This window comes from Haliotis cracherodii, unplaced genomic scaffold, assembly GCF_022045235.1.
Source record: "Haliotis cracherodii isolate W230 unplaced genomic scaffold, xgHalCrac1.p SCAF_16, whole genome shotgun sequence".
NCBI lineage: Eukaryota > Metazoa > Mollusca > Gastropoda > Lepetellida > Haliotidae > Haliotis > Haliotis cracherodii.
Window position 1 is genome coordinate 9,039,709 of NW_027266271.1, and position 270,151 is coordinate 9,309,859.

Consider the following 270,151-nt stretch of genomic DNA (forward strand, 5'->3'; position numbering starts at 1 on the left):
TTTATAAAATTAAAACATATTTCTTTTGATTCTTCTTCTTTACCCTTCTGTGACGTTTCTGATATAGATTTGAGGTGAGCTACAGGTTTATAAAATTAAAACATATTTCTTTTGTTTCTTCTTCTTTACCCTTCTGTGACGTTTCTCATACAGCTTTGAGGTGAGCTACAGGTTTATAAAATTAAAACATATTTCTTTTGATTCTTCTTCTTTACCCTTCTGTGACGTTTCTGATATAGATTTGAGGTGAGCTACAGGTTTATAAAATTAAAACATATTTTTTTTATTCTTCTTCTTTACCCTTCTGTGACGTTTCTGATATAGATTTGAGGTGAGCTACAGGTTTATAAAATTAATTGTAGTTTCTTGAAGTACATATATTGACAAGTGTCCATATCACTGATATAAGCATCCAGTGAAATAATATGAGGACCGAAAAGTCTTAGATCTTTGGTATTCATGTGTTACTTACACAGTTAAATGTCAGAAATGACAGGTGACATTCAGTGGACCTTCATGGTAAGGGGAAACAAGAAATTCGCTCTTTTCAATATAGACATAATAGTGTGTGTCATCGAATCCTTAATTGAGAGTAACGCCAAAGACATCACAGTACGCTCTATAATTCGCCCTGTGAAATGAAACACTGTCTCCAATACTCAAGATATCATGTAAACTTAACGCTCGTTATCTCGACGAAGCTACTTCTAGCCACTGCGTAACACTTCGGAAACGCCACTTGGCATCAGCTGCTGGTCGTTGTCGTTGGTATTACAGGGCATCAGGAATGACTTGACGGCAAGCTAGACGGCCAAGGAAGTGTCGTGCCATGTTTGCTGCCACGTTTCCTAATTGACTTGAATAATTTATTGCCTTTAATTTGCGTCCCGAAATACTGGCCAGAGACCTTCCATTTACTTGGCACCAGTTTTGGTGAACGCTATGATACCTTTGCATTTCCAGCCGCCTTTTAGCTTGACGAGGACATTCCGTTGATGACCGTATTCGTCACGTCAATTTCTAATTTATTTATAGTAAGGCTATATATAGTATAAAAGCCGTACTTGAGACCAATCACAGGGAATATTTTGTGTGTATAGAAAACTGACGCATGTTATAATAATTCATTACCGTGATGGTCCTATTTTTATTGATGGCACAGTGCGGTATGTTAGCCCAGCGTTGGCTCGTTAGCCCCGAGGCCTGGTTCGATTCCCCACATGAACACAAAGCGTGAAACCAGTGTTTGAAACCCTGCATCGATACGGCTGGTATTTTGCTAAAACATCGTTTTCAGGATACAGACATCAGATATGCTTGTCTGTTGGCTTGGCTCACTTGTACCGAGAATTTAGAAGCCTCGACGCTGATAGGCTGATAAGAAAGATCACATGGTGCGCGACCTCATATGACCTCAGAGGTATCGTATTGGAGTAATAGATCGAATTTTAAACTGACGTCCAAAAGAAACTTTATCAACTGAAAATATAAATTTCAGACAAAGTATAAATTTGTTTTCGATGAAGTCTATCTAAAGCACATAACCTAAATACGTCAATAGTGTATGCAGAAAATGTTAATCGTCTGTTACATGTTTGCGAGATAACACGCGAAAAAGTGAAAAAACACGTGCACCACGAACAACTGCAAATGCACGTGCGGGTAAGGGTATAAAACGATTGCAACGGCAAGTCAGACATCCACAGTGATAAAAAAACACAAAAGAAATGCCACGACTCACAGTCGAATATTCGTCCATATTGCACGAACCTTCGGTTGCTCCCGTGTTGCTGTTACCAACTTGATGCAACGTTACAGACAGACAGGGCGGACCGCTGACAGGCCAAGAACAGGCATACCCAGGGTGACCAACATTCTTCGTCCAGTTGTCCTACCCTTTCTCCAACAGCAGCCACGTGGTGTCATTTATCAGCATGACAACGCTAGAGCCCATACAGCCAGAATTGTCACTAACTTCCTCGCAGCCAACAACGTCAACGTCCTGCCGTGGCCTGCACGCTCACCCGACATGTCCCCTCATAGAACACCTCTGGGACTTGATGGATCGTCGTGTTCGAGAACGACCACACTCTCTAGCCAACCGGCAAGAACTGATCTTGGCCCTCCAAGAAGAATGGCGTCAATTCCCACGTGACCTCATCAGACGACTGACTTTTTCTGTGCGTCGAAGAGTTTTATCGTGTATTGAGGCATTTGGTGGTCACAAACGCTACTAATGCCTTGTTATTGAACGTGAGCGATTGTTTATGTACTCTGCCTATTGTCCATGATTCTGAAAGCTCGAGTTTTGTACCACACCCAACTTTTGGGGGCTCTGACGTCATTCTCGGTCGCGGTATGATTGTCATTTTCAGTGTTGATTATGTTGATATATTGGTCTTCTCAATACACTTTACTTCATGCATGTATGTTTTGTTGTTTTTGAGCAAGAGTGATTTCAAACTCTGGTAAAGTTTCTTTTGGACGTCAGTTTATTAAATTGCGTTGCCTAGTGACGAGGAAGAGATGAGTTCGATTCCAAACATGGTTCCAATGTGGTGACCCCTTTTCTTTGCCACTTGGTGATAGGAACGGAATATTGCTTATAGTGGTGGAAAACAACATTCATTCACGCACTCACTCGAAATGGGATCTTTTGGTCCTGTATCCACTAGGTATACGATGATTTCTTTATTGCTTAATAACAAATTTTAAATATGCATAATAATGGGTGCAAAGCGTGGATGACTACGACAATAAAAAACAGAGCCGCATCACTCCCCACATCGACATGTCATACATGTATATCATCCCTTCGACCTATGAATTGTTTGGGGAAATACACATAATGACAAACTTTTTTCACAACCTGTTTGCTTTCAAATCCCAAATCTTTGACCATGAAACAAGATATCGGGTTCAAACCTGACATGTACTGTCAATAAAAGAAAACTAGTGAGTGAGTTGGGTTTTAACGATTTTAATAGTATTCCAGCTTAATGTGGGAGGAAAGCCCAAAGTGATGCAGGTCTCAGACGTTTACCACTTCGGTGAAACCCACGAGCACGGGTATAGTGCTGACAAACCTAGAAACATAATCGGGGTGAACCGGGATTCGAACCCACAATCATAGGTTTCTGGCGTGCCCAAGGGACGCAACTCTGCACAGCGACTAGACCACCCGTGCCCCCAAAAGAAAACTAACCCACGTGTGTGTCACATTCTAGGATTTTCAGCACCATACACATGTTATCGGGTTCCACGGAAGTAGAAAACATGAAAGACTTGTTTCACCTCGAGCATTCCTCCTACATCCAAATGACACGCCGTGATATCTCTGAAAAACTGTCAAAAGCGGCGTGAAACCAAATTCACTTATATTGTTCCATCAATATGCTCCTAAATGGAATTCGTCTTCTCATTATTATTATTATCATCATCATCATCATCATCATCATTATTATTATTACACAGATTAGAATAAATAAATGCAGCAAAGAGGGTTTGGTTGATTCTGGCACAGTCAGGCTGGATAGGCTCATCACCAACTCAGTGCCCTTGCCCCCTCTACACGCAGTCAAGACAGTGAATGGGACTTCTCCCAGGAAGCGCTGCCTAGTCAAACCCACCCAGAACTTTTCGGAAGGCATTGCGAAATCGAGGTCCGTATATACGCTATGATTTTCCTGAATTTTGTCAATCGCATTAGTGTCAACAGGGGTGGAGAATTCAATGATATATATGATTTCATTGGATTTACGAAACATGACAAGATAAAGTTTGTAGGCCTGGCCAGGTCTGAGGCTATATACGGGCCTGTTCCAAAGAATATTATATTTATCATTTTCCATGACGCCCCTTACATATTCTGGGTCGTACCATGGTTGGACCTCTTTGTCAAAACCACAAGCATGGCGAAGAAGGTAATAAAATGATCGCTTAAAATACTGTGTTTGTTTGAAAGCTGGGGATCCATTGACAATGTATGAACAATCTCATTAAATTCATTGCATAATCTACATTTCATATTTACATTTTGAGGCAAAGTTACACATTGACGGTTTCGAGTGGGAAGTGCCTGGTCCTGTTTGAAAGTCGCCTGTTTATTATTGGTATTATTAAATGAATATCAAATTTACGTCCCGAGAAAATCATATTCAGTATTCCCGAGGATAACCAATTATTTCATAAGGCACATAAACTTTTAATGGAAATGAAGAGAGTATAATATTCTATTGATTACCACGGATGTAATTTGAAGAAGAACTAACAAAACAATCAATTTAAGTACACGTGCACTGACAGACTGTTCAAGTTTATGCAGCTACAGTCATAGACGTCATGACGCTGTAAAAATAGTTTCAATTCATATTTCCACTAAACTTGATTATACGTCTTTGGCAAAATGAAAGGCGGCATTAGTGTTTTGATAGTCCAGCATTATTGCGAAAATTCTAATTTCACGGTTTAATTTGATCGTAATATCTCGTTATTTTTGCAATATGAACGTGTATTCTGTCAGAGCACAAGTGCGTTGTGGACTAGATTACTCTGCAACCACAGCATTATGTGAAGCTTGCGTCATGCAGCATTAGTCATGCATCTTCATTACCCAGAGTGAGTGAGTGCCACAGTGTTTACCATTGAGAACCCAATGTAAGGATCTCGCGTTTTGCACCTTAGCGTGTGGGGAATTGAATTGGTCTTTTGCGAAGTGAACAGGCTTTATCCACGAGATTAGAAGTACCTATTGCACCAGATGTCAGTGCGAAGTACCCAGTATGAACATTTCCATTTGGATGATCCGATTCCGCTTAAGAGAGGCGAGTTCAACGTGTGTATCACTGGGAATATTATTTGTGTTTGGATGACATCCGCCAATGTTATAGTTTTCAAATAATTGCTAAAAAAACTTGTCACCACATAAATCGAGTCTTTTAATTTGATCTGGACTTGGACAAGTGTGTTACGGTGCATAGTGACAGACGCCTTCAATAAATAAAAGCGTCAAAAGCCTGTCTATAATCATAAGAAACCTCTTCTAAAATTGTACGATTCCAAATATGTCAAACGTATGTGTTCATGAATCATTCTCAAGTAGTCATGATACCAGATGTTCGCGAAAAGGTGAGCATATCCTGACCCATGGCACCAGTCACAAACACATGCTAAGGCAAGTCAGGTGTTCACCTGAAATCTTATGGGAACATGTACAAGTCGGAACAGAGAATTTGTATCAAGTAACATTTTGGTCACCGATGCAAACCAATGGTATTTGTTGAAATCGTGTCAAAACACACAGATTAGTATTCATGTCATGTTAAATGTGGAAGATATACTTCAGAAAGTTGTGCAGTGCTTAACATCTTTTTAACAAGAAATGTGATGAAATCCATCTGATTCTCTGAGTTTAATATGTTATCCTTTGAATCCCACCAAAGGAAATCAAACAGATGCTGTTAAGATCAACTGTCACGTCAATGACGCATGGTCCTTTGAAATGGAGAGGTGTCAAAAGTCTAACATGTTATAATTTTGGAAGAATGAAAAAGAGAGGCAGAAGCACTGTTTACGTTTTTGCAATTAAAGCAAACACCTTTCAATTAAAAAACCGCATAGTTTATTGTACGATTCCTACCATATGATAAGCATACATTTATCAATCACTATCAAATAGTGATGATACCACAGGGCACAGGACAGCACAATGTTTACTCAATTAAGTCATTTTTATTGTATTTCCAGATTTCATTAAGATGTTGTACTGCTGACCTCTGAAAACAGAGCTTTTCATTGTCACGTGTTACTGTAATATGTATTCCAGACGTTAGCATAGATCGATGGCTTATCCCTAAAAAAGTCTAAAACATATATACTGTCTATGATTCATAACGCTTACTTATTGTGTAAAATGACTCAAGATCACACCGTATCATACAGATACCGACATCCAGTATAGTGTATACATGGTATTCATGATACCTTTTGCTATTGCTGCCACCAGGTCTGTCCATGAGATATAGATTCCATGCAGTCATTTACAGCAGAACTGCTTTCTAAATCAGCGCTGGCTGTCTCAGAGTGATAGTGATATTTTAAACGATTTTCGACACATCTCACCACAGAATGTCCATATTACCATCTGACATTCAAATCTAGTCTGATACCACTACTGATACGGGTACTTGAACCGGACAAGTGTCATCTATGTGACCCCATGTGTAGTGAGTTGACAGAGGTTTTTTTATGCTTACGAAAAGGGTACTAGTACTGCCACTTTCATTTATGACAAAAGTAGTTCACTTTGATCACGGAATGTCTGCTCTATATTGAATAAAAGCCAAAAGCAACGCGGGTCTTAGATGTTTATCACTGTTGTTAAATGTACGAGCTCGAGTATTGTGCTGAAGATCAAGGATAATATACAGTGTGACTTTGAAAATGGAGAACGCGTTTCCTCGTGCACGGCTACCTGTTTCATCTACTTTACAGCGTGTGTGAAGGAGAAGCTAGAATAACGTTGTGAACGAGTGTTGTGTAAAGGCACGGTCACCAATGTTCAACTACTTTTATGACGGTGGTCTGTAAATAATCGGGTTGGGACCAGATGATGGTGACAAATTTGAACCACCCAATACCCATTTGAGGATTCTGTGACAGTGGACACTATTCTACACTGGCATCCCAAGAGGGGTAGTTACAAATGTAAAAGAACACGTATCTCCTTTAACAGAAATGACATTCATATTGTCACGCATCAGGACATCAGTCGGACAGCAACAACACACCTCACATATTTACTTACAATGTCATGTTATCATGTCTTGTATGCTTTAATCTATGTTATAAATATTAATGTCGGCGGGATGGTGGCTATGACGTCATTGGTGAAGCTAATAGGAATAGAACTTCAGGGAATCATTAGCCATAGGGGAACGGATAAAGGTGAAGTTGTATTCAGCAATTCTCATTATATATCATTATATATTTGGCTCAAATGGTTTCATTGTTGTGTCATTGTTTGAAAAGAGGCCCATAGCTCAGTGGCGCATTGCTGCACGCGCAAGTAAGAACAATGTACTCTTGAAATTGGGAACATACACATATTTAAACATTTCCTCAGAACAAAACTATGGATAATATAAAGAATAACTTGTTCCCAAGACGGAATTACGGAGTTTCGGTCCATCGGAACTCAGAAAATGAATTCGCTTGAGCGAGATAATCCTTCGTTTCTTGTAACTCATAGGTCGTTCTCTAAATAATTTAATTCTTAATGCCCTTCCCTGATTTTCCTTCCCCAATAAACATCCCTACGCCACTACTGTATCCTCATCCCTCTCAGTCTATCCCACCCCTCACTGTCTATCCCTGCCTTATCCGAATATCGCCTAACTCTGGCATAGTAATGGAGGTCCCTGACTCGCATAACCGTCGTGTCGCCTGCTGTCATGGAGGCTAGATACTATTCGCTAGACAACTGCTTCTGCTCGCCTTAACCTAACCACGAGTGTCTCTTGGGTCCATAATTTCAATTTACCCAAGACTCTTCAGCTTCTCTTGATCAATGATAGGGCTCAGCCAAGAAGACGCCCATCCGCTCGCCATATTCTTCACATATTCCACTTGTAGCAAGCGTTCTGTTTGGGTGAGTGAGTGAGTTTGGTTTAACCCCGCTATGAACAGTTTTTCAGTTATATCACATCTCGTCAGCTTCATGTGCCCAAGGACACCAATCACTGCAAAACCGGTTTCGAACCCACAGCTGAGAGACGCAACGCGGTTCCTCTTACGACTCAGCGACCCGAGCCCCCTGATAACATGGTGTGATCCATTTGCAAAATATGTTTTCGCGGCATGTGTTTTAGGGTGCGTGAGGGGTGGGGGTCACTTTAGCAGTTTGTAAGCACGTAGGCACTCGTGACAATTCATGACAGTAGTGTCAGTAGCGGGGTGTACGGGTAATTACGAGCTGAACGTTCGTCTGCAGACCTTCGTCTTTCTGTCTCATGGTGCGCAGAGCCCATTAACCACGAGAAATCCCGTACACCGCTTTTGAGACAAGTAACTCATATTATCCGTTTCTAGAAAACGTTTCGTAAATTCAATTATGCAGCTTGACATTTTTGGACCCTTTTTCCGAGTCAACGGAATCTTACTCTCTTCCGTGTTATCTTGGCTTGTCAATGCCAAATCATTCATCAATCTCACGTTATTTACAACACGCTAAAATCTGTATTTAATATTGATTTTGCTCAAGACTCTTCATCTGCAATGGCTTCATGTACCCCAAGAGAAATCAGAAACGCAATTGTCCACCCACACACACACCCACCAGCCCAACATGTGACAATCCTTTCTGTGACCCAGCCGTACACAACTGCCCACATATGAAGTAGCGTCCCTTAAACATCAGTATAATCACGCAGTACTGTCACCGTTGTGAGTGCTGTGATATACAGCATAAGGCTACGATGTTAAGCTCGTGTGAAAGATCGTTTCCCATCGTGATAAGCCCGCGATATACCCGTACTTAGCTCCTTATGTGCTCGTGACGCATCGTCAGAGATCGTGGTTGGTTCACGATGTTGGATATATTTTGGACGTGTTCAAGACATCTCCAATACTCGTTGTGCTCGGTATTGTTCGACGTTAGCTCGTGTATATCATACAACACTCATACGTAATGACCTCGAGCAGTATTTGAGACCCGACGTGAACACGATGTGTTCACGACAGGCACGATGCCAGTACGATGTCTTCACGATAGACACGATGTGAGTAAGTTTTATACGACTACAACACCGTCCTTTCCAGGAGTATGATACGATATATAAAAGACCTGGACACGTTCATTGTACGAATTAGCTTCGATGGACCACTAACTTACAACGATAACTACGTGTTGAATTCGAGCTTATCGCGAATGCGTTACGATATGTTCACGTGGGAACGAGTATAAATAAGGGCCCAGTCCTTCGCCAGCGTACGGCGAGATTCAGAAGAGACCAGTGAGTTTCCAGAGTTTAATATCAATTTTCAGCCAGTTTCAGGTTTTTAGTGTTTTACGGGTATGTGAAACAGGTAAGTATAATAAACAAGTTGTTATTTATAATATTCCTTATCACATATAAGATGTAACTGATAATACGTGAGCTTGTGTTGGCTACAATGTAACTGTGATATATTTTACATATAGCAAATTACGCTTTCATTTGGATTAGATATTATCAGATTACGCTTTGATTTGCTACAGACTATAACAGAGGACAAGGCGAGATTCTATTGGCTGTAGTGGGTGACGTTTTGATTTCGCATAGCCCGTAGATTATCTTGCTGGCTGCTATCAACTCAGCAGATTACTCTGAGATTTAGTAAACCGGAATTATGAATATAGATTAACGGCTGCACTAAGATTCATTGCTGGTGAATTGATTTGTCGTAAATGTACAACGTTAACGGTAGCTATTTAATGACACTGTCTTGACTGTGGTCTATATTTATACTGATATACTGCAGTGTGTGTAAGCTATTAGCACAGTCGCCTTTCTCGGCAATAGAAAAGGTCTTCAGCAACCCATGCTTGCCGTAAGCGGCTACTATGCTTGTCGTAAGAGGCGAGGTCATAATCAGGCTCGCTGACTTGGTTTATTCATGTCATCGTATCCCAATTGCGTAGATGCTCAATCACTGGATTCTCTGGTCCAGACTCGATTATTTACAAACCACCATCATGTAGCTGGAATACTGCTGAGTGCGGCGTTAAACAACAAGGAAAGAAAGATTGCACGCCACCATTTCCCGAAGGCGTGGATAGTTGTTCGTGCTTTTTCGGTCATTTATCCACCCGCCGCCATGATACAAATGGACAACATGCACTCATTCGACACACACAAAATTATCAATAGTTGTCATGAAAATACAAGTTGTTAACGTCGACGACATCGCCAAAGACGTCCAGACATCGTGCGTGTACAACACGAAGAGGCTGTTGCATTCATTCCAACAAAATACCCTGTGGGGGCATTCAATACAATGCTGTGATTTGAGGCGTCAGTCGCTTTTGAAATCAACTAATCCTATTGGACATAACAATCAATATGCCCTGATGAATAAATCACATTGCGAAATTCCATATGGTAGCGAATTTACACATAGCGTACACGACCACTAATCCAATAGAGGATAGAGGTAGGAGATCTTATCATGGATTGTAGTATTTCCTAATGTAATGAAAAGTGAATGCACAAAGCAATTTTTCTAGTACATAACAATCTCAGGCATCATTATGCCCTTCAACGCAGGGGCTTGGTATTCTTTGTGGTATTGAGAATGATTTTATAGAAATGGGATGAAAATGTGATGTTCATATGTGAAGAACACCATGTGCTTTGAGAACGCTACATGGGTTAAAACCGATCACGTTACTGTTAGAAATTTGGAACCGACGTTTAGTCCCCTGGGCTGGTTTCAAAGATACTACAAAGGTTTTAAGATTATTCGTCTAGTAACCAGCGTCGGTATCTTCTTTTATTAAAGGTATAGACTAATACTGAATCTCTCGAGACTTAGAATTTATTTAATATCTTAGCAAGGGTAAAAGGAACATGAAACAAGACAAAAGGCGTTTAAACACCTTCTAGGGCGGCCACTGGAGACCTCACTCTACTTAGATAATGGTTAGGCAGACAACAGAAATGTCCGCAGGGGGAAGCGATACATACGGTGAACCGTGTATACCATCTAACATGTAATGGTGTAGTCATATTCAAGTGTGTTGGACTTTAAGCCGCTTTTAGCAATATTCCAGCAATATCACGCTGGGGGACGCCAGAAATAGGCTTCACACATAGTACCCATGTGGGGAATCGAACCCATGTCTTCCTCGTGAAGAACGAACGCTTTAACCACTAGGCTACCCCACCGCCCCTTAGTCACATAATAGAATACAGGCCTTTATGAAAGTGAATGAGTTTGTGAGTGTTGCTTTGTGTTGTGTTGGACATACTTCAGCCATGTCAAGTCGACCTGTATATAATCTAGATAAGGCAAACCACTGATTGGACTAATTAGCAGCATCCTCCGGGTATGGCGAAAAGCCATCCATCAGCTCAGTCAAGACAGTCGTGTTATATCACGGTGCACATGCACAACATTTACTCACGTAAGTAATATGATGAATGTGGAGACTCAACAACACTGCAACCTTCTGCATTACCCAGGTTGTCAGAAAGGCTGTATTCCTGGTAGCAAACCCGGGTACTCTCTCAATGTCAGTCAACAGATTGGGAGGTACCAAACCTAAGGCACAGAGAACAATGGGGAGTCGGAAAACTTGGTACTTGGCATGCAAGCTCGACATTTCGAAAGCGAGGTCTGCATATTTGCCAAGTTTTTCCTGAATCTTGTCAATCACATCAGTGTCAAAAGGGACAGAAAATTCAATAACATAAGTGATTTCATTGGATTTATCAAAAAGGACAAGATCGGGTTAGTTGGCCTGGATACGGGCCTATTCCAAAGAATTTTGTATTTATCATTGTCCATGACGCCCTCTACATATTCTGGGTCGTACCAAAGCTGGATCTCCGTGTGAAAAACTACAAGCATTGCGAAGACGGCAATAAAATGATTGAGCCACTTCATCATGTCGCTTAAGATACTGTGTTTGTGCCAAAGCTGGGCATCCACTGAAACCGTGTTAGTCAGTCTCATTACATTCATTGCATAATCTACATTTCATATTTACATTTCGATGCAAAATCACACAGTGACGGTTTCGAGTGGGAAGTGACTGGTCCTTCGCAGCAACCAGGAAGCCTTCTGTTTCACTTTTCAGGCCAGTCGACTTCACCCAGGCAAATGACTCTGCAGGGTTGCTGAGCTTCTCAACACACTGCACATAACTCAATGCAGTGGTTGTTCAGATAGCCCCTCCTTGGAAAACTGAGTCTGGGCCGATTCGATATGGCACTTCGCTTGGTTGACACTCATTTCTGTACCGTCCAGCAGTACAGAACTATCAACAAAATCAACACTGTCATTGAGATTATGTCCCACATCCTTAGCTTGTTTAGGTAAACTGTGGAATGCCTTTTTTTCATCATAAGTCTTGACATGATTCACAAAAGAATCATCAGACATGTGTTTGACTGCATCCCAGACATGTACCGGTCATTCGCAATTAGCTATGTCCTGTTGGGATGTTATTGACAAAATCCAATGCAATAAGCATGCATCCGATCGATCAATCCCATGTGAAATCTGGTGATGGAATACAATGTACCACATGTCAGTTTGTATAGATAACCGGGACGTTTGCTTTCATTGTTGTGTAATGTTTGGTTTAAAGGGGTTCGTCGAAATTGATCCCGTACTCGCGCCAGGATCTGATGATCGTAGGTTCGAATCCCACATTCGTACTGAAAATAATCCTTGGTGTGTTTGCTCCATGCCATGCCATGCTCCACTACCTGCGTCACTTCCGACTCCCTCCCACGCCAAACTGATGCTGTGTGACATGACTGAAATAATGTTTGTTAAATCCAACTGAACCCTCTCAAGTTTGGTGAACCAAATGAGATATTCTTGAAAAACATTTTGCTGAAAGCATCGTAAAACCTGATTCAAACACTTCTTCCCCCATGCCATACGCTTCATCCCAATGGTATTGTAATGAGAAAGTGAGTTCAGGGTTGCCCGTATGTAAAAAGACTGTACGATGCAAGGTGCATTGCGTGGGCTTTGTGAGATATGTGCCTGATTCACTAGACAAAACCTTTAGATTTCACTAAAAGAACCCATTCATAAGAAATCACGTAAATTCAGAAACATTCGCTTCCACACAGCGTCTAACCCTCCGGTATGAGTTCCTGCTTGGGATTCCTGTGAATGTAGCAAAACAATTGGATCATTATCGGCGTTATCGCCTGTGAACTTGTGACAAAGGGGTTATAATCTGTATATACACCTCCCGTAATAGTGTTGTCTCTTTGTGAAAACTTGAAAATATACTGCTGGGCATAAAAAAGTATATACTTGAAAACTGACCAAAATATTACAAACGTCACCAGGCTGAAAACAGTCGCCGAAACACTGCAAACGTAACGTCCTAAACACAACTACGATACCCGTATTAAATGCATCACTATCGAATAACCATTTCTTGCTTGTTTCATTTTAGTCACCATCAAATATGAGTGTACACTTTTGTATGCCAGCGTTATAGTGATTTTGAAACAGCAGAGTTCCATCTACCTGAAAATGTTATTCCATAAGAACCTGTTCGGTCCACGCAAAGATATCCCACATGTACTTTTGCAATATGATGATTTAAACTTTTGCCACACCACTGTTAAAAAAGGTTAATTCCCATAACGCGTTCTCACTTCATATCAGCAGTATCTGTGCCGCAATAGCACCGTGTACAACTGATAGCTGCATTAACCAATGCGCCTCATTAATCGGCACATTAATACAGAATACACGTATCCCATTGCATGGAGACCTGCTACACCAATAGTTGGACGTGAACCTGAATAAGGCGAAAGGATTATCTCTATCAAATGGGTAGTTCATTTTATCGTCTGCCAGAACAATTCATTTATGCCTCAGCTTCCGCCAAAAGTAAGTGACGTCTGCTCATAGATATGGGTCAAATGAATAAAGGGCTACACCGATTTTGGGCCAGGAGCAATTATAGCGCGATCGTGCCTCTGTATAATATAAAAGTTACATTCAGTGCTTGTATCTCGCTGCCCTTGTGCTCTTCAAGCTACGCTTGCGAGTTCTTAGTGAATATGCATCAAATATTTTATCACTCATAACACGGCGAAACCCCGACAAAAGGTCGATTCTTCGGCTGATGGGCCTTCTGAGTATTCGCTGAGATCGGAATGATGTTCCCATAATGCTTTGCGGTTTAAGGGACGGGTCCCAAGAGAGAACTATACAGAACTAAAATAATGTTTACGGTGCTGACCTGGTTTGTTGTCTCAAAATATTTGATCCTTTTGAAGTCATTATCAGGTCATCATGGTCATTCTCCCATAGAATTGATGATGATAAACTGACGGATAATTGATAAAATGTGAAATATGTGTCGCAATCTAACTGAATGTCACGGGAAGGTGATTTTCAAACAAACCATGACTCACAATAATCGAACAATATTTCACAGCGCACTGGTGCAACGACTCAGACAAGACGACGTGAGACAGGTCAGACCCCATCAATGTATTCGCTGTTGGGTGAAACTTGAGCATTATTGAGCTGTGTTGTGTCAGTTCATCATGTAGTATGTTTCCAGGATACACATTTAGGGCGTTTCGTTTCACCAATACAACGACGGAAAGCCTAGAGATGTTTGCTGAAAGTATTACCCAAACCATAATGTAATTATATTTTAGAGAATTCGATAGCCAATACAGGTGTGTGAGTGTTAATTCCAGAAACTGTATGATTGTGATACGATTTAACGGCTTTGCTGACCATGATCAATCAGACTGTTTAGTATTTGGAAATATTTATATTGAAAGTTTGCCAAGATATCAAAATACTATGTAGACATAATGATAATCTATAAGAGACCAGCTGACTCCAAGCAGATCGATATGACTCCCTTCTGCAAGAATCGTCTGATGGACTGAATTAGGAACACGTCATGTCGTTAATATGATCGAGGGAGACATTTTCCAACATGGAAATTGAAACCATAATTGGACATTCGCGCGACTGTTTTACATAAGAGATCGGGCCCACGCCATGACATTATTTAAACGCAGTCTGATTTGCTGACGAAATAAATAGATGCCTTTAAGCGTAAGTAAGTAAATAAATCTTTGCTTTACCTTTATTCTATCATTCATCATGCTCTATCGCATATTCTCGCGAGACTACAAAGTTACGCTTAAAAACGAGGCTTTACCGAGAAACAGTACTCAATCCCCAGTCGTGTCAAAGCTCCGCACATCATCTCTCAAGTTTTAATGCTTCTTTCCCCTCTACTTCCCACTCTGCTTGGAGTAGTAGCGAAGCAACCTCCTAATGCATGTATGCCTTGGCCTGCAAGCTCAGGGATTGTTACATGGTAATAAAAAGCCGAAATATTTTTCCTGGTCCAGCTGTGTCAATTTGCTGTCTAGCAAATGGAAAAATCGATCGGGGCAAGTTTAAAACTAAACAGACGCTGTCTCCTATCAAAGCAGGAATGGGGACCTCGGAGCGAGTCGAGAGGACATTGCACATGGTATTATGTACAAGTATAGCACTGGCTTGCCATGTCTAGGAGTATGATGGATCAACATTGCGAACCGCCGTCACCGTTATATATTCATGACACAAATATTCCAAGTGGAATCTCGGGAACAATTTGTAAAACGGAGAAGTCGTGTGTGGGGTGAAATAGATGTCCTACATTTTTGCCTCGTCAAGATCTAGTAGAATTACTCATGCCAATATTTAATCATTATTAGGGACGTTTTAGGTTTTAAACGTTAATTTGTTGCATTGAATGAAACCACATCAATGTACTCTATCAGTGAGTAAGATAGGTTTAACACTATCTTGAACGAAATTCCAGTTATTCACTGCTTGTCGGTTTTTACGAATTCCACGGGCACAGCTATTTATTTTCCTGTTTATCTAAAGAGTTGGAAACCACAACTGTCGGAAATCAGATATCACCCCCATAACCATCATACTAATGATCAGAAAATCAGACATCACCCCCTACAACCATCATACTAATGATCAGGAAATCACACATCACCCCAACCAACCACCATCCTAATGATCAGGAAATGACACATCACCCCCAAAACAACCATCATACTAATGATCAGGAAATGACACATCCCTCCCACCAACCAATCATCCTAATCATCAGGAAATCACGCATCATCCCCCACAAACATAAACATTATGATCAGGAAATCACACATCACCCCCCACAAGCATCATCCTTATGATCATGAAATCACACATCACCCCACCAACCATTATCCTTATGATGAAGAAATCACACATCATCCCAACAACCATCATACTAATGATCATGAAATCACACATCATCCCCCACAAGGATCATCCTTATGATGAGGAAATGACACATCACCCCAACAACCATCATACTAATGGTCAGGAAATCACACATCACCCCAACAACCATCATCCTAATGATCAGAAAACCACACATCATCCCCAACAAGCATCATCCTTATAATCAGGAAATGACACATCACCCCCACAACCATTATACTAATGATCAGGAAAACAGACATCATCCCCACAACCATCATACTAATGATCAGGAAAACAGATATCACCCCCAACAAACATCATACTAATGATCAGGAAATCACACATCACCCCCCACAAGCATAATCCTTATGGTGAGGAAATCAAACATCATCCCCAACAAGCATCATCCTAATAATCAGGAAATGACACATCACCCCCGCAACCATCATACTAATGGTCAGGAAATGACACATCACCCCCACAACCATCATGCTAATGAACAGGAAATGACATATCACCCCATAACAATCATACTAATGATCAGGAAATCACACATCCCTTCCCCCAACCAATCATCCTTATGATCAGAACATCACACATCACCCCCACAACCATCATACTAATGGTCAGGAAATCACACATCACCCCCACAACCAATCATCGTAATAATCAGGAAATCACTCATCACCTCAAAAACAATCATCCTGATGATCAGGAAATCACGCATCACCCTCATAATCATCATCCTAATGCTCAGGAAGTCAGACATCACCCCCCACAAGCATAATCCTTATGATGAGGAAATCACACATCACCCCCCACAACCATCATCCTTATGATCATGAAATCACACATCACCCCCACCAACCATCATCCTTATGATCAGAACTACACAGCACGATCAACCAATCCCAAAGCATCATCTACAGCCTTCACATCGTCAGAAACCTCACAGCAACATCAGCTACTACATCATAATCAAGGCCACACAGCATCCACCACAACCAACATTCTTATAATCAGGAAATCAACTTCATTCACGTACCACATATCATGGCCATTGTAAGTGCTAACTAGTTACGCCTGTATTAATTGTCACTTTCAGCTTCACATGCTTTAGCATTACGCCAAATGATGGAACGCTCTGATATATTTTGTTCATTAAATCTACATGAAGAATTTCTAGTTTTGCACAAACCAACTCATTTGGCATCCCACCAGGATCAACATGTTTTCCTATATTTTTAGATGTTTCAAACATGTATTTTGCAGTTTGGTTCAAAGCAATTACAAACGTATACCGAGTAATCATAATGAGTTTCCGTTGTATTTTTGGAATTTAACTTGCTAATAATAGCACAATCGAGATAATCATCATCATCCAAAGTTTTAGATCAACTAGGAACCCCTAACAACAAACGTTTTAAACATTTATTAAATATCCCCTGGATAAAACCAAGGTAACAAAATGAAATTGTTTCATGCCATCAGTGACGAGGAACTGATAACGGAATTCCTGTTTCGCTGTTTACAGTTACAAGTAACTAAGCATTCACAAGGGCGTCTTTGTTTTTTAATTCAGCACTCAGTACTATTCCAGCTATATGACGGCGGTCTGTACGTAATCGAGTCCGGGCCAGACAAACCAGTGATTGATATCATGAGCATGGACCCACGCAAATGGGATACGATGACATGCGTCAACCAAGACCACCCGATCCCGTGTGTTGCCGCAAAACAATTGTAACCCGGATCTTCATGGGTACATAATGGCATTAAGTGACCGAGAGAGTTGACTATGATCATGGGTTCGAATCCCGCACCATCACTGATTGTGATCCTTATTAACAACATTCGTGCACTTGGGTTTCCTGCACACCAGGCCGACACACTGCATGTCAGCTTGGCGTGAGTATGGAAACTATGCGTGTCGATCTCAAGGATCTCATTCCTTCTAACTTATTGTTACAAGCCGTGACAACTGACATACTGTTCAAAGCGGCATTAAAGCCACTGACGTATTTACCGTTAACACCATCGTGAGATACAAATGAGTCCTGCGTGTGATCCTATTTGTTGCAAGCCAGTACTTAGGCCTAAATGACACATCACAGCACAAGGCTGAAACCGTTAACAAGCATGTAATGCTTGGGCTAATGGCGGACTAATACACGTATTCGATAAGGTCGCTTTGTGTCACATGACCAGAAGTACTAACAATGTACCGATCCTTATTGTTATGTGTTACGTTATATGACTTTATCAAATATGGTGTTCAGCTGAACAATAGTATTATAGAAATGTTTCGATACCCATTAGAGTGTAATTTATAATGGGACGTAGACCAGGGCATGTAGATGTCAATAGTGAGAATGCGATTGAGTATAAGGCCAAAACGTTTCATACATGTGAAGTTACGTTACAACGTCACGACCCGTTTCTACTGCGACGTCAGACGGAACGAACTACAGACTGGTGGTATTTCTCAGAAGCTTGCAAGAATAAAAGAAGTGCGTTTCATATTATATACTAGTATATTTCGAGGTTATATATTTTCTTAATTTCAAACGTCAGAGTGCTGAACAAAATTTTTTTTTATTAATACATTAAAGATTGAGAATAATATTCGACAATTTAAAAAGAGTCTTACCATCATGTTTTCTGATGTTAACATTCGTTGATATAAATAGAAAAATAAACTCGGAGTATTGTTACTTTAATCGACTTGAATTGATATACTTTGATATATGCTATTAAAAGACATTCGCGTAAAATTGACTTACCAAGAGATTGGGCGTACAGGTTAGTGGACACCAGACACAATATAGATGATGTTTTGGGGCAAAACGGAAAATACTTTCGTTCTTAGTATGAGAAAGATCCACAATGCTGCACTAGTGAGTGAGTGATAGTGAGTGAGTGAGTGAGTGACTTTGGTTTTACGCCGCTTTTAGCAATATTCCAGCAATATCACGGCGGGGGACACCAGAAATGGGCTTCACACATTGTACCCATGTCGGGAATCGAACCCGGGTCTTCGGCGTGACGAGCGAACGCTTTAACCACTAGGCTACCCGACCGCCCCGAGTGAGTGATAGAGTGAGAATGGGATTACTCCGCTCTTAGCACTATTCCAGCAATATCACGCTGGGGGACACCAGAAATGGGCTTTAAACATTGTGCCCATGTTGGAAATCGAACCCGGGTTTTCGGCGTGACGAACGAAGGCTTTAACCACTAGGTTACCCCACCTCCCCTTGCATTAGTTGTAAATAGATTTAGAACATGTCACAACAATATTTGAGAAACAGTGAGCAATATTGCAGTATTATACTCAAGACCCCGTCTCAGTTAATGTCACATTACTTCAAACGTCTAGAAATTTTGAGTCTCCCTTTAATATTCAGAAGACTCGTTTAAATTTCTGGGGCCATTACGGGGTTGCTGCTGATGACATTCGCATTCTGTGTAGATCTAGACTTTGAATCAGTTATTTGAGAGACACAATCTCCACAGAATGAGGGTATTGAGTAACTTGGGGTACAGGTTCAGTCCTTTATGGCGCCGTCATTCGCTGTACAGCGCTGCGTCCCTTGGGCACTCCAGAAACCAATGATCGTTGGTTCGAATCCTGGTTCACCCTAATTATGTTTATGTTGTGTCGGCATCATAGCTGTGCTCATGGATTTCACCAAAGTAGTAAACGTCTGAGGCCTGCATCACTTCGGGCTCTCAGTGACTCCGTGATATCTCTGGAATACTGATCAAAGCGGCGTAGGAGCGGTGAGGTAGGATAGTGGTTAGGCGTTCGCTCGTCACGCCGAAGACACGGCTTCGATTCCTCACATGCGTACAATGTGTGGAGCCCGTTTCTGGTGTCCCCAGCCTTGATATTGTTGAAATATTTATAAAAGTGGGGTAAAAAACGGCGTTAAAACCAACCCACTCACTGATAGATTGACATAAATGATAACATTTATGCAACTAGACAAACTTTTATAAGTGTCCCGCTATTTTTTCAGGACCCTATCATTTGCAGAAGCCTGAGGTCTTCCGTTAACTGCCCGACGAAGGATGGCAGTTGAAAAGACAGGGGGTTTCTGCAAACGTTATTTTTCTGCAAAAATAGTGTTTCCGTTATTATAGCTAAAATGGATGGAATGTGTTATCAAATAAAAAGAAACAACAGTATCGGTTTTGAAACATTTACTGCAATCAACACGTATGTCACTGACCCACTTTTACAGATATGGAAACGTCACAGAACAAACCAGATGACGTCACTATTGAACGTGACGTCACTTATCCCTATCCTATGACGTCACCTAACAACGGACGTGATAATGACCCGTCGTCAAGCAATATGAGGGCATTATCAAGTTACAGTGGGCCGCTCATTTTAGATAACATGTGGGCGGTTTAATGATAATCCTGTCCATTTTAGCTATAATATATGTTGAATGCTGCTTGCTAGGACTGCTAAGTTGCCCGATCCTAGCAGGCCTTCACAGCCGCAGCGGACGGATAACACGCCATGACATAAGCTCACATAAACCTTCAGCTATGAGGTTTTACAAAGCATACCTTTAAATAGTTTTAGATTCGGGCGCTTACGTGTTAAAACTGACTAAATAGTTCCTGATCTCCAAGATAGAAAGGATGATTTCATTTCAGCTAAACATTATACAGAGACTGACATCTGACTATGCACTATGATCAGCACGTGTCGACGATTTGAATCAGACATAATCAAATTTCCTATCAAACAACGAAGCACTGGATGGTTTCCAATCAACAAAAGAACCAATCTGGCGTAATCATATTATGTCCAGTAACTGCGAGACGGATTACCAGCACACTGACATGACTCTCATCTGTTAAGTGTCCATGACACGTTGTGTAATTGTGAATATAACGCTCCCATTTGTCTGCTACATCTTATCATTTAGAGTTTTACTCGTGAAGATCCGGGTTAAACTTTATCTTCAGCAACCCATGTTTGTCGTAAGAGGCAACCAACGGGATCGGGTGGTCAGGCTCGCTGACTTGGTTGATGCATTTCATCGTTTCCCAATTGCATAGATCGATGTTCATGAGGTCTATTACTGGATTGTCTGGTCCAGACTTGATAATCTACAGACCTCCGTCATGTAGCTGGAATATTGCTGAATGCTGCGTTAAACAAACAAACAAACATTGAAAGATTCAAACTTTCGAAGCGAGACATGGAACGCACAGCTATAGTGTTCTGAGATGCGGTGAAAGGTTAACGTCGTGTTCAAGACTAACGTAGTGCGAGCCAGCCCTTGTTATATCCCATTAATGTCGGATGCCAGGCAGGGTAACAACACATATCTTTCAATAAGTTTGGTATGACGCGGCCGGGGATAGAACATTTCGCTCTCCAGGCAGACGCTCTATCCACTGGACAACAGAGGCGGTAGTGTTATGGTCATCATGCACAGAAATACCTTAACCTCGATCCCCGTCCGCGTTATACCTGTAGACGTTAAAAGACGGTAATGTTGAAATCCTATCTGGCGCTCAGCAGTAAGGAGAGTCAGTATACTGTCTCTGAGTACGATATAACGCAGAGAATAAAAATGTACAGAAAATAGAGAACCAGAATTATGCTCAACCATGACGGCAGATGTGTAGTTGATCTAAAAAGTCTTATGCGATACCATCCACGCGTCTGTAATGAGTGACACTATTACGTATTACCATCAGAAAATGAAAATAACGAAAAAATAATTTTTAAAAAGTTTGTATAACTCTTTAACATATTATAGTTTCCACCCATGGCACACTTAATCTGATTATCTAAGGTTAGGTAATGAAACACAATCAAAATATGTGGGCTTTTTACAGATGGAAGACTTTTACTTTTAGACTGCGTAGTGAAGACTGTGTGGGCGAGTCTACAGATGAGCGTTGAGGGGGTGTGAAACAGAAACATATATAACTGAATGTTCTATTTCCATTCATCAAGGAAATGGAGCACACTGAAGATGAAGTTCATCAGCGACAAGTCTCTTTTCTCACTCCAAATAGGGATTAGTCCGCCCTAATTTCAGAGCCTTTCAAGGTACAAGATTTACAGAGGGGTGTTGATCTATTTATCCCTAAATTCGCTGACTAAAACATATACATATGTGAAATAGCGAAATACGTCCGCACCTATCACTGGGATCGGAGGTTTCCAGATTGAGTGGAGATATAATATTCCTAATATATATAAGGTAGATTGCCGTACACATGCTCTCATGATAATACATATATTAATTATACGGCAATTTTACTATTGTCGTCTTTTTTCAAAGGAACAGAAACACGGATGCCACAGAGTCATACTGAACCTAGCCACAAAAATATCAAAGTTAAATAAGGAGTGTATTCCAAGTTACAAGGTCTCTAGCCTTATACCAACCAAACAATATGGTTAAGTATGACACAAATAGCGATATAATTGGCAACAGCTACACCCAACATATCCCTTAAGTGTCAAATTAATATTCTACCATGACATTGATGAATGCTTGATTCTGATTGATTAAAAAGTGGTTTCCTTAAATACATCAAGCCTTAAAAAAACAAAACGTGCGTATGAATACATAGATAGCCTACATATCGATTCATAGAAAATTGCTGCCGATTGGTCAACCCATATGAGCTGTAAAACGTATCTATATTTCCTCTAATACACGCCGATTCAAGGGCTCTCGCGAAATTAGCAGACGGCATAGCATAAAAAAAAATCTCTTTTCGCAAAAGTTATGTACAAAACATAAAGGTTGTCAGTTTATTACCAAGGATTTGCCAAGATGCGTTTGACAGTTACTTCATTCAGGCATCAAAGTTGAAAAGTTTATATGGCTGATGTCTCAACATGATGTGATAGCGCTTCATGGGTCCCATATGTGATATTTACAGATGTGTACACATACGTACTCATGCGTACGCATGCGCGCACATGGGTAGATAAGTAAACCACCCTGTACAGTGTCGATTAAAGAGAAAACTCTTCTATATGGTGTTCAGGTAGAATGGTTACCATCCTGTCGGTGCCTGAGTATAGCGGAAACTCTTCTATATGGTGTTCAGGTAGAATGGTTACCATCCTGTCGGTGCCTGAGTATAGCGGAAACTCTTCTATATGGTGTTCAGGTAGAATGGTTACCATCCTGTCGGTGCCTGAGTATAGCGGAAACTCTTCTATATGGTGTTCAGGTAGAATGGTTACCACCCTGTCGGTGCCTGAGTATAACGGAAACTCTTCTATATGGTGTTCAGGTAGAATGGTTACCATCCTGTCGGTGCCTGAGTATAACGGAAACTCTTCTATATGGTGTTCAGGCAGATAGGTTACCACCCTGTCGGTGCCTAAGTATAACGGAAACTCTTCTATATGGTGTTCAGGTAGAATGGTTACCACCCTGTCGGTGCCTGAGTATAACGGAAACTCTTCTATATGGTGTTCAGGCAGATAGGTTACCACCCTGTCGGTGCCTGAGTATAACGGAAACTCTTCTATATGGTGTTCAGGTAGAATGGTTACCACCCTGTCGGTGCCTGAGTATAACGGAAACTCTTCTATATGGTGTTCAGGCAGATAGGTTACCACCCTGTCGGTGCCTGAGTATAACGGAAACTCTTCTATATGGTGTTCAGGTAGAATGGTTACCATCCTGTCGGTGCCTGAGTATAGCGGAAACTCTTCTATATGGTGTTCAGGTAGAATGGTTACCACCCTGTCGGTGCCTGAGTATAACGGAAACTCTTCTATATGGTGTTCAGGTAGAATGGTTACCATCCTGTCGGTGCCTGAGTATAACGGAAACTCTTCTATATGGTGTTCAGGCAGATAGGTTACCACCCTGTCGGTGCCTGAGTATAACGGAAACTCTTCTATATGGTGTTCAGGTAGAATGGTTACCACCCTGTCGGTGCCTGAGTATAACGGAAACTCTTCTATATGGTGTTCAGGCAGATAGGTTACCACCCTGTCGGTGCCTGAGTATAACGGAAACTCTTCTATATGGTGTTCAGGCAGATAGGTTACCACCCTGTCGGTGCCTGAGTATAACGGAAACTCTTCTATATGGTGTTCAGGTAGAATGGTTACCATCCTGTCGGTGCCTGAGTATAACGGAAACTCTTCTATATGGTGTTCAGGCAGATAGGTTACCACCCTGTCGGTGCCTGAGTATAACGGAAACTCTTCTATATGGTGTTCATGTAGAATGGTTACCACCCTGTCGGTGCCTGAGTATAGCGGAAACTCTTCTATATGGTGTTCAGGTAGAATGGTTACCATCCTGTCGGTGCCTGAGTAATGCGGAAACTCTTCTATATGGTGTTCAGGTAGAATGGTTACCACCCTGTCGGTGCCTGAGTAATGCGGAAACTCTTCTATATGGTGTTCAGGCAGATAGGTTACCACCCTGTCGGTGCCTGAGTATAGCGGAAACTCTTCTATATGGTGTTCAGGTAGATAGGTTACCACCCTGTCGGTGCCTGAGTATAGCGGAAACTCTTCTATATGGTGTTCAGGTAGAATGGTTACCACCCTGTCGGTGCCTGAGTATAACGGAAACTCTTCTATATGGTGTTCATGTAGAATGGTTACCACCCTGTCGGTGCCTGAGTATAGCGGAAACTCTTCTATATGGTGTTCAGGTAGAATGATTACCACCCTGTCGGTGCCTGAGTAAAGCGGATGTTGTTTGGGCGATCAATATTTGTTTGGTGTTCGGTAAAAAAAAATCGGTTTCAATATCAGATCTGTTAATGTTAAGAAGGTCTGGATTACAGAAGAGGTATGTCTCCTTGTTTAATCTGTGCCGCCATGTTTGCATTGTAAGGAGTTTGATACATCTTAATAGAGCAAATAGTTCAGAGGATGTTAAGCCGTATGTGTGAGTGCATAACACTGAACTTCCAACGCCCATCGTCTCGATGGAGGTGAGCTCTCCATATTGTGAATTGCTGGGCATAGCATGAATGACAATACAGTAGACGTGTGTCTATATATGAGTGAAACACTGATTGAGAGATCAAATCTTTCTTGGCTGTAACCTTGACAATCCTACACGTACATGTACTATACTCAGGAGAACACATTACGTCTTGGCCTTTAATTCTCATTCCTGCACATTTCGCAACTTGGGCAAAGTTCTATAAACTTTTAAAAATAATTTAAACGTATGGTTTTAAATTAGGCAACGTCAACCGCCTTCGTGTTCTAATGGCCAGTCGAGCGTCTGCTCGGAGAGCGGGAGGTCGGTAGTTTGATTCATGTGAAAAGACGTTAAAATATCCGTCCCTCGGCAAGGACACGGCTACACTGTACTGTGGGTAGGTGGGATGTCAATGTTAATGTTAATATGTATATACAGTAGGCTAGCACTATAAAACCGGCCACACACACAAGTGCATGCGCACAGATGTATAAGTGATATTTGGGTATGCAAAAAAGCTGGCCCAGTTCTCATTCGTATGGCTTCTGCAAAAGAACTTCAAAGGATATTTTTATTTCAATTGAGCGTGTAAGTAACTGTGAAACAGAACCTTGTTTCAAATGCACTGAGTGTAACGACTGAATTCTTCCTGGAGTAGAAAACAGATCATTGTTTAACTTGACCTAAATAGTAACTTGACTCTCAACAATAAAAATAGGTACTTGACCTACACTAGGCAATCCGAGGAAGATTGGCTTTTCACGGATTACTAGAAAAATGGGTGTATAAAATATAACACTCCAGCCAATAAGTTCTGATAAGTAAGGCGAGAAGTAACTATTACTAGATAAAAAGAGACGCTCATCACTCTCGATTTTCTGCCGAAACAGATTCCATTAGGCGTAAAACGCAAAATAGTTATAAAATATATACAAGTGGATCACTGAAAATCAGTGATGACACCAGGTGAATATGTATTGACATATTGTATATAATCGATATTTGTGACTAGATCCACTGCGTATCAAGTAATCGCTCCACGTAGGTGTTCAAGGTCTGACGGTATGTTGGGGTAAGAACCGACACAAGAAGTGGAAGGTTTAACAATGGGTGCCACGGTTGATCGTGTGACATCGTATACTTACGGTTCCACGCCCCCTGGAGAGAAAAGGATTGTCTTTGGTCTTGATTCAGTCCAGGTTGGCCTACATATATATTAGCAAAGCTTTAGAGAACCATCTGTTGCAACAGCGATCAGTGTACATATCCTATATCTGATGAAGATGACTATGATTTGAAGAAATCGACATATAGCTTGGTGACATCTGTGTAAAGACAGATGTTTCTGTCAGCCTGTATATCAATGTCAATCGCGATGAATTTACAATACTACGTACTAACCTTCTTCGGTTACCCTCCGCAAACGTAAGTTCATCCTTTTTTAGCTAATTCCTGTTGTCAGACTCTATATTTTGGCAGTTGGTGATATATACATAAAAACTCTTTCAATGACAACTACATTCAAAACCAATAACATATGTCGCCTAACCTGTTGGCGAGGTTATTGTATTGAAAACACAATGTGAAGGCTATATTGTCAATAATGCATGATTCGTATTACACTGGAGTAAGGCTACATCAGTCAAATTATGTTGTGTATATCACAGTTTTAATGGCATTGTTTTTGTGCATTTTAAGTGTCGGCTAAACATTGCTACGTGTCGCCAGCACCCTGGGGGAAATCCTGCTGGGGTACCAGGTAGCAGCTGTCCCCACTGTCCCTAGTATGGGCATTTAATTTTGTTTGCTTGCGACCTCTGTCCGATTTTATATTGTATTGATGTGTAATGCTCTGATCTGTTTCATATTATCAAAGTAATTTAAAAAGAAAATGCGATATATTGCAAGTTGCACCGGTCTTTGACGACAGGGTTTTATATTGTGTAAATGTATACATGGCAACACATGGCTTTAGATTTCATCTCGCTCACTCACACACTCATTCACAGTATAGACATACGGACATACGGACATACGGACATACGGCCCCAAAATCCCTAATAACCTGTTTCCTGGCATGGTTACGTTAACTGTTAAGCTAGACACAAAATGAAATGGTTGGTGTCCTGTGGTGATAGCGACCGAGGGTACAGATGGTCTCGACGAACCAGAAACCTATGATCGTGCGTTCGAATCACGGTTTGCTCTGATTATATTTGTAGGTGTTCAGCACCATAAACGTGCTCGTGGGTTTCACTTAAGCGGTAAACGCCAAAGTCATGTATCACTTCGGGCTGGTACTACAATAAGCTGACGTCATATAACTGAAATACTGTTCAAAGCGGCATTAAATCCATCCCACTCACTGAAAATGTAACAACCATACTATACGCTGTTGTACCCCCGTCAATGGTTCATTGCTAAATAAGATAGGAGCGATTGAGATTTGAGTATGTACATATTAATACTAAGATAAACCAATGATGGCTTCAACCCATCTGGCAAGTAATACCCAATGTGGCATGTAATTATTGGGATGAGAGTACAGTAAACTACGGTTATAACGAACTCAAAGGGACCACTAATTTTAGTTCGTTATAGCCGTAGTTCGTTATATGCATATATACAGCATGACTACAGCAAATAGTCAGGGCAAAAAAGTAAGTTCGTTATAAGCGTGTTCGTTATAAACGTAGTTTACTTAACTGCTGTGAGTATCATAAAGCTTATCTTCTCATTACTATGCATGAATATTTACGATGTATTCATCTTATATGTACACATGTGTTTATTTGCTGATGGCTCTTCATCAAACTAGCTTGTAGCTGGTGTATTCTAGGGGACACGGGTGGCCCAGTCGTCAATTCGCTGTGTTGCATCCTTTTGGCAAGCCACAAACCAATGACTGTGGGTTCGGATCCCGGCTCGCCCCAGTTATGTTTCTAGGTTTGTCAGCACCATGCCCGTGCTCGTGGTTTTCATCAACGCGGTAAACGTCTGATACCTGCATCACTTCAAGCTTTCCTCCCACATTAAACTGACACACCCTGATATAACAGGAATACTGTCCCAAGCATCGTTCAACCCATCTCGATCAGTAACTCATTCACTCACTATTACGTCTCAAACGATGTGAAATAATATAATAGGAAAGAATACTGGTGTATACTTATAAAATATAATTCAAATGTTTATAGAAATTTGGATTAAAGATTTCGAGATGACAGAATAAATAATAATTTGAAAGAATCGCACGCGAAATACAGAATGACCTTGAAATAACTGCAAATAAAAGCAAAATGTTACCCCATATTATTATAAAATAAAATTCTGAGGATGTTTTATGCCATGAGGCAAGTTTAGAAAACTCGATATCACTTCAAACTCCGAGCAAATAACCTTTTTCCGTACTGTTTGCAGTTCATGTACACTATTCCGAGTTAACATGCCCATTTTTTCAGAATTCCATATCACGTATCAGATTTATTATCCCTACACCTTGACTCCCTTCCATAATTCAATTTACGAAATTGAAAATCCGAAAGAGACCTTGCGAGCCCCGATAACACTGAATTACTTCAACCTATCCGCAGCGAAGTATTAACTGCACATCGCTTAATTGGGAGTCGTGCATGCAATAAGTATCGACCGCCGCATCTGCAGCTGGGCCACTAGCACGAACTACTGATCGCATGCGGCTGCCCAATCGTGTTTTAGTGCTAGAGTTAGAGATCACGATCCGTTCTACCAGCTGATGAGAGTAAACATACCAGAGCATGGGAACAAAACTTGTACACTGACTCAGATCTACGGCAAAGGTATTGTACTTAAGGAAATTTACACTGATGCAAATTTCTATAGTACCGTCTGTACGTGTAATTCCGGCTGTCCTCTAATACTGGCTTGGTGAATTACCCGCTGGCCAATTGATGGAGTAACGAAATCATAGGAAAAACACAGGGGGACCTTTCCGCCGTTCCTTCTACGTCTTTCATTGATTATATTTAAACCGTAGGCTGGAGAGAACCGACGGAAGGCCTCTTGCTTCTGTTTGATCATCCTGCGTTAGGGAGACAGGATTTGGACGCTGCCCTCGCTGCTATCAAAAGAGGGAGATTTTTAATTCTAGCGTACGGGGGTGGACTGATGGATCAGCGGTGCCCTCTCAGACAAAGGAAGAGTGGCACTGTTGTCTGAAAGAAGGAATAGTTCTCCAGCCAGGTTGAAGCGCTGCTAAAGTGAGACATGATATAGCTACAGCCTTCCCGTGAGAGAGGTGTCAGTGCGGTTATCTCTGCCTTCCATATTTTGTGGATATTCTGTTATTGGTCTGTTCACAGTGCCTCCTATTATCGACTGTAGATCTTCCGCTTTGACTTTGGTTTAGCGAAGCCGCCATCTGGTTCCACGTGCTGCTCCTCCATGGATGATTTGTCTCAACAGTGACCCGTACCTCGACATTGTGGCTGTTTTCGGTGTTATATTCGTGACGAGACCTCAGGCACACCGGAGCGCAACCTACACCAAAATTCCAATTGAAATCGACACCGAAACCACACCAGGAAATGGCCATCATACTCCGTAAACATCGCCGGTGTTGAAACCAACATCTTTAAACAGTTTGCGAAAATGGGAAGCTTCGCAGCATTTAATTTATCACATGTCGGAAGCCCCAATTTCCAAATTCCAAAACATCCGGACTCAGGTCGTAGAGATTGGGATATTGGAAGTGACCCTGATGATCCTTTGTCTCATCGTAAGCATGAAAACCAACCAAGGCACCAGGAAGATATACCCGTAGGTCACGATCCTGAACGTGAGTATTGAATTTGTGATGCCACTGGTAATGATTCTACACCAAAGACCAAGAGTTTGATCTTGTTAGCGGAATACCAGAATGAATGTGAAACGTATCGTATACATTGCGCTATCAACAGTGTGGGCGACATATACCAACTTGATATCCTAACAATATTTCCCATTTCCTAAAGGGAATATGAGCATTTGGTAAAGTGTCCTTTTCATAATGTTGACAAATTAAACGGTGTCACTGCCCTTTTGTCGCTGTTTCATGACCATCGAATGCATACATTTGCATGATCAATGATTTTGATAATCATTAAGTCATTTTGTTTATTTGTTTTATTAGATGACCTTGGTTAAGATTTCTTGTAAAATAATCGTAATTCAAACCTGAAAGGATCTTGTTGGTCTCTTTTTTAGAATTTATATCTTTTTGAAAGGGGTATATGGTACGTGATAGGAATAAAGACAACAGGTCTGCTGAATACTTCATACGCAAATGTGAAAAGCTTTCATATAGGCGTGTATGCCTATGTATATGAATTGTTGTTTGTTATGTCTCTGCATACATTGCATATCATTGAATAAAGGGGAAACAGTGTAGTATAGGAACTAGAATAAGTAAAGTGGATGAGTAGAACAATTTCGGACTTACACAATGAATAAGGTAGGAAATGTTTAATGCAGGTATGAAACTTTTATAACAATCTGGACCTTGATCTTTTATGATCAATAACTGTAAATTAGATATTATAGGTGTATGTGTATAATACAATATGTGATCTCATTATATATATGGGGTGGTGACTACTTATGGGGAACTTGTTGTGGGTACTTTTATTATTGATGAGTATATGTAGATATCGGACATGACATATTTATGTTGAATATATGTGCTGCATGATATATTTTGTGTTAACGGCATATTAACATGATATATTGTGTGTGTTGTGTGTTAACACATTAGCTATTAAAATATTGGCATTTAATACAAATGACAGAATAGATATGTAATCTGAGTGATTAGAGTTAAAATGCATGACGATAAAATTTCATCGATATATGTGAATTTATAAACAACGGACTAGAACTCTAAAAACACCGAAATCAAGAATCAAACAAACCTTAGTTTTGAAACTATATTTGTCTTTCATGTGAAATATATGTGTGCATAAATGTTTTTATTATAAGGGTAACACTATTTTTCAGGGCATTAGCATTTGCAGAAGCCCGAGGTTTTCCATTAACTGCCCGTTATTATAGCTAAAATAGATGGAATTTGTTATCAAATAAAATTAAACAACAATATCGGTTTTGAAACATTTAGTGCAATCAACACGAATGTCACTGACCCTCTTTTACAAATATGGAAACGTCATAGAACGAACCATGTGACGTCACTATTGAGCGTGGCGTCATCTATCCCTATCCTATGACGTCACCTTACAACGGGCGTGATAATGGCCCATCGTCAAGCAATATGAGGGCATTATCAAGTTACAGTGGGCCGCTCATTTTAGATAACATGCGGGCGGTTTGATAATAATTCTATCCATTTTAGCTATAATTTATAACGGTACCTTGAGAATAATGTTGAAGATGGAATAATCTCGCACGTAACACATATCTTTCACTGTACAACATCTAAAGAATCAAATGATAATTCATATAAATATTCTCTTCTGTTTATAGTAACAAAACAAACTACCATCACCGATACTGTAGTTATGCATTTTAGATGCCTTCATCGTCAGTTACTGAACAGCTTTCTGCGTGTGATGATTCTTTGGCTTTATGAGACAAAATATTGGACATTTGTTCAAAGAAACTATATGATTTAAAAAACTGAAGAGTATCATGGAATGGTGGCAGGTGCAGATACGTATAAATCACGTTGGATTGAATCTTAGCGCATGGTTCGAATCGGGCTAACCACTATAAAGTCATTAATTATAACAGATGAAGAACACGTCTATGTGAGATGAGGTGAAATTCGGCTTAATGTCGCGTCCAAGATTATTGCACTTATATAGAGACGTGCATGTACGTGTGTGTGGCTGCTAGTCGGGACTAATTCCGATTCTATAGTACCAGCCCACTGAGATACAATGCCGCAGTTTAACATGATCACCCGACTCAGACAAACTATACTGACTCCGAGCCGACTAGTCCTTGTTTTAGCCCCTTAATGCCGAGCGCCAGGCAGAGTAACAACAAGTTCCGTCTTTTAACGTGTTTTGGTACGACGCGGCCGGGAGTCGAACCCCGGTCAGAACAAGCTATGGATGACAGGATGACAGATGCCTGCTCCGAAAATAAAATCAACTGATTATTCACAATATAGAAACGCTGACTACAAGAACTGATGACGTCATTTCGTAACACAAGGTACCATGTCTTCGCGAACTCTCAAACAATCACAACCATTTTTGAAATACAGTAGGTGATCATGAAGTACAAATATAATTATCGCCAAAAATTGTCGATTACGACTATTACTATTTGTCTATGCATCAATAGCTTTATTAATTAGTCTAATATGTTACTTTCTCTTATAAGCGTGCGATATTTAAGTATGCGCCACTCATGAATAAATGATATTGTGGGCAATTAAAAGTTCAAGAGACTCTCTTGAAAGCTCCCAACGACAGGAAGAATTAGGTATATTTACCATTTGATGAAATATTTCAGAAGGTGTGCTTATCTCAAAGTTTTATCGAGTACTATGACAATTAATGAAGTATTAAATACTTTAGAAGAGCGTTGATATACACATGCCATCTTCGTATGATACTACCAATGTAAAAAAAAACATTTTTGCATTCGTAATATTTCGTAAAACTCATAACGAAATAAATAAGATGTGGGATTTTAGTTCAATATCCTGTCTAAACTGTGTATGAATCTACCTTTATTACGTGTCTCCATATTTGAATTCTATCTATAAGGATAAAAATGAATATACAATGCTAGGTAATGTCACTTTAGTTGTTTCAAAGCGATTCTACAGTCAGTGTCTGAATTAAAGGGGTTCCAAGACCAACAGGGTCCGGAGTTTCGAGATTTCACTGTATTGATTCGGAATCACAGGTGTATGTTCTCAATATTTAAACGTTGACCTGACAACGTGCAAAAGGTTTAGCTATCGTATAGGGCTATCATGCAAGCCCATTTCACCTCGCCTATTATTGGTGCACAATATCTGGGTTTGTCCTCGAGAAGACGGTACACAATTTACAGCTTCTGTAGTCCCAGACAGTCGAGTCTCAAGATGTAGACGTAATTTAATTAAGAGGGCGTTAATTAAGAGGTGGATTTGCTCTGGACAAGACGTTGGTGGCATAAGAAATTTACTTTACAAGAATTTCACTCCGAATATCAGAAACAAAACTGTTTCTGGTATCATATACTTGCAGCAGCAGCGACAAAGCCGAGAAGGCGGTTTTTGCCGTTATTCCCTTGATAGTGTGCGCAGGAGAATTAAACTCGTGCATTTTGTTATGCAGATTTCTTTACCGTGGTGCGGGACATGAACAAAATCGATACGTCACCGAGGATTTGACAGTTTCGTGAATTTTCTGTATTCTATAGGAGAGTTAAGGCATCATCTTGACTCCCGCAGAACTTAAGAGATTTCTTAACCTTGACAACCAAATATCTTTCCTGTGATTGAGCGCGATTTTTTTGTAATATTCATAAATAGGAGTGAGTTATCACTGGCTTATTCAATTTGATTCGGGGTTTTCTGTTGTAGGTGTTCAATTACAGCGCTGTGTGGGATGATTGCTTCCAATATGTAACCTGTTGTGTTTGCTGTTGATAACATTCTGCACACTTATATGCTGCGCCATGTGTTTTAACTACCCTCTTGCACAGGCACTGGTGGTATCAACACCATGTGATGGTGATTCATAAAATATGGCTTATGGTACAGTTGGAATCATACAATGGACTCTGCCTTTAGCAGAGATTTCTTATCATTATGGAAAGTGTATTTTCACTTATAATAATTCTAAATAGCCCTGAACCTATTGTCTGTTTAAATCGTAGAGTTATTTTACAAAGTTGAAATTATTAGAAAAAACTGTGATTCATCTTTAGCGAGGGAAAATGGACGCTTTATTGCGGATGAACACAGTGAAGTCATTCATTGGAGACAAGAGAAGATTTGGTCAATTATCCTTTCGGCAACTTACACACGCATGAACATGGTTCTTTCACACACTACTCCTATCATACACTCATGGACGTGCTTAATTCACCCACTACTCCTTCCTTACACACTCAAGGACATGCTTAATTCATGCACTACTCCTGCCTTACACACTCATGGACATGATTAATTCATGCACTACTCCTTCCTTACACACTCAAGGACATGCTTAATTCACCCACTACTCCTGCCTTACACACTCATGGACATGATTAATTCATGCACCACTCCTTCCTTACACACTCATGGACATGCTTAATTCACGCACTACTCCTGCCTTACACACTCATGGACATGCTTCAGTCATGCACTACTCCTGCCTTACACACTCAAGGACATGCTTAATTCACGCACTACTCCTTCCTTACACACTCAAGGGCATGCTTAATTCACCCACTACTCCTGCCTTACACACTCATGGACATGATTAATTCATGCACTACTCCTCCCCTACACACTCATGGACATACTTAATTCACGCACTACTCCTGCCTTACACACTCAAGGGCATGCTTAATTCATGCACTACTCCTGCCTTACACACTCAAGGACATGCTTAATTCACGCACTACTCCTGCATTACACCCTCAAGGACATGCTTAATTCATGCACTACTCCTTCCTTACACACTCAAGGACATGCTTAATTCATGCACTACTCCTTCCTTACACACTCAAGGACATGCTTAATTCACGCACTTTCACTGCCTTACACACTCAAGGACATGCTTAATTCATGCACTACTCCTGCCTTACACACTCAAGGACATGCTTAATTCAGGCACTACTCCTGCCTTACACACTCAAGGACTTGCTTAATTCACGCACTACTCCTTCCTTACACACTCAAGGACTTGCTTAAATCATGCACTACTCCTGCCTTACACAATCAAGGACATTTTTAATTCACGCACTACTCCTGCCTTACACACTCAAGGACATGCTTAAATAACGCACTACTCCTTCCTTAAACCACACACAACGCCTACCTTACACGCTCAAGGACATTGTTAAGCCATGCACTAATCCTATCTTACAAACTGAAGGACATGGTTAAACCATATATTACTTCTATTCTACATAGCCACGGCTAAAACAATCAATATGCAGACAACTGATACGGCATTGATTACAAAAGCAATATATACACCAACTTCGTCATGATTGTACACACTTGTACGGCATGGTTAAACAACATACTTCTCCTACGTCACACCTTATGGACATGGTTAAACCACACACTACTCTTACGTCACACATCATGGACATGGTTGAACCACACACTACTCCTACTTCACACACCATGGACATGGTTACACCACACACTACTCCTACGTCACACCTTATGGACATGGTTAAACCACACACTACTCCTACATCACATATCATGGACATGGTTGAACCACACACTACTCCTACGTCACACACCATGGACATGGTTAAACCACACACTACTCCTACGTCACACACCATGGACATGGTTAAACCACACACTACTCCTACGTCACACATCATGGACATGGTTAAACAACACACTACTCCTACGTCACACATCATGGACATGGTTGAACCACACACTACTCCTACGTCACACAGCATGGACATGGTTAAACCACTCACTATTCCTACGTCACACAGCATGGACATGATTAAACCACTCACTATTCCGACGTCACACAGCATGGACATGGTTAAACCACTCACTACTCCTACGTCACACAGCATGGACATGGTTAAACCACTCACTACTCCTGCGTCACACACCATGGACATGATTAAACCACTCACTATTCCGACGTCACACACCATGGACATGGTTAAACAACACACTATTCCTACGTCACACACCATGGATATGGTTAAACAACACACTACTCCTACGTCACACATCATGGACATGGTTAAACCACTCACTACTCCGACGTCACACACCATGGACATGGTTAAACAACACACTATTCCTACGTCACACACCATGGACATGATTAAACCACTCACTACTCCTACGTCACACACCATGGACATGGTTAAACCACACACTATTCCTACCTTATACATTCATGCACATGGTTTAACCACACACTACTATTCCTACCTGAAGCTCATGGACATGATTAAACCACACACAACGCCTACTTCACACAGTCATGGCGTGGTTAAACCATACACAACAGGTACCATACACACACATAGACATCGTTAAATAGACACACTACGCCTGTTCTGCACAAACAAGGCCAAACAATCAATATGCAGACAGCTGGTATTTATTACAAAAGTAATTTATACACACACCCACTTCGCCATTTTGCATAGGTTAGCATTATTGTCTTGATGTAAGCTGACTACCAGACCCACAGAGTTTTCTGCATTTTCATATGTTTTAAATGCATGTACACACGAGTTGAGCGCAGGACAGGGATGCTTATATTTGAACTGCAATATAAACACATGGTGACTATGGATACAACACAACATGTAAACCTGAGGATTGTATGTAAACCTTAACATTGATAAGTAATAATTTTGTATTTAATTTTTTTCTTTTAAAATATTCAATGTCTGCATTCTACATTTTACACACTCATGGAATGGAATCATGGTTAAACCACTGGTTTCTCCTACTTTACACGCTCATTGAATCATGGTTAAACCACAGGTTACTCCTACTTTACACAATCATGGAATCATGGTTAACCTACAGGTTACTCCTACTTTACACACTCGTGGAATCATGGTTAAACCACTGGTTTCTCCTACTTTACACAATCACGGAATCATGGTTAAACCACTGGTTTCTCCTACTTTACACAATCATGGAATCATGGTTAAACCACATATTACTCCTACTTTACACAATCATGGAATCATGGTTAAACCACACATTACTCCTACTTTACACACTCATGGAATCATAGTTAAACCACACATTACTCCTACTTTACACAATCATGAAATCATGGTTAAACCACACATTACTCCTACTTTACACACTCATGGAATCATAGTTAAACCACACATTACTCCTACTTTACACACTCATGAAATCATGGTTAAACCACACATTACTCCTACTTTACACACTCGTGGAATCATGGTTCAACCACACATTACTCCTACTTTACACACTCGTGGAATCTTGGTTAAACCACACATTACTCCTACTTTACACAATCATGGAATCATGGTTAAACCACACATTACTCCTACTTTACACACTCATGGAATCATAGTTAAACCACAGGTTACTCCTACTTTACACAATCATGGAATCATGGTTAAACCACAGGTTACTCCTACTTTACACACTCGTGGAATCATTGCTAAACCACACACTACTCGTACCTTTTACGCACATCCAATCATGGTTAAACCACATACTACTTCAACCCTACACACCAATGGGCCTGTTTGAAACACGCAATCCACTTAACTTACATAGTCAGTAACATGGTTAAACCACACACTACTCCAACCTTACTTTGCACTTTTTTCAAATCATGTGATTTTTAATTATCATCAAATGATTTACCGCCTCTATCACTGCCCCCATGTACCTTTCAGCCATGATTGTTGTTTTCACCGTGGAGCCGTTTCACCCAATAGAGCATAGCGACACTGATCGAACATGTTCTGTATGTCAGTTGACATGCTCTTAAATTCGACCGTTGAAATTACGTATTTATTAAACTGACAAAATGATGCCTATAGGCAGTGTAAGTAGACCATTGAAAAAATGGCTTGTCAAAACATCTTTAACTAGCAACAGTAAGGTTCAATTTTTAGCGGGGGCGTGAAGATTGTAAGAGATGTCTGTCAGGGCAAATATTGTATGCTTCTGGAAACTGGCAGAATCAGCGACTGTACATACACAACTGTATTTGAATGGAATTCATACAGGTCCATTCGCCCACGCACGTTTAACGAACAAGAAATCAGCATTCCTGTTGCGTTTTGAAGCGATTTCTTCTCCACATATGCTACATAATGATTCTAGTAAATAGCATTTGTATAACAAATAATTATCTCATTCTAGAAACATGTTAGTGATATTGGTTGAGTGGGAGTCGATGGATATGTCATGAAAAACGATGAGAATAGCTCAGCAGGTGCAGGACAAGAGAAAATAGCACCAACAGATGGTGGTGAAAAAATATACCACTTTGACCTCTGTTTATCTACAGGGTTTTTCTCTCACAAATATGGGCTTGGTGGTCGAAATAGAAAAATTACAAACATATTTGCTTTTATATTTAAGTGTACATGTATGATTGTTGTTCTGGGGAAATTCAATAATTACAGAAGCAATGTTTGCCGAATAACATGTCCAAGCTTTCCTTTCCTTACCTCGTTGGCAATCTTGTGAAAATGATATGAATGGTGTGGTCGTAAAACAAGTAACATAAACCACCTTTAGGCGACTTCAGGCTGCTATTTTGTTTACAGGCCATGGGATAGCCTTGTGATCAAAACGTTCGTCGTGACGGGTTCACTGCATGAAATCCATTTCTGGTGTCCCTGATGGAATATTTCTAACGCGCGACAAGTAAAAGCGACAAAACTCTTTCCATTATCAGAAAAAAAGACATTGCACGATTCCAACTATCATCAGCATGTGTTTGTGAATTAATTTCAAATAGTGATGACATGAGGTACCCCACCGGTGGCACCCGTCAAGAACACATGCAAAGGCAAGTGAATTGTTCAACCTCCACGTGTCTACCATAAACATTTTAAAAGCTTAACCTATGTAGCAAAGTACAAAGCAGTGAATGTAATCCTGATAAACGGTTTTAAGCAAGACTCGTAGAAAGACTTACAACAGAAGTGAAATGTAAACAACAAAGGCTGGAGCTGTTGGAATATCGCTTTGACATAAGGGAAAGTTTACTGTAATTGGCTCGGTGTTGTGGAACGAATATGATTGAATTTATCATAAACTTAAATGAAGTTTAATCTTATGATAGCATGAACACCGTTCATAATTTCGCAGTAGAGGCCTTCAATCTACCTTGAATGTTATAATTCTGTTAGCTTTTTACGGTTGCTCTCCCTCATTAAACTGGGGGACACGGTTAGTTTGAGGCCTGAAGCGACTCTCTATATAGCTATGTGGATGTGAATATGGTAGCATTGACAGGATCTGCTGATCCGGGATCTTGGTGTGTCAGCACCATACCCATGCCAGTGGAATTCTCAAAAGTGAGGCGTTACTGTTCTTCAACATGAAGCCGTATAACTGCAGTATTGTTTAAAGCGGCGTTAAACCCGCTCAGAAACGTGTGATTTAGCCAGCATGTTCAATGTGAGCCCAGCAGATGAACAAACAATGCCTCCCTGTTATAGATGAAATCATATATACATAACTCGAAGTTCATGTTTATACACATTTTGTACATAGGGTATTTCCTATCATGTGTGTTTCCATGTATCCTCGGTATATATATGTATGCTGAAACACACTGAAAACTCAATTTGAACTTGACATGAATGAGAAGCAAACGATTGTGGCAGTACATGTCGAAATATATCGAATGAAATTCGGACCAGCACGAAACATTGTTGTGTTTGATTATCTCATGTCTAAATACCCAGAAATTGTTTTATTTCAAGTTTGTGGCCATGTTGCCAAATATTACAAAAATTCGAATATGTGTATCAAAGTGTGTCAGAATACATTTTACTCAATGATAAGTATTTCTTTCTTCGTAATAAATACCATTCTCGTGATATAGTGGCAACCTTGTTCAAGAAATAAACGACTCATGGTCGTTGTTTTTCGTACAATAAAACACTGCAGGGAGAATAAATCATGAGAGACGGAGCCCCGACTGGTTAATTCTTCCTATAGTGTTTTCTTGTACGATGAACAACGACCACGAGTCGTTTATTTTCTTATATGATATATCAACATAATGTACAGATTCTTTAATGATGTTAAAAAAATGTACAATCTTTAAAAATATATCAACCTTTATTTATTTCTTGTATACAATCTGACCTCGGACAAGTCCATTTTATGAACAGGTGGGTTAAGTTTGGTATTTCGCGCATATTCTCACAATCCTCACGTCAATGATATTTACCTTTTCTCTCAAATCCGATTGTCATATCTCTCCCATTTTTTGGATGCGATCGTTAAGCCACTGCGTTTATCTGCGTTGTCCAGATAATTCTATGGATAACAACTCACCAGACACTCCCTCTCAAAAATAGCGTCGTCCAATATGCGACGTCATCAAGTTGTGAGCGCATGTTCGAATCTCCACAAATGACGTCATGATAGAACAATATTTTAACGTGAAATAAACTTCGTTCTGCGTTGTTCTTTGCGATTTATGGCGTAGCTTATTTATTAATAAACATAAATGTCAACGCCAGAGAATAATAGAAAATAATCCTGCTTGTATGAAGCACATCAAGGGAACTGTTCCATCAAGTAACAGCTAAACATGGATTTGGTCTTTATACGCTTCAAAGCACACCGACTTCCTCTGCCATGTTACATGACATGTAGTATTACGCTTGCACATTAATATCCTCTTGAACAACATTTATTGTCGAGTCATCACACTCCTCTAAGCCGCAGTCAAATATACAAGGATTTATCTGAGTGGGAAATTCTTTATCTTCCTTCTGGAAAATTACGAACAAATATCTTTCATATGAGATATTAATCTAGTGCTTAATGACATTTGTTTGCAAAAAGTATAATACCTGATTAGGCGCTTTGCTTGAAACATAATGCCAGCTAGTACAATAGTAGTATACGTTCTGGTATTGGCTCTGAAATATTTCATGTATATCTGTCTTTTTGGACGAAATGAAACGTTAATGTTTCAATTTCATTTCAAGCGATTTGTCATTTTATACGTTTAACAGAATATAAACTGGCAAGTAAAAGTAATATACATGTACAAAAGACTGCAGTAAAACTCCCCCTAGCGTCCCAATTGAAACAGGGAGATGGACTTAAATCCCTGTCTGTCATAGCTATAGTTAACTTACATTGTAATGATATCGGCGACGAGTGTAACTTCATGTATGTTTTAAGGCTCGATTTTCCTCGGATATCAGAAACACTAACTGCCTAAGCAGCTTTCAAACTGACTTATTTTATTACAACGGTAGTCTTTTTTTCAGTGTACGACTATATGTGATTTAAAAAAGTTTGTGAAAATATAATGCAAAGTCGTCCGGCAACCCCGCTATCCTTCATTGAAAATACATTGTGTAATGTAATATTTTGATGTGACGAGGGAGTGAGGGAATTGGGTTTTACGCCGCTTCTTGCAATTTTCCAGCAATATGACGGAGGGGAACACCAGAAACGGGCTTCGCATTTTGTAACGTTGTTGGGATTCGAATTTGGGTTCTTCGGCTTGGCGAGCGAACGCTTTAACTACTCAGCTACAACCTAGGGACATGGTCTTGTTCTGTACCGAAAATTACCTTCACATAAACTATTGCACTGTGATGTGTCGAATAAGTCCCTGGAAAAAAAGGGTTAAAGTTCAGGAGAACAGTTTGGTCCTTGTCTACTCAGACAGGCCTTGCCAGCATGTTAAGACAGTCATAAAATATGTAAGTTGCTCCGTTTCCATGTAGAATCATATTTCTATATCGACTTGTGACGAAACCTGAAAATAGATCTCGAATCCTTGAAGATGAAAGACGGAAATCGATAGAAAGTCAAAATCAAGAATATTAGATTCAATTATTTTTTCTTCTGCTTTCTTGACCAGTTAGCTTTTCAGAGCACATGTGTTTGAGCAATAACTTTTGAACGTTTTCATCTTTCACTAGGTTTGAATTTAATGGTGAGGGATTATAGGGAAGCTAGAACGACGTCGAAATGTGCTCTCTCCACGCAAGATAACCTCTTTAATGACAGACTAAATCTTGTTACATCTTTAAACATCGGTACTGAGGGGCGAGTTTGAACACCGAAATATCACGCGTGGGCAGCGGTGGTTAAGAAATAGTAGGCGATGAGGTTGTAAGGAGCACATACTTGACATAACCAACGTCAGTTCAAGCGTCTAATTTTGTGTGACAAGCGTCAGGATCCTCATATGTTTTCTGAAAAGGTTGCATTTAAAGAGTAAGATTATGGTAAAATATTTCAGACCTCTTGTAATGATTTCTTACAAGAGTTCCTTGTTTACTGTAAAGTTCAGGATATGTCCAGGAACAAGGTTCTGTCTACCCGTTTTAATCAAATTTCTTTAGAGACCTTAACCAGGTGACTTATGCGTGTAAATCTAATACGGTCTTACATTTTGAGACGCCTTTGCTATTAATACTAGTAAGCATATTTCGTTAGATTAAATTCGGCATTACATTTATGATTATTATTAGCATGGTACTTTTTTATGTCTGGTTGGCATCAATTGATCCATTTAATCATTCATCGGCGTAACTAAACAATAACTCGTTCATCCAGTTGCCTTCCGCTCTCTTATAAAAGGTGGCATGGGTGCCCAGTTGCTCTAAAGCGCCACAAATTGCTGTACAGAGTTTCTACCCCTGGTTCATTCCAGGAACTGCTTGTAGAGTGTTAAGATTCCGGATTTGCTCTTATTATGATTCATAGTCTGTCAGCAAATAATCTTGTTCGTGGGCTAAAACCAAAGCGGTAAACGCCTACGAATTGTGTGGCCGTGGTCCCTCCTCCAACATCAAGCTCAGATGCAGTGATGACTGAAGTACTATCCAGCGGCGTTGAAACCTCCTGGCTCAATCACCCCCTTCCTCTGAAATTACCCAACAGGACAGGTTAAGTGATGTCAGTCGATGCACTTGCATTGTACATTCTGTGACAATACTAACCAAGTGGATACAGCGTTTGTTTATCGCGTTCAATTCCCCAAATTATGGTAAATTCACATTTATGGTCTCACTCACTCACTGTTAGTAACAGTAAAAGAAAAGTGGGTTTAAAGATGGCTGCCCAATCTATAGCCAGAGCATATGTCCTCCCCAGTAATCTGCATTGCCAATGACTTCCAACTAGGGTGAATGATATTATCACGGTTTGTCACATATAATAGCACATAATAAAACCAATTTGCACCAAATGCCGGGTAATTCCTCTCTCAGTCTTCCCAATCAGAGGAAGCCGTAATCGATAAGTTACCTGAGGCTGATATTGATTGAACCACAAAGGGCCAGGTGTTAATGATATGTAAACTTGGAAGCATCTTAAGGAGACTGTCAATACAGTCATCTATTTCTCTATTGACTTAATATGTGCTCGTCGATTATTGAGCAAACGGAAGCACTGAACTGCAGCAGATGGCTCGTCTCAGTTTTGTAAAACTCAGAAGTGGCGTTGCCATCTACATAATGAGCTGAGTGTGGTTACACATGTAACTATCGACACGTGTCTTCTATGGTGTTTATCGTAAAGCAGTGTAATGTAATGAGTGAGAGCGAGAGTAGGAGAGAGAAATAGAGAGAGGTGGAGTTAGAGAGAGAGAGAGAGAGAGAGAGAGAGAGAGAGAGAGAGAGAGAGAGAGAGAGAGAGAGAGTGAGAGATACATTCACAAGCACAAACACACACATAAACATTTAAATAAAACGCTTTACAATTAGTATTGCAGTGAAGGGTCGAGTTCATCGTATGCACAGTTGTGTTAGTTGATTTCTTGAGAGAGAAAATGAAAAGTGGTCCTCACTGTTGTTTTCAATCAACACTATAAATATAGTTCCACCGCTATCCTCACGTTTACGAAAATGCTGCCTAATTTATAATGTAAAACCTATGTTGGAACGGTCACGTGCGAATGCTATCATAGATTTCAAACGGGTTTTCAATTCCTCTACACACAAGTATGATCAATGACCCATATTTATTCCATTTGTAAGAAGAGAATTATTTATCAAATCACGACAGGTAATACAACCCAAGGACAGGGAAATGTCAAGGATTCGCTAATCGATACCCCTACCTGTACTGAAACTTAATCGAATGTAATGTTTTCGCAGCCGTTGTTTATACATTGATCCGCACTTATAGAAGTCGCGCATGCAGTGAGCGCTTAATGTACTTTAAATGGAATCAGTGAGTGAGTGAGTGAGTGAGTGAGTGAGCGAGCCTCGATTTCGATTCTTGATCTGTAAGTATTATATATTCTCATGATTTTCACCAAAGAAGTAATAGCCATCATCTGTAATTTGGGCTTTTCCGACAGTAACCCGCTTAGGAGTGGACATGTGAATCAATGAAATCAACTACCCTTTTTTCTGTAAATGTATTGTGCGCTGTAATGTACGCTGTAGTCAACAATGTTCCAGTTATATCATCACGGTCAGAGTGTGGATCAGATAAACCAGTGACTGAAAGCCTGAGCAACATCTCCAGCAGACACGAGAAACGCTCTCAGCCAAAGTATCTGACCACCCGATTCACCTTTTTCAGCAAGTATTGTGACATAGTAATACGCACAAACCCAACCGTGTTGCAAGTATAATGAGCTCACTGTTTCCGAAACGTTATACTGCATATACATAGTCTCTATACATTGATCGCACATCGTCTGGGAAAGGAGAGGTTGAAGGAGCTGCCAGTCCTTAGTCTTCATATGATATATTACAGCACTATACAAGTGAGGAGTGAACGAAGGAACCTACCCCATAACCATGATACAACCTAGCTGAGACAGCATGATGAATGGCCATGATACAAGCCAACGGAGAAAACCTTCCTCATAAGCATGACATAAGTCAGCAAATAGAGAATCTGTATGAACCATGATGCAAGTCAACAGAGATGAAATGATGTATAAGCATGATACACACCAGCTACTTCAACATTCTGTATACACATGATACACATCACATAAGACAACAGTCTGTCTGTTATACATGCTACACATCAACTGTAAACAGCATGATACACACCAGATAATACAGCATTCTGTATGAACATGATACATATCAGATAAGACCACACTTTGTATTCTAAGCATGATACACATCAGCTACTTCAACATTCTGAATAAGCATGGTACACATCACATAAGACAACATTCTGTATAAGCATGGTACACATCACATAAGAAAACATTCTGTCTGTTACACATGCTACACATCAACTGTATGAGCATGATACACACCAGATAATACAGCATTCTGTATGAACATGATACAGATCAGACAAGACAATATTCTGTATAAGCATGGTACACATCACATAAGACAACATTCTGTATAAGCATGGTACACATCACATAAGGCAACATTCTGTCTGTTACACATGCTACACATCAACTGTATAAGCATGATACACATTAGCTAAGACCACACTTTGTATTCTAAGCATGATACTCACCAGATATGACAACCTTGTGTATCAGCAAGATACACATCAGATAAGACAACATTCAGTATGTTAAACATGATAAACATCAACTGTATAAGCATGATACACATAAGGTAAGTCAACTTTCTGTATAAGCATGATACACATTAGCTAAGTCAACATTCTGTATAAGCATGATACACATTAGCTAAGTCAACATTCTGTATGATACACATTAGCTAAGTCAACATTCTGTATAAGCATGATACACATTCGCTAAGTCAACATTCTGTATAAGCATGATACACATTAGCTAAGTCAACATTCTGTATAAGCATGATACACATTAGCTAAGTCAATATTCTGTATAAGCATGATACACATTAGCTAAGTCAACATTCTGTATAAGCATGATACACATTAGCTGAGTCAACATTCTGTATAAGCATGATACACATTAGCTGAGTCAACATTCTGTATAAGCATGATACACATTCGCTAAGTCAACATTCTGTATAAGCATGATACACATCAGATAAGACAACATTCTGTATGTTAAACATGATAAACATCAACTGTATAAGCATGATACACATTAGCTAAGTCAACATTCTGTATAAGCATGATACACATTAGCTAAGTCAACATTCTGTATAAGCATGATACACATTAGCTAAGTCAACATTCTGTATAAGCATGATACACATTCGCTAAGTCAACATTCTGTATAAGCATGATACACATCAGATAAGACAACATTCTGTATGTTAAACATGATAAACATCAACTGTATAAGCATGATACACATTAGCTAAGTCAACATTCTGTATAAGCATGATACACATTAGCTAAGTCAACATTCTGTATAAGCATGATACACATTAGCTAAGTCAACATTCTGTATAAGCATGATACACATTAGCTAAGTCAACATTCTGTATAAGCATGATACACATTAGCTAAGTCAACATTCTGTATAAGCATGATACACATTAGCTAAGTCAACATTCTGTATAAGCATGATACACATTAGCTAAGTCATCATTCTGTATAAGCATGATACACACCAGATAAGACAAAATAATGTTTGTTAAACATGATGCACATCAGATAAGACAACATTATGTATAATCAAGATACGCATCAGCTAAAACAACATTTTGTATAAGCATGATACATATTAGTTAAGACAACAATATTCGACTACAAGTAAGACAACATCAGCTATGGCAACATTATTTACGACCATGATACACTCTAGCCCATAAAACACTATTCATGATAATGACACAAGTCTGCTAACACCATTCTGTGCAATATTATATGGTCGATAATATATACATAGTTCCAGACGTTATATGTATGACTGTGGTCTGTGTAGGATTCCGGTCGTTGCGTCTTCAGCCGAGAGACGATGTATTATCAGAGGAGATGTTAGTTCTGAAAAGTAGTTCTCTATGTACCTTCAAAATAATATACCTTGAAGCTCCTTATCGTCTATTATAGTAGGGAAGGGAATGGAATTATTTCTATACATGGTGTTACAAGTAAATATAAACTCGATGGCTTCTTGGGTCAACTGGTACTGGCGTGGTTTCTTGCTATGTCCAAGTAACCACTTTGGATCGTGTGTGCCAATTCTGTATTCCCCCGGCAAAGGCAATTGCGCTAGACCATCTCGATGTAGGATTATGTAAGGAGCTGTATCTGCCTGACTTGAAATGAATGGTTACACGAAACGAGACCCATGGGTAGAATGCCTGATTGAACGGAAATTACCATACACATTTGGTAGGACTAAAACCTAATCTGAATGCCGGTTAAATATATCATATAAATAGCATTTTCTGCATTGCTTGTTTGTGTGGATAAACCTCGAATAAGACATCGAGAGAGAGTGTAAATCAAAAACACAGGATCATGATCAAGCTTTATCATTACTTTCACTACAAACAGTTAAAGGATTGACTATTATATTTGGCATTCTAGAAGTTGGTGAGTAAGTAAGAGAACGTACAACTTTAAGGATAGCAACTTCTTGTATTACCCATGGCTTCATTACCTGTGTCCTTTTTGTTATTCTTACTGTACATTTGGCTTCATCCAATTACCTGTATACTACTTGTTATCTACCGGATACCCATTCCCTTCTGGGTGAACAGAGACATATTTCCAACAAAATCACTTACCTAAGGAATCACCACATGTAATTATTACTGCCGGGCAAAAGAAAATAAACACTTGAAAAATGGATTTGACATTTAACATTAATAGGCTGAATACAGTCATCTGTTGTGATATCATGCATGTAATATCGCCTATGATACCCGTATCAAATAAACCATCGAATAATCAGTTCTTGTTCGTTTTAGTTTTAGCCCCATCGAACAAACATGGGTGGAGACTTTCTTTAGCCGGGCAGTTTCTTTGCTTCAGTGTGGGTCAGAACCGAAAGCCAAGAAACTCTCAAGAGCAAATGCGCCGAACGCAAATCGTTTAGCAACGCCAATTGCGATTGTATGATTAGAAACTCTGAAAATGAGGAACCCCGATGGTAAAAAAACTTCAGGTTTTGTCCGATGTACTAAGTAGATGCTAAAACAATCGCACTATAATGTTCTGTCATATAGAAATCGATTTCGTGTGACCATAAAACCTTAATTGATGAAAGATACATCCGTCAAAGAGAAGGGGCTAAATTAATTTTGGAACCATCAATATTTTTCTTCCATTTTGCCTCTTCGACGTAAAATAGGACCGATACATTACCATCGACATCCGTACAACAATCTATTTTCCTCGAACCTCGTGAATCGAAAACACTATGACACTTTCTTATCACAAACCTTGCCAAATGCCCTCGATGGTGATGTTGTCTCGACGTTTCAATGACATCATTTATACTGATTTCGGCAAAAATTCAATATCCTTTCCAAAGGAGTTTTATGCTCGTTTTGTTCTAAAGCCCATCACTCTGTTCTCCGTGAGCCAACGAGCCCTCGATCAGAAAATCGAAAGATAAATGCGGGGTTTGTCGCTAAAAATCCTTGAACCTTCCAGATAAATTCATTGTGTAGACCCCAGTTTGTTACCCGCCAGGGAATATTGCCAATGAGTTGGGCCAGTATTTCTTCATCACCGCCACAGATAATTGAATAAGGACCCCACAAGGGAGACACGTTAAGTAACTGGTTATACAGGGCCTCATGGCTGAGGCCAGTTTTTCGCCAAGGCCTGAAGGTGTTCTCATTTGGGTGTATCGGTGTGCAAGGATATAACAAGTTGTGCTCCTTTAATGGATTTCGTGACGCAGAATATCAAGTACAGCTTCTTCATGTGACGCTTTTTGGTAACATTTTATAATATTGTAAGGTATAACTGGTCTCTACACCAAAACCCTTTATGGTATACATGTGTAGGACATTTACAAATTTTACGCATCAACGATCCGATGCTATTCCCTATTTTTTTTGTCAGGTGAAGAATTGCTTTGCCTTTGGTGTGTTTGTGACGGGTGCCACCGGTGGGACAGGATACGCTCACCTTTGCGCAAACACACGTTATCATCACTTGTTGATAGTGATTCATAAACACCCGCTCATGATACAGTCGGAATCGAACAATCGACTTTAGTTATGGAAAGGGTATTTTTGCTTTCATGAAATAAACCTCTCCATATCGAAGTTTTTACAAACCCATGTTGATTGTGCACATAGACGATGCTTGAAAAACGTGCCAGCATTTGAAACGAAACGTCACAGCAGTGTGAATAACAACAGTCATCCACACCAATTGCTTTAATTCATCTCGTCAAAACATGATGTCAGTATAGAGAGAGGAATTGACAGATGACGGAGTACTCACCACCACCACCACCACAACTACTACTACTACTACTACTACTACTACTACTACTACTACTACTACTACTACTACTACTACTACCACTACTACTACTACTACTACTACTACCGCTACCAATACAACTACCACTACCACTTCTACGATACTACTACTACCACTACCACTATCACTACTACGACACTCTACTACCACTAATACCACTCTCTCTCTCTCTCTCTCTCTCTCTCTCTCTCTCTCTCTCTCCCTCTCTCTCTCTCCCTCTCTCAGTGTCTCTGACATTGGTTTCAAGTCAGCTTCAAGTCAACCTCGTCAACAGATCAATTCTGTACTTGAACACCAAGGCCATAACCATGGGTTGGTAGTCCTGTCCGTTTAGATAACTTAATTACTGATTATGTTAACGGTAATGTGGTAATGAATAGAAGCGACGACACACTACCCAAAGTATGTCACTAACGCACCAGAGAAATAGCGTCACAATGAGTCTCTTATGTTGACGGGGGTGGGGGTGGGGAGTGTGTGTGTGTGTGTGGGGGGGGGGGGGGGGGGGGGGGGGGGGGGGGAGGCATAATTTAATCCACTATGTAGAGGCCGAGAGTACGAATAATTAAATGTGCCTTATGTATCAGGTCTATCAGGTCAGTTTTGTTCAGATCTTTTTATCCCAAATACAGACTTTGGGACAGCCTCCACACAGCCCCCAAACAGCCTCCACACAGCCTCCACACAGCCCCCAAACAGCCTCCACACAGTCTCCACACAGTCTCCACACAGTCTCCACACAGCCTCCACACAGTCTCCACACAGTCTTCACACAGTCTCCACACAGCCTTCACACAGTCTCCACACAGCCTTCACACAGTCTCCACACAGTCTTCACACAGTCTCCACACAGACTCCACACAGCCTTCACATAGCCTCCACACAGCCTCCACACAGCCCCCAAACAACCTTCACACAGTCTCCACACAGCCTCCACACAGCCTCCACACAGCTTCCACACAGCCTTCACACAGACTCCACACAGCCTCCACACAGTCTCCACACAGTCTCCACACAGTCTCCACACAGCCTTCACACAGTCTCCACACAGTCTCCACACAGCCTCCACACAGCCTTCACACAGACTCCACACAGCCTCCACACAGCCTTCACACAGACTCCACACAGTCTTCACACAGTCTCCACACAGCCTTCACACAGTCTCCACACAGTCTTCACACAGTCTCCACACAGCCTCCACACAGCCTCCACATAGCCTCCACACAGCCTCCTCCGATCCGCCACACAGCCTTCACACTGTCTCCACACAGCCTCCACACAGCCTTTACACAGCCTCCACACAGCCTCCACACAGCCGCCACACAGCCTCCACACAGCCTCCACACAGCCTTCACACAGCCTTCACACAGTCTCCACACAGCCTCCACACAGCCTTTACACAGCCTCCACACAGCCTCCACACAGCCTTCACACAGCCTTCACACAGCCTCCACACAGCCGCCACACAGCCTCCACACAGCCTCCACACAGCCTTCACACAGACTCCACACAGTCTCCACACAGCCTCCACACAGCCTCCACACAGCCTCCACACAGCTTCCACACAGCCTTCACACAGCCTTCACACAGTCTCCACACAGCCTCCACACAGTCTCCACACAGTCTCCACACAGCCTCCACACAGTCTCCACACAGCCTCCACACAGCCTCCACACAGTCTCCACACAGCCTTCACACAGTCTCCACACAGTTTCCACACAGCCGCCACACAGCCTCCACACAGCTACCACACAGCCTCCACACAGCCTCCACACAGTCTCCACACAGCCTTCACACAGTCTCCACACAGTCTCCACACAGCCGCCACACAGCCTCCACACAGCTGCCACACAGCCTCCACACAGCCTCCACACAGTCTCCACACAGCCTCCACACAGCCTTCACACAGCCTCCTGTAAATGGTGGCATGACATATGTTGCACAGATATATCGAATGGGTGTATTTGTGCACACGTGTGATGTGGCAGGTTTATGTACGAATAAGTGATCAGATTATTTGTTTGGCAAAATTTATATTCGATGTTTGTTGTATTCTTTGAAGTGATCGCCATAAACAGTTGTTCGTATTTACATGTATCTCATATAGCAAGGTTATCAGACACCACCAGAGCACACCACGACATCACGGATGTTGCTTCTACATCATCGTGGCCGTACCCGTGTGCAATCATTTATGGCCTTCATTGAATTTCCATCACTGAACTATTTTTCTAATAGTCCTATCTCCCACTGATAAATAATTTACATATACATTGCTCTGTATGAGAAGCAATATGAATATTGGATTGTTTCTATGCCCTTGTGTATACGTGAATCGTTTTGTGCAGATCGACATTAAACTCTCTGCTCCATCTATAACCTCCTTGTAGTATGCTATTTTCTAACTTAAAATATATAAGTGCGCTTGTACTCATCGACATGAATGAGATGAATGAGTTGAGTTGCATTATTCGAGGCATGGTAGGACATCAAGAACGGGATGCATATTGGTACGTTAGACGTGTCCTAAACAGATACATTTCGAAATACTTTTGAACAGGATTGGCAAACTAACACCAGGCTAACTCCTCTCCCGATACAAAATGTTAAAAATGTTAAAAAGGGTGATCTAGGTATCCTAATACACGAACATCGTCTGAAATAAATCTAGTTTTCCTTTCCGAATTGAGATGTTTTTTACACTAGTGTACTATCTACCTGTCTTCTCTTTCCGCCTATCCACATACATAACATACGAGACATGTTTCCTCACCCGCCTTCATGTCTCACATAAGTCTGTTAGTGCGCATAAGGTTTTGTCAAAGACACGTTGTTTGTAAACGGCCTTATTATATCCACACCTCTAATCAAGAGCGACACAGATTTCATGCCCAAAGCTAATAGTTGCAAAACAACATCACATAAACAGATTAAGAACAAGAAAATCTACACCTGATTGATAATGATGTAAGACTTCATTACGACCTTCTGTTGTGAATATATCTATGACAGCAGTGTTCTCACTGCCAGCGCCGACAAATGACTCGTAACACACACGTCAGTGACGTTTGATATAAAGCATCGACAACTTAATTAAATCATGCCTTCTCTCCACGACAGCGACTATCAATCATTTCATGTTTTTCTTTTCCGTAATTACATGACAATCAAACCCCAACTTGCATCTCAAGGTTTCTGTTGGATGGCATGTGAGAAATGAGGACGGAATGACATTAAGCAATGACGTTAAGCTTTGTCCTGAGACATGCGTTATACGCAGTTGCGGGCGGGTTTTACGCTACTTCCCTCTTCTTATCAACCAAGAATGTTTGCCCAAACCATAATGTCAGTGGTGGAATCGAAAATATTAATATTTATTTTAAAACTCATGAACGTCGGAAGTTTTCTGATGAATATCGGTCGAATGAAACACATAATCCAGGAAATAATTCAACTGGTTACTGCGCTTCCTATTTTGCCTATTTTGACGTTTTTCATTATTGAAATTACTTCGTCAGAAATAAGACAGGACAGGTCTTTTAAATATTAATTTTGTTCCATATTTGTCATTAACTAAGTATGTAAATATAACGTGACAAAACGCTTTCCATAATCTTTGGAAATCTTATCAAGCTGCAAATCCTATTGTACGGTCCGACTCTATCATGTTCATGAATTACTATAAGACAATGCCTTACTGTTGCATGTGTATATACTCTGTTATGTTTGTATTGCTCGATTACGTGCATTTTGAAAATCAACATATTTGAGTATTCTTTACTAATATAGATTAAGTCTAGCAATTTGTCGGAACAGGCGTGTGGATATATAAGACATGATCTTTGCTAATTATTACATGGACAAACGGCAGGTTTTCTCACCAACGCCCATAACTATCTTGATATGATACGAATAATGAAATGAAGGAAATTGTGGTTAAAAAATATGGTCTTTTCTTTAATGACGAAAAGAAACGGTAAATCCTTCTCAAGTGAAAATGGATTGAATTAATCGCGGCGCCTTGTGGAATTTGTTATCTAATTGGACGAAACTTGAGGAAAAATTGATTTCCATTTCTTTTATGCTTTGGACGGGAAGTAGGGGAAATGGCCCAGGATGAAACGTAGCTTGGGGGAGCTGCAGTCACCGTTTGCAGTATGTTTTACTTATTTAAGTACAGGAAGTTCACATCAAATATCGAGGGAAATTTATGTTGTTTTGTCTGAAGCAATTCTGTAGGCAAACAGCATTTGCATGTATGGTATTAATAGCAGTGCTACCATAACTGTAGCTTCACGATGACGTTAAAACGATGACGTTGAAACGATGACGTGGGTGTTTTCTGTAATGGTGAATTGTCCATCTAATCATCGTTGTAAAGAGTATCAAATAATTCCTTATTGTGCTCTAAGGAGTTATTTAAAGGGGCACTCTGATCCTAGGCCTGTTTTCAGTACAGACACAGACTATGATATTGGCTATGTGTAATGTGTCATGCAGTTTAACAATGTTCTTATGTCAAGCCCTTATTCAAGGGCCAATTGCCAGCCCAAACCCATGCTATAAAAGCTTCACCAATAATGTACAATATTGCAATAACTGCCAAAAATAACTGGCAGCAAAATAAAACTGATATCTTACCAAAAGTCCCAACTGCAATATGTAGAACGCTGTTAAATAGGACCGGGAGCCTCAAAATCATCTAAATATTTCACTGCGGATAAATACCTTTCCTGAAAAAGTATCATATCTCAAGGTTTCAAGAATTGTGTCTTTTGTCATGGCAACAAGAAAACCGCGTCCGTTATATATTGCCTCTGATAAGTACTTATTAGAGAAACTTCGATTTAGTTGATTTGTCTTTGCATTCTGCTAACAAGTCGGGTTCAGTTGTCATGGCAACATTCCAGAATGACGTCATGTATGTCGCACAGATGGTTGAGTATACCGATAGAGTGCAACGGAAAATTACAGAACAGGTATTTACAATGTCGATAAGCATTATGTCTTTTTAGATTTTCCGGTGGTATTGGTATTCGATGCATAGAACATGTTTAACAGATGAATCGTCCAGCTTCCGCCGTCGGTTCTAAATGAAACGCCCCGCATTTGCTTTCAAATTAAATTTAGCGCGTTCAAATTGCATCGTGTGCCTCAGTCTGATTGGTTGAAATATGTGATTCAAAACCCCAACATGTAATGGAATATGTATTGTGAATGAAACCTTGTTCTTGCTGTATCATTAATGTTCTCTTCGCATATGTGAATGATTACATTAATACTGTAATGAATATATCTCGAGTCATCATGTCCGTGTCGTAAACTGATTTCATACACAAGAGCGTGCAATGGTAAAATTATCACTCATTTCGTATTTTCAATGCCGATAAACAAATACATAAACACAAAAAGACTTAACGAGGGGTGTCTTTCAGATTCGGACGATAATAACAAGTGTTGAACTGTGTGTAAAGGTGATACCAATAGTCTTAGATGGCACGGCAAATTGGATTTCAAATTTTCTTCCAACCAATATCCCTTCTATATCCTGTTCCAACTCGCTATTTGTCATTTACAATTATTGTTACTGAATGTTAAAATCAAGGAGGCAAATGTGCAGTTTGTATATTTCGAGGTCGTGATACGGTCAGCAATTTGAAAAGACTGATATCAGCAATAGTCTTTTTTATTTGATAATAATGTCAACTACCGTTGCATTTGGCAAGATGGGCTATGATGCTTACAAAGGAAGGCATCACTAGTTTAGATGCCACTTTGATCGTGTTCATCACAAAACAGCATCAAAACTGGCATGATATGATCAATGGTGATATCAATAAACATCATTAAAAGAATACATTTCTTAAGACTCCTTAATTGTTCTTGCTGGAGCCTAGACACATTGTACCTCTAGCAGATCTATAGATGACATTTCCGGGCAGAACAACTTCCCCTTCCTCATCAGTTTGTTTGTTATGTTTCTGCATCGATCGACGTTGATTGTCTGTGTATTGATAAGTAAATATAGAAACACATTTAACTTAACGACGCATATGTTTCAGATTTGGTCGCTGAAAATAAGTGTTCTTCGGAATGCAGAGGCGATAGCAAATGTCTCAACTGGCATGACAAATGGGATTGCCTATGTGAAACTACCTATTCGCCTCCTCAACCCGATGGAAATTGTACACGTCCAGATGGATCAGGTAATGTTCACGTTTTCACATCAATTTTATCCATGAATACATTCAAAATTGTCAATTGTGCATTCAATATTTGTTTTATTTGAGTTAAGTTACGTGTTTCTTGTTTGTTTCATATAACAAACTTCACAAATCACTTTTCATTCAATTTAGTGGACACACGACATGTACTTACTGTTCAATCTGTTCGTAAAAAAACACATGATATTATCATTGCTGTATTACAGTAATCATTTTGCAGTGAGTGAATTTGGGTTGAACGCAGCTTTGAACAATATGTTCAATTACATGTTTATAACGGCCTTGACTGTTTAGTGTTGGTTGGAAGCTCAAGTAGTTCGTATGCTTTAACTACGTCTGATACTGATATATTTAGATTTAAAACTATTATCAGCGGATCCCGGCACGACTAAGGGGTATAACGCTGCACATTAGTCGTCCTCTCGTGAATGTCAACGTTTATGGAATTGTGCTTCCAACTGACTTAATGTTTCTTTTCTTGTCACAGAGGCACGTTTAAGTGTGTGATTTAACCTGAGGTTTAAGCGTATAGGGGCGGTAGGGTAACCTAGTTGTTAATGTGTTTGCTCGTCATGCCGAAGGCCCGGTTTCGATTCCCCATGAGTGTGAAGACCATTTCTAGTGTCCACCGCCGTTACATTGCTGTAATATTGCTAAAACGGCGTAAAACAATACTCTCTCGTGATGGTATAAACTCACGGCAACTTACGATCATTTTTGTTTTTGGACACTTTTTCATAATGTCTTCAAATTATATAGAACCCAGTGGGATGCATGCATGTCAACCCTTTGCCTTCTGCAGGCTTATGTGTGTTATATGTTTAGAAAAGTTGGTGTCTTTTATAAAGTCCGCTCTTAACGGAAACAATGGCAGCGTTGAAGTATCTCAGAACAGATGGTTTACGTACGCAGCATTTACAAAGATATATACGTACAATTTCGCATTAAAACTGATCAAAAGCAAACAGTAAAACATTTAAGGATCTGTGGGGCAGCCAATTTGTTGACGTTTTCTCTCGTCACAACGAAAACCTGGAATCGTTTCCAAACAATGTGAGAAGCCAAGTTCCGGCGTCCCCCGCCAAGATATGAATTGAATATTGCTAGACACACGTATGTACCTATGTTGTACCTATGCTATGGACATGTTATGGACATTGCATTTCAGCAGCAAATCTCTTTAGCGCTATAATAGACGGCATCACAATGACAACGACACTTCTTTCCTGTTCGCGGATGCACACCTGTCTTTCCGGCCATTTGCTACCATGGTTTTTGATGTTTGCGCCACAAGCCAGGCTAGAGACGGATTAGTGTCTTGAATCGTTATATTTCTTTTAGGACCTGATGCTAAATACAGTGTTTTAAGGATACGAAACCCGACTATTTTATGTGCTGATGCATCCTGAAAAAGTAACACCTCCATTTGCATATGATTCTTCCCATAGCTGAACTACATTAATATGATCGGTTAATGAAATATAATTCGGGGAAGGACATTATAAACTTGCGATGACCCAGGGTCATATTTGGTTATCTCTATTAGATGAAACTCGAGAGGTTTTTTCTGCTTAATGACATTGGTTTAGTTGTTAAAAAGCGACATGAAATATCTTTTTGGAATAATCACATAGCTTCTGGTGGTCTGGGCATTTTCCAAACTAACCCGGCCTTGACAAAGGCGGGATAACATCGTTTCCAGGCTAACACTTAAATTACTAGATGAATTTAAAGGTTATTAGTGTATTACGGAAGCATAAAATGGTATTAAAAAGATAATTTTCTTCCAACTCATATCCGTCCTATTGCGCATGTTTCAAATCGTTCACTGTCGCTATTAGCTTTTCCTTATCAAGAAAGTAAATTTGCAATATGTAATATGGATCGTAATACGGTAGGCGATTTTAAGGAGGCTGACATCAGTAATAGTCTTGTTTAATTGAAAATAATGTCTCTTGACAGTAAGATATCCTAAAATTGACATGCCTCTGAAAAAGGGACCACCAGTTTAGACACCACTTTGCTCGCATTGATCACACACGCACCGTCAAAACTGGTGGTATCAATACAAGTCAAACAAATGAAAACTAATTAAAAGAATACATTTTTTAAGGTTCATGTATCAATGATATCAATAAACACAATTGAAAGAATACATTTTTCTTTAAGATCATGTATCAATGATATCAATAAACGCAATTAAAAGAATACATTTCTCTTTTAAGTTCATGTTTCAATGATATCTTTAAGTTCATGTATCAATGATATCAATAAACACAATTAAAAGAATACATTTTTCTTAAGTTTACTTAAATTGATTTTGCTGGAGCCTCGACACATTGTACTTCCCTCCCATCAGAAGAAGACTTCGTTGTTTTTTTCCTGGCGAAGAAAGACTCATCAATATAATCATACCCCGGTTTGTTGTTCATGTTCGTGCATCAATCGACCAACATACAATGTTGTCAGTGTATTGGTGTACATGTATTTCCCTTACTCGCGTTGAGTAGACATAGAACCACCGATTGGCACGTTTGCGCCACGTATGTCATGCATCTGACATCAAAGAGCGTCACAAGGAGCAGTGGATCCGTGACTCTGTGGAGCATGGGAGCCCTTGAGTCAAGGACCTTGGCAACGTGGGGCCTTGGAGCAGTAGAGACGTGGAGCCGATAGCGATATGCACTAAATTGGTCGGATATGCAATAAATTAAAGTATATCTTGTAATTAGTACTGAACGTTATGACCCCATGTGTGAACAAGACTGTGAGACTAAAAAGTTATTCTTTACTCAGTCGATATTTCTCCAAACCGATTGGGCATTTCAGACAACAGACCCAATATTGGTCAAACCGAACACATTTAGTTTGTTTTGTATGTATCACTTTCACGACTGACGTTAGTTAAATTACGAGCAAGAATAGACTTGATTTGTCAATGATTAAAGAAACAAATATCTCGATAGCCATGGGAAGGATATTGCTCACAACAGTCTTCATTGTATATTTTATGACGAGCGAGATAACTGCTGCAGACCCGAAACGACAATCGTGTCGAACATTACGAACGTACACAGGACCCGTAGAACACGCAGAACACGGGGTTTTCTATATATTCTTAATCCCATAAAATGTCCAAGGGAAGTAACTGACGAGGGACTGAATGTTGCTTAATAAAATTACAGTATGAGTTCTTTCACTGATTTTTCTCCCAAATTATTGGTGTATGGTCCGCCGAGTTCCCATTAAGAGTCTGGGAAAGCAATAGATGTAATTTATTACTTTACAGTCCTACGCGGGTCTCGTTCGGTAGAATCGTGTCCTGTTAATCGCAGTATCCCTCACACGATTTTACAATCCCTCGTCGATACCCACTTATTGTTCAAATGGACATTTGTCGTTACAGCTCTGTGTATTGCTTTCAACTATAATCTTCTGACTTTTACTGTTGTGCTTTAGACATTGAACGGGAATTCATTTCCTCCTTGACGAAGTTCATGTTCCCTATCTTTGATGTGTCTGCTCGCTGATGTATATCCACTTGTTGATGTGCCTAGTCTTTGATGTGTCTACTCATTGGTGTGTCTAGTTGTTGATGTGTCTACTCGTTGATGTGTCTACTTGCTGATATGTCTACTCGTTGATGTGTCTACTTGTTAATGTGTCTACTCGTTGATGTGTCTACTCGTTAATGTGTCTACTTGTTGATGTGTCTACTCGTTAATGTGTCTACTTGTTGATGTGTCTACTTGTTGATGTGTCTACTCGTTAATGTGTCTACTTGTTGATGTGTCTACTTGTTGATTTGTCTACTCGTTGATGTGTCTACTTGCCGATGTGTCCTCTCGTTGATGTGTCTTCTCGTTGATGTGTCTACTTGCTGATGTGACTACTTGTTGATGTGTCTACTCGTTGATGTGTCTACTCGTTAATGTGTCTACTTGTTGATGTGTCTACTCGTTAATGTGTCTACTTGTTGATGTGTCTACTCGTTGATGTGTCTACTCGTTAATGTGTCTACTTGTTGATGTGTCTACTTGTTGATGTGTCTACTCGTTGATGTGTCTACTCGTTAATGTGTCTACTTGTTGATGTGTCTACTTGTTGATGTGTCTACTCGTTGATGTGTCTACTCGTTAATGTGTCTACTTGTTAATGTGTCTACTTGTTGATGTGTCTACTTGTTGATGTGTCTTCTCGTTGATGTGTCTACTTGCCGATGTGTCTTCTCGTTGATGTGTCTACTTGCTGATGTGTCTACTTGTTGATGTGTCTACTCGTTGATGTGTCGACTCTTTGACGTGTTTTCTCGTTGAAGTGTCTCCTTGTTGATGTGTCTTCTTGTTGTTGTGTCTTCCCGTTGATGTGTCTACTCTTTGATGTGTCTACTCTTTGACGTGTTTTCTCGTTGAAGTATCTCCTTGTTGATGTGTCTTCTTGTTGTTGTGTCTTCCCGTTGATGTGTCTACTTGTTGATGTGTCTACTCGTTGATGTGTCGACTCGTTGACGTGTTTTCTCGTTGAAGTATCTCCTTGTTGATGTGTCTTCTTGTTGTTGTGTCTTCCCGTTGGTGTGTCTACTCTTTGATGTATATACCCGTTGATGTGTCTACTCGTTGGTGTGTTTACTTATTGATGTATCTGTTCGTTGATGTTTCTTCTCGTTGCTGTGTCAACTTATTGATATGCCTACTTGTTGGTGTGTCTACTTGTTGATGTGTCTACTCGTTGATGTGTCTACTCGTTAATGTGTCCACTTGTTGATGTGTCTACTCGTTAATGTGTCCACTTGTTGATGTGTCTACTTGCCGATGTGTCTTCCTGTTGATGTGTCTACTCTTTGATGTATCTACCCGTTGATGTGTCTACTCGTTGGTGTGTTTACTTATTGATGTATCTGTTCGTTGATGTTTCTTCTCGTTGCTGTGTCAACTTATTGATATGCCTACTTGTTGGTGTGTCTACTTGTTGATGTGTCTACTTGCTGATGTGCCTACATGTTGATCGTCCTGATCGTTTATATACCTACACGTTGATGGCCCTGCTTGTTGATGTTCAAGCTTGTCGGCATGCCTACTTATTGGGGACAGGCTTATTCTAGTTTTACTGAGGTTTATTCTCATTATTTGAATATGCACTGATAATAGATTAACAAAGTAGTGACTGTGTCCCTTGTGACGTATTTGTCCGTGTAATTGTGTATTTACCTGAAGTATTAGTGGTACATACAGAAACACGTTTTCGATTTATTGTATCTGTATGGTTTTATTACTCTTCTCAAACTTTATTTGTAAGATCTCAAATGTGAACGGTTGAAATATAATTTAAAGGGATATTGCCTGCACCTTCCTTTGAATTTCTCAAACCCTAATAACACATTGGTTTTATGCATCGCACATTTGCGCTAGTTAAGACTATCTATGCCATATTTCATTTTTGTACAATAACATCTCGCGACAATGACGAAGCAGCTTATTGGGACTTGTGTGAGAGATTGTCTACACAGAGAACAACAACTCTCTTTTTTTACAGTTTTTTTTAGCCTATTGCGCAAAGGCACCTACCCTTATGCACTAAAGTACTTACCTCTTTCTTAACAGAATTTCAGCAAATATTTTGAGAGACCAAGTAATTCCGTAACGTACAGCGATAATTCCGAATATGTGCCTTGATCGTACCCTATTAATCCCATAATCGTATCGCTGTTACGCTGCAACCATGCTGTGGTTTTTGAAGTTTACCGCGGCGAGAGGTGACTAGATGTGAGCAATAGTGTGTATATATTGACAATTACAGTTCTTTTTCCCAAAATTCTGTAAAAGTCTGTATTTTCAATAAAACATTTAAAAAGCAGAAACAGTCATCTTTTCCATATTTATATTTAAAACATTGCATCACGATTAAACATCCACAGTTAACTCTGTATCGTGGTTCGGCTATCACTACGAAGTACAGCAAATTAGATTAATTGTTCCACGACACCAAATAATGCCCCTGAAATCTTTTACTTAAGGAATGAACAGACGCCATAAAAGATGCCTATATTGGTACCACATGGTCAAGCGCATAATCCTTCTCTAATGCTCCTTCTTTGTCAGCAGACATGATTAAGGCGATGGCAATTACGTTGACATCTGTATAATGTGACTTCGAGATCCTTTTACTTTAGACTTGTTTTTCCCGTTAAGAAGCTTCTCTGGAGTATCTTTCTTGACAGAATTAGGAAATAGGCTCACTTGTATCATTGGCAACTGCATTGACGCTTAAAATGGAAGAAGTCCGTCTTGACTTGACATATTTTTAATTGATTAGATTACATACCGTGTTCGTGCCCCCTAGCGATGTAATCCAACAGGGTGTGTATTTCACGGCCCGTCATATAATCAAACAGTGTCTAACACATCGACTATTACAGCTTTATTACTTGCCCGTGAAGAGATCACCCGTTTAATAAACATACAGCTGTATTACACATTGTGTAATACCAAAACGCGTGCTTTTGTACTCTCGGAACACGTTTCACGAACAAATATTGAAAGCTCTCAACATCCCTTGGCTTATTCAACGACATTGCGTGTGGAGATGATAGATCACTGAGAGGAGCTTATGCACACTCGATGACCCCAGCAACCTTGTTACTAGACTGACGTCACATGGCATTGTTTCGCCGATTGATCTTGGAACAAAATTCCACAGATTACGTCATCGGGTATTGTGACGTTATTGTAAACTTTGAGGTGCAAGGCCCGTTCCACAAGGCGATCGTATTGTAGCGCAACGACAGTTGTTGGTCTGTTAAAGTATGTGAGTTGCGATAGTCTTAGCCCTACGATAAGTTTGTGAATTCTAAAGGTGGACCGTTGTATGGTATTAAATTCATACGTTTCAACTTTTGACGTGTTTGAAGTATTATTCTGTTAAACTCAATTGGACTATGCCGTGGATCGTGTACCTGTCAGCCTATTCATACTCAACAGGATAATTCTAAAAACGTTATAAATGGTATAAATAAAGTAATAAATAAAATACTAAACTCGCTCCCGTGTAAAACCAATTCTATGAAACTCGTGAAGCTCGTCAAATGCCACAACTATTCACTCGTTTCATAAAATTGGTATTACACGGGAGCTCGATTAGTATTCTATATTTACCTCTAGACATACCTACATATGCATACACCAACACTTGGCGCCACTTGAGAATAAAGCTTCGTAGCAGGTTCAAAGGTTAATTGTGATTACATTAATACTACCCTAAGCCTGTTTAGCTTTAAAAGCACCGTATGTTAGTGTCTCAGTGACGCAAACCGTTTACATAAGATGCAACATTAAACCTCACTTTTTTTAATATTAGGCGCCCTCCATTTCCGGTTTTTGCGATAAACCGGAAGTGAATACTCGCAGCAGGTTCCTTTTCAGTGAAGATTTAAAGAAAATCAATAATTCTTTTAGGGCGGGAATTATGTGCAGTTGCAGGTAAATGGATGTGGTATTTAGTCTTGGTGTTTGCCTCCTAGCATCTGTCACTCCAAACTGACACCAAATATCTGAGGAAACGCTTTTGTTAGTCAAAACAGGAAATCACTTTCTACTATGCTACTGGCCTGTCACATTTTAAGCCGTCAGTTCGAGAATATCCGCTTTACTCTGTGACATTTAGATTATAATATCAAACACAAACCAATGACAGTTTCTACTTTCTATGTCCATATTACTCCGCTGAACTGTTCAGTGGATATTTGGGTCAATGTACTTCCTGGAAATGTTTCAATGTAAATAGTTTCCTTTCATACACTACAATTGAATTTAGATAAAATGTAATAAACTGTTAAAACGTCTAAATCTGCAACGGAAAAATACATTTGTCATTAATTCGAAATTACGGTCATATTCTCTTGTGCCTTGGTAGTTGGTGACTCAAACTGAAAATGTCAGTCCTATGTTTTGAAATTTAAGAGACACGCTTTAACACAAGCCCTATTGCCAGTATGTCACAACATACTGAATACACAACATACTGGATAAATTGAATGCCGGTTTTCAGCCAGCCATTGAACAACCTCTTTAATTCCCCCTATGTGCTGTACACATCACAGACAATTGAGCAAGAGCGTGATTACTAATTTACATATCTATAGCCCGGTCTTCACCACACACTTTCAAACCGAGAACATCTTGCAAGTACATTTTACATTGGGAGAAAAGTACACTTTTACTGACTTGTAAATGCTTCATCAATGTCACGTCAAGTCACGTCTTGATTGGGCATATCAGTTTTCACAAATATATATTACAAACCTCAACAGCTGACTTAAATGTGACGTATGCAAGATAAACATACATTCGCATGTCCTTATGTCTTGATTAATATACCTCTACATGCACTGTATGTATAAAGTTTACTACAAGTGACATGTCGCTTCACCTCCATTAGGAGGTCACACTTCCGTACACACTGGCACTTACTTTTGTTGATCTGGTGGTCAGGCTTGTTAAATATATTGATAGCATGACGTGGAGCGACTCATGAGTCCAGACTCGATTGTGTAAAGGCCGTGCCAGGAGCATTGCTAATTGCGACATTAGGAAACAAATAACACCTTGTCATGAAATTTGTCAGGATGGCGGGTGTTACCTGGATAGGACATGATTACCCTTTTCGAAAACCTGGTGTCATTACTAATATTCAGTGATACATTGATATAATTCTGAGCATTTGTGGTGTGGTGTGAGTAAACGTGGCAGAAATTCTGCAATTCAAACCATTTACCGAGAAAAAAAACTCATTTAAGAGAAGCCATTGTAGCAGCTGTATGCTATAGTTAAAGCATAACAACACTACTTTACCTCGTAAAATACGCATTCCACATGGTAATGACTAATACTGACACCACACCTTCTGCATAGTGACTACTAGGGATGTTGTACATTGAATAGGGATCTGAGAATGACACTCGAGCGTACTCTGATCCACTGACCGTGGTATGTAGTCGAGCTTTCAGCATGCACTAGTGTATGCTTGCTTGCTTGTTGGTTGTTTAACGCCGCACTCAGCAATATTCAAGCTATGTGGCGGCGGTCTGTAAATAATTGAGTGTTGACCAGAAAATCCAGTGACTGATATCATGGGAATCGATCTAGGCAATTGGTATACGATGACATGCATCAACCAAGTCAGCGAGCCTGGCCGTACCGATCCCGTTTGTCGCCTCTTACGACAAGCAGTGTCGCCTGTTATGATAGGCATGGGTTGCTTAAGACCTATTCTAACGGGAACCTTCACGGGTCGCAATTTGTTTTAATCTTGGCCATTGTAAATACTATTTTGCTTCTGCTGCTGCTGCTGCTGCTGATGATGATGATAGTTGTTATTGTCGTTTTTGTTGTTTTTTGTCCAGGAATTAAGGGATGTAGCTCAGATTATTGTTTGTCATAGGGATATGAACAAGTTCTGAATGCATACCCACCAGTCTTTTCAAAGAAGGTGTATTTTGGAATATCAGATGTAGTGATGGATGTTTATATTCAAAAGTTTTAAAACAGTGTACTATGGATCGTGACACGAGGCATCAACTCTATATCAAACACTAATCTATATCACTAATCGTAACTACTGAAGAAGATTAAGGTTAATATTGACCTGTTGTAAGTGAAAACACTGAAGCTTGGGGCAAAATCACCTCAGAAATAACTGTTGTGAAACTATTATCGAAATATTATCCATCAGTTAGGTACTAAATATGTTTCCACTTAGTGTCACCTTCAATCGTTTGTAATGGTTATTTCCTTTGTCAGAATCTTTGGTTATTTTACTCTTAAGTATTTAAAACATTTATGTATCATTAAAACTGTATGCATCCTTTAGGTCTCAAGCAATAACTATTATTTTTTCATAGCAGTACTAACAGTTATCATACATCTAACAATAACAATAACAATAATAATAATAATGATAATAATAATAATCCTTATTCCTGACCAAGGTGTGAAACATAGCCTCATCAACTAAGGGTACACATGTGACCACGCTAACGCTATTAATTCTAATTAAGGACTAAACCTCCTGTATCATCTTCCCATGTACCTTTTCCACCTGATTGTGTAATTCTTATATATCAGTACTTAGATATATCATTATTGTCACTATTCATGTTGCAAAGGCATGTAGTTCATGATTGAACTGATGGCTTGCCAAGTAGCAAAGGATCAGAAGAACTGTTACAATGTGAGGCATGGCTGTTTGAGTGACCATTATGTACTACTCTTAAAGTTTACTTATAACTGCAGTTTCCATGTGTCACTTCATGTGTTGAAAGGAACAGCGCACGTTGTCCTCTGTAACTGTAGGTAGGGGCAACGCGGCCTCCACAAACCACCAGCTTACATTTATTTTGTTGAAGGAATCAACAACTTTGGCTTCGTAGTCAACTCGATAAAACACAGTGTTCATCAAGAAGTCAAATAACATTCCACAATTGACCTTTCCTTGTGTGTGCGTAAAAGTTCTTATCAAGGCGCACCTTCCTTGTTAAAATGAACAGCTGATAGGTTTTTGCAAACAATGACTCTTAGCTTTGTCGTTGATTGAGGATATCCCCTAAAAAATCGATAGAAGTGATATATCTAGTGCCTGAAGGGCTCCATAATCTCCTTGGTCGACTCCAATGTTGTCCTTTCCGAATCTTATCATATAACACTCGTGTTCTCCCTGAAAGGGTTCCAAATTCTACTGTGGCCAACCCCCAGTCAGTCGACGTGATCTGGAACTCGTCTAGAAAGAGCCTGGTTTCTCCAGGGGGCGCTGGCACGAAGCGAGGATTCCTATCGTGAAGCGTTGTTCCTAGTGACTCATGGTCACTATGTTTGAATTGTACTGACATCTGTAGTTACAACATTTGATTTAGCCATTGTAAATTGATTATTATTTTTTATTATTCTGATAATGTATTGACATTAATCATCCTTCTTCAATTAAGGGATAGAAATTATCGCTTATCTTGATTTGTGTTGTTACATATGAATTTGTGCAATGTTTATCGATAAGCAAATTGGTAATTCTCCTGAAGGACGAACTGATGTTGGGTTTCAAAGCTGTGTGAGCAGCCTGTGTGGGTCGTGTCCGTTTTCATCAGTCATAATTTGATTCATCTTCCATTTAAGTCACATAAGACCACAGATACTGTTTCGGGCGTGTGCAAGGGTTTTGTACGGCAGTAGGATGGGTATCAACGTTTTGGTGGATTTCGGTGGTTGAAAGGGCGATTTGATAGGACGGAATTAATCAGTGTGTTACGTCAGTCGGCAACAATACAGCCATATCGCAGCGGCTTCTAAATAATCAAGTCTGTGCCATACAGAATTAGTCCAGGCAATCGAGACCATTTTACTCAACTCGGAACAAATTGAACAGAATTTTTTTTACCACAATTCTATGTAGTTGTGAATATGTTTTTAGAAACATAATATGGCCATTTTGCAACACAACACGTGCTTTTTTCAACAAAAGATTGATCTGAAATATGGAAGATATATTAATCATTGGATTAGACATATTTCCCAAACTGGAATTGTTTGGGACTTTCAGTATGTTGTAAAGGCTTGAAGAAATGCACAGTGGTGAAATAAACTCGGTTGTAGTTTGTTCCAAGTGAAACCTTAATTTGCTTGCACTAACTTGAGCATTGACTAAATATGTCGGTATGATCCCTACCAATCAGCCATGTAATAAAATGTGAATCCCCATTTTTGTTTTGATGGGATTAATTCTTGGGAGGAAGTGGGAGGAAGTGGTAGGGCATGAGGTTTTATGCATTGATATGTTGCTGAACAGGGTCCGAATTCCTTACCGCCGTCGCTGTCGTATTGTAACACACATGCCATCATTTACCATGACACCGAAGAACGTAAGCTCATGGTGGTCTTCTTGAGGTCATCTATCAGCATCAATAGACTCTCTGCGAACGGTTTTGTCCACAGGATCCCCAATTTTCAGTCAACGGTGAACTCCTGATTTTCGAGCAAGGCTTGGTTGAAGGTTTCTCGGAAGCTCTCCCAATTAATGTAGTGTGACACGCACGCCTAATCTTATCATTTCCACCACCCCGCGACAGAGTACTATTTTGTCTGTGCCATTATCACATAACCCACCAACCTCGTAGCCCAAGTTAATACACTTGTCAATGACCTTGTTATAAGTCTTGCTAATGTCTGTAAAAGGGCACCAGATAATTCGTTTCTGACATGCACACGAATTCAAATTGATGCCTCCATGTCGATGTGTTAGTTACTCGCTCGTACTGTCAACACCAGATGCAATAACTACACAATGGTGTTCTTTCATGTATTTTATATCAATATGAAATAATCAGAATATCACTGGATATTGTTACAACGCGAATATGGGCCAGAAACAGCCCTGTTGTTACCAGCACGCATTGTTAACACCGATGGTATTAATGAACATGTTTTAAACGTTATGCATTTGATATTAATATTAATCATAATATCACTGGTAACAATAATGATGCTGCTGCTGCTGCTGCTGCTGATGCTGCTGATGCTGCTGCTGCTGATAATAATAATAATAATTCTCGAGTCCTTTTCTAATGATATTGGCATGTCCTTTGTACTCGACAAATGCACTATTCTTCATCTGAAACGTGGCAAGGTAGAAGAGGGAGGATCAGTCAGTTTACTTGGAGGAGGAGTTATTGACCATCTCGTGGAAGGTCAGATTGGGGACAACTCCAGAATGCCCATATCAAGGAAAAACTTCGGGTAGAGTACAAATATTCAGTTCAGAACGCTCGCAATAAAGTAAAAACCACAAATACTTATGCCGTGCCCGTTCTTTCATATTCTTTTGGCGTTGTTGATTGGACGAAACAGGAAGTTCAGGGTATTGACACCCTCACATTAAGACTAATGTCAGACAATAGATCCACCACCCTCGCTCTTCCCACAATCGCTTATATTTATCAATCATTATTGGAGGACGTGGTTTGATTGACGTTGGGGCTCTTCATGTTAGAATTCTTTTGTGCACTTTTACACGCATTTATTTGTCTGATGATCCTCTTGTGAAGCATGTCAAGACTCATGATGAAAACAAGGCATTCCACAGTTGTCTAAAACGAGCCAAGGATGTGGGAAATAATCTCAATTTCGGTGTTGATTTTGTTTAAGGTTCTGTACTGCTGGACGGTACAGAAATGAGTGTCAACCAAGCAAAGTGCCATATCAAGTCAGCCCAAACTTAGTTTTTAAGGGAGAGGCTATCTTAAAGTCCACTGCATGGAGTGTATGTGCAGTGTGTTGAGAAGATCAGCAGGCTTACAAAGTCCTTCGCTTGGATGAAGTCGTCTGGCCTGAAAAGTTAAACAAAAGGCTTTCTATTTGCTTCTCAGGACCAGCCACTTCCAACTCGAAACCTTCAATGTGTGATTTTGCTTGAAATTGTAAATATGAAATGTAGACAATGAAATGAATTTAATGAGACTGTCCAACACATTGTCAGTGGATGCCCAGCTTTGGCACAAACACAGTATCTTAAACGACATGATGGTGTAGCTCGATCATTTTATTACCGTCTTCGCAATGCTTGTGGTTTCGACACAGAGGTCCACCCATGGTACGACCCGGAATATGTAGAGGGCGTCTTGGAAAATGATAAATACAAAATGTACTACAAAGTGTAGAAAATTGATAACCTTTCATTGGTGTCTGTCCGTGTTCAGATCTTTGACTTCCAAACTACTGACTTTAACATTCAACAGTTCAGCTGTGATAATGAACGTAGCGTCTTGGAAAATGATAAATACAAAATTCTTTGGCATAGGCCCATTTACACCCTTAGACGTATCCAAACCAACAAACCCGATCTTGTCCTTTTATAAGATCCACGATAAGGATAATGCCGATCTAGCCGTATTCATTGAGATGTTTCTCTACATAGTCATTTGATTAGTGACTCCCGGGAATAAGTTCAATGCGCTGTCTGGACTGTGTGTAGAAAATTGATAACCTTTCACTGGTGTCTGTCCATGTTCAGATCTTTGACTTCCAAACTACTGACTTTAACATTCAACAGTTCAGCTGTGATAATGAACGTAGCGCAATAGCTTAATGTGTGTGTGTGTGCGTGCGTGCGTGCGTGCTTGTGTGTGTGTGTGTGTGTGTGTGTGTAGGGGGTGGATGTGTGTGTGTGTGGGGGGGGGGGGGGTCGTATATCCTACAGGCAAAGGTCACACTCCTGGCGAATCTTAAATAGAGAATCTGGAAGAAAAAGCGGTACATAGCGTCGAACATACATTAACTGTTTGGTTGATATTATTTTTTTACGTCACACTCAGCAACATTCAGTGATGTGACGGCGACTTTTAAATTATCGAGTCTAAACAAGACAGGCCGATGATTGATATTATCTGCAACATCCCACGACACCAGGGTACGATGACACGCAATCGTTCCATCCACCAAGCCTGACCCCTATCTATTAATCACTTCGAATGACAAGTATAGGTTGCTGGGGAACAATTCTAACGGGTGCTTAGTCATGTGTGGAAATCCCCCTTATTCCACAATGTCCAAGAATATTTCCAGAAGTACATTGCAGTAGTCTGACTTAATGCTGCATGTATTCATGATTAATGTTAACAATAAGAAAATGGAAAGATCGCATTTTGGTTTTCTTATTATCCAGGTCGTGACAAAAACCTGTTTATATCAATTGCAATTACATTCACAACGCCTTTAGATTGCCTGCACAACCCATGTTATTTTTATTTTTTTGCGTTAACCTGCCACTTAATGGCTAATTTGCGTCATCTGCAAGGACGATTGAAATGAGCGATGTTTTGTAAGGGTGGCTGTTAAGTTTGATGTATGAATTTCAAAGTACAAATGGCTATTTAATTCAATTATCAAGTGACAAATCAGGTAAATGGTTCCATAATTATGTCACTATTAAGGGAATAATCAGTATTTTTCTATACCACAGAATGCTTAAAGACAGTGTGTATTTGTGAAGGTCAACGCTAGCATATATTATAAATGTTACTTTCTCCCCTTTACACTTTTAGACACGTGTTCATTTTTTTTCAATACCATGATACACTATGTTTAACTTCTCTTTTGTCCATCCACAAAAACAACAATGTATTTTTGATTGCCGTGTCTTGTCAATTGCCCTGTGTATCGTTGTACATCATCAATAATCAAGAAGTAGTTCAAAGATGTAAAGATATATGCACTATGTTTAGTTTATAATTGCACCCAAAAGCAATTTCAATGCGAATAATTAATTCAATAACCTTGGTATCACGATCCGTGAAATATGCGAAATGAGGTCACCTGAGATCAACTATTTTTTAATAATCTCTTTTCAGCGATACGATGCCTACTTGCTCGATAAACTACTGGCTAACGTTCCAAATAGGCTTAAAAAAATATGGCTTTCCTGATTTGTGTTGGGGTTTTGTGTAACTAAACATGGCTGAATATCATTTTTTCTATAAAACAAAGAAGTTTATAATGGATTGTATTCGAAAGTTACTTTAGTCAGTCAAACAACGCCTTAAACCCTGATATTTTAAGCCTATCACCATGTGATAAAGATACAAATTGTTTGTTGAGAGCCTTTGTCTTTCTTCTTCCAGTGTATATACTCTTATTACCCAAACATGGATACTTCTCAACCTGAACTAGGTTCCAACATGTGAGGCCACTGTTTGACCCAGTTCAGATCACAGCTTATAAAACAGTCTGCAATGGCAGATAGGACCATGATAAACACAGGCCTGTGAGGAAAATCAATACAAATGATGTTTGAGATGTCTCGAGAACCCCCTAATCCCTCTTGAATACTTTCCTGTTGTTCTGTGCTTGTCGAATCACTATTCGCATCTAGTCTTATAACTAAAGAATCTATCAACTGCGCTTGTCAGAAAAGGATGGGCAAGGGACAGGATAAAATGTCGATATTCGTTTATTTTAGATGTCGAGGTTAGAATCACCAATGTATGATTTAATGTCGACCTTCGTCATATGGATACGTACTCTCTGTCATCACAGGTAGTTTGTCTCACACATTGTCAGTGTGGTCGAATCCTACGTAATCCTATCATTCTCCGGCTGTCACATGAATGCAACATTTCTTTTAGCCTCCCCTGTCGATCTTTTTGTATAGACTAGTGTAAGTTACATGTATCTTTGATCATTCTGGTCACTATAAGCGTATAACTGTCACACTTAAAGCCACATGTACGCATATAGAGAATCTCTGCCCTGTGTCTTTTGATATCAAATATATCAACACAAGTTGATAAAAGTGGAAAAACTCCGAGGATTGTCGAGGATTTTTTCCACTTTTATCAACGATAATGTAGACAGTAATAAGCAGCGTCTTAAATATAAAAAGTACTCCTAACAGCTTCAGCAGCAGAGCCATTAGTGATGCCATTGGATTGTGACGTCATGGTAACAATGACGTCACAATGGTCTGCAAACTATTGTGATTCAATTTCATAGCAGCGATATCTACAATGTAGATATATAGAATACTAAAAGAGTTCCCGTGTAATACCAATTTTATGAAACGAGTGAATAGTTCTGGTATCTGACGAGCGAAAGCGAGTCAGATACCACAACTATTCACGAGTTTCATAAAATTGGTTTTACACGAGAGCGAGTTTAGTATTTTATTTATTACTTGTCATTTATAATGTTTTTAGAATTATACTGTTGAGTGGAAATAGGCTGACACCTACACGATCCTAATGGCATAATCCAATTGAGTTTAACAGAATAATACTTCAAACACGTCAAAAGTTGAACCGTATGAATTTAATATCATACAATGGTCCACCTTTAGAATTCAGGCGTTCGTCCCACAAACTTATCGTAGCGCTAAGGCTATCACAACTCACATAATTTAACTTAGACCAACGACTGTCGTTGCGCTACCGTACGATCGCCTTGTGGAACCCGGCCTTGCACCTCAAAGTTTACAATGACGTCACAATACCCGATGACGTAATTTGTGGAATTTTGTTGCAAGATCCATCGGCGAAACAATGCCATGTAACGTCAGCCTAGCAACAAGGTTGCTGGGGTCATCGAGTGTGCATAAGCTCCTCCCAGTGATCTATCATCTCCACATACAATGTCGTTGAATACGCCAGGGGATGTTGAGAGCTTTCAATATTTGTTCGTGAAACGTGTTCCGAGAGTACATAAGCACGCGTTTTGGTATTACACAATGTGTAATAAAGCTGTATGTTTATTAAACGGGTGATCTCTTCACGGGCAAGTAATAAATCGCTTGATCAAACCCAAGCGATATCTCCTGTGGGAGCCAGTTTTGGTGGATAAAGAGTAATCGTAGCGACTAAGAAATAGTGCGATTTGTATACAAACAGTATACATTTTTAGTAACTGCTACCGCATTGTGTGTGCGAGTGACGTGTGATTCGCCGCTTAATGTGAGAGGAAAGCCCGAAGTGAGTTAGTTCTTAGACGCTGTCATTTTGGTGAAATGGGGGTGACAGACCAATGAACATAATCAGGGCGCATCTTGTATTCGAACTCACGGGAATATAGACCGCCTCCGTGGTGTAGTGGTAGAGGGTCCGCCCGGAGAGCGGAAGATCCGGGGTTTGATCCACATCGGCCGGCTTTAAGGGGCTAAAACAAGGACTGGTCGGTTCGGAGTCAATATACTGTGTCTGAGTGGGGTGTTCATGCTCAACTGCGGCATGGTATCTCAGTGAGCTAGCACTATAAATCGGCATCAGTCCGGACTAGTACAAGCAGACACGCACGCACGCACGCACGCACGCACGCACGCACGCACGCACGCACGCACGCACGCACGCACGCACGCACGCACGCACGCACGCACGCACGCACGCACGCACGCACGCACGCACGCTCGCACGCACACACACACACACACACACACACACATGCACGTCGCTATTTACGTGCATATATCTTGGACGCGACGTGTAACCCAATTTCACCTCCCCTCACAGGAATATAGCACGTTTGGGACTCCCAGACGAATGGGTCACGCAACTCATATGTGTGGTAAGATTTCGTAATGAAACTGCCCTGCTCTGATGCGCACATGTAACACATGAAAAGTCAACATGTAGAAACCAATAGACAAAGTCGTTAACCAAGATGCATCAGACACTGCCCAAAGTATCCGATTATGAGCATGGATGAGCCACAGGGATGATGAAGTCGATCAATCAGCCCTTCCTTCTGCCAGACACTTAACCATAACTACACCAATATGTCTAGCCGACCAACGTCCATTTGCAGATTCTACATATAATAGCTCCGGGTCAGGGAACCAAGTGCCATCAGTGCTGTCTGCTGTTCGTACACAAGACACCTTGGCTCCCCGGTGAACCTAAAACAGTGCAACATCGCCTCATCAAACTCTAAAGGGCACCACAGAACCAATCATTCAGAGGCGTGGAGCATCTTAACCAATGGGTTTTAAAACTAATGAGACTAGTTTTTGAATGGATCAAGGTACACCATTGAGACTTGTGGCCACTTGGTACTTTATGACAGGGTTGGATCAATCCTCACACGGGTTGTCATGGACACATTTCAAATACGGAGAAATGGCGTTATATCTGATACAGAGGCGTAATGTGATTTCTCATAGATACTTTGCTGCTTAGGTATTACCAATTACGTATATGTACTCAATTCCAAAAGAAACGCACACCCAAGTGTGACTATCGTCGCTGGAGATTATACTGGTGACATCTAACGCAGTTGCTGACACAGGTCTGGGATGGGTACCAACTATCTGCCTGGCTGTAAATGACGCTAGTAGGTGGCGTTAGTGCTAGTGAGAACGGATCTTAACCATGTCTTTGGGTTAAAACGTTACACGTTGACTTCCGCTTCTTGGACGATCCTGCGCACTGTCTGTCTGTTTAATAAGACCGTAGCTCGTAGTGCGACGAACCTGTAAATATGTCGCCAACATTGCCGCGTTTTCTAGCTTCAGTCATGATCAGTGCCCGATGACGATCGTGTGTGCCTAATCTGGACTTGATTCATTCCGTGTCATTCCGTGTCACTCAAAGAACTGTTTGTTTGTTTTTACGTTTCGCTTTACGAGTTGACATGGACATGCCCTCTCTGTTCAGTGTTCGAATGTAAGAACAATGCATGGAACGTTTCTAGACATGTTATGCTATCACTATGTCTTTTGTTGAGCAAAAAAATGTGAGTGTCTTTTGATACTTCGTGTACGGAGTGATAAAACAGTTTTATTCCACCTGTTGTTTCCGGACTTGTAGTCTATTACCGTGCATAGAATCCGACATTGTTGCAAAGTCAGCTAAGAGACAGGTTGTCGACGCAGTGTCTTGTTTGCTCGGTATATTCCATATGTTAGTATATATAAATAATGGATAATGTGTCGCACACGTGTACACAATAACACAGCAAATGTTGTGTTGTACTGGTTATTTTGGTAATAACTGAACATGCGTTAAACAACGTTAACGTTTTGAGGTGGCTTTGGCTCCTGTAAATACATAGGACAGTTGATTTGTGTTGTTTAACGAATCATTCCTCCATAAGTATTACGAACGTAAGAGATTCAACACACGTTCGTTTGATAGTAAGCAAAGTAACAAAATGCAAATGAGCAGTCTTTCTCCAACTGAAATGCAAAACATTTTGCATGTAACCTTCAAAATACACACCAAATTCTAGTTATTATTTATGTTATCATTTCAGTACTAATTATTTTATGTCCTCTTAATTGATCTCCAGTGGATCTGAACATACATTTTTTTCCTTCCTTCGGCATGTAGACCTATTGTTTCAGAAGATTAGTAAACAAGATAAAAATAATATAATTACATTTTGCATGATCTTTTGAGAATATTACAAGCCAAGAGAGCACGTGAACTATACCCCTACGATGTCTCGGACCTACCTTCTTTGACTTCGGTGGCGAATCATGGTGGTTAAAGCATTCACTCGTCAAGCCGAAGACCCAGGTTCGATTCTACAAATATGTACATTATACGAAGCCCATTCCTGGTGTCTTGCTGATACATTTCTAAAAATGCCATCAACCCAGACCTAACCTGTAAGAAAGCAGGAGGGATAGTTCAGATAGACACGTGTACGAGTCCTAGGTACAGTTAAATAGTACCCTTCATGAACATTTAACTTGAATCTTTGTGTGGTTGATGTATAACAAATAGGTCATTGTTGTGTTGAGGTCAGAATGGGTCGCCAGTTCCTCATGCTTGTCGCAAGTACCAAGTGAAACAGGAATCGGGTGGTCAGGTGCGGTGACTTGGCTGATAGCGTGGCATCATACCCCGATGGCGTGGGTCGTTGTTCTTGCTCCAGCTCCCTGGTTTACCTGGTTCAGACTCTATTGGTTTGAAACACCGTGATGTAGCTGGAATATTCTTCACTGTGCCGTTTAACAACATTAACTCGAATACAGTATCAGCCATTGACGTGGGAGTTATTAACCGCAAAGCAAAAATAAATATGGATTGGTCATGTAAAAATTCCCATCAGCTCTAGGCTGGTGTATTTGTACGCTGCTCATGTATTAATCTGCATATAGAGAGACTGATTACCATCATATGTTTCTATCTGCTACAAAAGTATCCATGTCATCAACATGATCCATGAATTACATCAAACCTTCCTATTACACGCAGCAATTACATGCATACTTTGTGTTGTTATTTATGACATTTATGCTTGCATTTCTGCGTGAATGATTGTATTATATGTGTTCAGGTCTCTAACACTGTAGGCACATACGTTGTAATATTTAAACGTCAAAAACTTCTATTTTACGCCAGTGAAATTGTTGCCAACTGTAAATCACATATACTTCATATAATAATCACTCACACCAACGTGTTAACACACAGCTTGTCGTTGAAACCATCGCGTCTGTGGAAAAAACAATCACGGTAATCAATACTGATTACTAAAACATTTCCCGATACAGGAACTTATCATCTCACCTGCATGTCTTTTATAAGCAATATCTAACGATCACACGATTGGCATTTTCGAAAAAGAGCGTCCCTGAGATGGCCGGAAGGTGACGTGACAAGAACACGCTGTTCAATCCTGTTGAAGATTGTTTACACTCTTTTCACTGAGTGCGATACGTCTTTCTTAGATTATCAGAGTTACCATGTTACCATTTACGAATACCAAGAACTCGATGGTACATATGTAATAAGAATATTCAATCAGACTATGAGCATATAAACGTGACTGTGTATAATATAACACATATTGGAAGAGTCCAAAAAGGCGGACACGGTTTCGCGAGTACCACATTTTGGATATAACAAACAAACTTCCCTATTAGTGAGGTTCAAAATTTGCAATCACCATGTTTTATTTTATTACAGAAGAGGTATTGCATACACTTATAGAAACGTGGTGTAGTAGTCAACGACATTGTAGTTTGTTGTTCGAATCTTATTATTAATCCTTTATGATATTGGTTGCAAAACCAATAAGTCATGATTGAGCGCATGCATTTCATCCAAGATGGGTCGAGTCTTGACCAGACAATTCAGTGATTGATAAGTTGGTCATCGCTCCATGTCGGGGTGAGATTACACGCTTTCAGCCACGTCACAGAGCATGACCACCTGATCCATTATGTCTCCCCGTACGACAAGCATGGGTTGCCGAGGACCAATTGTGTCCCGGAATACTTCGGTCCTCTCAAGATTACTGAGAAAACAATTTGTTAAAGGCTTGACTTCGATTACATCTATGTGGAAATTGGGGATAGGGCATAGGGCAAAAAGTAGGTATCCCCATGGGACCACTTGTGCTCACCTTCTTCCTGGTCTGTTTCTTTATGCATACGGGTCAGACCTTCTGCTCGGAATGGGAAATTTCAGGGAATTTCGCCAAGATGTTTAACTTACTAATAAGCTTTAGGTACATCGATGATCTGGTATGGTTCAACAATGGTCACATACCAATTCCCTGCCACTGATTTATCCACCTGTGCTAGAAATAAAAAGACCAGTAAAACCGCTTCATCGTGTCATAATTAAATTTAAGCATTAATATCCAGAGTGACAAAAACTAACCAAAAGACTTTATGACAAGAGTGATGTCTTTAACTTTTCAATAGTCAACTTTCCCTTCAAGTCGAGCAATATTCCAGCAACTCCAGCCTTTAGCATCTACATTTTCACAACGTTTGAGGTACAATAGAACATGCTCTTTCCAGGAAGATTTCAAAGAACGCTATACGGCTCTTGCTCAAAACTTGTTTGATCAGGAATTACAACATTTAAGGCCTCAGTAAGGCGTCAAAACGATTACATGGTGGACATGTGCAGAGCATTTCTAAATTTGAAGCATCAGTGACAAAGATTATGTCTTCCCTATTTTGACATGTACCATATGTTTCTGTGTTGTTCTCAGTTGTACAATTGACTTGCCTTTGCATGTGTTTGACAAATGTGTCAAAATTAAAAGCAAATGCTGGCTGAAGTTTACTGATAAAACAATATGCTGGACTTCCTCATTGCTATCATCAATGTAGAATATTGGGGAAAGGCAAGACGTTTAATGTATAAGCTTCAGGTATATCGATGATCTGATATCGTTTAATACCCATCAAATAGCTCATTCCTATCCACTGATAGTTGAACTAGAAATAAAAGAGTCCGCCTCATCTGTTATATTCAGATCTATGTATATTTAACTATCTCCACAAGTATGTATGACAAGTTGGAGGACTTTTCAATAGTCAGCTTTCCCTTTATTGTCGAGCAATATTTCTGCAGGTCTCTTAGGTACAATCGAGCATGCATTTTCTCCTTAAATTTCAAAGAGCGTCATACTTACTCTTACTCAGAAGTTGTTTGATCAAGGATATAACGTTCAAGGCCTCAGTAAAGCTTTCAAAGGTTGTGTGGTAGACATGTGGATGACATTTCCAAATTTGACCAAAAAAAAGATGTCGGATGTTTATTCCCTCTTTTGGCTTGTTACCATATGCTTCAGGTGAACACTTGCCTTTCTTTTGCATGTGTTTGTGACGGGTGCCACCGGTGTGAACACCTGGTATTATCACTATTTTATAGTAATGCATAAACGCATGTTCATGATATAGTTGGAATCATTCAGCGGACTCTGCTTTTGGCAGTACATTCATATGATTATGGAAATGGCTTTGTTATATGTGACGGGTGTCACTGGTGGGACAGGATTAGTTAAACTTTTCGCGAATACCTGGTATCATCACGATTCCATAGTGATGTATAAACACATAGTTTTTATAATAGGAGTCATACAATGGACTCTGCTTTTGCAGAGCTGTTTTATGCTGAAAGGCTCATATCGCATGAGCTGTATTTGAACCATGGCATGGCCATGGCAGCTAAGTAGATGAAATTTCAAGCTGCATATCTTGACAGGATTTTCCATTGATTAACCCGAATTGTTATGGGGTCTGCGAAGTGGTAATATGCCACAGAGTATCGCCTCAATAATGTTCAGGATTCCACGTACACACAACCACCAATTTGTCCCCACTACCTTCCCTAGGTACAGGATATCTCTGGTTTTTATGGTCATTTTATATTACTTTTTATGATTATATGGTCCACCGCGCACTCTCTCATTTTATACTATTATCATATTAAATGAAAATGAAATTCCTTTGAGAGTCTGAGCAATGCAGTTTCATTATCGGATTACTTGCATGGAATTGCCTTCAGACGATCGAGAGGAGGGTCTGGTTTTCACAGCATCAAAAGAAGTTTGTCTCACGTAATGCAATAGTCTTGTAGATGCCTATTTCACAACGTAATCTGGAACTGCCCGGTGAACATTACATGTACATGAACATTACATCAATGCTTTGCACTCCGAAAGGACATGCCTTAAAACGTTGTGTTAAGGTGTTCAGTAAACATTCATTGGTAACATAAGATATTACATAAGTGAAAGTTGGTGTAAGAACTTTATTTATTATCACAATTGGTTTATCAATACAGGGCTTCATGTTCTTATGATCATTAGTGACATTAAAGGACCCATTTAAGGAATTATTCAGGTAGACGTACAAGCGTGTTTGTTTCCTCTATTTGAAGGCAACCCGATCGTCTTTTACGTATACATGTACTTAATAACATTATACATAATTGTTTCACAGGCCTAATTTAATATTGCTTGGATTTATCCTACCTTTGTGTAATACATTTATATTTTGTCAGTGGAGAATCATGTTTGTTTCTTTGTTCTTTAACGCCCAATAGGATCTGCTTCGGACGATATTTGAGATTGATTATTATCTGACCTAAGTTTAAAACATACGGAGGATTTACAGAGAGACTCTGTTGATCTGTAAAGGTTCCGTCACCAGCCTTCAAACGTGTGAAACATGGCCCTAGAAACAAATATCCAGAACCACTTGCAACAGCAACATGAAAGTAATGCATTTTTGTTATATATTTTGCAAACTTAACATTTCAAAAAGTAGTTATATATTTCTTTATTCTCTCACAGGTTCAAACGGGTCTCCTGGCGTCATCGATAATGACACTCTGCATAATATTGTCCATAAAGGACAGTCACAAACAACAAACGTAAGCCAACATTTCATCATTGACATGTGAACATTTGACTTCATGTCCATGTAATTTCTTGTGTCCATTTTTTGTGCGTGATTTCAGTGAGTGGATGTGTAAGATGGGGTTGGCGCCGCTTTGAACAGAATTTCAGTTATATCTGGGATTGTCCCCTAAAATTCTTGAAAAAAATGTAATTATTCTTCAGACTTGTAAAATAACAAAATTGTAAGAAAACATTTGCCTGTAATAAAACTTACATTGTTGCAAGGTGTTTTTCATTTAAACAAATCAGCCTTCTAAATTTAAATATTACAAAATTGATTTGTAGCTGCTTCCCTAAAAGCGAGAGTAATAACAGAGGCAGTACATACGATTATGATTATTGTGAATACGCTATAATTAGGTGTGTGTTATTTTGCAGACTACCATGTCCAGTTTAACCGAAAACGCCCCAATCCAGCGAGAATCTGATTGGAGGGTTCTTCAGATAGCACTTCCGGTAGGCTTCTTCCTGTTCCTGTTCCTTGTCTTGCTCTTGGTCTTCATGCGCAGATGGCGCCACAGCAGAAGCTCTAAACGAGGCTCGGAAAGTGTTGTGAAGAACAGTGACAATGTCCAACTTTTAGAACGCATGAACATCATAAGTAAAAACCCCACATACTTCACATCATTGCACGATGGAGTAGAAGGGAAAGAACTATACGTTAGAGAAATCCCACTGGAACATCTCAAGTTGGTAGAGGTAGTTGGAGAGGGAGCATTTGGACAGGTTTTTAAAGGTAAGCAATCTCCAATTTTGAAAAAATATATTAATCAAATATATCTACACAAAATATATACCATTATTACATCTCAAAGATTTTCGCATTTCAATGCAAAAATGATTGCCGTTAAGGCCTTATGTTGATTCAGTTTTTTATTAGTTATCAGTTATACAGCCCAACAAAATTACATAACGTGTTATTGTCCAATCGATTTCAAGTCATTTGTGTTTTGTATGTACTGTGAAACCTGATTTACTTGAATTTATATCTCGATATGTCGTTAAAGATTATGTCACATTACTGTCACAACATAATGCATATAGTCTATTAATATCAACACTCCGCTTGTCTCGAACTGTTCCAAGTAACTCCGGGTTAATGATATTAAATGCACATACATCCAGACACCAAAGAACCTCACCAACGTGGTTATGTACAACAGGTAACCTCTTTAATACGGAAACCAACTGTGAAACAAAGGTTGCGGTGAAGGTCCTGAAAGACGGCGTGTGCAGTGAAATCAGGGCGGATTTTGAAAGAGAGGTTGAGATTATGAGCGCCTTCGACCATGACAACATACTCCGCCTTGTCGGCGTTGTAACCCAAAGTAAGTCGGTTGGAAAATATAATCTGAAGGCTGTTTCGTATTCACATATATATAGAATCTCACCCCTCGTGTGTTTTGATATCAAATATATCAACACGAGTTGATAGAAGTGGAAAATAACTCCGAGGCTTGCCGAGGACTTTTTCCACTTTTATCAACGAATGTTGATATATTTGATGTCACAAGACACGGGGGTGAGATTTTGATTATCATCCAACATCATTCTTCCATCCTTTTCAGTTTGTAGACAGTGTCTTAAGTGTAAAAAGTATTGCTATCAACTTTTGTAGCAGAGCCATTAGTGATGTCATTGGTTACCATGACGTCACAATGGTCTGCAAAGCATTGTGATGCAATTTCATTGCCGCGATATCTACAATGTAGATATCGCTTGATCTCACAAATCGATATCTCCTGTGGAAGCCAGTTTGGGATGATAAATATGAAATGTTTTCAAAGGCAACAGTAGCTGTGATCATCACCATAAACAACAACCACATTTCAAGGATGAATTTATCGGGTTTTTTATTTTACAAACAAAACTTTCGTAAAATCAGATTTAACACGGGTGCAGTTTACATCTTCTATATTGAAAACAGAGGAGTTTAGATGTCTATTTATGTACTTTTTGGAAAAGGAAAATGTGATAAGAAGATATCAGTGACTTTTGCCTATAAGTATTTTGTCAAACTGTACAAATACAAACTGGTAAGCATTTTAAGCATTATTGTGTGCATCATTTTATAGGCTGGTAAGGTGAGGTGAAATGGAGATTAACGTCGCTTTCACGATTATTGCACGTGTGCGTGCGCGTGCGCGTGCGTGTGCGTGTGTGTGGCTGCTTGTACTAGGCCAAACTGATGCCGATTTTATAGTGCTAGTTCACTGAGGTACCATGCCGCAGTTTGACATGAATACCCCACTCAGTCAGAGTATACTGACTCCGAGCCGACCAGTCCTTGTTTATTACCCCTTAATGCCGAGCGCCAGGCAGGGTAACAACAAGTACCATCTTTTAACATCTTTTGATATGAAGGCATCGAACCCATGAGCTTCAATTCCGCTCTCCGGGCAGACGCTCTAGTCACTAGACAACGGAGGCTGTCCCATTTGATAGGAATATATTATGAAACGAAATGAAATATCACAACCTTGTCGGCAATGTTTTAAACAGTAAAGAAGACTGCATGCACTTTATGTTGCCCCGTGGATCAATACATAGCGTTAGCAGGCTGAGAAGCTTTGGGTTACAGCTATTGGAATTAAGCAAAAAAGTATTTTTTATGCGTTACCCGGTGTTTCAAAACTGAGTCTTTGTACACATAAATCAGAAAGAATATGTTTTTAGAACAGCCACCTTAAACGTTCAAATAAAAACAGCAAATTCAAAGTGAGAAATAACACATCATGTTGAATAAAAGATCCATTAGTATGTATTGCCACCCACAAGACAAACAACCAAAGGCAAATTTCGTGTCAAAATGTCTGTTTGAAAAGCCGCTTTGAACACCTTAAACATCTGTAGAGTGTAAATGACAAAATAAGTTGAAAATAGATATGAACACTTTTTGCCAATTACATCTGGTAGGGATCAGTGACAAAGTAGGAAATGACATTACCTCAAAATAGGAAAAGATCTCGGCCTCAACACTACCTCACGCAAGTGTTATTACTGGATGTAGCAGGCGCCTGTGAGCTTAATTCTTGTATTACATTTCTGACCGAGGGAATTGAGGTCACATTGGCTTTAGATCTTTGGTAAGAATATATGCATACAGTTGTGACTCTGAGAGTCTGTGAGAAAATTGATTGCCAAACTCTCAAAGCCCTTTTAACACGTACATGTTTATTGCACGGATGTTTTTTAAGAACAAATAATGGCATGCTTACAGGTATAGGAACAAATACGGTAAATTCATGAACATACTTGTGCGACAGCATACGCTCGATTTCCGGCAAACACGCTCACAGATGTTGTATATTAGAAATCGATACATTTTACGAAAGTGCATCCTCTTAAGGTGCGCTAGTGAATATGAACAAAAGGCGCTACATTTTGATGTGCAGAGTCGCGTCCCTTAGGTGTGCCAGAATCATCTGATCTAACATAGTATTCAAAGCTACCGTGACGTTAAACCACACAGTCATTAGTGTTAGTCGCCACAACATCCATTTCACAGCTTTTCCGAATAGTTAGAGCTGGAAAGGAATCAGTCACGAGGATTAAAATATATGTGAATAGTACCAAGAATAAAAATGTCTACGACTTAAAATAAACAAATATAAAATCCAATAGATTCAACTCAACAAATTAAAAATGGAACCAGGTGTTACTGCAACGGGTAAGCATTTCCTGGCCTATAACCGTATATGTAGCACGCGTAATGTCATATGAATTGAAAATCTTGTTTTTTTTCAGACGTGGGCCAAAGTCCATATATGGTGTTTGAGTATATGGAATATGGCGACCTGGCCGAACTCCTCCGAAAGAATGACCCTATTCTGAGAAAAACTGACGACTGTGTTGTACTACAAAAGGTATGACTACAATTACCCTCTATAATGAAACCACTATAACTAAACTTCTGAAATTAAACCTCTATAATTAAACTTCTGAAATTAAACCTCTATAATTAAACCTCTCTAACGTCCATCAGTTGCCGTGAAGAAAAGCATCAAACAATGTAACGTGTTAGCGTGCGGAAGTTTGTTTTGTTAAACTTGTTTTTGTTACAATTACTCCTTGCAAATTCCATGATTGACGTTTACAGAATTAGAATAACACGACAAATTTCTTTGATCCCAACAGGTTCATTAAACTAGTAATTAACACATGTGTTGATGCAGAAAATCTGTAAATGAAAGGCGGCTTAAAAGTTGCATCGTTTCACGCAAAAGACTTGTTGTAGAGTTGAATGGTACTGATTGCAGCTTTCTTGCTGCCTTTGTAGTACGTAATGTTACCATAAAGGTTGATGGCTTTATGGAAATCAAAGACTTAAACGAAGAATCTTGATCGAAAGTGGGATAGATTTCCTTATTACAGTAAAGATAAAACTAATTCTTACTGGCTATAATCGTAATGAGTATCTGTTAATAACAACCCAATCTGCACCATTTCTCGGAACTTGATCATATAATAACACAGGTTGGAGTCATATATAAACAAAAGTCATTATCTCCCGCACTATTAGGTACCGCTAAATTCCTTATCTTGCGGAAGAAACACGACTTTTGCATAAAACAGGAAGCATGTGTCGCCATCTGGCGGCAATTCTAGACCGGAAGTGATCGATATTTCTCACCATATTTGGTACTTGTTGAGGCAGAGAATGGATTGATGTTGAAGCCTCCTCGAGAAAACAACAGAGAAGCCATGATATGCCGGAACAATCCAAGTGGAAAATGCTGTCTTGTGGAAAATTTTGGAACCTAAATCGATAAGACCAAGGAAACCCTTATCCAGTGTTTTATTTGTGTTTTCACGTGATGAAAAAAAACACAATTTCATTTACAAAGTAGCTACTGTATTATTTAAATAGGGAAATTTTATTTCGAATATTATTTTTCTCTAAACAAGGACAGTTGTGAAAAGATGTGATAACCAGGTCATCGTATTTCTTTAAGGTTTCTAACTGGTAAAACGTTTGGTGTTGTTTTTGTTTGCAGTAAGATTTTCTCTTTTGAAAGTAGCTATGTTCGTGCTTTGTTCATATAATTGTAACAACGATTTTCTCTGAAGTTGATTATAGGAGCGGTCGGGTAGCCTAGTGGTTAAAGCGTTAGCATGTCACGCCGAAGACCCGGGTTCGATTCCCGACATGGGTACAATGTGTGAAGCCCAGTTCTGGTGTCCCCCGCCGTGATATTGCTGGAATATTGCTAAAAACGGCGTAAAACCTCACTCACTCCTCACTCACTCTGAAGTTGATTATCGAGCTGTTTTAGAAACATAGATAACTTGTATGTGTTCTGAAGTTGCCAAAGATATAGTATTTACATTGTTGTCCTTTATTTATGGCATGATGTTTACTTGTTGTTTGCTCATTAATCATATTGATTCAAACATGGAGTTACAGATACCTTAGACGTGATTTGATCTATTTCAGAATGACTTGGTCGACATATCGACCCAGATCGCAAATGGAATGGCCTACCTGACCTCTCAGCACTTTGTTCACAGAGACCTAGCAACAAGAAATTGTCTTGTAGGCGAAGGCCTTGTGGTCAAAATTTCAGACTTTGGAATGTCTCGTGATATATACACATGCGACTATTACAAAGTAAGTCCTAAATATACATTATTATGTTTAACGAATCATATTCATCATTTTCATTTGCATTATATTGTACATTTACGAATATTCTTGGTATTTGTCCAGGTGATACCACACCATTCCTAGTCGTTCGCGAAATTGCCAAAATTATTGCATCGTGTATTAGCGCTCTGTGACTTGCCTGTCATATTGTCCAAATTTCGTGGATAGTTGCTCATGTGTTCACGCATTGGTGTGACTGGTCGAGGCAGAAGACATGTTGCTGAAATTGTTTTGATACAAGTATATCTAATTCTTCCACCACTTATTTCCGATTCCAATGGTCTCAGCATTACTCCAGCTGGTTATGCATACAACGGATGATTACGACATAGTGCAACATATTTCATATACAAGATATACTGGAGATACATTGGTATGCTGGAGAATGTTTGTAAATCGACAAATGTCTATGGCGTTAAAATATTTCTAATTAAAGTTCTTTTCTCAAAGAAATCCAAATGATAATGGCAATTTGTTGAATCTTGCCCACCTATGGTAAAAATTCCTTGACCCTCTTCATTGAAAATCGCGTAAGCAGACTGAGTGGGTTTAACTCTGATTTCAACAGTATTTACTCATCATCATATTTCAAAAGGCTAAAAGCGTCTTAAGTAGCAGACGTGCCCCAATGTGACCAGTCCACGAGTAAGTGTTAAACACCGCGTTGAAAAAAATTATTAACCTTTTATGGTTTTTACAATGGAGAAAAGCCAAATGTAACCTTTACAACAATGATGAAACACACGAGCGTCAGATGCTGAAACAAGGATAAAAAATGTTGGAATAAAACCCATTATCAGCGGATCTTGACGGAGGTTGCAACTAAAGCCAGTTTATAACTGTCAATAACTGTAAATATCCTGTGTTAGGAATAAACACTTTGTATTTAGCTCGCCAAGGCTCGCTAAATACAATGTTTATTCCTATTGCGGGATATTTACCATCCCCAAACACACACACTTTTGTGATAACCTCTCTCTCTCTCTCTCTCTCTCTCTCTCTCTCTCTCTCTCTCTCTCTCTCTCTCTCTCTCTCTCTCTCTCTCTCTCTCTCTCTCTCTCTCTCTCTCTCTCTCTCTCTCTCGATGTTATTTGGTTATTTGCTCACACATTAAAGCCAACAGTTGGTCACAGCCAACGTTTCAGACACTTCACCGTATGTTATTCTTGTAGCGTGGTCATATGGACAGGCCCTTCTCCTTCATTTCTAATTCGCGTTGCCTCTGGTTCCAGATCGGCGGCAGCAGGATGCTTCCAGTGCGGTGGATGTCTCCCGAGAGTGTTAAGTATGGCCGCTTTACCAGTGAGTCGGACGTATGGGCTTATGGTGTTGTATTGTGGGAGATATTCAGCTGCGGTCGACAACCTTACTACGGACATTCTAACGAAGAGGTGAGTCATGCAGGAAATTCAGTGCTTTAATATATTTTGTGTTTATGCGTTGTGAGAAGCTCCTGATAAAACCAAAAGGCTGGTTCTCGATCGGTACATGTTTTCTTGGTCATGCAGTTCTTTTGAGGACATGAAGTTCGTATATTCCTATGAAACCATTGTTATCAGTATGTGTTAGTGAGTGCGTTACGCCGCTTTTAACCATATTCAAGCACTATTCCAGTAATACCACGGTGGGGGGCACCTGAAATGGGCTTCACATATTAAATTCATTAAGCTCATTAAGGGAATAGAACCCGGTGCTTCCGTGTGATGAGCGAACGCTTTAACCACTATGCTACCCCACCACCCCTGTAATTATCTGCGCTGTTGTTTCCATTGAGACCATATGAAGCAGATGTTTGGTAGCCGTCGGCAGGACATATTAAAGCAACTATCTCTAACACCCAAACAACTCTTGACGTGAGTTTTTGAGGGGGGGCCTCTGAGAGGAAAATTAAATGTGATTTATCTTGCACTATATTTTATAGCTTATGCCGTGACTGTCTGTGATACTAACACGAAGAGGGTCTGAGGAGGATTCCAAACTTCACCCCTTCCCTCCGTAATTTGTCATCCTTATAATCCTTCTTTATGATGAATAAATAAAAGAATTGGTTTTCGTGGAGTAAGAACATCAATTCAAAAGTATTGTAAGATAATGCTAAAATTTCATTTACCAATAATATCACGATTTGTACACTCAGCAGAAGATACAATACATTTTGTTTTAATTTTTGGCTATTACTATGCCAGTGGATAATGAAATATGAAAAAACAGTAAACGTTAGCCAAGCTACAGTGATCGTGGGTTTTGTCATAGACTTGACCCAACAAAGATCCCTTGCTTACCAGCACCGCGACCGTGAAGGTTGGGTTTACCAAGGCGTTATCACTTTGGGCCTCTCCACACGGTGATCTGGATCCCCGTGAAATAACTGTGATACATTGTTCAAAACGACGTTACAAGAGATCCCATGCCGGAACATGCTTATGAAATATCAGAGGTGAGGAGAGGTGAAATGGGGTTTAACGTCGCGTCCAAGATTATTGCACTTATATAGCGACGTGCATGTACGTGTGTGTGTTTGTGTGGCTGCTTGTACTAGTCCGGACTGATGCCGATTTATAGTGCTAGCTCACTGAGATACCATGCCGTAGTTTGAATACCCCACTCAGACACAGTATACTGACTCCAAGCCGACCAGTCCATGTTTTAGCCCCTTAATGCCGAGCGCCAGACAGGGTCACAACAAGTACCGTCTTTTAACGTCTTTTGGTATGACGCGGTCGGGGATCGAACCCCGGACCTTCCGCTCTCCGGGCGGACGCTCTACCACTAGACCACGGAGGCTGTCTTATGAAGTATCAGAAAGGACCTTGGCTTTTGTGTATTTATATATGATTGTCTTACAGTCACAGTCATGATGAATTTACATTCTTGAAGGTTCCAAAAACATTTTTCATTTCAGGTTATTCGTTTTTTGGATGAAAAGATCTACTTGCAGCGCCCTGAAGATTGCCCGACTGCAATACACAACATTATGGCAGGCAGTTGGAAACAGGAGCCAAAGGAAAGATTTACCTTTGAAAAAATACACAGTTTATTAGTGGAATATAATAAGAAAGTTGTTCTGAACGTGGAAGAAGAAAAGTCGGTAGATTCTGCTTCTATCGCTGAAGTAATGGCGTAAGATTTTGCTTGCTTTGGAGGTTCATAGACTAACATGCATATCAAGACTGAGAAATGGCAGTAAGATTTATGAGAGTTGTCTTCTCTTGGCAGTAAGATTTATGAGAGTTGTCTTTTCTTGGTACATTCATTGTCCCATGTTTAGATAAAATTGACCTTTGGGTATTTTTGTCAGATGTGATGTTTCTTTATGGCAAAATGACAGTTGTGTTGTAGAGTGACATAACCATCCATGCATGTGTATGATCTTATATAGTACATGTATACAATACGGGAAATGAAAACAAAAAATAATACTGATTTTTTATCGTTGTAGGCCGATATGGCAGATATTCTACAGAGCAATGCCTTTTGACAGTAAAATGATCCATTAAGCAATCAATTATTACACATATTTAGTCTTCCCAGTATGAATTGTATCAAACAATTACCAAAGCTATTTTGGTCATGCACGCGATTTACAAAGGTGCATCCTTGCATAATTGTTTATGGCTTTGACGTTTGAAGTTTGGAAATGTCATATATGTATAGTCCATACACATTGTTTGAAAGAGCTTTTTATTAAACCATGTGCCAAAATTACACTGATATTAGTTTTTGATGTGACAAATCCTAAATAGGTTTGCGATGATGTGTGTTATATGATATAATGCTTGATTTGAGTATTGATAGGTCGCGTGCAATTTGGTGTTATTGATGCTTTGAGAAGTTAACGCCAAGCCAGTCTTTGCCATGTTTCGTGTGATATCAATTAATCGTATAATTAGTGAAGCATGTACACAAGGGAATATTATCCTTTTTGCCAATTTTCATTGCTGTTTTTCTCTGACAATTGTGCGAATTGCTTTTCAGTGGTCATTTGTCTGTCAACTTCTATGATGCACCAACAAAATGTTTTTAAATGTGACAATTGAAGTACAGTTCAAATCACATTTACGTACTCATTACGCCAGGGAGCGACCATTTGATTTCGAAGTGGTGGGGGTGGGATTAAAGTTGAATTCAGCATTGTTTTCTTAATGTTGAGGGGCTCAATTATATTTTCAAACAAACAGGTTCTCATTTATTTATTTTTAAATAAATTAAATCAAGAATCAAACTGTATTTCGTAGATGTTTATTTTATTCTCTTCGGCAAGTTCCTCTCAACGTCCAGTGACCTCAAATTCCGCTAACAGACGTATTTGAAGGTGCCCTATTGCTGGAGACGAGCTCGCCATACAAATACTTTGATGCTACTCCGTCCTCCATGCGACGTCGACGGACATGACCGAGTCACCTAAAATCGGTGTTGTTGGAGCATGGAGAAGAAACTTAAGATCGTGGCGTGGGAAAGAACTTCAGTGTTTTGGACACGACCACTGCAGCTAATTCAAAGGATGTGCCTCAGGCTCAGCATGTGGAAGGTTCTTTTCCATTCTAGAGGAGATGGTCCAAGATTCGCTGCCGCTGCAATGTGTTTAATATGCATGCTCTGTTGACCGCAACATTGCTGTGAGGTGGCAGCTTGCTGTTCTTACACGCACTTCGTCAGTCTGGCGAGGGTGGAGAACAGTCTGCCCATCCACTTGTTGAACTTAGCATCTGTGATGGTTGAGCCGTTGGAATTTGATGGGATCGCTGTAGGATGTTCGACGCCTTGGTCCATCACATATATCTCGTCTTTGTTGACTGTGAAGACAACTGCAAACAGGGTAGGGGCAGCCCTGCTTTACTCAAGGACGAGCCGTCCAACTGTACAGTGCCTTTCATGTCAGTTTGTAGTGACTAGATCATACTGAGGAGCCTTGTGAGGTCGATGAATGTGACATAGATTTATTGCTACTGGTCTTTGCACTTTTTCAGCGACCGTCAGATTGAGAGGATCGTGTTCATCGTAGATCGTTCTCCCCTGAATCCACACTGCGATACGAGATACACCCAATCAAGCAAGTTTCTATAGTCTGTTCAAGGACCATACTATCCTCCGTGAGGAAATTTAGTTGTAACAAACGCTTCTATCACCCTTGTTATTGTATAAGGTGACGGTGTTGAAGTCTCTCATGACTTGGAGCATCACTCCCTTTCCGAACTCTAACACGGTAGTTCAAACAGGTGTCTTAGCAGGAATCCCAATTGACGGCTTCCGAAGGGATCCTATCCATTCTGAGCGCAAAACAGCCTCCCAATGGCCTTGCTCAGGCCCCCCACTTTCTCATCCAGTTCCTCTATTACTGGCATGGCTTCCAATGCAGAATAAGGGATGCTGCTTTCCCTGGAGAAGAGCTGAGTAGTGCTCAACCCGTTGATGCGTCATACACACCTTGGATTATCAACCTTCAGTTGATGATTGAATGACCCTCGCAGAGCTGCAGAAAGTAGTCGTTCACGCATATTATTGCTGTTTTCAGGTGTTTTCTTCAGTGTTTTCATATAGCTTGCACATTGTCCTGCTTGGTATAGCGATAGGTGCAGATCTTTTCTCGACGATACGGAAATCAGTGCTGCACAGGTAGTGATATGTGCATAGCTCCAGAAGTCGTCATTCTTCAATCAACTAGCTAATACCGTGTACCACTCTTGTATTGAAACCGCAAAGCAATGGCAGCTGAGTTGTTGAGTTGTGATCGTTATGATGACGGTCTGGAGCTGGTCGTAGAACTGGAACTCCTCCTTCGGCTCCTGTGTGGAGAAGACGATAGGAACGTACTCGCTGATGAGGTTGTCAGGTCCGTCGGATGGAAGGAGGCGGAGGATCAGAAGTCTCTCCGTTTCATTCGGGCCAGGCCTCACTCCGAACAGTGAGTTCTTTACAACAAAGCTGACGACATGCGTTCTGGTTTGATTAGCTCTTTACCCAGTCAAATGAACGTGTAGTCTTTCTCATACGGATTGTCATAGACTGCCAGGCGTGTTTCCTGTAGCATTGCGATTTTGACATGCAATCTTCAGAGTTCGTTGTTGATGATAGCAGTCTTGCATACATCACTCATCTCCCGGAGGTTCACCGACACTACGGTCGTCATGGTGCGAGTGAGTGAATATGGTTTTACGCCGCGTTTTGCAATATTCCCGTAATATCACGGCGGGGGACACAAGAAATGGGCTTCACACAATCGAACCCGGGTCTTCGGCGTGACGAGCGAACGCTTTCACCACTAGGCTACCCGACCGCCCCTGGTCATGGGGCGAACATTCCAGCATATCAACCTAAAAGCTTGCTTCTTGAGTTTCTTTCTTCATTCTTTGTTGTCTTATCTGGCGCAAGGGATACATTTCGCTGGTCAAGCTAAGCAGAGCCCTAAGCATGGCAGTTCTTCCTGTCCAATTAGATACAATGATTCCTCCTACCATCGGAAGCAGCTCCTGGTGCCACATTCTACGCCAGCCAAGCAAGGTCTATCACCGGTAGACTCCTGCTTGCTGTTTCTGGCCGTCATCGTGAGTCGATGCTGGAGTTACCCATCCAACAGATCATCCCACCCATTTAGTTGATAAAAAAGGTAAAGACAAAATCCAATACTGCTTGGTATCAAAGGCGTCGGAAGAGTGATTGAGTGAGTTATAACACGGCGGGGAACACCAGAAATGGGCTTCACATATTGTACCCATGTCGGGATTCGAACTCAGGTCTTCGGCGTGACGAGCGAAGGCTTTAACCACTAGGCTACCCGACCGTCCCGCGTGTTAAGTGCAGCCTGAAGACAACAGCATACTGCCATAGGAGCTCCGATTTCCGTAAGCCGCAAGGAGACAGCTTAGTAAAAGAAGTTGTGAATTAAAATTTCCCTTCAAATGCACACTTTCTGCAAGAAAAGGGTACATTTTTTTCTATAATTGGAGGAGAATGTAATTTTGTTACAGTGAAAAAGGGCTGATTATTTTTGTAGAAAAATATCCCGGCCTCATCCCTGAAAATCAAATGGTTGCTCCCTTAACGCACTCGGTAATGATTTTCATACAGATTCCAAGAGATGGCCCACAGGCTACTATAAACCCTTACATTTAGTATCAAGTTAGTGTGGCAAACGTTTTGACATGGTTTTCAAGTAACATTGACAACTGTCATGTACATTTTATATGCAATGAAAGTGTGTTATTTCCAACGTATTCATGATAGGAAAAGAAGAAAAGCAAAAGTAGCAAAGTCTACTTCCACAGAGTGTTTCTGGTGACTTTTTCCTCCATTGACATTCACAGAGGAATGGACCAACGCATGTAGACTGCTGGTATTATTAAAAGAACTATCACATTACAATATATATTATGTGTAGAGATAGCTCATTCATAATACTCTCTCTCTTGAGTCAAGTAAGATAACGTTTATTTATGAGTTTCTGTCAACAGACGCTAAATAGAAAGTTTCGTCTTTGATGAATATAATTATGAAATCCCATGTATGGTTTAGCGCCTTTTGGAGTACGTGTAAATATGTCTGTGAACAATATTTAGATTTGTATATATTAAACGAATGTAGTATGTTATTCTTTTATGATCGAAATAACTCAGCTTCCCAAGTTTGTTTCAGTTGCTAATCATGCACGTTTGTTTCAGCACCTTGCCATATTGTTGGTTGACTGTATTTTTACAAAAACTGGCCTCCAAACAACATTAGTGAACAACAAAAACAATTACCACCTTTCACGTGTTTAATTACGTCACCAATATGTCACGTGACATTAGTATGACGTTGTAGCAACGGATGCCGTTGCAGGGAATGCATTCTGCATCAACTGCAGATGAGTTGAACTGTTTGTGATTTGTTTGAAAAATTAAGTTTGAAATGCATAGAATGCAATACTTTCTATATGATATATTATAACATTCTTTCTTCTCATCTGTCTCATCATTCAAACAAAAACCCTCAATTTCGCAACTCTTTTCCTTTCGTTTTATGGCAAACGTCAGCATATATATAATGTTGGAGTAATGTACATAGTCTTTTAGCCTACGAAATGTGCCATAATAGTGTTCTTTTCGTTCTAGTGATATATCACGTGCTACTACTTTAATATATCTCATATCATGCATTGTCCGTTTGTGACATTTCCTATACTTTATATGGCCATAGTCTTTAACTTGTTTTCAGAAGCCTGCTCTTGAAACTTAGAAAGATTCTTTTGCGGATGTATTAATGCACAGATGTGAACCGAAAACGGTGTAAAACTATTTAGCTTGTGTCGTTCTCAACTTGCCTCATTTGGCTCCGAGAGCAGCAAAGATAATCTTTCGTCATAACTATATTTTCATTTCAGTCCCTGCGTAAATATTTCCTAAAATTGGTGATACTTCAAGTTTGTATGTGTGTATAAATATGATAATGTCGATTTTTCAGGTAATGACAATACTAAGTGTGGAGGTTTTTAATTATAATTATATATGTATTTGTCTTACCCCAAGATATGTTCGATATCATTGGTCAATACACATATTACACTGTTACAAACAATACACAAGAACATAAGCGCAACATAAATAGTTGTCCTTCCAAACCGTCATCGCTGTGAGAAATAAAGGTGTCCCGTTAATGAGTGGTCATGTTAACGTGCGACGCTTGCATGCAATAAGAACATATTTCTTGATCATATGTGATTGTGTGTAAATTACTTCAGCATCCTTTTCTAAACGATGTTAGCGAATGTACAGAAATGTCATTTATATTACATTTACACTCAATCAGCTGTTTTAATGAAGAATAATGTTTCCTTACCGTTCTATATCCAGTAATAAGATCGATATTTCATTTTCACAAGAGGACATTTTTGATGTTAGAAATATATTTCATGTACATTTTGTATATATGTTCTGTATATATATGTGTATATATAATATTTATGTTGTAATGTGTTCCGGGCCATATCACACTGTTAGTATTATACTGTCATATTTGTGTACAATTCTCAAAAGGTAATCACGATTTGAATTATGTGCCCAGACGATTTAAGAGGCGTTACCCATTGCTTTTAATAGTAAATAAGAGCGATGAAATATATTTCCATAATCATAAGAAACGTCTACTAAAAGAGGAGTCCCTTGCACGATTCCTACGATATCATAAGAATTTGTTCATGACTCACTATCACATAGTGACGATACCAGCTGTAAGCGAAAGGGTGAGCGTATCCTGCTCCACAGGTGACACATGGCAAGGCAAGGCAATTCTCCACCTGAAAAAAACCACGGGCACATCTCGTACAAGTGTAAATAGGGAGTTGCATCGGATATAATTTGTGTCAGTGATGTGTCTAATTTGGAAGTGTCCTCCATAAAACTTTTTGAAAGCAGTAATGTGTCTAATTTGGAAGTGTCCTCCACAAAACGTTTTGAAAGCAGTGATGTGTCTAATTTGGAAGTGTCCTCCACAAAACGTTTTGAAAGCAGTGATGTGTCTAATTTGGAAGTGTCCTCCACAAAACGTTTTGAAAGCAGTGATGTGTCTAATTTGGAAGTGTCCTCCACAAAACGTTTTCAAAGCATTACAGAGGCCTTGAATGTTGCTAACTTGATCAAACAAGAGTCGCTACTTCATAAGTTGACCTATGTTTTACATTATATTGCCATGATAATAAGTAAATGGAATAAGACATCTAAATGGCGATGGCGCCAAAGTTCTCTGTTGATAAAACAAATGAAAGTCACGCATGTAGTGAATGTGTACAGTTGTTATCAGACTCTACATACATTCGTATACACAATTGTGAATGTTGTTAGTCCATGAAGGTCACAGTACCGTTATATAACCAATTCCAGTAATAACTGATCTTGCCATTTACATTGTCCAATGCTCAAATGAAACATGAACTATTTTCTGACAATTATAACTGAAACTAAATATGTTGATAGTATGTTCTGAATGCCAAAATGTAACTACATTGATATATAAGAAGTCATTCATATTAAGTACATTGACATGTTTCATTTCCGCATATGCATTTCATATCTGAACATTAATGGAGCGTTCGGGAAATGTTGTATTATTTTCCATTTTCCAGTGCAATATTAAGGGAATAAAATAAATATATTTAATTTTTGGAAATATGCCTTTTCATGAGTATGACTAAAGAAATATAATGCCGTTTCCGAACATGTCAACTTTGCCCAACTGTATTCAATGTACGACGTTTCAGTTTTAGCTGTCGGATGTTCGTATGCTGTCGATAGGCCGAATTGCCCAGTGTGTTTGCTTGACGTTAACTATTGCTAAGTTGGTTTTGCCATCTACACATACAGGCTCATCATGGTATTTACTCTTGCAGATGCATGGTAAGTTTAAAAGCGAAAGGTTAAATTCAGGATAAAAATTGTATCATTTCTGCTGGAAGTCAAGGATACCGAAGGTCACTTCTTGATCACTTTCTCGAGACTACCAGTTACTTTTCAATTAGTACGACATGCATGTTAAAGGATGATTCAACATCTGGTTTCATTCATTTCCAATGTTAAGAACATTACGAACGTCGTATAAGGGCTTTAAATCATAAACGTATATTTCAGTGGGTTTTTTAAAATTATATGTCGTATGTTTGCATACAATGTCTTTAAGTAGTCTTTCTCAATCTAGGCATAGCACAGATTCACACTTATCCTTTCTGACGTTAATGACGTTCAGACATTTTCCCTTCCTCAGCTAATAATAATGTCAGTTTCATTATATACATTTCGCTCGATGAAGGGTCAAGAAAAAGCCTTGAAACTTCAGGACAAAGAATAATCCATTAACAAAGTTTTAGGGCTTCGTGCTCTTCCATCTTTTAATGGCAATCAAAAGCAAGAGGGTAAGGTGTCCAAATTTAGAATTGAACGGGCGAAAAGGAATGTTTCATATTTTCTGCATTTAATGCATCTCTTTAACTCAATAGTTCTTGTTGAATTAACTTGTTACTTCAGTATGTTATGAAACTGTGTATATGTATATACATGAAACCAGATTAGTCACAATGTCGTATTGTTTGCTGTCTGTGCTCATAAATCTTCGGCGACTTTCCAAAGTCTCACTCAAGCTGTAATATATACATGTGTCCAATAAATACATTATTATCAATAATTGTGGTCTTTCAAAGTTATATGCCCTACCAGTCCTGATCGCCGTGTAATTTTGTTTAGTTGTCTTCGTTGCCTCCTAGACGAATCTACAACAGGCATCCAATACACATATAATGTTTTCTTCTTCATTCATATATTATGAAATGTGTAATTCCCAAATACTTTACTTTACAGAATAAACTAGCCATGTCTGTTTGTACTTAGTCTATGTTCAAAGAAAAGAAAGATAGTTTTTTAATGCATTATCCGTGTGGAGTAACCTAAGGTCATGTTTAAAAGAAAGATACAGAAACAATTGCGACGCTTTCTAAACAGGGATAATTATGTCGCGTATCATTGTTCATATTGTAATGATTTTAAAGGCATTATGGGCACGTATTTTTAGACATATGGCAGCAGTTTTGTTTTGAGGCTAGATATCTATTTCAGCTACAGCTGCAATACCAGATATTGTTTGGTTTTTTTTAATTAGAACTGTGAGCCACAATATTTGTTTCTAAGAAACACCTTGCACAAATATCATATTTATGGCAGACGCTTCCTTTTGGTCGGCTCCTTATGACTTATAAATATGATCAATATTCAATAACACTCAATTCAGCATCACATCATGATACACCTGAACACATGACTGAAGACAGTACATAAATATACATTCGGACATGATGTCCCAGCACGGCTTTAAACAAGTAGTATTTGCCAGAGGGATGCGTATATGCCATTGCACTCTACGACCTAGTTAGTATAATTTCACCTATATCACCAAGAACACAAAGATGAGACTTCACATGTTGTAGCCATGTGGGAATTCGAACATGTATCTTCGGCGTGAAGAACGAACTACTAACCCAAAGCACGGCGCAATGCTTTCCAATACTCTACACGAGGCGCTTTACAATACCGTGCGTATATGTAAAAACATTCAGCCACAAAAGGAAATTATAACGTCGAGTTTCAATGCGTATGATAATGAATACACGAGAGGCAATTGACTTTTCTGAACTTACAGAATGTCAAGTCCTACATCCTTGGCAGAGCAAAAGAGCTGTGAACACAGAAGCTGATTAAGATTGATTATACTGTCCGCGATCCCAAGAGAACCACATTTGAGTGATAATTCTTCTTGACACATATCGGCGTGCTTTCGGGATTGGGAACTCACCTAATTAAAGGACCACCAGTGAAATCATGGTCCGATAGTCTAAATATTTGTCTTGGTTGTTCATGGTGTTATTTCATGAGAAATTCAAAGGTTCCAACCTGTGTCATAACAGGAAATCATATTTGCGATGTGAGATGTTAGCCTTATGTTGGTTGGTGTGAAAATTAACACTGACAATCTATCCTTATGCCCGCTCTGTGCGTATGATATGAAACTGATAATACCCTAAATACCGCCTACTTTAGGTTTCAGATTCGAACTATTTCGAAGTCATGATCAGTTTCAAACAAATTCCAGAATATGCCGCAAGACACTGTGAGTAAGATAGGATCACTTTAAACAAGATTTGTGGACAAAGATTGTTTTTTCATCATTCCGTTTCAATCCGTTTTATCAACGCCCAAGGGGTATTGTCTGGGTTTACAAAAGAAGCACAACTCCTACTCAAGGAAACACCATGATTAATCAGTTCCGGACAGACGACACAGAGGTCATGACCTTGATATGAAACTCGATGAATCAAAATGGCGGCCGACGTCCCATCTCGTCTGCCATACTCCCTCGAGAAGCAGGTGACAGGAGATCCCCGTGTTGAAAGATGAGAATTGATTGGTCTCGAGTTGCACAAACCGGAATAATGAATGCTCCCTGCGTGTCCTGCCAAGGGGAGGAAGGATTCAATTAAAGGGAAATAACTCCCTGTCAGAGAAAAACTCCCAATTTGCCTGCAAGCATAGAATGCTGTAACTTCTCAGCCCTCCATCGGATACGTCCGTAATCTTTGATTTTAGTGATTGAATTAATGGTTGAGAATCAAGAAGGAAGGATAGGTCTACAGTCCGTCCTAATTGCTTCCTCTACCCCCAATTTGATACCAAATATCTCCGCAATTTTCTCTGACTCCGCGCCTGGGCTCAGCAATGATGATTACTGTTTATGGATCTCCCATTGCATAGGTTCTTCGGGTTAAAATATCTATGCACGTACAAATGGTTGGTCTCCATTTAGTGTAGTTCCTGTTTAAGGTTTGCATTAAGAGGCTTAGTCGCCAGAGTTAGTGATGCATTTGATGGTACGAGTTACAAATGCCCTCATTTCTCACTCCTAGTTCAGGGATTGACGCTCCGACCATTTTGCAAAGCATAACATATCTATGGTAGGAGTTGCTCTAAATTCAATAAAGTCGGAACTTTTAGCGTTGTTATATAGAAAGTGAGTGAGTGAGTGAGTGAGTGTTTACACCGGTTTTAGCAATATTCCAGCAATATCATGGGTGGGGAGACACAAGATATGGGCTTTGTACCAATGTTCCCGCGTCTTTTCAGGTGAACAATTGTCTTGCCTTTGCATGTGTTTGTGATTGGTGCCACCGGTGGGACAGGGTACGCTCATCTTTTCGCGAACACCTGGTATCATTATTTGATAGTGATTCACATGCTCATGATATAGTCGGAATCCTACTATCGACTCTGCTTTATGCAATTTTTTTCTATTTAATATGTACATTTATTTACATAGTAGAACCAGAGAGCAACACACACATCGTCCATGTCAGATCAGATGAAACACGTGGATACAATTATGTTTTGTCAAGAGTGAGAGAATAACAGCTTACTTATATAGAGTTTCCGTTAGGGGGACGTTTGCGCGTGGGAGCTGCGTTAAGGTGAGACTGGTCCCAAAGCGCTGGTCAATGGATCAGTGTGCACTCAAAAGTCATTCTTATCTCCCTGGGGAGTATACATTCAAAGCTGCCCGTGAGGCGATAAAAGGTTACAACCACATTGCCATCTCACCCTACCGGGTACCCATTCACGGCAGTGTGAACAGAGGCACATTTTTTACAGTCGCCTGCCCAAAGAGACATCGCATGTGTTACAGTGTGGGTCAGGACCAAAACCCTAGACATTCTCAGGAGCCAAGCTGCCGAAACGCGGTCACCCATCCAAGGCCTCTTTCACCACTTTACCACCAGGCATGTTATCACAATCGGGCACGTTTCGCAATCCCTTGACTGTGGGCTCCTTGGTGGGTAAAGTGGGTAAAGCCTGAATTTATGGAGGTCTCACACGTTCACCTCTTTGGTGACACCTACGAGCACGGCATGGTGATGACAATCCTAGAAACATAATAAGATCGAGTCGGGATTTTAACTCACATTCATAGGTTTCTGGCGTGCCCAAGGGACACAACTCTTCGAAACGAATTGCGGGCCAATTATGGCGATGTGTGCAAAATGGTTTCTTGAATCCTACACTAAGTATCGCTATTGCCGTGAAATTCATACAACAGGAATCGATGTTTCAGAAAAATGATTAGTAGTCACTGTTAAAGGTGGGAGCAAACAAGTCGCCAATCCCCGCTACCTCCCCCCCCCCCCCCCCCCACCCCCCCCACCCCCCCCACCCCGATTTACAAAACGATACAGTAGTACATTGTATATAGATTAAGATATTCGGCTATTTTCATCAATATATCACAATATATGTGTTCTGTATATAATCTATGTCGATCTCAGATCTAGTATTCCTTGACGAGTAGCCTTTGAGTTAAACATTAGGGATGCTCGGAGTCTGACTATTATATGACTAGCTGTTTAGTGTCATTATAAGTTGTCGACCGATCTCGAGGGGTATATGGTGTGATGTACCCTGTTTGTAACCTATGTACCCCTCCCCCAACGCTACGAGATACACACAGGTTACATCATGCCATATGCTCAGAGGGATCGGTTGACAACGCATGTATCTCATTTCAGCTTAACGATACTTATGCGAGATAAGCAAGTTACCTGGGTGTGTTCCGATTGATTTCGTAGCTGGGTTTATGAGCGGGCTTCAAGAGCGGGCTTCAAGAGCGGGCTTCAAGAGAGGGCTACATGGAAACTAATTGCCGGCACCTAAACCAGAAGAAGCTAGTATTTCAATGTATGGTGAGATAAATTCGTATGTAAACTTCTAACGAATAAGGGGCGGTCGGGTAGCCTAATGGTTAAAGCTTTCGCTCGTCACGCCGAAGACCCCGTTCGATTCCCGACATGGGTACAATGTGTGAAGCCTATTTCTTGTGTCCCCTGCCGTGATATTGCTGGAATATTGCCAAAAGCGGCGTAAATCCATACTCACTCACTCTCACGAATAAGCGCATGATGTTCATGAGCGTATGGACCACACATTTAAACGTTTCCATTTAGAACGAGAATTCTAGAAATTGAGTACACACTGGCGGGCCTCTTCTACATTCCTCGGCATCCCTTGGGGAATTTCCTGGCGTCGAATAATTATGGAATCGTTATTTATGATTGCAAAACTAAGAAATGGACACTACGAACGATCGACACCGCGCCTCGAGTGACAGTGGTAGTAAATAGCATTGAAGTGATCTATTGATTTCCTGTTCGACACATCTGTGTAATCACCTATAAATGATCAGCTTATTATACAACTGTGAAGAACGTCTAATCTCCACGCTTTCTCCCCCGCCGCTTTCATCGTGTCGGCCATATTGACGTCAAGCCTTTGCACCAAGGTCAATGTACTACACACCACTGTAACGAAATTGTAGGGAAGTTCTTAACAAAATTACGATAGTATTCAAATATATTTGTTACATCCTACAGGATGCCGTTACTGTAGGACATGTTGGCCTAGCCTTCGCTCATTGTGTCTCTCGTTCTCGGAAGCTGCTCGCTGGTATGGTGGATACGGCATCTACCCAGAGATCAGAAGGTCGGTGGTTCGATCCCCTGGCCGCGTCATATCAAAAGACGTTGAAAGATGGTACTTGTTGTTTATCCGCCTGGCGCTCGGCATTAAGGGGATAAAACAAGGATTGACCGGCTCGGAGTGGTATAGTGTGTCTGAATTGGGTATCCAACTGTGGCATGGTATATCAGTGGGTTGTTATCAATATAAAAGAGGCATAAATCCGGACTAGTACAAGCAGCCACACACGTACTGTGTATGTGCATGCACGTCTCTGAATAGGCCAACTAATCCTTCACGCGACGTTAAACCACTTTTCACCTCGCCTGATCTACTTTTTCCGCGACTATGTTGGTTGTTTAATGGATGTAAATGTATTTGTAAGTTCATATGTACCGTATAAAGTTATGTGAAGACAAATAAAGCTATCGACACGAAAAGTACAAGAATCGACTTTCACTTTGTGTGAGTTCATTGGGGATATGTCTTTCGGGTGAGGTGAGGTGAAATGGGGTTTTAACGTCGCGTCCAAGATTGCATGTACGTGTGTGTGTCATGTCTTTTGGGGATATCTCTTTTATAATTGATCGTCACACCGAAGACCCGGGTTCGATTCCCCGTGCTGGAACATTGCTATAAGCGGCGTTAAACCATACTCACTCACTCTCATGCCAAATAAAATCCAAATTCCTGAAGAACATTTGTTCACTTGGTACTCATTAATCACTCCACCTGTAGGGATTCCGGGTAAGGTGGCAACCTATGTATGCATGTCGTAAGACGCAACTAACTGGATCGGATGGTCAGGCTGGCTGACTTTGTTGATTGCATGGCATCGTATCCCAGTTACGTGGATCGCTTGTCATACTGTCAATCAATGGTTTGTCTGGTCTAGAGTGGATTATTTACAGACCGCCGTCATATAGTTGGAATATTGCTGAGTGCAGCAACAAACAAAGAAAACAAACGAAAGTGTCAGTTAGTCTCTAAGACTCGAAGGTGCGTGGCTCTCAACACGTCAACCATGACATGTTGGTCTTCAAATTACTCATTAAATACAATTTCTCCTACAAATATGATATATGAGTCATTTCTTAACCTCAAAGCGAATGAAAATAGGCAGTACCGAATGGAAAATACCAAAGGCCGTTCTTTGAATATTGTCGAAAGTTTATTCACACGGTCTTTTCTAAGCTCATGGCAGTAATAATATTCTCCCATCATGTGTTTTATAAAACCCACACACTGTTCAGAAGGTCATGCTGATTGAGGGATATACACATCCATAAACGTCCTAATAATATAACTACGGTTTTGATGGTTTAATTGGTTCTACTTTCTAATTGGTTCCAATCCCGTTTGTACGGTGGCCCTTAAGGGACATGGAGTCTGTTTTTCAATATTTTGATGTTTCACTTACTTTTATCGTAACCTTTTGCAAAGTAACACAATTTGTCACACAAATATGTGATAAATCATGTATAAAAACAACCGAAAACATGGAAAATGTACTTTGAAGTAGCTATTGAGTCGCTGAAATGTGAAGCGAAAATGTCAAAAACTAAAATGAAACCACAGAAAACCGCGGTTGAAAAAGTTTTCTGTATTTTCATATTAGTTTTTGACATTTTCGCTTTGTTTTGGACATTTTCGTTTTAGTTTTTGACATTTTCGTTTTTGTTTTTGACATCGTTTCACTTTTCAGCGATTCAGTATCTTCTTTACACATGATTTATCACATATTTGTAAGACAAATCGTGTAAATTTAGGTTAAGATAAAAGTAAGTGAAATATCAAATTATGGAAAAACAGACTCCATGTCCCTTATGGGCCACCATACGTTTGGCCCTGATAATATGTTTAAGTTTGCCAGGGACCAAACACCACCTCGTTGGTTTCACCAAAGTGGTTAACATCCAACATATGCATACATTCGAGTTCTCCAACAATATCATGCTGTTTCACTATGTTATTACTGAAATACTCCAATTCTTTAAGATAGGCTCACGATAGTTGTAGCGCTACAATCGCTTTGCGGAAGGAGGCGGAGATGAATACACACTAAATTAAGTCAGCTGCGACCAATTAACACTCAAAAGTTAATTAACTCAACACTCTAATGAGTGAATAACCTCGGTTAAATAGACAAGCTGTCCCGGTCAGCCGTAGGAATAAATAGCCTGGCGTGCTTACCAAACTGTGTTTCCTAAAATAGGGAAAACCCGCAAACTACTACAAAACCAATACTGAAGATGTAAGTACCAAAATAAAGCACTGAACATAAGCTATCCAACAGTATCACCAACGATTTACAGCCAGATATGTATTGAGGTTATTGAGGTGGAATAAATGACGATGTATGAGAAATATCTACAAGTACAAGAAAATTGCACTCATGCGTGAAAATCAAAGTCACAAAAACAGTTCCAATACATGAATAGGGGAGCATACATATATGAGATAACCTGTATCAAATCGATACATGATATAAGTGTGCGATGATACAACTGTAGAATAAATTTTACAGGTCCCCTTTTCTCTAACAAAGAATTAAAGGCACTGGAAAAACGATGGACTGATGACGGGGAAGCCGGAAAAATTGAGGGAGAGGGGAGTGGTGCTAGACCGTGAGAATAGACTGGTTTTACTACCATCGTTTTAAAGCAAACTATTCCGGAATATAGATTAAATATTGCTCCACGTGGTATTGCTGTTCCTGTTGTGGCGAAGAAGACGTTTGTTGAACATATTTCATCTAATTTACTGTTATCGTTTAGAAGCACAATATTACCGAATACAGAACGGTATCCTGCTCAACCAGCCATAGCAGCCCAAGCGTTGTTGGTGTTGAAAACAGCAATGGTAGTGAAAAGCAAGGGATCTGAATGTGTGCCTTGCAGGCCGCAACAGCCAAGATATAAAATATGGCTCCACATATTATTGCTGTTCCTGCTGTGGTGGAAGGGGAGTTTGTTGAACATATTTCATCTAATTTACTGTTATCGTTTAGAAGCACAATATTACCGAATATAGAACATTCTCTTGCTCCTCTCTCGAAACCAAATAACGCCCATATACACGTTGCTCTACCACTGTAACCAAAAAAGATAATGGTCGAAAGGAATTGGGTTGCTATCTGTATCAGTGATACAATGAACTCCCTCAAAGGTTGTGGTTGTGTCGCCTTCTTCGACAATCCAAAGGGTTTGACAACATAAATATCCCACCACGCAACTGAGAACATAAGGACTATCAGTGTAGAACTATCAGTGAAATGGTACTTTGAACGAGGGAGAAAATTCGCCATGTGACAAAGGTGGCAAGATATAATAAAACAGAGGCGAATTTGAGGATATTATTTGTTTACGTAGTGCAACCATTGCACATTTCTCACAGAAGTCGAGTGATACGCGGGATGAGTCCAACTGTTGACATCAAAACACATCCAGTAATTGGATGGAGTAGGGGAAAGACCAGGAATGTCAGAAGAAGAATCCCAAATGAAGATGTAACCTTCGTAGCCACACACTGAAATTTGTTCATTTATGTATGTCCAAAGCAATAACCTTTATATATAACTGTCCTAATATCCTGTAGAATGAAACGATAAAGCAAGCCATTACAACAGTCCATCCTCTTTAAAAGCATGGCACCTCCATGATACTCATCACAAACATATTGTTAGTGAGTTAGAAATGCTATTTGCAGATCAGTTGTATCATCGTAGTTTCGTTCAGTTGATTGTCAAGGCTTAGAAAGGTTATACTATTGTCAGATTACGTACCACAACACTTGGCAATATTTGCTTTATGTTTGCTAATCTTTGCTTTTTTGCCTAATATCTTTCTTTTCCTTTTCCTTTCCTTTTCTGTATGTACAGTCTCCAGGTGCTGAGGACTGGGTTCATCATACTCGGAATTAGAAAACAGAGAAGCAATGCCTCACTTCAGTGAGTGAGTGAGTTTGGTTTTACGCCGCTTTTAGCAATATTCTTGTAATATCACGGCGGGGGACACCAGAAATGGGCTTCACACATTGTACCCATGTCGGGAATCGAACCCGGGTCTTCGGCGTGACGAGCGAACGCTTTAACCACTAGGCTACCCGACCACCCCGCCTCACTTCAGAGTCTCACTTCCATGACAACTGGACCGTTGGCTACTTACCCTTGCATCAGTGTTTTTGCCCCAGGTGACTTGTTAGACGAAGGTTGGGGAGTTTTGAGTCTACTAGTAGTGACAGGTTCACAAGGAGCAAGGGGATTGTGGTAATATTCTTGCAGATTCTGTCTCTGGTGACTCTCCACTGTTTATTTTCAGCAGATTAAGACGTAAGTTTCTCATGTTTCTGTTCCAATCTGTCCCATTCATATAGGTGTTGAATGCAATGTGGAAGCAAGATATCTGTTAGGAAGAAACACCATACATAAAATATTCCACAAATATATACTACACATATCTGATGTACATGAGTCAGTATATTTTGTTCACACTACTGTAAGACATATCATAGCTTTATCGCATCTGCTTGTAAATAATCGACTGACGGACAGACATGTTGATAGTTGCCAACCAAGGAACAATCAATGTCATCTGGCAGGATGCCCTTCAGCTCGCTCAAACATCACACCTATATATCTACATTTTAATTACTTCTGTATAGGGTACCTGAATATCCATTGGGGCGTGCCCACACTGCAAAAGCTTTTTTCCGCACATGGACATTGGATGATAAATGGACGAAAATTGCATTACAATTGTCTCGAAAATCAGAGGCCAATACTTTCAATGATACACAGTCTGTGATTAGCAGACTATGGGACAGGTACCAACAAATCCAAAATGTCCCGCGTCAAAGAAAAGAGTACAGTATCGATTTATCCGAAACCATGCTCTACGAAATTGAGCTCACACGGCGAATCAAATGCGTGCAAACATTCATTAGGTTGCTGGACGTGCGGGTTATGGGTCAGACGACTAGAAATCGTCCACATGCAGCTCATCTCCATGCTCGACGGCCGCGTGTTGTGATGCCCCTTACAAATCATCATATTGCCAACAGACGTCAATGGTGTACATAACGCCGAAACTGGAGTAATCGTCTCTGGTCACGTGTCATGTTTTCAGATGAGTCCCGATTCACTTTGCATTTCCTTGATAGACGAGGTCATGTCTTGCGACGTCGAAATGAACGTTAAGACAATGTCAACCTGAGACCTCATGACAGATTTGGCGATGGATCGGTTATGGTGTAAGGTGGCATCACTATGACTGAGCGAACGCTGCCACCCTTTGTTGTCCCGTTTGCAAGCGTGTGGGTCGACGCTTTGTCTTTAAGGACGATAACGCCCGTGCTCACCTTGCACGAATCGTCAATGCTCACCTCCAGCAGCACAAATCCATAGAATGACATGGCCATCAATATGCCCATCCCTTTCCCCCATTGAACACGTTGGATGAACTTGGCGAGGCACTGCAAGAGAAGTAAGACAGATTCCCTCAAATCGCCATTGTGAGACTCATACACAGTTTGCTTGTTGAGTGAATGAATGGTCTTTTTCGAATCGTGGCGGTATTACTCACTCCTGATCCAAAAACGTCAACTGTGAAATTTCCCATCTTGCCCCTACCGTCTTTCAAGATCTTTGGCGGTCATAGCCTCTAATACTTCACCACAGTTTGAAATGTGTTCCCAGTTCGTTCATTATATTCATTCAACTATTATTAGAAACTAATATTGGAGAGACAAAGAAATCGACTTTTATCTCGTTGAATTCATTATCATCGTGGGAAGTATGATCTCTCGTCATATGCATCAGCATGTATCTCATCTTGACCAAAATAGGACGAAAACCGTCCCTTGAAATGTTTTTAACATTCTTCAATGTCAATATTATGTTCGGGGATGGCTATTGCATGAAGACTTTTAATTGTTGACCAAAACCTATTTTGAATGATGAATGCACTGTTCATAAATATCCTAATGTTTGATATATCCATATATTCACTTACCACATAATTACCATGAAACAATTACATTTTGTATACAATTATAAATTATTACAAAATAACAATTATGTGGAAATGGCCGTAATCACGTAACAGTGCGATGGTGTAAACAAAAAAACGAATGTTTTAAGCTTGCAGCTTTGTAAGTGAACAGTAGTGTTATGAATATTACGAATTAACAACTGAATGCACAAAATCAAAGTTGTGTTTCGGTTCAGATGGTTGTGGGTTGAGACGTTGGAGGAAATGCCTGTCCTTTGCATACTGGTTCCATTTGGCGTCACATTATCAACTGTAAAGATCTTGACGCCGGGTAGATGGTGTCCATGAAAGCATTTCTAAAGATTGGACTCATTTTTATGTTTTATTTGTAAGGTCTTCGGACTAACATAACATGCAACACAGAGGTACGAACACAAGACGCTTACTTGACAAGGACAATGGCAGTCTGTGATTCCACGTGCAGCCACACACTACAGTTGGGGACCGTTGCATTTGGCCGGGAAGAACCTCCAATATTCATTCTACAATTTAGCATATAAATGGCACTCCGTAACGTTTCAATACTCGTTTATTAGATGAATACAAGTAGTAACAAGTTATACAATCGTGTGGTAATACAGGCAATCAATCTGTTGTATTGTCCAGTGCCCATTGTGATGTGTGAAAAAAGTCAGTTTATTGAGGTTAATAACTTATTTACGTGTCACGCGTTACAAAGGTAATGATTCTTGGAACAATGGTTTGACATAAAACACACAATCAGCGAGGTCTCTGAGAAGCCATATGTAATTGAATGCATAGTATATTTGCATTGTCGTAGTAAATATAATAAAGTCAGTTTATTGAGGTTAATAACTTATTTACGTGTCACGCGTTACAAAGGTAATGATTCTTGGAACAATGGTTTGACATAAAACACACAATCAGCGAGGTCTCTGAGAAGCCATATGTAATTGAATGCATAGTATATTTGCATTGTCGTAGTAAATATAACTCCCCCCCCCCCCCCCCCCCCCCGACTAATCAAGTCATTTAGAACTGTATAAACTTAAGGTATCCATGGCAGCTTCATGCCTTACCTATATATGATAAAAGCAAGCAGGAATAAATTAAAAAAGGAAAAGTATATGTTTATCCCATATTTTGTCCTAATCGCTAATCATTGAGCTTAACTAGGAGCAATAAATAAATACACAAACAGTTAAATGAAGCTTACTCATAGGAAAATACACATATTGCAAAATACATATATATATCCTATATGTTCGAGGGGCGTTCAGTAAGTTTGCACACACACTTAAATCACCCACCCTACAGCCCAGACTTAGCCCCCAGTGACTATTTCCTGTTCCGGCAAATGAAATCTGCCCTACGTGGTAGATGCATCCAGGACGACGAGGACAAAAAGGCTGCCACAGAAGCGTGGTTAGAGGGCCAATCTGCGAATTTCTATAAAAGTGGTACTAAAAGCTCGAAGAACAAATGGAATAAGTGTAGTGAGGTGAATGGAGATTATATTGAAAACTATAAGTGCAAAAGATATTCAGCCACTTGGTCTTATATTAAAGTTGCCAAACTTATAGAACGCCCCTCGTACATATAAGTCTAAACCGTTACTGCAGTATGTAAGTTTCTCAAGATACCTGTTGAAGTTCCGTGTCAGAACAGGCCCCCGTTACTTAATGCCTGTCGTATAAGCTAACGAAAATGGGGATCGAGTTGTCCGCGCTATGCCTTGACTGATTGTGTATCATAATACACGAGCAGGCACGGGACGTTGATCATGCTACTACCTAGGGATTATTTACGAACTCCTGTGATATGGCTGGAAAATTGCTCACTGTGGCAAAGAACAACTGGTAATACACTGAGTTTACATCTAAGTGTAAAAATGACATATGTTATATGTTAATATGTATAAGAGACACTAGTACAATTAACAGGAATACAAATTCAATTAATATGTGCTAACATAAGTATGTAACTAGATAGCAATAAACAATGTAAACGAATCATTATGCTTCAACAACATTACTTATATTATGATCTTACGTTTGTTGATGATTGTAAAACTAAGTCACAATGTTACAATTTCCCAGTGTGAATTTGTTCCTGCTTTTGTTCTTTCAAGCCCCAGCTGAATCTTTCCTTGTTTTGTGTCAAATATGGATCCCAACGAAACAGAACAAGCCTTGAATGCACTGTCAGTTGTAAATTAGGGATGACATATTATTCTTTTGGTTGTTCATTTCATGATAATTGTTTGTATTGAATTATTGATTTTTACAATTTTGTTTCGTTTTTCAGGGCATTGATATCCACTGCGTGGGGATGAGATGGCCTGTACACTTCGACAGGAACTTCAGATGGCCGTGCCGTCAAAACATGCTTTGATGAAACTCTTCTTCTTTGTGGTGGTCTTCTTTGCCTTGATTGGTACGATACATCCTCCGATATGACATCATTCCTTCGGCCAAGTTCCCACACGCTTGTACGACTGCTAGTGTTGAACGTAGCTGCTGACGAATCTGTTTCATCACAATTGGTTTCATTTTGGTCTTCATTAACCCTTTGGACGAAGATAGACGTAGATACTTCTTTAACGCTAGTTTGATGTATATCAGCGTTTGAAGATGAGCCTGATACATCATCAGGTACTGTGCTATTGATGACTTGCCTTCTAATCTCTTTTGTCTCTCTGTTTCTGTCATTCACTCTTTTCATAATCTTCTTCACACAAGCCTCTGTTGTTTTTACTTTCTTTGCAATGTGTGCTATTGACAACTTCTCTATTGGTGATAGTTGTTGGACATCTACTTCATCCCTCTCTTCACAGAGTTTCCTACATGTATCGACAAAATCCTTCTCAAAACTTTGACTTGCACCATCTGGTTCATCCGAGGCAGTTCTGTTTGCGGAGAATGGCTTACTATGTAAGCTCTTCAGGTGATATGATATGATAAACTTAATTATGGTAATGGCGGATTTATCATTGTGCTTGTCTTCGCTCCTCTGAGACTTTTGGCGAATTTCTGTTGTTGAAATTATATGAATGAAAGTCGAGAATCGGTGGATCAACATTGCTGTGAACTGTACCACAAGCACTGCGCCGAAAACAATCATAAATGTCACAGATATAGGCTCGAAGTCCTCCCCTACGAACCTTTCACTTTTGCAAGGAAGGCTCATGGTGAGCTGAGGGTTCATTTGAAGTGTAAGGACAAGAATGATAAGAAGACTATTTGCCACAAGAAACAATAAGCATGACTTATTTCTCAGCTCCTTCAAGTCTCTCTGGATTTTGTCATGGTATTCAAGTTGGGCAGTTTGAGGTTGTAAGTATTTTTCAATGAGTTCTTTCCAGAATCTATCTTCGCCGTCGTCCTCCTTTGCCTTAATGAACCGTTCTTGTGCAGAGTGCGTAGGAATATTGTACACCCTATCTTGAGACCAGTTATCAACTGAAATATTGAGAAAAACAATTTTCAAATATATTCATCAATGTGAACATGTCTTACAAAGGTGGTATAAAACAATATTGACATGAAAAGCATTTTGGAATACCTTTACTGTTAGACTTTATGAAACATATCTTACATTACAACTCTGGCAAAAAGATGAGCTATTAATGTGGCTGTTTTCAGAATGTGGTTAATCCGTGAAACATGTACAATGAAATATATCATATTGACCTTGATCATGTGGCTGTTGCAATATCTTTTCAATGTTGTCCAACTTATACAGTATATTTCTGTTTTCCTCTTGAGCCAAACACATACATCGGCACAGAGAACTTAGAGCACTTGCGCCTTCTGTCCATCGTGACCAAACCGATTGGAGTTGTCTCCCCTGACCATCACTGTTTTGTTCAGTTCTGGCTGCCCGTTTTCCCTCACGTGTTCCCCATGAGATGTTGTTAAGGTTGCACAAAGAATATATGACCATCAACATTGACATCGTTGGCGTGAAGAAGAAATAAACGACACCAGCAAAGATGCAGCTGAACTCTTGCGGGTGAAGAAGTGCAGAGGAAAAGAATATCCCAAAGATGGTGATGAGGAAGATAGTGGTGACAGAGCAGTAGCCATGCTTGTCTGCTTGAAGGACAAGCCCTACCAGTACCATCATCATCAACAGCATGTAGAAGATGCAGAGGACTCCAGCCACTTGGATCTAGCATGAATACAACATTAAAAGATTGCACATCTCCGAGTTAGGGCAAATCCACTTTAAATAGAAACTCCTGTTTTTCCTGACTTTCGAACTAACTCTATTCTGGTCAATAAAAAGTGTTAATTCAGAATGATAAACAATGTCCTGGCTACAACAGCCAACATAATTACCTTATCAGTGTCAACATTATTAACTATAGTAAATTAATATACCAGTAAACTTGTAATCATCATGTCCCTGTCAAATAGGTCTTTCTTGAAAACACAATATGTTTAACTCCTAATTACTACGGAGAAATCCCCGCTCGTTTCGCAGACACAACCATTTTAATTACCTGAGTTTTGACTTGAGTGTATAGACAAACAAGAATGAAGACACCAACAGGAATGAGATTGAATATGAGCGCTCCATACAATGGTATCCCGGGAAAGGCCACGTTGACAGCACCAATGATTAAAAGAAAGATTGTACCAGGAGTCAAGAGCAGACACACCATCAATGCCGTCTCATACATGAGAAAGATTGAGGATATGTTCTTGTTCAGCTTGGTCAGGTGTTTCCAGCCCTGTCAGAAAGCATGGGCGTTGATTAATAATTTATCTCAATCAACAGAATGCTTTCACTTCTAACTGTTGATACAGAAATATCTATATTCAATATATGTTTATAAATATATACTCCTCACATAAAATTAACAACATTAATTACTTTCTGCATAACTGAATTGTTAAAGCAGTTAAGAGAGTGCACACAAATAGTCCAAAGTGGCAGAAAAGTTTACTGTGGTGAAAGAGTTCTCCTTGAAAACCATTGCTTTAAGAATGCCTGTAAGAACATACTAACGCTTAACAAGTCGAGCATGTTTGCTATCGTTGATGGATTCCATCGTTTCCGTTGATTCAGGAACTCCCCAAATCCTTCTGGGGCAAAAGTGAATGAATCGGAAGCTGCGCAGTATTCAATTTTGTGGCCTCGTTGAAGCAACAAGGTACATAACCATCGATCCTCACCTGAAAAGATACAGAAACGAATTATTCATTACTTGTTTGACGTGGATCCATGATGTGATGCTAGAGGAGAGACCTCGCCATTTGGATGGTATTTGTCATTTAAAACACGAGTGGGAAACGCTGTTCGACTACAACTGATTTGATACAAATACATTACCTGACGTTTCCGTCTATCATATAACGAGTAAATGGTGGTTTATACCACATTCAGCACCAATTTATCTCTGTCACGGTGGCCTTTGATAAACTTTGGGATATATGTACAAAATGAGTGATGTTTTGAACTTATGTTAAGCCACTGACATTTACATTTACAACTTTGGCGAAACCAACTAGCAAGGAGGCTAGGATTCTAAATGTCGGGGACACCCATGCAAACAAACAGTTATAGAAGAACTTGACACATGGACACAGATATCACTGTTTTATGCACTGTAATACCTTGGTCGTATTGAACAAAATGTCTTGCTTCGGTTGACATGGTGGCATATTTCCGTATGACATCCTTGGACGTTAGTGCAGAGGCTCTGTACAAACTGAAACAGCCAGGGCTGCAGAGAACACATCCTGTAACATGCTCTGCAGCCTTCTGCAGCCAGTGACTCACGGCATATTCAAATTTCTGGTACCACAGAATTGGACCTGTTTATAGATTGGAAAATTCATTTTTATTACACATATATGACTGATCGTTGTGGCATGACAAGATTAAAACAAGTTTGATAAAATAAAGATGGTGTTCCTTATGATCGTGTCAACATCGACTCCCAAGTACACATGGAGGGAGTTTAAGGGTTGTCATCAGATGTTTACCCTACCAGTTCCTATTCCAATAGGATGTATCCTTCCACAAGCTGCTCCTACATCCGGGTCTCGCCTCATTCGATCCAACAACATCTTTACAGCACCATCCTGAAAGTCCACATCCCCATCCAAGGCCAACAGGAATATATTGTCCAGCTTATCCTCCTTCTTGCACCGGAATCCGAGGAGGTAGTACAGATACATTACCTGGAAAGTAGAATTTAGAGGATATAATTCTAAGCTCCATACAAAAAGATATAATATAATACAACCACAGAAGGATTTTCTCTATATTCACAGAGAGTCTTTGAGATAAGAGGAATAAATACCACGAAGATTTTCAATAACTTCAAGAATGTGCTTGAATGTTTGCAAACTCAGAAAAGAGTCTGTCAAAACATTTGATTATCCAACAATTCTACCCAAAAGGACAGACCTTAGGAGAATCTTAATTCCTTGATCAAACGGGCATTTGTCATTGAACATATAGACCATATTTAATGGTGGCCTTTTTCAAAGATAATATATCTATTTGAAATTAAGGGATAAAACATTTAGGCAAGACTTCCCCGTGGACACCAGCTAGGAATGAAGGCGGCCAGTGAAACTGCCTCATCTGCTTCATATTTAGATCACAGCATAACAAGTGGCAATATCGTTTCCACACAGCTGAATGACAGGACGGATTACTTCATTTACGACTTACAAAGAGTAGCAAACGACTATTGCTCAAAAGTTACTTGATCAGGGTTACAGAATCCAAGACCTTAAGTTTTATGAGGAATATCTTGAGGACATTTCAAAATTTGAGGCATCAGTGACCAAAATGATGTCCGATGCAATTTCCTTTACTGACTCGTACCACATGTCTCCGCGTTTGTTCAGGTTAACAATTGATTTGCCTTTGCATGTCTTTGTATGTTTGAGGGGAAAGCATACGCACATCCTTTCGCTAATAACCGGTGATTCTATTATGTTTGCACATTCGATAACTTTTAAAAAGTAATTTTGCGTGTATCAATACAGAAAATCGTGACAAATTAAAGCATCAATACTATCACAAATGTCACAACAGTTTCGGTCATCCTTGAACCAATGTATCATTGGTTTTGTCCAAGTTTGGTAGAAGTTGGATAGGTGGTAATCCTGTTCCAGAGGTCTCAGCCATCACACCCTCACAGGTTGGATCGATGGAGATAACGGGATTGCTATGTCTGGTCTGGTGACATCATCATCAAGGAATGTGTACTGCAGCATTAATCCGTTCTGTTCCTTTAATTGGAAAGACCCAAACAAACTAATTTGCCAGTATTAGACGCATCCAAAAGTGTAAATAGGTTGGGCCTACAAACCTGACTCCAGCGTTTCTTATTTCTGATTTTTGTTTTGTCCTTCAAGTGCGCCGTCAGGGCCGTTTCCCGAACTCCAGGTAATGTCCAGGCGAGTTTTCCTCCATAGGGAGTTGGACGATACGACGCTTTAGTTGTTTTTCTGAAACACAAATTTACCTGCATGAGAATTTAACTTTATGCGGTTGTTGATATTCCGTGCGTTGGTAACTTAAAATTACAACCATTTCCCTACATTATTTCTTCGGGTTATAGATTAATTCATTCCGAGGGGTAACCTACATATGCTTGCTGTTATTTAACCTATAGGGGATCTCGTTAGAAAGGTTCTGAAAACCTAGAGACCTACCCAGCAACCACCTGCACAACTCGTATCAACTGTTCAGTCCACGTGTTGAATCGAGCCTCATCTCCACGATCTGTTTCTTCAAACGCGTCGTCAAGGAATATATGCGCTGCCAATACAACTTGAAACTATAGAACAACATGGTCAGGAAGCGAAGGCACTTAAAATACCAAAACAATATCCCCTTAAAAGTAGACATGTAGAATAGAATGATTACAGTGCAGCACCAAGATGTTATTGCTTAGTTATACCATTCGGCATCCTTACACGGTGGTTAGACCAAGACACATATACATCTCCAACACTGCAATACAACAAGTGTGATTTTCACTATTACCTTCAAAGTCGTATCTGTCATCATTCGACCTGTCTGTATTTTGGGTTTGTTGTTTTGGGGCCTGCCTTGTACTCATATTACTCTGTTTCTGATTCGGTTCCTTAGGGGTGGTATATGTAGTGTTCTGTTTTATATCAGCCCATGCCCGTGTTGCGCAACTATCTATGGCCAGTCTGAAAGTTTATATCATTGAGAATGTATCAAAACTTCCTTCATGTAATAATTTCTAATTTGGAAGAAGGCAAATAGGAATAAAGCAAACAAGCTACAATTACACATTCATAACTTTAGAAATGAGCTGGTTATTTATCAATATATTATACTTATCTCCTTATCGTAGTACTTTAAGGTGATATTGACAGACCCGTGAGCTGATAAACATCATATTGCAAATTACGAAATGGAAACAGAAGGGTCATAATGATAGATACAAGTGTAGCATCCATTACTAATAAGGTGAGTTGAGATCACGATATTCTCTTGAATCATGGATGGTATTGTATACAAACTTATACAGGGTGTAAACGATTATGCTAATAAGGAAATATTGTTTTATGCTGCAATCGTCAATATCGACACCATACAACGAAGTAATACAACGTCAGAACTGTACCAGTGGTTGATAGTGAAAACCTACACACAGCCTGCATCATAACATGATCCTCCACAGCATATAGGGTAATCTATTAACTCTTCCCACAAGCATGGGCTCTCAAAACGTCCCAAAATATCTACAACGGCCACGTAATCTACCAGTTTACCGTTATACGACTTCTCACGTTTCATTTTTGAATCCATAGCATCTTGGGGGAAAATGAATGGGCATTTAGCTTAATACACCGTTATATTAAATACAAGACCGTTCATTTCATATAAAACTCATACTTTAGAGTTTGTCACCTCAGAGCATTTTCTCATATAAGCATACCTGTATATAGATCTCAAAACTTGAGTCATTTCTCGTTCAGTCTCGTGCCACATTGTGACACATGCGATGACCAAGGGTACGTCCTCCTCTTTAGCTTGCTTGACACATATTTGTTCTTCAGTGTTCTATAGAATAATTGTGAGACCCATGCAACATCATTTTCACAAGATGATAGAGACATTAACAGAAAGAAGGTAAACATATGATAAGGTCAATTATTACATGGGAATATATTTAATGCCAAATATGATTATAAATCACTCCTTCTTGTGTAACATGCACGTAGTATAAGTGACTGTGTTGTGAGGCTGCTTTGATTTTTAATTACGATATCATGGTGTGTGAGCTAAATGTGGAAGAAAAATGCAAAGGACACAGAAGGTTTGCCTGTTTTTTTTAAACCACTGGTAGGTTTTTGACAGGCCACATACCATAATAATCATAATGTTTCTGACTGATGCTAAAAAAACTTTACCCTTGCTTCGGTAGCCATTCTTCTGGACAGCGTCAACGATTCGCCGACAAGTATTCCAGAATAGAAAGGTCTGACGAATAACCTGAAATTATTGAATATATCATATTATGAAAAAGATCATGATGTACATAAACTAGATATGTTTTAACAACACAGTTGAATGAAATATATGTTGATATTCGATGCAATATTAATTCTTAAACTCTGTGCTTAATGTGTGTCTCGTGAACTGATTAAGTTACCGATGTGCAGCTGTCTGGCCTAAACAGAAGCATGATATACTTGCCATGATACGTTGATGACTGTGGGGTAAAACATCATGCATGCATTAAAGTGTCTGAAAATCATTCTCTCAGGGCAGGTTGGAGATGTTGTAATGCGGAACATGATACTTACTTTTCCCTTTTAGCAAGCCTTTCTTCAGCCGGGAACCATATATGTCCAAATACCAGAAAGAAGAGAATCCAACTCACACTACCACAAATCCACGTTGGTGTGTCAACACCTCCGAACATATTGTCCATGGATGTAATGTTTTTAAAGAAACACACAAGATAAGATTTATCTCCAAAATAGTAAACCAGCCATAGGAGTCCAAGCGTTGTTGGTGTTGAAAACAGCAATGGAAGTGAAAAGCAAGGGATCTGAATGTGTGCCTTGCAGGCCGCAACAGCCAAGATATAAAATATGGCTCCACATATTATTGCTGTTCCTGCTGTGGTGAAGAAGAAGTGTGTTGAGCATAGTTCATCTAATTTACTGTTGTCGTTTAGAATCACAATATTACCGAATATAGAACATTCTCTTGCTCCTCTCTCGAAACCAAATAACGTCCTTATACACGTTGCTCTGCCACTGTACCCAAAAAAGATAATGGTCGAAAGAAATGGGGTTGCTATCTGTATCAGTGATACAATGAACTCCCTCAAAGCATGTGGCTGTGTTGTCTTCTTCGATAATCCAAAGGGTTTGCCAACATAATTATCCCACCACTTAACAGAGATCATAAGGACACTTACTGGAAGTAGAACTGTCAGTGAAATGGTAGTTTGGACGCGGGAGAGAACTCGCCATGAGACAAAATTGGCTATATATAAAAAGGCAAGAACGAATTTAAGGATGTTATTTGTGAAAGTAGTGTGAACATTGCACCATCCTGAAAGAAGTCGAGTGATACACGGCATGAGACCAACTGTTGACATCAAAACACATCCAGTAATTGGGTGCAGGTGTGGAAAGACCAGGAATGTCAGAAGAAGAATCCCAAGGGAATGAACCAACTCCGTCGCCAAACACTGAAAATATATGCATTTATATCTAGTAGCATACTCACAATATATAACACATTCAGGACAAAGTTTCAGTCAGAATACCCTTCTTATAGGCAGAATTATCAATGAAGGTGAGTGTGATATATGTTCGGAAAATAGTGTTTCAAATATCATATTGACGTCATGCCTACTGTCAAGGTAAGAAAGATACTACTTGATAGTACGTACCACAACAATGGGCAATATCGCCTTTATTTTTTCTTTGATATTTTTCTTTTCCCTGTCCTCTTCCCTAGTCTGTATACAAAGTCTCCAGGTGCTGATAATTAGGTTCATCACACTCGGAATCACGATACAGAGTAGCAGTGCCCAGACGAGTCTCACTTCGACAACTGGCCCATGGGTTTCTGACCCTTGCGTCAGAGTTTTGCCCAGGTGACTTGTTAGACTAAGGATGGAGAGTTTGGAGACGACTAGTAGTGACAAGTTCACAAGGAACAAGAGAATGATAGTAACAATCTTGCAGATTCTGTCCCTGGTGGCTCTCCACTGTTTATTTTCAGCAGATGTAGACATAAGTTTCTCATGTTTCTGTTCAAATCTGTCCCATTCATGTTGGGGTTGTCTGCAAAGTGGAAACAAAATACGTGCAATTAACTCTTAATCATTTACAACTTCAGTGAAATCAACGAGCACAGATATGGTGATTTCAAACCAAGGACCATAACCGCTAAGGATTCGGGATTCGCCCGACTGAGGGATGTAACTCTACATAACTTCACACGGGTGTGTGATGGATTAAAAGCCAGATATATATTTGCATAAACAGCAGTATTTCTGCAAAAAACAATGATTTTGGTACAAAAAGTTGCCCTACGTTGTTACTTCGTCTTCCCCTTCAGCAAGGTTTTCAATGGTTCGACTCCGCCTGAGACTGCCTGCACGACAATGAGGTACATCCCCAATAATTTCGTCCATCTGGAAACCAGGATTGTCTTCCCCTTGAATAGACATCCTTGCTCGGTACGTCCTGAGGTGACAATATTCAATAACATAGATAAGATACTGTCATGTTTTGACATTCGTCTAAAAGACATGTACACAGGTTTCGTACCGCTGACTATACATTTTCTTACAAGTAATCGTATCATGTTGTTTTATATTACAAAACTTATCTATTTTTGTTTATAAACAGAAAGTTTCATATTCAATTATAGAAACCGTAACAGTATACTATCATCTAGCGGCGTAGTTTACACCTGCTTCACCGTAATAGTTACTTGACAACCATTCCAGTACCTTCTGAAGATCCGGGGTGAATAGGTCTTCAGCAACCCATGCTTGCCACAAAAAGGCGACTATGCTTGTCGTAAAAGGCGACTATGCTTGTCGTAAAAGGCGACTAACGGGATCGGGTGGTCAGGCTCGCTGACTTGGTTGATGCATGTCATCGATCTCAATTGCGTGGATCGATGCTCATGATGTCAATCACCGGATTGCCTCGTCCAGACTCGATTATTTACAGACCGCCGTCATATAGCTGGAATATTGCTGAGTGCGGCGTTAAACAACAAACAACAAAAAAGTTGCATCAGAGGGCCGATATAAACTGGGGAACCTACAATCTATCCTACGTCACTAAAATATTAGTTTGATAAAAGCAAGAAAACCATTTCCACTATCATGTGAAAGTCGCACTACATTTGAGCACTCTACCGTGTAAATCAATTAGGACAAGACTGTTTAAAGTAGTTTCTATTCAATATTAAGGTGTTAAACTCATTTACGGGTCTTCAATGATTCAATGGTGATAGAAAATGCCAAAAGTGTTTCAGTGTGATCTCGTCATACAGTACATACATGCATTTTCGGGGATACGATAAATCTTACCTTGGAACACAAGGGAATACGTACACAAACAACGAAACAGTCGCACAGGTTTCTAACAACAATTCAAGCATCAGCCTTATTATGAGACGTCTCAAATTCGCCGTAATCCTATCATAGGTGTCAACAACACGAAATAGTTATGAACACACAGGGACCGGATTATAAGGTAACCCACTACCAATAGGTAAACAAGCAAAGTATGCATTGTATGCATGCCATAGGCATACGCATACATACGTAATGTACAGATATTAAGTCTCGTTTTGATGAAAATAACCTTCCAGGTGAGATATGTTCATATTTATGCTCATGTTCAAGACTGCATACCCGGCGTTAGTTTAGTTTCACATTGTTACAAACACTTACTAATTAATACAAATTGTGTGAATGGCGAGTGCTACCGGTAGAGCAGATATGCTTACCCTTTTTTGCGAACACCTGGGCCCACTTGCACAAAGCGATCTTAGCGCTAAGCCTATGTTAATGTGTGGGAGTTACGATCATCTTAGCCCTAAGATCGCTTTGTGCAAGTGGGCCCTTGTTTCACCACTGATCTTCAGGGATCCATTCATACAAAAGTTGACAATAATTTTGTCTTTTACGCCCAATGGAGTCGGCGGATATTCGAGGCTGATTATTCTCTTGCACTGTGGATTTAAATACACTCGAGAAATTCTGTTCAAAAGTATTAATATGTATTTTATATGTACAGTTATTCTTGTCAATCAACATGTTGGTTGGTGTGTTGTTTAACGCCGCACTCACCAATATTCCTGCTATATGACGGCGGTCTGTAAATAATCGAGTCCGGACCAGACAATCTAGTGATTAATATCATGAGCATCGATCCACGCAATTGGGATCGATGACATGCATCAACCAAGTCAACGAGCCTGACCACCCGATCCCGTTAGTCGCCTCTTAAGACAAGCATAGTCACCTTTTACGGCAAGCATGGGTTGCTGAAGATCCATCTAGTCAAAGTAGAAATGCCAGCAAACAACAGTCGCCAACTCCCACAACGAACGGTAGACTCCAGGTCTATTAAGAATATGTTGATAATTCTATGTGTGGTGCGACTAAATAAACCTGCCCTGCAGTTTGTAGTAGGCAGGAACAACATTCGGTCTGGCGTTTTTCACCCATCGGTAAAGGCGGGATCAATGACCCTTGCTCGGCCTGTTGGTGTTTCCTCATCTGTACAAGCGCAAATAGATAAATGAAAGGTACATTGTCACGGTTGTTTCATTTTTCAAATTGGAGCGTCAGAAATAAAAACTCTTCATCTTAAGTAGATTTCCAACGCGTATTTGTTAGACAGTATATCATTTTACTGTGTCTAAAACTAAGTGTTCCATTATTCATTTCCATAAGTATATTTCAATTTCGTTGAATGCAGACATTCGGTCATGGTTTCTGTTAAATCTTCCACTTGATATTGCGACTTAACCGAGGATCAGGCGAATACAATGTGTGACCTGGATGATTATGTTTCATAATACCCCTACGGCGTGTATTGTTGCTAAATGCTGTTGACCAACGTTTTGTTTAGGTCAAACTCGTATGTCCACACGGCGAATAGGGTGAGTCAGTGAGAGAGTATGGTTTTACCCAGGTTTAGCAATACCCCAGCTATATCAAACAATAAACCCTTGTGAGAAATCAAACCCGAGACTTCGGTGTGATGAGTGAACGCTTTAACCACCAGGCTACCTTTATACGAAGAAAGTCGCTGGGGTATGCTGACTTTGAACTAATGCAACATTTACTCACTCGGTTTCCCTAAAGGATCAGATGTAGATAATGACCGTTAAACTACATTGATTTAACTGTTATGTAGGTTTTGACATGAACACACTATATTTCAGCAACTTGTCGTGCGTGTGCGTGCGTGCACAATCTTGTTTGCACATACCGCGATGTGTCCCGTGGGGACCCGGGAAAAAGTTCGAGTTTGGTTTGAGACATCAAGGGAATTTTAGGCATAATTTGGATACTTGCGTTTCCTAAAGGAGTTCGAGAGAACCAGAATTTCGACACATCCAAGGTCGACACAACGAGTGAGTGAGTTGGGTTTAACGCCGCTTTTAACATTATTCCAGTCATATCGCGGCGTGTCAGCTTAATGTGGGAGGAAAGCCCGAAGTGATGCATGTTTCAGACGTTTACCACTTCGGTGAAACCCACGTGTACGGGTATGGTGCTGACAAACCTAGAAACATAATTGGGGCGAATCGGGATTCGAACCCACAATCATAGGTTTCTGGCGTGCCCAAGGGACGCAACTCTGCACAGCGAATCGCGGCGCCTTAGACGACTGGGCCAACCCGTGCCCCCCGACACAACGAGGTTCGGCGGTACTGTTTTAAGCAAATTATGTGAGGTGCGGGTGCTACCGGTAGTGCAGGACATGCTGACCTTTTCGCGAACACTTAGTGTCACCATTGATTTCCAGTGATCCTTTTTTGTTGTTTTTATGGATATCTTCCCTTCTACGCCAAATGTAATATGTTTGGGCGGATAACAGACGGATTATTCACCAGCCTTGACGTTTTATGTGATCTAAAATCCCTGACTTTATGTCAAACTCACGCAGGAAATGTGCCCATAAAGTCTGTTTAATTATTTGTAACATTTCAAAATTAGACGATCATTTTCATGCAAGTTGTAACCTAAACCATTTGTCATCTTTGTGTCACAAGGCAATACTTTGCCTTCAGTAATAATTCCATCTTAATATCCTTGGGAAAATTTATGTCCACCAATTACGAACGCTTGATCATTTAGATCTAAACTTTAGAAAACTAAGAGTGCAGTTTGGGAAATTGATTGCAATGAATTTTATTGAAACATGTAATAGACATTAAAAGACGTGTGGTTGATTTTCGTTTCAAACGATCAAACGATTTCACATCCAATTCCAGGCACTTAGAACCCATGATAAGACAACTTCAGGTTTTATGTCATTCTTTTCCAACAAGTGAAAACGATTACAGCAGTTGAGATCAAAGCCAACTATTTCTCTCATTAGATAGTGTGATCAGAGCGAAGGCAGTAAAACACTGGTCATTCACTGTTTCGTTCCAGCGTTTGTCAAAATGTCCTGCTAACGTCCCGTGTGATCATTCTGGATATTAATTAATTTTTAGTTTCATATTGGAAACCGCTTTATGTTAAGCATAGAATAATTAAAAGGGGTATTTGCTATTTCCCTTTTGTCAGAGATCTGAATAGGAGGCAGAAAAAAATATTTGAGAATATTTACATGGCATGGATGGAATCGGGATATCCCTACAGCTAGAAGGATCATTCCGATCATGGAAGTCTGCTTTAGGTATAGGAGATATAATACCTTCTTTCCACATTCTAGGAATAGTGCCATTATCAAAACAAAACGAAAACAATGTATGCAACAGGTTAATAAAAGTGTCATTCTTTAGTGCTTCAGCAGGTACAAAGTCGATACCAGCTGCTTTCCAAGCCTTTCCTCTGTCAGCTGCTGGTACTCCATATTCTCTGGAGATGAGATTTAAGTGTTGACACATCAATGTCATGACCGACTTTACCAGAGGGGCGTGGCCCAGTGTTACAAATATTATCAGTACAGTGACTATTGCATCATGCTTCATAAGCATATTTCCAAACATATAGAACAGAAGTCTCATGTCGAACTGGTGTTATACACTGAAAGCCGGATGATTTGCTTGTCTAACTGATGTTGTCGTTTGTATTTCCTGTGAAGTTTGTCGAAAGTCCGCCTTGCTGAAACAAATTTTCCTTTCAGATTTGCTTTTGGTTTCTTGTCGTGTTTGCAATAAAGATGGGCATGAGTGTTCAACGATGAAAATAATGTGTCCAAAACGAACACTTGCCCCCAAACCAGTAGTTCCTGATTGTCCACAGTTCACACATACTGAACCATACTTCCAAAAGTAGCGACAGGAAGGATAACAGCACGGTCTGACTGCCGTTTCTTTAAGTTATTTGTCAGCGATACAATATTACCTGTACTTTGTAGATTACTACCATCTGAAGGGATGTCGCCAATTAACATTTGTCTCTCTACTTACAATATAGAATATGTTTAAACTTGGAATGTATCTGTAGCAAATTTCCTCTTTAAAATTCTTTAATGAAACACTGATTTGGATGGTGTAATGTAATTACAAAATAATGCGTACAAAGAATATGTGACATGTCACACATGTAAGTACCCTTTTCGCGAACACCTGATGTGATCACTGCTATGTTTCACTTTCCCAATGGAATCTGTGTCGGCGGATAATCGAGACTGGCCAATCTATGGCGTTCACGTTTTATATTTATTATATTCCACATGTGAAACCATTAACATGAGACTGATATCTGAACGCATTCATACATCGAGTGTATACATATATATATATATATATATATATATATATATATATATATATATATATATATATATATATATATATATATATATATTTGTGTGTGTGTGTGTGTGTGTGTGTGTGTGTGTGTGTGTGTGTGTGTGTGTGTAAAGTAAATAAAAACTTGAAAACACTCCAAATATAACCCTAACCGTTGAATGAAAAATAGTTTAATAATAATTAATTACTGAAATGAATACCGAATTGACCAACCAAACCTGGTTAAATGTTTGCAAGTTGGCAACATATTTCTTTTTTTTCTTTTCTGACAGACATATTTATTTGAAAAAAAAACGACATCAGATTCATTGTACAAATCTACTTGCAAACATGAAGCTGTTGACTAGCGCATGGCTATAGATTCGTTGACACTGAAGTTATCTTGCTGAGACAATATTAAATATTTATATGGCAACGTGTAACACATAATATTAACATTTGTTGAAAGGCATACATTGCTTTCATCTTTATAGAAGTTACGCCTGTGCGATTTTAATGTACTATTCGGTGTGTTCAATTTACAACATGGAAAAAACACACCCAATCAGCGAACAATAGACAATCTTGAAAGGGTCTTACTACAATCAAAGATGAATACATGGATGACGTTGAAAGGGATTGCATAACAAGATGAAACAGTTGAACAAAGATACCCCGGCTCTGGTCGTGTCAGCTTGCAGGGAAGCTGAAGAGTAAAGGACAAAGTGGATTGATGAAGGTTTGTGAACAGCTACGAACAGGCAACAAAGGTGCTAGGATTGCTGCACAGGCATGTTATAACACTGGAGACTGTTACAAGGCACAATGGAATGATTATAAGAAGATATTCAGCTTTTATTACAAGTAGAAACTTGAAAAAACAGACAAGCTCAATATGTGTTAAGAAAAGACTCAAAGACTTAAGAGAGCACGTAGGTCTGGTAAGTGCCTTAAGTTCCTGAATGGTAAAATGGCGATAAATGCTTTGGTGTCTCATTGATCGGAAACGATTTGTTTAGTTCCGTTGCTATGAAGTGAGATGTCTAAATCAAGCAGAGGGATGAGGGATTAGAGGTGACTTTGGGGGACTTATTCAAACCATACACGAGTTCAAACTTAATCAATGCAAAACATATCGTCAAACAAAACAATGCCCTATGCAGAAAGTGATACACATCAACGGTTTGGGTTTTGGGGGGACGTTTTTCGTAGAAAATGAGAAAAGGTGAAAAAGACGTGCCGCTTGGTCAGCCGAAACTACACGTGCAAAAAAGATCTATAAATGATACGGACGGCATGTCAGACACTCACACTGATATAAAACAACACCACAGAAATGCCACGACTGACACCCGAACAACACGAGCGGGCCCTGGGTATGATACAGACGGAAGCCACCCATGCCCACATTGCTAGGACTTTGGGTTGCTCCCGCGTTACTGTAACTATCCTGGCAGATTGGAGACAGGCCAAAAACAGACCCAGACCCAGGGTAACTACGCCCGATGAAGACCGATACTTGCGTACCTTGCATCTCCGGAATCAATTCCTGACAATGATGTCATCAGCGACGAATGCCTTATCGCATATGGTTAGTCGACAGACAGTGGCTTGGCGACTCGGGGTCAAGGAATTAGGGTTTGCGGACCTTACAGGGGGCAGTTATTGAAAAAGAAACATCGTCGTCAGAGATTGAGATGGCCCCGGACTGTACGTCGTTGACAGCAACGTGACTGGCAGAGGTGAACGAAGCCGGTTCTGTTCGTTCAGAGCTGATGGGAGACAGTGTTTACCGCAGAATGGGAGAACGAACGTCGGCATGTTGCGTTCAGGGGGTCGTGCTGTACCGTGGAGGGGGTGTTTAGTGTGAGGAGGTTTGTGGGCAGGAGAGTTCATCACTGATCACGCTAACGGAAATTTGACAGCTCAGCGTTACATGGATGACATTCTTTGTTCGATTGTCCTACCATTTTTGCAACAGCGACAGACGCCCCATTCAGTCCAAATCGTGCAGAACTTCCTTGCAGTCAACAACGTCAACGTGTTGGCGTGGCCTGCACGCTCCCCAGACATATCCCCACAGAACACCCCTGGGATGTCATGGATCGTCATGTTTGATAGCGTCCACATCTTACAGTCAACCGACAAGGACTGATCCAGGCCCTCAAAGAAGAATGGCGACGCATTCCACGTGACGTCATTAGACGACTTACTTTTTCTGTACGCCTGGGTTTTTGCGTGTCTTGAAGCCGGGAATGGTCATACACGCGATTTTAGATGTATGTGCCCTTTGTCCATTACGTTGAAAGTTTGTTCTTGCTGCCCCACCTCAATTCAGGCAACTGTTAGGCCAATATCGGATGTTGTATAAATGTCATTTTAAATGCTGATTATGTTAAGATTGTGATCTTTTCAATGCATTATACTTCATGCATCTATCTTGTGGTTTTTTAACCAGACTGATTTAAAACTAAGTTAAAGTTTCTTTTTGCCGTCAGTGTAGTTACTATAGGCAACACTGCCGATTTCTAATATATACACATAAAATAATTACATTTTTGAGCGTTAATAACGCTTCCTTACTCCTTCATCTGGAAGTTGGTCATGGGCGCATCTTGGTACTTTAAAGATTAAGTGTTGAAAAAGTGATGACTGGATATTCAATATAAAGCAGGGGGCACGGGTGGCCCAGTTGTCTAAGGCGCCGCGATTCGCTGTGCAGAGTTGCGTCCCTTGGGCTCGCCAGAAACCTATGATTGTGGGTTCGAATCCCGGTTCGCCCCGATTATGTTTCTAGGTTTGTCAGCACCATACCCGTGTTCGTGGGTTTCACCGAAGTGGTAAACGTCTGAGACCTGCATCAGTTCGGGCTTTCCTCCCACATTAAGCTGACACGCCGTGATATAACTGGAATACTGTTAAAAGCGGCGTTAAACCCAACTCACTCACTCACTCACTCAATATAAAGCAATGTCAACTATGAAGGGAGGCAACTCTTGCTACCATAAGCGGTCTTCCGTCTGGTGAGCCGCGATAGACTGTTAAACTAATAGAACTAATGAAATCAGCACACGCAAACCTCGGTTGACCGGACTCCACTATGGACCGACCATTTGACATTGTAGGGGGCTAAGACATAAGGTTTTAGCTAACATTGTCCATTGGATATACATGACTGGATGTCATGAATGAAAGTTAAATTGTTCGCCACCTCTTTTCACAGATTAAATGCGTTTTGAAACTGTGACTGAAAGATATCCTGTTTCTAACGAAACTACTACAATAATACAGTTAAATTACTTAATATATCAAGTCACCAACTAATCACAATAAAAATGACTACTGAGAATTTTATTACCACTCATAAGAGAATCATCTTGTGCTTTTTGTGGGGTAGCCCAGTGGTTAATGGTTTGCTGATCACACCAAAGACCCGGGTTCGATTTCCCACATGGGCACAATGTGTGAAGCCCATTTCTGGTGTCCCTCAAAGAGATATTGCTGGAATATTGCTGAAAGTGGTATAAAACCATGCTGCTGACACATTGCATGGTGTCACCCTACCATACAAAGTCCATTTGGCTAAACTTTTCTTAAAATTAGTCTTCAGATCCACTGACTGTAAAAAGTGAAAATTGTAAAGTAACCGATTTAAAAGCACTCTATTCTTATTCTGCTGTTCTGTGCAAATGCTTAAAATGATATCATCATAAACAAAAACAAGAAAACTTCAATGATGGAACAAAACACTTTTATTCAACATCTTCCTGTATCAATGTGCAGAACGGAACATAATACCATTCCAGTCCTCACAAGGAACAAGGTAGGATGAGGATCCTTTATTATCACAGATCTGAATAATTCCAGAAATAAACAAACATTTAGAAATCATTATGAAATTATATGTCCACATGAATGACAACTAGATGGTTCATTTCACAATTTGCAGCTTTGGGCCAATTTTGTTGGGTTTTTTTATGAACATTATTGTAATATCTGAACATGAGCAAGTCTTTGAATCACACTGACTTCATTGGGTATATAAATAAATAAATTCATCTTGGGTCAATGGCTTGCTCATACATAAATTTTCTCTTGACTTGTCAAAGATTGGGCTGTTTTCCCTCATTTTAGCCATACACTTGCATTTCATTATGTCAGAAGTTCAGATTGTGCAAGTGTAAGAAGAAAAAAAAAAGTTGTCTGGCTTTGAAGTGTCCAATAGCTTTCATACAAATAATTCAATAACTTCCAAATCTAAAATTGTTCCCAAATGGACCCTTATCAATCCTCGTCCTTTTGTTAATTTATTTTATTTCTTATTACTTTTTGAAGCACAGGAACAATCAAATATTCAAGTCATATAGCATGGAAACTTCTTGACCGGTGCATCTTTTCACCCCCAAAAAGATAGTGGTTGCAAATACACAGTTCAAAATTATCATTATTATATTGAAACATATTCTTCAGTTTATAGTACTAAGCTTTTCACATATTTATGCTTCTGTATATAAAAAAACATAGAATGTCCTTATGACACATCCTAATTCAACAAGTTTAAACTGTTGACAGAACACTGATACATTATTATAATATTCCAATAATTTATCTATTTTTTATATTTTTTTTGGAACACATATACATTGTATTCCAGGGAAGTGGGCTGTGACAAGAGGACAAGATGGCAGCTCAGGCTTCCTGGTGTACAACGAAAGAAAGTCTTAGGAGAAATACTCATAAATAGCACCCTTCCACGTACTTGAAACCCAGCCAAACTGATAAAGAATGGGGTGAGGTCTCAAACCTTCAGGCAGAGGAAACAGAATAGGGCACCAATTCACTAGGCATATTAGTCCTGTGACTATTATATCTCAATAGTTTCATAAAGACATTACAGCACTATGAAGGCTTTGGGGAGAGGAGAGGAGAGGAAAGAGAATCTGGTCTTGTTTCTTATTGCATTCACATTTTCTCCATACATGCACTTGTTTACATTCAGGAAGCCCTGTTTACAAGAAGAAGTACATGCAATTTATTCAAAAATGGAAGAAATAGTGGTAGAAATACAGAAGAAGTCAGAGAAAAAGGAAGCACCCTCATGTAAAATATGAAAAACTATGTACAATTAACATGATTAACCAAATGACATATATCAATCTTTAGTATCACAAAAACAATCCATAGTAAATATATTTTCGTTTTGGTTTTGTTTGTTGTTTAACGCTGCATTCAGCAATATTCCTGCTATATGACGGCGGTCTGTAAAATAATCGAGTCTGGACCAGACAATCCAGTGATCGACATCATGAGCATCGATCCACGCGATTGGGATCGATGACATGTATCAACCAAGTCAGCGAGTCTGACCACCCGATCCCGTTAGTCGCCTTTTTCGACTAGCATAGTTGCCTTTTACAGCAAGCATGGGTTGCTGAAGACCTATTCTAGCCCGGATCTTCACGGGTGGAAATATATTTTCAAATTGACAAAAATATTTAATAGATCAAAGGCACTTTACTCGCTTCATTTTATTGTAAGTTACACTTAACGCTCTTTCAAACATTTCTTCAATTGTATTACTATGTGTCAGTATAACATAGAAGAGAAACTGAAGTGCACATTCAGTAAGGGAGCATCTTTCAACAGAAGACAGCAATGATCAAGTCATACTAATACACAAACAAAAAGGAAATCTCCAGCACAAACATGTAAAGCTTTGTTTGTTATGAAAGATGTAAATCTTAGAAAGAATAAATGTCAGATATGAGATATGGCTCGAACAGTTTTGTAATATGTGATATCCAGTCTAATCTCATAAAAATCATATCTTGGACTCCGATATGATTACTGTCTCCATAACAGGTAGTGACAGGTGAACCCTGAATGAACTGTCCGCCCAATGTAATTGAAGGATGTGTGGGTCCTTGGGCCAATCAGAGGTTAGCTTTGTAAAAGGATTTGGATTCTTTTTCAACCACCTGCATTCATAAATTTCATTTTGTACAGATGGAAACCCCCATTTTGGGGAGTAGATTCCTGGGTGCAACAATAGGATGCATAAAACATCAACAAAAATATAATGGTACAGTACACCCTTATTTATTTCCATTCGGAAATTGCCATTTTAGTTAATTTTAGAGATACAGATATACCAAGAATTGAGAAGCTTTGGGACAGATTGGTTGATTAAAACTTTCACCTGACAGAACCTGCTATGGAGGTTTCATAAGACCTTAAAGCAAAGAAGTATCCTATTTATGTAAAAGATCTGATCTTAAAAGAGATTGTATGCATTCCTGATTGATGGAAACATGTTTACATGATACAAAGAACTAGAATGTGTTTTACTCGGAAAAACACAGGAACCCCCATTGTTGTAAATTGATCATAAACTGGAATGTGCAAGTACGTCGGAATGATTTCATGAATACTTTTTATCTTCTATATTGATAAATGATATAGCTGCACGCTTGCTGTAGTCACAAGAAACATGTTGCATGTACAAAATTAACTTAGCATTGGCCAAGGCCCCTTTCGTTTTGGCAGGACAAACCAGCTAATATTTGTTTTCCTTGATATTTGACATATTTCATCGTTATTTTCAGTATCTAAGCTACATCAGACCCATGTCTTCGATTAAGCTGGGGACTGTAAGCTCTTGTATAGAAAGCTTCAGGAAAGTAAGGCCTCAGGCTTAACCCTCGGTCTGACTTTCCCTTAGCTTCCTATTCTCAGGTCTTACAGTCCCAAGCATAGCTGAGGACATGGGTGTTATGTATCTTAGTGTTTTAGATCCTCTACATAATCACTGACTGTGATCCTATTAAGGCTGCCTAACAGGCAATATAAAATAATTGAACAAATTGCCAATATGTGTTGTAAGGAAAAGAATGTAATTTGTGAGGACGAATGAGTGCAGTGTTTGAAATACAACATATTGCCAGACTACCATCAGGACCCACTGACTCTAGAAGCTGCCATCTTCCCGAGGCAAGAGAGTTAACTGACTATAAAAGTCCAGTTTCCACCCTTACCGAACTAGGCTGGTATTATGGAGTTACATTATGGCTGGGCTAACGAGTCTATGCATAGTCCAATCAAAATTGCGCACCGAAATCGAAATCCGGTTCGTAAACTGTCATGCAGATTTGGGTCGACTGCAGGATTTGCAAAGCATGTACACGACTAACTCGTTGTCAACAGATATTTACTAAATCTTTTCATGTTTTTAATCAAGGTGCTCACGTGATTTGATGCACTTAGCGATGTAAGACTCGTTTTATCGCAATATAGATCTTGATTATCGATCAGATCGTCTTGATTGGGCGCCACCGTTTTGTTTGAAGCAAATTTAAGTGATACGAGATGTTGAATCTCATTGTTCAAAAGGAGAGGCATTGACAGGACATAACTCATAATAGCCACTGGTGGCGCTACGATCGAGCCCAGGAATTCCAGCCTAGTTCGGCAAGGGTGGAAACTGGACTTTTAAAGTCAGTTAACTCTCTTGCCTCGGGAAGATGAGAAGCTGCAGGCCCTGACTAAACTCTTTAGGCCCTCATTTTGAAAAAAAATGCAGCTTATTGTGACCAATAAATCAACACATAAATTTACAGCAGGCAATGAGGACACATACAAATTTGAAACTACAGGCCCGACACAAGATCTACCTGCCACGGGCCTACGTGCAGGCGCTTATTTCAGACACCGTCTTCCTGATATCTAGTTCTATAATGATCCACTGAAGATTTTGTACACTGCAATACATAGTGAAAGTATCCTATCATGTGCTTGTGTACGGATACAACACAATATATCTACATGCAAGTAGTACCGTACATCTTATTTGGTATCAAAAGAAAAGAACAATAATTTTTGGGGAATGAACAAAAAGTTCCCGAATGACTATTTGTTTGACTCAAGTATATTTAGCCTTAAGTCACTATTTGTCGTGATGGAATTCAAGTCTGTAACATGGAAAGTGCTGTGTGTTCATGTATTGTGCATCCATGTTAGTATTGCGATAGAGATTATGGTGATTTGACACATCTAACTTGAAACTGAATGAGGTACAGTAAACTATGTTTATAACGAACACGCTTGTAACCAATGTGACCATACACCCTTATTACTACCCATAAAAGTGACTAATGCGCTTACGAATGGCGCAGCAGAGGTCACGAACTAGTCTAGATTTCTGCTATACCATGGTAACAAACTGACCGATATAACAAACTTAATTTTTAGTCCTGGTCATTTATTGTATATCGGTATATGCTGTACATATACTTATAATGAACTACGGTTATTACGAACTAAACTTAGTGGTCCCTTTTAGTTTGTTATAACCGTAGTTTACTGTACAAATAAACTTAATATCCAGGAGTCTCTTACTTGATGAAGTTTGAATACAGAGACATTGAATAATCAAATACCACTGAAACAAAATGATGGCTACACTAACTGTAACATGATGCACAGATTATCTGACGTGAGCTGTACAAGGTCCAACCTGTATCAGTATAGCTCATGTATAATACATTCCACCGTGTGGCTCCACACAACACGCGTCTGACAGGTCATAGCTATCGTCAATAGCTGTAAAACATATCACTCAGCAATTCTTTGATCTGTGTAATATCAAAGCCAACGTAGAGGCCAAACTGCTGATATGCTAAAAGACATGTGGAATTAAAAACATGTTTTACACAGTTTTAGTCTCAAAGGAAAATAAAAGCACATTCAAAATGCTGCTGGTTCTGAGCTAATAGCAGCCATTTTGGATCTTCCAGAACTTACAATGAGAATATTCCATGTCACAAAGACATGACTATTTGTTTGCAGTGGCTTGAACGCCACTAAAATTGGTCTTTGGTTAATATTCTCTTTCCCTTTCCACACAGTTTCAGCAGTCTTGTTTCTCTGGTATGGTCATAATTCTAAACAAATATTTGTCAGGTCATGGAAGTCTTTTGCTTCATCAACACCAGGACGGTGGAAATATATTGACATACATGCAGTGTTTTGACACTAAGACTGATACAGGCAATTAAATACTGCAATGGTCAGAAACTATGGGCAATTCATGTAAAAAGAAAGAGGAAGATTCTTCATTTTTTCTTGTCCAGAAATTGCTTACTATACTAAGACAGCTAAGTTAAGCTATAGCTAATAGTTGTGAAAACATTGTTAATCTAATTAATGCAACTTTTCAACACAACTGCAATCTGTGCTAAAAATAGAAAAACTTTCCTGTCTACCATCGTGTTTGGTCATTCTCGGTGTTAATGTATGGGCCAAAGCTTATTAGACCAAAAGAAAATTACATAGAAGGAATCATACATTACTGAATTTTGATGTTGCGGACATTACATGATGTACGTTGAGTCAAATGAGAAAACTGTTTCGCTGTGACAAGAAACTGGGCTCTGTGACCTTTGGAACAAGGACAAACTTGAGGAACACGCAGTGATCAAGTACTTCATGTCACCATCTCTTTCCCTCACTCACGAATTTGAAATCAAAGAAACTAATCAACGAAAGTACAGCATAGATCTACATTCAAAATCACAGGAATGGACCAGGAATTCTTCAACATGACTGACTACTTCCCAATTGTTAAACCAAGAGATACAGGAGCAAGTCAAGTCAGACGCAGACCTACAAGTGTTTGACATCATTTGGAAGGGCTGGCCAGATCATTTGAAAGGGGTTCCTGGTGTGGCAAGACTCAGAATGAGTTTTGACAATACGAGATGGTGTTATCTTCCAAGTTCAGAGACAACAAAGACACTGATTTCATCTCAAGTCCTGCTCTAAGGTCCATGAGCAGACAAATAAGAACATTGCTACCCAACTCTAATAATCTGCTGCATCTAGAGTCTGTTTCAGGAACCTGAAAAGTTTAGAAACCTCAGGCACAACGTGACAAAGCAGCTCAGTATTATAACAAGGGAACTAAACAGTTTCCATCTCTTCAGAGAGGTGATAGTGTGAGAATCTCACCCAAAACTATTGGTGACAAACTGGCGGAAAGCAGGTTTAGGGACCCACAAAAGACAGACCCTGTTCCTTTGATATTGATACAGAGGACAATCACCATCCAGAGGCACGCATTATAGTCCTGCACACACACCTGTGAAGTCACAGCCAGAACATGTGTCCCAAGCCGATGAACCCAGCAATGTATTACAGCACGATCAGGCAGAGAGATTTGAACAGTATTCCAGTTATATCACGAAGTGTCAACATAATGTGGGAGGAAAGCCCGAAGTGATGCAGGTCTAGGACGTTTACCACATCGGTGAAACCCACGAGCACGGGTATGGTGCTGACAAACCTAGAAACATAATCAGGGCGAACAATCATAGGTTTCTGGTGCGCCCAAGGGACGCAACTCTCCACAACGAATCACGGTGCCTTAGATAACTGGGCCATCCATGCCGCCAGGCAAAGAAGAAACACACATAGTCTGTTGTTATTTTCAATTTTCATCGAAAAATACAATATTTGGACACAGTGATAACACCAAAAGATTTCCAGAGTACACTACAAATATAACAATGTTTTCAACCAATCAGATTGCAGCGCACACTCACATTCATTAAAAATATTGCATACATGATGACGATCCACTTCAGTTGGTGTATAAACATGATCTTCAGACAGTGGTTTTTCAAATGATATTTCATGAAATGTCTGGTAATGAGAAAAATTAATCATTTGATGAAATGACTAACCCTACTAATTAGAAATGAAATTACTTATATCACAGTCTTTCAGAAACATATACAAGCTGTATCACCACATCAACAAGTTTCACATGCTGCACAACATTTTCTACAGTTACCTCCCTTAGATGAACCCAACACCAGCAGGAACAGTACTTATTGAGCAAGTAATTTATAAAAAAGCATTAAATATCGAACAAAACATTCTTTGCTTGAGCAGGTTTTCAAAAATACTGGCTGATTAGGTCAATACTAAAATTTGATACCATATTCTTCCTTTTTAAAAATATCATCATAACAGAAGGCATGTTATTAAAATATACTACCTTACTTGAATTCCTTAATGGTACAAACTATTTGGTGGGTTTCAAAAAGGGCAACTTGTCCTCATATTAAGTAAACATCAATCAGGCAAATGAATTATTTGTTTGATAAATTAATTTAGCCTTAAGTAGATTTAAAAAACAGTAAAATACTGTGAATAAGGTTTAACAATTACCCTGGTATGATATGTTGATTACTGTCCAAACAACAACATACATCCAACAGTAATATAATTTGTAAACATGAGTACAACATGTAACTGATTGCATCTGTTGTACATGTGAATGAATATTATGCTGCTAAAAAATATTTTAACAATACGGTCTTACAGTCAATAACAAGATTAAAATGCAATATCAAAACGTGATTTAAAATCACATAACAACTCAAATTTGAAATGACACTTCTGGTAAAAGTTGTGTTGAACACTGTTACAGATACACTCGTTCACAAAGAGATCGAGGAATCAGACTCTCACTCAAAAGAGCGACAATCACCTACAAATATGATTGACTTGTCTCAAGCCTTCCAACAACAAAGTTCTGATACAAGTGTGGATTATTTGATGTATAAGCACAAGGGTGGGATTTAATTTATCTATGACTCCAACTTATTGTCACCATCACTGTCCTCTCCAATCTCCTCTCCATGCAGAGCCTCTTGACTTCTGTGAGTGTGGCGAGACAGTCGGGATGCAAGTCCCGAGGCTGGAGTCAGTGTGGTGCTACCCTGCAAGTCCTCCATTTGACCCTGCTCTGGGGGCTCCACAGAGTGCTGGGACGGTTCATGTTTTTCACACTTCACCAGTGTCTGCAAGCTATCTGCACGCTGCACTGGCTCTGCATCTATGGACAAATATAGACGAAAATCTGAAAACTATACTTTTTTAATGTACACTAAACTAGAGTTATTATGAACTAAAGGGACCCCAAATTTTATTTTGTTATAACCGTAGTTCTTTATAAGCACATGTACAGCAAATATACGCCAAATGACCAAGACCAAAAAACAAGTTTGATATATGTCAGTTTGTTATAAGCATAGTTTATTGTACTCACCAAGAGATTGAGTGAGTGAGTGAGTTGGGTTTTACGCCGCTTTTAACAGTATTCCTGTTATATCACGGTGTGTCAGCTTAATGTGGGAGGAAAGCCCAAAGTGATGCAGGTCTCAGACATTTACCACTTCAGTGAAACCCACGAGCACGGGTATGGTGCTGACAAACCTAAAAACATAATTGGGGCGAACCTGGATTCGAACCCACAATCATAGGTTTCTGGCGTGTCCACGGGACGTAAATCTGCACAGCAAATCGCAGCACCTTAGATGACTGGGCCACCTGTGCCCCCCCCCCCCCCTCCCCCACGAAGATAGAGAGTGATCAAGACTTAACTCTTCAGAACAATATTTGTGTTCTGCTGGAGAAAGCCCCAAATGCTACATCTACATTTACCACTTTGGTGAAACCCAGGAGCAGGGGACTAGAGAAACACACCAAGGAACATAATCTGGGGGAATATGGGAATAAAGCCCTCTATCATTAGATCCTGGGACAACTAAGGGACTCAACTCAACACAGTGAAATGCAGGCAAAAATGGTAAAACCTTTCCCCAATAGTCGTGATACACCAATGACCTTAACTGTTGAGAATACGGGATCAGATACCTGGATCAACTTATCCTGGTATGGTCAAGGGACACAACTCTGGACAGCTCTGGAAACTACAGGGACATCTATGCCTGGGTAGACACCATGATTATAATGTGTGCTATCCATCATATCTTTTCAGGGCAGACATCAGTCCAGTCACACATTGATATTAATAGCCCAACTGGCTAGAGAAAATTGCCTTTGTCTCTAGCTAACCCCAAAACCATTTGGGACAGAGCATACTCTTGTCGATGATAGAATTTAAAAATGACATCATATGATATATTGAGGTTGTTCCTAATACATGATGCTTACCATCCCAAACATGCTCAAGTGATAACTTCTATGTAGCTCATACTCATACAGTTAAATTTCTGTTATTTTCTAAAAGACAAATTATAGTAATCTAAGACTGCTGCAATTTCCTACTTGTTCCACTTGTTTCCAAATCCTATAACACAGCACCAAAACACCCCCCAACTGTCACAACTGCACACACTCCGCACCAAACAACTGCCTGTTCCTACTTCTAGTACTTCGCAAAGCAAGCTGTCAGAAGCTGTGAGTGAGTATATGCCGCTTTTAGCAATATTCCAGTAATATCCCGAGCGGAGACACCAGAAATGGGCTTCACACATTATACCCATGTCGGGAATTGAACCCGGGTCTTTGACGTGAAGAGCGCCTGCTTCGCGGACAAGGTAGCCATGGCAGCCAATGCGTTCTGACGACATGACACCTCTGGTAAATCTTCAGCCAATGATGGCTACTCTTAAGCAATTGTTGAGTTTGTTGAAAAGACTACTAATGAATTAAAGATTATGAGGCAGGATCAGGTCTGACTTTTCGATGTTTATCAACCAGCCCAGCTGCTCCAGGAGATGCTGAGAGAACAATATAGGTTGGAGAAGTAGCCATTGAAGTACACTGGCGAGGAGGATATCTTCGATGAACAAGTGGAACCTTACCCCTCTTTGATGCAGAAACAACAGAATATGGCTGGTGGAGAGAGGAAAACAACTATCAGATATTCCCAGACACTCCAGATAGCCTTCGTTGAAGACCTTGAGGTTATGAGAGTGGAATTTTCTTATGGCACCAGGAGTATGTTGGAACTTAAACCCAGAGTCAGATGATTGGCTGGAGTTTCTTCCACTGCGTTCATTTCTAGTAGAAGAGATACATTTTCCCAGATGAGGTTGGCATGGTCTTCAGAAAAAATATCTTCTCTCTGTACTTAACAGGGGAGCTGCAACCAGCATAAGTTTGAACTTGTAGGGTTTTCAACCACCAACGGGTCTGATATTAACTGCTGCACATTTCTCATATACGGTTGAAGTCTACCCCTACCAGTCTGGATGTCACACGGGTAATGGGGGGAGGAAGGTCCCAAGTTCTGACTACAAGGAGGCAGTCACTTTTGGAGAACTGAAAAAAAGTCCAGAGGTTTCCCTTTCTGAAATTCCTTTGTAAGCAGAAACCCTGACCTGATAGGATTGTTTGTTTGTTTGTTGTTTAACGCTGCACTCAGCAATATTAGGAAGGCTGAAAGGAACCTTTGCGCAAACAGGACTTTTTCCTTAACGTCTGCCTCAAACACATGTTCTTCATTATGAAGGTCCTGTAGCGAGCCTAAGCAAGATCTACCCTTTGAACTGACTGCAACGCTGTCACCGTGGCCTCAGTTTGCGCTCCTGCCAGTAAATCTCGGTAAAGGGGTAGATCCAACCGTCGATAAGTGTAGAAGAAGACCATGGCTGTTGCAGCAACTATGCCTTGACAAGCCGGTCCCAAGATGACTCACAGAGGACCCCCTGCCATCTAATGGCCCCAATCCATGCATATCAATACTGCATAATGACGTAAAGTAGTTCCTAAATGTGTGCGCAATGGAGCGGACAAGAGCTTCCCTCTCAGTATGTGGAGGTCCTAGAAAAGCCATAACAGCAGTAGTAGCAGAAGTTGTCAACGATCCTGTGATAGACAATGAAACAATAGCCAATCTAAAAGTTGTGGAACTTACTGCAGTAACTGGGTCACCATCCGACAGGGACAGACCTCTCTCTGGCGACCTACGACCCTCTCTACAAACTAACTAAAGCAGCAACTACCCTGATCACCCTTTCTGTAATCGTACATGGAAGACCTCCTGTCACCCACCAATCTGTCACAGTCCCCGCAAGTGGTAGCTCTCGATGGCCGATGTTCAGCAACCTACTAGAACAACATCTGTTACTATCAAACAGGTGGCCACTAGCTATTACAGTAGACAATCGACCTTGTTGAGCCTTATTAGATGATCTGCAATGATGGTGGTGATCTGTTAAACGAACCCTGGCAAGATAAGCAACCCTCAGACAACAAGACATATGGTAATTCAGGAGACACACCAGGGTGGAACCGTTCCAAATGCTGCAAATGATGCCCTGGCTGCTCTTTGGACTGCAACCTCTTATCAACGGACAACATCCCAGGCTCCCTTGTCTGCAACCGCTCAGCGGGTATCAGGTGAAGTCCGGGTGACAACATCTCTTGATGTCTGCATGTTAGCGTACTCGCCAAGGGCTGGTAAATCTGCATACAGAGATGAAACCACTTGCTGATGCTGTCTTCGATTGCTATGCCAAATTTATTTCCACCAAAGCTGTGCCAAAAGCTGAACTGCCCCGGCACCCCTGCCATAGAAGCAGGGACAGTCTCTCTTGAAGTAGCCAAAATAGTAGATGTGGACATCAAACATTGGTAGCCTCCGGACAGACAACACATGAGAAAGTCTCCAAGTATGTCAGTATCCACTTCAGAGCCAGACACCAGGGGCCCGTTTCACAAAGCGATCGTAGCGCTACGACAACTGTAACTCCTATACTTAAAACATAGACTTCGACCGTCTTAGCGCTACCATCTCTTTGTGAAACGGGTCCCTGAAGGATCACTACAGTGTCTGCCATTGTGTATCACTGGAGCACACAGACAAAAACATTACACCAAAGAGTCAAGACTTGCATAAATATTAAAAGCCAGATCAGTAAACACACAAAGAGAAACAAATCCAAAAACAACAATGCAATAACAAAAGCCCATTTCAAAGGCCGGTGAAAGTTGTACAAAGACACAAATACCTGAACAAGCTGCTGATAAAAAGAGAAAGCACACAAAATACACACCTCAAACACAACTAACTACCAAATGTAAGTGTATGTATACCTCCAAACGAATATTACAGCAAAATAGTAAAGCTGAAATGAAAATATGTCACACAAAAAGGATTCTGAAGAGCAAACGAAAACCTTGACTGCCCAGTCAGAGCGACAAGTAGCAGGATGAAGCTGCATCGCAGGAGGGGAGCATGTGCAGCGGTGCCTACCAGTGGGGGACTGTTTTCGGTGCTGTGGTATAGGATTCGGGAACAAGTTGGAAATTGCTGCAGTCTTAACAGGACAAGAAATAATAGGATACATTTAAAGTAATTTCAAGATAATGTACTTAAAACATTTGCTTTTAAAATAGATGACACTTCCATGAGTTTGGTCACTTTGGTGTATACATAAAGGTTTAATTGTAGCAAGAACAAAACATGTTAAGAGTTATGAGAATAAAATCTACAAGTTAATCCTCATGATTAACACAGATACAGCCCTATCAAATATGAACTTTGCAGATTATTACAGAGCGAGACAGGAGTAAATTGGAGGTAAGGGAAGTAACTCTGCCAGGAATGCACCAACCAGGGTTTATCTGCATTCCAAACCAACAAGTGCCCTTGGCAGGCAAGCTAAGGAAAAGACAGTGATTGCTATATTTTTTTATAAAGTCATAAATTTTCATAAATTAGGAGATACTTTATCATTGTATTCAACATGTTCACAGCCACAGCTATAGCCATTACAACATGATTTGGGAAATTCCAAATTTGTAATAACAGTGTCTGCAGACTCTTGGCAAATAGTGGCCTCTGAGCAGGTCTAGACAAACCCTGTAAACATGTTTTGACCATCTGTATTTTTTAAGGAGATAGAACCCAATTGATAAGCCAGGTTAGTGGGTACTGAACTAGTTCAGAATAAACACTGACAACATTACAAAGAATATTGACATTCACACCAGTTGCAATATGTTTGGGACGGTGAAATGAGTGAGTGAGTTGGGTTTAACACTACTTTTAACAGTATTCCAGTTATATCACGGCGTGTCAGCTTCATGTGGGTGGAAAGCCTGGTGATGCAGGTCTCAGACGTTTACCACTTCGATGAAACCCACGAGCAAGGGTATGGTGCTGACAAACCTAGAGATTTGAACCCAAGATCATGGGTTTCTGGCGTGTCCAAGGGACGCAACTCTCCACAGCGATTCGCGGCGCCTTAGATGACTGTGCCAGCCATGCCCCCTCCCCCCCTCGGTGAAATGGAAAACTGAAAGAATTTCATAAACCTTAGAAATGATAAACACACCAGACAAATCACAAATTTCAATACATAACAGTTTTAAGTATCGTCTCAAGTTACCTGTGCCTGTATGATAGCCTGATGTCGAAGCAGCTTGTCTCGGAACTGTTTCCTGAAATACAATAATATAATAGTGTCATCCTAAGAGATTAAGCAGAATGTGGACAATCGCAACTATAAAAAAATCTGTTCTGATTAAGATTGACTACATACTGTATTAATGTGTAAGCCATTTCACATACAGTAATTTCTCAAACTTGAGATTGACAAAAGAGACATGAATGTACGAAGTGTTCATAACAAGTAAAACATCTGAAACATGTTTAACAATGTTTTTTCAACCAATCAGACTGTGTCAAAGTGATACACTCCCATTTATTCTACAATGTGGTCACATATTTGTGCTCTGTGGATTCATGATGACACCTTCCATTGTTTAAGGTACGCCAATCAATGAAGCATGTTGATAGGTAAAACAATAGAAGATTATAGGGACCGTCTCCCAGGCAAGTGAGCGAAGTCAACGATGGTGAACTTAGTTCACTCGAGAATTAAGTACAACTGCACTAAACAAGTCACTAGATTCTGTTCCCACACATCCTAATGATGACGCCAAGATCTTTGGTAACAATTTCTTGTCCAAAATGAAACAAATGGTGAGAGACAATGCCACACTGGTGTCAAAGATTTTCAGAGATGTTAGAGGTAAGTAAATTCCCCTTGTTTAATTTTTGAGATTTAAAGAAGAAAATGTGTCCGAGATGTTTTTATTTTCTTTATCATTGTCATCTCATAGTTTCTTCATCAAGCCAAAAAAGAAAAATAGAAGAAGGTGTAGCAGATATTTTGATTTCACTCATCCATACAATATACTAATGATTCTCTGTCAACTATTTCAGAACTTCGTGCTACAAAAGGAGATGAGGAAAAAGATAGGCGACTTGACTTGCGATGCAGGCCGCACAGCGCAGACCACACATCTCAGACCGCACAGCGCAGACCACACAGCGCAGACCGCACAGCACAGACTGCACAGCGCAGACCGCGCAGCGCAGACCACATAGCGCAGACTCCTGAGTGGCCTAACAACCATCCAGCAATATCATGACACTGTCAAATAACATTACCATGTAAATGTAATTGTACTTCTTTAGAAAACTAACTGTGAATTTATTGTGTCGTATTCTATATATCATTTCATAAATTGTATTGGTTATTTTCCGCGAATGCCATTATGTAAATTGTGGATCTTGACTGATGAGTGTTCAACACAAGGAACTAGTTCAATTCTTATTTGAAATATCGCTTCGGGACCATTGCTTATGCATCCTTGACACGATCCCCATGCTTGTAACAACAGTGGCATGGTGAAGCTGAGGGCACAGACTAAACCATTCAGCTATAGACACAAACAGTGTTCTGTCAAATGATCCATTCTCGCCTCAGACTTGATTGTAGCGATTTAAACTTCCATCAACTTGAAAGCCACATCTCAAAACGCATCATGCTCTAGTGTCTATCCAATAATCCGTTTGAAGATATACTGCATTATTTTTTCACATGACCGAAATACAATATTTTAAGAAACAATTTGATTTTTATTTGAAAGGTTACAGTTTAAATTCAGCGATTTATGGGAATGGGAATGGAAATGAAAACAAATTTCAATATATTGAACTGCGATCAAAGTGTGGTCGACGTATAGTTTAGTTACAGAGCAATTTGCCGTAGACAAGGTAACTAAAAATAGCATGGTTAATGCTCTTCGACCCACAACTAATTATCGATTCGACAGGACAACTGCACACATCAGTTGAATTGCGATGGAAGTGTGGTCGCGCATAATTTAGTTACAAAACAACTCGCCGTAGACAAGGTAACTAAAAATAGCATGGTTAATGCTCTTCGACACACAACTAATTATCGATGTGACAGGACAACTGCACACGTCAGTTCAACTGTGATCGAAGTGTGGTCGGCACATAATTTAGATACAGAGCAACTCGCAGTATACAAGGTAACTAAAAAATATGAGCAGTACTATAAAGTATGGGAAGACGATGCATACACTGAATAACCATAATAAAAAAGCCAAAGTACTGCACACAACAAAAAACCATAAGAATGCGTACATTCACCAACAGTTTTTATTGTAACCTGTTATCTGGCACGAAGTGTGGAGCAAAAAGTCCAAAGTGAATAAAGCACAAATTCACTGTCTTTTCTGGGAGATCTGTTGTGCCACCACCAGTGGGCCAAACTGTTTGAGTCCTTCAACATCTTCTGTTGAGATATCTCTGAGATAATGGGAATCAAACACTGAAGTAGATCTCCAAAAGCAGCCCACCATATAATAGCTTGCAGCGAACAATTACTGTGGAGTGCTAATGTTGAAGCTATGGCTCGAACTTCATGCGGATGAGAGGAGGTGGGAGGTGCGAGTCCTTGCGCTTCGTAAGCTCTGAGAATGACCGCTCAGAGAGAGTATTACGTGTAATCTCTTTCTTTGCATTGGTTGAGAGCGGTATGAACAGCCATCGAAAATGTTGTCATCGCTGTTCAGATCGCTGCAGGTAAATACGAAGCGCACGAACTGGGTACAGGGTGAGATCAGCGTGATCATGAGGGCCCATAATGGCAGACAAGCAAGGAATGTGGAACATTCTCAATTCTTGGCCAGGAAGTTGATTTTTCACTAAAAAGTCCCATCTGAGACCAAGGTGGATGTTGGCATTGTTACGCTGATCGAACGTAATCCGACCGACGTCAATGGCCTGTATATCCGTTACTCTCTCTGCCGTAGCCCGCGAGAGAAGGAAAGCGGTTTTCTGAGACCAAAAGTCGAACGCGACCTGATCTAGAGGCTCGTAAGTCTGACTAGACAGGTTGTGCATAACGACATCGAGGTCCCAGGCCGGCGGTCGGAATTTACGTGACTGATCTTCTACCATGAAGGCACCTAGAATCTTCTGCAACTCCGGTACTTTAGTGAAGCCAAAGCTGCCAGATAAGTCGAGATCGCCGACCCTTTCAGATGCCGAGATGACCGGAGTGAGTGAGTGAGTGAGTGAGTGAGTGAGTGAGTATGGTTTACAACGCTTTTAGCAATATTCCAGCAATATCACGTCAGAGGACACCATGGGCTTCACACATTGTACCCATGTTGGGAATCGAACTCGGGTCTTCGGCGTTAGATGACCGGAGATAGACTAGGAACTCCGCCCCCCGTGGTGGGGTTGCTACCGCCGGGTTGAAGCCACAAGACCGGTAAAAATGAGAAAGCCGTCCACTTGTCATCATACAGCTAACGAGTCGTAACTCAATGTGCAGACGAGACAAGCGCTGCCGCTTTAGCCGAATACCCTTTCTTCATTAACGAGGTCTTAAGCAAACCCAGACGTGAAGCTGGAAGTTCTTTATCCCCGGATGCAAGTCGTCGGTGTGAGGATGAAGAAGGAGGTCATCTCGATTTGGCAACAGGAACGGTGGCTGATCGATGATCTGAAGAAGTTCCGGGAACCACGTTCTGGTCGGCCAATAAGGCACGACCAAAAGCAGGCGTAGGTTGGCTGTTTGAACTGTCTCCAGTATCGATGGCATAAGCACTGTTGGCGGAAACGCGTAAGCGTCTAGACCCTCCCATGATATCGCTAGTGCGTCGTGGTTCCATGCCCGTGGGTCTGGAACCGGCGACACAAATCGAGGGAGGCGGTTGTTGTACCGGGTTGCGAAGAGATCTACTTGGGGCAACCAGAGTCGATCTGTAAGCAGTTGAAAGACTGTCGAATGGATCATCCACTCCGTGGGGACAGCCTCGATGGTCACGACACGGCGTCGGCTATCACATTCTTGGCCCCCGGGATGTGACGGATGCGTACACCCATGTCCAAGTCGTCGACGAGAGCGTAGAACCTGAATGTCCAGTCCAGAAGGGCCGCCGACCGAGTCATACCCTGTTGGTTGATGTAGTGGATGACTGTGGAGTTGTCCGACTGTATCATCAGCCGTTTCTGACGGAGTCGAAGTTTCCAGAACTCGACTGCCTGAATCACTGCTTCCATCTCGAGGTAGTTGATATGGAAGACCTTTTCTTCTATCGACCACCGCCCGGCCGCTTGGTCATCCCCAAAGTGCATTCCCCAGCCTTCCAATGACGCGTCTACGAATAGGGGTAGTATGAACGGAGGCTCGCTCATAAAGACGCCTTCGCAAACGTTCGACGGCTGGAGCCACCACTCCAGATGACAACGTAGCTGCGCAGAAAGTGGAACCAGGAGGTTGGGAAACTCCAGGTGGGGGTACAGCAATCTCTGCAGCAGACGAAGTTGAAGACGACATCGGCGAGTCAAGTTTTGGGCTGATGTCAACAGACCAAGGACTTCCTGCCACGTGTGCACAGACGCCGGGGCATGCAGAAGTCTCGTAACGCTGCTGACAATCTTGTCCCAACAGTCTTGTGGTACCTTGACTAGATTGACTCCTGTCTGGAAGCGTATCCCGATGTACTGTAGATCCCGAGTTGGTACTTTTGAAGGTTGACGATCCACCCAAGGTACCGTAGTAGACTCGGGGTGGTCGCTAACTCTCCTTGAACTGCTTCTGTGAACTGGTGAGCTTGGAGCCTCTAGGTAGAAGGCGACCCTGATTGCCTACTGATGGAGCCATTCTACGACCGTCTTCATGATCAATGTGAAAATGCACGGGGCCGTAGAAAGTCCAAACGGGACGGCCGCCCACTCATATTGAATACCTTGGTATTTGAATCGGAGGTACTTCTGGAACTCGGAAGCTATTGGTACATGGAGATAGGCGTCCTGAAGGTCTATCGAGACAAGGAAGTCGTTCGGTAATATCATCCAACGCATATATCTGAGGGATATCATGGTGAATGTGTCGGGTTGTTGGAGGTGTGTTGCGTTGAACTTTTTGAGATTGAAAATAAGCCGCATCTTTGTGGAGTTTTTCTTGGGTACTAGAAAGATGGGCGAGTAGTACCCCAGCAATGGTGTCGATGTCCCTAGGCGAAGTACGGCCGTCTTTTCCACCAACGAATCGATGGCCTCCATCATCTGATCCGTTGGTGGAGTGTGGAATGTCGGGGATAATGGCAGTGGTGGCGTCGATCTCAGGCGTGGGGCGTAGCCTGTTGTCAAAATGTTCTGAATGTAAGGGTCGTTGAGGAAAGCCCACTTGTGGGCTTAGTGATGAAGTCTAAAGGTAACGACGGTGACAGCGGGGGAAGGGTCCTCACTTCTTTCCCCGCTGGCTCTTTCCCCCCTGGGATTGGACGTTGCCATGGTTACGCTGATTGAATGTAATCCGACCAACCTCAATGGCCTGTATTTCCGATACTCTCGCTGCCGTAGCCCGCGAGAGAAGGAAAGCAGTTTTCTGAGACCATAAGTAGAACGCGACCTGATCTAGAGGCTCGTAAGTCTGACTAGACAGGTTGCGCAGAACGACCTCGAGGTCCCAGGCCGGCGGTCGGAATTTACGTGAATGATCTTCAACCATGAAGGCACGTACATTCTCGTTCTGTAACGTCGTCGTGGGGCGTTCGAAACGGTGGCCGTCTGGACAGTTTGTATGAAGCCGAAATGATGATGTCACACTTGGCTTCCCTGGAGTACTCGTCCAGAACTTCGATGGTACGACCGTCAATCAACTGTTGCGATGACCACTGGGCCCGTTACAGTGTCCTGCCATGACGATCAGGTAGTTCAGTGCAGTCGATGTAACCATGACGACTTGCCGTAGTAATCTGGCCCGAGGACATCCAAGAGGCTGTCGTCATAATCCATCGTCAACATCGATTGTGGAGGCGTAGATGAAGGAGCTGGTGTACTGGTTGACGGTCCATGCATCCCCGACACAGTTGAATCCTTCTTGGTCGAGACGAGGACCGCCGCCATGATCTGGGCTATAAAAGCCGGTTCGATATGAAAGTGTGCGTCGTTCTGTCATTATCTTCACTACACCTCTGAACTCCCGGAAACTCCCTGCGAGAAAGTCGCATGTCCCCATGGGGACGAGGGCTACGATCTCTAACTGTAGAAGTACTACGATCCCCATCGTAGTTATCATCCGAATCGGACTCCCGACGACCATGAAGGCGATGAACACCCTCGTGTCGTGTACTGTCTCTCGACGAGGCACTCGACCTGTCATCCCGACTTGAACAGGAACGACTTCTGTGTCCACTGTCGTCCCGTACGACGTCCCTATCGTTGTTGGTAGAATGAGATACGGAGCTGGTGTACTGGTTGACGGTCCATGCACCCCCGACGCAGTTGAATCCTTCTTGGTCGAGAAGAGGACCGCCGCCGTAATCTGGGCTATCAAAGCCGGGTCGATATGAAAGTGTGACGAGGGCGTCGTTCTGTCATTATCTTCACTACGCCACTGAACTCCCAGAAACTCCCTGCGAGAAAGTCGCACCTCCCCATGGGGACGAGGGCTACGATCTCTAACTGTAGAAGTACTACGATCCCCATCGTAGTTATCATCCGAATCCGACTCCCGATGACCACGAAGGCGATGAACGCCCTCGTGTCGTTTACTGTCTCTCGAGGAGGCACTCGACCTGTCATCCCGACTTGAACGGGAACGACTTCTGTGTCCACTGTCGTCCCGTACAATGTCCCTATCGTTGTTGGTAGAATGAGATACGGACAGACTAGGGACCGTAGTCCCCTCATGGTCCTCGTCAGCACCCGGTCCCGTCGTCACTGGGGAGGCTGAGTGACGCTCTCGATCAACCGATTGACGAAGATCAGTCATCAGCAGGCGAACTGTCAAGTTTCTTGTCGAAAACAGAAGTTGTGAGGCGGGTCTTTATCAACTGATGCCATGGGTGTGGCCGACTAGCCACCCCCAGGGCCTGATGTGGAGGGTTCAGAGTCCAAGGATCCACCCGATGACCTACTCTGCTTGTAGCGCTGGTCAGCAGTCCGCTTCGCCAACGCACGATGATACAAGTTAAAGTTTATAGAAGATAAGTGCTCACATTCTTTACAACGTTTATCCCACGAACACGTTGAATCCCCTCCTTAATGATGCAGGAAGGACAATACTTCTGAGGGTCTACTTTAGACAGTTTTCTTTGATACGAGGCACCAATGCCTGACATGTTGCCACGTGTATAATCAAGTCAAACGTTGAAACATGTGTTGAACACATACAATGGATTACCAAGGCTTACATTCCAGGACTCTACAGGGAAGACATATTTATTATTACTTTATTAGAACAAACAACTGTAGACAAGCGATAAGTACTAGCAGAATACAAACTAGCAGTCTACTGTGAAAGCCTTTCTCGAGCGACCAGCTCAGAGGCGCGCTGAGAGATTTATGACATGTCATAGGGAGGTGCGTGCGCAACCGGACGAAAACATGTTTAATGTTTACACTCCAGCTTCTTGCTTCCTTTTAAACCTGCGACTAGACATGAGGGTATGAGAGATACCCATTTGTACGACTGAAAACAGACTAAAACAATATGTTTAAATCATAGACCCAAATTTGACAAGGATCATACTCACAATCACAGGTACATTAACACTTACATTCTGTTCTCCACTTGTTTGAGCAATGGAAGTCAGCTCAAGTGTAGGTGTATTTACACTGACCACAGACGTCTGCTCAATGTCTGTCTGCTCAATGTCTGTCTGTTCAATGTCCGTCTGCTCGATGTCCGTCTGCTCGATGTCCGTCTGCTCGATGTGCTCCTCCTCATTCTCTGCCTCCCGTTCCTCAGACACTAGGTAATATACAGACTTTCTACACGTCTGTTCCAGATGACTGTTGTCATACCTCTGTAGTGGTGTAGGCCCTGTGGCATACAGCCCATCATTCACCTCCAGAAGGGGAATACAGGGAACATGGGAAACACTGTCATTCAGAGATGATTCAGCAGGGACACCCATGAGGCTTCTATCTCCAAGACTCACTTCCCGAAGATTAGCCATGCCAGAATTATAGCTGCCCTGCAGTGACTCGGAGAGATCGCTGTGTCCGAAGTCATCGTTGTCATCAGCATCATTGATGGAATTAATGCTATGGCGTTGCATATAATTCTGGAAGTGTACTTCAGTACTTGGTGGCCTTATTGAATGATAGCCACTATTTGCTCTCCCTGAGGGTGGCAGGTGAATGGAGTAGAAAACCCCAGCAGGTGAGTTGGGAAGACGTGAGGACAGGTGCGGTCCTCGGAGAAGACTGAAATAGGTTTCTTGCTCTGTCAGATATCCCAAATGATCATCAGATGGTGGGACATCTCCTGCAAATAATACAGAATCATAGACTTCATAAATGTTATAAATAGATTTTATGCTTCATCAGCAAATTAGATATTGATTAAACCCAACAAGAACTGAACATGCTGTCAGTTGGACGATGCAGTCAGTGCAAGTACCCGTGGAGTGTCAGCTTCATGTGGAAGGAGCGTTGAAGCAGCAGGTCCAGTGTTCCCGCTGGCTTTTGAAACTGTCATTCCCAGTGGACTGGCAACTATAAAAATTACCAGTCCCACCTAATTTTCCTCAGTCCAAACTTTCAAAAAATGAAAATCATATGAAAATTTTAATTTGTAATTTTTTCAACATCAATTTCAGTGCAGTGTACTTTCATGGCTGACAAATTCAGTGGTCATTTCTGATGTAACATTCTTTGCCAGAATCATGCTGGTCAAGTACAAGTACAAACAGGAAAACAGTTGGCAAACTGTCCTTTCAGATATCTTGTCAAGAGGAAGACATACCAGATTCTTCTGTAGGAAATGGAAGACTGTCCTCTCCTTGCCATGCCTCTTCTTCATTCTGTCTGCTCCCATCACTCATCACCCTGCAAACACAGACCACCACTTGAGGCTGCTTCTACTACAGACTTCTGTCAGTTTGATAGTGCCAGCCAACTGAGATACCATGCCCCAGTTCAACATGGATTCCCCACACAGACACATTATTCCGACTCTAACCGACCAGTACTTGTTTTAGCCCCTTAATGCTAAGTGCCAGGCAGGTCAACAACCACTACCATCATAATGATAGTTTAGGCACCTTTAATTTTTGCAGACCAAACAACAAACAAAAGATGTAAGAAGGCATATTTCTTCAATTCATTTGAAAATTTCATCACAGTGCTTCCTTCTTATAAAAAATAACACCTGCAAAAGTAGCTTCAGTGTTCCCGCTGGTGGACTGGCAACTGGCAAAAATTACCAGTCCCTCCTAATTTTTGTCAGTTACAACTTTAAACAAATAAAAAAAAGTATGTAAATTACCTAATTTTAATTTCAAGATCTCATTTAAGTCATCTCTGAAGTAACCTAGTTAGATCTACACAAAATTCACACAAAGTCTAGTCACAATTTTCTCTTTTGCTTTGAATATTTCGACACTTACATCCCTACTATTATATTTATCCTCAAGGCAAAGCGAAATGTTAGATCCTTGCACTAAAAATAGACAGGGGAGAGCCTGATGATAACAGACAAGCTAACTTTGTTCCAAAAGTATACTTATATGAATATCGCTGATGTTTTGTTCAACAACAAAGATTTATAAGGTATTTTTCTGCTGGTCCACAGGGACTGGCAGTCACATCAATTACCGGTCCATGCCTAATTTTACCGGTAAACGGGAACACTGATTTTGCTCATTTTAACAGGGTGCCACAAAACTTTCCAGAAGCAGTTAAAGTTATTGTTATCCACTCAAAGTAATTTCATGGTGCAAAACTTTCCAGATTTACAGTAGCTGCTGCCTCAGTTTCATGATGTAACCAAACTGATTGTTTGACTGCAAACCCTGGTATGTGAATTAAGATTTTTATTTAGGATGAACACTGGTCAAGTATATATAGCTGGTTATTTTTGTTTTCTATTCGTAATTGGTTTTAATTACCAACATAGTCGATGATGAACAACTTTGTTGTTTTATATACAGTTTCATATATATTATGTAACAGCTACGAGATTGTCTGTAATATAGCACCGGCAGATTAAGTGATTTATATCATTCATGGACTGTTGCAAATTCAGTGTCTTTTTAAAACTCTATTATAGTGAATACAAACAAGTCTGTGACTATATTAATATTGAAAGTTTCATAAATGTAAAATCAACTGATAATTTATAATATTAAATGAGGATAAGAAATACCGGTTTGCACTTTTTTTCACCAGTCAGAAATTCTAATCAGACTGTAACCAGTTATCAGAGTAATCATGACAGTAATCAGTAATCTTAATTAAATCACGAAATTCTGTCCATAATTTAAATCTACCAAAATTTGTGATAAAAGATGACAAGAGAATTTCTTGATTTTATTTCAGATGATAGGCCTTCACATCCGTACACTACTGTATTAATATCATAACCTTTAGTGTAATAATAAATTGCTTCAAATTTGATCATAATTGCAACAAAGGCCTGTGGTGATTATTCGGAATACCGGTTACAGTCTGATTAGATTGTTTACCAATCCCAATCTCCAGTCGAAATAACAATATGTTGAAGCCATTATGACAGGCCTACCTTTAATGTAAGTGGGCTGAGTGACGGGCAGGTCATGAGAGGTGAGCCTGAGACAGAAGACGGCCCGATGGAAGCGGCTTGCTACATGATTATGAGCAGGGGGTTGTTGTTGGTGAGCTATTCTTGCACACATAGGAGATTCTGTAAACAAATGCATACAAAATTAATTTTTTCTGTTTTTCCCATTAAATAAACTAATTTTTAAAATACACACAAATAGGAAATGGTGATCTTGTAATTGGTATGATTTTTTTGTGAGTACATTGATGTTGTTCCAATTGATGTTGTGGAACACTGGAACAACATCAACTCGCCGATACAGTTGTATATTTGCCCTTTCAATAAAGGTAGACACTTGTTCACTATAAATTTATGAACTTTGCAAAACATACGTAATAGCTATTGGCGATTGCATCTGGGGATTATATATTATAGCTGTGAATTACATATATTGTTACATGTAAAGATTGTGGAGTTTATGAAGAACGATAAACTTTGAACATTCAATTGAAAGCTTATTATCGGAAGTAGTAACATGCATAACATTTTTTTAATAATGACAACATTAGTGTATAATAATAACTTTATTGATAATTTATAACAATAATGGCTGTAGTCATGGCAACTTCCAAACTTTCGGGAAGTTGTAATCTATCGGACCGTCATTCAGGCGATGTTTCTGACAGATCACGATCTGAAAAATACTATCATGAAAGTGTATCCCGTGGATAAGCCGACCCCTTTCTACAGAATCTTTTTTCTGGTCCTTAAAATTCGGCTTATACGCGGTCATATACGGTACAAAACATCATACCAACTTCAAGATCAGGAAACTCCAAGAAGCCGTCCACATCAAATGACTCCAACCAGGAATCAAGGATATTACATCCCAACAACCTACCATGAACTCATCACTAAACAATCATGTATTTTTGGGGGTAAAAATATCACTTATACTTACCCTGACTCATACTTACTGCTTATCTCTACTCATTTCCTGACAGGTAGTGGAAACTTCCTGAACTGTGTTCCCGGAGAAAAGATCTCACCCCGACGCACCCCTGGACTGAGCATGTGCATCCGAAGCACATGACCAAGCCCTATTACTCGTCACTCTCAAATTTCCCGTACTTAATTCATCCAAAACAGAGAAAGAGGGGACGGCTAGGTGGGCACTTTAGGGCATGGGTCAGAATAAGCATAAATGATATTTTTAACCTAAATAATACATATTTTATCTTATCAGTCTCATTCCTATTGCTTGAATCCCATGATTGGTGGTGGGTTCCACCTCTTTGTGGTTCAGATCGAGCTCTGTTCATTAACCCCTGGGAATGGGATATTCTTCGAAATGTATAATGTATATCAAATAGGGGTACCACCTTCTTGTGAAAGAGTAAATCTGTTAGGGTTCGTGGATTGTGCTTACTCATTGGATTGTTAGCACTCATGCTCTGAATTACATAGTAAAACAGGTGAACATAGACTTTCAGTCATTGGTTATGGAACAGTAACCAGACATCAATACGTCTATGTGAATACTGGGAGTGCGGCCTATCTTCTGTTAGGCATACCAGGTAGTTAATTGTTGTGCTACCACTTCTGGTCCTAACTGGTTAATTCCAGCCACATCTTGTGTAGAAAAATCTCAAAGGCAATGGTTAGCGAAAACCAAATCCAATCTCCAGAAACAGCTTTCCATAATGGTCAGGATGGAGCAGTTTCCATGTAACGAAGATGGCTCTCACTTCATGTGGGTTGGAGGCAGATGGGGGTGCTAGCCCTGCCGCTCTGTAGACTGAGGGTGACTGCTGTCATCCAGAAGGAAATGGTTGTTCTGGATACTTCTGTGGAATTATTCCTAGAGAACGGAATGAACAACCTTCGTAATCTCTGTCAGCTAGAGCTTGATCTGTGTAGGTAGATGCATAAGGCGCGACCTAGACATAAGGACAAATCCTCAGTGTCCTTTGATCCTAGGATTCATGAAAGTGGCAGAATATGAAACTGTCTGTCTGGCCAGGTACCTAGTTGATTCTTGGCGATAAATTCCCTTCTCATGATGAGATGAGCCAATGCATTCTCGTCACAGAAATCGATTGCATGAATCTAAGACAGAGTAAGATGTTCAAAGTCAGCTTGTTGTAAGGGTTCATAAGCTTCACTGGTAAGGTGATTAAGTACCACATGCAGATCCCAGGCTGGGGGCTTTGAATTTTTTCTGTTTGATTTTCAAGTCCATACAATCGTAGCAAGGCGAATAATAGTTTGGGGAGTTTCATTCCATTACTCATAGTTAGCACAAAACTTGTACTACGTAAGTGGCAAAGGAATTCTGCTTCTAGTGGTAGGGTAGCTTTGGCTGATGTTAATACTTTATAGGTTGCAAACTGGTCAAAAGTTTTCATTTATGCTTGTACAAATTCCTCTTAGGTCTGCAAAGGCATAGGGAGACTGCCTTGGCTGCTCTGTCTGAACATGCCCTCCTAGCAAGGTTCAAAGTGATATGTTCCATAAGTGAAGTTTGTGAGCATCTGGTTTTTGATGAACGTCAGTGGGGTGAGGATGAAGAAGAAGGTTTGGCCAGTTTTGGAGTCTTAATGTTGGTTTCCCTGCTGGTGCAACAAGTCCTGGGAACCAAGTCCTTGCTAACCAGTAAGGCGCGACCCAAAGCAGTAATTGGTTGTTGGTTCCATCTGATTTTCTGAATAATCAGAGGTAAAAGTCGACAGTCCAAGCTAGTGGGTTCCGAAGTGGTGAGACGAATGTTGTTAACTGTTGTTGAACCTTGTTGTGAATAGGTCTATTGACGGGCAACCTTTCTCCCTTGTTATCACCTGGAATGTCTCCAGATGGAGCATCCACGCTGTTGGTGATGGTTTGGATGGCGTGGATAGAGCTACCCCTAGGACATATATTGCTCCAGGAATATGTCTTGCCTTTGTGTGTGGATTGAGAATGTCTCTTAGTGTGAACAGCTGAAATGTTAATCTCAGAAGGGTCACTCATCTTGTCGTTCATTGAAGATTGATATAAAAGGCAACAGTTGAGTTGTCTGTTCTTATGACCAAGAAACTGTGTTTGAGTTGTGAGACCCTTCGACGGCCCATGGTGAGTCTGTAAAATCTAGTTGCTTATATATCTACCAAGCTATTGGCGTTAAGATTGCGTTCATCTACAGATCAACCGCCTGGTCCCATGTGGATGTAATAAAGTGCACTCCCCAGCCCATTGTCGAGGTCTCAACATATCAGCCATTGAAAGTAAGCTGCATCTTGTAGAGTAAGGCCTCATATATAAATGTTCAGTCTGAATGATTATACCAAGTATGAAGATCAAAATCTTGCGGAAGTGCGGCAGTGTTAACAAAAAATTGTGCCTTCAAGGAGTGCAAAAACGTATGTTGCATCAAAACGATTCCCAATACTCAAAAAAGAGGTATGACTTGTCCCTCTGGATTGATCATTGCTATGTCGGCGTGTAGTTTTGGTGGAAAGGTGATGGATTCTATCCTCTGTGTGCCGTATAAGCTTTCCCATTCTTATATCACAGTGACAATGAATGGTGATGCCTCGGTGTGAACTACTCTACATGACGTCATCGGCGATCTCCAGAAGTAAGTGATCCTTTCACAATGATCTTGTGGTTTCAGCTTTATGACCAAGTAATCGTGCAAGCCGATCTGCAAAGGGGCACTGCACGTTTCACATTAGGTCAGTTTGACCTATTTCGAGCATAGTCGCATTGTTTGTTTACAGTCAGTGAATCTTTGACACATGATCATCCTGCGCAGAAAACAGAAACGGCATTCTTGCCAGGGGCGAGACCCAATGCTCCATGCACTGACAATCCGGTGTGAACTGCATGGTAGATAGACAAAGTGATGTGTCAAGTTCTGAAGCATAACGGTATACATGCAGTCCCTGTAGAATCTGTGACATGGCCGGTACAGAAGCATGATATTTGATGCATGTAGGTAACTGCAAATTGCCGATATTGGACAAAGCTTTGCCGATCATACTGTGATGTTTCAATGAATAGCCCAGTTAATGTCCAGCTTGTCTTGATTGTCCATGAATGACTGATCCCCTAGGTACAGATACGCGGAGGTGATAATGTACTGCAATCACCATAGCAGGGTTTGGAATCCTAGGTGAGAATCATGAAGGTTATGAATGGTACTTCCAGAATTTGGGTAACCGGTAAACCATGACTATTGTGTAAAATAACAAGGCGGTTGTTAGTGTTTTAATGATCTTTTCTGTTTAGGCGTGGGTTACCATCACTTCATAAATGTCGCAATTGTGCCAATCCTCATTGTGAGAGTTCAGTGAATTTTCCAGCCAATTTTCCCTGTCTAATCAGTGTTGGTTCAATGTTGCTGAACAATTCTACAGTGAGAGCGTAACCTGAAAATCAGACTGGGGTAACCCCGATAATATGAGAGATCCCTCCAGACGAAAGTATGGAGGGGCCAGGATGTACCACAGGTTGATGCTGCTGCATGTTTAATAGTGCATGTGGCATAAGTATAGCAACCAGGTCAGTGCTGGATGACGATGCAGGGATAGCACTCTTTCATAAAGGCAGACTGGTGCTTGAAGGTCAAGTCTGCATGAAGGATGTGTCTGCTTGGAGGCCTACTTCTTTCTCAAAGGACGAAGGTTTTAGAATTCGGGGCAGTGGATGAATGGTCAAGTCTGAGAAATAAATTCAGAAATTGCCGTTGAAAAAGGGTAGGCTTGTGTGAAGACTTCTCTTCATCGCCCATGCTGCTGTATAGCGGGTAGAGAAGGTTGTCAGAATACAGGCTTTTTTTTTAACAAATGGGAGTACATGAAGCCTTGAAGGCTGTGTGCAGGTCTGCAGCAGCATGCAGTTCTGTGGCTGCGTGAAGTCAGGTGTAGCTGCCTATGTGAAGGTCTGTGGCTATTTAAAGGCCTGTGCAGGAATGTCCATGCTGCGTGCTGCTGTAGATCAAGTAAAACTTGCTGGGTAACATGAATTCCTAATCTGCATTTGTAAACGAAGCTGGTATTTCATGTTGCAAAAGGTTAAAGGCAATGTGAAAGCTGGAGGCTGTGCGAACATTGCGGCTTGTAGGAACCCTAGCAACTGCGTGCCGGTAATTTCTGCGTGAACATCTGGGACTGCACGCAGGCTGGTTGCTGCGCAGATGTTTGGTCCAGCACAGTTTACCTGAAAGGCTGCCAGAACCCTAGAGGATGTTTGGAAGAAGGTAGCTGTGCACAGGTGGGCTGCCACTGCATTCTGTGAACCCCAGAGGCTGTGTGAACCCCAGATGCTGTGTGAATCCGCAGGCCTGCGTGAAGGTCTGAGGCTACATGAACGTCTGTGCATGAGGGTTGAATCCAACATGAGAGGTTGTTTCTGCATTGCTGATGTTGTTCGATGCAGAGTTTTTAGGCTGCAGCTGCAGCAGTCTGCTTCGTGATATTCACGTTAGCATAGACGTGTTGACTCTTTGTTGGCTTTGACTGAGGATGTAGCTAGAAGAAGGATTCTTCTTCGCCAGCAATTACAGATTCACGATGAAGGCAGCTGCCAAAGAAAAATGTTCTTTAGAAAGGATAGTAGAAGGTTAAGAGAATGTAATCGGAGCAAGAAAATTAAAACGTTTAATTTTGATAGGTTGGCTCGGATTACAAAGCTCAGGATTTTTTTCTCAACCACTCGACTGGCGCGAAAATGAGAGTGACGGGTAATTGCATGGGCTTGGTCACAAGCTTACGGTATGCATGTGTAGTCCAGGTGTGCGTTCGGATAAGATTTTTTTTGTGTATTCTCTGGGAACACAGTTCAGGAAGTTTCCACTACCTTTTGGATATGAGTAGAGATAAGACATAAGTATGAGTCAGGAAAAGATAAAATGTAGACCTCATTTCCAATGTCTTTTGTTTACATTTATATTTTATTCTGTCACATCTTAATACTTGCTTCCAATCAAATGGTCCATATCATGCATTGTTAATCCCATTTATATGTACATCGTTAGGCTTCATACTTCAATCTGTTGTGTAATCATCAATCTATCATCATTAACCTAGTATAAACACCAATTACCCACATGTATATAACCTAGCAACTTCACATTTCTGTACATCACTTGCTTGATAAACGGTATCTCAACCGACATGTCACATTCATTGTATTTGTAATAAAGAAGTTGTATATCCATAGAACTATCTCCCTTTTTATCACACCAACTTCTAAATGGCCCTGAAAGAAAGTATTATATGTCTGTTAGCCCATCACCGAGCCTGTGATTTCATCACTTTCAATTGACTAGACTCTAAAAGTATCTTCGAAAATTGATATTCGCAACAAAATCACAATCACTTTTTTCGGGTTACTTGCCTTTTATCACTATTTTACATTTACATTTAAAATAACATGTGCACCAAATTTGGAATGACAGAAATATCTCCCAATCTCGTTGACAATGATAGGTCTGATGTAGATGATAGATCTATGCAGTGTCAACTCGGCAACTTTGATGACGTTACACCAATCATTATAACGCGACAAACCAGGATTGATATGAATGTTCGAAAACAAATGGCTGTCATTGCGTAGTATGCCCCACAGACAAGTACTAAACACATCTATAGTGACATACGACGAACATAGTTGACAATACCGCCCCGTCAGTCTGTAAACAGATCATTACCGATTGAAACATGGCATCGCTATTGCAATACTCACCTTACCAGATGCTGCCACACTCCCAAAGTTTTGAAATAACCAAAGTAAGGACAAACTATTTTGTGAAAATATTCCCTTCTTACAAATTTTCAGTCTTCACAAACGGTCGTCGCTATTTAAAAGTGCGATAGTGGATAAAACTAACGCATACACACTGTCTCGAAAAGTGTGTAAAATAGCCACGGCCTTTTAACGAACCAGCGCAGCATAGGACGTCGCTATTTTACGCAGACCCGCAGCATACCCAGTTGTTCACAAACTGGGCCCCGTCTCTGATATCACTTGCACAAGTTGAGGTCGCGCATAAGGAGCGGGAACCATAACTAAGCTGGTTCTTGTGATATTGAAGACGGGGCCCAGCTTACCCGCTGGGTGCGTTCGTGCCCAACTCGTGTTATTCCGGGACAAGCCGAATCTTCTTGCAGGTTACGGAAAAGGGAGAGTGGTGACGAATGATAACATTCATCTACAGTGGGGGGAGACGTCTTCTTGCAGGTTATGGAAAGGGGCGAGTGGTGACGAATGCGGTGTTAAAGGGGCACTGATCTAACGCAATTCCCCGGACTGGTTGTTGCCTTTGTTATTGTTTTTTTCCCCCGTGAGTACCCGGATGATACGCAACGCAACTGAGCGTGACCAGAGACTGGGCTACCGTCTGCAAGGACAGCAGAATAAACTTGGATAATCGAAGGTCTGATTCCCGTGGCATGCTTAGTTTTTGGGTGCCATTGTACCCATCTTACAAACTAAGTTCACCATGCTTTTTAGCTTGCTTAAACCATTACCTAACATTATTTCTTGGTGTGCTCGTAAAAATTTACTGCGGTCATCCCGAAATCCATAATGGCGTCCAAGATGGCCGCCCAAGTGGGAAAATTTCTAAAAGCACTCATCAAAACAATAACAAGTCAGCTTTTTCAAAATCAGAAATGCATTTATAGGTGCACATATACATTTTTAATGCAAAATAATTCAGAATTCTGCAAAAATAGTACTTTCATAAATAATGAATTTTGTAGAAAAAATGCAACATATTTACATATCTGAGATTAGACTCAAACTCAAAGGAAAATTGTTTTAAATCAAAGTCCATTTTCATGATGTCAAAATGTTTCTCACTAACCATTACTGTATTTGATTCAGTAAATGATGTTTGAAGAGCTTTAATGAATTCAGATGCATCATTTTCATTGGACAAAGTTGATTCAGATATCACTGTCTGTGTCTGAAGATGAGTTTGACTCCTTGTCTGAATCATGGATATCGCAGTCAGGTATTTCAACTGAAGAATCTTCCGAAGGAAGTATGTGCACTACAGCACCAGTGTTTCTTGACTTGTTCTGGCATCCTGAGACACAAGAACACACTCCTGTACATTTCAGACTGCTCTTCGCCCATCCACCCCTCTTTGATCGGCAAAATCAGTTTTGCAGCTGCAGCAGGTCATTGCTAGGACTGATGACGGTGCTGGTTGTACATCCATTCATTCAATTTCCAACTTTTTATCTGCCACAAACCATCCATGTCCATTTGGAGAAGGTGGTTGCTGGTCCTGTTTCAGACAATTACTGGAGAGGGATGCTTGGTAATAAGCACACTGTACTTTCTTTCTCAGAACATTCTGACATGGAGGCAGTTTCTCTGGATCTGATGTACCTGATCCAAACATGATTGTCCGCAGTGTATTTACACTGTATGACAAAACCGGATTCAGATTTTTGGTTCTGGAATTGAAGCTGTAGAAGATGCAAGTTGCTGCTTCACACGATTTCAATAGATCATCAGTTACTTCTGAGCTTTTTCCAAGTGAAGCCATTGCATTGCAGAAGATTGCATCATTTTGAAGAAGCCAGAGTATGCCCATTTTTCCTCTCCCATGAAGGCACTAGTACTGTCGCAACCAGTGAAAGGATGAGCTCCTATAAGACCTTCACATACATCTTCTCCAAGAGTCCTTCCAATTCTTTAAAGATCCAGATAACGTGATTTGGCTCCAGAACCAGTGAACAAAAGGCACTTCCTTTTGATCCATTCCAGTCCACACGCAGCTGTTGCTAACACCATGACATCTGTGTCCGTTGAGTGAATGATAACATCAGGTTCGGGAGTTTGATGTGATGCATAGTGTGCATGTGCTTGCACATGCCGCAAGAGTATCCCAACAGTTTCGAGATACATTGACCAGAACTTTCCATTTGGTCCAAGAGAGTTGATGTATGAGTTGTAGAGTGACAACACAAATCTGAAGGTGTCTGAGGTTGTTAGAGTGGCAGGTCTCTCAGGTGACATATCATGACGAATACAATACATTTCAGACTTCAAGATTCCAAGACATCTTCCATGATCAAGGTGGTTGACAAACGCTGCAAAACGAAGTCTCTCACAAGCCTCAGCAACAAGCGTGTGGGCATAGAACCCACGCTCCCAGTGCTCTCTTTGAAGGACCTTGTCAACTGATCCTTCTGCCAAAATTCCTGCCTCTATGAAGACGTCACGCAGTCCAGCACTACCAAAGAGGAAACCAGCACATGCCATGAACCGTTTACTGGTATGAATAGCCCCTGATGCAACACAATTCGGTTCATTTCAGGATCAGAATCCCGTTTGCTGAGGATAACTTCTATGACTTTGGTCCATATTCCCACATCAACTACCACTTGGACAGAACAAGAACCTCTGCCTTCATCATCATCCATTGTTTTGTCAGTGAGCTCGTCAGAAATGTATAGATCACACTATGAGCAGGGGCTTTGTGGATGGTTTGGCAGTATCCAATTCTCTGTGAGGCTCCATTGGTGTAGAGGGCTGGGTGGCGCTGTTAAATCCCTTCTATCCTGGGACATCTTGCTCTGATGGTTCCAAGTTGAAATCCATTCGTGACAGCTGCCATACCAAATCGACCTCCTTAGCCTTTTTGGCACTTTTTGAATCCAAGGTAGTCAGCAGTTGAGCAGCATTATTATATCAAGGAGGTTCGGGTCTTTTGCTGATGATGCATGGTAGAAGATTATCCAGTTGTATCATGGACCTGTATTGATCCTGAGAAATGACCTCTGTTTTTGTAGTCATTGTTGTCCCAACCAAACAAAGAAAGTACATTTGGAGCCATTCCCTGCGGCATATGGTAGCCAAGATCGTTCTGAGATGTCAGAATATCTGCATTTGCAGTATCCATCTCTTGCAGAAGTGATTTAGTTATGCAGTGCTGATGTTTGTTCAACCGAGTCACCAAAGACAAGCTTCCTGTTTTTTGTTGGATTGCTTTTGCAAGCAGCACATGCCTTACTGTGAGCACACGACTGTTGGTTGCTGCATGGACAATATCCTGACCGATCGAAAGGAATTTTCTATGAAGTTATGGTCGTACTTTATTTGGTTTGCTCATCCAGTGTAGGTCACAGGAGGCATCAACAGAACCAACTTTTCCCTGAGACCTGTTTTTGGAAAAGTTGATGACTGGGTTGTATGTTCCGCTTCATGGATATAGTTTTCATTGAAATAATCATCGCCTAGTATCCACGCAAGAGCATTATACAAACTATTTGGAAGCTTGATGTTGTCTTCAGTCATGTCTTCTGGACGTGGTGGCCATGGAAGTTGTGGTACAGTTTGGATATCATTGTAAATTATAAGGCAAGTAGTGAAGGCAGAGCATAGTTCTTTGGAACTATGACTGGATGCTCTGTCATCAAATTCAGCTTCGTGACTAGTTTCAAGCAATTCCTCATCTAACTGTACTACTTGCAAGACAACTGTTTATAGTAGTGATTATAAGCATAACCACTTTAAATGTTTTTGTGTTTTATTTTTTAATTTTTTAACTGTTCAATGATGTTATCCATTGAATATACTGAATGCATGTATTGGTTTACAGTGCATAAGTTATTTTTATGATGCTATGCTTTTTGATTTCTCATCCTTATTGACAGATGAATTCCATATTTTTGGTCATTAATTGTAGTTTTATGAAACCTAATATACCTTTAATGAATATTTACTGAGCCAAAAGTGGTTAATTTGTATTATCCTATTCCAAAATGAAGTTCTGATTGGTTTATCTATACAAAAATACCCCGTTTTCGATTAAAGAATATCATTAATTTGAACTTGGCATCCATTTTGAACTAGTAATTCCGTTCTAAAATGTTAAATTTTGTGCCCAAACAAAATAGATATATATTACACATCAGCTGTTGATGGTCAGTAGTGATTTATGATTAATATTTGATAAACAAATAGGATATATAGTGAAGTTAATAGGTTAGGTTGAAAAGTGGCAGCCATATTGGCGGCCATCTTGGATTTCAGGGTGACCGCAGTGAAAAAAATTGAGCACACCAAAAAATTATTCTTTCTCATCACATAATCTATCAATCTAAATAGGTGAGCTTAGTTTGTAAAGCGGGTACAATGGGCATGTCAGATATGAGAAACAGACCTTCACTTAGGAGGCTGGAGGCAATATTTGTTTTACGCATTTTTGCATAAACACTGATTGGTTAACTGTGATCTATAAAGATTTCGGCGCATGCTAATTAATTTCTTCAGCCTAAACAAACCGACAAAAAGAACGGCCGAGCTCATCGGATGTCGTCATTTGGAAATACCCCAGATGGTTATGGTTTAATACTAAAAAAAAAGTATCCATGCAGTGAAAGCATTTTCGGATTCCGGCTTGCGTCGATAATACGGAAACTACTCCACGTTTTCTCGTATAACCCTACACTTGTGTATTTGTCGTCATTTACTTGATGCTCAGTTAATGAATTTATTACAGGTACAATTAGTGGTAGCACCACATAGATTACCTGACAAAGGTTCCCATTTGGCATTTATTGTGTCTGGGGTAATTATTCAATCTAAATCCAGGTTTGAAGTGAGGTGAAATGTGTGTTATGTAATATGCACGTGGCAGCCCAGCAAGACATGAATGATCAGTTGATTTACTTTTTATGTAAATCAACGGATCGTTCCTAGTCATCAAAGGATTAACAGAAATTACGTTGATTGATTAATCACTGTTATCTTGCACAGTGGATATGTCAAGAGTGAGTGTTTACATGTCTAGGTTTACTAAAACAAAGGGAATACACTCATATCATAGCGTGAAGTGCCGATGTAAAAACAACTTACTTTGTTCAAAGGGTTAACTGATAATACGTTGATTGATTGATCATTGTTATCTATCACTCAATGGATTTTTAGGAACCGTGGACGTTGTCACGTGGGCCTTCTCAGCAGACCATTGAGACTTGACACCTATGTAAAACACCTGAAACAATCCAAGTGATCAGTTGAGAAACGAACACGGGTTATAATATCCCGAAACGATATACATCTTTTAAAATATTTGATTGTTACAGAGACACGTGACATCGAATAAGTTTCTTTGTACAGCTGCAGACGAGTGGGATATTGTTCCTTTGTGTGGATATTCACGGATACATTCCTCTAACAAGGAAGCTGCCTAAAATTTAAACACATAAATTTGGTAGGTTGTAATTATGATATATGCATTTTGTTTTCCTTCATTTGAACCGATTCGTTCTTGTTTCTCTACGTCTTGGTTGGGAAATTCTTCAATGCGCGATAGACGTTGTTTTCACAGGTCTTTTCCTTTGTAAGCATGTATATATTACCTTCAACCTTTTACCTCTCTCAGGCAATTTATAAAATGTGTAAATATTTCAGTCATTTTGACTTAAAAAGTCTTTCCAGATTGATTAAGAGGATCAAAAGGGCCTACAAACATCACAACATATTATTATGTAGGATTACAAGCCAAACAACATAGAAATGTACTTTTCAACGTAATATTTCCAGTCTCTTGGTTATGACATTAAACATCAAAATGTTTGGAATTCGTTATCATAATAATACAGATGGAAATGTTTTTCAGTCACTTTGTAAAATAACTGAATATTTAGACGTTTAATAAATTTGTTACACATTTGACAGTAAAAAAATATACACACTATAAAAAAAGCAATGCTCAAGTGAAATATTTACTTTGTGTTGCAAGTCAAAATAGTGTAAACGAAAATCGCAAAATTACCAAGCAAGTGACTTATCAAAACTTCGTCACCATTACCGGTGCTACCCACAAAGATACCTACATGTCCTTATCATCTCGAACACTGTATTTCATTTTGTTGATCAATGTGACCATATGCCTTTATTGCTACCAATAAAAGTGACTAATGCGCTTACGAATGGCGCAGCAGAGGTCGCGAACTAGTCTAGATTTCTGCTATACATCCGGGTACTCACTGGGAAAAAACAATAAGAAAGGCAACAACCAGTCCCGGGGAATTGCGTTAGATCAGTGCCCCTTTAAAGTCGGGGCGGGCCGGGCAAAGACGTGCCAACGTTATTATTACCTAATCATTAATCCATTATATAGTTATATACATTGTACCTGTGCACATTATGTATGCAACGTACACACGACATTAATGAACCCTACTTGTATTGTTTACCAAATCTATCACGTGTTGATGACTTACTGTTTTATCAAATTTACGTATCAAATTACGTATCAAATTTAAGTAATACCATGTGCTGCTTCAAAGTAATTTGAGGGGCACGGGTGGCCCAGTCGTCTAAGGCGCCGCGATTCGCTGTGCAGAGTTGCGTCCCTTGGGCACGCCAGAAACCTATGATTGTGGGTTCGAATCCCGGTTCGCCCCGATTATGTTTCTAGGTTTGTCAGCACCATACCCGTGCTCGTGGGTTTCACCGAAGTGGTAAACGTCAGAGACCTGCATCACTTCGGGCTTTCCTCCCACATTAAGCTTACACGCCGCGATATAACTGGAATACTGTTAAAAGCGGCGTAAAACCCAACTCACTCACTCAAAGTAATTTGCAACATTAAATGTATAAAATACTGCTATAATTTTTTAAGTCCATAACTTCACAAAGAAAGAAATTATATGAATATAATACACTGTTGTCTTTGAATAAAACCATGTTTTCAACATGCACAACATGACAGTTATTCAGACAATATTTTCTTTGTGATGCAAACCCATGTAGTGGATGATGAGTGTTACTATTGGAAATATCAACTGAGACTTGCTGAATTGATATTCTTCGATCTCTATAAATAACTGGACAGCAAAAGAAAGTATACTCTTAAAAAATGCATTTGACTTAAAAATTACAAACGTTATCAAAAACGTTAAGCGGTTGAAGACAGTCGTCGAAACACTGCAAACGTACGGTCCAAAGTGAACAGAGGAAACATGTCAGGACTGACGAAAGCACAACGCCATCGGCCGACTGCGAACAGGAGAATCATCTTCAGCTGAAGCCAGGTTTTTCCACGTTGCACCAAGCACCATTACACGATTGTGGAACCGTTTCCAGACACACGGGACAACACGCGACCTTCCCACATCCGGTCGACCACTTATCACTACTAAATCAGGATAGATTCATACGTCACTTGCATGAAAGAACCGCCACGACCACCTCTACAACTATGGAATTATCAGGATTGGGTAGGATATCGGCCCAGACAGTGAGGAATCGTTTACGCGCTGAAGGTCTGAGGTGTCATTTTGACGGACCTGCATCACGGACTGCAACGTCAATGGTGTCAATGTCACAGAATATGGTCACAACTGTGATGGAGACAAATTTGGTTTTGTGACGAATCACGTTTTATGATTCAATGTGCGGATGGTAGACGTCGTGTTTACAGGCGTCGCTGGGAAAGCTATGCACGAAACTGCATACAGAGAGTGGACAGATTTGGTAGTGTGATGATGTGGCCAGTCATCTCCTGCACTGGTAGAACAGACTTGGTGCAAGTTCTGGGGAATTTAACTACACAACCTTACACGGAAGAGATTCTTCGGCCACACGTCTTACCGATCATACAAGAAGCCACAAGAAGACAACGCCCGACCTCACGCGACAAGACTGACAAAAACCTTTTTCAGGAATTAGAACATCCAGGTTCTGCCATGGCCCTCCAGGTCTCCACATTTAAACCCAAATCAAACATTTATATAATGCACTGGATCAACGACTGAGAGCACGTCAGCAACAAACAGAACCTCTGAGTTGGCATAAACACAGCAGGCAGAGTGGGTGAACATTCAATAGGCCACAAATCGGGATCTGGTTGCTTCCATTGGATTTTGTTTGTTTGTTTTCTTTGTTGTTTAACGCCGCACACATCAATATTGTAGCTTTATGACGGCGGTCTGCAAATAATCGAGTCTGGAACAGACAATCCAGTGATTGACATCATGAGCATAGATACACACAATTGGGATCGATGACGTGCATCAACCAACTCAGTGAGCCTGACCACCCGATCTCGTTAGTCTGCTTCCTTTGGACGAGGATGCCAGTCAAATGGTGGCCATACAAGATATTGAACAGGTGATCCTCACCTTTACAATCTACTGTTCCATGAGTGCCATATGCACCTGCATGGGTCAATGACGATGATGTATGCCAATTTTAAACAATCGTTTACCATCTGTTGAATATTTTATATGATACATAAAATATACATCTAAAATCACTTTTTCGTGGGTTTTGGTTTTGTGTGTGTGTGTGTGTTTTTGCAGGTAATATATTTATCGTTTGTGTTAAACTTTTTTATGGTGAGGTGAAATGGGGTTTACGATAATTTCGATTATATAGCGACGCGCGCGTGCGTGTGTGAGTGAGTGAGAGAGAGAGAGAGGGAGCGCTTGTCCGGACTATTGCCGATTTATAGTGCTAGCCCACAGAAATACCATGCCGCAGTTAAACATGAATACCCCACTCAAACACAGAATACTAACGCCAAGCCGACCAGTCCTTATTTTAGCCCCTCAATTTAATGCCGAGCGCCAGACAGGGTAAGAACAAGTGCCATCTTTTACCGTCTTTCGGTATGACTCGGCCGGGTATCAAACCCCCGACCTTCAGCTCTCCGGGCGGACGCTCCACCACTAGACCACGGAGGCGGTATTGTGCTTTAAACATTCACTGTAAGAAAATACTACACTGGTAAATTGATTTTTTTTTCAAAATTGTATTCATTTACAAAACAGAATAAGGTTCCAGACAATAATAACTAACTTTAAAAATCGGATACCCTTATAGAAACGCATATATTTCTTGTCTTTACATTGTATAAATAACCTTCGTATATTAATGGTGTTTTGTTGTAAACTGAATTAAAACTCACCACAAAAATAACATTGAACGGTATCAGCACACATTTTCCTATACTCGCATAGTTCCCTATGGTGCTGTAGTCGTGGCTGTTCGCCTAGAAACAACACCTGGCCTGCCCGTTGCTGCGAGTACCGGTTGACTGGTTCATGGTCTGCTATATTCCCAAGATTGCTATATTCCAGGAAGCATATTTCCTGGACGCGTCTCGAGACGTTATGTGCGCCTGCTAAAGGGCAAATGCGGTCATCGTTTGTAGCATAGTTTGTTGGTAATAAAGGAAATATACCTATGAGAATGTTAAATTGGTTCTTTGTGTTTTGCCATCAAGGGAAATCTTCGTTTGATCATATTGAAGGGACAAAGCTGATTGATGGAAATGGTATTATAGAATTGAATGCTGCAAACTAGCTGAGAACTTGTAAATAACACAAAGGCTGATAATAGTGAGTTTGCATTATTTCATCGATGAAATGTTACCCCATACTGACAGAATGACTCCTTTCTGACAAAAAGGTGAGGGCAATCGTTTTTCATGTTATTCCCGTTGTTTCATGGTGTGATTATTATTGTTTTTGTTTCAGACTGAACAACCGTTTCTGTTCTAAACTAACAATGACAACAAAACGTGCTAATTTTCATATATTCAGTTGTAAACGACCGTGTCTGAATGAAAGTGGGTAAGGGAAACTTTTTTGTTTAGCTTGGCTCCTTCTCTCCAGATTCACATCTTGTGGATCCAGGTTAGAGTAGGTCTTTAGCTTCCCATGCTAGTTGCAAGAGGCGACTATAAGGGGATCGGGTGGTCAGGCTCAGCGACTTAGTTGATGCGTGTCATCATATCCCCATTGCGTGGATCGATGCTCATGATGTCAATCACTAGATTGTCTGGTCCAGACAGCAGTGATATAGTTGGAATATTGCTGAGTGCTGCCTTTAACAACAAACAAACACAAACGTGTGCCCCCGGTGATCACAATATGTGAAGTCAGTGTATCTCCCAGTCATATGTAGTGAAATGAATAGCTAAAGCGGCGTAAAACCATACCCACTCACTCATAGACTCAAATATGCTTGGGTCTGTTAAAGCTCATCATGCACAAAGACTGTTACCACAGTTTAACACTACTTGATCATTCAAGTCTTTGAACGGCATTTAGAAGTAATATACACACAGACAAAAATTTATGTTCTGGATCTGCTTCATAGCATTTATTCACCTGATAGAGTAAGAATATACTCCAAAACCTTGTGTTCCTCATAACAAAAAAGTTGACATCCATAACTTCTCGTCCTTACTTCACCCTCAGCAAACTCAATGCATCTTCCTACACGCATTCATCTTGGATGTATGACAGAGGCAATCGGGTAGTTCTATGATGCTTCATGTGATTTAGTTTAGCTAATACATGTACACATATGTTAACCCCCTGGGATGTACAGTGAGGCGAGTTGAAATGGGGTTTAACGTCGTGTCCAAAATTATTGCACTTATATAGCGACGTGCATGTACTGTGTGTGTTTGTGTGGCTGCTTGTACTAGTCCGGACTGATGCCGATTAATAGTGCTAGCTCACTGAGATACCATGCCGCAGTTTAACATGAATACCCCACTCAGGCACAGTATACTGACTCCGACCTGACCAGTCCTTGTTTTAGCCCCTTAATGCCGATCGCCAGACAGGGTAACAACAAGTACCATCTTTAAATGTCTTTTGGTATGACGCGGCCGGGGATCGAACCCCGGACCTTCCGCTCTCCGGGCAGACGCTCTACCTCTAGACCACGGAGGCGGTCTGAGGATGTACATGCTCTTCATTCTCATAAAAACATGAAGAATAATCCGGAGATCTTCCATAGATTTGATAAAGTGATCAAGACCTGGCACTTATTTGAAGCAGATTACCCCATTTTGATGGGCTTTTTTCTGCAATGAGTAACAATTTTGACTGCAGGGATGGCCCAGGCGTCTAATTGAGGTTCCTTATTAGCTGTGCAGAGTTGATTCCCATGTAGGTTCGAATCCTGGTTTGACCAAATGATGTTTGTGGGTTGCTCAGCATTATTCCCATGCTTGGGGGTTTCACCAAAGTAGTAAATGTCCAAGTCCTGCATCAACTTGGGCTTTCCTCCCACATTAAGCTGACAAGCCATGACATAAATGAATTACTGCTAAAAGCAGAGATAAACCAAACTCACTCACTCACTCACTCAAAAACATAACTACAAGATACACGTGTAAATATTTTATTGATAGGTCTCTTTATGCGAAAATCAGTCAAAACCATTACAATAGGGCAATTACCTAATCTAAAAAATATTATAACAATTCAAATTATTTACAAATGCTAACCCCTTCTATATACATTTCTGATCATTCAAATAGGAGCCCTATAAGCTTTCATTGTTTTTCTCATGCTTGTATCAAACAACAGACATTATTTCATTTCATTGGGGGGAAAACTCCATAAATCAACTAAAAACAAGCGTGTAGTTGACAAAGTCATCTATATCCCCAGCCCATTTCAACACATTATGGTCCCAAACCAGGTAACTAACCCAACATTTCTTAGCCCATGTCAAAATAGCTGCAATGGAAATTCTAAAATAAACATTTTTAAGACTCCTTAATATCAAATGGCACTAGTTCAGTATGCGCTTTATATATAGACATAGGAAGTATTGCAAGGAAATATTTAACAGTTTATTTGTTATACTCCTTAAGTAAACCAATCCTATATTAAAACTTAAATCCAACTTGTTGTCATGTAAACAAACAATAAAAATTTCTAAAAGTGCTATATATCAAAAGGCACCAGTTCAGTATGTGCCGGTAGACATGCAAAGTTTTGTAAGAAAGTATTTAACGTTTTTTTAGTTATCCTCTGGAAACGAACACCACCCCTGTAGAACCTAAGTCCAACTTATTGGCATGGAAACGTGAAAAATAAAAATTTATAGATTCCTAAATAGCAAGAGACACAAGTCCAGTATGTGCCTGGTAAACATGCAAAGTTTTGTAAGAAAGTATTTAACTGTTTTTGTGTTATGTTCCGGAAACAAACTCTACCCTGTAGAACCTAAGTCCAACTTGTTGCAATGGAAACGTAAAAAATAAAAATTTGTAAAATTCCTAAATAGCAAAAGGCACCAGTACAGTATGTGTCTGGTAAACATGCAAAGTTTTTGTTGGAAAGTATTGAATGGGTTTTGAGTTATGTTCCGGAAACAAACTCTACCCTCTATAGAACCTAAGTCCAAATTGTTGCCATGTAAACGTAAAAAATAAAAAATTATAAAACTCCTAAAAAGCAAAAGCACCATTTCAGTATGTATCTGGTAAACATACGAAGATTTGTAAGAAATTATTTAATGGTTTTTGAGTTACGCTCCGGAAACGAACAGCACCCTTATAGAACCTAAGTCCAACTTGTTGCCATGGAAACGTAAAAAATAAAAAATTATAAAATTCCTGATAGACACAGACATGCAAAGTTTCGTAGAGAAATATTTAACGGTTTCTGAGTTATGCTCCGGAAACGATATTGGGATGCACACACGCACACGCACACGCACTTCGTTGGGGCGGGGGATAAAAAGATGTGATGTCAAACTTTTATCATTTCCCTCTGGTGAACTGATTTGGAGGGGGAAGGATTAAAATAAGGCCTTGTGATGGATTTTACAATTCACAGAAAGGACCTTGCTTTCCAAACAACTGAGGAATTCTGCAGATTCACAAAATTTTACATCCTGATGCACATGGTGATAGTAAGAGGCTACTATCAGGATTGGGTGGTCAGGTCAGGCTCGATAACATAATAATGCATGTCTTTTATCCCAACTGCATAGATCGATGCGCATCGATGCTCAATCACTGGGTGGTCCACACTTGATTATTTACAGTTCACCTTCATATATCTGCAATATTGCTGAATGCGGTGTTAAAAAACAAACAAACAACCTGATAATAAAACATGTTCTATAAACTCTGGATACAAATAGATAAATATTACCATAAGCATTAATATAAAAGCAAAATTCATAAAATAAATCATCTAAAAATTGTGTAAACTGACAATGGGTCTTTGGTAACTTAAGTTGTGATAGACCCAATCACTTGCTGAGACCGAAACATTAAGAGTATCTGTGTCCTAATGTGACTTGATGTCCCCGGCACATAATAACTATCAGCATAACTTACAAGTCCTACCCTTTTGTTGATGTGACCTTTTATGAAAATTTAAAGGAATAACTCTCATTCAGATTTGGTCTGGAACAATTATTATACATCACAACCCTATTCAAATTACCATATTCACTGTAATAAACACCCTGGGCTCTTAGAAACTTGACAAAGGGGTGATTTGTTTATAGACACCGAGCATTAGTGAACATTGATGAAACTAAAATGTCTCCAATAATAGTTAATAGGCAATTATATACACATTCTGCACTACTGTTTTCTGAAATATACAGAAGTTGGTTAGTGAGTATGGTTTTACTCCGCTTTTAGCAATATTCCAGCAATATCACAGTGGGGAATGCCAGAGATGGGCTTCACACATTGTACCCATGGCAGGAATCGAACCCAGGTCTTCAGCGTAACGAGCGAACGCTTTAACCACTAGGCTACCCGACCGCCCCAAAATATACACAAGGAAATATGAACTTTAACATACATTTTCAGCCCTTATAAGTAGGAGGCTCTTAAAAGGGTACTTATAGATTGGTCTAGAAGTTGGTCAGGGGTTCTTATTGGAACAGAACATTTAATATAATAGATATGGTACATTAATCACTGGCTATTTGACTCCAGCTGGTATTGCAAACTACAAGTAATTTTTGTTTAAAATGACTATTGTTCATAGCACAAGATTCCAGATACATTCAGATCAGTAGCGTTCCACTGAACTCAACTCAAGGGGTGAGCACTGGACAGGACTTTCACATGACTTTGGTTCCAATGAGCTGACACGCAGCTGCTTCTAAGGAACTAGATTGTTGGTCATCAGTTCAAAAACCTAGAGACTGAACACATCTGACACTGAACTTGATATTGTTTTCCTAAGTTTGTTTTAGAATTACAATAAATCGTACATCGTTGTCTTAGATTGTGGTGAAGTAAAATGGCTTTAACATGGTGTTAAAGATTAGTTCACTTAAATACTCCACTCAGACATAGTATACCGACTGACCAAAAACAATCGTTGTTTTATACCCTTAATGCCAAACTCCATGCAGGGAAACAACAATTACCATATTACAACATCATTGTTATGACACAGCCTGGGGATCGACCCATCAACTGACATGACAGTTGCCTAAGTGTTCTTGTATGATACAAACACAATTAGGATGACAACTTTCTCAGATCTGGTGGAAATTATGAAGAAACATAAAATGACCAAATATTCATATTGTAGCTTCCCCTTGTAAAATGTGATTCTATATGCAAAAAAAGCAATATAATAGCTGCAAAATGTACCAAAAAGTCGACACCGACAGGCAGCAAATATGAACAGCATATAACAAAAGATGTAGGATTCGTACTTTAAAGCATTCCAATAACTTAGTAACAATTATTTCATAATCTTATGAACAAATATACAATATAAGCAAATATATACATATCTTTAACAGTGCAAATCTCTTATTTGAACCCCAATAAGAGTTCTGGCACACCTAAGGGATAACTCTGCACAGTGAAATGCAGCACCTTAGAAGACTGGGCCATCCATTACTGGACAGCATATGAAAATATATAGAATATACATAGGAAAATGGCAATCAGTGGCAGAATGCCTCAACCATGGCAGATTTATAAATTCATTGTTTTAAGATGTCATTAAGTTTATATCAAAACTAAAGCCTTCATAATGTGATGTGGCACAATTACAAAATTTATTAAGTATTGTGGTATTTTTGGTTCAGAGGAGTTATGAAATCGACTTAACATCCAAAGGCAAGTCAAGGAAGAAAAGACATCCAATCAATATGGCTTGCACTTAAATCAGCTGAGTGAAGAGAGTATTGTTTTACGCCTCTTTTAGCAATATTCAATCAACATCACAGCGACGGACATCAATGGGGAATCAACCCAGGTCTTCAGCGTAAAGAGCAAACACTTTAACACCATTGCCCCTGTAAACAAACACTGAGACACAAACAATTTTAACATTTTGCCAGAATGTGACAATATGTCACTGTTTGGACTGCTCATCTGTTTACTGTAGCATGTCCAATTCGTTTTCTTTGATTCAAAATCAGACTCACTCACAACTCAGATGCATGTGCAATGTCCATCCAACACTAACAGTTTCCATCTGCCCCATATGTGGACACGCACTAGCAAAGATTCGCAATGTGACAGAAATCTGAGAAATACGCACCAGACATTGAATCGCATCATCATTGATATATCATACAACAACAGACTTCTAAAACTGCCTTGAAACAATAGTCATAACGGGTTTTGCATTTAGCAAAATTAAATGATAAAACATTGATCCACATCTCACTTGAATAGATAACACACATTAAATAAATATAATGAAAAACATATTAAAGTAGATAAAAAATTTCAATGCTTAAAAACATAATGTTTCAGTGTGGTTATAATATTGATCATAATTATTTGAGGAAACTGGATCATCTAGGAAATTTCACAATCATCAGATTAACTGGGCCTAAATTTATGAATCACAAATTCACGAAATGAACACGTCCATTTTCAGCCCAATGCCTCTGTGCACAGATCAAATACTGGTATGTATGCTAATTTGTAGATCTGTGCAAGAGTACTGATAGGGGACTTGAAAATCATCATTGATTATTGGATCACCCCAACTGACTGATCATTAAGTCAATCAGTAAGTCATTTTGCTGTTTTTCAATGTTAAATTATGTCAAACTAGATCACGCCTAACACCCTTTGTTCTCCAAGTGAATAAACTTTATCAGGAAATAAACTTATTCTTATGGAATGTTTGAAATTAAAACGGAAAAACTGGCACACACATTTCCTTTGGCACTTCCTTTGTTCGATTGCTTGGTCTTTGGACATTATAGAAACCTTTTGATTATAATATCTCACTGAAAAAGCACAAGGAGTGAACCTAACTGCATTTCGGTTATTTTATGTCATATGGTGACCGAGTCACTTGGCAACAAAATGAATGATGAAAACACTAAACATAGAACTCCAATACTGGAAACCTTGAAGGTTTTGTGCCATGATATTACTGCGAGTGGATGACAATAACCTTAACTGCGTTTTGCAACATGCTGTTAACATGACCAAATATCGAAGCTACTTTTGCAGGTGTTATATTTGATAAGTAGGAAGCAGCATGATGAAATGGTAACTCAGTGTCAATCAGTGACTATAGATGCATGCGTTGTAGTTGACAAATGAGGTTGGAGCAGCATGTTTATCTAACAGAAGAGACTGGCTGGTGAATGACAGGATTACTTGGTGTTATGTCAAACACTTGATGAGAGTGGCAGTTTCGTGAACTAATTTGACTATTGACATTAAGTGACAATGGTTCATTAGGGAAACACGGGATGCGAGGGAGTATTTGTATCATAATGTACTGGCTGGTTGGACAACTTGTTGCAGTGAATTCCAGGAATGTGCTTCCTTACTACTTTTGTTTGTTGCTGGTCTCCAAAAATAACGGCGCCATGAAACTATTGAAAGTGTGTGTCCCTCGCAGTTTTCACGGTACTTTCCTGCTTGCAAAACTTCCAGATTTACAGTACCTACCAGGTTTTGAATACACTATGTTCCTTTATGAAGGAATTTAGTGTATACAAAACTCATGAAGTACAGACAATGAAAAACGAGAGTACCATTTCCTCAAATAGTTTAAGTAAAATACATATAAGAAACCATTAACCACAATGAAACACCAACAAATACTAAGTCAAGGAAGACCTTGCTGGGCAAACCCAGTAACACTATAATTCTTTGCATCACTCCCTGAGAATGTGAGGGCAGTGTTGATGCAGTCGATGAAGATGTGCAATACTGCATAGATTCAAAACAAAACAATGCTGAATACAGTCTCCAACACGTTTCATATAAACAAATTATATATATATATTATACAGCTCATCTTTGGACTTTTTCTAATCTATCCATCTATTCTCTGATACAAATGAAATGCGTTCGAGAAGTATTCAGTGTTTTGTTTTACATTTTCAATATATTAGACTGTAAACTCAAATACTTTTCTTAATATAATGCATATAAATATATGTATGTATGCATTTAACAATTAAAATATATTTAATGCTCTGCAAGTCGCTCTGTTGCAACTTAAAGTGATAAGTCAAAGTAAATTAGTTGCAATTCACTACTTTCTGTAAGTCTGATAGCTAATTCTTAAGCATAATTATTAGAAAGATGAGAAACAGCAAGTGTTAACAGCCAACAAAATTTGTGTGATCTATTCTTTGTACTTGTGGAAATAGAGGACACCGACAAGTTCAGACAGGAAGGTTTGAATCAGATCATGCCACAATTCAGAAGTCAGAGCTGCCACAGCCCCAATGGTCTGAAACCCCAGGCAGTAGCATACAGCAGCATCCTACATCTCCAGTGCATAATCATACAATCCTGCATCCTGCATGTACATGGATGGCTCCAAGATAAAAGAAACATAAGTGAGTGAGTATGGTTTTACGCCGCTTTTAGCAATATTCCAGCAATATCACAGCGTGGAACACCAGAAATGGGCTTCACACATTGTGCCCATGTCGGGAATCAAACCCGGGTCTTTGGCGTGACGAGTGAACGCTCTAACCACTAGGCTACCCGACCGCCCAAAAGAAACATTAAATTACATTAGTAAATATAATATGATTTTAATATCATTTATATTCTATGTCCAATATATATAATAAACTCAGGCCGATACACAATAACATTGCATGGAAACAGTGAACACCATCAGTCCAATATACTGGTAGTTGGGCTGTTGATGGTGTAAAATGTATACACTGAGCACAATTGATAAAAAAACAAATAAAAAATACATAAAAAACAAATGTCCTTCTGAACATGCAGAACACCTACCTGCAGTTATATGGATACATTGCAGGTTAAATGTTGTTATGCATGTTTATGGGCGGCCATTCGGTCAAAAATACAAAGTTGAAAAAAGGACAAAAGTACGCAATTAAGGTCAAATATTACAAATGAAGAACTAAATGTTACTAGTAAAGGTCAAAATACAAAACAAACAGACGAGGGTTAAACATACAAAGTTGAAATAAATGTCAAAAGTACGCAATATTAATAGTCAAATGTTACGAAAAGACGCCCTAAGAAATGAAAGAACAGTGTGTACGAAAGAACGTAAGTGAGCACGAAAGGATGTTTTCTATAAAGAACGTAAGTGAGCACGAAAGGATGTTTTCAATAAAGAACGTCAGTGAGCACGAAAGGATGTTTTCAATAAAGAACGTCAGTGAGCACGAAAGGATGTTTTCAATAAAGAACGTCAGTGAGCACGAAAGGACGTTTTTTCAACTTTGTATTTTTTTACCGAATGGCCACCCATACATGTTCTCAACAATACACAATGAAACAAACATATGTATGTGTGATACATTAAAGCAAAGCGGTGCATAAATGTTGTCACTTTCATACAAACAATCAGATGATGCATAGGTATTACATGATCTTTCCTCAAGTCTGCTACAAAATTACGTTTTGAGATCAATGAAGAGGTACCAAGTGTCATATGTGTCAAGTGAAAGCACAACCTCTGTTTGCAAACTTCTGTTGCTCATGTAAAGGTGCCTTAAGGCAATTAATAATGCAGTCAAATGAGAGAAAGAATTAAGACTTATGAAGTATTTCAACTGATCTTTTCACTGATTTTTTATGTTCTTAAATCCTCTTAAGTTTTTTCTACATCGGGGAATTATCAAATTGAATTACTTATCCCAATAATCATGTCATGAAATTATTACCACAATCATGGAAATATCCAATATTACTCCTTGCCTCTAATGTGCTACTCAACTTCAGACCGAGATAGTCCTGTTTTCCCATGAAAACACAAACTGATTACTTAATACATGTTAACAGCATGAAATATCTTTGTAATCATATCTAAATTTGAGTGGTACATGTGCAGAAGCATGTTTTAAACTATCAGGGCAAAAACAAACATATTGCTTTACCTGCAGCCTTTTTCAAGGTCTTTACACAACAAATACAACTGTCTCCTCCACAGCTTGGAGATGAATCAACAATGTGATAAACAAGAGTTGATCGATCCCATCATGATGTTGAAGATTTAACGAGCACTTCCAGAGGCCCTGATTACACAATCATGTAATTCATCCCATAGCCTGCCGAACTTGTTATAATGTAGCTAACAGACCACAATTCAATAACATATGATGAATTTGGTCATATCTTACTCAACACAAATTAAATTTTTCAGGCAAGAGACTATTAAATATCTAATACCACAAACTTAATCCGTATAGTCATCATCTACTCTTGACTCTACAGAAGAGACAGCTTCATTTTCTTCATCCTGTTCTTCATCCTGTTCTTCATGGCTGTGGTCTCCAGCTGCTACCACTGCAGCCAGTGCAGATGCTGGGGTATGACTGCAGGGCGGGGCAAGGGACTCACTAGCAGAGGCCCCAGCTGCCTGATGTTCTGTATCTGGGTCCTGCTGCCCAACTGCTCGTTGGTTTTCTTTTCGGTCTGTCTGCAGTGACTCCAAAAAGGCTCCTAGTATTGGATGAAACCTGTTCTGTCGATCTGAAACAAACATGATTTTAGAAACTACCATTTATTTCTACATATATCATTGAGGTTGTTGGATTCAATACGTGCTTTCATGAGTGCACTTCAACAATATTACCCTCACAATCATTTCCAAATGCATGTCAATCTTTTTCATGATGTAGTTTCGGTAATAACTGGTCTTTTTCTTTCCACTTTGAAACTGTTGGCATTATTTTTACAGTGTCATGGCAGAAGTTCTGTCTGATCAACCTCTGTTTTCCCAACTGTTTCTGTGATCACAAAAATTTGGACATAAGGCTTGCATCAATAGCTCTTATTTTTTAAAGTGGTCAAGATATTATTCATTATATCCTTTCACATGATAGTTGTGTTCAACTATCCTTCTCAAAAGTCTGGGTTATCATCACCACAGTCTGTGCTAAATATATACTTTTGTGTTCACTAGTCCAAACTGGAGCTCACTGGACCGATCAGAAGTTAACTGGGCACAGGCTTCGGACAAGTGGCACAAGTGTCAAAGACTGTCACCCATCTTAGAAATGTTACTTTCGTGCCACAACAATGATTAAGCCGAGCATTTTTTTAACTTGCCTTACAGATTTAGTACCGGAAAATACCTGTCGGTAGGTGGGGAAAAACCAAAAGCAAAAGCAAATCAATTTTTTGTAGTAGTTCTGCTCCACTACAGGTTGGCTAGAAGAAGAAAATGGTGTAATGTGGGAAACGAGCCTGCACCATGGCCATTGTTCACCTATGTATATCCTATCGATTTCAGGAGCAACAACACATCTTATTTTGACAACCATGTTTAATATGGTTAAGTTATCAATAATTTACAGTTTGTGGATCCATAAAGCAAGTAAAATACAGAGTGGCCTTACCAGTGAAGGTATTCATAAGGCTAGAATGTAATTTCCAATACATTCATCAACATATCTCATTAAAATCATATCTTAGTTCGCCAAACAAAGATCTGAGGACATCCCATTAGGGTCACGTCAGACCGACCTTTCATCTGACCAATCAGAGCGTTGCTTACCAGATCATGAAAGTGACAGTCGGAATGTGTTTTCTGATCATGCAACCTCGAAAACATTAACACAGGGTATTCCGAACGACAGTTACGTCCTGTACGACTGATTCTGTCAAAATTATCATCTATCTCTCGCTTAAACATTTGAACGGAGGAGGCGTTGCACAGTACATGGGAAGCACTGCCATACAATCTCAACCATATATTAGACATTCCGGAATGATCGTTTGTTCAGTTTTCAAAATTTTAATCGAGAACTGTGTCAACATATTATTCAAGCGTAGTCTGAAATAGCAGTCGGCAGGTTGAAACGAGTGCCGTAAAGCTTAAGAAAGCTGCTTTCTTATTGGCTGATGTCGACTTCTTGTTAGTCATTTCAGTGACCGGTCAAAGTTTCCGAAAGGTCGTTCTGACATGACCCGTAATGTCCTCAGATCTTTGTTTAGCTGCAGCGAGAACTTAGATCTGAATTTAATGAGATTGTTCATCAACAATCACCACAAACTAATCAATCTCTAAACATGAATTATTAACTTATCCTTCAACTCTCACCTCTTGTAGTGCCAGCATTGGGTGTTCCGGTCATGTACCCGGAAGAGACAGTTTGGGGCTGAAAGTACTCGCCACAGTTCAGGTTTGGAGACTGCAATCAAAAGCAAAATGATTGCTACTGTTTTTGTCATAAAGTTGGAAAGAAACATGCGGATTTTATGCATCGTGAAGATTTGGAAATAATTATAGAAAAGCACATTCATCATCAATATACAAACAATCAAGTATTTTAATTTATAGAATAAGATTCTTAAAATTGTAAAACATGTTCTGAGGACACAGGTTAAAATTAAAATAGTAAGAGGACACTAAATTTGGATCAGGAGGCTCAGTTGACTGCATCTCAGTACATCAACAGCCTTGGATGTTGCTCATTCTCTCTATCACTGATTTGCCTCGCCAGACTCAATGTATTAAATGCTGCCATGATAGGCCTATAGCTGGATTACTGCTGACTATGACGTAAAACATGAAACCAACACAAACTAACCTGCTGTTCCTCATGTTCCTCAGCTAAGCGTGATGGGACAGTTGTCTTTAATTCCGTCTGCGCCTCCCGTCCACCTGTCATACAGTACTCTGCACCATCTGGCAATTCCAAGGTGCTAGGTCCTTGGTCATATCTTCCGGATGTGCACAACTCTGCACCAGTGCATCCCATCACTCCCTCTCCAGCATCCAGTTGTGCACAGTTCGGATTGTCATTCAACCTCAATTCATCTGATGACCCACCGTTGTAACTGCCATGTGCCTGGTGAGGTAGGTCACTGAATCCGTAACTAGGGTCACTGTCAAAGTTGTCATCATCACCACCACCTCTATCATCATCATGATCAGCAGCTGCAGCATTTTCTGGTCTCTGAGATGAATCTTCCCCATCTGGATTTCCACATACTGCATGAAGGGCAATAAAGTTGCTTATATTACAAAAAGGTGATGAACTTGGTACCACATCAGAGTTTGCAGGTATGGAGGCCAGTTGATGTAGGAACCTTTGGGCCGCTTGCTGTCTAGTTTCTGAAGGTTCTGTGGCTGAAAAGAGAATTTTCAACTTGCCTTTAGTGACATATGCATAGTTACCTTCCCTAGTAATAACCAAAGCGTAGGTTAAGCGAGCAAGTGTTCAAGGGTGAGCAGGCTTACCAAGTCTGTGTGCATGGGTTGCAATAAATATCGTAAACGCTAAATAAAAATAAGATTTATTCAGATCCATCCAATGTAATTGGTATTGTATCTTTGTTCAGTTTGTTTAAACATTTGTAAAGTAATACCAAATACTAGTAAAGATTACGGCATTGGGATTTGGAGAAAACAACGTCATATTTTGTTTTGTTACGCTTGCTTCTTATTTTGCAAGAAACAATTTTTAAAATGGCGCTAACCACTGTACCAACTTCAACATTTTACATAAAATTGTATATTTATTTACTTATCTTATCTCACACTATGCATTTCTTCCTTATTCTTTTCCTATGTGGAAATGTGCTTGAACAAAGTTTCCAGCTTTTAAAAACAAATCACCTGAACACATCCCAGCATCACCTTGGTCACCACCAATAAAAATGGGTTATGTACTGTAACCTGTACTGGTACAGCGACCTACACGACCTGATCACGTGAATACTCCTGCCACATTCTCTTTCCTAGAGCTAACAGGCTAGAGGAGCTGTGATGCAAGGATGGTCGGAAGGGCATATAGCGTGTGAGATAGGATAAGTATATTTATATACAATTTAATGTAATATTTATAAATTTTGAAACTTAGCCAATGTCACACTGTGCGTTTATCCCACGCTTGGATGGTGGGGTGCAGATACCCTAACCTGTAGTAGACTACAACCGTGAGATAGACACAAGGAAGCTGGTGCTAAACAGTGAGATAAGAAATAATCAGTTACACTGCTTAGTGTTGTAAAGACAAGAACTTGTGAGCAGGAAAACACACCATAGCAGGCAATGTGATCCCTATACGTTAGTCGGATGTAACAACATAAAATCGTGTATAACATGCGTTTCGTGTTTTCACGTATGACATCATTACATGAACGACCGCGTAGCTGAACAGAACAATCGATATAGCATATGAGTTGTAATCGATCCAGAAGGGGTCTCCAGCCAATTGACTCTACAAGACAGGTCACACCACTATCTCCAATGGACAATAGGGTGCGTCAGCACGACTTCTCTTTTAACGCTGTCACATCTATCAATCACGCCCAAGGGATCGATGTATGCTTAGATGAGGAGAGGAACTATCGACAATATGCACAAGAGGATACTTGAACCAACACCAGGCAGCACATGCCTAAAGCAGAGGCGAGAAGGTAAGGATTAGGGGCACTTGCAGCAACTTCAACACCATATTTTCTTGAGTATAGTGCACACCCAAGTTATAATGCGCACACCCCTCTAGCAGATTCAGATAATAAAAGACAATAAACACAGGAGTGATAGCTCAAATTTTATTCTGTATATATATGTAGCGAGAATGAACAGGAACGGGAACATACATCAACAATCTGCACTGATATGCAGTCGACAGCTGCTGTGTGACAGGACCAAGAGACCGAACTGGTAAAGTCCCTGGACGTCTGAGATGTCACAGAGTTGATGGGAAGCTTTCGGAAACACCCTTCAATTATGGTGGAGAGAATGCAGTTACTGTGCAAGGCCATATGGAAGTGACGGCTTGAGTCTTATGTGGATTGGGTAGGCAAGCCATCAAAGGTGTAGGCCTGTAGGATGGTTGAATGAAGCCAACGGAGACTGTAGTACGGGAGACTTCTGCTGTGGCTGCAGTAGAAAGAGGGAAGAAGAGTCTTTTCAGGGAGCGCCGAAGTTGTCTCACAGCCTCAAGCCAGATTCGGAGCGCTCAAACCAGACAAAGAGGTATCTTCCAGGTCATCAGAGTTTAAGATGGATGCCAGCTATGGGAAGGTGAACAGCGGATCTTGTTGTCCAAGAAGCTGATTCTTCATTAACTTGTAGAACCGAATGAGGGACTGTAGCTCGGCAACCATAGAAATCTTTGAGCCAGTTGTATTTGCAATGACAGAGCAGCGAGATAGATAGCCAAAGTGAAACTTGTAAGCTTCCAGGTAGATTGTAAATGATAGAGGTAGTCGGCTATCAGTGGTGGAAAAGCAGTGGTGGATGTGGTGATGTCACGAGCTTGACAGTAGGCCTCAGATGCTTACCATTGATGGTCGAAGATGGTCTTAGTAGAGGAATGGAGTCTCCGTGAGCAACGGGTGGAGCAGTTGGAAGTGAGGCAGGAGGAGGAGATCGTCCTTTGGTGGAAGAATGGAACCTGTTTTCCTGCAAGTTGTACCAACATTGTGAACCAGCTCTGAGTTGGTCAATAGGGCGCGACCAAAATCAGATTCAGGAGGCAGGTGGATGCTGTTTTCTGAAGGACCTGTGGTAGAAAACTGGTCTGTGAAAAGGCATAGGTGTTAAGGCGTTCTCATGATATCCCTCTTCAAGGAGAGAGACGTTGAAGCTTGTCATAGCGATGGTGATTAATGGGCTGATCCCAATGAGAGTGGTAGTAATAAGCATGGGAGCAAAAGTCAGGATAAGAGAAAGCATAAGGGTAACCACGCCAGTGAGGATACATGTCTATGTGCAGGGTGGTAGTACGTGGGTGGTCTCCATAATCGCTGTATCGATATGATCCCAAGCATGAAAGTCCTGTCGATAAGGGCTACAATCGTAGGGGCAAGAACAATCCTGTGGACGATGTCAATCTGTGTAATTTGATGCCTGGGAGCGACACCAAGTCAAGAAACGGCTCCAGTGCAATGAGTAACAGAATGATGTGGCAGGTGTATTTACATGATCTGGTCATGTAGGTCGCTATGCACAGGGTAACATTGCTTGTCCCATTGTTTGACTGGTGACCATGGTGATGCTTCGATGTGTTCGAGTGATTTGTTTTTAGAAGCTGGAAACTTTGTTCAAGCCCTCTCTGGGCGGGGAGCATAAATTGCTACTGATCAACATTTTGACTCTGATCATTGGTGTAAACATGACACAGAAAAGTGACTTTGAAAAATCAATCAGTTTATTTTCCTGTGTTAATCAATTTAATTATAAATATTTATAACACATGGTTCCCACTTTTTTTCTTCCGAAAGATTCCCTGACATTTCCCTGATATTTCCAGAGAACTTAGAACTTTTCCAGACTGCATTACACAGCCTCCATTATAACAACTGGGAGTGGTGTTTTAACTTTATTATATAAACAGCTTTAAAATAGACCAATGGAAACGTCTTTTTTAGATATGTCTGTACAAAAGTGTGTTATGTTTGGTTTAAGGAAAACTAAGTCACCAAGTAATTATCCTCCACTTAAGGCCATCCATCTGCCACCATTTAAAGAGTTCAAACTACAAATTAACTCCATCAATCATTGCCTAATCAAAACAAGTATTACAATTTTTGAAAATTGACTTCATGACTAGGATCTCACAACTTTAGAAGCATGAACATGAACTAATTAGTAACATTATAATAAAGTAAATTCCATCACTACTTTCAGTGCAACATTCATGCACAGCATTTCACAAACTAACCATTCAAATATACATCTGCACTTTCAAAAGGTCACCAGGGAATAGATAATTATAACCACAACTGAAGTCACCATAAGTTTTTCCAATGATTTATCTAACACTGATACACTTTTCATTAACAAGAGCTTTATAGAATCCTAATTGCAATATTTTGTTTGTCCTTGAACAGTAGAACTTTATGAGATTTGAAATTTTACATTCAAATTGATTTCTGAAATTCAAATGGTAAACTAATACCAAGGCAATGTAATATTTTACTCAAAATATTTTAAATTTAGAATTTAGTTAGCTCTGGAGGTAAGGGGCGCAAATCCCTATCAGCCACATTGACCTTGACCTTGATATAGTAAAATTTGACAAATACCTCTTTTTCAAACGAATAAACTCCATTGAGTGGCTGCCATAACCATTAAATAATAGAGAGTATGAGTTCCAAGAGCAAAAAATCCCTGATAAATCCCTGATTTTGAAGTTTTTAGTGAATTCCCTGATATTTCCCTGACTGGAAATTTTTCCAACACATTTCCAGGTTTTCCAGGTTTTCCAGTGGCAGTGGGAACCATGTAACATGTTCTCTCTTACACCAAAACAGTGTGTTGAGAATTGTATCGTACAGGGCAAAATACTACATCACATTTCACTCATAGTGATTATTTCAGCCTGTCACCAGTAACTTATGTATATGTGAGCAACCATGTGAATAAGGGATCTTTTGGGTGAAAAATCACATTTTGACTTTTCATTATATTTTCAAACTACAGTATCTTCGGAACACAAAAATACAAGCTTAAATTTTATTACAGAGATATGTGGCATCAGACATTTGGACTTGGATTTGGACATTTGGACTGGATGTAATAATTACAGTTTTTAGACATAATGTCTGATGAATTGAAAGTAGACATGATTGCTGAAAGGTTTCGGAATAATGTTTTTATTACATTACGAATTAACGTGAGAAGGATACGATATTATTGTACAGTCAGCACACATGGCATTCTTCACAGAAGTAGGCTGATGTCAAACACAATTGTGTCCTAGCACCTATAAGGTCCCTTTTCTCCTCTTTGGTCACATATGTAGTTTACTCCAACCAAGTCACTTTTTGAACTGTAGTTAAAGATTATTGCTATCAAAGAGTAACTACTGGTTTTAAGACAACCTTGGGCCACACTGAGATATGTGCATGTTAAACCAGTAGAAGTAGAGGTCGTAGTAGCAGTAGCCCACACCTGCTAAAAAGCGCTGCACTAATGGGTGTGCATTAGTCGACAGTCGACAGAGACGTGAAAAGCTGCGATAGCTGTAGAGTACCCCCGGACTGTCGATGCGGCCAGGCCGTCATCTAGTCACGACTGGAGTAACTCAAGCACGGCTACGAGATCTGCAGAAAAGGCATCTGCAATCCCTCTATTGACACACCAGCGCGCTTAGCAGGCCCATCTATCCTCGTACTGAAAGTTTGTCTAATCCCCGAAGTCAGTATTGTGCCTGCAACTTGTGCAGGAATACCGCTCTTCTGAAGGCGATTCCTGACAGTGGCCAAGCCACCCGCTGAATCCTGGGATTCGGGTGGAGGGCCCCGTTCTGGGATAGGAGGTCCAGTTGTAAAGGTAAGAGAACAGGAGGCTGAGCCAGAAACCTGAGTATTACTGGAAACCAACTCTGCGCCAACCAAAGAGGTGCCAGGAGCACAAGTAGTCGCACAGGCTGAGTGGCTAGCTGAGACAGGACCTTGGAAATCGGAGGTACTGGGGGGGAATGCCCACAGAACTCTGTCCATCCAGTCTAGCTGGGAGGCAATGTGATCGTTCAGAACGCCTCCCCAGCCGGAGAGTGACGCGTCTGTTTCAACTGTGAGAGACGGAACGGGAGTTTCAAGGGGGAACCCGCGGGACAGATTCCCGACCTCGGTCTGTACTGTTATCATACTGCATTATGCCACTAGCGGCTGTGATGGTGTATAACATATTAGAGTAATCTCCCTTGGCGACCTAGCCGTCGGGACCCCCTGTTTTACCGGATGTACCACCCGTGTATGTATGGCAATAAATACAAGATGGAACACAGAATGTCGTTCTCCATTATTTATTCGTCGGAGGCAGCAACAGCCTAGGGCTAGTTCAAGTGCTACAAATCATTCCCAAAGCGTGAGAATATTACATGGTGTCAGAGTCATGGATCTTTCCGGAATCCCCACCCCATCTATGGACTGGGAAGCATCAAACCTGCCTGATGCGTGGCGGCGTTTTAAACAGCACGTGCAACTGATATTCGACGGACCGTTGGCGGAAAAGTCGGAAGAATCGAAGTGCTCATACCTCCTACTTTGGGTGGGAGAAAAAGGTAGAGATGTTTACAATACATGGACAGGCATTTCTGATGATGACAAAAAGTTACTTCAAACTTACTACACTCGCTACGCAGCATACGTCCAGCCAAAGTTGAATCCTGTTTTCGCAAGGTACAAATTCAATAACGAAGTTCAGGGGTCATCTCACTTTGATCAGTTTGTGACTAGATTAAAGCTGCTAGCTACAGATTGTGCATTTAATACATCTGATGAAATGGTGAGGGACCGCATAGTGTTCGGCACATCATCTACTAAACTTCGTGCAAAATTGATAAATGAAGGGGAGAAATTGACACTCGAGAAAGCAATTCAAATGGGACAAAGTTTGGAATACTCTCAGGAACAGTTGAAAACAATGGCCAACCCTGAGGTACATACAGTTTCAGCCAGTGATAATTCCCATCGACACAAAAAGTATCATTACTCCCGACAGAAATCACAACCTGTAAAACCCGACAACACACCAAATAGAAGATCATCAAACAGTGATGACAAAACACATAGTCAGTGTAGAAACTGTGGTAGATCACATTCTAAGCGTGAACCGTGTCCTGCCAAAGGTAGAAAATGTGACAATTGTGGAAAGTGGAATCATTTCAAGATTGTGTGTCGCTCAGTGAAAGTCAATGAGGTTGTGACAGATGAACACTTTGATTCAGGGGACTCAGACTTTCTCATAGACTTAATTGATAGCGTGGATACATCTAGTGATGTTGACAGTGTCCACTCCAAAACTGAGGATACTAACCAGGCTTTTGTTACTGTGAAGGTAGGAATTAAGGGCATACCAGTGGAATTCAAATTAGATACAGGGTCTCAGGTAAATATCATACCAGCTGGATTATTCCCCAAAATTGGCACTACAACTGTACTCAGTAAACCGCCCAAACAGTTGATGGCGTATGGCGGTACACATCTTCAAACTCACAGTACATGTAGCTTACCTTGTCAGATTGATGATCGTGAATTCACAGCTGAGTATTACGTTGTAGAGACGGAATCAAACCCTGTACTCAGTCTCAAAACATGCCTTGAATTGGAGCTTATCCAACTTACCTGTGCGGTTGATACTTGTGGGTCGAGTGAGAAATCTGGAAAACCTCTTGAGAAGAGCATCATTCTTGCAGAATATGCCGATGTGTTTGAGGGCATTGGGCTCTTTCCAGGTGAATGTACGATACACATCGATCCGAGTGCTATCCCTGTAGTTCACCCACCACGAAAAGTTCCAGTCGCACTTCGTGAGAGACTCAAAGACGAACTTGATCGAATGGAAAAGTCAAACATTATCACAAAGGTTGATGAACCAACTGAATGGGTCAACTCTTTAGTAATCGTTGAAAAGCCACACTCAAAGAAACTGCGCATATGCTTGGATCCATTGGACCTGAATCGTGCTATACAGCGTCCACACTACCCAATGAAAACACTTGAAGACATCCTTCCAAGCCTCTCTAAGGCTCGTTATTTCACTAAACTCGATGCTCGATCTGGATATTGGGCCATCAGACTGGCTGAGGAATCTTCATTTCTTACAACGTTCAACACCCCGAATGGACGTTACAGATTTCTTAGACTACCCTTTGGGATACGTTCAGCACAAGATGAATTTCAGCGAAGGATTGATGAGTGCTATGAGGGACTAGATGGCGTTGCAGCCATAGTTGATGACGTTCTGGTGTATGGAAGTACTCCCAAGGAGCATGATCACAACCTGCGGAACATGCTTTCCCGCTCCCGTGACAAAGGTATTAAGCTTAACGAAGAGAAGCTTGAAGTTGGTGTCACAGAGATCCAATACTTTGGACACATCTTGAGTGCTGAAGGCCTCAGACCGGACCCAGCTAAGGTCTCTGCTATATGTTCAATGAATCCACCACATGACCGCTCTGAATTGGAAACAATTCTTGGAATGGTGAATTATTTAGCCAAATTTGCTCCTAATCTGTCCGAGATCACCAGCCCTCTGCGACAGCTCCTTCCCAAAGACGTTGAGTTTGTGTGGGATCATCCTCAGTCCACAGCGTTTCAGAGAATCAAGGATATCATCACACAGACACCTGGGCAAGTTCTTGCCTACTATGACCCAGACAAGGATCTAACACTCCAAGTTGATGCATCCAAGTATGGTCTTGGTGCCGCTCTCTTACAGGATGGGAAGCCTGTCACTTATGCATCTAAGTCACTGACCACCACGGAGGTCAATTATGCACAGATCGAAAAGGAAATGTTTGCTATCCTGTTCGGCTGTAAGCGTTTCCACCAGTATGTTTATGGTCGGCATGTGAAAGTCGAGTCCGATCATAAACCTCTCATCTCTATCATGAAGAAGCCTCTTGCTGTCGCCCCTGCTCGGTTACAGCGTATGATGTTGCAGCTACAAAAGTATGACCTCACAGTTGAACACAGACCTGGGAAGGAAATAGTAGTAGCTGATACACTTTCACGCAAGTCAGTGCCTGATACCTACCCGCACCTTTCAGAAGGTATGGACGCGCATGTCCATATGATAGTATCAAATGTTCCTGTCAGTGATAAGAGGACGGAGGATATTAGACGAGCCACAGAAGCTGACCCTCAGTTCTCCTTGCTCCAACAAACTATCATAGATGGTTGGCCTGAACATAGGAAGCTATGCCCAGGGACAATACTTGAATTCTGGAACTTCAGGGACCAACTTGCCTTCATGGATGGCATCATATTCAAGGGCCAGAAAATTGTAATACCCAAGTCACTGAGGACAAGTATGCTTGACAAAATTCACACTGGTCACATGGGAGTTGAAAAGTGTCTCCGACGTGCTCGTGACATTTTGTTTTGGCCCAAAATGTCGAATGATATCACAAGTCTTGTACTCAACTGTTCTGTGTGCCTAGAGAGAAGAAACTCTAACCCCAAGGAACCCCTCATATCACATGACATTCCCAGTCGTCCTTGGCAGACCGTGGCCACAGACCTCTTCTTATGGGACACCCATGATTTTGTGGTCGTTGTCGACTATTATAGCAGGTACTTTGAAGTTTGCAAATTACCCAGCACCAAAAGTACCACTGTTATCAATGCTCTCAAAGATGTATTTGCGAGACATGGGATACCGAATGAGGTGATATCTGACAATGGCCCCCAGTACTCCTCACAAGACTTTGCTCAGTTTGCAGAAAAATGGGACTTTGTGCATGAGACATCGAGCCCTCATTACCCACAGTCAAATGGTCTTGCCGAGAAAACTGTCCAAACAATCAAGCACATTTTTTCCAAGGCAAAGACAGATGGCAGAGATCCACACATTGGTATTCTAGAGTACCGTACTACCCCAATGGAGGCAAATCTATCACCCTCTCAGCTACTCATGGGTCGACGATTACGATCCACATTACCTTGTACCCAACATCAACTTTTGCCTGGATCTGTTGATCATCCTCAGTACCAGAAAGTACTACAAGCAAGTCGGAGGAAACAAAAGCACTACTACGATACTGCTGCCAAGCCCCTGTTGCCCCTTAAAACAGGAGAAGCAATTCGTATACGACAACACAGTAACTTGTGGACACCTGCAGTAGTCACAAAGCAGCACAATTCCAGGTCTTACACTGTTCGCACTGGCGATGGAGCGGAATATCGTCGCAACCGACGTCACCTACTAAAGACACGTGAAAAGCATGACATACCTGAAATGAACATTGATGTCACAAGTAGTGAGTTACCACGTGTTCCACAGACTGACAGAGCCGTTACCTGTACTCGTGATACAGCTGAGGTCAAACCCTCTGATGACCCTGTAACATCACAAATCCCATCACGAACACACAGTCCCCAGAAAGTTATTGACAATGCCAACAATCATTATATCACTCGTTCGGGTCGGGTTGTCAAACCCAAGGTTATTGCCTCAGTGTAGTTTTTACCAGTTTTAGCTCAAGATGTTTGTAAGACTTTACAACAGTCAAACACAGTTAGTTTGTATCAGTGTCATTCTGATAGGCTATGCAGGCCACTTCACAATATTAGTTACAATTTACAGTCAAGAATTGACAAGTTATTAGTTGTAATTCAAGTTTGCAGTGTTGAGCATCACTGAAGTAATTGAATATTATCAATATCATGTGTCTACTCTTTGTAGTCGTTTTCTGTGCTCTGTAGTTCAGTTACTGTTACTGTGTCCAATTTTTTTTATAAGAAAAGGGATGTACTGTTATCATACTGCATTATGCCACTAGCGGCTGTGATGGTGTATAACATATTAGAGTAATCTCCCTTGGCGACCTAGCCGTCGGGACCCCCTGTTTTACCGGATGTACCACCCGTGTATGTATGGCAATAAATACAAGATGGAACACAGAATGTCGTTCTCCATTATTTATTCGTCGGAGGCAGCAACAGCCTAGGGCTAGTTCAAGTGCTACAAATCATTCCCAAAGCGTGAGAATATTACACGGTCCACCACTGAAGGTGTGTAATGAGCCACTACGGAGTCTCGAGCAGAGTCTCAAGATCTTCCGAGTTTGCTCAAACTCGAGGGAGTGCTTGTTGAATGGGTCTCATTCTCAAGTGCACCCGCCAAACCACATCCACTGTCGCCGCCATGTTGCCCAGTAACTGGTGCCATGTAGGAGCAGTGTGTCTTGCGGACAGAAGGAACTGGGAAGTAACACTTTTGACCTTGGCAATGCGATCTTGTGACAGACATACAAGTCTGCTCACTGTGTTGAAATTCGCCTCTAGGAAGACTAGATTCTGAGTAGGGCTCAGATCTGACTTCTTGAGATTGACTATCCACCCTCGAGTGATCAGAATGTCTATCACTTCTTGTGTAGCTATCTGACTGAGGGATTGCGATATAGCTCTTAGTAACCAGTCGTTGAGGTACGGACTGCAGAACCAACCTTTCGACCTGGCCACTTGGGCAGGAATCAACATCAGCTTGGTGAACACCCTCGGGGCCGTGGAGATCCCGAATGGTAGAACCCTGAACTGATAACACCCCCTGTCGAAAGAAAACCTCAGGTATTTCTTGAACTCGGGTGTATGGGTACGTGGAGATAGGCGTCTTTTAGGTCTATTGACGTTAGCCATTCTCCTGTCTCAACAGCTGAGATAACTGAGTACAGACGATACCTCTATAAGTTTGTTCAGCCTTCTCAGATTGAGAATAGGCCTGAACCCTCCGGTTTTTGGTGACTAGGAAGTATGTCGAGGAGAAGCCCTCACTTTCCTGTCCCTTGGGAACTGGTTCGATTGCAGCTTTCATAAGAAGTGCGTCAACCTCAGCACGGAGGAATTCCGCCTTCTCTCGAGTAGCAGGCACTGTAGTGTGCTTTATCCCAGAGAAGGGGCGCGGATGATGTTTCCACCGAGGCAAATGGCCATCCCTTAGAGTGGACAGGGTCCAGGAATTGGATGTAACTTCAGGAATAGAGCCAGTCGGCCGCCTACGGGGACATCTGGCTTGAGGCAGTGGACCCCGGCTGTCGGCAGTTCGAGAACTTGCAACTGTGGGTCCACCCGGGACTCTCCGGGCGCTAATGGGAACCCGATAGGTTCCCGGCCCTGCGAAAAGGCTGCTGGCCTCAACCAGCTGCCTTGCCCCAGCCCCTGCCTCTCTTGCTCCTCCCGGTGCCATTACTTGAAGGAAGCGGCTGTGTGGACTTCTGACCCGGCGCGTCAGCGTAGGAGGAGTCAAGTGTAGAGGTCCGCTTACACGGCTTAGCGCTGGGTACCTCCAACAAGACCTTAGAGTCCTTGATGGTAGCAACTGAGTGGCCTCTCGGACCACCTGCTGAGCCCCAGGGAAGAGGGTGGCACCCATCTTATAAGGCAAAGCAAGGAGGTCCTGGCGTGTGGAAGTCGAGTATTTAGATACCGACATCCACAGCCTACGCATACCCATAACAGCACACATCATCTGCAAGGCACAGCTATGAATGGCGTCCCGCACAAGATGACTGAACTTCCGTTAGTTGCGCGGCCCACTCCGAAGAGTCAGCCGGCCCCTCCCCCGCTAACTCCCTCTGTACAGCCGACAGATAAGCGGAGTGTACGGACACACGGAGCTGTTGGCATGCATTACGATATTGCTCCTCAAAGCATATGTAAGCAGCCTTCAACTCTGCACCGCACGCGAGAAAGGGGGGCAACCGCCGGCCCTGCTTGACCTTATTCAAGTTGGGGGTCAAACGCATTCATCGACCACTGGTACCCCAAAGTCACTATCCTCTGCTAACGGGTACCGCTTAATAAGTTCGGGCAGGTTGAACTTCCTGCAGGCACCCGACAACAGAGGGTTGATAACTTCATGCACCAGGGAGGATAGAACACCTGGGGCGCCTTGCTAGGAGCAAAAGCATCCCCCGGAAGGCGGCACTCAGTCGGATCCGACTCGGGCATGGGCACAGCCACCTAAGGCAGTACCTGGACAATTCTGTCTCATACGTGCCTCAACGAGGATCGTCCCCGAGACCAAGTGGCCTGCCTCGGCCGACACCGGGCATAACATCAGGTCTCGAAGCCGCGTCCGGCGCCGACAACGGGGAAGGTTCAGCCCGTACCTCCTGCCGGAGCTGAGACTTCACCTCCTCCATCATCAACGCCATCTGCGACTTAAGTAATGCAGAAATGTCTGCCAAAGACGGTGCAGGAGAGGGTGCAGTGCTTACAACGGGGACCCTCGAGCCTTCTCCCCCCGGCCCTCGGAGAGGGATCGTAGGAGACAGTCTCTGCATTCCTTACTTTTGTACCTTTTTTAGATGAGGGGGATGGTCTTAACAGATCTGATATCTACCCCTGCCTTTAAGAGACCTTTAAGACAGCGTTTGTTGTGCCGGTCTTGGGGAGGGATGTTTGCTGAGCAACTCTGTAAAAAAGACCGTAATTTCTGAGTTGGGCGGGAAGGGAATTGATGTGTATCAGTGCGATATAAAGATCGGAAAGACACATGCAAAATTGTGAAACCAGAAGCACTGTTTTTTTAAGGCGTAATGTAGAATGCGATTTGTAACGCGATACTAATAGCCAATGTCTTAGTATAATTATAACACCAAAGGGGCGTGTAACACGCTAAGGTGTAAAACCTGTAAAAAGAGGTAAGTGTAGTTATAAATTAACACACCACCTTGGGTTTATGTAAAGGAAAAAACTGTAGTCCAATGCTGTATGATATAACAAAACCCCAAGCTGTTTCTAATGGCCTTGATGTTACATGTATCAGACTGTGGAACTACAATATGGACACCATTATGGCCAATTGAATTCAAATGTACCGTGCACGTGGTGTATAATTACAACTCTATAACTTTACAATGCGAGGTATTATGCCTTTGCAATGCAAGAAATGTACCATACATAGAGTTTGGTCAGCCATGGTTCTTGTCGAATGATTAGATTTCTCTTATTTGTCATGTAGAAAAACAGCACGTCTGTCTCATACAGATGACAAGGAAAGAGATTTGAGTTACCCCCCCTGGCGTGAGACGCCGTGGAGGGTGAGGCCCCGTGAGGGTGGTCGTATATCATACAAAAACAAAGTTTTTGTGTGGTAACATTTTTTATCAAGGAAAATGGTTACAACTATGTCATGTAGATTTTCTTGAGCAAGGAAAATGCAATAGGTGCCCCAAGGAGGATTTCATCTGAAAGAGAATCCAGTACCTAGATGTCAATACAGTTTGACAAACTAAATACTGTACTTATTGCATCTTCAAAAAAACAACACACCTTTTTTTCCCCCACTGAATGAATAACGTATTGATCAATGACCTATTAACATTAGAAAGTTTGAATTTCCGCTTGACTAGGACTGCACAGTATTACGCTTTACCAATGACACTGTTGCAATATTCTTTCTGTGTTCTGGTGTATACGGATAAAAATATATACCGATTACAAGTTTAGTTATTATTTGTATCCGATAACCTAAAATCTGCACAGAAACTAGGGGTGAAACAAAACCAGTGGAGACCTACAGATAAGCAGCGTATTTGCTTAAAATACCCCCAAATATATTAAAAACCCAATTACTTTCAATTAACTTGCATACAGAAAAGCATGCGTTAAATGAAAAACTCAAATGTATAAAATCAGCAAGGGTAAATACCCAATGAAGCTTTTTCAGCATGCGTACAAAGGAGCTAATTTCTGAAACACAATTATCAATGATTATGAGCTAATATGAAGCCTATATATTTGGAACTGCTATGTATGTCTTTAACATTATTCCATTTTTTTTTTAAATCTTAAAATGTTCACAAATTTTGTGAGTGTGAGTGAATAATAGATGAGTAAAAAAATATTGGTTACCCAATGAAAAATGTAATTAAAATCGAAACCCTAGAGTAAAAACTCAATTGCTCAAAAAGTTATCTGGAGCTCTGTCAGTGCATCGTAAGTTTTCATGTGATGATACGATACACATTTTTTTATGTATTGATGCAAGACGTTACACTTGTTGAAGTTAACTCACTACTCATTTAATTATCCCTGGCAATTTTGTCAGTCAGATATAGCAAAATGTGTTGTAATTAGTGTTTCAAGTTCACTATCAAAAACAGCCGCTATGAACATGTGTCTACAGACAGTCGCTTACATGTATTTCAAACACTGAGAATGGTATGTGCCAAGACAACCATTTTTGAAGATTGATTAGTAAGCATGGTATAGAGACAACATAGCTGGGATCACATAAACAAAATTTCAGCTTTATGATCCTGAATATCACAAATGCAGTAAAACTACTAAAAACAGCCGCTATGATTGCGTGAGTGAGTATGGTTTTACGTCGCTTTTAGCAATATTCCAACAATATCACAGTGGGGTACACCTGAAATGGGCTTCACACATTGTACCCATGTCAGGAATCGAACCCAGGTCTTTGGCGTGACGTGCGAATGCTTTAACCACTTGGCTACCCGACCGCTCCAGAGCCGCTATGAACATGTGTCTACAGACAGACGCTTACATGTATTTCAAACACTGAGAATGGTATGTGCCAAGACAACCATTTTTGAAGATTGATCAGTAGGCATGGTATAGAGACAACATAGCTGGGATCACATAAACAAAATTTCAGCTTTATGATCCTGAATATCAAAAATGCAGTAAAACTACCAAAAACAGCCGCTATGAACATGTGTCTACAGACAGTCGCTTACATGTATTTCTAACACTGAGAATGGTATGTGCCAAGACAACCATTTTTAAAGATGGATCAGTAGGCATGGTATAGAAACAAAATGTCAGCTTTATGATCCTGAATATCAAAAGTGCAGGCCAAATGAAGTAGCTGGGTCAATAATAAAAATATACTCCAAACTGTACCATGTGTATATGTTATTCTACATACCACATACAGAAAACCGAAGGGGATAATGATACATGGAGAAATGGCCGGGTATTGGGCAAAAAATGAAACTTATAATATTATTGCCATGGCAACCATGTTGTATCAGAATTATCTGAATCCATGTAAATCCATGAACTATATAGAATTTGCTCCTCAAGCAAAAGACACATATTTCCTTCTCCACGTCCCTTCCATAAATTGGAATAATGCTTAATGCAGCATAAAACCACTGTCACGCCTTACTGGTGGGACTATCAGTGCGTACTAAAATTACCTTCATTTTGAAGATGATGATGATGCCCAGATGCCATCAGCTATAAATCTCCATTTTGATCACTTTGTTATTCTGATGTGGATAGAGACTGGAGCTGAAATAAAATAAAATTATTTAAAGTGACTTTCAGTTTCCAATGTATTGTAGACCCAAACAAACCAAAAACATCATGCATCGCTCACAAATTTGTGGTTTTTGAAAACAATTTTGTTTGATGTCATCACACTCAACAATATTCCAGCTGTAATATGGCAGTCTGTAAATAATCGCGTCTAGACCAGACTGTTAGTCGCCTCTTCGGAAAACAATGGGTTGCTGAAGATCAATTCTAACCCAGATCTTCATGGGTCTTGTATTAAATAAATAGAGCCACAAAATCCTATATCTCACCTTATTGTTTTTCTGTTTTATCGTAACCAGCAATCAAATGCAATTATGGTTGTTATAAGAACCACACAGAGTCCTGTCTTTCATTTTGGTATGTTTCTCTAACAACTTCTTACATAAAACAAGCTCTACATTCAACATTTTCATAAACTTACTGATAGTCATTATTACAAGACTGGGACTTTTCAAACTATTGATAAATTATATATATTAATTTCATAGCGAAATAGTTTAGTAACCATCTGTGTCCAAACCATGCATTAGTGACAGCACATTAATGAGTTTTTGAAAACCCCTGAATAGTTGATATATGTGTCTGTGGGGATTCCGGGTTGGAATTGGTCCCCAGCAACCTATGCAGGTTGAAAGTGGTCACTTAATGGAGCGGTGGTCAGGTTTGATGACTTTTTGGGTGGTGTGTCATTGTACCCAAATCATGTGGATTGTTGCTCACAATATTACATAACCAAACACTGGATTGTCTTGTCGAAACATATTACTTACAGGCTGACATCATACAGCTTGAATATTGCAGAGTGCAGCATTAAACAACAAACAGACACAGTACCAGACTTAGAAAAAAGGAGATTATGATGACCAAGGTATATGTGTAAATAACTCATGCATGTTATTTGTAAGTCTTTGGTGTTTAATATCACATTCAGCTATATCATGGCGAGGGACACCAGAAATGGGCTTCGAACCTGGGTCTTCTGCATGACCAGCAAACGCTTAAACCACTAGGCTACCCGAGCACCCCTTTAACACTATAAGGTTAAGTAAATGAGTATACAGTGATTGTCGCAAGCTCCGACGTTCAAACAGTTTGACCCTCACTCTATGAAGGTTCATAATCCAATGAACTCACACAAAGTGAAGGTCAATTCTTAAATAAGCTTTGTGTATTTATGTTTGCACCAACTAAAATCACAATTAACTCATAATATCCATTCCTACTTAGTTGATTTAATGAAGAATATGCTTTGTGTATTTGTTTGTTCAACCCCCATGTTATAAGTACTAGTATCTTACCATGCTTTCTTGGATACAAACACTAGAAAAACTTTGACATAATTGTTTACTGAACCAAAGCATGACTTTTACTGCATGTCATTGCATACACAGTAATAAGCTATAATTGATACACTCAAAACCATAATCAAATTATAATTGTCTTATAATTTATTTTGTTTGTTAATATGTCTTTGTATCAAGCATAAATATGCAATAATCACAATATATATATAATTATTTATATATATATTATATTGCATATTTATAATATATATATATATATATATATATATATATATATTTTTACCAATGGAGTGATATTGTATCTAATGTTTTGGATAAAGTTAGTAAAATTGAGACCTGAAGAATGTGTTTTTCAAACAATAACTATGCTGTCTACATACAACAGCTATAATTCGTAAGTAGTGACTATATATATATATATGGACCACACCCATGCAATCATACACCACAATCCAAGAATTAGCCCATGGGTATGTCAGATCATGACATATTACTGTACATTCATATCGAGATTTTGTTAGCTATATGACTATCCAGTCACTATATAGCCTTAGGTGAGAAGAGCATGTGATTTGTGATTAGGATTATATTCAAATTGAACTCAAGAGCTGAAACCATCTATCAACTGTACCAGGGAATCGATTCATCGGAATACCGTTAATTCGGTGCTGACTTTACACTTCAATGCCTCCTTGATTGTTTCTACAATGCATCTTAAAGGGGCACTGATCTAACGCCATTCCCCGGACTGGTTGTTGCCTTTGTTATTGTTTTTTCCCCCGTGAGTACCCGGATGATACGCAACGCAACTGAGCGTGACCAGAGACTGGGCTACCGTCTGCAAGGACAGCTAAATAAACTTGGAGGCTGGAGGCAATATTTGTTTTACGCATTTTTGCATAAACACTGATTGGTTAACTGTGATCTATAAAGATTCGACAAAGGGCGCATGTTAAATAATTTCTTCAGCCTAAACAAACAGACAAAAAGAACGGCGGAGCTCATCGGAAGTCGTCATTTGGAAATACCCCAGATGGTTATAGTTTAATACTAAAAAAAGTATCAATGCAGTGAAAGCATTTTCGGATTTCGGATTGTGTAATACAATTACTACTCCCTTGTTGTCATACACGTTTTCTCGTATAACCCTACACTTGTTTATTTGTCGTCATTCACTTGATGCTCAGTTAATGAATTTATTACAGGTACAATTAGTGGTAGCACCACTTAGATTACCTGACAAAGGTTCTCATTTGGCATTTATTGTGTCTGGGGTAATTATTCAATCTAAATCCAGGTTTGAAGTGAGGTTATGTAATATGCACGTGGCAGCCCAGCAAGAGATGAATGATCAGTTGATTTACTTTTTTTTGTAAATCAACGGATCGTTCCTAGTCATCAAAGGATTAACAGAAAATACGTTGATTGATTAATCACTGTTATCTTGCACAGTGGATATGTCAAAAGTGAGTGTTTACATGTCTAGGTTTACTAAAACAAAGGGAATACACTCATATAATGGCGTGAAGTGCCGATGTAAAAACAACATACAATTTGTTCGAAGGGTTAACTGATAATACGTTGATTGGTTGCTCATTGTTATCAAACTCAATGGATTTTTTAGGAACCGTCGACGTAATGAAAATAGTTGTCACGTGGCCTTTCTCAGCCGACCCTTGAGACTTGACACCCGAAACGATATATATCTTTTAGAATATTTGATAGTTACAGAGACACGTGACATCGAATAAGTTTTTTTGTATAGCTGCAGACGAGTGGGATATTATTCCTTTGTGTGGATATTCACGGATACATTCCTCGAATAAGGAAGCTGCCTATTTATACACATAAATTTGGTAAGTTGTAATTATGGTATTTGCATTTTGTTTTCCTTCATTTGAACCGATTCGTTCTTGTTTTTCTACGTCTTGGTTGGGAAATTCTTCAATGCGCGATAGACGTTGTTTTCACAGGTCATTTCCTTTGTAAGCGTGTATAGATTACCGTCAATTTGTAAAATGTGATTCTCTCAGGCAATTTTTAAAATGTGTAAATATTTCAGTCATTTTGACTAAAAAATCTGTCCAGATTAAGACGATCAAAAGGGCCTACAAACATCACAACAGGTTATTATGTAGGATTAGAAGCCAAACAACATAGAAATGTACTTTTCAACGGAACATTTTCAGTCTCTTGGTGATGACATTAAACATCAAATTGTTTGGAATTCGTTATCATAATAATACAGATGGAAATGTTTTTCAGTCACTTTGTAAAATAACTGAATATTTAGACGTTTAATAAATATGTTACACATTTTGACAGTAAAAAAATATACACACTATAAAAAAAGCAATGCTCAGGTGAAATATTTACTTTGTGTTGCAAGTCAAAATAGTGTAAACGAAAATCTCAAAATTACCAAGCAAGTGACTTATCAAAACTTCGTCACCATTACCGATGCTACCCACAAAGATGCCTACATTTCCTTATTATTTCCAAAACTGTATTTCATTTTGTTGATCAATGTGACCATACGCTCTTATTACTACCGGTATCCATAAAAGTGACTAATGCGCTTACGAATGGCGCAACAGAGGTCGCGAGCTAGTCTAGATTTCTGCTCTACATCCGGGTACTCACTGGGAAAAAACAATAACAAAGGCAACAACCAGTCCCTGGGAATTGCGTTAGATCAGTGCCCCTTTAAGTTACCAATATAACAGTCTGCTTACCTGCCGAAGCGTTCCTTTCACCTCTTGGTCCAACAGGTTAATGGTTATTCTTCGGCCATGGGCTATTTGGAATTTGGACTATATATCAGTCACATATAAAGACATGCTAATTTCTTATTTCTAATCAATACAAGTTCAAAAGATTAACCACCAATCTTATAACGGGATTTGCAAAAGCATGCACGTCGGAGACAGAATCGAAGTAACAAGTACATGAAATAACCACGGTCCACCAGCTGCAGACATCGTTGCAGTTTGAAGTACTATTGCAATTAAAACTAACTGTATCAACAAGGAATTAAAACACACTGAAACGAAATTCGAAAATTATCATATCCATATAAATGTTTATATTTTACTTGTCAGCGTAATCATTGTCTGCAATGGACATAGAGCCACTGGGACCAATATAGGAAATAGTGTCCATCAGTTAATACTCGACTTTCAAAAACTAGTGGACGCACCGCCGCGTTTTTAACAAATAATAATTCACCGCTCTGTGGACGTAGGCCTGGTAATAAACTTTCTAAAGGCATAAACAAAGTTAACCATATTAAAACCGGCTCCTCCCTTAACAACTAGCTTCACTGTATTATCTTGTTCTAAATAACACTGCATCGATCAATATACAATCCTCACCAAAATGTTTAAAGTATATTTAAGGGAGAAAATGAAGAATAGAGCATGAAAAGTCAACGATACATACAAAAGTGGGGTCAACTTGTAAGCTGATGACGTCATAAAACATGAATGACGTCATGTCGTATTGTTTTCGACTCCGCGATATATTTCGTGTTGCCGCAACTGACCAATCCGCTTTGAGAAATCCGCACAAGTGCAGATATCGCAGTTATTACATGTTATCTTTCTTTTGAATTTCTTGCTGGGACTTAATGACAAATGATCTGTATAGCCCCATTTCCTATACAGCCTGCAGACTGGTTCATAAATAACGTACGTTTTTAGCTTAAATTACCAGTTATTGTAACCTGTGCCCAGAAACTGACAATGCACGATTAACTCTTAAAGGAACAGAACTGCCAAATTCGGGGAAAAACCTCGAAACCAGATTAAGAAAATGAACGGTAACACTGAAATACCCAAACCATTCGTACCCACACCTGCACTCGCACCCGCACCCGCACCCGCACCCGCACCCGAACCCGCACCCGTACTCACATGCGGGTAACGTTTATTGGGTGAATATGTATTTGGTAGCCTTGTTATTTACTGAAAACATGTCACAAGTGATGAGTTAGTTATTGTGTAAGTTATGTTCTGATCAGACACCACCACAACTCCCCCACCACCACCACCACCCCCACCCCCACCCTTACCTCCCCTCCCCTCCCCACCCCACCCTTACCTCACCTCACCCGTCATACAATATTTACCTTAAGAGTAAGCATCTATATACATGACATTTTCTTTGTTTACACAGATGGAACGTCTGGATGCAGACACAAGAAGCTATATCAAGCAGTTTTTGCATCACTGCCAAGTTTACATTGTGAAAATATATATTGGCACTTAACTGAATATTTATTTTGGGCACGAAAACTGCGGCCACTGGTTTTGCACCAATCGGGTCTCCTCGATTTTATGGGCTTCCTCTGCAATACTGCGTTGAGTAGAGCCAAATCACAAGCTGTATAATAGCACTGTTTGATTGGCATTTTTAGGAGTTGTAAGTAACAGTAAACAATTATTTATTTATTTATTTATTTATTTATTTATTTATTTATTTATTTATTTATTTATTTATTTATTTATTTATTTATTTGTTTGTTTGTTTGTTTATGACAACATCCTATATCGACCAACTATGATCCTTTGCTGATGTTGTTGTTGCTGTTGTTGTTGTTGTTGTTAGTCCCTTTCAGTTATGCTCTCATGTTTTTGTTAATCCTTATTAGATGCATATAACCCTGTAATGTGCTGTCTTATTTCACGAAACGTCTCATCATAAGAAGGTGTCATCTATAAAATATCTTGTCTTTACTGAGTAACATCAGACAATCAAATGTGGCCTAAATCTATCAGACCAAATGTTTATGTTAAAAATGTCAGTGGAGGTACATGACACGAGTTCAGTGTTTGTTAGGTAGTTGACAACAATCAGTTTGTAGTATTACTTCATAGGTGCATGCGCAGTACGTAACCGTCACCCGGAACACCCGGAACACTCCACTTAGCTGTAGGGGTGTGTGTCCTGGCGAATCTATGGGAAATGTTACATTTTACGTGTACTGTAAACAAAATATATGTCAAGCTCAAAGTGGCCATATTCCAGCTGCGGAATCAGATATATATATAGCTAGACGAAGAAAGGACAAAGAAGAACGAGGCGTGGTTTATTTTACGATAAAACATTGAAAGATTACAACCAAAAGTGGGCGAGATATGACAATCTGTAATGGGAGAAAAGGTGTATATAATGGCTGTCAATTGTTTTGAGTGTTGGTAAGAAAATACAGGAAATATAAAACTTAACCCCCTATTCATTAAATGGACTTGTCCGGCATTGCCGATTGTCGAATTCTATTCAGGGAGTCATCATTATTTAGACACGGTTAATCATTTTAAAAGTTTGTAAATTATATTAACGTCCATAAAGAGGCTAATGATAATGCCATATTTAAGAAATCGATGACTCGTTGTCGTTGTGTATAGTAAAATAAAACACTACAGGGATTGTGAACACTGTCGTGTCTTATTGCACGATAAACGATATTCGATATGTGTACATGTTACAGTCGATGCGTAAAATGTAATTATCCCCCGCCCAACAAATTTGGCGGGGAATATAGAAATGGGCTCCGTCCGTCACGTTTCGTTCCCGGAGCATAACTCAGAAACCGTTCAATATTTTTTCATGAAACTTTGCAGGTCTGTCAAGTACATGCTGAACTGGAGCCTTTTGCTGTATAGAAATTTTAGAAAAAAATTTTTTACGTTTCCATGGCAACAAGATGGACTTAGGTTCTGTGAGGGAAGGTTTCGTTTCCGGAGCTTAACTCATAAACCGTTCAATATTTTTTCATCAAACATTGCAGGTCTGTCAAGTACATGCTGAACTGGTGCCTTTTGCTAGAAAGTTTAGAAATGTTTATTTTTTACGTTTCCATGGCAACAAGATGGACTTAGGTTCTGTGAGGGTACGGTTCGTTTCCGGAGCATAACTCAAAAACTGTTCAATATTCTTTCATGAGACTTTGCAGGTCTGTCAGGTACATGCTGAACTGGTGCCTTTTGCTATTTAGAAATTTTAGAAATGTTTATTTTTTACGTTTCCATGGCAACAAGATGGACTTAGGTTCCAAACTCTTCTTTTTTTTTTACAATTTCCATGACAAGTTCCACCTCGGTTAAAAAAGATTAGGGTCTGTTTAGATTTAATCATGTCATACATTCTGCAACAGGGGCGGGGGATATAGCCACGTTAGTGGCAAATTCTTGTTTCCTTTGTAGTGGCAATGTGCAAAATGCCTGAATGTTTCATTCTTTTTTCAAATTGACTGCAAAATCGTCAATGCATTTGAGATTGGCTACAAATTATTAAGAACTTTTAAAGGGCTTAAAACATAAGAATAGACTAATTATTCTAGGATTACATCACATGATATATATACTTGTGAAGTCAACTTTGATACGATGAACCATGTAGGTAAAGTTCATCATACAATAGGAGGAAATTACAAGGACGTTAATTGTTATTGGTGTGTGTATATTTGTATATAAGATCGGCACGGTCTGGTATAGGACGCCAGCCAATAATCGCTGCTTTGGGCTATCGTGCAGTCTATCCTATAACAGCCAGACTAATAAGCGTCTTGTGCTCGGACATCATTCTATCACATCGCTATTTTCCCACAAAACTGTCCTGCACAAGTTTATTCAAATCAGTAACCAGAAAGCACTGACATAGAGAATCTCACCCGAGTGTCTTTTGATATCAAATATAACAACTGGAGTTTTCCACTTTTATCAACGAGTGTTGATATATTTGATATCAATAGTGAGTGAGTGAGTGAGTGAGTGACTGAGTGAGTATGGTTTTACGCCGCTTTTAGCAATATTTCAGCAATATCACGGCGGGGGCCACCACAAATGAGCTTCACACCTTGTACCCATGTCGGGAATCGAACCCGGGTCTTCGGCGTGACGACCGAACACTTTAACCACTAGGCTACCCGACCGCCCTGATATCAATAGACATGAGGGTGAGATTTTATTTATCATCCAACATCATTCTTCCAACTTTTTCAGTTTGTACTGCCAACAGCATCAGTAGCAGAGCCATTAGTGATGTCATTTGATTGTGACGCCATGGTAACAATGACGTCACAATGGTCTGCACAGCATTGTGATGCAATTTCATTGTAACGATATCTACAATGTGCATACTTCATTTAACTTGTAATTTAGTCTAATCCAGTCAGAGATAGCTTCACAAATTGATTAGTCTTCTTAATGTGTACATTTCAAGCCACTTTACGTAGCCGAGTTGGGTAGCTTAATGCATTGTCGCACCTCAAATTCTTTCGCTTTCATGAGGAAGAGTGGTTTTCGGATCACGCTACATGTTTTATTCATAGATAACCTGATATATAACAACGAATACAAGTTAAAATTTACAGTTAACATGTTATACGTTTTCTGGATGTTTGATCAAAGTGATAACATTCTGACGCATACTGGTTACATTTAACTCTCCGATTGAGGTATTAAAGTACCAAGTGTTAAAATTTTCAAACATGTCAAATTTGATATGACTTTTATACCAAACCATCGGATTAATAATGATTGAAAACAACCTCCAGTATAGCTGCCTGGATTTGTTTTACCGACAATGACGCGACATGAAAGTAGTGATTAATAATACTTGTGTCAGGGAGGGGGGAGGGGGGAGGGTGCCTTTATAAACAACGAGCTTTAATGCTGATTGTAGTGGCGAAAGAGGTAAGCATTGGTAGAAAGTTGTCTTCCTTTCTTTCTTAGTCAAATTACTTTGCGTTTGCATGGTTATAACAAAAGTTAATTATATTTCATCACTTATATAAGCAATGTGTTTTATATATCTTTGATCTCAAGATGGAAAGGTTTTCTAAAGAAAACTTAGATCATATCTGCCATACCCAAACTGTGTGGCTCTTGCAGATTTTTCAATTCATGAAAAAAATATTTGGAAAAAATACAAACCGAGCAATCAATTAAGAGATAAACCTACTGTTTGGTTTTTTTAAATTAGAGGTAGTATAACGGATTTATAGTAGCTCTAGGAGATAAACCTACTGTGTTTTGAAATTAGAGGTAGTATAACGGATTTATAGCAGCTCTAGGAGATAAACCTACTGTGTTTTGAAATTAGAGGTAGTATAACGGATTTATAGCAGCTCTAGGAGATAAACCTACTGTGTTTTGAAATTAGAGGTAGTATAACGGATTTATAGTAGCTCTAGGAGATAAACCTACTGTGTTTTGAAATTAGAGGTAGTATAACGGATTTATAGTAGCTCTAGGAGATAAACCTACTGTGTTTTGAAATTAGAGGTAGTATAACGGATTTATAGTAGCTCTGAATTTATTTTAAAACCGAACGCGTTAGCGTCAATTAGAATCAAGTACGAGTGTACCTAAGTCATGGTAGAATTTACACTAACATACGTGAGTACTTTTACTCATGTGAGTAAAATGGTTTTATGTGAGTAAAATCTGGGATCTGGTATCGAAAGTAGCAGACAATTTCTAATTTCTTGTCCAAGACCTGAAGGGCATTTATAGAATTTAAATAGCAAATTTTTATTATTCCGAAAAAATGTAGCTGCATTTATGTTTGTTTTTGTTTAAAAAACAAGGCCATGTCCTAATGTAGTCACTGTTTTGTTTTAGAGACAGGATTTGTGAAATGATTAATCTTTTGTGGAAGGTTGTGAACCAAACAAATTGATGATAGAATTCAGTAATACATATTTCTGGGTCTTGCAGACAGAAAGTTTAGTTGGATTTTGATGCTCTGGCTGCACACAAATGCCTCGCTGAAACGTACATCTCAGATAAAACGTTGCCTGAATCAACACTAAGTTGAAAGTAAATACCATTTATAAGCATATGCGGGTCAGCTAAATATACTTTTTTAAGAGATCTTTTACACAACGTATAATAAGGTCTAAACTTTCAGAAACTGTCAACATGAAAGGTATCTGTGTAGCCGTGTGTGCGCTCCTGGCCCTGGCGTCTGGTCATCCTTACTATCCACCACCATCTTCAAACTACTACGGGAGCTTGGCTGGAGCAGGAGGAGTGGGCGGAGTGGTTGGACTCTCAGTGTCTGCCAGCAGCTCCACAGGCCCTGCGATGTCAGCAGTGTCCTCCGGACCAGCAGCATCAGCTGTATACCCTGCTGCAACTGGGGTACTGTACCCATCTCTACCTGCAGCATCAGCTGTATACCCTGCTGGAACTGGGGTACTGTACCCATCTCTACCTGCAGCTGGTACCCAGTGGCCATATGGCTCAGTATATGCTTCAAGATACTCTCTCGTTCCAAGAAGGCCTACCATCGATTTCCCACAAAGGAGTACCGCCAAGGGCGGATATCGCCCAAGATACTTTTAAAGAAGGCGATATGGTACGGTTTTTTTTTTTTTACTTCATTGTCCAGTATCTGATGATGTTAATTCTGGGTCTCATTCCACAAGCAATCGTTTCGCTACGACCATCGTATCTAACTTACGATCGTGATAACGCTTTGATCGCTTTGTGGAACGGGTTCCTGGTATTTAGATAGCATCGTACGTTAATGTGTTGAATGTAATGACAGAGGTGAAATGGATGGGCGCTTGTCATCGTACAGAGGCGGCGTGTATCGTTGCTCACAATATCAGTAAAAGGATTGTCTGGTCCAGATTCAATTACCGTATTTGTCGTAATAAACGCCCCGCTCTAATAAGCGCCTACGGCGATATTTGCTAATATATTGGCTTATGAAGAATCTCAATTAGCACCCCTTCCGTTTGATCAATGTACAAAAGTCTTATTTATTCGCGTATAATACGCACTCGTGTGTTACATGCATCCTCAATTATGGGCAATTAAATTCTGGAAAAATATATCTGTCGTACATAAACATTTCAGGCTGTCAGCATAAACCTCTTTCAACTCTGTTTTTTGTTTCACCAAAATAATATTCTATTTAGGGCCCCCTTATTTCTAATTTTGAGAGCGCCCTGAGCGAATAGGCCGCCGTCACATAGTATATATGTTTGGTCACTACCAACCCCACCCCCCTGTAAGATCCACTAAGGATATATATATATATATATATATATATATATATATATATATATATATATATATATATATATATATATATATATATATATATATATATATATATAATAAAATAATAAAGTCCACGTTAGTCCATCATCTTCTGTGTGTGATTGTCAGATACACTGATGAGCTGTCATGAGACAGCGAAAGTACTATGTTTGAAACTGATATAAAGAAGATGATGGACTAACGTGGACTTTATTATTTTATTATATATTACATGTACACCGAGTGAAAATTTACCTCATTTGTGTGTGTGTGTGTGTATATATATACTCTTCAAAAAAAGAAACTCGAAGGTGGGAAAATACATTGATACGAGGAACCGTATAAGGTATTGAGCCAAAATGTTGTGGAGAGAACACTTGGCGATTGTAGTCATCCCAGTTATTGGTACATAAAAAAAGTCCAAGGTGAAGGTCAGCTACCATCAATAACGCGTATGTCCCACGTTGGATTCGATAGCGGCCTGACATCTCCTGCCCATGAAAGAGACGAGTATGCGAATCACATCCTGGTGAATGGTAGCCCACTCGGCCAGCAACGCAAAAGTCAACTGCTGCAACATCTGGAGTTGTGGTTGACGTCGGCGTAGCCGTCTATCCAATTCATCCCACTGGTGCTCTATCGGGTTCAAATTCGGGGATCTGGAGGGCCAGGGGAGAACGTCAACGTTGTTGTTGTGCAGACAGGCTCTTTTGATCTGTGCTGTATGCGGTCGAGCGTTGTCCTGCTGGAATACACCGTTGCCGATGGCTGCAACTGGGAGGAAGTGTGGAAGGAGAATTTCGCTGATGTATCGTTGAGCCGTAGGATTGCCCGGGATATGGACCAAACCTGCCCTGCCATGATGAGAGATAGCCGCCCGCATCACGGCGCTACCGCCAGGAAACCTGTCCTCTTCCTGTACGCAGTTTTCGGCGTAACGTTCTCCCCGATGCCTGTAGATCCATCACCTCGACGGAGGAGAAATCTTGATTCATCGCTGAACCAGACATCTCTCAATCGCACTTGAGGCCATACCCTGTGTTGACGTCACCACTGCAATCGTTGTTGACGATGTTGTCGATTCAATATGACTAGTCTAACAGGACGTCTTGCTCTTGGACCTGCTGCTCTTAAACGGTTTCGTACGGTCTGATCGGAGATTCTGCGCAGTCCGGGTATTTGGGATGCGGTTGAGGTGGCTGTGGTCGTCCGTTCTCGTAGGTGGTTACTCTTGGTCGTCCCGACCTTGGCCGATCACGTGTTGACCCATGCTGTTGAAACCCATCCCATAGTCTTGTGACGCTGCTGGGCGCTACATTGAAAACCCTGGTTACAGCTGATCGGGATTCCCCTGCCTACAAGCGGGCTCTGACGTTGTTTCTTTGCACTTCTGTTAATCTTGGCATGTTGTTGAACTGTCACCGTTCGATTGACGCAGATGCCAGGCAATCAAAAACCCTGCACTTAAATACCGTTCATAGTGCTGCTGCACGTGCAGTGCGTGCAGCTCCATGGCCCTTTTGTTAATGCACTGGATGCGTTTTTCCGAATCGAACGTGTTTCCCGACTAATTGTTTGCATGTCCTTGTTGTGATCATTTTGATCCGGGAAATTTGTCACTTACACTATAACACATTAAGCCTCTTCATTTTGCACCTCTTGGTCTGCTAATTTTGCTTTTATGGCCAAAAATATCCGTATTGCGTTTTTGAAGAGTATGCTAGATAAGATGCAATAGATGTGAAAATCCTCCTATGAAGGATCACTGATTTACTTTTTTACTACATTATTGATATTTGCAATTATCAGACACCTTATTAAATTGGACAACATCCCATGGAGATTTAGATATTCAATGATTGTATTTCAGGACAGCCGTGACGATGAAGGTTTAAGACAGATTCTTGCTGAATGGTCTCGTCCGTATATGGAGCAGCAAAGAAGGTTGAATGAACAATATCTCTTGGTTGTCGAAATGCAATAAATGGTGCTTCAATACATTATACATATTCCTGTCTTAAATGCATTCCAGGGACCCGTTCCACAAGGCGATCGTAGCGCTACGAGAGTCTTAAGTCTATGTTAAAGTATGGGAGTTACGACGACCTTAGCGCAATGTGGAATTGGGCCCTATACAATATAACTGTTGCAATAATATAACACTAATATAGACATAATGTTGTTGTAAGACAAGCAACGTAAAGGATCAGCAACAAACATTTAGATGTAACGTTCGAATCAGCAATCAAGTTGTTTCGTCATTTTAACAATATTGGTAAAACAACCTAAAAACGATAATACACTCATTAAGAAAACGACACTCTCAAAATTAGCAATATCTTCTTTAGGCCCCATTTTGAATAACCTTTTGAGTGTGTGAGTATGGTTATACGCCGCTTTTAGCAATATTCCAGCAATTTCACGGCGGGGGACACCAGTAATGGGCTTCACACATTGTACCCATCTCGGGAATCGAACCCGGGTCTTCGGCGTGACGAGCGAACGCTTTAACTAATAGGCTACCCGACCGCCCCGAAAAACCTTTTGAGCTTTGTGGTGGATGCACAAAAGATCAGAGTGAAAGATTAGAGAGATTGCAACTGGAAGCAGCTTGACCCGTTACTGGGCTGCCAATATACACATCGTGAGCATCATTATATTTCGAGACTGTTTGGGAACCATTGCAAGAACGAAAACTCTGTCTTTTACATGAAATGTATCACAACATAGTCAAATCTTACTTAAAAGACATTTTACCAAATTCCGTTTCTTCCAAGTACTAATACAACTAAGAAATTCGGAAAATAACACAATTCCCCGCACGAGATTGAAACCTTAGCTGATTCTTTTTCCCCATCTACAATCAACCTGTGGAATGGTATACCGTTAAATCATGAACAATTCAACACAATATTTTAATAAAATTAATAATGAATCACTATCAAATAGTGATGGTACCAGGCTGCATCTTTCACCAACACATGCCAAGTCAAGTCACCTGAACAAAACACGGGACTTTAATGTACAATTCAAAATAGGGAATTGCATCAGCCATTATTTTCGTCATTGCTACGACAGACACGTTTTGAAAAGCTTTACCAAGCCTTAACCACTGATTCTGATCCAACACATTTTTGTTATCTTGATCAAATCACGGTTACCTCTATGTCCTCAAAAAGTGTAATTTATATCCATTTTGCATAACTTTTCTTTTAAAACACACGTTGAACATTTTAATAATTACACAATGTTTTCTTCAGACGTAATTCTGCGTTTGAATGTTAATAGTTGATACGTTGATTGTAATGCCAAAGAAGTTGGATTACTCATCATCTATTGTCTATTTAATGTCTATCAAGCTTGCAGACTTGACAACAAGCAGGGCCCCGAGTCAGAAAATGATTAACAACATGTTAAGAGAAACAGTCGTGTATTGGAATGGTGACTGCCATACCACATAAACCTTACGACTGTTTATCGGAATGTCCCGCATACTTCACTTCTGTGATAGTCATCATTACGACTGTTTATCGGAATGTCCCGCAAACTTCACTTCTGTGATAGTCATCATTACGACTGTTTATCGGAATGTCCCGCATACTTCACTTCTGTGATAGTCATCAATTACGTGATATCATGTGGTTCATCCCTGTGTTAGGCATGCGTTTGCCCAGAGAAGACAAAATCGCCACGGATCAGTTTATTTGTCTGATACTTAAGGCTTTATCAATTTTATATATACGTCTAATCATGTACAATTCCATCCTACCCTTTGTGCTACTAGATACCTGTCATTTACAAACGCTACATTTTACGGTATAATTATTGCTATATATCTGCAAAGGGCAGAGTTCATTGTACAACTACAATGTAAATCATAAGCATATGTAAGAGAGAAAATAATAATAATACAATTAAGGAATGTGTAAGATAACCACACGGCACATTAGTTTCACAAAACATTGATTGCAATGCAGTAAAATATTATATATACATAATCTCTACCCCCACATTTGTCAGTTTCACATACTGCTTTCTGCATTGAATATAAATGATAAACAACGATCTTGTGTGTCTGTGTGTTAGTCGTTAGCAGCTTAACGCTGCCCTCAATCAATATTCCTGCTAAACTAAATGTATTTATTTGTCAACTGACACAGAAGAATTGTGTTTAAACGTTTGTTATCTAAAAATAGTGGTGTTTCAACTGTTAATATCTTCTTACCTTTAGATCTGTAAATGATAATGTATAAATTAGTGAGTGAGTGAGTATGGTTTTACGCCGTTTTTAGCAATATTCCAGCAATATCAAGGCGGGGGACACCAGAAATGGGCTTCACACATTGTACCCATGTCAGGAATCGAACCCGGGTCTTCGGCGTGACGAGCGAACGCTTTAACCAGTAGGCTACCCGACCGCCCCAATGTATAAATTAAGCATTGAATAGCAATTGGAACAAAGTATGTAAAATATGGATATATTTATTGCTGTAGAGAGTAAATATTTATACATTTTGTTTTTTATGTTTTGTTTGTTTGTTTGTTGTTTAACGCCGCACTCAGCAATATTCCTGTTATATGATGGCGGTCTGTAAATAATAGAGTCTGGACCCGAAAATTCAGTGATTGACATCATAAGCATCGATCCATGCAATTTGGACACGATGATATGCATGAACCATGTAAGAGAGCCTGACCACCCAAGGTTGCCTTTTGCGGCAAGTATGGGTTGCTGAAGACCTATTCTACCCCGGATCTTCACGGGTCTGTTTTTCATGTACTATGTTGTAATACCTATATACACTGAAACATGCCTTTATGTATGTCAGTGAGTAATTCTGAGTCGTGAGTCAGTGAGTACAATGCCTGAATTTGAAAATATGAAAAATGAAACATTACCACATTCCTGCCTACATCCAGACAATCCGGTGATGTTGACCATATCTGGGATTACATAGTCGACGTTATACACGCAGCTACATTTCCTAAATAGCTTATCAGCTCTAAATTCCAGTTCTTACACCCGGAAGAAGCATTCCCGTCGGAACCAAGCGAGTGGATTTCTTTTTAAACGAGATCGGTGATCATTGTGATCACCAATAAATAATCGGTATGAGTCCACTTACAAAATGTTATCTTGGGGGTAACCGGGTAATCCGTAACAGGTGTATGGTCCCGTACTGAGGAACAGCACGCTTCGTCTCCATATCAAAGACTGGAGCCTGTTCAGCCCTAGACTGTGCTTACTTGGCCCTAAGGCCTGAGTTTGGGCCTAAGGCCTGAGTTTGGGCATGAGTTTGGGCCTTGAGCATTAGCTTGAGCTTGAGCTGGAGACGGTGGATGTTCCGTTTGAGCAACAATCTATGACTGCAAACGTAAATAATGGATGTTAGTCAAGAAAGTTGTTCATTCACATGATCACATATATGTCAATCAAAAGTCCTCTCTAATATATGTAAACCATTAAAGTCTCTTATCTAGATCTGAAATATTATCTGTGATTAATGAGGTGCAAACGCCACAGTTGCAATCTTCAGCCATGTCGCGGCGGTCTGTTAATAGTCTAATCTGGACCAGACACTCCAGGGAAGAACAACCATGGGACACGTTGACACGCAATTAGCCAAGTCACCGAGAAACCTTACCACCCGATCCAATTAAGTCGACTATGTGAGACCATTCTTTATCAGGAATCCTCACGGGGATTCCGAGAGGACTCCGATATCCTAGTTATCACTGACGAGAACATTAGCTCATTAGTTTCCTGAATAGCGTTTAAGACCCATCGTGATTCTGGTTACAAACATAGTTTCCCAGCAACCTATGCTTGTCGAAAGAGGCGACGTAGTGGATCGAGGGGTCATGCTCGGTGACTTGGTTGATTAGATACAATTGTATCCCAATTTCGTGGCCCAATGAGTATGATGTCAATCACTGTGTTGTCAGGTCAAGACTCAATTATTTCAGACCGTCATTATATAGCAGCAATATTGTTTATACAGACAGACAATAACACTGTTTAATATTTATATTCGATGCAGAAAGCAGTATATGAAACTGACAAATTTGGGGAACAAATTATGTACATATAATATTCTGTTGCATTGCAATCAGTGGTTTGTGAAACTAATGTGCTGTGTGGTCATCGTGCACATCCAATATCGTTATTATTATTATTATTATTATTATTATTATTATTATTTACAGATTAAAATAAAAAATGCAGCAAAGAGGGTTTGGGTGATCCTGGCACAGTCAGACTGGTTAGGCTCATCATCAGCTCGTGCCATTTCCCCCTCTACACGCAGCCCGGACAGCGAATGGGACTTCTCCCAGGAAGCGCTGCCTAGTCAACTTTTCGGAGACCTTTTCGGAGAATGTGAAGACTACCCAACATTGCAGCTTCTGCATTACCCAGATTGTCAGACGGGTTGTATTCCTGGTAGCAAACCCGGGTACTCTGCCAATGTCAGTCAACAGATTGGGAGGTACCAAACCTAAGGCACCGAGAAGTTGGGGAGTCGGACAACTTGGCACTTGGAATGCAAGCGTGACATTTCGAAAGCGAGGTCCGCATATTTGCCATGTTTTTCTTCAATCTTGTCAATCACAATAGTGTCAAAGGGGACAGAAAATTTAATGATATAAATGGTTTCATTGGATTTATCAAAAAGGACAAGATCAGGTTTGTTGGCCTGGATACGCCTGAGGCTGTTCACGGGCCTATTCCAAAGGATTTGGTATTTATCATTTTCCATGACGCCCTCTACATATTCCGGGGCGTACCATGGATGGACCTCTGTGTCAAAACCACAAGCATTGCATTATGTGTAACTGACAAATTTGGGGGACAAATTATGCATATATATAATATCTTTTTGCATTGCAATCAATGATTTGTGAAACTGTTGTGCCGTGTGGTTATCGTACACATTCCATAATTGTATTTTTATTATTATCTCTCTTACACATGCTTATGATATACATTGTAGTCGCATTTGTACAATGCTTTTTTTGCAGATATTTCAACAAATACTACTATTTTCACGAGTGGCAGTATTTATACCGTTATATGCACAAACAGTGTTTGTAAATGTACCATATTTAGTAGCACAAAGGGTAGGCTGGAATTGTACATAAAATAGATTAGACGTATACGTAAAAGTATTTGGAGCCGTGGATACTTCAATCAGACAAATAAACTGATCCGTGGCGATTGTGAGGTGAGGTGAGGTGAAATTGGGTTTAACGTCGCGTCCAAGATTATTGCACTTATATAGCGACGTGCATGCACGTGTATGTGTGTGTGTGGCTGCTTGTACTAGTCCGGACTGATGCCGATTTATAGTGCTAGCTCACTGAGATACCATGCCGCAGTTTAACATGAATACCCCACTCAGACACAGTATACTGACTCCGAGCCGACCAGTCCTTGTTTTATCCCTTTAATGCCGAGCGCCAGACAGGGTAACAACAAGTACAATCTTTTAACGTCTTTTTGTATGACGCGGCCCGGGATCGAACCCTGGACCTTCCGCTCTCCGGGCGGACGCTCTACCACAGGACCACGGAGGCGGTCGTGGCGATTGTGACTTCTCTGCACAAACGCATGCCCTACACATGTACAGGGTTGAAGCAAATGCTATCACTTAATTGATGACTGTCACAGAAGTGAAGTATGCGGGACATTCCGACAAACAATCGTAAGGTTTATGTGGTATGACAGTCACCATTCCAATACACGACTGTTTCTCTGAACATGTTGTCAATCATTTTCTGACTCGGGGCCCTGCTTGTTGTCAAGTCTGCAAGCTTGATAGACATTAAATAGACAATAGATGATGAGTAATCCGACTTCTTTGGCATAAAGATGAAGCTACACAATATTTTCCTTATATGACATAGTAATAGATGTATATGGCGGTATGTGTAACTAACCACAAATATTACCTTCATCTGGTAACATATCATTATATAACCGAGGCAAACTGAGATACGATTAAATAATAAACTAAGTAATTTTTTTTTTCCAATAGGTTCTGATGAAATATTAATCTGGGATGCGACAAACATATCAATTATATTACTTCAATTACTTAGTGTGATATTAAGGGCGATGCCTGGTATTCTTAACGTGCATGGGTGTTTTGTTTACATGAATTTGACATTTGAACGGTTGACAATTGCTAACCTGAAATGGGGTGGTTTAATATATTGAATACGTATCCGCATTTATTGCTGGTACGACGGATCCTGGTACAATTATGCGTGTGCGTGTGCGTGTGCGTGTGCGTTTGCGTGTCTGTGCGTGTATCTGTGAATCACTGTGAGTGAGTTGGGTTTAACACCGCTTTTAACAGTATTCCAGTTATATCGCGGCGTGTCAGCTTAATGTGGGAGGAAAGCCCGAAGTGATGCAGGTCTCAGACGTTAACCACTTCGGTGAAACCCACGAACACGGGTATGGTGCTGACAAACCTAATTACATAATCGGGGCCGAACCGGGATTCGAACCCACAATCAAAGGTTTCTGGCGTGTACAAGGGACACAACTCTGCACAGCGAATCGCGGCGCCTTAGACGACTGGACCACCCGTGCCCCCTGTGAATCACTGTGTCCCGAAAAAGAAGTAATCGGCCTGTTTAATGTGGTCTATTTTAAAGTCATGAAACATTAAACACATTTTCACAACATATATTATTTATTCTAAATAATATAATGCTCCATTTGCAACCCCGGGAAAATCCATCTCGTTGTTTCAGTCCTCCATCTTCATGAACGGCTTTGCGTGGCCCTAAACGGAAGACATTGCATTCAGTAAATCAGTATGATAGTGCATTCCATTGTTCTGTTTTTTGTCAGTGTTTTGTCAGGATGAATTACATTTGAAGCTATGATCGAATACTACCTTTTCTATGATAAAACCTGAAATCTGTACATCATTATTCACTGCACGTTTACTGACATTGTGCTCAAACTGACATTATATTAAAGAGTGAATCATCAATCATCTTTTGAAAACTGAAACTGCTTATCCAAACGATTGCCCGCTTCCCAAACCTGCTTTGTTTTGAAAAAGTGATGGTATGTTATTTTTCATAGGTATTTGATCATCGAAATATAAAGTATTAACGTACCAAATGTTATTTTTGAAGATCAAAAGAATCCCTTTGGATTGACAGGATAGAATCGCCTCCTCCTGATGAATGGCGGTTGGTACAAGGCTGGGCTACTCATAGAAAAAGCCTGAGCTTGTGCCTGAGCCTGAGCTTGTGCCTGAGCTTGTGCCTGAGCTTGTGCTTGTGCAGCTTGAGCTTGTGCCTGAGCCTGAGCCTGAGCCTGTGCTTGTGCCTGAGCCTGAGCATGTGCCTGAGCTGCTTGAGCCTGAGCTTGAGCTTGTGCCTGAGCTTGTGCCTGAGCTGCTTGTGCTTGTGCTTGTGCCTGAGCTTGTGCTTGAGCTTGTGCCTGAGCTTGTGCCTGCGCTTGTGCCTGAGCCTGAGCCTGCTGAACATCAATGCTTCCAAACAAAGGAGGGCCAGCAGGGGTCAGAGATCCAGCAAAGGGAAATGTTGGTCCTGCCATGAAATAAGAACCGGCAGCAGACTGAGATTGAGCCTGGGCTTGTGCTTGAGCCTGTGCAGCAGCCTGAGCTTGAGCCTGAGCTTGAGCCTGAGCCTGAGCCTGAGCCTGAGCTTGAGCCTGTGCCTGTGCCTGTGCCTGTGCAGCAGCGGCACCCCCACCACTGGTGCCAAAATATGGAGCGGTCGAAGGGATCAGAACACCAGTAGCGGGAACAGCTGAACCTGGCACATAATGCGGCGTAGCAACCGCAAGGAATGCGCACAGGACTACACAGATTCCGTTCATGCTGTGGAAAGAGAGAAAGCAACATATGTGAAAGATGTAAAAAATAAATTATAATGAAGTTGAATGTTCTATAATTATACAGTGAAAAGATACCAAGGCATATTGCTGATGCAACATTTTTGTATTGAAAAGGAAACAGGAATGAAACCCTACCAAAAAAACCCACACGCACGAATCATTGTAAAGGTTCAATATTGACAAAAAGAGTTTGCGAGAAGTAGATGATTATGTTCAGGGCCCACTTGCATAAAGCGATTTTAGCGATGATCGTAACTCCCATACTTTAACACAGGCTGGCAATAGTCGGAGCGCTAAGATCGCTTTGAGCAAGTGGGCCCTGATCTATCGGCCATGTATTTGCTAACTAAAGTCGACTTTCCCCTAGTAACATTCTATGACTGCAAAAGTCACCAAATGAATGTGACCCAAGAAAGTTGCTCATTCTCATGATCAAACTCCATGCCTTCAAATCTCTCAGTCAAACTTGCAGGCACATTCCTGAGCAGTCGCTTTATAATTCCTGGATGAATGCAACTCATGTCAGTATAACATTATTTGTGTCCTTAAATTGCCAAACAATACTATCTTCAACGTGCACAGAGGATGCCATACCAGAGAAATAATCTTATTTGTATTCATGACCTTATTTATTTCCGTTGTTACGCACAAACTATTAGTAAATGAACTGATCTTGTAGTTTAGTACTGGAGCAATACACAACAATTACAGTTACAAATGATAGAATATAGCCTTATGTATCAGAGAGCCTTACCTGATGAGTGATGGTCCCGTTAGATGTCTCTGATACATAAACGCAAGTCTTATATAGGCTAGAAGCGAGCAAAATGAATTGATTGATGACTATTTAAGAAGTGAAGTTTTTAGTTATCAATGTTAACCTTTACGAGGTATTGTAGTCATCGATGCAATAAATCCGTGTCTCTCAAACTGTTAAATATGTTATCAATCACGTTCTGACTGAAAAAGACTCGGGGGCCCGCACCGTCAGACCTACATGCGTGACAGTAACAAAGAAGGAGCAATTGATGTTTGATGTGAATAATCACCTTACTTTGGAATAAAGAAAATGCCGAAAGAATGAGATAAGTCTTATTCATGACACGATTTAAATGTTTTAAGTATCAAATTACATAAACACAAAAGGCGACCTTAGTTCTTTTACTCGTTTTAAATATAACTAGTGCAAAATCAGAGGGTTATTACTTGCCAATTATCAACGTGGCACTTATCAACCTACAATTTCTCAAATGATATATAAATCTGTGTAGGTCATTATATTATTGAAAAACTTATATAGACTACTGTTACATAAAATAATCCAGACCCAGATTTTGAAAACAGTGTGTGTACATCGTTTAGATCCCTCTGTGGTCAGTTCTGACGTACATGTCTTCCTTTTTGTGTATGCAACTGTTGAATATGGTTCCTACATATTGAATATAAGAAACTGTACTGACGATTCATCTTGGACATGTTACGAGTCATTGGGGAGTCTACTATGATATTGAAGAATGCTTGATTCTGAGTTTTCCAGCTGACACCTCTTGTAAATACCAGTATCAAGCCTTTTCACACAAAACCGTGCGCATGAACAGATTGATAGCCTACATGTCAATCCATAATACATGGCTGCCTTCGGAAAGGTAGTGCGTTGCCACTATGCCAGCATAAACAGCATAGACGTTGGGCTTCTGGTAGCCGCCGTGTCATCGGCTCCAGGGAAATTAATAGACGCCCGTGTTTCTAAAAGAAGAAATACGGTAATGTGATATTGGGGGTTTGGCCGACGATTTTGACGTTCTAGGCTGTAACTGTTTTGATGATGAGATGATAACACTCAACGAAGGGATATCGTTTGCATACACATGATAACGTTTAAAAAACTCTTAGGGGCATAATCGGTAATTTTCTCATTGAACAAATAATTATAAAAGTGAAATATAACACAATAAACAGGGTTTTTTTAAAACTTTATTCATGAAAACATGCTGTTTATAAACCATTTTGTGATCGATAAGCATCGCCATCTCCGTCAACCACCATTGTTAGGATTTAACAGAAGGGGATTTGAAAGTCCATCAGAAAACATTGCTCCCTTCCAAAGGCCACGAAAATGCACAAACGAAAGTACCGACATCCCTGCAGAGTCACAACACGGGCATTTGGTAACAACAGTTTATGAAACACGCACAATAACAGTCCGTTTGGCTCCAAATGAGAACGATGACTTGCAAAATAACTATAGTCTATTAAATATCAATGCGGTACACGGCAATGAATACCCTGTACCCAACAATATCTGCTGTTTGGCATTTTTATTCCCATTCCCAAAATGTGTCTCAGAAACCATCATGTTGTTATATGTACAAGTTAACATCTTGAACGGAGGGTGGCACAACGGTAGGAGGAACAGCACAAACACGTACTGCACGTGTTACGCAACGGTACTGGGAATGACAACAAGATAGGGGTCGTCTCATGATAATTTGAATCGCTATCTGACTCGCTCGTGTCACAGCCCTCGTCGTCGGAATTGCTTGTGTCACTGCTGATGGTCACAAGTATGGGCGGGACTGTTGCTTGCTGAAGTTTATCTCGTAACCACTATCGTGACTCTATCTCCTTGACGACTTTGGTAATTTACGGCTGCCAAGTCTCCACTGTTACCTGACCAAAGGATTCATTTACTAGCTTTTCAACATCTCGCAATTTTATACGTTGTGTTCAATCGTCCAACGTCACCTCATCTACTCCTTATCAACCTTGACCTTTAATGCAATTGCAATCATAAACACAGGCTCAGGATTGTTAAATTTGATGACTTCATAGAGTTGTGTTTTGCAGCTCTGGAAGGAAAGGTCATATTCATCCGTTGCAGCCACGTCAGCATATCTTCTTTGAGGCTGTTATACCTCTGGGTCTTGCTGTCTGGATCATGCAGACTGTGATATGGTATATTGTCCATGACTTGGCAGGCAAAGCAGGGGCCAAATTATTTTTCACCGACTCCAGAAATACCTTGCCGATCATTTCGTTTAGGTACTCCCTATTGTTCGTGGCCTTGGCTCGAAAGACGAGGTCACAGCCTTGGAGGAAACCCTGACTAGTACAGCCAGCATGGAGAACGATAAGTCTTTCAACTTTTCCAACAGGTAGCTTTCTCTCAGACTCCTTACAGTCCCCACTGGGTACCCACTGACTGCTGTCTATATGAGATGCATTGACCCACGTCTGATCTAAGAAAGCGGGCTCATATCCTTCTTCTCGTTTCTGCTTGATGGTTCAGCGATAATGATTTCTGAGACAAAGAATGTCAGATCGTCCACATAACACAGCACTATTTTCTCAACTTTTCTTTTTGCATCTGTATCCAAATGTATGCAAAAATTGCCACAGCTTGCATTTTGTAACAATGAAATCATGTTTAGTTTCAAGGTATTTCTTCAAGACTCTTAGTGACGTGTACTTTTTTACTAAATGCACTTTAACAATTGATTTTCCTGAAAGCTGTCTAATTTATCAATCCTATATGATTGTGACATGTTCACCACCTGCTTTGCCTGACTGCCAAAGTCCCGTCGACGAACAACATTCTTTAGCTTGTTAGGAGACATGCCACAGCTTTGGAAGCTCGTTTCAAGTATTTATTAATGGCATAAAATGGCTTTCCCTTTTCTTCTTCACGTTGAAAGAAACCATACACCTGAAACATCAACGACGTATATCATGTAGCAGTACGTGTTTGCGCTTCTTCTTACCGTTGTAGCTCCCTCTGTTCAGGATGTTAACTTGTACACATAACACCATGATAGTTTCTTAAACATCATTTTCCAGTGATGGAAATAAAAATAACAAACAGCAGGTATTGTTGGGTACAGGGTATTCATTGCCGTGTGTCGTATTGACATTTAATAAAGTATACCCGATTTTGAGTTATTATGCAATTCACCGTTTTTATTTGGAGCCGAACAGACTTGAAGAACACATTCACGAAGCCCTGTGTCATGGCCACAACTGTCACACCTTTTCACTAGCTTCCGTCGAATACCGTGAAATCATGAAACACACAAATGAAGAAATGACAGTTTTTATGAGTAACCGCGGTGTAGGTCAAGTGCAGCCACATCCCCTTTGGGGAGGAGATGCATGTATTTTGATTTTTCTGTTTGTACTGCTTACTAACTAATATGATTAACACATTTAACAATAAATAACAGAATATCAATTAACAAAGTTATCAATTCATTCAGATGTTTTTTTCCCCTATTTCTGCAACCTGTCACCCCTATCTGCAATGGGAGATACCATGTTGATTTCCAAGAAATGATTTGTCGCGTTGATTTCCAAGAAGTGAATTGTGAGTCGATGTGGTGCAAATACGCAACAGGTTGGAATGAAGTATTGAGTGAGTATGGTTTTATTATTTTGGAAATGTATGTAATTTGAACAAGTCAAGACTATGATTATATTAATCTTGAACTTCAACTGCCTGCGACCTCTTTTTGGAATGTTCTAAGATAGCGGACCATTGCACCCATGTGTAGTTACACGTTCCAAAAAAGGTTCCGTTTGTACAGCACTCTTGCCATCAAAGTAGAATGGAGATAAGCCAAAATTGAAATTTGATGTAGTACCCCTGTAGAGTAGATTCCTCCTAATTATACATTTGAAATTTCAAGTTACAAAAGAGGTATCTACTCTTCAGTGAGACAACATCAAATTCAAGAACGCCGTAGCTTATCTCCTAATTGTACAGTACATGTAGAACGGTGCATGTTAAGGGTGATATATTGTTTAATTTTGAATATGATTGATATTTATTTATTGGTATCTTCTTCTAAACAGGTTGGTATAGCAAAGAAGCTAAATAGACAAAATAAATATGGGAAATGAGGTGCAACATTTGTGTCAAAACATCTTACTTGCAGGACATTTCTTTACTGTATACATTGGCGAGTGCTACATATAGGATGCACTGCGAAAATCATTATCAAACATATACACTCATCCATAAAGGTTCAAAAGTCCCAAGCTTGCCGAGGGGTTTCACCATTTTATCAATGTGTGTTCATATATTTGGTATCAGAACACACAAGGGTGAGATTCTATTTATCATCCAACATCATTCTTCCAAATGTGTCAGCTCATAAACAGTAATAAACAGTGTGATGTGTGTATAGCTGACTTAGTGGCAGGGTGATTAGACATATTGTTATAAGAACACACAGCAACACTTTCATTAAAGAGCAATGTTTCAGAATGGAGCCAGAATGGAGCGTTGAACCCAAAGCAGTTACATTTGTTGTCTTTGTTCTGGATATATAGTAAAGTTAACACACCAGTTATTTCGATTATTTCGTTGCTCCTTTATCCAACACCCCCAAATCCTTCCCAAATGCCAAGCGTCTCTTCAGCAAATGTTCAAACATGCATCTGAGTTATATTGGTTGGTTGGTTGGTTGGTTTGTGGTTTTAACGCCGCACTGAGCACTATTCAAGTTTTATGACGGCGGTCTTTAAATAATCGAGTCTGGACCAGACAATCCAGTGATTGATATCATGGGCATCGAGCCACACAATTGGGATCGATGACATGAATCGACCAAGTCAGCGAGCCTGACCACCCGATCCCGTTAGTCGCCTCTTACGACAAGCATAGTGGTCTTTCACGGCAAGCATGGGTTGCTGAAGACCTATTCTACCACGGATCTTCACGGGGTTTGAGTTATATGTGAATCTGGAAAGCAATGTTCTTATTACGTAATGGTTAATACGTATCGAGGTGTTCTGTGCTCTGACATAATCACACAGCTTGTTTACTGGCTCGACACACGATCATACAATCTTACACTGAACCCTTTGTGAGATCCTCTTCCAAATCTTGAATATGAATGCTTAATGACGAACATAACACAAAAAAATCCGATTGGAGAAAATAGGTCCCATGTTCCCCGGGCCCATTCTTGTTGTTAGGGGTGATAAACTCGTTTACTTGGCAGATCGCATGTCATCGAGCGTGCCCGTGAAATGTATCTTCATGTAGACATAGTCTTTAGTTTGGCTTCTTTCAACACAATATCTACCCTGTAACATCGGAAATTTCAACACCGGACGAGGATGACTACTTCCTCTGTTTATCAATATAATGATTTATGAGTTTCTCTGGATGGCTACACATGTTAAAAGACATACACTTTGTGTTTATGTTGTCTATAAATTAATGAAATCATTTCTATCATGTTTGCTTGCTGTTGCAATTATAAGTGTTATTTCTTTTCTTTTTTTTTAAGGTGTATATACCAGTTCATGTCTGTTTGTCTGTGCGGTCAAATGGCAAGATGTGTGGGACGAAAAGCTTGGAAAAACTCCGTACATATTGGTTTAATTCCTGAGAAGACGATTACTGAGACAACCGATGGTTTCATTTATTAGACCATTGGTCCTTTTTACAGATCAAAAGGACAACGTTTGTCACGTTTTATTGGCAAATTATGATATAAGCAAAACCAGGATATCCAAGTCACATAACTATTTATCACATTTCATACCAGATTCCCCTCGTAATGATACATATTGACGATATACGAGCATTTTTCAACAGAATGGGTCTTATGTCACACACTTACTGGAGGCGTTAATATGTGGATATTTAGTTGGTGTCCGAGTCAGAGGATTGGACAGACAAACTAGGTTTCTGGTCCCCCATTTCTGTTTTCGATTCTTAATCTTGGTTATAATCATGTTAAACGATTGATTGGAATAATGGTTAATGCACAATGTTAAATGACTACTGTATGTAATCTCGTTTGTTTGCACAAAGTAAATATAATGCACGTTTTCGAAAATCGTTCAGCTGTATTTTGTCTTTCTTTGCGTGTATTGATTGAAATTTGTGTTGTGTACTGTCATCATCGTGTCTTTATGATTGTAAATCTGCAGCCTATTGATGACGGGACCGGGATTTTAAAATCATTACAGATGTTGTTAAAGTGTATGTCACAAAATGGGGCAAAACGAATCTGTTGATCGGATCGGGTTGGATAAGTCAGTGTGTGATGTTGGTATTGGTAGAATGCACAAATTGAACAATAACAGAATTTAATAAACCTATTCCTTCCCAGACAGCCGTCATCCAAAGTCTGACTGCCTTTCACGGCATGCTTACAATTTCTCCCACTGACAGGGCCTCAAATAAGTTTAACATTTAATGTAATCATCAATACATTATTTGTGTGATCAAAAACTTGTTGACACATATAGTTAATGCGAATGTATTGACCAAGGAAAATATCTGCCAAAACAACGCGCCAACATTTGACTTGACTAAAACCAAAAGGCATATCTTTTCCTCTTTGGTACTGGATTTCATAGCTCCATAAAACTATGCACGAATAGACATTTTAGTTGGGTCCAGCAAATGTACCACAAAAAATGCCTATCTCTAAGATTTACCACCATTCTTAATTCAAGAAAGGAAGGGCTTTCTTTGTATACACAGAAGTTATTTGAGACAAGTGGAATTAATAGAATAATTCTTAAAACCTCAAAGGATTTGCTTGAAGTTTTGCAATCACAGATAAGAATCACGTTCAGTTCTGTCAAAACATGTCATTATTCAACTTCGTACAACACTATCCAACACGACAACCTTAAGGGCAAACTTCATTTTTTGATCCATCATATACTTACTACTAAACATGGGGTCAAGAGATATGCATGTGGTTCCAGCACTATCCTCAAAGGTCCAGGACAATTTGTCAAACATGAGTGAGTGAGTATGGTTTAACGCCGCTTTTAGCAATATTCCAGCAACATCACGGCGGGGGACACCAGAAATGGGCTTCACACATTGTACCCATGTCGGGAATCGAACCCGGGTCTTCGGCGTGGCGAGCGAACGCTTTAACCACTAGGCTACCCGACCGCCCCTTGTCAAACATGAAAGCAAATGTCATTTGAAGTTCACTGAGAAAACAAAATGTGAAGTGCTGGACTTCCTCATTGACAAACACCTATGTGTAATTTTGGCATAAGTCATTTAGGCAACAAGTAGGCATCCCCATGGCCACCAACTGTGCTCCCCTTCTTGTTTATCTTTTTCTTCATGAATACGAATCGGAATTTCAAAATCGAAACAAGGCAATTGGGCTAAGAAATTTGAATAAAGCTTCAGGTATATCATGAAATACTGCCGATGTGACGTTAAATCTTAACTCACTCACTCAGGTATATCAATGATCTAATATCGTTCAGTAATGGTCAAATAGACAATTCCCTTACACTAATTTAACCTTATGAGATAGAAATAGAGAAACCCAGTGTCACAGCCTCACCTGTTTTACATTTAGATCTATTTGAGTGCGTGCGTGCGTTTGCGTGCGTGCGTGCGTGCGTGCGTGCGTTTGGGTCCACAAAAAGAAGTAATGGGCTGCTTTCGATAAAGTCTATCTTTAAGGCATAACACGTGAAACAAATATTCATGGCATATGTTATTTATTTTGAATAATATAATGTTCCGTTTACAATCCCAGGGAGAAGAATCCATTAGTTTGTTTCAGTCCTCCATCTTCATGAACGGCTTTGCTGGACCCTAAACGGAGAAGATTGAATTGAGTAAATCAGTATGGTGTTACATTTCATTATTCTGTGTATGGTCGGGATGAATGTTATTGAAAGCCATGGTCGAATACAAATATTGGCTGTAAATACCAACCTGTCTATGATAACTCCTTTACAACCTGAAATATGTACGTCATTATTCAACACGCGTTTATTGACATTATATTCAACTGTTAATTGCCTTTGTGTCACATGGTGAATCATCAATGTATCTTTCTAAAACAGAAACTGCTTATTCTAATGCGCCCTTTATTCAAAGGAATCAAAACATGATTGTATTGACATTTGGATAGCAGAAGATTATTATTCATAGCCATTTGATCATCAAAATATAACCTGAATATTAACGTACCAAGTGTATTTTTGAAGACAATATCCCTTTGGATTGAGAGGATAGAATACTCTCCTCGAGGAGAATCTGTATGCGGGTATTTGATCACCGAAATATAAAGTATTAACGTACCAAATGTTATTTTTGAAGATCAAAAGAATCCCTTTGGATTGACAGGATAGAATTGCCTCCTCCTGATGAATGGCGGTTGGTACACGGCTGGGCTACTCATAGAAATAGCCTGAGCTTGTGCCTGAGCCTGAGCAGCAGCCTGAGCTTGTGCCTGAGCTTGTGCTTGTGCAGCCTGAGCTTGTGCCTGAGCTTGTGCGGCAGCCTGAGCCTGTGCCTGAGCTTGTGCCTGAGCTTGTGCGGCAGCTTGAGCTTGTGCGGCAGACTGGGCTTGAGCTTGAGCCTGTGCAGAAGCGAAACTCCCACCACTGGTTCCGAACAAAGGAACGAAAGCAGGGGTCATAGATCCAGCAGCAGGATATGCTGTACCTGGGACATAATAAGGCCCAGTAGCAACAACACCTCCAGATGCCTGTGCAGCAGCGTGAGCTTGTGCCTGGGCCTGTGCAGCAGCCTCAGCTTGTGCCTGAGCCTGTGCAGCAGCGACACTCGGGTCGCTAGTGCCAAGCAAAGAAGTGTAAAAAGGAGTTAGCACATGAGCAGCGCCCACTGCAAGGAACGCACACAAGACTACGCAGATTCCGTTCATTCTGGATTGGTCTGTGGAAAGAGGGTCATATTTGTGAAAGATCAAAATAAGGATAATCTGTTGAAGTTAATTCATCTTAGAAACAGTAATTATTCACCTTGCATTATACACTGAACATCTAACGGGTGCGTCAGTGCCTTATAAAAATCTCTTTCATGTTAAAAGATGAGTGGGTATGGTTTTACGCCGCTTTTAGAAATATTCCAGCAATATCACGGCGGGGAACACCAGAAATGGGCTTCACACATTATACCCATGTCGGGAATCGTACCCGGGTCTTGGGCATGACGAGCGAAAGCTTTAACCACTAGGCTACCCCACCGCCCCCATTTTAAAAAGGAACTGAAACCGAACAGGAATGGAACCATACAAAGCACGTATGAATCACTGTAAAGGTTCAATGTTGACACAAGTAGATGATTATGTTCTGATCTATCGGTCACATATCTGCTAACAAAAGTCGACTGTACTGTAGGGCTGTCCCTAGAAACATCCTATGACCCTAAGAGTAACCAAATGGATAAAACTCAAAAAACTCAAGCCGGAAAGTCTTTCCGATAAAGTTGCAGTGGCATTCCCGAGGAGTCATATGAACGTAATAAATCTAAACGGGTGTCAACAATTAGCATTATATGTGTCAATAACGTCAACAAATACCACCACCAGCGTACATAGAAGATGCCATGTCAAACAAATGATTTTATAAGATAGACACAATTTTTATGGATAACAACTTCTTTAATACTGTAAAAAGCGACGTTTCGGGAACTGAATGAGGGACATAGTGCAGAATATATATATATTCTGCACTATGTCCCTCATTCAGTATTGCTTGACAACGGTATAAGGATCTATACCGAAACGTCGCTTTTTACAGTATTAAAGAAGTTGTTATCCATAAAAAATGTGTCTATCTTGTCATCCGTCAACTTCTAAGTAATGCCTATCAAACAAGTTAAATGGTTTTATGTGTATAATTCCTGTAAGAAAAGTACTATTTCCATTATATGTACACATGATGTTTGTGAACTGCGCCAGTAGTATAGGACAGTACTCGGAGGAATGCACGCCACTTACATTTACAAATAATGCAATTTTGCCTCATGTATCAGAAAACCTTACCTGATGAGTGATCGTCCCTAAAGATATCTCTGATGCATTAACACAAGGCTTAAATAGGTAAGTCAGCAAAATGACAAAATTGATGACTATTTTAGAAGTGGAATGTTTTACTCGGGGACACGAATGCCTTTGCATCTACAAGCATGACAGTAACAAGGAACGGGTGATTGGTGTGTTTTTTATGAATAACAGCTTTGCTTTTGAATAAGGATAAATGCCAAAAAAGGAATAATTAATGGTTCTGATTCGTGACACAATAATAGATTATATAGTATTAAATTGTTATACCTGTAAAACTGATGCCTTAAACTAGTGCTAAATTGTGGGATCGTCTCGACAAGATGACAATTATCACCCTGCAAGTTCCTGAAGGAAATGATAGATACATTTTAGATATAATTTATTTCAACCAAAGTCATGAAGATCGGTACACAAGAATGAACAACACAAAATGCCAAGTAACCAGTTTGTCATTAAGCTGAAATGAATAAACATATGAAGATACTGATAGGATGGCGTTGTATATATATATATATATATATATATATATATATATATATATATATATATATATATATATATATATATATATATATATATATATATATATATATATGCCCTTCATTTGCGTAAGAATTCGGAGAGTTTTAAAAGGGCGTGAATCCATGTGTGATTGAATTGATGCGGTTCCACACTTATTATCAAATTCATGATCTTATCACTCTGGTTGTTTCCTGTCTACATAAGCGTCTGGTAAACAACAGTTTGCATTTATCAATATATGCCTCCACTGACCATTACCAAAGTGTGTCTATATTGGTTGCACTCGATGACCTCTTGGGTAAACCTTGTGTAGATACCTCTATTGGTAGTTCTAACGTACGTTTGTTTCCTTTTTCAATGTTCATGCTTGAACATGTTACTAGTTATTGAAGATAACAAAGTAAATGTAAGCTGCACAAAGAAAGAACAAGATTATACTCTGTGTTGTAAAAGGACATCAAATGATTTCAGCAACTTTTCTGATGGTAGGTAGATGGGTTGCTTTGAACGTAATGCAAAACCAGAAACTGAATCCACTAAATCGGAAATAGCCGCATGTTCCCGAAATTGAAACTTGCAAACAAGGGAATTCACGTCGACGTAAGTAAGATTCTCAGAAAAAAATCAATTTCTCTGAATCTCCCACAATATTTCAATTTCAGGAATAAACCAACAGTTTCATTTTCCAACACAAACACCATTTTATCCATGTTGTTCAATTTAGAATTAGGATACATTTCAGTTTAAAGATGTTTTCAATTTCAGAGGTATTTCATCTAGTCATTTGTTATCATTCTTATAGACATCTACTTCCGATTATGACAGTTCTTGTCTAATAGTGTACAACCATAACACAGCTTCCATTTAACAGACATATGAATAACGTGCCACTTTTGAATTCAACCACATATCAAGTTATTCTAGTTTACGAGCACAGTAACTATGAGCTAGGTTCAATTGATATTTAATGTAATCATAAAAGATATTTGAGAATCGTACCTTTACACCACAAATAATTGACAGCAAATACATTGTGTAAGGAATTAATTCATTTCTGCTTGTCGCTTTAACTACTGTTTGTTTTGGGATATTCTTATTCATTTCTGGCCTTCCTACTTGATATATATTGAAAACAAATAAATCTGGATTGTATTCTGCAGATTCGATTCCCCACGTGTACAATGTGTGAAGCCCGTATTTGTCTTGCCACTGGTGATATAGTATCAATTTTTCTCAACAACCAAAGTTCCTGTGACACAAATATTTTCGTGTATTTTTCAAACAAGTAAAGTTTGGTTTTCAATATTGTAGTACATGTATGGAATCAAGTCACAAAAACGCAAATGCTACAGAAAAGTGTACATTCCATGCAAAAGTTGACTTTTATGCAAGCACCATGCATTTCACTACCCAATAAAAACATGTGCGTTTACGGGATTCCATATGCATGGTTTAGCATAGTGCTGACAACAACTACTCAGAAAAACAAGTACGCAATTATTTTACATTACGAAATGCAACGCCTGTCCTAAAATGAGCGTCTACTAGCCATTGGTATACTTGAAGCATACGTGATGTTGCAAGACAATTTAACGTCCACAAAAACACAATTTGGTGTTTATGGCAACGTTGGCAACAGACGAATGCAGTCAGAGACCATCCTCGGAGTGGCAGGCCACGTGTAACCAATAATCGACAAGACAACTGGATTCGAACAACACACCTACGAAATCGATTCCAGCCAGCAAAAGTGACTACAAGAATCATCCCTGGCCTTCGACGAATATCTTCACAAACCGTACGTCGCCGCCTCAGATGTGCAGGGATTGTCACCAGAAGACCCGCCAGACGTCCCATTTTGACAGGAAACCACCGTCAAGCACGTCTACAGTGGTGCAGACAGCGTCTACGCTGGACGGCCATGCAGTGGGGAAAAGTTCTATTCACTGACGAGTCTCGTTTTCACCTCAGCCACAGCGATGGACGGATTCGAGTGTACAGACGTCGAGGTGAACGTTACGTCAATCATTGTGTCATGGAAGAAGACCAGTTCGGGGGCGGCAGCGTTATGGTATGGGGCAAGACAGAGGACCCGTTTGATGGTGGTAGAGGGAAAACTCAATGGACAGCGCTACCGCGACGAGATCATCAGCCCTGTTGTTCTACCGTTTTTGTGTCGTCATGGCCCAGGCATTACCTTTCAACATAACAACGCCCGGCCTAATATTGCTCGACTTATTCAGGAATCTCTTCAACAAAACAACGTAAATGTCATCCCCTGGCCGGCTCGCTCCCCTGATCTCTCACCAATCGAGTACATGTGGGATGAGATGGATCGGCGCCTTCGACGACACTCCAGGAACTTCGAAACATGCTCCAGCAGATATGAACAGATATCCCACATGAGACGAAAATGTGTTGCTTGTGTTGCTTGCATCGCAACCAGAGGTGATAAACACGCTATTGATTTGTATATTGACATTTTGGCATGTTCATATTTTTTATGAAATCACGCATTTTCTGAAGTCAGTATGGCAAATTGAACCATTTGTACACTTACAAGAGTCTTATATCTGTTGCAAATAAGATCAGATTTGGTAAAAAACATAACTTTGCTTTAAATCTTATTCAATGTGACAGGAACTTTTGTTGTTCATTATATGTAAACTGCGGCGTGACTTATTTGAGGTGAGGTGAAATAAAGTTTAACGTCGCGTTCAGGATTATTGCATTTTTATAGCGACGTGCATGCACGTGTGTGTGTATGTGTGGCTGCTTGTACTAGTCCGGACCAACGCCGTTTTTATAGTGCTAGCCCACAGAGATACCATGCCGCAGTTTAACATGAATACCACTCTCAGACACAGTATACTGACTCGCATCCGATCAGTCCTCGATTAATCCCTTTAATGCCGAGCGTCAGGCATAGTAACAACAAGTACCACCTTTCAACGTCTTTCGGTATGACGCGGTCGGGGAACGAACCCCCGTTAATAGCTAACAAGTCTGGATTGTAAATTTGGCGATGGGTAGCGTTGACCCTGTCGAAGATCCTGGCTCGACTGCCCACGTGTGGCAATGTGTGAAGCCCACATCTGTCTTCCCACTAGTGATATAGCATGAAATATGTAAACTATGGCGTGACTAACTTGAATCAGATACAGGGATATTGGAAAGCTGTTGACATTAATCTTATCTGGCTGGACATTTGTTGGTCTCTTCATACATTATTTCAACAAAACAACATCAATAATATTAAGTGTTTCTGTTGTTAAAAAGTTATTGACTGACTGAATATGTGAGTCAGAGACGCCCCCACAGGCGATCCTTTGTATATTTGTCTTTGTATTATGTATAAGGATGTGCCAATATATAGAACCTGTTCGGATTCCGGGTAAGACGACAGGTCCCAAGAGCCTATGCTTGTTGTAGGAGTCGTTTTCATGGATCGGGTGCCTAGACTCGATGACTCGGATGATTGAATGTCTTATCTAAATTGCATGAGTATCGATTATTTACAGACCACCGTCATATATCGGGAATGCGAGGGGTGAAACAACAAAGAGGGAAACAAATATGTTTAGTGTATAGCTCACTCCTTGACTTCCCATAATGGTAGACAACTGGTCAAAATATTTTCACATTACGACAAGAACTCTGGAACTGGCATAGTTGAAATAATTCGGGAAACCCACAGAAATGTCTTGTTTCGTTGCTGAAGATTTGCCCAAAAACTGTAGATGGTATTAATGAAATGAACTTTATCAATCTGGTTTCACGTTGAAGCTTGTTACTTTCATTCAAGACAGTTAGTCCTATTCACATGTAAATGTCGGTATAAATTAGTGTGTTTAACAACAATAACGTGGAAGAGATGCCCCTGCCTCTTCTTTAATGCAGAGCGTGTACCCTCTCTTGTCTCATACCACATTAACCAAAAAATAACGACAAAGACCTTTTTTGCTTATTTCACATACTCGAAAAACGCATCCATCACCTGTTTTTGTTATCCATCTTCATCAACGTTTTTATTCCTGAAATATAGATATAATACAAAGTGAAGTCATAATCGATTATACATTTCTTTATTCTGAATCATGACATTGAAGGATTATATTTTTGATAAATCTGTTGTTAACACTTTCAAACATCAGCGGTTTAAATCATATTAAACTTTATGATTCGAAAGTCCACTCGGTTACATGCCTAGTGTTGACTTCAAAAATATCTTTGCTAATAGATGCAGCATGAAAATGTAAACGTAGCGCTGTTGCGCTTGATAAAAAACATGTATTTTGAGGTCTGTATATGTAATAGCCCGAACGAATCTTAAAAGCGCTAACGAGGAGGCGTGGCTTAATTAGGACGGCTGGCTTACTTACTTACTTTCTTTGGAGATTTAACGTGCGCTTTCCGACTGATGCGTATTTCGCACACGGGCCCGGCCAGGCCATTTAATGTGTTTCCGAAAGGGGCGAAAGTGGTGTGTGCAACCCAAGAGGGAGCTTTAGGGGTTGCTTATATAGAATTTTGGAATTTTGAGATTTGGAATAGATGCCGATGGGGTTGGGGAGGAGAACTAAGGGAGCTGGGTATGGTGGATGTTTGTTTGTTTATGTACTTTTGTTTTGGTAGATTATAGTGTTTTTAGATGCGTTTTATTAGTTCCGTTTTGATTAAGAATACGCCTAAGGCCTTGAAGTTTTCTAGTTTATTTTGTGGGTTTAGTATTGCTTCTAGAGTGAGAGCCTTGTTTACATTGAGGGTGGTTTGTAATGCAGTTCGATGTGTTAGGCAGTGTGTGCAGTGGATGAGTGCGTGTTCTGGGGTTTCTAGTTTTTTTTGATGGATGGAGAATTTTTGGTTTGGTTAGTGGTTTGCTGAGTACTTTTTTGATTTGGCTATTTGAGTTTAGAAAAAGATTATGCCATTTTTTGGTGATTTTTTGCTTGTTTACGCTTTTAATTTCTGATTTTGAGATTGGTAAGTTTAAGCTTATTTCGGGGATTTTGAGGGATAGTTTAGCTACTTTATCGGCGTTTTCATTACCGTATATTCCTACGTGGGCGGGTATCCACAAGAAGGTTATTTGTTTGCCTGCCTTAGTTAGGTCGTTGGAGCTTTTAAGTATTTGATTTATTAATTTAGGTCGGTTTTTGGCATTTTTGTTTTGGAGGGCTTGCAGTCCACTTAGGGAGTCGGTAAGTATTAGGATTTTTTTGTGTTTTTTGGATTCTTGATTATGGAGGGCTGAGGCCATGCCCATTAGTTCTGTCGTGAATATTGATTGGTTGTTTGGGTGTCGGAAGGAGTGTGTGGTTTTAGTTGGTTGTGTGGTATGGACTCCGAAACCTGTGTGTTTGGAGGTCGGATCTGAAGATCCCTCCGTGTAAATGTGACACCAATTTGGCCAATTTTCGTGTATGTATGCTAGTGTGGTGGTTTTAGCTATGTTTGGGTCGGTTTGTTTATTTATTTGGCTAGCTAGTGGTGTGTCTATTTTGGGTATTTTAAGTTTAGGGGTGAAGATATTTGATTGTTTGCAGTTTTGTTTAAGATTTTTAATTTGGTGTTCATTGAGGTAGTGTTCGTGCGGCCCAGAAATTTAAGCTTAGCTGTTCCCTGCGTAGACTTAGTGGCATTTCTCCTGTTAAGGCCTGAAGTGAAGTGTAGGAGGTGCCATGTTGGGTGCGTGTAATTAGTTTGAGGGCCTGATATTGTATTGAGTCAAGTTTTTTAGATAGAGAGTTGTTTAGGGTGTTGTATATGACGCAGCCGTAGTCTAGTTTTGATCTAATTAGTAATATGTAGAGAGAGAGGAGGGTATCTTTGGAGGCTCCCCAGTTAGAGCCAATTAGGCATCTTAGGGTGTTTAGGTCTTTACTGCATTTAGTTGTTAGGTTTTGGATGTGAGCATCCCATGGCCAGGTGAGATGTTCATCGAAAATAAGGCCTAAGAATTTGGTTTGTTTTTTAAATGTGATTTTTTGGTTGTTTAGCTGGAGGATTGGGGAGGCGGCTAGGCCTGCAAGGTGATAGGGTATCAACACCAGCCGGTCGCCATTCATCCAAGAACAATCCCCTGGTCGTACAACCACTTCTTTTTTGGGTATGTACAGATCTATCAACTGGAACAATTTTGAAGTAAATAGTGAAATAGACATGTCAATATCACTGTTGCTCAATAATACTTCCCCAATCAGTGGCAGCAATACAATCACTTAGGCCATCGTAGTCAGCATGGTTATAATCATATATAATTCGTTTAAAAGATTCCTTACGTGCCTTTCCAAACCTGAGGGAAACGAATACTGGACTATGATCACTGCATACTGGAGGAAGAACACCTGATTCATGTACAATGCTATAAACAGAGGTAAAGATGAGATCAACCAAAGTACTAGTAGTATCCTATACTCGTGTAGGTTCAGCAACAAGTTGTATTAGGTTGTAAAAGAATTGTAAATATTCAATTTTGTCGTTATGTCTGTTAAGTATATTAACATTAAAGTCACCTACTACAATCATTTTAGAGTTTTTATCAGGCAGCTTTCGCAAATGATATATCAATTAAGTCCCAGTAGTAGTTCCTGAGGTCCCCTCTATAGAATGTACCAATCAACAATTTATTATTATTTACAATGACCTCAATCCATACAGCTTCTAAGTTTGGGAGATCAAGATCGGGGACATGCGTAAAATACAGGTGATCTTTTACATACACTGCGACCCCTCCACCCCTTGTAGGTCTGTCTTTGCGAATCGGTGGATGGTAACCAGATATCATTATTACATCATTTGAAATGCCAGGATGTAACCAGGTTTCTCAAAGGCAGATAATGTCAAAATTACCGTAAGATCAACCTTATCCTTCAAGCTCCTTATGTTCAGATGTACAATAGTAAGAGGCCCCGGATGTGGATGAATATTCCCCGAGCATAGCAGCAATATTGATATTATTAAGAAGTGACGAACCCCTAAACATAGGTATAAAACTATACAAAAACACAAAAACTTGTCAAAACGGCGCCTATCTCAGCATAAAGAAAAGTTGCAAAGCGCCCGACTGCCATTCGATACTGGCATATATCAACCCCCATTACATTGGCAACTAACAAGCAATACAAACCATAAAGAGCGGGAGACAGTGGGCCGTGCAATATTCATCTTGTTTACATGTAAGCAAAAAGTTTTAAAATCATGTTCAGGCTGTAGAGTATATTTACTTGAACAAATGGTATCTTGCAGTAAAAAACCACAATAAACGCCAAAATAAACAACTAATGTCATGATGTGCATGTCACCGTAGCATACATACACAACTGGTTCCGGTGTATTATCCTCGCTCTATAAAGGACTATGACAATCATTTTGCAAGTTGAAAATACCCCTGATACTTTATGAATACTTTATGGCAGTTTATGGAGTCAAACTCAATGCTGATTATTCATAAACTTAATGCCTCGTACTATAGGCCTGTGGCCTCTTCAGTGCTGAATAAAGATTGAAAATACATCAAAGACGGAGGTAACTTTATACATCAGAGTTCTTGAGAATTAGTTCATGTTTTGTTCTTAGACTAACATTTCAACCATCGATTGTGTTCACATGTAGACTCAAACTGGTATATTAAAAAAATGTATACAGACAACAACAAAAAATTAGATAACCCAGGTAAAGCATGCGTGTCTTCGTGCTTTAGCATTACACATTGGGTTTTCATGTTCCTCTAGGTTTTAATGTTTATTTATTTTTATTTATTTATTTTTTCTGGGTTATATATTTAACTAAATATACATTTAGTTACTTGTGTGTGGGTTTTTAAAAAAATGTATTTGTTGATTTTGATTTTTATTGATTTTGCGGGGTATATTTCTTTTCGGGTGTGGGAGGGGGGTTGTGGGAAGAGGTGGGGGGGGGGGGGGGGGGTCCCACATTTCCATTCGTTTTTCATGATAATATTTTGTATACATAATAGGTTGTATATAACGTATGAATCCCTTCTAAGATTACTTTATCTCAGTTCTATATGACGTGCTATTTTACTTCTCTGTGTCGTTCTTGTTTTCTCTTCAGCATGAGGTTATACTGTATCATTTTTACTATTTTGATATTTTGCAAATCAGTTTCGGTGTGTCTTTTTAACAAGGTGTTCTTCATTAAGATTCACCGCCAGCCCGATTGTGACAATTACATGTACACTTTGCTTTGACGATGCCGGTTGATGTTGTTCAATACAGTCTGGTAGTGGGTGTTTTTGAATCTATTCTACATGCTAATCATTTCGGGAAGATGATACACATTTCTCTATATTTTGGGTTACCTTGCTTATATAATTTCCGATTATCATTCTTAGTTTTACTTTTTCTCTTCTGCTGCAGTGATATCCATCCGAATCGAGGAACTTTGCATAGTCCAGATCTAAAGAATATACATCTAAACGTACGCAGTCTTAAAGACAAAATAGATTTAATCAGTGCTGAATTAGATAGTTATGATGTTGTATGTTTAACAGAAACCTGGTTACATCATGATATTCTAGCCACTGATATTACACTGATACCATTTTCAAATCGTAGCCTGTATCAAGGAATATATTTTAGATCTTAAATCAGAGTATAACGGACAGCCTGAGCTGGAGGCGCGCGTGGATATGTTGACAGTTTTTACGTAGTTAGTGTTAAAACCGAATGTTTGCGAGGATTAATACGATTTCTGAATTCAGTTACAACAGTAGCCGTACATGTATTTGTTACATTGAGTCATTTCATTCAAATTTGTTTGGTATGATTATGTCTTATACTTATTTTAGGATGGAAGGTACAGTTACCAAATAAAATATGCTGAAATATCAATTCATTATGACCATATTTCATAATCTATTTTTTAAAGTAACCCTCCTTACATTAAAGATAACTATTCAAAGAATATAGTACTACAAGACATTGTAAAAAAACGAATAATCAGGGGGGAGACTTTATACTGAGGCGGGCTCGAAATATATCCGCCCGGGGGAGATTTTATTTCAGAACAGATTCTCCGGGGGAGAATCTGTACCGGTATAAACTCTCCGGGGGTAGAATTTGTACGGGGGAGAGTTTATACCGGGACACCGGATACCGGATACAGACTTACATATGTATTCAATGTATGTTAAGAGTATGCTTGTCGGGCATGTCAATTCACCTTGATTTAACATCAATTCCATGATAATAACATTGTGAAGTATTTAATCTTTCAAGTTTAGCCCCCATTCCACCAAAGGCCGTGCTGTTATAAAGATAAACATCGATTGATCTTTGTAGCCAATTACTGCTAATTCTCCAGGTATCTGATCACCTGCCAATATCATGATTGAACAATACTGAAAAACCTCCTCAAGACATTCTAGAGAAGCATTCATTACATGGAGAAAATAGAGGAAATCTAAAAGCATAGACTTTACCAAGATCGAAACACAATACCAATCCATTGTAGAATGCATAACCAAAGTAAGCTCTCTGACTCTCTAAATCGAAGTACAATCCACACACAAAACCTTTCCGTCAAAAAACTAAAATACATCCCGTCCAGCAGAGATACACAAGACGGCTCTGGATAAGTGATGGAAGACCGCGAGGAAAAGAATACCCATGCTACCGAACCTACAAACGTTTGAAAAATGACTAGCTATTCAACAGATTCTGAAAAATCCCTTCACTAGAATATTTTTTTAAATCCTTTGAGTACAGTAATGGTCTATTTTGGAAGTTAAGTAACACAAAAACGGAAAAGCGAATAATTGACTTATCTGACTGTAGGGAACACAGGCAAATTGGGATTCTCTACTCAATCCAACGTTTGATCATGACTTCCGCTGAAGTGTAGATAGAGAAGTATCAGACCACTTAAGCCCTCAATCCATATCACTACCCTAAACGAACCAGTGGAAATAACAGAACTTTTAACAATCTCGAGAAGAAAGAATCTGGTAGTTCAGACATAATACAGAATGGATATATTCCAACACCATGCTTGGAGTCATCAACCCGATCCCCATAGCTGCAATACAACTGATGCGGATTTAAGCAATATTCACAAATACTGATTCATAAGGTGGAAATAGACCCAGAAATGACTCCGGAAATTACAAGCATATAGCCCTTCTTCATTTGACATATAACCTGTTTAAAAAGGTGGTTTATAAGAGGCTTACCAAATGGATCCATCCGAACAACGTTCCCACACCAACCAGGAACAGCATTCAACCTCATGGAGTCAGTACATTACAACCTTGAGCTCGGAAATCGTGTGGATAATAGTGCGTTCCCAGACGAACGTGTATTGATACTGTTTGGCACAATGGAGTGTTCTTAAGCTACCAAAACTTGGAATCTGTGGATTTTTGCAGCGACAACTTGTCAGTACATACAGTCATTTTACTGGCTTTATCTCAAAGGAATAGCGAAAAATCCAAAGTCTTCCCAACAAATCAAGGGTGTGTCCTCTCCACGTTTATGTACCTAGTATTCGTAGATTAATTTCTCAATCTCTTAGACCCCCCAAACCTTAGAATCAAGATTACAAATATTAACCTTGGAAATCCAATGTTATCTGATGATCGCACACTGCAAGCACTCTAACCGAATTGTCTTCAAACACTTCTTGCCATTGTGACAATGTAGTTTTTGAATGGCATTTAGAAGTGATACACATAAGAATGAGAATTTATGCATCTCAACGTCCTTATTATGAGGAACACAACGTTTCAGGGTATATGCTTACTCCTTCATGAGTCACAATGTATACCAGAAAATGGAGAACCCTTTCAAATGTAAAATCATCATATATGGATGCCAGATGCGTCATAGCGAGTAACAAGTGAGAAGGTAACTGTCACATCAAGCACTACATCCTTGGGCATAAAGGTCAACAGATGCAGTGGCAGAAGCTTGCAGAAAAGCAAAAGTACGTTTGTAGGCATTTACCCTCAAATCGAAGCGAATACGATCTACCAGACAATACAATAAACCAGAAGTTATCATTAAAGTAGTACGTTTTCTTATGATATATCTTACCTTATATGTAAAATACATGAATTGGTCAGTGACGTTTAGATAAATTTCAACGTTGCCCCGCTAAATTGGTGAACAACCGAAAAAAGTACCCCGAGTCATGGCAACAAACATCTCTCCTTGCAGAAAAAGGGCGTCACGTTATTGTTCGCTTTGTCCGGAGCTCACCTGGTAATATGTCGACAAATGTAATACAAATCTAGTGTCCTATAACGCCATTCTATTGTGATTAAAACCCAAGCTACCACTGTCTCGTTTTCAGCGTATTTGAAAGACATGCCTCTAAAAATAGCTGCCAAATTAGATTACATTCATAACCAAGGAAACCCTGTGTTGTCATGGAGATACTGACGCCACTTCCACTGTTTGTTAAGGTGATTCAACTGATTTGCCTTTGCATGTGTTTGTGAAAAGTGCAACCGGTTGGGCAGGATGCGCTCAATATTTTGCGAACATCTGGTATCATCACTATTTAATAGTGTTTCATAAACACATGCTCATGATATAGTCGGAGTCGTAGAATCGACTCTGCTTTTGGCGGATATTTCTTATGAATACGGAAAGGGTATTATGGCTTTTTGTTATTAAAATATTTTGTTGAAGTGGTTCTTACATTTAACGGTATACGATTCCACAGCTTGATAGTAGATGGGGGATAAGAATCAGTTGAGGTTTTATTCTCGTGCGGGGAATTGGGATATTTTCCGAACTTCTTAAGGTGTATGTATTTTTGGAAGCAGTGGAATTTGATGAAATATCTTTTTAGTAAGATGGGGCTATGTTGTGATATATTTCATATAAAAGACAGTTTTCGTTTTCTGCTACGTTCTTGCAATGCTTCCCAACCCGGTCGAAATATAATGATGCTCGCGATGTATATCTTGGTAACATAGTAATTAAAGATTCCAATTGCAATGTCTCTATATTTCACTCTGATCTATTGAACATCCACCCCAAAGCTCAAAGGTGTATTCACAATGGGGCCTAATGGCAATCTTACAAATGTTATCGAGAGTGTCGCGGTTATACATAAGCTTACCTTTCCTTAATGAGTGTATCATTTTTAGGTTGTTTTAACAATATTGTTTATAGGGAAAAAAACCTTTTGCTAAATCCTCCATGTTCAATAAATGGGTCTTGCTGTTTTAACTGTATTCATTTTCCTTCCCATCAAACTGTTATTTAATCATATTTGTTTGTTTGCATAACCAAAGTAAGCTCTCTGACTCTCTAAATCGAAGTACAATCCACACACAAAACCTTTCCGTCAAAAAACTAAAATACATCCCGTCCAGCAGAGATACACAAGACGGCTCTGGATAAGTGATAGAAGACCGCGAGGAAAAGAATACCCATGCTACCGAACCTACAAACGTTTGAAAAATGACTAGCTATTCAACAGATTCTGAAAAATCCCTTCACTAGAATATTTTTTTAAATCCTTTGAGTACAGTAATGGTCTATTTTGGATGTTAAGTAACAGGAAAAACGGAAAAGCTTATCTGACTGTAGGGAACACAGGCAAATTGGGATTCTCTACTCAATCCAACGTTTGATCAAGACTTCCGCTGAAGTGTAGATAGAGAAGTATCAGACCACTTAAGCCCTAAATCCATATCACTACCCTAAACGAACCAGTGGAAATAACAGAACTTTTAACAATCTCGAGAAGAAAGAATCTGGTAGTTCAGACATAATACAGAATGGACACATCATATATGGTTACCAAAGTCTAACACTGACGTTAGGGAAGTTATACAACAGAACGTTACGGCCAGGATATATTCCAACACCATGCTTGGAGTCATCAACCCGGTCCCCATAGCTGCAATACAACTGATGCGGATTTAAGCAATATTCACAAATACTGATTCATAAGGTGGAAATAGACCCAGAAATGACTCCAGAAATTACAAGCATATAGCCCTTCTTCATTTGACATATAACCTGTTTAAAAAGGTGGTTTATAAGAGGCTTACCAAATGGATCCATCCGAACAACGTTCCCACACCAACCAGGAACAGCATTCAACCCTATTGGAGTCAGTACATTACAACCTTGAGCTCGGAAATCGTGTGGATAATAGTGCGTTCCCAGACGAACGTGTATTGATACTGTTTGGCACAATGGAGTGTTCTTAAGCTACCAAAACTTGGAATCTGTGGATTTTTGCAGCGACAACTTGTCAGTACATACAGTCATTTTACTGGCTTTATCTCAAAGGAATAGCGAAAAATCCAAAGTCTTCCCAACAAATCAAGGGTGTGTCCTCTTCACGTTTATGTACCTAGTATTCGTAGATTAATTTCTCAATCTCTTAGACCCCTCAAACCTTAGAATCAAGATTACAAATATTAACCTTGGAAATCCAATGTTATCTGATGATCGCACACTGCAAGCACTCTAACCGAATTGTCTTCAAACACTTCTTGCCATTGTGACAATGTAGTTTTTGAATGGCATTTAGAAGTGATACACATAAGAATGAGAATTTATGCATCTCAACGTCCTTATTATGAGGAACACAACGTTTCAGGGTATATGCTTACTCCTTCATGAGTCACAATGTATACCAGAAAATGGAGAACCCTTTCAAATGTAAAATCATCATATATGGATGCCAGATGCGTCATAGCGTGTAACAAGTGAGAAGGTAACTGTCACATCAAGCACTACATCCTTGGGCATAAAGGTCAACAGATGCAGTGGCAGAAGCTTGCAGAAAAGCAAAAGTACGTTTGTAGGCATTTACCCTCAAATCGAAGCGAATACGATCTACCAGACAATACAATAAACCAGATGTTATCATTAAAGTAGTACGTTTTCTTATGATATATCTTACCTTATATGTAAAATATATGAATTGGTCAGTGACGTTTAGATAAATGTCCACGTTGCCCCGCAAAATTGGTGAACAACCGAAAAAAGTACCCCGAGTCATGGCAACAAACATCTCTCCTTGCAGAAAAAGGGCGTCACGTTATTGTTCGCTTTGTCCGGAGCTCACCTGGTAATATGTCGACAAATGTAATACAAATCTAGTGTCCTATAACGCCATTCTATTGTGATTAAAACCCAAGCTACCACTGTCTCGTTTTCAGCGTATTTGAAAGACATGCCTCTAAAAATAGCTGCCAAATTAGATTACATTCATAACCAAGGAAACCCTGTGTTGTCATGGAGATACTGACGCCACTTCCACTGTTTGTTAAGGTGATTCAACTGATTTGCCTTTGCATGTGTTTGTGAAAAGTGCAACCGGTTGGGCAGGATGCGCTCAATATTTTGCGAACATCTGGTATCATCACTATTTAATAGTGTTTCATAAACACATGCTCATGATATAGTCGGAGTCGTAGAATCGACTCTGCTTTTGGCGGATATTTCTTATGAATACGGAAAGGGTATTATGGCTTTTTGTTATTAAAATATTTTGTTGAAGTGGTTCTTACATTTAACGGTATACGATTCCACAGCTTGATAGTAGATGGGGGCTAAGAATCAGTTGGGGTTTTATTCTCGTGCGGGGAATTGGGATATTTTCCAAATTTCTTAAGGTGTATGTATTTTTGGAAGCAGTGGAATTTGGTGAAATATATTTTTAGTAAGATGGGGCTATGTTGTGATATATTTCATATAAAAGACAGTTTTCGTTTTCTGCTACGTTCTTGCAATGCTTCCCGATCCGGTCGAAATATAATGATGCTCGCGATGTATATCTTGGTAACATAGTAATTAAAGATTCCAATTGCAATGTCTCTATATTTCACTCTGATCTATTGAACATCCACCCCAAAGCTCATAGGTGTATTCACAATGGGGCCTAATGGCAATCTTACAAATGTTATCGAGAGTGTCGCGGTTATACATAAGCTTACCTTTCCTTAATGAGTGTATCATTTTTAGGTTGTTTTAACAATATTGTTTATAGGGAAAAAAAACTTTTGCTAAATCCTCTATGTTCAATAAATGTGTCTTGCTGTTTTAACTGTATTCATTTTCCTTCCCATCAAACTGTTATTTAATCATATTTGTTTGTTTGTTTATTTATAAACGACACAGTCGGCCGCAGTCAATAATATTCTAGTTATATCATGATGGAAGGCAAACAGTTGATTACATTATTGGCTTACTTTGTGTAACATTTGTGAAGAAACGGGTGACCCTAGACTATCATTTAGTCTCTGAAATCTTATATTACACAATATCCTTCTTGACTCGAAAAATATAAAAAAGTCCCTATGCTGTGGAATAGAGCTAGCTTGAGCTGGCTAGACTTGCTTTTGTATGCATTTCTAGATTATTATTTTTTCATAACATAAATATATTCAACGGTCATAGTGCAGGACTAGGGTTACCCTTACGTCCTCACATGTTCGTGTTGCTGAGGACAGTGTGATGAATTATCACAAAGTAAGAAACACGCAGTTATTTCAGTTTTAAATTCCACAATAAGTTCAATCATTACTAAATCTGATCATCAAACGAATATTTAAAAAGTGCACATGATGGGTTATGCAATATTTTTTTGTCCTAAGATTTACTCAGTGACAAACAATTCATCAACATAATGAGGTATGCGTCAAAGGTATTTGTGATCATGTGCTTGTTGAGACTGAGTATTGAAAAACACAAAAACGCATCTGTTTTGTCAGACGATATAAATGTAATTGTGCTTTTCTTCATTTTTTTAAACTTCAAATTGACAATCATGAAATTCTGTCCAGCAATGAATGTGATGGGATAACTGGACATTCTCAGCTCTATTAGTGATGCACGATATCTCGAAATAGAAAAAAACAACAAGTTAATCCAAAATGTGTTTATTACCTACCTATTTTTACAGTGTACTGGCTAATATCCGCCAAATGATTTGATTGTTCCGGGTTCAATGGCATACACAGGCAGAATGTGTGAAGCCGATGTATGTTGTACCATGGCTCATTAACGACTGAACAGTCATGGTAACCATGTGATACATCATGGTATTCCTGGCGAGTTCACAGCAGTGTAGACCGTGTGGACATTAATAGTGAAGAAACTGTCTGCCAAGTAATGATGAAGAACTGTAACATACACGATTTCTGCCATGTGATATGTCATTGTCTAAATCAGTATGTTGACAAGACAGCTCACTCCGTCATTATCAACGGCCACGGCAAGACGACAATACAGTCCTAACTTACATCTGTCTAGTTAATCTCTTCAGCTTCTCCCCCTCACACCCACCCCCACCCCCACAACCCCACAACCCCCCACCCTCACCCCCACATACACTATCACACACACCATACACCCATAACCCCCCAAAACACACACACACACTCTCCCACCCCCCTACAATCCCCCCACACACCCACACACATACACTATCACACACACATACAACCCCCCCTTACACACACACATACACTATCACACACCCCTACAACCCCCCCCCATACACATACACTATCACACGCCCCTACAGCCCCCCCCCCATACCCATACACTATCACACGCCCCTACAACCCCCCCACACACACACACACACCACATACACTATCACACACGCCTACAACCCCCCCCACACACACACACCCCCCTACACTATCACACACCCCTACAACCCCCCCCATACACATACACTATCACACGCCCCTACAGCCCCCCCCCATACCCATACACTATCACACGCCCCTACAACCCCCCCCCCCCACACACACACACCACATACACTATCACACACGCCTACAACCCCCCCCACACACACACACACCCCTACACTATCACACACCCCTACAACCCCCCCCCCCCCCCCCACACACACACATACACTATCACACACCTATACCCCCACCCCCCGACACACACACACACACACACACACACACACACACACACACACACACACACACACACACACACACACACACACACACACACACACACACACACACACACACACACACACACACACACACAAACACAAACACACAAACACAAACACACACACACACACACGGGTGGCTCAGTCGTTTAAGGCAGCGCGATTCACTGTGCAGAGTTGCGTCCCTTGGACACGCCAGAAACCGAAGTGGTAAACGTGTGAGACCTGCATCACTTCGGGCTTTTCCCCCATATTAAGCTTACATGCCGCGATATAACTGGAATACTGTTAAAAGCGGCGTTTAAACGCAACTCACTCCCTCACTCACTATTCTTTGGCGTTAACTCGCTATAGTTTTGCGTACCATCCATTCTATCTATTCTATGGCGTATCTCTTCTCAATTTTTGCACCCTCGCTATTCATTCCTAGTATCAAATATTAAACAATGAAATGTTAAATGTTAAATATATGTTCTTGCATAATACTGCCACTCAATTTGGGTTATTTTCTCTTTTCAGAATTTCTTTAGGTGATGATGAATATTGTGAATATAATTGGTTTTGTTGTAATTATACCCCCTTTCCAATTATGTTTAAATAAATCAAAACCAGGTCTTTGTTCATGACATAAAGGTGAGGTTATATTCAATCAATCAATCTTTATTGTATGAAAGGCCATTGGCCCATATACACATACAGATGAACAATATTATTTACAGCTGTACAGCGCATTTTATAATTATTTGATAACTAATATGATACTTGACATATAATAAAGGTATTGTAATAACATTGGTAATAACCACAGTGGCAGCAGTAGTAGAAAAAATACAAAAGGAATACCAAAGGAATGGAATGGAAATATGACGTTTTACGTCGCAAAGGCTTTCAGCCATAGCGCGACATTCAATACAGAAGGATCTATCAGAAATATACTCATCATGTCAGGACAATTAGACAATTAAAATGTATATGCATTTCTAGTAGAAACAAACAGACAAAAATGAAATGTAGATACTCCTGATCTAGATGCGAAAGTTTCAAAACAACTTATTATTTCTGGACATATCGGATTTACTAAGTAGTTTACTACGCACTCGTAGACTTTGATAGATGTATTGTAATATCTTAGTTAATTTTTTACTAGAGATACCATTAAAAGATAATATTTTGTTCATGGAATAGTGGTTCTTAGTTATATCAGGCATATATTTCAATCTTAGGTTGTCGTAAATTGGGCATATAAACAAAAAGTGTAATTCGTTTTCAATATGGTTTTCGCAGAATGGACAGAAACGCATATCCTTAGGAATAGAGGAGAAGCGACCCCTGTTGCACATCAAATCATTTAACCCTAGCCTAAGTTTAATAAATGTGTCTCTATTTTTTCTCTCTGTTATAGTATGCAGGTAAACCTCTGGTGTTAGACAATATTTAAAGGTTTTATAAACGTCGTAGCGTGTACTGTTATCTAGTGACGACCTCCAATTTTGAGTAAACATATCAATTGCTACCTGCTTAAAAGAGCTAAGAAAATACATTTTGTCTCCAACGCTTTGATTAAGCCAAACATATCCAAATCCGTGAGAGAAGAGTAAATGCTTAATGTTTGATGCCCAGGTTACTATTCAAAGAGTCCTTTTGTTACATAAATTGTGAGTCGGAAAAAGGGCCATAGCACCTATGCTTGTAAAATGCCGACTGCAATGAGTGAGTGAGTTACGTCGCTTTTAGCAGTATTCCAGGAATATGACGGCGGAAATGGGCTTCACACATTGTACCCACGTCGGGAATGAACCCGAGTCTACAGCGTGACGAGCGAACCCTGCAACCAGTAGGCCACCCGACCGCCCCTGCCGACTACAATGAGGATCGTGAGTTTAATGAGAGTTCTGACTCATTACGTATCATCATATACGAGCGAACCGTTTCATACTTATTGGCGACAATAACAACCTCTATCGGTAAATGAAATATTGACCAAAATCCAAAGTCTGGCTCCCTTACATGAAATGTATGATGTTGTTCCCACTGACAACAAATAAGAACGCTGTTAAATGTAAGCCTCAGTACATGAATCGTTTGATCAAAGAGCTTGGCATATGTGACATATCAAATAATGTCACATGTAAGGCACATCTTACTGAGGAAGAAATCTGCCAAAAGCATGCTGGTACTGTTAACTTTTGACTTGAATCTAAAACCTGAAGATATGGCTATTCCTCCTTTGTACTGGATTCTAAAACTCCATGAAGATCCGCAGAAAGAGAGATATACTTCTGGGTCCAGTAAATGTGCATGTACCACCAAATCCATGTCTCAAACATTAATCATAATAAATCCTTAATACAATCAAGGAAGGACTTTCTTTACAGAAAGTATTTGAGAAAGTGGAATCATGTGGACTTTCATAAACTCCAAAGATTTTCTTGAATTTTTGCAATCCCAGAAAAGAATAAATCTACACCTTTGTCAAATTTTGGGGTAAGCCATTTCAGCAAGAAGTAGGAATCCCCAAGGGCACCAGTTGTGCCCCTCTCCTTGCTGATCTGTTTCTTTATGCATATACACATAAGCATGACGGGAAGTAACATCTTCTTTTGTAAGCAGTGCATTTCAGAATTACAGCCTGTATCGAAGAAAACAATTGTCAAATTAAATAAACGTGATATAAAAAAAAGTTTTCCCAAGTGAAGCGCTCATAGAATAATCATGAGAAGTTTGTACCCCTTAAAGCATTCATAAAATGCTCATTTGAAACATGACAACTGAAATACAAATTTCTTGAGCAGAGCCACTGATTTGTACATTGTTCGATATTAAAATATATGTATATATGCCATATATATGGCATGTTTAATCTTGGCAACTATTTGGTAAGTATGTGTTTCGTAACGAAGACATTTTCCTACATTTGAATAGTTCTAGAACACGGTGTTCATCTTTCATTTCTCCAAGATTACAGTTAGTCCAAACACAGTCAAGACATTTTAAAGCCAAACATGAAGAAAGGACACATCACACGTTTATTCCAGCAGCTGGGAGGTCAACACTATCAAAACTGCTAGATAAAGTACAGTAAGATGCCTAGAAGCTTTAAAAAGTTTAACTGCCGCACCATCTGATCCTGGTGATTTGTTATTGGCAGCATTTAGAATATCAAATAAAATTTTCTGTGATTGGTTGATGCAGCTGTCCGGGAGGGTTTTTTTTACGTAGACAGAAGCAAATCATGAGCCATAGCAAGGGGAAATACATTTCTAGTATTTACTTTTACACGGCATGTTGTACTTACTTTTACACGGCTTGAAGTATTTACCTTTACCCGGCATGTAGTATTTACCATTTGACGGTTTGTAGTATTTACCTTTACACGGCATGTAGTATTTACTTTTACACGGCTTGTAGCATTTACCTTTACACGGCTTGTAGTATTTACATTTACACGGCTTGTAGTATTTACCATTGCGCGGCTTGTAGCATTTACCTTTACATGGCTTGTAGTATTTACCTTTACAAGGTGTGTAGTATTTACCTTTACAAGGCTTGTAGTATTTACATTTACACGGCTTGTAGTATTTACCTTTACAAGGCTTGTAGCATTTACCTTTACACGGCTTGCAGTATTTACCTTTAAAGGGAAATGTTGACTGGCGCTACATTTAGGTCAAGGAAACAACCTCAGTTGTCCCATAAAGGATATCCAAGTGTCATTGCGGACAAATATTTCTAGCAGTACATTGAACTGATACACACCACATGTATGTCACGAACTGGAGTAAAATTAGTGAGGTTTATGTAAGGTCATTGACTACAATTGTACCTTTACCACCGGATGTGCTATTCAGAGGGACACAAGATCATAGGAATCTACCCAATCATGGAGAGTGATGTTTATTCCACTTTCCGGAAAGACACGCCTCTTTCTACCTTACTAAAATACGGGCTCCTATCTATTTTACTGTGATATATTGTGATGAATAGAACAATATTCTAAATGGAATATGGTCACGCTGGTGTCGTTCAATTGTCGCTACCAAACACGTTTACAATCATTTTTTTATAATGAATATATTGCATACAATGTATCTGCTTGATAACAACGTCCATATAAGACCAGTCTTTATACATAAGCAATCATATATTCAAGTGGGATTGTGTATAGTGTCGTACCATGGTTATATAAAAAACAAGTATGTACCTTATTTAAGACATAAACGACGAGTGGGAGTTGTTTATCGTGCAACAAAACACTGCAAGGAGAATGAACCATGAGGGACGCAGCCGTATGTAATCGATATGTTCATACATATTTACACACACGAATCAATGTAAACATACAAAGTGATCGTCAACATGCCTTGCCATACCTCTACCACCCGTCGCGACATGCTTGAGAACGTTTTGACAGAGAGTTTAATATCGGTGGGTGTATGACGTATTTGTAAAACATGATGCACAGATACTTAGAAAGCATTCATCTTATCGTACCTGTGTCATACAGTCTCAAATAAGTTGTTCTTATTTATCGTCCACATGTTGCTGTTTCATTATAGCGAGGGTAAACTATGGTACGACTCCATGTCGTGGAGATACGATGACCCACGATGACATTCTTGCTAACTGCAAACGTGTTGTAAAGGTCCACTTTAAATATGCACCTGAGACCTTTGGGAGCAATTTCGTGTGCTGATATTTATGCATTTTTCTTGTGCATATAATTATACATTATAGATATAGCGAAAGAACCAGATAAGTTCAATGTCATACTCATATGCGTTGGAATATAAAATAGATTTTAGAAAATATGGAGTTAAATTACAAGTAGATTGTGTTATATTACACGGAACATGTATATTCATGGAATACGACTATAATATATCCCTCTTTACAACATTCCAGTGAGTGAGATTGGTTTGAAGGTATCCATCGAATGTCCATTTCATAAGCGACGCGTTTGTAAGTTTGTGTATCAAAACCAGATATCAGTAAATGTTTACTGAAATAAATTAGGTGATTATTTTCGAGATACGCTGAATCAAGGTGTTGCGCTGATGACTGATAAATGGAATTCCATTGTGACGTCTATAGGTTACTTTAGGTCTTTAAACAGCATTTCATCGATCAGCTTTTGAGACAAAAACCCGACGTGGTACAAGTGACAGACGTTTACACCTTCAGAGGAACTCTCAAACAGCCGTGCCCCCTGTAACCGTGATATACCACACATGATAGAATTATTCATTCTGTGTAGTTCTCTACGTACCAAAATGGACCCGTGTACTCTGTACTTCCAATATATACGTCAATCTACTTTACAGCTACACACTTGTCCTTGTGAAAGGCCACACATTTCAAGAGGTTCAATACAATGATAATAAATGTAGTATTTGGCCAAGTTTCCGTGGGGATTCATAAGTTCCCGTGGGGATTCATAAGTTCCCATGGGGATTCATAAGTTCCCATGGGGATTCATAAGTTCCCATGGGGATTCATAAGTTCCCGTGGGGATTCACAAGTTTTCGTGGGAATTCTCAAGTTCCATGGGGATTCCGGATTGAAACTGGTCCCAAGAAACCTAAGCAGGTCGGCAGAATGGATCGGTGACTTGTGTGTCATCGTAACCCAACTGCGTGGCACGTTGCTCACAATATCAACCACTGGCCTGTGGTGTTAAATATGAATCATTCCCATGTATGTACCGGTATGAATATAATCTATGAGGAGTCTTCAACGTAAGTGAATATGTCTAAAAAACGAAATCGGAGATTTGAGTGTTCGCTTTTTAATTATATCGGTAATAATAATTACACAGGTCTAGGCACACACATGGACAATGGCGTAATGGCATCTGAGCCTTACAAGTAATAACAGGAACCGTGCATCTATTTCACTTTTTTTTGTTCCAGTGTAAGGGTTGCGTATGAAGGTTCTACATAATATTATAATATTTCTGAATAATAAGATAACTGGAAACATAAGAAATTCTATTTTCTATCAAGTATTTTTTTCAAATTATTATATATTTCAGGTAGAAATAGAATTTAATTGTTTAAACTATCGTACGTCGATATGTCTAATCAACACTTACAACACCACTTAATCATAGTTCACAGTACGTTATCACCAAAATCCCCAGTGCAGTATACCAAGAAAGAAAAAGCAATACTGAATGTTGAATGGGACATTACAAAAGAAGGGTGGTAAAGCAGAAATGTCTGAGTGAGTGAGCATTTAGGCCTTTTGAGCAATATTCCAGCAATATCATGGAGGGGGATACGAATGAACGCTTTAACCATCAAGTAGAAGACACTTTACTTTGTAAATCGAAAGACGTAGTCAGTAATGTCTAACGTTATCCCTGACATGACAACGGTCCAGTCAAATGCACCGAAGAAGTCTTTGAGAAACCCAAAATGAGTAAGAATTCCCGTTAAACATTTATTCAAATAGCTTCTTTCAAATAAGGATATGTATTTGATGTTTGTCACATACATGTGTATGGTGAAGATGTGGTGCGGTTGACTTAATCAAAGAAAATAAGACTGAAAGGTTTGAATACTGTTGATGAAAGAAGCATTTAAGGTACACACAAAACATTGATCACTAAGAGAACACACAATGCAGGGTTGGATATTTCAATTGGACACGTCAAAACAGGGATCAGCACAATTATCTGAAGTGAATTGAGGCTGTTTCCCCGTCAAAGATTAAGATCAATGAACGTTTTTAATTCAGTTCATGGGAGATATCAAACATTTGTGCTGAATGTTGTCGCGGGTCACTTCTAATGCAATGGTCAAACCATATTGGTGAATGTTCGATAGCTTGGATACCACGTAGTGCTGGCAACATTCATATCTGCGGTCAAACGAGTAAATGAATCCTGAAAAAGATGGAGAATATGGAATGACGCATTTTTTTCAATGTGATAATATGTATTCTAAATTGTTGGTATCAAAAATACTTCCTGAAACACAAAAATATGTTCGTTGTTTAAGAGCAGTATAAAATTTGAAATCACATTGTCAAGAAAGATAGTTCATTAAATATTTCATTGTAATCAGAATATATTCAAACTGTCCCTTAAGACGCGGACAAATTAGGAAATATTTAATTAGAGGCGAAATGATTTAAATCATACACATAAGACGTAATAATAATAATAATAATAATAATAATAATCATCATCATCATCATCATCATCATCAGTCTTGATTATCTCCCGAAACAGATTCCATTGGGCCTACAAAGCAAAATAGCAGTAAAAACTATATGAATGGATAAAAAATGTTATGAATCGTCTGTAGCTTAGTTATGCAAGCTGGATTCTGTCAATTGACGTACCCCGCCTATGGAATGATTATCTTCAGATTCCATGTTCTGTGGTGCTTGTGGCGTCGTCACTCTCTTCCTAACGACATAGACAACTATCACAATGACAGCTATCAAAACAGCTGCTCCGACCCCAATGCCTGTTCCCATAGCAACAACTGCAAAGACAATTATTTAAAATCAGAAGAAGGAAATCATGTCGTATCAGAAGTGGATATCAAACAGTCAGCGTATGTTGTTGATGAAGTCCATAACTCTGACATCTTTTCGAAGTTCATTTTACTCAGAACTTTAACAATAGCATATAACGCTGGTGATGAACATGGACCGCGAATAAAGAAAGGAATGGCCGTGATCCATTTATTCCTTTACGAACACATGAAGATTCGGAGTAAATAGGTCTTCAGCAACCCATGCTCGCCGTAAAAGGCGACTGTGCTTGTCGTAAGAGGCGACTGACGGGATCGGGTGAACAAGCTCGCTGACTTGGTTGATGCATGTCATCGTATCCCAATTGCGAAGATAGATACTCATGTCAATCACTGGATTGGACTCGATTATTTACAGACAGCCGTCATAAAGCTGGAACATTGCTGACTGCGGCGTTAAACAACAATTAAACAAACACATATTTCTTTACGTACCGTTGGGACTATCCTGCTGTGAGCCAGATACCCCTGTACCTGGCTGACCAGTGGTTGTATCAGGTGGCTGTGGAGGTGTTGTCCCAGTACGTCCTCCTGTGATTACTGTTGTACCTGGCTGACCAGTGGTTGTATCAGGTGGCTGGGCCGGTGTTGTCCCAGTACGTCCTCCTGTGTTTGCTGTTGTACCTGGCTGACCAGTGGTTGTATCAGGTGGCTGTGGAGGTGTTGTCCCAGTACGTCCTCCTGTGATTACTGTTGTACCTGGCTGACCAGTGGTTGTATCAGGTGCTTGTGCTGTTGTTGTCCCAGTACGTACCGCCGTGATTACAGTTGTACCTGGCCGATTACTGGTTGTATCAGGTGGCTGTGCCGTTGTTGTCCCAGTACGTACCGCCGTGATTACAGTTGTACCTGGCCGATTACTGGTTGTATCAGGTGGCTGTGCCGTTGTTGTCTCAGTACGTACCGCCGTGATTACTGTTGTACCTGGCCGATTACTGGTTGTATCAGGTGCTTGTGCTGTTGTTGTCCCAGTACGTACCGCCGTGATTACTGTTGTACCTGGTCGATTACTGGTTGTATCAGGTGCGTGTACAGGTGTTGTGCTTTCTGATGGAAGGCTCACGGTAGACCGTGGTCTGTTTGTTGTTGGTGACGTGGTCCTTGTGGCTAATGTCCGGGATGTTGAAGTGCCATGTCCATTATTTGTCCTAACGTCCTGTGAAGTACTGAATGTGGAAGTGTGCGTTCTCGACGGCCGAGACATCTCCGTGGTCCTCTGATCAATTGGTGGTATTCGTGTGGACGGTTCTATCGCTGGTCGGGTTGTACCTTGGCTGGCTCTGGGAGTGATTGAACTCGTTGGTGGTTTTTCCGTCGGAAGAAAATTTGAACATGTCTGACAGCACGACAACAGCCCATCGGCAGTCATCAGTGAACAATCGTCTCTCCGGCACCCATCCGTCCTGTCACCATAGTTGCATCCTGAAAGTGCAAGAATCGTTACAGGAACTTTGCCGAAGAAGATCCGTTTCGTAAGATCCGGGTTAGAATTAAGCTTCATCGATGCTTGTCGTATGAGGCGACTAAAGGGTCCGGGTGGTCAGCCTCACCGACTTGGTTGAAGAATGCCATCGTTTCCCGATTGCTTTGATCTATGTTCATGATGTCAATCACTGGATTGTCTCTGTCCAGACTCGATTATTTACAGACCGCCGTAATACAGAGGGAATACTGCTGAGTGCGGCGTTAAACAATACACACACAAGTAGGTTTGTTTATTCACACATCAGGAAGTATTTGCATCGTAAGTAGCAACACTAAAGCTAATTGTAACAGTAAGGAGGTCCACATTGTGCATTAGCACCATCGCCCCTCCTAATTATCAAACTATTCATATAACGTCACACGATATAGACATTTTTGTAAACATTATTATACCGATGCTAACAAACGTTGCGTTGAATACCTTTCAAGAAGATGCTTACAGCTTGACAAGATTGACAACACGTTTGTTCTATGGTTGCGTCATAGCATAACTTCCTGTCACGTGATATCATATCCGGACACGATATTCCGATGCCGCTGGTCATTGGAGAGTCACCAAATGGACAGGAATCTGAAAAATATGTATACTTCTTAATTCCTCGTTGTGAACACACGCAATCTTTAAAGATAACCAATAAGAATAATACTTTGAATCATACTATTTGATCATGTTCTATGTCTTAATGGCAAAAATTGTAATCCCTTTTCAGGAAAGTGGGAGCGTGTGTTTATAATAACTTATAGAACAGTATAAGAAACCAAGGATCATAATCAGGGCGAATCTGAGACTCGAACCCGCGCTCATTGGATCCTTGAGCGCATAAGTCACGCATCTCTGCTCAGCGAATTATAGCGCATTACACGCGACGATGGCCACCCGTCATCGATCATCGAATCATATTATAATTAATATCAAATGAAGCTCTTAAAAATTAAGGAGTAGAATAGGTCTTCAGCAACTCATGCTTGCCGTAAAAGGCGACTATACTTGTCGTAATAGGCGAGAAACGGGATCGGGTGGTCAGGCTTGGTTGATGCATGTCATCGTATCTCTGTTGCGTAGATCGATGCTTATGATGTCAATCACTGGATTGTCTGGTCCAGACTTGGTTATTTACAGACCGCCATCATATAGCTGGAATATTTCTGAGTGCGGCGTTTAACAACAAACAAACAAACAAATCTTAAAAGTTAAAAGGTTCTTGTTGAAACAATTGAGAGTCACCACAAGAAGATGTATTATATCATCATGTTTTCTATCTCTATCAAATAAGGATTGTAACATGTAGCTTGAGAATGAGATCAAGACATGAATATCTCTTTGAAATTTAATTTAAATATTCATGTATAATAAATAAAATATTAAGTAATGCTCACACCTGGCAACTCTCAACTTACTTGGAGTGGCGACGGCTTGATCAGAGAAGCGGCACTCCCCGTTACGGCACCACTGTTGACCATGAATGTACACATATCACAAACATAAATACATTTAATAAGATTCTGTCAAAAAGTATCGGCCATTATGAATACTGTATGTTTTTTCCGCTTGTAGATGAGGTGAGGTAAGGTTGGTTTAACGTCGCGTTCAAGGTTATTGCGCTTATATACGCATATAGGCCTATAGCGACGTGCATCTGCATGTGTGTGTGGTTGCCTATGTCCGGATGTATTCCGGTCTTTGAGTGCAAATCCACTAAGAAACCAATGCCGAAGGTTATCATGGATATCCTACTCAGACACAGTGACTCCGAGCCGATCAATTCTTGTTTGATATTCCCTCATGTCGAACTCCGGACAGATGAACACCAAAGACCAACGTCTTTTAACGTCGTTTGGTGTGACGTGACCAGGGGACCGAACCCCCGACCTTCCGCTCTCCGGCAGACGCTCTAACCACTTCCGATTTGTGAATTCGAATATGTGGAGGAAAGCAGTTTGGACTGATCCCTGGTCAGTGAATTCACTGTACAATGGTCGCTGAACAAAATGTCAGATAAAATATATGAAGATTGACTCATTTCCGTACATTCGTAAATGTATTCGTGATACAATGTATTCGTGATACATTGGCGTCTACTTAATGTATTTAAATGTATAGGGGATACAATTGATGCAACATTATTAATTCTGAGAACATGTCAACTGGCGGTTCCTACCATCTTTTTCCCACACTGTACGCCGTCATTGGCGTCTACTTATTGTATTTAAATGTATAGGGGATACAATTGATGCAACATTATTAATTCTGAGAACATGTCAACTGGCGGTTCCTACCATCTTTTTCCCACACTGTACGCCGTCATTGGCGTCTACTTATTGTATTTAAATGTATAGGGGATACAATTGATGCAACATTATTCATTCTGAGAACATGCCACCTGGCGGTTCCTACCATCTTTTTCCCACACTGTACGCCGTCATTGGCGTCTACTTATTGTATTTAAATGTATAGGGGATACAATTAATGCAACATTATTAATTCTGAGAACATGCCACCTGGCGGTTCCTACCTTCTTATTCCCACATTGTACGCCGTCATTGGCGTCGACGAGAGTGCACTGCCCGCTGGAAGGGTCCCCGCACCACACCCCTCCACAGATGCTGCTGTAGTTCCCGCTGTACTCATCCTGATATAAAACACATCTGTGACGTTGTTTAAATTAACCATTTTTTGTCAGGTTTGTAAGATTCCATGACAGACTTCCAGTAAAAAGCTGGTTTCAGTTATACGGAAATTCGTTTATACGGACGAATTGTGAAGTGACGCAAGTGTCCGTATAAACGAGGCACGACTGTATCCACGCCAACACAATCTTGTGCCCGTATCTAAAATATTTACTCATACAATTGTCCTGACATCCAAAAGAATCATTTTCAATTTCGTCGGAAAAGATGCGTCAACAGCAGGGCCTGAACCTGGTTTGTTCGATTTGAGGTCATGTAGAAGTCGACCTCGGCTACGGATACAAATGCTGAAACGGTGTGAAATTAACTGTTAAATATGTTTCAAATATTTCTATAATCCTTGAAGGTTTAGAACGTGTTATGAAGAATGTTGTGTTAAATTATGTTAAATTAATTTATGTTCGTGTTAAAGTAATAAGACAACATGTTGATGAATAAAATACAAGAGAAACATACATATCCTTGTTCAGGGCTTTACATTTCATATCATACCCGTCAGTATGGTCTCAAAATATGCACGCGATTGTTACATTATTTGTTGTGGACCCCACGGAAATGTAAATAATTCAATCAACTCTCGACAGAGCATGGTGTACGTGGATCAAATTCATTTTTCCGGACAAGGTAATGTTAAATTTGAGAAACTCAGACAAAATTTTCAGGTGAACACTTAACTTGCCTTTGCATGTGTTTGTAACAGATGCCAACGGTGGGGCTGGATGTTACGCTCGCGTTTTTAAAACACCTTGTGTCATCACTATTTGATAGTGGTTCATACGCATGCTTATTATATAGTCATAATCGTACAATATGTATGGCGGGAAATACGTGAATCCATATGATTAATACGTAAGTCTATCCTCTCGTTATGAAACTTCCCTTGAGTTGAAATGGTTAATTTTACCATCGGTACAGGTGAGGAATCAATTTAAATGTTCCTTGTAACATAGCATAATACAGACATGCGTATACGTAGTTATAATGCGCTGTACATACGTACTCGACACAGATAGGATCCCTCGCCGAGCTGTGTCTCACATATGTCATCCGGGTTCGTGAACGTATCTGGCATCCATTTCAGAACGATGTCCAATTCATCAATGCTGAGGATGTCATCTCGACCGGACACACATCCGGAGAGAGGGTAGGGGGTAGCAGCTGAAGACAATGATTCATGTCAATGAGCATTTACTGTAAATGATGAAGTAAATGCGTCACACAGTTAATGAGAGTGCAGACCAATGCTTCATGAAATTGATGCGAGGAACCCTACATTTGAAATAATAAACACTCATCAGCAAACGACATGAGCTGATGTCTCCATCTGAGACCAGAAAAAACACATTTTTCTACATTTTCTCAGAAAAAAGATTGGTAATAATAAGATTAACCTCCGAGCCACAAGTAATGACGGATTATCTGTCACTTGTGAAGGCTCGGAACACACAACATTAATTCAGGATGTACAAATAGTCCGGAATGACCCGTAGCTCTCCAAGGTTATTAATTGTCCATTGCTTGTCAAATGAACCTGAAGTGGCAATAAACTCCAATTAGTCAAGCTAATAATGCGGTATGTTATACATACAAGCATTTTTCGCCTGACGTTCATGCTGACAATAATTTCATGGTTTACAGTAATAGTGTGTTGCTCTTGAAGTATTACTTGAAAGTATTACTAAGTTACTGGCATAACTTTAGTCCATGATTTGAATGCATTAAAATTGAATTAGCCAGGGGTCCTATTTTCATTTTAATGGATATTTGGGCACCTTTGGAACTAACTTGCCATTCACTCATTTCAGTGGATTGGAGTGAGTGAGTGAGTATGGTTTTACGCCGCTTTTAGCAATATTCCAGCAATATCACGGCGGGGGACACCTGAAATGGGCTTCACACATTGTACACATGTCAGGAATCGAACCCGGGTCTTCGGTATGACGGGCTAACGCTTTAACCACTAGGCTACCCGACCGCCCCCAGTGGATTGGTCATTAAATAGCGACATATACATTCAAATTGATCCAGTGGATGACCTACTGTACAACAGAGCCGGGTTGGTCGGGTAGCCTAGTGGTAAAAGCGTTCGCTCGTCACGCCGAAGACCCGGGTTCGATTCCCGACATGGGTACAATGTGTGAAGCCCATTTCTGGTGTCCCCCGCCGTGATATTGCTGGAATATTGCTAAAAGCGGCGTAAAATCAATACTCACTCACTTACAACAGAGCCATTTACTAGTATTTTGATTCGGGGGATATAATGATTTCATACAAAAAAAGTTTCATTACGCAAATCGACTTTTATTAAACGATGATTTGCAGTTTCATCGAACGCGGTATGTATTGGCTTTCTATTGGCGGAATTCCTGCATGGTGTATTTGAGCAACGAGAGATTACTATGCAATACAGTATTGATTAGTCCATGATATAGCTGCCGTGTAAATGTTCACAAGAGTAAATTAAATAATGAATATATACACGCGGCGGTAATGCCAATATTGACAAACTGAAGATAATACGCTTTGATGAGCCATACCTGGGACCAACACTGTTTACACCTCATGTTCCGGGAATACAATGTGCTGGTGATGTGTAGATACAGGTAGATCAGTCACGGGGACGCAGATTTCTTGTTTTTTTACGTCGCTTTGAAAGTATTGCAGTAACCGTTATATTTCTACGAATATGCCCGAGGAAAGGCCAAAGTGATGCAGGTCTCAGACGTTTACCACTTTGGTGAAACCCATGATCACGGGTATGGTGCTAACAAGCCTAGAAACATAATGGAGGCGAAACGGGATTCGAACCCACGACCATAGGTTTCTGGCATGCCTAAGCGACGCAACTTTGCATGTCAAATGTTGACGCCCCTAGTGCAACGGAAAGACAAACTGTTGTCCAGTAAACTACGATTATAACGAACTGGAAAAGGGACCACGAATTTTAGTTCCGTATAACCGCAGTTCGTAAGCATCTATACATAAATCCACAAATGACCGGGACCAACAAAAACGTTTGTTTTATACGTTAGTTCGTAATAAGAGTGTGTGTTATAAACGTCGTTTACTGTATGTTTGGTGGGTATGTGAAGACAGGCAGGTGAACCCGTAGGTAGGAGGTAGGTAGACAGGCAGGCACATATAGACATGTCGGTAGATAGACAGGTGGCTAAAAGGTAGGTATGAACAGGCGGATTGACAGAGGTTTAGGCATACAAGTGGATACAGACGGGTAGAAATGGGGTTTAACGTCGCGGCCCAGATATATTGCACTTATATAGCGACACGTGTGCGTGCGTGCGTGCGTGAGTGCGTGCGTGAGTGAGTGTGTGTGTGTGGCTGCTTGTACTAGTCTGAAGTAATGCCGATTTTATAGTGCTAGCCCACTGAGTTACCATGCTGCAGTTTAACATGAATTCCCCACTCACACACAGTATAGTGACTCCGAACCAGCCAGTCCTTTTTTAACCCCTCAATGCCGAGCGCCAGGCAGGGTAACAACAAGTACCATCTTTTCAATTCTTTTGGTTAGACGCGACAGGGTATCGAACCCTCACCTTCCGCTCTCAGGACAGACGCTCTATTCACTAGACCACGGATACGTTCTCGGTTGCAGAGATGAGTGATGTCATGATCACGATGATGTCAAATTGTAATAAGGTTTCATTGTAGTGCTTTCTTCATTGTGATAAATATATAATAGGATGTATGAACGTATAACTGAGAACATAGACTGTATGAATGTACAAACAACTGAGAACATAGACTGTATGAATGTACAAACAACTGAGAACATAGACTGTATGAATGAACAAACAACTGAGAATATAGACTGTATGAATGTATAAGCAACTGAGAATATAGACTGTATGAATGTATAAGCAACTGAGAACACAAACTGTACGAATGTATAAACAACTGCAAGCATAGACTGTGTGGATTTATAAACAACTGCGAATGCAGAGACCGCATGGACGTATAAACAACTGAGAACATAAATTGTATCATTGCATAAACAACTGAGAACATAGACTGTATGAATGTACAAACAACTGAGAACATAGACTGTATGAATGTACAAACAACTGAGAACATAGACTGTATGAATGTATAAACAACTGAGAACATAGACTGTATGAATGTATAAACAACTGAGAACATAGACTGTATGAATGTATAAACAACTGAGAACATAGACTGTATGAATGTATAAACAGCTGAGAACATAAACTGTACGAATGTATAAACAACTGAGAACATAGACTGTATGAATGTATAAACAGCTGAGAACATAAACTGTATGAATGTATAAACAACTGAGAACATAGACTGTATGAATGTATAAACAACTGAGAACATAAACTGCACGAATATATAACAACTGAGAACATTAACTGTATGAATGTAATAACAACTGTGTACATCGCAACTGTATGAATGTATAAACAGCTGAGAACATAAACTGTACGAATGTATAACTGAGAACATAAACTGTATGAATGTATAAACAACTGAGAACATAAACTGTATGAATGTATAAACAACTGCAAGCATAGACTGTGTGGACTTATAAACAACTGAGAATGCAAACTGCATGGACGTATAAACAACAGAGAACATAAACTTTACGAATGTAAAAACAACTGCGAATATATTATTTAATGTAATTAGACTATTTGAACATTGATAATGCCCAGTTTCTGTCTGTTTGGACAGTTTGTTCATGAAATCCATTTGATTATGAAAAGGTAATTGATAATTAGTTTACCGTCCACGTTGTGTACGACATTACACGCTTCAAATATTAATGTTTATCAGGGGATATTTTCCCTCTCCGTTCCAACCAGCACTATGGTGACGAATAGGTTTACATTATGCTGAAAAATACTGTTTGTCCCTCTTGTGAACTTTCTTCGTCGAGGGAAGTGTGTCGACGAGTGTAATTTAACCGATTTCTACATTTCATAACATCAGCGGAATGTTTAAACAAGTCAGTTGACATCAACAATCGTTAAAGACGTGGAAAAGATGTACAAACCTTGGGTATACAGTACTACATGGTGAAGCAAAGTTATGCAGATGATAATCCGGATTCCGGGCGATAATCCACCAATGTGTACTCTACAGTTATCCTTCATTGATTTATGATATCGCCTTTACATCGTGAATCACAGCGTCCATGAGCCGTACACAATCCGCAGTCGTTCTCAGGTAAACATAAAGCACTAACGCCACAGTCACGGAGAGACCAAATGTGCCTTGTCAGGGTGCACAACCGACCCCACCCAGAATAGATTTCGTTTACATACTCACAGGCTCATGACGATCCTTTTCTACCCGAAGTAGGTTAGTCAAAATCGTGATGTCTTGTCACGCCTCCAATGAGGCACAGTTCATAACAAACCAGTTTGTAATGTACAGCTGCGTTATTCTGGTTCTTTGTGATCTTCAGTGTCGGTCTAAATCTCGTTTATGAAACCGGTTTTATTTGAACGATCTGGTTTGTGAAGAAGGTATGTGTGAGTATGTTTGAATTTCTGATTAAGATTTTTTCCCCGACGAGGAGTGTATGTATATGTGGTGTTGACGCGAATAACACAATTTGAATGTAATGTTTGACAGAAACATGTTAGCTTCAATATTATGAAATACATATTTGGTGAAAGCTTTCGACATAAAGGCAATAGCATACGAACATATGGCCAAGTAAACCAGATCTATAGTGAAATTTAAACATGATTGCACACGATGAAAACACGACGATCTTGCCATGGCGCACACCAGTAGCTTCTATTGTCAGTAGACATGGTGCTAGAATAAGTGAAATATAAAACGTAAACGTCAGAGAATAGCCAGTCTCGATTATACTACAAAACGGATTCCATGGGGCTTAAAAGGCAACATAGTGGTGAAGATTATATGAATGGATTATTCAAGATCAGTGATGTTCGGGGAGGTTATGCATGCCCTGTCCTGCCCTGCCCTGCCCTGCCCTGCCCTGCCCGCAATACCCGCCACTCACACAATTTACACAAAGACAATGTCTGCCTAAACATAAGGCGTGATCGCACTCGAACAAATGCAATAGTAATTCAAATTGGTCATAGACCTATAGTATCATGAGTATACAATGTTAAATAATAGAGTACCTTCCATTCGGCTTTGTTCGGAACACTTGTGCCAGATACAGAAACATGGACATATTTCTTTTATAACCTGTATTCAAAACTTTTAATAAAGCCTGACATTTATATATATTTGGCAGTACATAGTAATCAGATTATGTATAATTCATTTTAAACGAGAATGGAAGGACTTACAAACAAGAAGTGATACAATGTACTCGTCTTCAAATCTATTGAGGTTACACAGTGAACATATTCTAGAATTCGTTGGCATATGAGTACATGCCCTGTTTAATTAATACTTTTAAGCTTACTCTTTTCGCTTGAGTACCAGTATCTCGTCTTTGTAGCATGACTGTAATGCAACTGGTTTCACACTTCTACTGACAAAGCTCATCATCCTTGCGTACATCACCAAGTAAGGGCCCACCGAAACTGGTTCAAAACTGGGTTACAGAAAGCCGAGAAGAAACTCATCTTTTAACTCTGCAGCCCAGTCAGCCTCCCTTCGGTATACAAACTAACCAAACTGGAGGTGGGACTCCCCCTAGGGGATGGCACAGAACCCCTCGAAGAATATCTTGGACCATGTCATGTCAACGTATGCAAACCTGACAGAACAAAACATCCGTGACCAGCTCCGGCGACTAAAAGTATACATGGGCTGTGACCCTTGTGAGCTAACTGCCAACCCTCGTCAGGCGCCGTTGCAAGAACCCTCGTTTCCAAAAGTAGCAGACCCGAAATTGAAGTGAACGTTCGCATTATTCTCCCTCGATTACCTGATGCAGTTGTCAGTGGTGACCCACACTTTGGATAACAAAATGAAATTTCTCAAGGTGGCCTCGAAGATTTTGAGGTTTTTTTCCGATTCCGACCCCTCTTCTTTCAGTGATCTTTCTGATGATCCGTTGTATATTTTCTTTATGCCTTTGTGTAATCAAATCTGAGATTTACCGATTGAGAAACGGAAGTCAAATAAACAATGTAACCAATCATATCCACAGAATCAACAAGATAAATCAAATGACACCATATAAGCCACTCTTAATGTGGACTGTTGCGTGTATGCTGCTGCTCGAACACTGAGAGTTTCCAAAGACAATTAACCACAAGAGGGTAAGGAAAGAAATATCCTGGATAGAGCCTTGCTTGCTTCAAGTTCCTCAGGGCATTCGATGTCAAAACGTCAAAAATCAATTTTGAACACATTACAAACAAAATACAAGACAACTAAATCGATTTCTTTATGGGACAAGAAAAAATAGTTTCATAAAACAAAATAAACTGTTCAAATCTAATGAAATACAGTTTTACAGGTTAATAAATTCAACTAATGGCAGTGATGAGAAAACCATGGATTCCAGTGAGAGGTTTTGGAAATAGTTGTCTATATACCCGGCAACTGCAACATCGAGGAACCATGGGTAGAGGGTTACAAAAATAATATACACGACAAAATAAAGTCACCATTGTTGTGTTTCATTACACCAGAAGAGGTAATTAAAAAGTCCAAATCTAATACGGCGCCAGGGCCTGATGGTATTCGAAACCGGTTTGGGGAACTGTTTTCATGTGTCCAAACAACATTACTTCACCAAATTCTCTTGTGGATACAGGGGATGTTCAGCCTTGGTTGTGAAATACTTCTCCAAAAGAAAGGTGATTTGACTGACCCTAAAAACTTCCTCCGCCCGATTACGTGTCTGAATATAAAGTACAACATTTTTACAGGGTGTCTTACAGATCTCGTGTCATCGTCATGCGCTTCCAATGACATTATTTACATGGAGCAGAAAGGAGCCAGAAAGGGATGTTGGGGTTGTAAGGATCAATTGCTAGTTCAGAAAATGATCCTTGAAGAGACTAAAATTTACCACCGTAACCTCTCAAAGTGTTGGATAGACTACAGAAAAGCTTATTATTCTGTACATCACAAATGCATTTTGAAGTCACCAGAATGTATTAACCTCCCCGAGCGTCTATTTGTTATACTCAAGTATTTAATGAATTGCAGGTCAACTCAACTTGAGACGTATTCGCAGGGGCATGTGGTGACTTCGGAACCCATTTCTCTTTCAAGGGGAATATTTCGGGGCGATTCTTATAGTTCTTTTCTTTTCTTTTTGTTACTTAACACCATTTATTCGCCTCCTGTGCATGGATGACCAATGGAGAATCAACACACACAAAAACAGATTCTCATAGTCGAGTCCTTTTCTATTGGCATGTCCTTTGGGCTCCTGGTGCAACATTCTTCATCTGAAACATGGTAAGGTAGAAGTGGGAGGATGGGTTAGTGTGCTTAAAATGAAAATATGAAATGTAGATTATGCGCACCTTCCCGAGGCAAGAGAGTTAACTGACTTTAAAAGTCCGCTTTCCACCCTTGCCGAACTGGGCTGGAATTCCTGGGCTCGATCGTAGTGCCACCAGTGGTTATTATGAGTTATGTCTCTTCTAAGCCTCTCCTATGGACCAATCCGATTCTATCAGTTGCAATTGTTTCAAACAAAATGGCGGCGCCCTGTCAAGATGATCTGATCGATAATAAAGATCTATATTGTGTTAAAACAGGTCTCACATCGCGGAGTACATCAAATCACGCGAGAACCTTGATTAAAAACATGAAAAGGTTTGGAAAATATCTGTTTCCAACGAGTTGTCGGTGCACCTGCTTTGCAAATCCTGTAATCGACCGAAAAGTGCACGACAGTTTACGAACCGGATTTCTATTTCGTTGCGCGATTTTGATTGGACTATGCATAGACTCGTTAGTCCAGCCAAAATGTAACTCCATAATACCAGCCTAGTTCAGCAAGGGTGGAGACTGGACTTTTAAAGTCAGTTAACTCTCTTGCCTCGGGAAGATGGATTTTGCAACGGATTTAATAAGGCTGTCTAACACATTGTCAGTGAATGACCAGCTGTGGCACAAGCACAGTATCTAAAGCGACATGGTGGAGTGGCTCGATTTTTTTATTACCGTCTTCACAAGGCTTGTGGTTTTTGACACAGAGGTCAATCCGTTGCACGAATATGTAGAGGGCGTCATGGAAATACAATAAATGCTATAAATACAAAACTCTTTGAATAGGCCCGTATACAGCCTCAGACCTATCAAGGCCAACAAACCTGATCTTGGCCTTTTTGGTAAATCCCATGAAATCATTCATATTATTGAATATTCTGTCCCTTTTGACACTAACGTGATTAACAAGTTTCCAGAAAAAACATGGCAAATATGCGGACCTCGATTTCGAAGTGTCGCGCTTCCATCCCAAGTACCAAGTTGTCCGACTCCCAATTGTGCTAGGTGCCGTAGGTTTGGAACGTCCCAATCTGTTGTCTGACATTGGGAGAGTACATCCCTTCTGACAATCTGGGTTATGCAGAAAGGCTACAGTGTTGGGGAGTCTTAACACTCTCCGAAATGTTCTGGGTGACTAGGCAGCGCTTCCTGGGAGTAGTCCCATTCGCTGTCTGGGCTGCGTGTAGAGGGGGAAAGGGCTCTGAGCTGAAGATGATGAGCCTAACTAGCCTGACTGTGCCAGAATCAACCAAACCCTCTTTGCTGCATTTATTTATTTAATCTGTAAATAATTTATAAATTATAAAAACACCAACGAATGACAAACTTCAGAGTAAAAAATAGAACCCCTATCCGATTCATGTTCTTGACTTTTGTTGGCAATATGTGTTGGTACATACGAAGATTACCAATGAGCTGAAATCAGTGTCAAACCATTGACTAACATTAAACTCTATTATCATGCCAAATTAAAGATGCTTTAGTTTTTCATTCACTAGTAATCAGTTGATCTGGAAGTTGAAAATATTATATAATTGTTTTCCTACAAACTATATTGCGTTTTGGGCGTTTTTGCAAACCAAATAAAAGAAATAAAAAGCAATAGTTCGACACCATGGTCATTCATTGTCTTGTTACTCCAATTTTACAGTTCAACCATAATTTCTAGCCATTGACTTTTTTTTATAAATATGGTGAGTTGAAATGGGGTTTAATGTCGCGTTCAGGATTATTGCACTGATATGGCGACGTGCATGCACGTGTATGTGTGTGACTGTTTGTACTAGTTCGGACTGATGCCAGATTTATGACGCATTTCACGCATCTGTGACAAAAGTGATGCCCGATGCAATTCCCTATATTGACTTGTACCATATGTTCCCGTGTTTGTTTTTACAAGAATTGACTTGCCTTTGCATGTGTTTGTTACGGATACCATCTGTGGAGCGGGATACGCTCACCTTTTCTCGAACACCTTGCATCATCATTATTTGATAGTGATTCATAAACAATTGATCATGTTGTAGTCGGAATCGTACAATCGACTCTGTTTTTGACAGAGACTGTTTTATGAATATGGAAAGGGTTTTGTCGTTTCAATTTAATTATAGTGCTCACCCGAAGTTTCATCATGTATACTCCACTCAGACAGATTATACTGACTCCATGCCAATAAGTCCGTGCCCCTTAATGCCGAGCGCCAGGCAGGGTAACAACAATATTTTAATGGAGGCGGTGCTTAGATAAATCTGAGAATTAACACCCATCCTAATCTGCTTTTATGATATAGTTTCCCAAAATGACGTCACTATCTTTGACATCACTACTTCAGATGCAGCCATTAGTTTGATACATGCTAAAGTTTTCACAAATATGTTTTACATTAATGATTAATGACATTAACATTTCACCGCACACTTTTGCCAGATTCTGATGTTGACTTGCCTATGGTCTGACAGGAACATCCTGGACTCGAGCACATGAAGTGCATTTGCTGTAGAGGCAGGTCACACGACAGTCCCCAGAAAATGTGCTATCCCTGTGTCCAGCGCACACCATTTAGAACAATTACTATTACCGCAATCGACGTAAATAGCGCCCAGGGCGCTCTCAAAATTAGAAATAGGGGGCTCTTATTGGAATATTATTTGGTGAAAAAAAAACAGAGTTGAAAGTTCATAAATCGTGGTTTATGCTGACAGCCTGAAATGTTTATATACGACATATTTTTCCAGAATTTTATTGCCCATACTTAAGGGTGCATTTTACAGACGAGTGCGTCTTATACGCGAAAAAATAATTCTTGTGTACATTAATCAATCGGAAGGGGTGCTAATTGGGATTGCTCACTAGCCAATATATCATTAAATATCCCCTTGGGCGCTTATTACGTCGAATACGGTACAATTGTAACATGTTATTTGTTATACGTCAGTGGCATGTAGAGTGATGGATGAATGCTGAACTGATATGTTTTGAAAGGTTGTATTACCTTTTATCTAGTCATACGTACAGTAGGTAAGTTTTTCTTCAAGTATATCAATTGTTAGTTTTATTTGAAATGTGTCATATGATATGACAGGGACAATGCAAAAGTAAGCTGATTTTGTATCAAATAGAA

General features: G+C 40.1%; 7 protein-coding genes across 7 annotated transcripts; 1 reads left to right on the forward strand and 6 right to left on the reverse strand.

The window, feature by feature from the left end:
* Positions 1 to 28,668: 28,668 nt before the first annotated feature.
* LOC139463795 (BDNF/NT-3 growth factors receptor-like) lies at positions 28,669 to 96,847 on the forward strand. The gene is made up of 9 exons (XM_071245109.1): positions 28,669 to 29,796; positions 55,269 to 55,412; positions 79,997 to 80,076; positions 80,483 to 80,840; positions 81,268 to 81,432; positions 83,852 to 83,970; positions 85,542 to 85,715; positions 86,984 to 87,142; positions 88,654 to 96,847. The coding sequence occupies exons 1-9, from the start codon at positions 29,610 to 29,612 to the stop codon at positions 88,873 to 88,875; spliced, it is 1,608 nt and encodes a 535-aa protein (XP_071101210.1). The 5' UTR covers positions 28,669 to 29,609; the 3' UTR covers positions 88,876 to 96,847.
* Positions 96,848 to 109,828: 12,981 nt separating this feature from the next.
* LOC139463363 (chitin synthase chs-2-like) lies at positions 109,829 to 119,489 on the reverse strand. The gene is made up of 14 exons (XM_071244618.1): positions 119,343 to 119,489; positions 118,694 to 119,090; positions 117,591 to 118,489; positions 117,195 to 117,276; positions 116,720 to 116,844; positions 115,792 to 115,964; positions 115,458 to 115,563; positions 115,112 to 115,250; positions 113,774 to 113,966; positions 113,397 to 113,597; positions 112,789 to 112,955; positions 112,280 to 112,510; positions 111,465 to 111,945; positions 109,829 to 111,233 (listed from the first exon to the last, which is right to left on the reverse strand). The coding sequence occupies exons 1-14, from the start codon at positions 119,477 to 119,479 to the stop codon at positions 110,056 to 110,058; spliced, it is 4,509 nt and encodes a 1,502-aa protein (XP_071100719.1). The 5' UTR covers positions 119,480 to 119,489; the 3' UTR covers positions 109,829 to 110,055.
* A 14,039-nt stretch (positions 119,490 to 133,528) lies between these two features.
* Positions 133,529 to 159,331, reverse strand: LOC139463364 (uncharacterized). Its single transcript, XM_071244619.1, has 6 exons — positions 159,159 to 159,331; positions 152,433 to 152,573; positions 150,657 to 150,739; positions 149,440 to 150,176; positions 141,957 to 142,008; positions 133,529 to 136,648 (listed from the first exon to the last, which is right to left on the reverse strand). The coding sequence occupies exons 3-6, from the start codon at positions 150,733 to 150,735 to the stop codon at positions 136,401 to 136,403; spliced, it is 1,116 nt and encodes a 371-aa protein (XP_071100720.1). The 5' UTR covers positions 150,736 to 150,739; positions 152,433 to 152,573; positions 159,159 to 159,331; the 3' UTR covers positions 133,529 to 136,400.
* An 18,250-nt stretch (positions 159,332 to 177,581) lies between these two features.
* On the reverse strand, positions 177,582 to 201,630 carry LOC139463365 (uncharacterized). The gene is made up of 5 exons (XM_071244620.1): positions 201,410 to 201,630; positions 197,250 to 197,343; positions 181,200 to 181,741; positions 180,710 to 180,800; positions 177,582 to 179,136 (listed from the first exon to the last, which is right to left on the reverse strand). The coding sequence occupies exons 2-5, from the start codon at positions 197,284 to 197,286 to the stop codon at positions 178,841 to 178,843; spliced, it is 966 nt and encodes a 321-aa protein (XP_071100721.1). The 5' UTR covers positions 197,287 to 197,343; positions 201,410 to 201,630; the 3' UTR covers positions 177,582 to 178,840.
* A 16,259-nt stretch (positions 201,631 to 217,889) lies between these two features.
* Positions 217,890 to 219,410, reverse strand: LOC139463712 (mediator of RNA polymerase II transcription subunit 15-like). Its single transcript, XM_071244966.1, has 2 exons — positions 219,373 to 219,410; positions 217,890 to 218,601 (listed from the first exon to the last, which is right to left on the reverse strand). The coding sequence occupies exons 1-2, from the start codon at positions 219,408 to 219,410 to the stop codon at positions 217,890 to 217,892; spliced, it is 750 nt and encodes a 249-aa protein (XP_071101067.1).
* Positions 219,411 to 227,722: 8,312 nt separating this feature from the next.
* Positions 227,723 to 245,906, reverse strand: LOC139463714 (uncharacterized). The gene is made up of 2 exons (XM_071244968.1): positions 245,843 to 245,906; positions 227,723 to 228,300 (listed from the first exon to the last, which is right to left on the reverse strand). The coding sequence occupies exons 1-2, from the start codon at positions 245,904 to 245,906 to the stop codon at positions 227,723 to 227,725; spliced, it is 642 nt and encodes a 213-aa protein (XP_071101069.1).
* Positions 245,907 to 252,637: 6,731 nt separating this feature from the next.
* Positions 252,638 to 263,906, reverse strand: LOC139463796 (mucin-21-like). The gene is made up of 8 exons (XM_071245110.1): positions 263,633 to 263,906; positions 259,595 to 259,752; positions 258,420 to 258,536; positions 257,305 to 257,356; positions 256,328 to 256,477; positions 254,857 to 255,843; positions 254,225 to 254,370; positions 252,638 to 253,763 (listed from the first exon to the last, which is right to left on the reverse strand). The coding sequence occupies exons 1-8, from the start codon at positions 263,730 to 263,732 to the stop codon at positions 253,677 to 253,679; spliced, it is 1,797 nt and encodes a 598-aa protein (XP_071101211.1). The 5' UTR covers positions 263,733 to 263,906; the 3' UTR covers positions 252,638 to 253,676.
* Between the last annotated feature and the right edge of the window lie 6,245 nt (positions 263,907 to 270,151).

Excerpts from the sequence above, each read along its gene's own strand:
- LOC139463712 (XM_071244966.1), bottom strand. The coding sequence starts at position 219,410 with ATGTATCAGAGACATCTAACGGGACCATCACTCATCAG. Across the intron at positions 218,602-219,372 it reads ACGGGACCATCACTCATCAG|CATGAACGGAATCTGTGTAG; the intron begins GTAAGGCTCTCT and ends CTCTTTCCACAG.
- LOC139463796 (XM_071245110.1), bottom strand. The coding sequence starts at position 263,732 with ATGAAGGATAACTGTAGAGTACACATTGGTGGATTATCGCCCGGAATC. Across the intron at positions 256,478-257,304 it reads TCAAGCCGTCGCCACTCCAA|ATTCCTGTCCATTTGGTGAC; the intron begins GTAAGTTGAGAG and ends CATATTTTTCAG. Across the intron at positions 255,844-256,327 it reads TGTAAGCATCTTCTTGAAAG|GATGCAACTATGGTGACAGG; the intron begins GTATTCAACGCA and ends TTGCACTTTCAG.
- LOC139463714 (XM_071244968.1), bottom strand. The coding sequence starts at position 245,906 with ATGCCATTGAACCCGGAACAATCAAATCATTTGGCGGATATTAGCCAG. Across the intron at positions 228,301-245,842 it reads CCAGTACACTGTAAAAATAG|ACCAATCCAGAATGAACGGA; the intron begins GTAGGTAATAAA and ends CTCTTTCCACAG.
- LOC139463795 (XM_071245109.1), top strand. The coding sequence starts at position 29,610 with ATGGGAAGCTTCGCAGCATTTAATTTATCACATGTCGGAAGCCCCAAT. Across the intron at positions 80,841-81,267 it reads ATTTGGACAGGTTTTTAAAG|GTAACCTCTTTAATACGGAA; the intron begins GTAAGCAATCTC and ends TATGTACAACAG. Across the intron at positions 85,716-86,983 it reads ACACATGCGACTATTACAAA|ATCGGCGGCAGCAGGATGCT; the intron begins GTAAGTCCTAAA and ends CTCTGGTTCCAG.
- LOC139463365 (XM_071244620.1), bottom strand. The coding sequence starts at position 197,286 with ATGGCATCTGGGCATCATCATCATCTTCAAAATGAAG. Across the intron at positions 180,801-181,199 it reads AGGAACATGAGGAACAGCAG|TCTCCAAACCTGAACTGTGG; the intron begins GTTAGTTTGTGT and ends TTTTGATTGCAG. Across the intron at positions 179,137-180,709 it reads CAATGCTGGCACTACAAGAG|ATCGACAGAACAGGTTTCAT; the intron begins GTGAGAGTTGAA and ends TGTTTGTTTCAG.
- LOC139463364 (XM_071244619.1), bottom strand. The coding sequence starts at position 150,735 with ATGAGTGATGGGAGCAGACAGAATGAAGAAGAGGCATGGCAAGGAGAG. Across the intron at positions 150,177-150,656 it reads ATTTCCTACAGAAGAATCTG|GAGATGTCCCACCATCTGAT; the intron begins GTATGTCTTCCT and ends TATTATTTGCAG. Across the intron at positions 136,649-141,956 it reads AGGCTATCATACAGGCACAG|ATGCAGAGCCAGTGCAGCGT; the intron begins GTAACTTGAGAC and ends ATTTGTCCATAG.
- LOC139463363 (XM_071244618.1), bottom strand. The coding sequence starts at position 119,479 with ATGTCTATTCAAGGGGAAGACAATCCTGGTTTCCAGATGGACGAAATT. Across the intron at positions 119,091-119,342 it reads GGGGAAGACGAAGTAACAAC|ACAACCCCAACATGAATGGG; the intron begins GTAGGGCAACTT and ends TCCACTTTGCAG. Across the intron at positions 112,511-112,788 it reads ACATGCTCGACTTGTTAAGC|GGCTGGAAACACCTGACCAA; the intron begins GTTAGTATGTTC and ends GCTTTCTGACAG.